Genomic DNA, 258,329 nt, shown 5'->3' on the forward strand with positions numbered 1-258,329 from the left:
AAATGGACCTGCTTTTCCACAGCTGGGCTTTCAACCAGGATGGCTTGGTGTAGCTCTGATCCTTAGAGTAACTTAATAAGGATTTTTACAAAAGTCCACGGGAACAAACCTCCTGAAATTGAGACAGGGATGGGAGGGAACACAAGCCAACACCCCAACTGCTGGTCTAACTCTCGATACGAGACAAAAGAATACTACTATCTTGGCTATAAAGGAGGATGCTACCATCTTCTAAGTTCATGGGAGTCTTGAAACGTGGCTATACTGGGCAAACCATGTTCTTTTTCTTTTCTTAATTAGCGGTTCCTTTATGGAAGGCATGCTGCTTGGAGAGCCCATTAGAAGAAAGCTCGTTTATGGAGGTGTACCTTATAAACCTATTTAATTTTAAATAAATGGTGCAGGGGGCCCGTGGTAGAAGTGGTGACGGGAGCGAAAGCATCCCAGCAGCAACTGCAGAAGGCTAGCCCTGCACCCCAGGCCTGCGTGCAGGGAGCTTAGCGTCCCTAGGCAAGTCCACGAGCCTCCAAAATTTTAGGCCAATAGAAATGACCTCTGCACCACAGCTGACTGAAGATATAAATAAATCTCGACATGAGCAGCAGTGTCAATGGTGAGCGGGGATGAGAGTCTGATCGGAGCTTCATTTTTTTAAAGTGGATTCTGGATCCACCTCAGGGCAGGGCATTCATGAGTACAGAGCCGCGGTTCCCTGCAGTGAGCGCTCCTGTTTTCACAGGCACCAGCCCATCGGTTACCTAACCACTGAAAGGAAGCTGCACCACACACAAGTTAAATATAGGCTGGGTTATCTGCATTTTACAAGCTCCAAGCGAGCTATCTGAAGAAGCTGTCATTTTTAATGATGGCACAAACTTCCAATTACCAACTGGGTAATCCACTAGGGAGCAGGTAGTTTTGGGAGAACAGCTCACTATTATTAAAAGTTTACACAATCACTTTGAGTTGACTATAAATATTTCACACGAGGTGGGTGGGATGAGGTTTTTTGGGTGGTTTACTCGAGGCTGCAACAAATATGGTGTTTTCTGGAGATTTATCAACAGCTAAGGGGCAGTAGGGTCTCAAGGACACAGCACTGAAGAGTCTGGCAATGCCAAAAGGGTAGGAAACGGCCAGGTGGTTGGATGATTCCAAGTCTCAAATATACTCCCAAAGTCAGCACCAAGACACAGCTCCAATGACAAGTCACCTAGGGCCTAGGGACAGTTAATATAAATAAGGACCACTTAGGCTACCCATGGACAAGCACTCTTTACATAGGGGCCATATAGCTTCAACACCTTCTATCCAACATGGCATCTACACAGCTTCCTGTCAATATACAGTGCGGAGTGAGTTAGGTGTGGCACATGCTTTTCCATGTAGACGGACGGTCCGTGACCCCAATCAAGTCTGCAGCTTCTGTCTTAACCCCTTGCCCCCTCCCCTCCCCCCAAGTCCTTGTTGATGATCCCAGTCTCCAGGGACCTGGACATCTACTCAATTTGGACTCGACTGTGATGACCAGAGTCCTGCTCCAAACTGACCAGAGTTCTTGGGGACAAGGAATCTTGATTTAGCTGGGTGTGACATGGCACATCTGTAATCTCCACACCGGGGAGGCAGAGGCCGGAAACCAGTCACAAGGCCAGGCAAGGATACATAGCAAGAAGCTGTCTCAAAACCAAAAACAGCTATCTTGATCCAAATAAATCCTCTCAGAGGGTGTGTACCTCAGCAGATGTGTGGCAGGCAGGTGTGAGGCCTTGGGTTTGATCCCTAGGATCCAGAACAGCAGGCAGGAGGCTGAAGGCGGTAATGAAGACACTGACACTCTCCTTTGCCCCATTACTTCATCAGAACCACCATCACAAATATAACTTGGAGATTTAAGAATCACTAATAGCTTTAAAGAATGAGGCTGATTTATAAAGCAGGTCAAATGCGTTCTTGGGAGGCCATTTCTCCCATAATGGCAGAAAATCCAGGTTAAGGCCTCTGTGGCTGCAACCTATGTCCGAGAACCAAGTGGGATGAGATAAATCATGGAGGGCTCCAATGCCTCTTTCCCCATCCTCCTGCATTAATCTACCTGCTTCCAAGGATCTGCTCAAATTGCCTGCCCGCCAGCCTGTGATGGGGCACAGGCTTAAGACAGACTCATTGCCAGACCAGAGCAACAGAAGCAACATGGAGCAAGAAGTACCAGAACGGATGGACCTTCAGGGCTGCAAGGCATTGCTCGGGCCCATCAGAACCCAGGCTTATGCTAACGAGCCAAAAAGTAGAAGCAGCTGGCAAGAGTGATTCAGCCCTATAAATTTACACATCCACACAGCCAAACCCACTTGAAGCAATGCAGATCCACTTTTATTGAAATAGAAAAAAAAAAAAAAAAAAAAAAAAAAAAAAGCCTATTCTGGAGTGCTAAGAGTGTTACAGAAGGACATATGAGATAACCTCATGTTGTCTTTAATGTGGTGTTAAGGAGAACCCAGGTCCTTATGCATGCCTGCAAGGCTCCACCCCCAAGCCATATTCACAACCCCCATTTATACATACCCGTGTGCTGGTTTGAATAAGGAATGTCCCGTGAAACCTCATGTATCTGCATGGTGCCTGGTTGCTGGACCCTTTACCGGGTAGTCTTGCAGGAGAAACTGTCACTGGGTGTGGGCTTGGAGAGTGTAGCTCTACTCTACTTCCACTCAGCTCTCTGCTTCCTGTGTGCAGCTGAGGTGTGACCTCTTAGCTTCCTGCCCCGGCGGCCATGTTTTCCCTGCCATGATGGACATCTGGCCCTCTAGAACCGTCAGCCAAAACAAACCCATAGTCGGGCTGCTTTTGGTCATGGTGTTTTATCACCGCAGTGGAAAAAGTAACACAAATACAAAGCAGTGGCCAGCTAGACAGTGGTTACTGCTGACTGTTAGGATGATGGGCGACTTTGGTCATTTTCTTTTCTTCCTTCTTTCTTTCTCTTAGAGGAAACAATTCTTTCCAGTCATGCTTTATAAATTCAGTGGCTTATAAAGGCTACTACCTACAGAGTGGATTAAGACTAAGGTTACCAAACCATGTTAGGTAGGAAGAAAGAAAGAAAAAGGGAAAGGAGACACACACAGACCTAGTAGGGAAAGGACAGCCCTTCTAACGGGTGCAAAGGAGGGAGAGGGACTGGCTTTTTTTTCTATAAATAAATCTTTGGCAGGCAGATCACTACAGAAACACAAGTCAATATAAACCTTTAGACATGGGGCTGCCAAACTTCACTTTTTGACAGTATATTAATTATGTAGTCAATAGCCATGGGTTTCATTAGTGTATTAAATACCACGATCAATATTATTTATACTTTTCAAAGACAGTCCACTCAGGAGAGGAAAAAATGGTGGGGGAAGGAAGGGGGGGAACCCTTTGACCCTGCAGTTCAAAAACGTCACAACAGCACACTGGAGATTAGCAAGGCTTTAATGGAAGGCATAAAACACTGGAAATATGGACAGAAATCAGATCAGTACCTTCCTTTTTCTGCCTCTTATACAATGAGACTGGAGGGGATTTAGGAACTATTTAAAACAAAGGCAAGATGATTAGATACCCCCACCCCCAACTGCTTACCGCTGGTTCATGGTGGACGCAAACTAAGCATTGATCGCTAACTGATAGATGAAAATCAGAACACAAACAGCCTTTCCAGATAAACTGTCCAAGACAATCCAAGGAGCTGTGGACCAGAATCTACTTTGGCAGTCCTTCGGGACCTGGACCTCTCACAGGCATTAACAGTGGAACCATTTTCTGAGACCGCTCCGCTGGTGATCTGATTTTTTTAGTAGGGAATCTGTTAAAACATCATCCCACGAGGGAGTCCACCCCTCCCACCCCCCATGGAGCTCTGTGCTCCTCAGGTTGGCTGTGCAGATGTGTCAGATTTATTGGAGTGGCCCGGTGAGTCATTGCCCTCAGGACACATGGCTGCTGACCAGCCGTCCTGCCCCGGGGAGAGGAGGAAACGCTGGGAGATGTGAAAGACTGGTTACTGGACTGAAGGCTAGATCACCATCTCTAACCTGCAATTTGTCAATCTCCAACAGTGCTGAAGACTGTGATTTTCTAGTCAGTGCTTTATAAGCAAGGTCAGAAAGAAAGGGCCTCCACAGAAATTGTCAAGGCTTCAGCCGGAGCATCAAGCGCAACTCAATTCCCGTCTCCTGAGATTAGGGAAAAGTAAGGAAGTCTGTGTCCCTGAAATCAAAGTCTGTCTGTCTGTTCTCAGCAAGGCCAGCCATTTGCCTAGGGGTGCTAGTCCCTTCCAAAAGAAAACATCGAAGAGCCAGGAATGTGGTGCAGGACTGTAACGTCAGCAGCTGGAGACAGAAGCAGGAGGATCATGACTTCAAGGCCAGCCTGGGCTATACAATGAGCTTGAAGCTACCCACTTTAAGACTCTGCCCCAACAATACAAGACAATCCAGGGGCGGTGGCAGAAGCCTGTGTTTCTAGTGTATGAGAAGCCAAGGAAGGAGGCTCAAGCCCGAGACCTGCCTGGGCTACGTAGGGAAGACCGTATTTCAAAAGCAGGCCAGCTAAGGAGAAAACAGACAGGTCGTGGTCGTCAATGTTGTCAATCTAAACCCACATGACTGGATTTGAAATAACTTTGGAGACTGTCTGTGAGGGCCTCTCCAGAGAGATTTAACTGAGGAAAGACGCACTCTGAGTATGAGTGACACTCATGGCCCAGGGGTCCAGACTGAATAAAAAAGAAAGAGGAAAGACAAAAAAGTGTTTCCAAGTGTTAGGACCCAGTCCAATCCCCACGACCCGCATTAAAAAGCACTGGGGTTCAGAAACGGGAGGATCCCTGGCATGTGCTGGCCATTCTCTGTCTGTCTGTCTGTCTGTCTGTCTGTCTGTCTCACACACATACGGGTTGAAAGAGTGGTGCTTCCTGACAACAGATGTCGTGGGACCAGCTGCCTCACACACAACACAGCCAGAGCTGTCCTCCCCTCTCCACCACGATAGATGGTACCCTCAAACTGTGAGCCAGAAGAAGCCATTCCTCCTGTAAGCTGCTTTTGATGGTATTTTGCCATAGCAGCAAGAAGAGCACCTGAAACACAGGGTGCCTGCCATGACCCTGGGCCCTACAAAGCCACCACAAGCTTAAGGGCACACATTCAATGCCAGGCCTGCAGCTGCAGGGGGACTGCAATGCTGCCTGGATACTGGCAGAGATGTGCAGCACATGCCAAGAGGTGGGCTGCAGCAACCAGATAGATAATTAATATGATTAGGAACACACAGAGCAAGCATGCTCTTGCCGAATGAAAAGCCTCGTAGCATAATTACTGTTTTCTTCCTCGTTCACTGTCTACACATTTCAAAGCCCGCTTGGTGTTAGGCTGCTGTGTAAACATCAATAAAACCCCAAAGTGCCAGATCATCAGCATTCTTGGGCACAATGGCTTTTCCTTTTTTGTGTTTTCATTCCTTTAAAGATGCATTTCAGGGTTGCTAACATTAGTAAGAATGATCTCCAGGCCTCAGCCTAATCTCCGAGTTTGTGATGAGTTAACATCTCTCCCTAGTGATTATTTATTACGAAGGCTAATTAATTGCTTTCCAGTTACAAGAACCCTTTACAGTCAAAGAAAGTCGGATTCACAAACAAAGATATACCGTTTATTCAAACAAAGCAAGGGAAACAAAGGACTTCTCTCTAAAATTTTCCCTATTTGCCACAGCTTTAATCAAAAATGAAATATACGAATGCAAGAAAAAAATGTACAGGTAAAGATGGCGCATCCAGCCACCAAATGCAACATTAATTGAAGTGAAAACTCAAGCAATGCTTTGTAGTTGCCTGGATGTCCCTAGGGGACAGCAAGTCAATGCTTATCAGCCGTCCTCAGAAGAGACAATTTTGATTAATATCAGACCCATCTGACTCAGTCTATTAAATCTATTAAACCCCGAAGGAAGGACGGTCTTCAGATATTAACGATAGGCTTTTTATTAATAATTCTACCCTTTTGCTATTCCAAGCATTAATGACCATGTGGCACCTCTGCAAAGAGTAATAAGCCTTTGATTCCAGGGAGACACGCCCCCTAAACACCTGGATTCTCCCCCATTCTCACCCCCCCAGGAGGAACCTAAGACGCAAAGGAGCCACCACTGGGAAAGCAAACCCCAAGTTACATAATTCATCTCATTATCCAAGGTAGGGTCAATTACTTGTGACATAATTCCTGTTTGAAGATAACAAAATCTTAGTAAATCCGACAAAAGCCTGAAGACAGGGGAGGGGCTGGTGCTATGCTACCTGCCCGCTGAGTGTCGGCTGATGGTTTATACACAGCAATCTGAGCACATTGTCTTTTGGCAACCAATGAGTCCCAAGAGGGGCCTGGACAGGCTGCCAGTGTCCCCTCGGGGCTCTGCACTGTGAGGCTGTCACAGGGTCGTCACACCGGGTGGGAAGAAAGTCATTCTACTTCAGTTCTTTACTTTCCAGCTCTGGCCATCGGCACGTGCTCACATCATATGTTCCTCTTGATGTTCATGATCAGCCTTTTGGCGTAATCTCTGTAGTCGATGGGCTTCACGTCCATCACAGTGGCCTTAATTCGGGATTCATCCTTTGAAAAGAAGAGCCTCTTGTGAGTGGTACAGCCTGGCATGGAGCAGTGGAGATAACCTCCTTTGCTTCAGTGGCTTCAATGAGTCCAGCAGGAAGAAGGGGAATTTAGAAATTCCCAGAGAAAGTGCTATGAAATTCTGGAGATGGTGGGTCAGTGGGCAGGTCTCCTTCTAAGAACCTCTGCCCATCCTCGGCACCATGTGCTCAGACCCAGCATTCCACTGAAGTAGACTCTAGGCTCTATTGTCTTTATATGGGTGCAGTGGGGGCCCAGGGCAGTTAGCTAGCTCACCCTAAAAGCTCACTTTCATCCAAAAAAAGCACCGGCAGGAAATCTGGCTTCTGTTCCAGCTCTGGGCAAGGTTACCTATGAAGGTCTGCCCTTCGCCATCCCTGTCCATACCATGAGGAGAGAGAATAACCCCACAGTCTCCTTACACAACACACCCAACTTCTGTATCCCACCAACGTTCAGTTAGCACAACCACCCAATAGCTAAGTTGATGGTAATTTAGAATGTGTGAACTTGGTGGCTGCAGGGGAGTTGGCAGGATTCTCATTCAGCTTGTCTCCAGGAACTAAACAGCATCTCTGAGGCAGATCAGGGTGACACCCAGCAGCACACAAGTCTAGCTGGGGGTGGGGAGGTGTGGGGGGCTTCATGTGTCTACATGCTGAGTAATTACTAAACAAACTGACATTTCTAAGGATGGAGTCAGACCGCCTGGGTTAGAATCTTGGTTCTGCTCCATGACAGTAGATTCAGAGACTCCTTTCTCTATATGCCTACATCTGGGTGCTATAAGGATCAAGCGATAATAGATGGACAGGGGCCAGGACAGTGACTGTCCAGTAAATGATCTTTATTACACAACTATGCAACTCTATGACATTAGGTTAATTTAAAGACTCATCGAAGTACTTTTACCTGCATATGGTATCTGTTTAATATACTGATTTTTAGAACCTAAATTGTAGGAAACAAGAGTCCACACACATCATTTTCTTAAGGCTGTAATAGAAAAGGCCATACTATCGTCTCCTCAGTGTTTAGACAAGACAGCAAGCCTGAGGCGGCTCCCAAACCTGCACACAAGTTGGTAACAGCACCCAAGTGCAGGCAGATTCCATGAGTGTGCAGGCCACAGGTGTCGCACCTGTGGGTAATTCCCTGCCACTAACACTGAAGTGCTGCTGTGGTCAGCGAACAGCGATTTCTACCACAGCCTTCTGCCCCAGTAACCTTACTTACATTGTAGGTCTCCAGCTTGACCCTGATTCTGAATGTAAATGATCGGAAGTTGGCATTCTGGAAAACCTCTTCAAACGCCTGCTCGTTCTGTAAAAGAATACATGGCAACTGCTGAAGAATACCTATTAGACTGCTGAAAATACTGAGAATTATCACCCTGGAGGGTTGCAATTTCCTAGGAATGACTAATTTGTAGGTGTTTCATTACATAAAACTGTTTAAGTAGACTTTTATTAAAAACACTTTACTTAGGAGTCCTGTTTTCCCTTCAGTATTTACAGAGGACTGGACCTGGGAACCCTACCTCTATCGGACACTGAATTCCAGTGAAATTCAAGTTCCTTATGTAAAAAGGTTGTTTACACAGAACCCATGCACACCCTCCTGTATGCTGTGAATCTTCTGTAGATTACTCCTAATACCAAATGTAAATATCATGTGAGCATTACATGGCTTGGTTGGTGGACAATGATAAGGAAACGTAATCTGCACATGGTCAATAAATGTGCAATTTATCCCCAAATATTTCTGATCTCTAGCTGGCTGACTGTGTGGAACTGAGAACAGACTTTATTAAATCCACAGAAGCAGAACCCTGGCCGCTGGTGCCAGGGAAGGGAGGGGTGGAGAACCGCTGCTTAGAGGGACAGGGCTTCAAGGGAAAGATGGAAAGATGTGGAAGACGGGGCCTGAGAACGTGAATGTGGTAATGCCACCATGTATTTCAAGATGGTTCCAACAGAAAAAAAAAAAAAAAACAAAAAACAAAAACAAAAAAAAAAAACAAACCACATAATGGTATTTTTATGTTCATTTTGCGCAATTAAGAATTTTTAAATACTCTTAGGAAACACAATTAAGATCTGGAATACTTGTGGGGGAAGAAACCTGAGACCCAGCAGCTGCTCATTGTGCACTAAGAAGTGGGCAGGGGAGGCTGGAGAGATATCCTAGTGGCTAGAGTACATATTGCTCTTGAGAAGTCAAGAGTCCCCTTCCTGGAACCCTCATGGTAGCTCACAGCCACCTGTAACTCCAGTCCAGGGGATCTGATGCCCTTCCTGGCCTCCTCACATACCAGGCAGGAAAGTGGTGCACATATATACATGTAGGTAAAACACTCACACACAAATATAATAAAAATAGTGAGTGGGTAGTGGTGGCGCACGCCTTTAATTCCAGCACTTGGGAGGCAGATGCAGGCAGATCTCTGAGTTCAAGGCCAGCCTGGTCTACAAAGAGAGTTCCATGACAGCCAGGGCCATTACAGAGGAACCCTGTCTCAAAAACCATAATGAACAAACAAACAAACAAACAAATAATTAAAATAAAATAAAATTGAGTAGGAGCTGGGCCTGGGAGCACAAGTCCTTAACTCCAGCACTGGAGAGGCAGGTGGATATTTGTGAGTTTCAGGACTATATTAAGAACTCAGTCTCAAATTTAAAAAAATAACAATTAACATTAATAATAATAATAAAAACACTAAAATAATTAGAAAAGGCTGGGAAAGCTAGGCATGGTGCCCCATGCCTGTAAGCACAGTATTCTGGAGGCGAAGAGGATTATAATGAGCATGAAGCCAGCAGCAGCTACATAGGCTGGCGTGGACTACAGAGTGACACTCTATCTCAAAATAAAACAAGAGAACTGGACGGGAAAAGCATTACGAAGAAACACGTTCATTTCAGCCTTTGTATTTGCAGCTACTGCCATGTGGAGCAGGTGGAGGAGATGGGTGGAGTGGGCGATGCCGGGAGGCGGCTGGGGGACGCCTTCCTCTTCTCATACTCCTTGAACGCTATCCGATTTGGTTACTTTATTGTAATCTTTTTAAAGTCTGTTTTTTTAGTTTGGGGGTGTGGTGGGGTGATATAACTGGGATGCTCAGCCCTCCTCTGTTTTTAACTAAGTTGTCCAGTTGGTCTTTGGCATTCTCCTGCCTCAGACTGCTGAGGCATAAAACACATGAACTTAAAACTTTACATAAAACTAACAGTTCATATAAGCTAAGTACCCTTGTAGGTCACATGGGTATGAAAATAGCTTTATCACACAGACTTCTTCTTGAAGATGTTATTTGAGAAAAAAAGTATTCCTTGGACTTTCAACACATAAACAAAATAATGTGTTAAATCTTCAAAAACTTGAGCTGAATGCCATTAGTCTTTAGGGCTAAGGGAAGCATGGATGCACACTCCCAGAGCACCATGGTTCCTGAGGGAAGTCCTGTATGTCCTCATTCACCAGCTAAGAACAGTCAACTATAATAAGCTCATAAAAATCCTGAAAGGCTGCCCGGAGCCTGAAAATCTGATATGAAAATAGAGGACCAGGCAAAACAGATAAAAGACTATTGCACTTTAAAAGTCAATTCCACTTATTTCTGTAAAAAGACTTCGTGGGCCTATTTTCAGAGACCTCATGGATAATTTAAAAAGGAGGCAAGGGCAGAACTCAACAGAACCGAGGACAGAAAGAGGAAGAAAAGCACATCAAAACAAATGGCAATTCTTTTTCTTTGTGGCCTTTACAACTGTCCAACCAACATGGAGGAAATGGAGGGGAAAAGGACACTGTGTAAACAGATGCCAGTTTCCACGGCCTCGAAGGTACGGCTCTTACTAGTCTTTAACTCAGCAAGTATCTTTATGTTTGGCATAATCAGTAACCCATTCTCTGCATTAAAGAAATCGAATGCATAAAAAGGCAAACTAGTAAAGGTGAAATAAGATATATTTTTTAAATGTTTGTTTCTACTGTGTGGGCGTGCATGCCGCAGGTGCACACAGAGGTCGGAGGCCGACTTTATGGAGCTGGTTCTCCCTCCAGCTTCCTTCACAGGGGTCCTCAGGCTTGCATGGCAAGGGCTTTGCTCACTGAGCCATCTCAAGGGTCCCAACTCATTCACATATACATACACACACATACACACACACACACATATATACACACATATACATACATACACATACACATATATACACACATATACATACATACACATACACACACACACAATTTTTTTTTTTGGAGACAGGGTCTTGCTATGCAGTCCAGGCTAGCCTTGTACTCACTATGTAAACTAGTTAGGCCTGGAACTCTGGGTGATCCTCCTGCCTCAGCCCAAGTGCTGAGATAACAGGCAGGAATCATCACCATGGCATGTAAAGTGACCTTTAAAACAAAGTCACTTTGTAAGAACCCCATCTGACAACCTGAAATACAAGTACCCTGGATGTGCACTTACTCCAAGATCTGACTCAACTTTCCTGAAAGGTGTTTATTAGGTTAAAAAGCACAGCCGAACTTTGAGTTATTCCAGAAGACACCCGGTAGCTCTAGACTGCAGCACCCCAGCTCTGATGTGCAGAGACAGTGATGGGGACACACGTGGTTTGTGCTTCTGTGGAAAGCTGCTTCATGTTCCCCGATTCGTTACCCCTTGTGAGACGCCCAGTACCATGAGAACTCATACACAACACCCGAACAAGCAAGCAGTAAACAGCTCAGCGTGTACCACGTGTACTATCACAGCACTGATAAACCCAATGCCAACCTTCTCTTTCAGCTCCCCCAGGTAGGCAGTGTTCTGTCCAAGGATGGCCTCCGCAGACTCCTGGAAACACGTCACCCACTGATTCTCTTGAAAATCTGCAATGTTCACCTAAAAAACACAACTTTCTATTATTTCAGCCAATAAGTAACAAAAGGAAGATACACCAAGGAGATGACCTTTTCCTGTTTCCAAGGGAAAACAACACTGCCTTCACACACACACAGCCCCTAATTTTCAATGCTTCAAATGGACGGTGCCCCCTTATAAGAAGAAGCATCCTGTTTCGGCCAGCCCGTTGTTCACTGTTAGTACAATATCCAACAAATCACACAAGACCGTGTTCTCCCTCTAAATGCAAGCAGCTCTCTTTGCATTCGAATGGGCTCCCAACAGTGAGAGTGGGCTCTTCTCATTCTATTTTACTTACTTATTCTCTCTCTCTCTCCACACCTGGCATCTTCTGGTTTTCTGAGACGTATATAATGTAACCCAATCTGACCTCAAACTTGCTATGTAGTCAAAGCTGGCCTTGAACTCCCCCCCCCCCACAAGTGCTGAGTACAGACATATGCCAGCCACCATGCTCAGCTATTTTGTTTTTTTTTTAAAAACAAAGCCTTATTGTGCAGTCTAAGAAGACCCAACTTACAATCTTCCTGCCTCAGCCTCCCGAGGGCTGAGTTCACATTTACATGTTTTTTAAATTTATGGGTGTGCGTTGCATTATGTGCACGCAGGTGGAGGCCAGAGACTGACACCGAGAGTCTTCTACTGTGGCTGTCCACATCATCTTTTGAGTCAGGAGTCAGGGTCTCTCACTGAACAGAGCTCAGGAACTGGCTAGGCTGATACCCAGTGAGCTCCAGGACGGAACTAACCCTGAACCCAGTCCTGACCCCGACAGTGTTCTTTTTGTTTTTGGTTTACTTTTCCCACCCTACTACTGTACCCACTTCACTGACAGCCATGTCCCCAACCCCAAATTCTTTTTGCTTTGTTTGTTCATTCGTTCGTTCGTTCATTCATTCATTTTGGGGCACGGCTTCTATGTGTAGCCCTGGTAGTCCTGAACTCAGAGATCCGCCTGCCTCTGCCTCCGAGTGATGGGATTAAAGGCGTGTGTCATCACTGCCTGGCTGTTTTGTTTTGTTTTATTTTTTTGAGACCTGATCTTCTGTAGCCCAAGCTAGCCAGTTGGCCTTGAACTTGCTGAATGTCTAATCCTCCTGTCTCCACCTACAAGTACTAGGATTACAGACACGTGTCATCCATTGAGTTACAAACCCAGCCTAAAAGCTGTAAATTCTAAGGTCTTTATAGTCTTCTACTCACTATAGTGGCTCTTCACTAAAGGAAGTAACACAGAACAGAAGGGCATTTAAGCTGACTCCAACTTTACAAAGTAAACACCTTCACACAGCTGTAATACTGCTGATTATTGCTTCAGAATAAATTCCCTGTAGGTGGCTTCTGTATCAGGAAATAGGAACATTTTTAAGGCTGTGGCACATTACTGTCAAATCAAACCAAACCAGAGTAAAGAGCAACAATCGTATCTGGGCACACTCCTCTAAAAAAACCAGAGTATCCGTAAGAAAAATACCATAGGCACTGGCTGTATAGATACAATTATTGCTCTCCAGAAATGCAATTTCAAATTCATTTATCTTCACAAAAGTGAAGAGGCAAGTAGTGCCAGGAACACTGTGACCACACAGCATCACAGAGGGCTGCTATTCGTCAGGGCAGCTCAATGCAACTTTTGGGCATAAGAAGCTTCAGGAGTATGAATACTGCTGCTCAGTCGGGGCAAAGGCCCTACTTCCTTATTTACAGGGCAGCAGTACGCTCCCTCACATGAACTCATCTGTGAGTTCCTTATCACGAACCACCTGGGTTCTATTGTAACCCCTCACCCCACCCCCACCCCTGGGTCTTGCCCATGACAGCCAATCAATGAACACCATAAGGCTTCTCACTAACCATTCTACTCACCGACAAGATCATGCGGTATTTGAAGTTGGGGAACTCCCGGTCACACTTCTCACAGCGGTACAACCCATTCTGCTGGTCAATCACCTTCTTATTGCAGTCCTGGGTTGGGCAGGCCTGGTACATACAGTTCTCTTTTCGAAGAAACACCACCGTTGCCACGGTGCTGAAGTAGTCGGCCTACGGGAGAAAAGGATCACAGAGACCCGAATCGGCAAGGCACACTGGGGCCTGGAAGAGGCCCCTCGAGGCTGCCCTTACCTGCAAGTGGCAAGTGCACGTGTACTCTAGTTCCCATGCTCACAGACCGTCATGGAGAACTGTTCACTCCTGGTGTTTGCTACATGCAAACCCACAGAGGCCTCAATAAGCCAGCACTCGGGCACTTTTTTTTTTTTTTTTAAAGATTTATTTATTATGTATAGTGTTCTGCCTGCAGGCTAGAAGAGGGCATCAGATTTTTTTACAGATGGCTGTGAGCCACCATGTGGTTGTTGGGAACTGAACTCAGTACCTCTAGAAGAGCAGCCAGTGCTCTTAACCTCTGAGCCATCTCTCCAGGCCCCCATTTTTTGTTTTTTTAAGGCAGCATCTCACTAGCTAGCCTTGAACTCAAGAAATCTTCCTGCCTCTGTCTCCAGAGTGTTTAGCCACCACACCTGGCCACATAATTCTTTTTTATTTACGATTATTATTTGTTATATATGTGTATCTCCATGTGTATGATGATCACATGTATATTAATGCAGGTGAACACGTGCCACGGTGTGTTTGTGGAGACCAGAGGACAACTTTCAGGAGTCAGTTCTCTCCTTCCACTGTGGTTCTAGGGAACTCAAGTTTCCAAGATGGCAAGACAAGTGCCTTTAAACCTTTGACAGCCAAGTCATCTTGCCAGCACATAGTATTTTGAAAATACATGGATTTCTTTTGCGTGTCTATGTGTGTATGTTTTTGTATGATGTGCGTGCAGGTCAGAGGACAACTCGTGGGAGCTGGTGTTCCTCCTTCACCATGTGTCCTGCCAGGCTGGGGTCACTGAGTCACCTTGCTGGCCAAGCACACAGTTCTATACAATGACAGTGGTTTCTGCCCTTATTTGTAGGATCAGTGAGCTTTTCCTGTAACAAGCCAGAAAAAAACCTCAGGCCCAACAGGCCATTTAGTGGGTCTCTCCTGGCACTCCTCGACCTGCTGCTGTGAGGAAGACAACAGACAGTAACATGAAATGGAGGATGATCCAATAAAAAAAAGTTGTTTTTTTTTTTTGGAGACAGGGTTTCTCTGTGTAGGCCTGGCTGTCACTGTGTAGACCTAGAACTTACTCTGTAGATCAGGCTGGCCTCAAACTCAGAGATCCACCTGCTTCTGCCTCCAATATTAAAGTCATGCACCATCACCACCCAGCACAATAAAATTTTATTGACAATGACAGACATTGAGGAGTTCACAGCCTTGACCAGCAACTCCTGGACTGAATAAAGTTCAAAAGAATGCCAAAGAACCCACGACTAAGACCTTGTAAACAGAAGTGTCCCTGGTAAGTAACCCAGAAGGACTAAGTCAGGTTAAGGGCTCTGGATGCCTGCTTTCCTCTGGACCCCACACAGACGCTCTCACATGGTCTACATTTTTTGTTTAGGTTCAATGTCAAATAACTGCAGAATCCAGGTATACCCTGAATTCAGAGCTAGGCTTCCAACCACTGGGCCTTTTTTTAAAATTAGCCCTAGCTATCCTGGAACTCTCTCTACAGGCCAGGCTGGGCTCGAACTCAGAGATCCACTTGCCTCTGCCGCCCAAGTGCTGAGATTAAAGGCATTTGCCATCATACCTGGCTCACACTGGGTCTACTTGATGTCTCAGACCAGAGGGACAAAACAATGTGGCCATTTAAAAAGACTGTGCTAGTACCTAGTTCAGAGAGCTTTAGGGCTGGGGGTGAAGCTCAGTGGAAGAGCTGGCCTACCATGCATGAGGTGCGGGGTTAACCCTCAGCTCCATAGAACTGAATACATAAGAAGGCTTGAGGGGTGGGGGATGGAGAGATGGATCAGCCGTTTAGAGCACTCGTCGCTTTTGCAGAGGACCCAAGTTCAGTTCCCCAGCACCCACACGGTGGCTCTCCACCATCTATAACTCCAGTCCAGGGCATCTGATGCCCTCTTCTGATCTCCTCGGGCACCAGCCACTCATCTGGTTCACATTCAGGGAGAACATATATACACATAAAGTAAAAACATTGAGGAGAAAGAAAGCTTAGGCCTATATGCCGGGGTAAAGGCACCTGCTGCTGTCAAGCCGGATGACTTTAGTCTGGTCCCTGGGATCTACAGGGAGAGCTGAGTTTGAATTCTATATATTGCAATGGAAAATGCACACCCTACTCCCAAACAAAAAATAACGTAAAAAAAATTGTAAAGAGAAGCTGTAGAGAAACAAATCCTAGGAGAATGCCTAACGAGTTTCTCTGTATTTCCAGGTCAGAGTCAGACTCAGCCTGAGCCGCAGACAGGACACCTGTCTGTCTTTAGTTTCAGAGAGCCACTGGGTGACAAGGGAGACAGAAGCCAGCCGGTGTTTAATTCTCAAGCTGCTCTGTAATAGTATTATAAGTTGCTGTGGATGACAATGACGGATGGCGTGCACAGGGAGACGCGACAGTGAGGAAGAAAACCCACACTGTATATGACGACAAGAAAGCACAGCGGCGAGTGATATTTAGGGACACAATAGAAATAAATGATTCAAAAATCCAACAGAACGCAGGTTAGGCCAAGGGAGGAAGATGATCATAAAGTAAACATTGAACTAGAAGCTACAACTAAAGGCAAACGCCTGAGCCCGTCCTTGGCAGGGGAGCAGCGGCTCTCCGCCTATGACTCAGGCTGAAACACAGAGGAGCTGCCTGATGCCGGACAGCCTGAATCACACTCTGCTCGAAAACCAACACGAGGTCAGTCCACACTACACTGCGAAGTCTGGTCATCACCATCTCCTCAGGGTCCAGGGACTCTTCACACTTTTCTGCCTCACACCAGAGGCTACAATACACCCCTGAGCACACACAGCCTCTACACCGGCGGTGACTGAGAGACACAGACGACGAGGAGCAGTTAACTGGCGCTCTGGAGCAGGGCTCTGGGGCTACCAAGGCTCTGGGGTCCCAGATGAGAACACAGCCCTCTGTCGCTCGCTCTCCGGGCGTTCTGTGAAGTGAGATGTGAGGTACCTTATCACCCTGGCCCAGGTTCTCCGATTTGGCCTCATACAAGGTCTTCCAGTTGGTGTTGCTCCCCCCGGTGCCTCCACTCTTGAGGTCAGAGATGGAAACACCGTCTAAGGCTTGTCCTTCTGAGTCAAACCTTAAAAAAAAAAAAAAAAAAAAAAAGCACTGGTGACAGGAACTTTGCAACCTTCTCAAATGTGCTGTGTGGATACACCAGCCAGGAGCGCTCTATCCTCACCTGGGGCCCAGCACACCTTAGTCCACTGAAGAAATGCAATGGTCTTTCTTTTGATCTCACTGGCTTTGATGGACACCCCCCACCCCCCCACCCCCACTTCAGTACAAACAATGCCAAAGTGCCACAGACCCCTTCCCCAAACTGGGCTGCATATCAAACACTGTGACCAAAGTCAGCAACAGAAGAAATACTGGCAGTCCCTGGGCTTCGAGCCTTCACCTCAATCACTGAAATGTATCAGATGAAAAGGGACATTTCTGTTTCATGAGTCAGCCAAAACTGTTTTCATGGCAGAAAATCTTTTAAGCCTAATCAGTCATAGAACTCAACGTACTTCATCAGAAGGCATTATCTGCCTTGTTAGAGATTTGTTTTCTCAGTGAGAATTTGTTTATGCAAATACCAAGGTTAAATTCATTTATATAACATTATTATTAAAACGGACTGCACTCTGCTCAAAGACCAACATGGACCCGAGGTCAATTCACTACACTGGCAAGCCTCTTGACCATCCACTGGCTAGCGTGAAGGAAGAGAGGACAGGCAGAAGGCAGCAAGAACATGCAAGGGCAGAGCAGTGAGGCTGAGGTTAAAAACATACGAGCGGGGTGCAATGGCGCACGCCTTTAACCCCAGCCGCCTTTGGGAGGCAGAGGCAGGGGATCTCTGAGTTCCAGGCCAGCCAGGACTACACAGAGAAACCCTGTCTCAAAAAACACAAATATATCAAACACCCAAGTGGTAGGTAACTGTATGCTAGTCACATACAGAACTGACTCCCTAAAAAGAGACCACCCAGAGTGGCTGCTGCCCTAGGCCACAGGTTGTCACCATCTCACTGTCAGGCAAGCAGCCACATCTGTTAGAGGACAGAGTCCATAATCTGCTTCACTACTAGCTGCACAAGTTTACAGTTTCCAAAACTTTACGTAGACATTTGCCACCAAAGACAGCTCCTCAGGAGTAACCAGAGCAGGGAGATGGGAAGTCCTTCTTCTAATAAAATTCCACTCCATCAGTGCCAAGATCTAAACGTCGCTAATCTGCCTGGGTGGAGTGTGTGCACTGGATTTCTCACAGATCAATGACAGGATATTCTGTTCAGGGGACAGACATGCCTTTCTGTGTTTTCTGTGATCAGTTACTGACAGTGAAATATGAACACCTTAATGGGGGCATGCAATTAACCTGGAGTTGTGCTCAGAGCCTGGAACAAAGTCAACCAACAAAAACAAACCAACAACATGATTGTTCCTAGTTAGACTATTATGGGATTCTGTCATATAATGCAATGCTAGCTATCAGCAGTTAAATAGATGATGTAGACGAGGGTGGAGTAAGCGATACAGATACTCCAGATGTTCTATCAAATTATTTAAATATTACTGTTACTGGTGTATATCAAACTCAAAACAAAAACCAGGAGCATAAAATATAAGCTATTTCTTGAGTTCCCTAAACTCTAAGTCACAGCTTCCATGGAAACCATCCCCTACTCCTCCCCTCCCCCTTCGCAGACTACAGCTATACAAATGACTTAAGCTTGGGCTGGGTAAAGTATTCTCTTTGCCCACATCAATTCTTCACATGACATTCTCAGGATGAAGTGCTCTTCTAAGGCAGAGTTTTAATGCCTTAAAAAACTAGATACGGTGTGGGGATTTTAACAAGCTCTCCTCATCTCGAGTGCTTTGGGAATAACGATGTAAGGCCAACAAAAAGCCCATTGTTCCCATCATGCTTTGTACGAGACCAGTGAATACACATCACTGGAGATGTGACCAGCTCCAGAGACTCCACAGAGTAAAAAAGTACATTCTACCCCCACATCAGCTGCCCACAGCTCAAACCTAGGAGCAAAAGATGCTCTGGACACATTCCTCCAGCATGCAGCTGCTAAAGCCTTGCCGTACCCGGCTTTCGGGGATCAAGGTCAGCACGCAGTACTTACATTCTAATTGCTTTCTCTGACTCTCTAGGTTCATCAGGGGATTATGGGTTTGTCAGTTTAAGGGCTTTCAGGCCACCATCTCAGAAGGCATAATGCTTCCAAGAAATACAGGAACCACTCCACTCCATAGCAAAGGCTCGGCAGAAGCTCACATGCTGGTGGAAATCAGCTCTTCTCAAAGCCTGAGCCCAAGGGACCGCTTAGCGAGGTCCACGAAACCTACCATCCACGAAGCTTATAGGCCTCTGGGATGTCAGGATTCACAATGACAGTGCTGGACGACAGGACGGAGAGGCTCCGTCCACCAAAGTCAGAGACCCGGGCTCCTTTGATCGCCATCACAGGCTGCCTGGAACCGTCAAACTTGTCGGCCTGCAAAGCAAAGCACACAAGCAGCATCGCTGGTAGGAAGAAGGTACAGGGTATTTTCATGGAGAACAGTCAGCAGTAGAGTGAATCCTGTCAATCTATGTGGACTCTGTAAGACAGACCTTACGCTCAAGAAGCTGCTCAGACGTCCAGGAAACTAATCTATCTCTCCTTCCTGAGGCAGAGTAAGGGACATTCCCCTGCGGGAAGCTGAAGTAACCCATCATCTCACACAAGTAAAGGATTTCAAGTAAGTGCTGGACAGCACGACTCTTTGTCCCTCTGGAGCTAAAGCCCCACAGCCCAGAGGGACAAGCACCTCCAGACTCTGTCAACGCAAGGACTCACGTCTTCTCCCCAGAGAGTTGCAGTCACCACTTTCCCTGACATGTCCATCAGATAGATGTTTCTCTTAGCAACTTCTCTGTTGGTAGACTTCACTGTGATTTTAGTGGAATCTTCATAGCTCTTGCAGATCCCGAGTATGTCTGAAACACGAAACAGTCTGTAAGAGCACAGTTCAAGGCCCCTCTTCAAACACAACCTGGGGACGCCTGGCAAGTATGTTAGCCGTGCACCACCCCAAACACCACTCTTCGCCCTCGACCCTGGACGGACCTACGAGGGAGTCTTTAGACTTGCTCTCTAGGTCACCGATCCCTGTGAAATCAAACTGAACGGTGGGTAAGTGATGGCCATCTTCACAGGGGAGGACAGAAGTCTCGTTATTGAAGGTCATCTCATAGTCATTTTTCACAGCCGAGAACTGCTTGTTAGCGATCTTCAGAGTGCCTTTTGAGAAATAATACACCTGCAAAAGAGGCCAAGTCAGGGAATGCCAGTGACTCCCTCAAAACCCTTCCCCACAACGCAACCTGCCCACTGTGCTCACGGCCCTCAGTGGCCTGATGTCGGCCCCGACTCATCGCCGTCTTACCTTGTTCACTTCGATAAGGGGAAAGAACTTGTCCACCTGCTCATTGAAAGCAGTCGCTCTGATTTCACCCTGCACAGCAAGTGAGAACACATTAGAACCATGCTGCTCGACGCTCTGAACAGCAAGAGCCCGCCATTTTGGCATTGAGATAACATCTCTGGAGCAGCACTCAAGTGTAAAGAGACCCCAGAGGGCTGCAGACATTCCAGAAACCTACATATACAGTCACACTTTCAAGCTATCAGTTCTGATAAAACAAGAGAAGTTCAACTAGCTGAGCCCATGGATATGACTTGCTGTGGGATGGTCTGTATGGCAAATGTGTTGCTGATTGGTCAATAAATAAAACACTGATTGGCCATTGGCTAGGCAGGAAGTGTAGGCGGGACAAGGAGGAGAATAAAGCTGGGAAGTGGAAGGCTGAGTCAGAGAGACACTGCCAGCCACCACCATGACAAACAGCATGTGAAGATGCCGGTAAGCCACGAGCCACGTGGCAAGGTATAGATTTATAGAAATGGATTAATTTAAGCTGTAAGAACAGTTAGCAAGAAGCCTGCCACGGCCATACAGTTTGTAACCAATATAAGTCTCTGTGTTTACTTGGTCGGGTCTGAGCAGCTGTGGGACTGGCAGGTGAGAGAGATTTGTCCTGACTGTGGGCCAGGCAGGAAAACTCTAGCTACAATGACTGAACCATCTCAGTTAAAAATGTAAATAAGGACGCTGACAAGATGGTCCAGTAGATAAAGGGAGGCGCCTGCCGTGCAAACAAACCTGGCCACCCCAGGTCAATCCTTGGAACCTATGTAAAGGTGGAAGACCACCAAGTTGTTCTCTAGCCTTTACACATCTCTCTAAAATAATTTTTAAAATGTTATCTAAAACACTTTTAAGAGGAAGAGTTTAATATTCCAATAATGAAAACAAAAAGTTCTGGATCCTGAATGACGGGCTCAAAGCCCACGGGAAAGCGTGCTGAACCCGATGATTCAGCAGTCCGTCTTTCTCACGCCTGCAGCCTAAATGATGGGGTACTTCACAGTCAGGAGCTGCTGCCAAAAACGCTCTAACAAGTCATGCTTTCAAGTTGCCCTCGATTTGATTTCACTGTTACTTTTCTGTCAGGCAATATGTTACAGATGGGTAAGAAACTTAACGAAATGGCTGAAATCTTATCCAGACAAGCTGCAGGAAATGAGTTTCTGATACCGAATCTGCCATCACAGTTAAGATATTTGCCATGCTGCACCACAACAAGAGGAAGAGGAGGGAGAGAGCGCCCCAAGTTTCTGACCTCACAGTGCCATCCTGTTTATTTTATATGTGTGGGTGTTTTGCTGACACCCATACATACATGTGCATCACTTGCATGCTTGATGCCTGAAGGGAGGCCAAGAGAGGATGCTGCACCCTTGCAACAGGAGTCAGAGGTGGTTGTGAGCCACCATGTGGGTGCTGGGAATTGAACCCAGGTCCTCTGGAAGACCAGCTCTCCAGCCCCTGCATTTTGCTTTAAGTAAAGGATAATGAGTATGTATGGTCAGAAACCACCTCCACAAAGTAGTTAAAGCTGAGTAGCTGTTGCCTGCCTTCTGCTGGAGGCAAATGCCCTGCTCTGCAGCAGGTATCCCATCCCAGGACTTTGAGCCTCCAGCAATGTAGTGAGAGAGCTGCCTACTGACTTCTACTGTTACGAAAGCTTTCCTTTAGGAGTGCTTTCTCTGATGGTTAGCCCTATACCTGAGATAGCATCAAAAACCTACAATAGCCAGCTGGTTGTGTTGCACACCTTTAATCCTAGCAACTCAGGAGACAGAGGCAGGCGGATCTCCAAGTTTGAGGCCAGTCTGGTCTACAGAGCTAGTATCAGGACAGCCAGGGCTACACAGAGAAAACCCTGCTTCAAAAAACAAAAAACAAACAAACAAAAACCTACAATAGACGGAAAACCACAGTGAACCATATTTCTTTCTGGCGAACTGGTATTTGGCACTTCATGGTCTTAGAGGCCAACACCTTCCCATACGGCACATACTCACACTTTCATCTACGAGTTCTATAGAGAAAAGCTTCCCTTCCCCTCGGGAATTGCTCCAGGTACGGATCTGACTTTTGTTGGTGACACGGGCACAAATAGTCCACCTAAGAACCAAACAGACATCAGTGTGTGTAGTCTTTCTTACTCGGAATGAAGATAAGCAGAAATCATCTTCCTGTGGCCTTTCTTCTCTTATGCAGTTTATCTGTCAATGCTAGTTGTATTTTAATCCAGCTAATTAAAACCCCAAGACGACATACAGGTTTGACAGTTTACAGAATAAGCAAACAGTAAAATATATCAGGTAGTTTAACACTAGCTCATTCTCCTGTCACATAAGTAAATTTATAAACCCTCTCCCTTCCTCAAAAAACATCACCAAGGCAACAATATCCCTTTAATGAAGGGTTCCAAGGGAAAAAATGCAGTTATACCAGCAATTATATTTTGCCACTATTTTCAATTACAGGAACTAACACAATCCCTATCAAATGTCTGCCTCATTTCTAATGCATGCCAAATATAAATACAAGCCTACACGGCATGACATTCACAGGCCACCAAAAGAAAGCCACCAAAGTGGCATGACCCTAGAGAGAAGCCACTAAAAAAGGAGTCCCTAAACCCAAAATCTCAGCCTGGTGCCCATCTTGAAAACAGAACTTGAACACACTGATTTCCTTATTTAGAATTTTACAGGGGAAATTATCTCCCCTATTTTACTAAGTATTGCAGGATAAACAAGAGCATATCTTAAAGAATTCTGGAGGAAAAAAAAAGCCCACTAATGTTCAATGCTTTAATTAATTTTTAATGCAAAAAAAAGTATTATCAAAGAAATCCATGTTTGGGGCATATTAATGTGGTTAATACAAATAGGACAGATTACCTTAGCCAAATTAAAGTATAGTAACAAGTGTTGGACTAAAAGTCATCTATTTATACGAGATGAAATGTGAATTAACACAAATTATATATAACTTTATTCCTAAGCCTACCAAATGATTCTTTAATCTGTAAATAATTCGAACCTCAAAATTTTCAAAACTGACAGAACCTCCACAGGCTGTGGCAGAATGCTATCTTTGCCAATCTTTTTGATAAAAGTGTTAAAGGTTGTCACAATTTGTATCCTTCTTTAGCTCAGAAAAATAAGATATCCTTTGTGGTGGTGACCCAGAAGTTCACACATAAGTCACACAAGAGTGCACCATTGGGTAATAGGTCCTACCCTTGTCCCATGGGACAACTCACTTGGATTGATAAGGGGTGAGGCTGGCGATGGGCACCACTTTGGACTGTGTCCCTCCTGAAGGCTGTAGCAGGCCAGTTCCAGCAGGTTTTCCAAATGGCTTTGAGGCACCATAAGCCTTAGCCACAGTGGAACCTGTATAAACACACCGAGAAAGGGCAATCATTTTGTTTTTATTTCTTGAAGTGTAAGTTTGTGTGTGCGCGTGCGCACGCTAACAGGTGCACATGCTACAGCATGTATGTGGAAGTCAGATGATAATCTGACAGGTTCTCTTTGTTCTTTTCACTGCATAAGCCAGGTTAGCGGCCCACGAGCTTTAAGGGATTGTCCTGTCTCCACCTCTGATCTCCCAAGGGTGCTGTCATTAGAGATGTTATCACTGCTACATTTGGTTTTTATGTGGGTTCTCAGGATTTGAACTCAGATCTTTATGACTGTAAAACAAGTGCTTTTATCCAATAAGTCATCTCCCCTGTCAGACAACCATTATTTTATTTAAGTTTGAAATCAATTCTCATTATGGCCATGCCACGGGAAAGGTTAGACTCTAAGGAGCCAGTAAAGGACGCCTATCACCAATGTTGCCATCTCAACACCGCCCCAGGGCAGGAAGTCCAGTACGAAATCTACAGGGTGGTGTTCAGTTGTTTTGGTCACGATACAAATGGTAGCCCAGTCCTATGACCTCCTTGCTTCCCTTTCCCACTACACAGCTGTTCTTCATGTAGCAAGAGCACAATCGTCTATTTACAAATGAGACCCTGTCTATGCACATTATTATCTATAGAGCTTCAACTTCCAAAAAGCAAATTCTAATTTCAATAATCTCCCACCTTCTATACCAAAATGCTTTTCAGAAAGATTTACTTTACCTTTTGCTTGTGTGTGTGTGTGTGTGTGTGTGTGTGTGTGTGTGTGTGTCTGGGTGTCTGCAGAGGCATCAGATCCCCTGGAGCTGGAGTTACAGGCAGTTGTGAGCTGCCTGATACAGATGCTGGGAATCAAACTTAGGTCCTTTAGAAAAGCAATATATGCTCTTAACTGTTGAGCTATCTCATCTCTCCACGGCCCCCAAGCCCCTTGAGGCAGGGTTTCACTAGGTAGCCTTGGCTGGCCCAAGTGCTGGACTATGCCTGGCCTTTAAAAAGATTTTTTATAATTGAGTATGGTGGCAATACCTTTAGCCTCAGCACTTGGAAGGCAGAGGCAGGTGGGTATTTAAGTTCAAGGCCAGCCTGGTCTATAGAGAGTTTTCCAGGACAGCCAGGGGTACACAGAGAAACACTGTATCAAATAAATAAATAAATAAATAAAAAATAAAATAAAATAAAAATAAGGGATGAAGAGATGGCTCAGCGGTTAAGAGCACTGGCTGTTCTTCTAGAGGACCTGAGTTCAATTCAAAGCAGCCACATGGTAGCTCACATCTATAGTCCATTTTCTATTACTTCCAGTTTAGGGAACATTAATTGATCATTAAAAATAAATTAAACTATCTGTAATGAGATCTGGCGCCCTCTTTTGGCATTCAGACATACATGCAGACAGAGCACTGTACACATAATAAATACATTAAAAAATGATTTAAAAAATTTATTATTATGATGTATACATGTGTGTTTGATGGATCTATGGGGATGCGGGTATATGTGGGCAGAGGACAACTCTGTGAAGTTGGTTCTTTCCTTCCACTGTGGGCTCTAGAGGTTCAGTAAGGATGGTCAGGCACTTTTACCAGCTGAGCTATCTTGCAAGCCTCCCCCCCACCCCCCCAAAAAGTTTTGGCTAAAGAGAAGGAATCCATTTTCTGAGCTTCCACATAGTGTGGCATGGACCATACTCCTCCCAGATTCTCAAGTTTTCTGCTCTGGGGAGTCAGAAGTGACAATGTTCCTTTAAGATGATACAAGGAAACACACACACACACACACACACACACACACACACACACACACACACACTGCAGAAAGAGTATGTCCCTGTGTGTGCACATACACATAAGATAAAAATCCCACAATTTCAGGTCCGGTGATGTAGCTCAGTGGTAGAACACTTGTCTAGCACCCACAGGGGACTGGGTTCAATGGCGAGGGACCACCCCCACAATTTCATTAAAGATACAAAAGCATCCATTCATTCATTTAATATTTTTATACCAGGGAGCCACTTGCCACATACATCTAGTCCATTTTCTATTACTTCCAGTTTAGGGAACATTAATTGATCATTAAAAATAAATTTCAGCCGGGAGGTGGTAGCACACGCCTTTAATCCCAGCACTTGGGAGGCAGAGCCAGGTGAATCTTCGTGAGTTCGAGGCCAGCCTGGTCTACAAAGTGAGATCCAGGACAGGCACCAAAACTACACAGAGAAACCCTGTCTTGAAAAAACCAAAAAATAAATAAAAAAAAATTTCAATATCAGGCAAAGAACTACAAATGAATAGGACAAGTCTGTGGAGGGAGGGGGAGGAGTGATTCGCTGTTTGAATTTCAGCCAAAGAAGAGGCTTTTCAATCACTTATCATTTTAGAGAATTCATTTCACCTTCTCCTTCAGCCATTTACAGGGTCAGAGCTGAGTATAAGTGTAACTTATGGAGATGAGGAGGTGAGAGATTTACATATTACAGGGACTGAGTAAAAACAATGAGGACTGACAGGGAAACCTGTATGTCCTCGAAGTCTCATGGAAACTTGGTGACATCTTAACTCTACTTTCTAAGGAACATGCATTAATAAAAAAAGGGGGAGGGGCGGAGAGATGGCTCAGCAGATCCAGGTGCCGTCACCAACCCTGGAGACCTAGGTTCAATCCCCAGGACACACAACTGACTCCAGCAAGCTGTCTCTTGGTCTCCACTTGCACACTGGCACTCACAGGCACAATAAATAAATAAATAAATAAATAAATCTTAAGTATAATTAAAATATAAAGAGTTGAAAAGGAAGAAGGCAGCATGATATGGCAACAAAACCAGTAATAACCAAACTCTGAAAGTAAATTCAGCCATCTTTCTTCTATGGACCACTGTTTCCAAGGGTGGCAGCCCAGAGAGACAGGCCCCTAAAATGAAGGCCAGGAAGTACACCAAGTGACCCCATCAAGATCTGATACAGAGAAAGTTAAAAGAGAGAAAAAATAGAAGCTACGGTCCATAGGACCAATTCTGTCTCAAGGGAAGTGATAAAAACCCTAGGAGAGCCTCCAATAGAAACTTGGAGATAAACCAAATGAAACAAGTGGATGGTAGGCTGTAAAAAGTAAGAACTTAATTGGAATTATTCTTTGTAGTCTACCATGAATGGAAAGTTTTGGTTTTTTGTTTGTTTGTTTTGAGAGTCTCATGTAACCCAGGCTGGCCTTGAACTTGCTATGTAGTGGAGAATGACCTTGAACTCCTGATCCCCCTGCCTCTACCTCTAAGTGCTGGCCTAGGTTACTGTGCCTGAACCATGAAGAGAACTTTGAAAACTGTTCAGTCTCAGAGTAAATTTATTTTATTATTATTATTATTATTTAGTTTTTGGTGGTTCAAGACAGGGTTTCTCTGTGTAGCCTTCACTGGCCTTGAACTCACAGAGATGCCTGCCTCTGTCTCCCGAGTGCTGAGATTAAAGGCTTGCGCCACCACCACCCAGCTCAGAGTAAATTTTAAAACACTATTTTGATCTTGACCCATCACTTCAGATACCCTTGAGTAACTCTTACCCATTCCCAAGCTCCCATTCTGCGGCTGGGGCTTACTGGCTGGTGGTGTGGCTGCTGAGGCTGGCGAAGGGGCTACTTGTTGCTGCCCGTGTCCTGGAAATCCAAAGAAAGGCCTTTTCAGTGCAAACCCAGTCAAGAGATTTCAACGTGAGAGTAAATACCCTAGGAAACCCCACTCCTTCAGCTCTTAGAGGGTCAGAATACACACCCGGACGTCCAGCTGCACACCATGCATTTGCAAAGAGCTTGTTTTTTTGTCTTGTGTATAGTAAAGGTTGCTTCCATTTACCTTTCAACTGTTCAGAATTGACAGCTTTCAGTTTTAATGAGGTTTTCCCTAAAGCCTTGCCCATTTCTCCTGCAAGAACCCGCAGTAAAGTCACTGGGCTGAATTTGTGATAGCACCACTATTTCCATAGCAACAAATCGATGTCATCAACAGGACAGTGTGTTCATGGCAGGATCCATCAGAAGAGAAAGCTGGGTGGTAAGGAAACCTAAAAGCAGTTCAATTGTCCCTCAAGTGCTGTAGCTTCAAAGGAAGAGGAGAAGCTGAGAAAGGACTCCACCCTCCCCCAGACAAAGCAGCCTTATTCTGCAACTGACAGCTGGTGGAAAATACGAGTTGAAAGAGTCTCCGGTACCGTGAAGTGCTAGTGAACTGTCACAGCGGGGAGAGATGAGAATGGAGTTCAGAAGCAGCCGTGTCAAGGCAGCAGGGAGATAAAAAGGAGGGAAAAGAACATGTCTCTCAAGCAGAAAATAAGAAACGCCACACCGCGAGAGTATGTATTTGCCCTTCACCCTTTATACAAATGTTTATGAAGTTGAAGAGCATTAGAGTTGTAAACTGCATACCTCTATGTTTTAAAATAACAAATTTGTGAAGTTGGACTTCATCTCTGTGATTGGTCTGAAGGCCAAAGTCATCTTCATTTGGGCTGCTCACCCAGGGTGCCTGCAGCTTACAAGGGCAGCTAAAAAATACATCCCAGAGTGCCCTAAAATATTACAAATGGTGAGCACAGGTGGGCAATCTCCCCCGGCCACCGTGTTTATACCCCCTCTCCAACTGTCAAGTTCAAGCTCCTGGGCTTCCCAAGATCCTACTCACCAGGCGTGTTACACACCCATTTAGTTCATTTTTGCCAAAATTAGTCTTAAGTGGCACAGGGAAATGAGATGTAATTGTGCCAGTAGAGACAAATACATTTAGCATAAAGTTTAAAAGATTAAATAGAACTGATTATGTTTTAGCTCTTCCTCTGAAGATAAAAACTGAGATTCCTTATTTACATAGGAAAAGGGCACAGGCCACAGACAACAAAACCCTGCCCCTTTCCATTCCCCTTGAATTTAGTCACAGATACTAAGCCTGGGAAAACTGTGACGGTGCATCTTGTGAGAAACAGTTTAATTGTTTTGTTTTTGGAGACAGGGTTTCTCTGGATGTCCTGGAACTTGCTCTTTAGACCAGCAGGTCTGCCTCTGCCTCCCAAGTGCTAGGGTTTAGAGGTTTTCGCCACCACCAGCCCAGTTTTAAAGTCTTAAATGGAGCCTTCTAAAATCAGCAAGGAAAAGGTAAGTTGCTCAGTAAACAACACTGAAGGAAAGCGGCTAGAAGAGTGCATGTTTACCTGCATCATAAGACATATTTTTAAAAGTGACCTCCTATCCTCCAGCTAAATTCTGTCCTTCTTCAACAATATGTGTGTGTGTGTGTGTGTGTGTGTGTGCGTGCGCGCGCCTCATGGACGTGCCTCTACTTGTATGGAGGTCAGAGGACATCTTGAGAGTCAGTTCTCTCCTGCCACTGTATGAGTCCTAGGGATGGAACAAATGCCTTTACCTGCTGAGGCATTTCACAGGCCTCTCCTTTTCTCCAGTCTTTAAATCATCTAAAGTAGGAAGTCTCATTCTCAGAGCCATGCCTGCTGCTGCGCATACCTGACTGAACTGGACATGGTCACTGGACACACATTCAATTTCTATAAAAAGATAACTGAGGACCGCGGACGGAGGGGACGGCTCGGTTGGTAGAGTGAGCACAAGGCCCTAGTTTAACCCCTAGATGGGGTGTGTTGGAGAAGTGAAGCTGGACTAAGGAGGCAGAGAAAGGTAGATCCCAGAGCTCACCAGTCAGCTAGCCCAACCAACAAACCAGGTTCACTGAGAAAGCCTGTCTCAGAAATCACGATGGGGAATGACCAAGAAGACACCTGACATGGATCTTTGGCTTCCCTACACATGTATGTAACACAGACAAAGTATGTATGTATGTACATACAAAGATAATTGCCACTCAGGACTGGAGAATACTCTAAGTCAGAGACAGAAGGTAAGACAGAGTAACCAGAGAGCAGGCAGAGATGGAAATCGAGTGCTGGGTGTGTCTACTGCCTCACGTGGGGGAGATTAAGTGATGAACTGATTTAAGGCTCCTGTGCCTGTGAACGGTAAATGGTCAGCTGCAGTGGCACCCCCCTGTGGCCACAGCTACTCAGGAGGCTGAGGCAAGAGAATCATTTGAGGCCAGCACAGGTAACACAGGTTGACCCCCATCTCAAAGTTAAACAGTAAGTGTATATTTTACTACAATTAAAAAAATATTCGCCGGGCGGTGGTGGCGCACGCCTTTAATCCCAGCACTCGGGAGGCAGAGCCAGGCGGATCTCTGTGAGTTCAAGGCCAGTCTGGGCTACCAAGTGAGTTCCAGAAGAGGCACAAAGCTACACAGAGAAACCCTGTCTTGAAAAAAACAAAATGAAAAAAAACAAACAAACAAAAAAACAAAACAAAACAAAACAAAAAAAATATTCAACACATGTACCTATTCTAACATATACATTTTTCACTTTTATATGAATTAGTTATAGTTTTTAGCTGAACATAATACATCGATAGTCTTAGAGTCACTGGAGTATATTATATAACTAACAAGTCTCCAACTGCTAACTATTTGAGGTTGGGCTACTAAATTGATAAAGTACCTGCCTAGCATGCGTTAGGTACTGGTGGTGCCTCGCCTGTAATCCCAGTCCTCAGCAAGTAGAAGTAAGTAGGTGGATCAGAAATTCAAGGTGCTCCTCCTCGGCTACACAATGAGTTTGAGGCTAGTCTGGGATACATGGGACAACAGTAACAACTACTACTGCCGTTTTTCGGAGTGTTTACTCTGAACAAGGAGCAAGGGTTAAGTGCATTTTTCCAGTAACTGTCATAGATGAAGACAGTACTTCATCCTTTACCATGGCAGAGGAGAGAGAAGCTAGTATTACTCAGCTCTGTCTGGCTAAGTTCACGCACTTCACCATCATGTGGTTAATTTGTAAACAGCCAATCCTGGCAATAATAACTCTAATTATACAGAACATAATAAGATATGGCAATTAGGAAAAGCTACTAATCCACTTAATAGAGTAACCTTTATCTCTTACAAATCTGGTACAAGACACATCCCTGAACCAAATGATGGCAAGAATTCCAGAGCATTCTAAATAGCAACAATTGCCTTTCAATTAATGCACTGTAATACAGCAACTGCCCATAAGACCTCAAATAAATCAGTCCATAGCTAAGGAAAAAAATCTTTCTAAAAGCCAAAAGGATTCTACAAAGCAATAATGTAAGCTCCATTTATAATAACCTGTTTTGTGCCGCCAGCAAATCAAGCCATTCCAGTGGGCTAGATCAACACAGTAATTCTTCAGCTCTCTAGCTCTGGCTGGCTACACACAGGCTCGGAGCCAGGAAGGGAAACCAGCTGAGAGCAGACTTCTGCTCCTCGGGTGACCCGCACTCATACCATCTAGAATGGCAAGTGAGCTGTGGGCAGTGAAAAATTCAAACAAACCCATTAACTTCCCAAGCAAGTACTTTATTTTTATTTTTTTTTCCAAATTAACTTTTATTTGAAATTACTCTTCCCCACATGAATTTTAGGATCCTATCCAATACAATAACCCACGAAACCAATAACCAACCAATACCAAAATTTCTAACAGCAAGTTATACAATTGTTCTAGGTAATAAATAAAGGTTTTCCTTCAGTGATTAAAGGAATACTTAAGTTTCTGTAAATTTAACATAAAAATCACACTTTAAGTTTATAAGGTTTAACATGTAACTTCAAATATAACAAGTTTTAGCAAGTACTTTCTTAACAAATACCAAGAATAGACAGAGCCTGCAGTGGTGGCAGCACTCCTTTAATCCCAGCACTCGGGAGGCAGAGACAGGCAGATCTCTGTGAGTTGGAGGCCAGCCTGGTCTATACAGTTCCAGGACAACCAGAGCTACATAGTGAGACCCTGTCTCAACTCCCAAACCACTGAAAACAAACAACAAAGAATAAATAAAAGGATCAGTGCAGTATATCTAAGCTCCTGTTGACAGAAAAGGGACATGATCAGGATGAATATAATTACAATATGAATAATAAACTAAGTATTGTATAATATTTTGAGTCTAAGCAAGCTATTGTTACCAATAGTGAAGACACAAAGGATTTGCAGACACACATCGACAAAAACACAGTTCCAAGAATGACAGACTTAAAACCATCCATTCCTACAGGATATGCAGTATGAACTGTTTGCAGTTTTACTTCTCACACTTTGAATCATCTGTCTTTGCTCAATATGCAGCAGTAGTAAAATGTCTATTTTGCATTTCAATGTACCCTGCTCAGCTCTTTTTTTTTTTAAATAAATCTTCATTAGAGTTATCACTAATAACCATACAATGGAGTCTATACCAGGCTATTTTGAGATTTCTTCTGCCAACAGAATTAATTAATGAATTAATCAATCCAAATCTCTTCACTTTGGCCTCAGGCAGACTCTTTGGACAGCCACATTCTTCACCAAAATATCACAAGAACATCTCTAGGCAACATGCTAAAATTCTTCTCCTCTAACCCCCTTCTCCCCTCTGAAACCTCTTGAGTGAGCTCCCAACAGTTCAAGTAACTCTTAGCACCTCTGTCTTCCATGCTCCTACTAGTATGGCCCACTAACTGCTTTCATGTCCCAAAGTCCAAATTCCTCCAGACAAACACCCGGTCCAGCCTATCACAGCAATACCCCAGTCCCTGGTACCAACTTCTGTCTTAAGTTAGGGTTTTCACTGCTGTGAAGAGACACCATGACCACGAGAACTCTTATAAAGAAAACATTTAATTGGGGCTGGCTTACAGTTTCAGAGCTTCAGTCCATTATCATCACAACTAGGAGCATGGTGGTGTGCAGGCAGATGTGCTCCTGGAGCTGAGAGTGTTAACATCTTGCAGGCAACAGGAAGTAGACTGAGATACTCAGCAGTATCCTGAGCATAGGAAACCTCAAAACCTGTCCCCACATGACATACTTCCTCCACAAGGCCCTACCCACTCCAACAAAGCCACATCTCCTAATAGTGCCACTCCCTATGAGATTATGAGGGCCAATTACATTCAAACTACCACACACATTAAAAAAAATAAAGATAAAATAAAACAAGCCAAAAAACTATCACACAGCAAAAGATCCGAAGCAAATCACAAAGAATCTACAACTTGGATTCAGGTAGTTAGTTGCACTTACACATTTAGGGGTGCACGTGGGTGCAATAAAAGAAAAAGAGGCTATGAATCCAAGAGGGAATGATAGGAAAGACACGGGAGGGGATGGGGGAAAGGGAATAAAAAAAATCACACACACACACACACACACACACACACACAAAAGCCTACCACTAGTATCATAGCTGAACCAAAGGACACCACTCCCTACTTTTAAAAGAACTCTTAGAAATTGTGAAGAGCCGGGCGTGGTGTCGCACGCCTTTAATCCAGCACTCGGGAGGCAGAGGCAGGCAGATCTCTGAATTCGAGGCCAGCCTGGTCTACAGAGCGAGTTCCAGGATGGGCCCCAAAACAACACAGAGAAACCTTGTCTCAAAAAACAAAACAAAACAAAAAAACAAAAAGACAAACACATAAGAAAACAGGCCAACAACAAAAAACATCCAGCTCAGGGCCAAAAACAAAAGCAAAGGGGGATTAAACATTTTAAAGGATTGGCCTCCCTCAGAATAAAAACTAAAACCTGCACCACACTGCTCTTCACCTACCAAATTCTTTTTCTTTTTTTGTTTGTGTTTTTATCCATGTGGGGTGTAAGAGGAACATTTGCATTTGGTTAGCTGGCAAGGAGCTCCTGAAGGATAAAGAAACCCTAAAGTGTGTTCTCTAGAAAGAGCAGCAGTGGGTGCAAGATGCCGTGGGCAGAAGTGTGACTCTCACCACACAATCCTGAGTTTGGATTTCAAAGTCATGCAGCCCTACTCAAAAATTAAAACAAACATTAACACGTGTTAAAGAGATGGGGCTGGAGAGACGGTTCGGTGGTTAAGAGCACAGCACCCACATGGAGGCTTGGGGCCCTCTGCTAGCCCAATCCCAGGGGAGCCAACGCCCTCTCCTGGCCTCTGAGAGCACTGCATGCACATGGTATGCTTACACGCATGCAGGCAAAACACTCACACACTCACACACACACACACACACACACACACACACACACACACACACAAAATGTAAAAGACACAGACATATGATCATCTTAAGTTTCTTTTCTTTCTTTCTTTCTTTTTTTCCAGGACAGGGTTTCTCTCTGTAGACCAGGCTGCCCTGGAACTCAGAGATCCGCCTGCCTCTGCCTCCCAGAGTGCTGGAATTAAAGGTGTGTGCCACCACCACCAGATTTAATATTTACCTTTTTTCTTTGTTTTTCGTTAAATTTAAAATTTTAAAACTATATTGTTTGATGAGCAAACATGATAGTGAAACATACCAATATGGAACAAAGATACTATCTAATATATACGTAAAATTCTGCAATAGATTCATTCACACAACTTACATACTCAAACACAATTTCACAATAACGTAAAGCTTTGAAATGAAGGCTTTTGGCTATATATAAGAAATCTGCCCTGGAAATCCCAAATGATAATTTTCCTTTCTGTTTGTCTAAGACTTACTACTGGGGTGTGTTTGTCCATCCAAATTTGTACAGAGGTGCTATCACTTCTGATTACGTTGAGGCGGGGTTTCTCTCCAACCCTGGGAGTCCTGTTCCTTGGCTAGGCTGCAACCCAACAAGTCCCAGCAATCCTTATGGCTCACCTTTCTTGGAGCCAATGTTATAAGTGTGTGTGGGCACCAGGCATGTCAGTCACATGGCTACTGGGATTAGAACTCTGGTCTTCAGTACTGTGCATAAAGAGCTCTTAACTGCCAAGCCATCTTTCTGGCCCCCTAATTCGAATGTCTTGAAGCAACAGAAACTCACAGATGGTCACAGTACAGAAAATGAGTATCAGTGGCATGCACAGCCACAAATGGGACATTTATAACCCCCTTCCCCCAAGACCCCCCCCTCCCCCAAGTCTAAGGGACATCATGAAAAGGGAAGAGGTCAGGGAGGAACTGGACAAAACAGTGTCCTCTGGTCAAGACAAGACCTCTGCTCTCATTAACTCAGAGCAGCTATGGTTGCCTATACAAAACCATGCCAGTCAAAATTCTAACACATAGGGCAGAGGGGCTCATGAGGCCCTGTTTTTAAAATGGATTCACAGACAAAATAAATAACTGTAAAAGAAAACTTTAAGCAGCAATTACCAAATTGGACAACAAAAGCAAGACAGACCTACATACTGCTTAAAAAAATTCAAATGTGTCAGAAAGTTGTGCTAAAGATATAAATACATTAAAACAAGACTACAGAAAAAAAGGCATCCATGATGACTTAGAGAAAGTGCAGTGGTCTGGCTAATGTGACAATCACGGCAGGTAAAGAAAGGCACTCCGTAATAGGTGTTCATCAAAAGGACAGTGATTCTAAAGGACCATACACTTCGGAACAGGCCTTGGTCCTGACGTTTGAAATGCTGTACAACTATGTGCACTCTCTTCAAGTACAGACACAGTTTACCAAAAAGTATCATACTCTGAGGCACAATTAGAAATAAGACTCCATTAATTTAACAGAATTAGAAACACACAGCTGTTGTTTATCATACGGGAATTAAATTATCACTAACAGAAAAGATCTTTAGAAAATCTCCACATTTACACACCAAATACACTTGCATTAGCATTGTTGTACGAGCCAGGCATGGTGGCACAGTGGTCGAGGAAGCAGGATGATGTGTGGAGAAGGCCCTGGGTAAAGACATCACTAGTGAATTCAACCGAACATTTAAGGAAGAAATAGCAGAGACTCTACATGAACCTAGAAAATGCAAAATGAATCTTCTCCAGATCACCCAGTGTGGTCACGATTACTTGGACACCAAAACCAAACTGACCCAAGGAACCACAGATTAAATTACTCAGAGCAGGCTGGAGTGCGCTCAGTGGCTAAGAGCATGCACTACACTTGCAGGACCAGAGTTCAGTTCCCAGCACCCACATCAGGCAGCTCACACGGGATTGTAATTTATCAAAGAACCTAACATTTATGCTCTTCAGGCACAGACACACACAAACATGATTAAAAATAATAAAAATAAATCTTAAAAAAAAAAATCTCTCGGGCTGGAGAGATGGCTCAGAGGTTAAGAGCACTGGTTACTCTTCTAGAGGTCCTGAGTTCAATTCCCAGCAACCACATGGTGGCTCACAACCATCTGTAATGAGATCTGGTGCTGTCTTCTGGTATGCAGGCATACACTCGGCAAAACACTGTACGCATAATAAATAAATGAATCTTAAAAAAAAATATCTCTCGTGGACAGAGATGCAAAAAAAAAAAAAAAAACAACTAAACAAAATCAAATCAGGTGGATTCAGCAAAGCAAATATGTGAATCCAAATATGTGAAAAGGATAATGTATCACTAATCCAGACTTATCCCAGGAAGCCCAGGTTGCTTTGGCATCTAAAAATCAACCATTATAATTCACTATATTAGCTAACTGAAATAGAAAAGGCATTTGATAAAATTCACCATTCATTCTTCACAACAATGTCAGCAAACAAGAAAAAGAAGTAAAACTTCCTTAACCCGATGAGCCAGAATCTCCCGGCCTGGCATAGTGGTTCACAACTGTAACCCCAGCACCCCAGGCAGAGGCTGGATCGGGCAACAAGCACTCAAACACCTAATGATCCGAGGAATTCCATCCCTAGATCCCACGATAGGACAGGAGAGAATAGATTCCTGAGAGTTGCCCTCTGACCTCCACATACATGCTGCAGATATGCACATGCACACACATACTAAAAGATTTAAATTCACAATTAAATTTTTTAAGAGGAAGGGCTTGAGACAGGGTCTCACTATGTAGCACAGGCTAGCCTGAAAATCACTGTGTAGTCAATGTTGACTTCAAAATTCTTTTGACTCAAGCCTGGCAGTGGTGGCACACACCTTTAATCCCAGCACTTGGGAAGCAGAGGCAGGCAGATCTCTGAGTTCAAGGCCAACCTGGTCTACAAAGTGAGTTCCAGGACAGCCAGATATGTAGGGAAAACCTGTCTCAAAAAACCAAAAGAACAAAAACTCCTCCTCAGCCTGTAGCGTGCTGGGATTACAATCATGAACCACCTCACCCAGCTTTAACAGTATTTAATGGTACAAGGCCAAGAGTTGCCTGGAAAGATCAAGACACAGATCACAAAGCTGAGTGGTTTGGTTTTGTTTGGTGACTGGGTCTCTGGTGGTCTAGGCTGGCCTCCAACTTGCACAAAAAATAATCATCTTGCCATCAGGGATAAATGCTATTAACCACCATGATGGCCCAGGCCTATAATCCCAGTATTTGGGAAGTAGATCCTCAGCCACACAGGGTTTGAGGCCAGCTTTGGCAGCGCTGAGTCCGGTGTGGTGGAACCCATCTGCAATCCCACCACTCAGGAGGCTGAAACAGGAAAACTGAGTATAAAACCAGCAAGGGCCACTAAATAAACAAGAAAATCTCAAAACAAAAACAAACCAATAACCAAACCCCATAAATCTGCCCAAGATAACTCCTAAGAAGACACTTCTCGGGGCTGGGGAGCTGCTTGGTGCAGTAAAGAACCTGCCATTCAAGCATGAGCACCTTCCTTGAGATCCCAGTTCAGGGAGTTTCAGGTTCAGTAGGAGCCCTTCTCTCTAGAAATAAGGTAGCAAGCAATAGAGGAAGGCACCAACTCTGGTCTCTAGCCTCCATGTACACACATGTACAAATACACACACGTTCACGAACCACACACAGAAGAATGCATCTGGTTCCCTCACGTTTCAGCTATCATATAAATCCTCCATTATCAGAATATTCTAGGTTATTTCAGTCAATTCTTTTATTTATTTATTTTTTTTATTTATTTATTTTTTTTTGGTTTTTCGAGACAGGGTTTCTCTGTGTAGCTTTGCGCCTTTCCTGGGACTCACTTGGTAGCCCAGGCTGGCCTTGAACTCACAGAGATCCGCCTGGCTCTGCCTCCCGAGTGCTGGGATTAAAGGCGTGCGCCACCACCGCCCGGCTTATTTCAGTCAATTCTTACACAGAATGACCACTACATTCTTTCTTAAATTTCTCCCTATTTATTATATATCATGTCTTCAGTATTAAAAAAGTAAAATAAGCTGGGCAGCAGTGGCACACGCCTTTAATCCCAGCACTCGGGGAGCAGAGGCAGGCGGATCTCTGTGAGTTCCAGGCCAGCCTGGTCTACAGATTGAGTTCCAGGACAGCCAAGACTACACAGAGAAACCCAACCAATAAATAAATACTAAAATAAAGCAACAACAACAACAACAACAACAACAACAACAACAAAACAGTAACCTGGTCTATAGCCACCCAAATCACCACTTTATTAAGACTACTAAGTCACAAAGTAGCACTCTAGATCTCTAAAGCAGTATCCAGTTGAGGGCTACAACCTATAAAGAGGATTTTACCTTCATTATAGGGCACCGGATTCCCAATCTTTATTCCAACTTCTTCAGCTGATTTTACAACTTGCAAATCCATCAAAATAACTACTCTCCTGCAAAGACAAACAGACACAAGTTAGAATAAAGAACTCTGGAGCTTTGAGAAGAGCTAAGAAGTTTAATGACTGTCTGGCTAAACTGTATGCTTTATCATCTTTTTCTCATTCTTGAATAACTTGAGAAGTGTTAATTCCTAGGTAAATACTTCATTCACTCGGTCCCCATATCATCAATATTTGTTGTTATTTTTTTTTAAATGGCTATGAGGGTATTCATTTCCCACCTAGCTTCTTAATTAAAACAGTACACCTTGCTACGTGCCATTAGTTTCACGGAGCCACTGATAGAATTTAGATTATTAAATACAAAATCCTACAGCACAAAAAAATGACCCGTTTTTTAGAAGCATGACCTTATCTAAACCATTACTTTTTCCCAGTGAAAAGTAATTATGGTAGTAGACGTCTAAAGTATTTAGTTATTGGGGGCTGAGAAATGGCTTAGTTGATGAAATATTTGCTGTGCAAGCATGAGGACCTGAGTTTGATCCCTAACATCCGTATAAAAAGTCAGATGTGGCAGCACATGCTTACAGTGCAGTGCGGGAAACAGAAGGAGCCTGGTGTTGCTGGGCAGTCAGCCTAGCATAACCAGGAAGTTCCAGGGACTGATCTCAAAAAGAACAGGAAATGGCATCCAGGGAACGACACCTCTGCTTCCATAGGTACTTGTGCACATGTGCGCGCACGCACACACACACACACACACACACACACACACACACACACACCCCAATTCTTTTTAAGGTGATCATGTGGCATATTTCTGGTCTGGCTATGCCCCGCCACCACCCTCCAGCTCATCTCGGCATTTCCAAGCGTGTTGCCCTCTAGCCCAGCTGTTTTCTTTCAGTTCCTGGCAGGAGCTGTGCTTCGTCCTGCTGCCAAGCCTACAGAGTCCTCTGAGTGCATTTTTTCCCCCTCATTCTGCTTCATCTAATATGCACTTTTTGCTCTTATCTCAAACTTGGAAGTGAACCAGGGACTTATTCATGCTAGGCGAATGCTCTACCGCAGAGCTACACTCCTCCAACCTCCATCTCAAGTATTTCAAAAGACATTTCCTTGGTCTCTCATTTAGATTACTGCAGCTATGATTTCATTCCTTCAGAACACTTCTTTTAGTTTTAAGTTCTGTATTAATTAGTGATTGCTTTCTTTCTCTCCTAGACTGCACTTTCAATAAAGGCAGGTAGTCAGCTACAGTGTTTAATTAAGCACTAGCCCAAAGATGTCATTTAATACCTACAGAGACAAGATGTCATGATCTCACCTGCAGATGAAAAAGAACTCTCGATAGAAGGAGACAGAGAGCTTAGTAGCTGAGTGTGAGCACCGAGTGTGAGCACTGAGTGTGAGCACCAGAGTTTAGATGCCTCAAAACACACACAAACGCCAGGTGGATGTAGCAGTCTGCCTCTAACTCCATGTCTGAGATAGGGTACCCCCAGCGCAAGCTGGCTAGCAAGAGAAGCCAGGATGGAAAGCTCTGGGCTTGACTAAGACCCCGCCTCCATGAATAACTCACAAGTGAAAAAGTGGCTAAGGATGATGACTCCCAAATCTTGGGTTTGCATGGTCATGTACAAATGTCAACGCACGCACACATACATGCTCATCACATGTACTCACACATGAAAACTGGGAAAAGAAAAAAAGAACTGCAACAGAGAAACGGACTTTGAAGGGAACATAACCACAGGCAGGGAAGGACAGTGGACTGAACGAAGGCCATGCTAGTGGCAATGCAAAAGGCAGTCCAGAGCAAAGGGTAAGCAATACCCATGCTTTACTGTTTGGATGGTCTGGCTGCCGAACGCCGGACTTTACATCTGATTCTTCAGTACGTGCTGCCTTTATCAAGTTATCCCATCATAGTTACGCCACTTCAACAAAACAAGCCGCAAAAAACGATCTGCTATGGCCTAGATACGGACCATCTGTTAAAACTACCTGCTAAGCCAAATGTGCTGATACATGCATGTGATCCCAGCACTTAGGGGATCAGGAGTTCAAGGATTACCTCAGATGCACAGTGAGTTAGAGGCCAGCCTGGGCTATATGATATCATGCTCCAAAAACCAAAACTAAGACAAAACAGAAACATTAAAAACAAACAAACAAACAATTTAGGCTGGAGAGATGGCTCAGCAATCCAAAGTATATACTGTTCTTGCTGAGGACCTGAGTTTGGTTTCCAGCACCAACATCTAGCAGCTCACAACTTCCTTTAACCCCAGCTCCAGGGGATATGACATCTCTGGCTTCCAAAGGCACTTCCCCAACACACGCATGTACGCATAACTACAAACACACACACACACACACACACACACACACACTTAAATAATAAAAATAAGTCTTTAGCCGGGCGGTGGTGGCGCACGCCTTTAATCCCAGCACTCGGGAGGCAGAGCCAGGCGGATCTCTGTGAGTTCGAGGCCAGCCTGGACTACCAAGTGAGTTCCAGGAAAGGCGCAAAGCTACACAGAGAAACCCTGTCTCGAAAAACAAAAAAAACAAAAAAAAACAAAAACAAAAAAAAAATAAGTCTTTAAAAAAATCTTATCTTGGGGCCTGGAGAGATGGCTCAGTAGGTAAAAGCACTGGCTGCTCTTCCAGAGGAGCTGGGTTTGATTCTCAGCTCCCACATGGTGGCTCACAACCAACCATCTATAATCCTAGTTCCAGAATATCTGACACCTTCTGCCCTCTGTAGACAGACACCATGCGGTGTATATACATGCAGGCAAAACACTCACAAACATAAAATTAAATTTAAAAAAATCTAAAATTAAAACAAAGTATTAAAAAATGTATTCCATCTTGTAATACATAGACACATTAAATGAAATATAGCAAGATGAATACAATAGCACATTAAAATAATGCACCAAGTCCACTTTACAGAGAACACAGGTAACTTTTACAGGGATACCAACAGCAAAATAGAGACTATAGGCAAGTGTAAGGATTAGAGACAAATGACCTGGTATAGCGAAAATAAACAGTCAGGGGAAAAGATACAAGGAGGAACATATGGGTGTTAGAAGGCCTCCAGACCACCAACCTACTGCTATGTTAATTTACTTTGGATTCTGATTCAAATATGAATGTATACACACACACACACACACACACACACACACACACACACACACGCATTTATACATCCACATATATGAGTAGTTGGAACGTGAACACGGCTGGCTACTTACTTTAGGTGTACCTGGTTTTCATTTTCGTGTGCATGGAGATGTGCAGTGTGAGTGACTGCATGTTTGTGTGTATGAGTGCATGTGCATGTGGGTGCATGTCCTGCACATGTGTGTGCACAAGCCAGAGGTCAAGACACCACTAAGCTTGGTGTTTGCTATTACTCTCCATAGTTTATTTTACATTCATTCATTCGTTCCTTCGTACATTCATTCATAGACAAGGTTTCTCTAAGAAGCCCTGGCTGTCCTGGAACTCACTCTGTTGACCAGGCTGGCCTTGATCTCAGAGAACCTCCTGCCTCTGCCTCCCAAGTGCTGAGCTTAATTAAAGGCATGTTCCACGCCCAGCTAGCTTTTACATTTATTTACTCTGTGTGTGTGTGTGTGTGTGTGTGTGTGTGTGTGTGTGTGCACATGTGTCTGTTTGCACAGACATACTTGTGCTTTGGTACAAAAGTGGAGGTTCCAGGGGAACAAACTCACATCTCAGGCCTGGTGACAGGTGCCTCTACCTGATAAGCTGTCTCACCAGCCCCTCTGCCTTCCATTTTTGTTTTTAGGTTTTCTGAGACAAGTGTCATTATGTAGCTATGGCTATCCTTGACTTGACATGTAGATCAGGCTGGCCTTGAATTCAGAGATCTGCCTTCCTCCACTCCATATCTGGAATACTAGAACCAAAGGTGTGTGCCACTATGCCCAGCCTTCCACCAGGATCTCTGAGCCCAGAGCTCACCAACTGGGCAGACTTGCTGCCAGTAAGCTCTGGGGATCCACCAGGGCTACAGGTCAGTACCACCATGCCTAGCTTTTTATGTGGGTGGCAGGGATTCCAACATCATGCCTGTGAGGCAAACACTTTACTGAGTTGTCTCCTCAGCCCAGTACTTATTTTTCAAAACTAGTTCATCATGTAAATAAAAATACTAAAATATGTCTACTGTGAAATAACGTAACTGATACTTACTTCAAAATTATCTAGAGTATATGTGGAAGAAATATGGATCGAGTAGGACCTGATGTCAAGTGATAATCTAAGTGAGGGCTATATGGGGACTCAATTCCACTGTGTGTTCTGTCTACTTTTATAAATGTTCAAAATCATGCAAAATATAAATTTGAAAAAAGAGAAAGGAAGCTAAGAGGATTATTTTTTAGAGGCAGGATTTATTATGTAAGAATGAAAGAACAGTTCAATATTAATCGGTTAAAATAATTCATACTATTAAAGGATTAAAAATAATATGATTATATCAAGCTGTAGTAAAAGCTTTTCAAAAAATTCAAGAGCCATTCCTATAAAAATCCGAGCAATATAAGGACCTAGAAAAAGTCTTGACATGATAAAGTCTATGCACTTTACAAGATAAGTGATGCTGAGCACTGAAACCAAAGGCATTTCCATTACTGTCCACGGAGAGAGAAGGGACCTGCTGATACACTCCTGCCAACATGGTCTTAATGGTGCTAACTGATTCAGAACCATTAAAAACAAAGGAACAGGCCTGCTGAGAGGGCCAGTGGGTATAAGCCTCACACCTGCGTTTGATCCCCAGCAGCCAGAGTGAAAGAGAGAACTAACTCCTGAAAGGTGTCTTCATAACTTCACACACACACACACACACACACACACACACACACACACACAGCACACACGTCCTCTCCCAATAATAAAACATTCGATTATGTCATAGCACATGTGTGCCTACATACATGTGCCCTGCAAATAATACACAAATATAAAAAAAAACTCAAAAAGAAACAAATGACAAATAAATAACATACATATTACAATAAAGAGATAACTGTCTAGAAAATCCGAGGTTTTCAATGGTAAGATATCGTATTCTTGGATGAAAAGACCTAATGTTAAAATACATCAACTTAATGCAAATTATGTGCATTCAAACAAGACCTCTGCTTGGTATTTGAACTTGATATAACTCTTAAAATTCATATGGAAGAAAAAACATGAAAACTGCCAAAAGCCACTAAAATATTCTACAGATGGTATTTTCACAGCACATAATTATAAGAGCTGTGAAAGATGTGCAGATAATCTACACTCCAGCCTGCTGGTGAGATGGTCAATGGGTATAGTTGTTTGGGAAAGTAGCCTGGTAATTCCTCATAGAGTTAAATCATAAAGTCAGCATTTCAACCAGCACTTTCTCTCCTAGACACAGTCACCCCTGCGTCCAAGTCACCAAGGCACCACTCCCAAGAGAATCTGTACATGGAAGAAGGTAGCTGCTGCATTTAATTAACACACATCCTCTCATGTGCTTTAAACATCTCTAGATTACTTACGATCCCCAACATGACATAATCGAATGTTTTATTATTGGGAGAGGACGTGTGTGCCGTGTGTGTGTGTGTGTGTGTGTGTGTGTGTGTGTGTGTGTGTGTGTGTATGTGTGAAGTTATGAAGACACCTTTCAGAAGTTAGTTCTCTCCTTCACTCTGGCTGCTGGGGATCAAACGCAGGGCACAATAAGAATATGGCTGTACATGCTCATTTCAGACGCAATACTCCCCCTGAACACTTCTGATCAGTTGAATATATGGACTGAGAAGCCACAGGACATCCACAGAAAGAGAGCCAATCATGTAAAAACTTATATACTAATCTTCAGTGCATTATTCAAACTGCACACAGGAACAACCCAACAGCCCAGAAACTGAAAAACCAGGTAAGCAAAGGGTGCTGGGCCTAGTGGCCCAGGTCTATAATCTCAACTAACTGCAAGGTTGAGGCAGAGGGATCTCAAGTTCAACGACAGCCTAAGCAACTTAGCAAGACACTGTCTCAAAATCGAAAGTAAAGAGGGCTGGGGATGTGGCTCAGAGGCAGAGCTGCTGCCTAGCATGTGTGCTGACCCCAGTACCACAAAAAAAAGGACAAGCAAAATGTGATCTGTCTATACAACAGAATTTTACAGCCACAAAGACAAATGAAGCAGCGATACATCTTAGCCCTGAAAATACTAAATGAAGAAGTGTCACAAAGGACCAGGTATTACCTGACTCCATTTACACAAAATGTCCAAAGTCAACAACTCTACAGACACGAAAAGATCAGTGCTCCCTGGGAGTCAGAGATTCGGGGCTAGTAGTTAAAGGGTACAGGGTGTCTTTAAGGGGGTAAGAAAAACGCTCTAAAATTAATTGTGGTGGTAACTGTTTAACACTGAGAAGTGTTGCAAATAATTTCAGACTTCCAAAAGCTGTCAGTGACACATGAACATCCAATCAGATCAGAGGGAAAAGTGACAGATTCAGAATAGTTACCAGTCTCTTTTCATCTGTGTTTGCCACCAACTATCAATTTTCCACACAGTTATCACAGTTTATTTTTGTGTCTGCCTGTCTCATTTTATTTGTGGCTTTTGGTAGAATAACAGCCCAGGCTGGCCTCATACTCACTATGGCCGAGGATGACTCTGAGCTTCCAATCCTCCTGCTTCCATCTCCCAAGGGGTGGGATTGCAGGGGTGTGCCACTATGCCTGGGTCCATGTGGTCTCACGCATGCCAGGTAAGCAGACTACCGACTGAACCACACCCCAGCCAGCCCTGTCAGAGTATCTCTGCACAACCTCTTAAAGATTACAACATGATGGAAGACACAGTACCAGAGTGCTTGTCTACCATGTGGGAGGCCCTCAGTCAATCTCCAGCAGTGGTGAAAAAAAAGTTAAAAACACTCACAACTCAGGCCCGATCATGCAGTTTCCTACACAAAGCCCAGCGTTCAACCCCCAGCACCTCACAGAGCCTGCCTGGGCTACATGAGATGAGACCCTTTCTCAGAAATAAAATAAACTAAAAATTTTAAAACACTCAATCAAAGCCCTGTGGCTTCCCATCACACTGAGAACAAAACATTCTCCCTGGCTCTCTATGTGCTGCCCATTTGCAAAAGAAACTAAGTCAGATTCTTTACTCATGTCATAGGTTAAAATAAACCTCTCCTGAAGTACTAAAATATGGTCAAGAATTTGATCAATGCTGGGTGTGGTGGTGCACACCTCTAATCCCAGCACTCAGGAGGCAGAGGCAGGTGGGTCTTTGTGAGTTCGAGGCCAGCTTGGCCTACAAAGAGAGTTCTAAGACAGCCAAAACTTACACAGAGAAACTCTGTCTCAAAAAACCAAAAAAAAAAAAAAAAAAAAAAAAAAAAAAAAAAAAAAAAAAAAGGAAAGAAAGAGAAAAAGGAAAAGAAGAGAAGAATTTGGTCAGAAAGCTTCTTCAGCATTACGATATAGATAGAGGTCATAAAGGGGAAATGGGCAAATGCAAATACAGATTTTTGAAAATGTCTTCAAATTCGATACCACAAAATAACATACACAATAGACCAAGGTAGAATGGGTAAAACAGATAACAGAGTTAAGATGCTTGGTTTATTATTTCTGTAAATAAAAACGAAAGGACAAAGCATCAGGTGCTAGAGATTGGTTCAGATGTTAAGAGAACTGGCTGTTCTTCCAGAGGATCCGGGTTCGATTCCCAGCACCCACATGATGGCTCATAACCATCTACAACTCCAGAGGATCCAATGTCTTCTTCTGGAGCCCATGGACCAGACACACACATTGTACACAGACATACATGCAGCAGACATAACCCCCATACATATAAAATTGAAAAAAATAAATACATCTCAAAAAAATTGCTAAAGGACAAAGCATCAGCCAAGGAGACAGCTCAGTGAGTCCCAGGTCTTGTTGTGCAAGCATAAAGACCTGAGTTCGGATCCTCAGCACCCATGTGAAAGTTAAGATTGGTGGTACCTGTAACTCCAGTCTAGAAGGGTCAGAGACCACCAGTCCAGCAAAAAACCAGTCATCTCCGGGTCAGTGAGAGACTGTCAAGATATAGTGGAGAGCTACAGAGGAAGACACGGGGTTCTAAAAGCATGGAAGGGAGTGTGTGTGCACACACACACACAGTTGTTTTTTTCTTTTAATTTACAAACATTAAAACAGGCTGGTAATATGCTCAGTGGGTAAAGACCTGCTGTACAAGAGTCCAACCCCCAGAAAACTGAGAGGAGAGAACCAGAAGTTGTCCTCTGACTTCCTCATGTGTACCATAGCAAATGCGCACACACACACACACACACACACACACACACACACACACACACACGCACGCGCACACACACAAATTAATAAGTAAAATCAAAACTCCAAAATTAGCCGGGCGGTGGTGGCGGCGCACGCCTTTAATCCCAGCACTCGGGAGGCAGAGCCAGGCAGATCTCTGTGAGTTCGAGGCCAGTCTGGGCTACCAAGTGAGTTCCAGGAAAGGCGCAAAAAAAACTCCAAAATTATACGAAGTTCATAAATCATACACAGAGAAAAGTCTAGTCTATAAAGCAAGGTCCAGGACAGCCTGGGCTGTAACACAGAGAAACCCTGTCTTGAAACCACCCCCATGAAAAAAGTCAGGAATAAACCTGGATGGCTACCATAAAGGCGAGGAATAGATAAATTCAGACACATTCAGACACACACACACACACACATAGGCTCTCAGCAGAAGTATAAAACAACACAGACATGCCATTCGCCATGCTGTGGTGTGAGTCAGGGCGGAGTCATGAGCGGAACTGTACTCAGTGGAGAGAGAGAAGCTTCTCCGTGTCTCTCAGCCAGGACTGTAGTCCACCCCAGAAAGGCTCCCCACCCTCCCCTCAACCACGTCCTAGAAGTCAGAGCACTGTTTGTAGCAGTCGAGACAGCCCGGAGTGGAAGAGAAGAGATCCCAGGCAGGCAGGCTGGCAAGATGTGTCTTGCACCAAATCCGGCAGAACTGTCCTTACTAATCGTGAACAAAATAAGAAGAAACGACAGAGCAACAATTCAACAAGCAATGTATGAAACGAAAGGGACGAGACACACAAAAGACAAAGAACCTGGTAAGCCAGACGCCTAAGCTGAGAGCGATACTTCCCAGAAGGGAGTCATAAAATAGACTGAATTCATTAAAATAAGAGCCAAAGATAAACCGAAACAGTCAGCTCAAAAACCTAAAAACAGGCCAGAATAATATGACACTTCTGACAGTTGTTACTGTCAACCCGACAGAAGCTACCAGAGCAGGCAACTCTCTGGTTATGCCCGGGAGGGGTCTTTAGATTAACTGAGGTGAGAAGACCCACCGTAACTGGGGTGGCACCATTCTATGGACTGAGGTCCCAGACCGAATAAAGACTCTAGCTGCCATGAGGACTGTGCCCTCAAACCGTGAACCAGAAGAACCCCTTCTTCTCTAAGTGGCTTTTATCAGGTACTTCTGTCATTCCAATGAGAAAGGTTAACTAATACAACATTCAGTACCTAAAAATAGAAACACACTTGTTTGCATGTTTGAGATTCTGGAGATCACGGGCCAGTTATCCGTAATACAAGGTCTGCTGGCGAAGGGCAATGATTCGGACCTATAATCCCCGCTGCTGTGAAGGGACAAAAACCCTGCATATTAAGTCCAGCCTGGGCAGCTTATAGAGACCAGCTCAAAACTGACAGAAACGGCTAGACATACAGCAAACTAGCAGATTAACAGAATGCTCCCTAACATGAAAGAGGCCTAAGAATAGAAAATTCTACCACAGTAAACGTACTGCTAGAACACACAGAAAAGTAAATAGAATTCTATAGTACACAGGATATTCTGGTCAACAAGGGACATTGTATATGACAGTGTCATCAGATTAACAACAACAGAGGTAAAAGTTCCTATTGCCTAGTGATGTGGCAGCAGTCCTGACAATCCAGAGCGGCACCACTCAAGTGTCTCTGGGTGCTGGTACGAAGCCAGCCACCACCCGGGAGGCAGAACTTACACTTCCTGATGTGTATCTGCTACAGAACCTTGCATTGTTGTTTTCTTGTGTGTGTGCCTCACTGTGTTTCTCCACCGCACCAAGTCAGCTGAGTTCACACAAGGGACTGACCTAACCAGACAGTTCTAGAAGGACCACGAGGCACACACAATGGGCACTATAAACTTGAAGTTCTCTAAGTACACTGGTTTCACTGAGAACCTAACACGCATTTTTAGATCACAGGTTCTTTTGTGAGTGAGGATGCACAGGTGTCTGTGTCTGAGTGCCTTTGTATAGGACATGTGTACATGCATGTGGAGGTCAAAGGTCAACCTCAGGCGTCAACACTCAGGAGCCATTCACCTTGATTTTTCCTTGGTTTGTTTTGAGACAAGGACTCATGTAGCCCAGGCTGGCCTAGAATTTGCTATATGAAGATGAACTTGATTTTCAGATCCTCCTGACTACCCCAGAATACTGGGATTACAAGCACACACCACTAGACCTGGTTTATATGGTGCTACCAACCAAACCCAGGGCAATGTGAATGCTAGGCAAATACTTCACCAAATGAGGTACTTTCCCAATGCCAATCCTGTTTTTCCTTTAAACATTATGCATTTATTATTGTGTACATGTGCATGCATACACAATGTCCAGAGGACAGCTTCTGCAGAGTCCAATCTCTCCTGCTACCACGAGGGTCATAGGGACTGAAGGTCTCAGGCCTGGCAACAAGCACTTTTATCCACTGACCTACCTCACCAGCCACCTACTTTATTTTTTGAGACCTGAGCTCTGCAGTTAGGCTAGGCTAGCAAGGCAGGGAATACCAGGGATCCACCTGCCTCCTCCTCCTGACCCCCACCCAGGATTATGAACTCTTGCCACTGTACCTGGCTTTTTAGAACAAACTCAGATTCTCATGCTTGCCTAGCAAGCAATTTATCAATGGAGCTGTTATTATCTCTGCAGCCTACTAAAGATAAGAGAGTTTTAATATTCACAAAATTTTCCTATAGGAATTGCTAAAAGATGCTTGTAAAAGACTTTAAGAAAACGGAAACTGCCAGGTGTGGTAGCACTTGACTTTAATTAGTGTTCAGGAGACAGAGGCAGGCAGATCTCTGTGAGTTCCAAACCAGGCTACATAGTGAAGAAAAAAATAAAGAAAGGAAGGAAGGAAGGAAGGAAGGAAGGAAGGAAGGAAGGAAGGAAGGAAAAGGAGGGAGGGAGGGAACGAGAACGAGAAAGGAAGGGAGGGAGAGAGGGAAAGAAATAGATTAACAAACAAGATGAGGTAAGCTAAGAACAATCTACAGGTCACCTGAATAATGACTATAAAGAATGAGGCCTAGGATGTAACTCAGCATACACTGCTTGCCTAGAGGCAAGAGGTCCTTCCTGGCTATCCTCAGCTATGCAGAAAACAAAAAACACAACACAGGTCACTGGGAGCTGCTTTATTTTGGGAGGTTGGTAACAAAACTGACCTATTTTGAAATACCTGTCAACTCAAATACAGATTTAAAAATCACCATAAAAACAGAGACTATTGGTTCATGACAGAGACAAAAGGAAGAAAGCAAAGCAAAACCACAGTAAATACACACATGCTTGAGCACACAAAAAGGAGCTGGAATAGAGAGGCTCACGGCTACCCAACATCCACAAAGCTGTCCACAACCATGTCTTTAATCCCAGCACTCAGGAAGCAGAGACAAGCAGATCTCTGGGAGTTAGAGGCCAGCCTGGTCTACAGGTGAGTTCTAGCTAGCAAGGGCTAAAACAGTGGACCTTGCCTCAAAAATAAAGTAAAAAATTTAAAAATTAACACCAACTATAAACTTACCAAATCTTAAATTGAATTTTATAAAAGATATCCCAAATTGACAACAGAAAGGCTAAATGCTAAAATTAGAATACAGACATAGCCAGTTAATATGAATTGAAAAAAATGTTTCAAAATATATAGGGAATGGGGCTGAAGAGATGGCTCAGCCATGAAGAGAACTGGCTGCTCTTCCAGAGGTCCTGGGTTCAATTCCCAGCACCTACATGACAGCTCACAACTGTTTGTAACCATAGTCTCATGGGATCTGATGCCCTCTTCTAGTGTGCAGGTATACATGTAGACAAAACATCCACATATATAAAATAAGTAAGTCTTAAAACACACACACACACACACACACAATATAATGTTCATCAAAATATATTATAACAAATAAATTATAACATAATTTCACCAACACTGGAATGTTTATTATATTTGATTCCCATGTGTGTTGGGTGCAGTCTATCATTAAAAATAAAAAATGAGGGCTGGAGAGATGGCTCAGAGGTTAAGAGCACTGACTGCTCTTCCAGAAGTCCTGAGTTCAATTCCCAGCAACCACATGGTGGCTCACAACCATCTGTAATGAGATCTGGTGCCCTCTTCTGGCCTGTAGACATACGTGCAGACAGAACACTGTATACATAATCAATAAATAAATCTTTAAAAAAAAAATAAAAAAATAAAAAATGAGAAAAAAAGTATATAAAACTCTCCCTAAAATAAAGTTTTCAGGGCTGGGGATTTAGCTCAGTGGTAGAGCACTTGCCTAGCAAGCGCAAGGCCCTGGGTTCGGTCCTCAGCTCCGAAAATAAAATTTTCTTTTTTAAAAGTAAGTCATTTTTTTAGCAAGGGGAATAACAGTTCTGCCCATGCTGTATTTCTAGCATATAACATCTTGCAAGTACTTAACCATATCCTACATCGGCTCAACACACTGACTACAAAAGACTCAAGATCACAAAAAAGGAACCAGACTGTGTAACTAAATGTTTCTTTTTGTTGTAGTAAGTGACCTCGTCATTAAAAGAAACCAAAAGGAAGTAGAATTATGCACTCTAATCTTTTTTGGGGGGGATTTCCAGTTTGTTTCTTCTGTATTTCTCCCCTGACGCCACAGTCAGTCACTGAGCTCAGCTGAAGCGCTCCACTGCCCTGTCACACCCTCCCTCCCTCCCTCCCTCCCTCCCTCCCTCCCTCCCTCCCTCCACTTTATCACCTTCTCTGTTCCCAAGTCAGTTCCTGTTTCACAGTGGAACAAGTGGAGAACAGAGCGCTTACCTTCCGTCTTTCAGGGTGTTCACGATGAATCGGTTGACCTGGCAGACACAGTTGCTGGCCAGTTGCTGGCCCTCGACAAGAGGGTTCAGCTGTGTGGCCAACATGAAAGCTGCAAAGCAAAGAGAGAACTTCAGGTCCAAGCCCTTCCAGTCTTAATCTGAAAGCTGACCACAAGGAAAAGCATTAGATACAGCTGTTTAAAACCCCCTGGACTCTGCAGAGAGAGGACATCTGCCCCGCCTTAAAATCTTGGGCTACTCCTAAACGTTATCCATTCCTCAAAGACCCCAGATCATTTTTCCTATCAGTTTCCTGGGGAAAATGAAGGCAATCTTTTCTAGGTCTTTAGTGCTATGACTAGAGACACCAGGCAAATAGTCCAGAAGCCACCCCACCATCACCACCACAAATCTTCTTTTTAAAGATTCTAGGACAGAAATAAACCTGAAAAAGTTAAGCACAGGATGGCTCACCCATCACACTCACAAAATGTCAATACTATCCTTGGGGAAATTAATCAAAGAAAACATACAACACCAGTTAGAGGAAATTAATTAAGCTGAATGGCAGCTTCCCACTACATCCAGTGTACTGTCAGCCAGGCTCTCCGCCAGAGGCATCTCTCCCTCAACAAAGCCCTCAGCCAATGTGGACTTCAGGTGCTCGAAACACTGCGATCAAAGGCTACGGTGCGCTGCTGTTATCCAAGTATTCCCATAGCCTAGATTTATTCATCATACTCACAGGACAGCGTGTTCAATCCATCACTCATAAGCAGTCGATACCGGGGTGGACTATTCCCTGTAGTAATGGGACGAATGTTCTAGAAAAGTTGACAGAAAAGTTGATTCATTAAGCAGGCTGTCTGCCTAATCCCTAAGGGTAAGTAAACCTAAGTGGCAGGAGAGAGGGTCTGCCGTTAGTTTAAGACAAGACGAACTGCTTGCCTATCCTCCTGACACCTAAGTACAAATGAAAGAAAATTTGACTGATGATTTTTCTCACCAAAGTCTTTCCACTAACATTATTAAAAACAAAATAAACCGAAGTATCGATAATGGTGCTTTCTCTGTCCTGTATCTCAAAATTATGTATAACATGGCACCTAACACACACAAGGAACTGTTTGGGGAACATGCTGAAAATACAAGGTAAAATTAAAAATGGAAAGAAAATGACCTCACAGCAGGATCTCACAGAAGCAGATAGGATAGCAACATGTGGACAGAATGATCTCAGGGCAGAGCAGACACTGACTTGGCCTGAAGCGGGGCAGGGGAAACTCCTGAAGGAAGCTAAGAAGCTAACAGCCTGAAGGTGACTGGCCCAGGAGGGGTCCCCCATCTTCACCTACTGCCTCAGAATCTACAGGAATGAGCCCGCAGTCTCTTTTCTAATGATATTTGAAATTCACATTACATTTTAGAACCCCCTAAATGACGGATCGATTAATTAAAAGATATTTAAGTAGTAAAGCTCATCAAAAAAATCTTAGTATTTACTTGTGTGTGTATTGGGGGGGGGGGTGTGCATGTGAGAGAGAGAATGAGTGTGAGTGTGTCCTGGAAATGGGAGAGAAAAAGTGTGTGAGTGTGTGTGTGTGTGAGTGTGCACCATATGAGAGAAAGTGTGTGTTCTGGGAAGTAGACAAAACTCTGTGTCTTTCATCACATGCGATTTTTAATTATAGATGAGCTGAAACACGTTTGTTCGGCTTCCCACACATGCAGCTACTTACAATGACTTGAAGGATGGGCTTTATGGATGTATCTCCCTGTTGCATTATGGCCTGAAAAAGAAAAAAAAAACAAAACGATTCTTATAAAAAAAAAATGGAAAAAACAACTTAAAATTTGTATTTATTTAGAATAAACTAGAGAACATATCATCCTAAGGGCCTGCCTCACCAGGACCATCCTGGCTGCTTAGTGGGTAAAGGTGGTGCTGCACAGGCCGAGAGCCCGGGTTCGATCCCAGGTGCTGTGGAGGGAGAGAACACACCCTTGGAAGCTGTCTTCTGACCTCCGTGTGCTTTGTTGTGCGCGCAAAGACACCACACTAACAATAAGAGAATCCAACTAAATTTAAAAGAGCCCGTCAGAGGTATCCAGCAGAAAAGTTTTAATTATCATTGGACAAATCATGGAGCCCAAGCTGGCCTCAAGTCCGCTAAGTCCCTAAGGATGACTGTGAACTTCTGATCCTCCTGCTTCTAGCTCCCAATACTCAAGACTCTTCTCATGAAATCAGTGTGATATTAACATAAAGGGGGGGGGCATTCTTGTTATGTATCTGTAGTTGACCTCGAGAGCTTCCTGTCTCAGCCTCCAATGCTGGAAGTACAGGCAAGTGCCACCGCACTCGGTACGAACGTGAATTTCTAATTAAATAAAACATCAAACATGGAAGATCTGTAAAGTGTAATGAGCCGATGTTTTCCAAATGACTAATGCATGCTAACAGAAACACAGCTGAGCATGGTTATACATGCCTGTAAACCTCAATACTCAGGAGACTCAGGCAAGAAGATCATGAGTTCAAGACCAGGCTAAGCTGTGACACAGGATTCCAGAAACAGACCTACATACTCAATGGATTTTGTCAAACACAACAAAGTACCTCAGTGGAACAAAACTGGTCTGACAAATCGCCATGCATAAGAAGTAAACCCAAGGCCTTGCTAAATGCTTGGCAAAGCTTGGTGACCTGAGTTGGATCCCCAGAACCTGTGTTTTAAAATGCTACTCGTGGTGGTACATGCTTGTAATTCCTGCGCTGGGGAGGTAAGGACAAGCAGAAACCTGGGGCTCAGGACAGTCAACCAGCCTAGTCTACTTAGCAAACTGCAGGTCTCAAACAACTGACCCTGTCTCAAACAACACCCAAGGTTGAATTCAGGTCTACACACATATGCACATGGATCTGCACACACACGCTCACAAAAAATAATTAACTAACTAGTTAGTTAACTAATTAAAAGTTAACTTGAAATGGTTCATGAGTCTGAAAGCAGATCTAAAACTTTAGAAATTTAGGAGAAAAACATGGGACAAAAGATTTTTAACCTAGAAATAAATAAAAGTTGTAAAAATTTAGAATACAAAAGTACAATTCAGAGAAGGAAAACTGGAGTTACAGACAGTTGTGAGCAGCTATTGTGTGCTAAGTATTGAACCTGGGTCCTCTGGAAGAATAGCCAGTGCTACTGACTGAACCGTCTCTACAGCCTCCATCATGCATGCCTTCAATCCTAGCACTCAGGAGGCAGAGGCAGAAAGCTCTGTGAGCTTGAGGCCATCCAGGGTCACAGAGTGAGACCCTGGGCGTGTGGGGAGTGTCACTGAGAGCCAATAGGGGTAAAGGCGCTTGCTGCCAAGCCAGATGACCTAAAATTCAAACCCTGGGTCCCACTTGGTAGGAGAGAAGCAATTTGTGTAAGTAGTCCTCTGACCTCTATTCATGTTCAGTGGCACATGGTTACACACACTCACACAAATAAGTGTTTTTAAAAGTGGAAAGGTAAGTGGGGGTGTAGCTCAGTGGTTGAGCTCCTGTCAGTGTGGAGTCTCTGCATGTGACCTTTAAAACCTTACATGAAAAGGCAACACAGCCTATGAGAAAATAATTGTGATATTTATATTTATATTTAACAGAAGACATATACAAAATAAATCCTGCCACGTTTTTGTCTTTCAGGACCTGCTCTTGTTCTGTAGCTTATGCTAGCCTGGAGCTCCTGACCCCCCCCAGCTTCTGGCTGGGACAACAGTCACATACTACCACATTCTAGATAAAACCCAAATTCAAGACCTCAAAAAAATGTGGACACTTCCCAAGCTATACAGATGGACAATAAAGACACTGATGGACGGTCAATGTCATTCCTAATGAAGGAAATACAAATAAGATCACAGAGAGCCAGCATTACACTTACACATTCATCAGGACAGCAAAACACAGAGATGGACGGCACTAAGTATTGGCGACTAGAATTTCCATAAACACTTGGGAAAAGGTGGAGATTTCTATCAAATTAAGCATTCAGTCACCATATGACCTAGCAATCACACTCCCAGATATTTATCTGCAAATATCTGGATTACTTTATATATACAAAAATTTAATACATATTACATAATTTATGTATATATTATGAATAATTTATGTGGTATATTTAAATATTCATATGTATAAAGATCTGTACATAAATGTTCAAAGCATCTTCATTTACAATAGCCAAAAAATAAAAATAAAGCTGGGCTTAGTATACCACAGGCCTGTAATGCCAGCTACTTGGCAGGCAGACACAGGAAACAACTGAGGCCAGGAGTTCAAAGCCAATCTGAACAGCACAATGAGACTGTTTCTCAGAAGGAAAAAAAAAGGAACCAAAGCAAAACCGAAACTACAAATCTTCCCCCTCCTTTCTGTACTTTTTTGGGATAGGGTCTCATCTAGGCCAGGTTGGTGCTGAACTCACCATGGAGAGTCGCCAATACCAATCCTCTTACCGAGACCTCTCAAGTGCTGGCGTTACCGACCCAGACAGACCAAAGGCCACATTAGAAGTTTGTTTCGTACAGTGCTGGGATTAAATCTAGGGCTTTACACCAAGTAGGCGAGCACTCTACCATTCAGCTACATCTCTGGACCTTTTTGTTTTCTCTTTATCCTTTTTGAGATAGGATCTTGCAGCCTAAACTGGTCTTGACCTTTCAACCTCTGGCTAACTTGGTTTACAGAAATGTTCCACAGAACCCAACGGGGCGACTGTTGTTGTTTTTTTAATCTTTATTCCTTGTGTGCGTGTAGCTCAGAGGACAAGTTGCAGGAGTCAGTCCCCTCATTCCACCATGTAGGTTCGGGGAATCAATCTCTGATCCTCAGGCATGGTGCGTTACCCACTGGGCCATCTTGCAGGCCCCCGTGGACAAGTTTTCCTCTGAGAAGTTATTTCTGGCCTGGGTGTGGTAGCTCACACTTTTCATCCTACCACTGGGGAGGCAGAGGTAGGAGGACTACCACAGGTGGATGCCAGCCTGGGGCCAGCCTGGGCTACACAGTAAGGTAGAGGTCATAGACTACATGGCAAGACCCTGTTTTAAACACACTGGGTCAGCCAGGTGTTGGTGACACGCCTTTAATCCCAGCCTGGTCTACAGAGCGAGTTCCAGGGCAGCCAGGGATACACAGAGAAACCCTGTCTCCAAAAACAAAAACAACAACAACAACAACAAAAAAAAACCCACAAAAAACCCACTGGGCAGGGTGAAGCAAAGGTCAATAATTTCATTAAGTACCTTTATGTTCTATTTAACTTAAAAACCACATGCAGGTTATTACTTTATTGTTCTTAATTTAAAATGTATCATAAATAGGCAAAGAGAAATTTTTCTTTGGAACATATGATAACACGTACCCTAAAAAGTACTTTAAATTGGGGCTAGGAAGGTGGCTCAGGGGTTAGAGCACTGGCTACTCTTCCCAAAGGCTCTGAGTTCAATTGCTAGCACTCAAATGGTGTCCCACAGCTGTCTATAATAAAGGAATCTGATGCCCTTTAGTATGCATCTGCATTCATGTAGACAAAAGAGCCATATATATAAAATACATAAATAAATCTTTCTTAAAGTACATTAAAATTTTCAAGTCACATTACTAATAAAAAAAATTCACAAAGCAATCAAATAAGGCAACAGGCAGTTTATACCTCTTTCCATTTTAACACCTTTGATTGTAAAATGTGACACTGATTAAAAAAAAAATAACTGACATTGGAAATCATAAAAATACTAATTTTCGGCAGGGTGGTGGTGGCGGCGGCGGCTGCGGCGGCGGCGGCGGCAGCAGCAGCAGCAGCAGCAGCGGCGGCGGCGGCGGCGGCGGCGGCGCACGCCTTTAATCCCAGCACTCGGGAGGCAGAGCCAGGCGATCTCTGTGAGTTCGAGGCCAGCCTGGGCTACCAAGCGAGTCCCAGGAAAGGCGCAAAGCTACACAGAGAAACCCTGTCTCGAAAAAACCAAAAAAAAAAAAAAAAAAAAAACCAAAAAACAAAAAACAAAAAACAAAAAAACAAAAAACCTAATTTCCTTGCCTTTTCCTCCTATATCTGAATTATGTGAAGACAGACACGATGGGCTGGCCAGAGGTATAGTTTAGCAGTAGAGTGCTTGCCTAGCTTACGTGTCTGAGGTCTTGGGTTTGATCTCCACCCCTAGGGATAGGAAGTAAGTAAGTCTTGTACTTATCCTACTTATCACCATAGTTCCAAGCATAAGCTCATTTTATGGTAACTTCTCCCCCCAATGCCTCCACTTTCTGCTATTTGCTTAGCCAGTGAGGTCTGATGCTTTTGTGCTAAAATGACACGTCTGTCAGGTAACCAGGGATCTCCATACTCCATCACCATAAACACATATCGAAACACTATGGAGCCGCGCCCCCCCCCCATGGTGGCACTTCGGGAGGCGGAGCTTGTGATCTCTGTAAGTTCGAGGTCAGCCTGGTCAACAAAGCCAGTTCCAGAACAACTGGGATGGTCTTTAAAAGCAAACAAACAAACAAAAAACATTTTTACCTACGATCAAAACCTAAAAAAAAAAGAAGAAAAAAAAATCCCACAACTTTATAAGCAAAGTCTAAGAAGTAATATTTCACCCAATGTCTGAAACAGCTTTCTTTCTAAAATGTTTATATTTAAGAAAAACTTAGCAAATTATTTAAATCACCTTATGAACATTCTTTATAAGAGTAAAGAATCATTTATAATTTGTCTTAAGGGTACAAGGTGGTAGCCATGTTAGTCAGGACAATTCAAAAATCATATCCCAAGCTTCAACATTAATACAACCCTAGTGTAACAAATATCCCTTTGATTCTGACAACTGTTTTTCCTCCTTCTCCTTTTCTTCCAAGCTGCTTCTTTCCTCCCTTCCGCCTCTGTCCCTCTCTCTTTCCACTGTTTCATTCTGTAGAGACAGGCCTCATAGTCTCTACAACTTAAGTGTAGGAAACACAAAGTAACTCACAGTAATCAAATAATAAATGCACATTTACATCTGTTTAGCGCATTAGCAGGCGCTAAACACTAACTTCGGAAACCCAATCCTCCAACTAGTCCTGTGCAATGGGTACTCAGTATCACCCTCATTTTAGAGACAAGGGAAGAGTTCAGAATGTTGCCCAAAGTCATACAAACTATAATAAGGGAACAAAAACTCAAAATAAATGGATTCAGTCTAGTTACTTTGCCAACCAACAACTGAGATGAACTGGAACATTCTGTTAACAAAAGAAATAGAAACAATGATCAATGGCCTCCAGGGAAAGATATTTTAAAGGAGAAAAACAGAAAAACAGACAAGGCCCGGCAAGGGGACCGTATGCAGGGACTGTGGAGAGAACGTGTGTTGAGTAGATCTGACTAGTTCAGACAACAAATGATTGTTGCAGTGTGGATGGAAAGTAGATGACTCAGAGATCTGTGTGGAGTTAAAACATACTTCAGTTGTTGACAGGACTAGGCACCCAGTCAGGCAAAATGCAGGGAGGATCCCTTAGTTTCTAACTAGCATAAATTAAGGAATAATGGTGTAATTCATTGAGACAGAGACATCCAGAAATTCAAACTGAGGGCCAGCAAGATGGCTCTGTGGGCAAAGAGGCTTGCTGTGCAAGCCTGGATATCTGAGTTCAATCCCCAGAATCCAGAGAAGTGTCGAGAGAACTAACAACTTCACGAAGTTGTCCTCTGCATTCCAAGGCATATGCGCCATCCCCACATCAAGCATATGCACTCGTGTATGTACACACATATACACATGTAATTCTTTTTAAAAGTCAGACTTAAGGACATCATGTATTTGCTCTGAGATGTTCAATTTAAGATGACTTTGAGAATAGAGGGCAGAGAGAATCCTTTAGATTGAAGGTAGCTCAGCAGGAAGAAATTAATGAGCAATTGACATGCAGATGAGGGCTAGTGTTCAGAGAGCCTTGAGTCAATAAAAACTTACAGAGGGGCTTGCAAATAAGACAAGAAGAGCAGCCAACGCAAGTCACGGAACCCTAGCAAGAGCGTAGTGTTAGCAGAAAGAAGCTGTTGGCCAACAAGCCCAAACAATGTCAGCTGAAAACTGAAAAAACGTCTTCCGACTTGGCTACCTGGGAGACCACTGGCGACTTCAGCCAACGTTTTCTCCCGTGACCAGAGAAAAGTCTAATAGGAGTCAAGAGTCAAGAGGAGGCAAAGAAATCAATCAGCTGAAAACAACTCTAGAAAAGTTTGGAGGTGATGGGGAAAGGGAGAAAAGAGAGGCCGCAGAAGGTAAATAGGAGCATGTTTATTCGTCTTGTTTTCTTAGGTAGAAGAAATGCGAGCTTGTATACGAGGACCAGGATGCCTCGTGGGGAGGGGCATGACCACTGAGACCCCGGGTGGCTTTCCCGGCTCCCACGCAATCTCCTCCCCGATGCTCTCCCGTTCAACAGCGGCTCCCTCCCCCCGACTGCTTTGCACCGCTCCAGGCCAGTGCTGCCAGAGCCATCGGCCCCGCTCAGGGTCGTCTCCTTACCGCAATGGCCCCCTCGCTCAGGTGTCCCACCATGGCCGCACCGCTAACTCCCGCGCTCGCGCTCCAGCACCGCCCGAGCTTCCCTGCCGGGGTCCCGCGGGCTGCTCACCGATTGGCCAGCGCATCCGTGCGTGCCGCTCCCGCCCCCGGCGTGCGCGCGGCGCGAGGGGCGGGCCTAGGCGCCGGCCGCCGCCGCATTGGCTGCCGCGCGGCGGGCGGAGCACGTGACCCACCCGAGGCCGGGTTCGAGGCCTAGTGGCGGGATGGCCGGGGACTGAGGGCGGGGCGTCGGACTACTGTACGTCCGTGTCTGCGCGGTGCCGCTGAGTCGGTCGCTTGCCAGCTGTCGGAAGTTTGCCCGCCCGTTTGACGGATGGACACAGCATGGCAGCCCAGGGGGCCATCGGAGCTGTTCGCTGGTAACTCTGCTGCTAAATATAGTCAAAGCAGTGACCCGAGTCCTTCACCCATCCACGCGGTGCGTGCCCGGCGCCCGTGCCAGGCCCAGAGCTTGACACTGGGATAACCCAGGTAAATCAGACTCAGTCCCCGCCCTCAGAAGAGCGTAGTCCGACCTAGGCGTTGTGGCACCGTCGAGCCCGGACTCAAGGGAGACGCGATATGGGCCACACGTGTGGTGAAGTCCCGGGGGGGGGGGGTGGAGTGGGGGGATCAGTGAGGCTTTAGAGAGGAGATGCCGTTTAAACGGAGTCAAATATGTGTGGGAATTTGTCAGGTGGGTTCCGAGTGAGGGTAGTGGTGTTCCTAAAAGCACGAACGGCCCACGCCAAAGTACTGGAGAACCTACCGTCTTGTCTGCTGTAATCCCAGCCCTTGGGATGTGGAGGCCGCAAAAGGTCAAGGTCATCCGTAACAACACCATAAATTCGAGGTCAGCCTAGACTACACGAGACCCTCAAAAATAAAAATTTGGGGGCCTGGCGTGGTGGTGCTCAGGAGTTAGAAGCAGACAGATTGCTGTGAGTTCGAAGCCAGCCAAGGCTACATAGGAAGAAGACCAGGTCTCAAAAAGAAAAAAACAAAAACAAAACAACAACAACAAAGACCCGAGTCTATGAACTGAAAGAAAGATCTGGAGATTGAAACAGAAAACTGAACCATCTTAGAAATTAAAACTTTAATTTCATAGTTGTTGGGGCGAAGGCCTTGGACAACTAGAGAAAACAGCGTAGTCTAGAAGGACTGGAATATGGAATCAAATACCATATTTATATAACCACTATCTACCGTAGTTCCTTGAACAGTCTTCCAAAGAATATTCTGAGTGACAGAATGTCCAGTGACTTGGTACCACCCATTATATCTCCTTCCGCGTATCAACAACTATAGAAAAAGACCCGAGAAATTGATTTGGTTGCTTCTCACTTGCTATATGAAATCTCGATTTTCTAGAATTGGGCATTTGTAAAAAGGTGAATCCTTATTCTCTAACTTTTCAGAACTAAGGTGGCATGGATCTGCCTGTGGATGAATGGAAATCCTACCTTCTTGACAAGTGGGCCTTACTCCCGAAGGCTGTGCAGGACACAATTTCTACAGCAGAGACGTTGAGCGACATCTTCCGTCACTCCTCCTCCCTCCTTCAGTAAGTGAACGGAAACTTCAGGGAAATTTTGATCTGAAAACCGTTTTCTTGTCATTTGATCTGAAGTTACATCTTTTTCTGCTGGAAAGAGTAGCTTTATGTTTTTATATTATGGGGCATTAAGCAGTTCTTATCTGTTTTCACATTTCTTCCTAGTCTGTGATTATAGAATGTGTAGGGATAACTATTTTCCTCTTTCAGTATGTGTTATAGTTCAGTAATTTAGTGTCTTGTAGTCCCGAGGCCGTAAACCTTCCTGTAACTCAAAGGATATATGGTGCAGATTGCCTAGCTGCCCAAAGAAATTCGTTAAATGCTACAGTTGGGAAAGAACCCTAGAAATTATATAGTCTAGCCCCAGTAATTTTCAAATCCTATGGACTATATTCATTGGTAAGCTAGACATTTTATATCACAACCTAGTAAACATATGCATATGTATAAAACAGTGGAAACCCAAGTTTCATTTATTCAATGAATATTATTTTTAATTTTTAATTTTCTGAAATTAAAATATAGTTACATCATTTCCTCCCTCCAACCTTCTGTACCCATCCCCACCTTGTTCTTGCCCTCTCTCAAATTCATGGCCTCTTTTATTTTTAAGTTGTAGTTGTGTTTGTGTGTTTCTAAATATATAAATACAATCTAGCCAGGCGGTGGTGGCGCACACCTTTAATCCCAGCACTCGGGAGGCAGAGGCAGGTGGATCTCTGTGAGTTCGAGGCCAGCCTGGGCTACAGATCGAGTTCCAGGACAGGTTCCAAAGCTATACAGAGAAACCCTGTCTCGAAAAACCAAAAAATAAATAAATACATACATACATAAATAAATAAATAAATAAATAAATAAATAAATAAATAAATAAATGCAATCTATGCCGTCCGTATGATGTTACTTGTATAAGGACAGACCACTTGGTATTGGATAACCAACTGGGACTTGGTTTCCCTGGAGAAGACTATTTCTCCCACTCTGAACATTCTTTAGTTTCTTGTAGTTCTTTGTCTGACATTGGACCCCTGTGAGAACTTTTTCCCCTTTCAGGTTAACCTTTATATTGATGTCATCCTTATCCAGGTCTTGTTTAGGCAGCCATGTTGTTGAGACTTCATAGCTTCCCGACATTTCTGGGAGATGCAATCTCACAGCAGACTTTCTGGCTCTTAAAATCTTTCCACCCATCTTCTTCCTGTTCCCTGAGCTTGAACTGCAAGAGCTGTGCTATCAATGTATCAGTTGGGGCTGAGCTCCACGTGATCACTTGTTCAGTAACTATTAGTGATTGCTCAATGGCAATCAGTAATATTAATCCCTGCACTCTGGAGGCAGAGGCAGGTAGACTGGTCTATGTAGAGAGTTCCAGGGCAGAAAGGGCAATATAGTGAGACTCTGTCTCAAAAACAAAAAAATAAACGAGGTTGTTTCAGCAGAACATGTAATAAAAATTGGAACAAAAAAAGTCAAATGACAGAGATCACCAGGAAAGGATGTGAATGTGCGTGCACCGAGTAGGTTCAAGCACTAGCAAGAAAGCTAGTCTGGATCACAGCAGAATGAGCTGAGAGCAGAGGGAAAATTGGTAATAGGGCACAGTGAGTACCAGGAAACACGCCTGGCACAAACCACACCATTAGGAAGTAATGATCTCAGGTAATCACAGGAGCTGACTTCTGCCAGCAACCCAGTGAGCCTGGGAAGGCTCTTCCCAGACCCTCCGAAGAGGATTCTCACCTTGTGAGGACCTGAGCAGAGAGGCAGCCCGCATAGGCTTCTGACCCCTGTGAAGGTAATAAATGGCTGTTGTTTTGAGCTGCTCAGCTGGGGAGTCTGTTGAAGAGCAAACTAGTTGGGGAGGCTTGAGAGGAGAGTGATGTGAGCTGACTATGTTTTCAAGCAGAGATGAGCAAACGAAGCCTGCAAGATAAAGTTATTACAATTGTATGTTTCCCTTTTAGGACCACAGCTAAGGATGGTTTTGCCAGATAGACATTTGTAGTTGATTTTAGGATAAGGAGTATTGGCCTTGAACCCTAATTAAACAAAATGACATGGTTTTTTGTTTGTTTGTTTGGTTTTGTTTTTTCCAGACAGGGTTTCTCTGTGTAATTTTGGTGCCTGTCCTGGATCTTACTTTATAGACCAGGCTGGCCTTGAACTCACAGAGATCCGCCTGGCTGTGCCTCCCGAGTGCTGGGATTAAAGACGTGTGCCACCGCCACCTGGCTTGTTTTGTTTTAAGGCCAGTGAGATGCTAAGCAAGTAAAGCTTGCTTCCTTGGACGTAAGCCTGCCCGACTACCTAATATGCAAGCTTGGTGACCTTAGTTCAATCCCCATAACCACATAAAGGTGGAAGGAGAGATCCAGCTCTGCAGGGCTGTCCTCTGACCTCCACACACATGCTGGGGAATATGAATGCACACACATACACTAATAATAATAAAATTAATTAATTAATTAATTAGAAAAGAAATAATTCCATTGTTGTCATTAGTAGACTTATATTATAAAAACTATACTCTACTATTATATTTTTAATTTTGTCAAAAGATTTTAGAAATCTGCTTGCTATATGAGTAACTAATAGATTAAAATTTTCTTCTAGGTTTGCAAAGTCTAAATACTCTAGCCTTCTACATGAAAAGTTGGCTGAGCCCTGATTTTTCTAATGATTTTCTATTGAAATTTCTTTTACTTTTGCGTATGTGTATGGCATATACACACACATGCCACAGTTTACAGGTGGAGGTCAGAGGGCAACTCTGGGGAGTCGATTCTCTCCTTCCACCACTCAGGTTCAGGGATTGAACTCAGATCATCAAACTTGGCAGGAAGTGATTTAGTTCTGAACAGTCTCACTGGTCCTGATCCCTGTTGTAAAGACTCACTCTGTCTGCTGTGTTAAGGCCAGGCAGCAGAAGGAGCCAGAGTAGAAGCAGAGACGCCTGAAAGGCCACCGGAGTAACCCCGATGAGAAGATGGACATAGGCCAGGATGACTGTAATTAGGGTAGGAAGATGCATTTGGATTCTGAGGTAGAGTTAATAACAGTTCTTGACATGAGATGTGTTGTGGAGTAGAATGTGAGAAGTACAGATGGCCCCAGGGAGAAGGATGACATTGCCACATCTGAGAACCACAGACAGGGAAAGAAGACCCACACTTCATATTTGAGTTGCATGTGTCCAGTAGATACCCAATGGCAATGTCTAAACATGTTTGGAATTTAAGAGAGGGGCCTGGGATAGAGATACAAGCCTGGGAGAGCTCTGTGGCATTTAGAGCCGTCAAACTGGCTAAGTCTTCAAGCAAGCATGTGTGGATGCTCACTGCATGTGCTGTACTGTGACAGTTTGCCTTCTGTTTACCTCGTTTTGAAATGCTAATCAGAGCCCACTAAATTCATTTCATGACCCATTGAATCATGACCTGCAATTTGAAAAAAACTGAAAAATATCTAACGCAGTCTACAGGAGCTGTGGATTCCCTTTACAGAATTTCAAAAATGGTAGGGAACTGATGAAAATATGGATCATAGGCAGAATTTTGCCTAGATAAATCAGTTTGGTTTACTAACAGAACAATGTAGTAAACAGCGAGAATCATTTGAATATTTGATGCATTGGCAGGAATATAAATTAAAGAGGGGGATTTGTCTGATTGTTTAATACAGGAGTTCCTCAAGACTAGCCTAGGCTCCCTTCCCTTTTGTATTCTCAACTGAGGTAGTTGTATTCAGACCAGTGACATCAGTTTTCTCTTAAATGTCCTTAAAATGTATCGCAAGCCCTGACCTCTTTTCTGAGACTCAAATCTATAAATCTAGCTAACTTCTTGAAAATCTCAAAGATACTTAAGAATTCAGCATATCCAGAAACAAACACATGATTTTTGCCATTAAAATCAGATTCCCAGCCAGGCAGCGGTGGCACACAGCACTCGGGAGGCAGAGGCAGGCAGGTCTCTGTGAGTTTGAGGCCAGCCTGGTCTACAGAGCGAGATCCAGGACAGGCCCCAAAGTTACACAGAGAAACCCTGTCTCGTAAAAAAAAAAAAAAAAAAAAAAAAATCAAATTCCCTTCCAGTGGTCCCTATCCTAGTGAATTACAACAGCCTTAGGTTCAGTTCCTAGCCTGGAAATTTTAGGGCCTGTTCTAGTTTCCTTTCTGTTGCTGTGATAAAATATCCTGGCATAAAGCAACTTGGAAGAGGAAAAGGTTTATTTGCCTTGCAGTTCTGGGATATGGTCCATGATTTCTGGGAAGTCAAGGTGGAGAGTAAAAGCATCACATCCACCGTCAAGAAAAGAGAAAAAGTGAGCACCTGAATCCTGGCTTGCTTGCCTGTTTCTTCCCTCTTATACTTCTTGAGACCTCCTGCTCAGGGAATGGTACTGCTCACAGTGGGCTGGGTCTTCCACATCAATTAACAATCAGGATAATCCCTTATCAACATGCCCTTAGCCCACCCCAGCATAGACAGCCCCTTCACTGAGACTCTTCCCAGATGATTCTTGGTGATTTTGGTGATGTAAGTTGATGATTAAAGCTAACCATCACAGAGCTATTCTGTACTAAAAAACCAAATTTGTAAGCTAGGCCTGGTAACACATGTCTATAATGCTAGCATGAAGGAGGATCACAAGTTCAAGGTCATTTACAAAGCCAAGTTTGAGACCATCATAGACTACATGAGACTTTGCCTTCATAAATAAGAAAGAACAAACTAACTCATGATATTCCCCCCACTCCCAGCCTACATCAGATCATCTTATAGAGTCTCTTATTGAACTGTACCAACATCTGTCCAGTTACAATCCAGAAACTGGCTGATTTCTTTCCTTCTCCATTACACTCCACATTAAATCTATTCTCAGATCCTGTGTTTGCAGTATGTATTGGCAAATTTCTTCACATGTGGCAAATAGGACTTCTGCTTCCAGGTGGGATATGCTAGGTCACAGCAGGCAATATTCCCAAAGCAACTACAAAAATTCTACTGTAACGAACACATTCTACAGACATCAGATAGCAGCAAGGTCTAGATCAACTAACATTTCTGAAGGGAAAAACTGCTTCTTAGTGATCATTAGCCATTTTCTTTCCTGAGGATAAATTGTAGACCAAGGAGTTACGTATGAGCCCGGCAAAGTGACCACCCTGGAAGAAGCGGAAGTTGGCAGAAGTCTTGGCAGTCGTTTGGATCTGGTCTGGTGGGTTGACAAATGGGCAAATTCAAGGCCTGAATACGGAATCCGTTTTCCCCAGTGCCCAGGAACAGAAAGTCCAGTAACAAGGTGGAGTAAAGTCTTCAGTCTTAATAGTAGAGGAGCAATCTCACCGCCAGAAGGACACTGCAGCAAACACGAGCGTCTCTGTGAAGACATTTGCCAGCTGTTGAACGTCTGTGATGTGACAAGCCACAGATCCAGGTTCAGAGCCCCTAAGACCAAAACCTTGAGGCCTAAAGAAACGGGAAGTTCTTTCTAGACTCTCAAACTAAAGCTTAGGAGGACCACATCCAAGGATCAGTGAAAAACTAGCTATACTGAGTTTTGTGGGGTTGTTTGTTTGTTTGTTTTTAAGACAGGGTCTGTCCATGTAGCTCAGGCTGACTTCAGGTTTAATCCTAGCAGAAGGAAACTTTCTGCTTAAACATGAAGACTGAGTTCAAAATCCTAGTACCCACATATATTAGAATTCTCTAAAGTAACAAAGCTGGTAGAATAAATATATGGCTTTTGTTTTGTTTTTTTGGTTTTGTTTCTTTGTTTTGTTTTGAGACAGGGTTTCTCTGGATAGCCCTGGCTGTCCTGGAACTTGCTCTGTAGACCAGGCTGGCCTCGAACTCACAGAGATCTGCCTGCCTCTACTTCCCCAGTGCTGGGATTAAAGACGTGCACCACAGTACCTGACTGAGTATATGTATTAAAATGGGGTTTATTAAGTTGACTTACATAATATGGTCTGGGTGATCAACAGTGGCTTGTCTGACATTGGAGAGGCTGAGAATCTAGTAGTTTCTCAGTCCACGAGGCTGGATGTCTCAGCTGACCCAGCTAAAAGGCCTTCAGGATTCCTAGAGAGCTTCTGGTCTTCAGTCTAGGTTGGAAGAAGTTGCTTGTAATATCAGCAAAGGAATGCCTCACCAACAGGACAGATGAACTTGCCAGCAAGAGTGAAGGCAAAGAGGCAAATGGCAAAGTTTCCTTTTCCATGATCTTTTATCTGGGTGGCCACTAGAAGGTACTATCCACATTTAGTGTGAGTCTTCTCACTTTTAATGATCTGATCAAGAAACTCACTCACAGGGGCCTGGAGAGATGGCTCAATGGTTAAGAGCACTTGTTGCTCTTGCAGAGGATGTGGGTCCATTCCCAGAACTCACATGGTAGTTTACAACTATCAGTTACTCCAGTTCCATGGGATCCATCACTATCTTCCGACCTCTGTGGGCACCGGGCACGGATGTACACATACATACATGAGGCGAAGCATTCATATGTATAAAATTGAATTTGTAAGAAAATCCCTCTCAAGAATGCTAGCAGCTTGAATTATATTACTTGATTACAGATCCAGTCGTTGACAGCTAAGATAAGCCAGACATGGCCGCATGCATCTGTAACCTCAGATGTTACTTAGATATGGGGTGCAGACAAGTGGATCCCAAGGTCTCACTCGCCAGGTAGCCTTGCTGAAAAAGTGAGCTCCAGGTTCAGTGAGAGATCCTGTCTCAAAAAATAAGATGAATAAACAATTGAGGAAGATATCCATACATTATTCTCTGGCCTCCATATGCACCTGCACACAGAGGTACCCACATTCATACATCACATACACACACAGTAAAATAACGTTAAAAATAAGACAAGTAGGACATGGTGGCATAGGCTTATAATCCAAATACTTGAGAGACTGAGACAGGAGCAGCAAGAGTTTGAGGCCAGCAGCTGGAGAGATGGCTCAGCAGTTAGGAACATTTGCTGCTCTTCTAGAGGACCCAGGTTCAGTCCCCATCATGGAATTCTCATGGCGGCTCAAAACCATCTATAACTCCAGTTCCAGGGGATCTGTGCTGGCTAGTTTTTAGGTCAGCTTGACACGAGCTTGTATCATCTGAGAAGAAGGAACCTCAGTTGAAAAAATATCCCCCCTCAGATTGGCCTGTAGGTAAGCCAATGAGATGATTTCTTGACTGATGATGTGGAAGAGCCCAATCTACTGTGGGCAGTGCCATTCCTGGGCAGGTGGCCCTGAGGTGTATAAGAAAGCAGGCTGAGCAAGCCAGTAGTGGCTTTTCTCCATGACTTCTCTTTCCGTTCCTGCCTCCAGGTTCCTGCCTTGAGTTTCTGCTTGACTCTCCCCAGTAATGGAGTATGACCTGAGAGTTGTAAGATAAAATAAACCCATTCCTCCCTAAGTTACTTTTAGTCATGGTGTTTTATCACAGCAATATAAGCCCTAACAGAAAAGAATTCAGTGCCCTCTTCTAGTCTCTGAGGGCACCATGTGAGCAGGAAGTGCACAAACATGCATGCAGGCAAAAACTCCCATACACACAACAAATTTTAAGAGGGGGCTGGAGAGATGGCTTAGTGGTTATGAACACTGGCTGCTCTCGCAGGGCACCCAGGTTCAATTCCCAGCATCCACACAGCAGCTCACAGCTGCTTGCAATTCAAGCTCTAAGTGATCTGATGCCCTCTTTTGGCCTCCCATGGCACCAGGCATACACGTGGTGCATATGAAAATAAATAAGTAATTAATTAAAGAGGAAAAAAATGTAAAGAATTTGAGGCCAGCCTGGGCTACATAGTAAGACTTTTCCTCAAAGCCAATAAAACAAAAAACTAAATGTTAATAAATATTGGTTGAATGACATTTTAGAAAGTATATGAAATTGTGAGTTCAGTGACTAGTATATATTAATGCTCAAAAATAGCATATAAACGAGAATCTGGGATAAACAACTTCATGGCATCTCTGAGAGCAGTGTACCCTGGTGCTCTCTTCTCCAGGGAAAGCCTTCCAAATGTTTATACACCCCTGAGCACTTGGTAGGATGTTGCTGATTCCAGAAATGTCCTAAAGGAGCATTTTTGTCGTTGCCTTTACTACAAAGTACTCTTTTGGGTTTTTGTCGTTGTTGTTGTTATTGTTGTTGCTTGATTTTTGTTTTGTTTGTTTTTGGTTTTTTTAAGACCGGATCACACTATGTAGCTCTGGCTGGCATAGTACTTGCTATGTGGTCTCAAACTGACAATGATCTTGCCTCAGCCTCCAGAGTGCTAGGTGTATAGGCATGCATAACCTATGTGTGGCTGTAGAGTTCTTTTTTTAGTCTCTTTATTTGTGGGGCATATGTGTGGAGCTAGAGGGAATTTGTGGGAATTGGTTCTCTCCTCCCATTGTGTGGGTCCCAGGGATCAAACTAAGGTTGTCAAATCTTTTTGGCAAGCGCTTCACATGCTGAGCCATCTCACCAGCCCCAGTTTTGATGTGTGGTTGTTTGGGGTTGGGGAGAGCTGTGTGGTTGTTTTGGGTTGGGGAGAGCTGTGTGGTTGTTTGGGGTCTAGAGATTGAACCTGGAGCCTTTTTTATGTTTGTTTGTTTTTTGAGATAGGCTCTCACTGTGTAGCCCTGGCTGTCCTGGAACTCTGTAGACTAGACTGGCCTTGAACTCACAGAGATCCACCTGCCCCTGCCTCCCAAATGCTCAAACCAAGGTGTGTGCGCGCAGCCGCACCCAGCCAGCATTCATCTTTTGAACGACTGTGCCTTCCTTATCCATATCTTGAAAGGCACTCCCATTGTGATTTGTTGCTTGTGTTTTTATCCTCTACAAACTGATGGTTTGATACTTGGTTCCTAGCAGGTAGTGGGTTTTTTTGTTGTTGTTGTTGTTGTTTTTCTTTCTTTCTTTTTTTCCTTGGTAGTGTTCTTTTATAAATTGTGGTTGATGGGCTGGAGAGATGGCTCAGCCATTAAAGGCTAGGCTCACAACCAAAAATATAAACTGTGGATGCTTTAAGATGCAGGGCCTGGCTGACAAGGTAGGCTGGTAGCGGTGAGCCTGTACAGTGCAGGCAGCTCTGTGTCCTGATCCACCACACAGTGAACCAAACGCCTGTGCTCTTCCACGCCCTCCTGCCATCGTGATGCACAATTACAGCTCGTCTTCCTGCTGTCCCGGATGGAAGCCTCCTGAAACCTTCCCTCTGAAGTTGCTTCTGTCAGGGATTTTGGTCACAGCAACATGAAAGCTAACTGTAAAAACTAAGTTGTATATCAAGAACCCCTTTTCTACCAAAACTGTCCCCTCTACTCTGCTTTCTTCCTCCCAATTCTTAAAATAAATCCAGTTTAATGCATCCAGTAGCATTCAAGCAGTAGGCTGGGCTGCCTTAAAATTCATTTCAGTAGATTAATCCATTAACTCAGCCTTCCACAAAGTCTCATGGCAAAATATAGACAAGTCCTTGTCACACTGTCACAGGAATGCCTCTAATCCAGTTCCCAAGAAAGCACTTATTCCCATCTGAAACCTCATGAGCATGGCCTTTACTGTCTGTACTCTGTCAGCTCTCACCAGACTAGACCAGTAATTTCAGTTATAACATTCTGTCTTTCCGTAGCCTGGAACTCCACTTCTTAGACACCTCCTCTAACCCAGTTCTGGAGCATCTGAACTCCACCGGTAGGTAGACATCGCAGCAGCCCCACAGTCAGCCCCACTTTTCTATGTTGCTCAGTTTCTCCTTGTTGTTGCAAAATGCCTGGTAAAACTCTGAGGAAGAAGCTTTGTTCTGGCTTACAGTTTCAAACAGAGTCATCTGGCTGCATGGCTTTGAACATGAAGGAATCAGAGTATTGTGTGAGTAGGAAGAGCTTGTGGCAGAAGAAGCTGCTCACTGCATGGCAACCGAGAAGCAGAGAAAGCAAAGGACCAACAACAAGGTAGACCCTTCAGGGGCGTACCCCCAGTAACCAACTTCCTCCGGATAGGCCTCACCTTGTTTCTGCCGCCTCTCAGTAATACCTTCAGATTATCAATCTGTCAATTAGTTAATCTACTGATTAGGTCAGAGCTTTCCTGATCCAGTCACTTCCTAAGAGACCCACTTCTGGACTTTGCATTGAGGACCAAGGCTCCAACTCAGGAGTTTTGGGGCAAGTTTTCTCATTCTTTTCAAAGATGTATAGTCAAAGAGCTTTCCAGTCCTTTTGTGTATTTGCATATGTTTGTACAAAAAAACATTCTATATCTTCTTCATTCTCCATTAGATTATATTGTGTGCATTGTTCTGCAGGGGCTTTTCAACATCACACCTTAATCTTCTTAACAGCCGAGTGATATAACTAGAATAGTATAATTATGTCCCAATTTAGTTGTTCTTTTTCCTACTGATGAGCAGTTAAGTATTTTTTGTTGTTTGGTTTTGTTTCACTATTCCAAACAATGCTGCAGTAAACAATCTTTATGTGTGGTGTTGAGCACATACTTAGGAAATTAAGATAGACTCTTACACAGAGAATTGTTCCACCCGTGGTTATGGCATCTTAAATGAATAGCTACCGCCATATTGTCCACCAGAAAGCCTTTACTACCTTACCATAAACAATGTGTGAGAGATGTTTCCCTCATTCTCACCAACATTCCAGAGCAACAGTCCTTGGGTTCAGTCCCACAAAATATGAAAAGAGCAAAGGCAAATGTTGAATCGACAGTCTTCTGATCACAAGTGAAGTAGTCTCTTTTTCTGGCATTAAGCTCTTTTGTATTGCTTCTGTGAATTACTTGTTTGTGTTCTTTGTCCATTGAGCTAGGGAGTCATCTTTTTTTTTTTTTTAAAGATTTATTCATTTATTATGTATACAGAAGAGGGCACCAGATCTCACTATAGATGGTTGTAAGCCACCATGTGGGTGCTGGGAATTGAACTCAGGTCCTCTGGAAGAACAGCCAGTGCTGTTAACCTCTGAGCCATCTCTCCAGCCCTCCATCTTACATCTATCTATAAGTCTAGCTGTCTAACCCAACAAAGCCAGAGAAGCCAGAGAACCTAGAGTCAGCCATGTTAGACAAAGACAAGCCACAGCTAGACATTTGAGAGTCACATATCACCATGGCTGTGTAGGGCTTTTTAGTTGGCTTTTCTCTCTACCTACCTAGAATACTCCTCCTGAATCTGTGTGGCTCACTCTCTTGCTTTTGCACAAGCATCATCTTCTTAGTGAGGCCTACATCCATCACCACCTGTAATCCCTTTATCTTGTTCTATCTAAAGTCATATCCCTTTTCAATAGTAGCAGTCCTCACTATTTGAACTTCCATCATCTAAATATATGCTGTTAAGAACTGTAAAAACTTCTGCTACCCTCACCAGTGTGAAAACCTGAGTTCTAACCCCAGAATATACACAAAAAAGAGCCTGGTGTAACTATTGGAAACTCATGAGCTTTAGACCAACAGCTGTGGAGCCTTCATGGGACTAGACTAGGCCCTCTGCATAAAGTTGTGTAGCTTGATCTGCTTAAGGGGCCCCCTGGCAGTAGGATCAGGATTGATCCCTGGTGCATGAGCCCACTACCTATGGTGGGATACCTTGCACAGCCTTGATGCAGGGGGAGGGGCTTGGACCTGCCTCTGCTGAATGTAGCAGGCTCTGCTGACTCCCCATGGGAGGCCTTACTTTGTTGGAAGAGGGAATGAGGGGTGGGTTGGTGCGGGGGAAGGCTGGAGGGGCGGGAAGAAAGAAGAGGGGGATTTGTTGTTGGTATGTAAAATGAATAAAAAATTCCTTAATTAAAAAAAAAAGGAAAAAAAAGTCTGGCTGTTTAAATATTTGCTATGCTTCACTATGTATGTTACTAATTTTTCCAGATTTTTAAATCTCTTTTAAAACTTATGATACCTTTCATTGTACAGTCAGCTATCTATATCCATAGGACCTTGGATGGAAAATATTAGGCCGGAAAAAGGATCTCAGCAAGTCCTCCCAAAGCCAAGTTTGAATTGCATCACATGCTGTACTGAATCTGTGTACCTGACATGATATGTAGGCACACCCAGTTAAGCTTCCTGCTCTTCACAGATCCTCTCTCTCCAGCAGTCAGTGTTCGAGCACGATTCTCCACATCTGCTATAGCATTTGTGCTGTGTATAGGTAGCCTTAGGATGCATCTGTACTGATCATATATAGGCTCTTTTTCTTATCATTAGTCACTGAACCATACAACATAACAACTGTGTAGATGGCATTTATGCTATCTTAGGTATTGTAAATAACATATGGGGGCCAATGGTAGAGGACTTACCTTACCTAGCATACATAAAATCTTGGGCTTGGTCCCTAGCACACGCCCCCTACCCCCCACCCCCACCCCGCCCACATGTAGAAGGTTGTAAAGAATTAGGAAGGATTTGCATGTTACATGCAAATACTACACAATACTGTATAGGGTCTTGAACACTGGCAGATTGTGTGTGTGTTGTTTTAACTTTTACACAAGCATTTCTGTCATTTGGGTTGGATTGTGGGGGGTTTTTTAGTGTATTTTTAAAATAATTTATTTAATTCTATTTTATTTGCATTTGTGTAAAGATGTCAGATCTCCTGAAATGGGAGTTACAGATAGTTGTGAGCTGTCATGTGGGTGCTGGGAATTGAACCCGGGTCCTCTGGAAGAGCAGCCAGTGCTCCTAACCCCTGAGCCATCTCTACAGCCCAAGTGTATTTTTTTTTAAAGATTCATTTTATGGCTGGGTGGTGGTGGTGCACGCCTTTAATCCCAGCACTTGGGAGGCAGAGGCAGGCAGATCTCTGTAAGTTTGAGGCCAGCCTAGTCTACAGAGTGAGTTCTAGGTCAGGCACCAAAACTACACAGAGAAATCGTGTCTCGAAAGAAAAAAAAATTATGTGTATCTACAGTATTATCTTAGTCAGTGTTCTACTGCTGTGATGAGAAACTATGACCAAGGCAACCCTTATAAAAGAAAACATTTAACTGGGGGCTTGCTTATACAGTTTTAGAGGTTTAGTCCATTATTATGGAGGGGAACATGTTGGCACAAAGGCAAGCATGGTGCTGGAGAAGTAGTTGAGAACTATACATTCTGATCTACAAGCAGGGGAGGAAGGGAGGGAGAGAGAGAGACAAAGACAGAGGCAGAGAGAGAGAGAGAGAGAGAGAGAGAGAGAGAGAGAGAGAGAGAGAGAGAGAGAGAGCGCCTGACATGGGTTTTTGAAACCTCAAAGCCCACTCCCAGTGACATACCTCCTCCAACAAAGCCACACCTCCTAATCCTTATCGAACAATTCCATTCCCTAATGACTAAGCAATGGAATCCGTTCTCATTCAAACCACCACAGGTCTACAATGTGATGTCACAATACACATACACAGCTGAAATTAATGTTGTGTATGATTGGTTAGTTTTTCGTCAACTTGACACATACCTAGACATATGGGAGAGGTAATCTGAATTCAGGAATTGCCTCCATCAGATTAGCTTGTGGACATGTCTGTGGGGCATTTTCTTGATTGCTGATTGTTGTAGAAGGCACGTCCCACTGTGGGCAGCACTACACCTGGGCAGGTGATCTTGAGAAGTATAAGAAAGGTAGTTGTGTAGAAGTCTGGGAACAAGGTAGCCTTCCTCCATGGTTTCTGCTCCAGTTCCTGCCCCAGATTTCAGCTTGATGAACTCCTATCCTGACTTTGCTCCATGATTTACTGTTATCAGGACGTGTAAACCAACCAAACCTTTTCCTCCCCTGGTGGCCTTTATCAGGGTTTTTTTGTTTTTGTTTTTGTTTTTTGTTTTTTTTGTTTTTGTTTTTTTTGGTTTTTCGAGACAGGGTTTCTCTGTGTAGTTTTGCGCCTTTCCTGGAACTCGCTTTGGAGACCAGGCTGGCCTCGAACTCACAGAGATCCGCCTGCCTCTGCCTCCCGAGTGCTGGGATTAAAGGCGTGCGCCACCACCGCCCGGCCTTTATCAGGGTTTTATCACAGCAACGGAGAACCAAACTAGGATGATATTTTTAAAAAAAAAAAAATTTTTTTTGAACAAGACAGTTTTTCTACAGCATTATTGAATGGCCCATCTTGTCCCCAATATTTCAAAATGCCATACTTATTGAAAATAAGTTCCTGTGTACTTTATAAATTTGTTTCTAGATTTTTGTTTTGTTTTGGTTTTGTTTTTTGTTTCTCTGTGTAGTTTTGGTGCCTGTCCTAGATCTCACTCTGTAGACCAGGCTGGCCTCAAACTCACAGAGATCCACCTGGCTCTGCTTCCCGAGTGCTGGGATTAATGAGTGCGCCACCGCCACCCGGCTGTTTCTAGATTTTGTGTGCCAAAACCAAAGAGTTTTAATTACTATAATGTAGCTAGAGTTTTCCTGCCTGGCCCACAGTCAGGGCAAATCTTTCTCACCTGCCAGTCCCACAGCCACTCAGACCGGACCAAGTAAACACAGAGACTTATATTGGTTACAAACTGTATGGCCGTGGCAGGCTTCTTGCTAACTGTTCTTACAGTTTAAATTAATTCATTTCCATAAATCTATCCCTTGCCACATGGCTCGTGGCTTACCAGGATCTTCACATGCAGCTTGTCATGGTGGCGGCTGGCAGTGTCTCTCTGACTCAGCCTTCCACTTCCCAGCTTTATTCTCCTCCTTGCCCCGCCTATACTTCCTACCTAGCCAACGGCCAATCAGTGTTTTATTGATTAATCAGCAACACATTTGCCATACATCCCACAGCACTTCCCCCTTTTTTTTTTTCAAAAAGGAAGGTTTTAACCTTAACAAAGTAAAATTACATATAATTTGGGAATTTGGGCATAGCTTCTCTTACTACTTCCTGCTTGAAGGGGGCGCTGTATCTTATGGGGAAACAAAGAAAATTTTAGAATTATGGAATAGTCCATGAGGCTGTATCGTCTGAGCCAGATGCCTTCAAACCATTCTGGATGTTGGATCATCTGGGCCATGGTGTCATCGGAGATCCTTCAGGGGGTCTTGGCTGGTCAAACCTGATGTATCTTAATCTGGAACAAATCCATAGCCTTTGGCTTTCTGTGGGAACAAAAGCAGAGACTCTTTTCCAAAGCAACATATCCTTATATCCAAATTTTGAAGTCAAGGTACCTTTAAAATATACATTTTGGCATAACTCAACAGCTTTTACAATCAAATGTTTTTCTGCAGTTAAAAATCCCAAAGACAACACAATCCAGATTCTCTGTGTAATATTCATCTTCACATGGCTTATTTTTATATTAATTTTACTGTCTCTTTAAAGACTTTATTTTTTAAAACTATGTATTTGTTTATATAACTGTATATATCACCTTTTTTGTCTCTTTCAAGCCTACATATATTTTACACACATTGTAAACTATTACATCTGAATCTGTCTTATTGTGAATCTGTTGCTTTAAGCTGCAGCAGCTGTGGCTGCTGGCTCTGCCCACCTCAGCTTCCCAACATGGCTACGTTTACCACCAGCTCTGGGAGCTATCATGGGTCTATGCTTTTATCCAAGCAGCATGTAGCCCAGAAACCTCTTTTTTGTTTTGTACTAATAAAGGCTAAATCCACCACGCAGCTTAATGTGCCACTTGCAGAGGCCTCATTCCCGCCATACTGCAAGTCAAGCGCGCACACCAGGAACCCACCAGTAGCTCAAACCAGCAGCTGCCACTTACTTGAGAGAGACAATTAGGAAGCTGTTTTTAGCTCCGTTTTAGAATCTTTTTTTCTCAGGTTTTAGGTGGAAACTCTTGCCACCACGTTGGACGCCATTTGTAGCTAAAGTTTTCCTGCCTGGCCCACAGTCAGGGCAAATCTTTCTCACCTGCCAGTCCCACAGCCACTCAGACCCGACCAAGTAAACACAGAGACTTATATTGGTTACAAACTGTATGGCCGTGGCAGGCTTCTTGCTAACTGTTCTTACAGTTTAAATTAATTCATTTCCATAAATCTATCCCTTGCCACATGGCTCGTGGCTTACCAGGATCTTCACATGCAGCTTGTCATGGTGGCGGCTGGCAGTGTCTCTCTGACTCAGCCTTCCACTTCCCAGCTTTATTCTCCTCCTTGCCCCGCCTATACTTCCTACCTAGCCAACGGCCAATCAGTGTTTTATTGATTAATCAGCAACACATTTGCCATACATCCCACAGCACTATAACCTCATTCATTTTATAAAATTTTGAGTTTCAGGTTAACAGAAACCCAGCCCAAATTTGATATTTGTAACTATGAAAGTAACATTTTCAAAAGCAGATGTATTTTCAGGCTACTTGTATACAAAGGCTCAGAGCATGCCACCAGACTTCGTATTTCTTCAACATCTAACAGCCCTTGCATTTGGTAATGTTGTACCCATTCTTAGCCCAGGGCACACCCCCTTAGCTTACTAACCCCAGAGATAGTTTCATTGAAAAATTCTGGGAGGCTTTATTTTCTAAGACAGGGTCTCACTATGTAGCTCTGGCTGTCCTGGAACTCACTATGTAGATCAGGTTGGCCTTGAACTCACAGAGATTCTCCAGCCGCTGCCTCCCAAGTGCTGGGAGTAAAGGCATGCTCAGCTTTGCCCAGCCATGGCAATAGATTAGCCTAACTCTGATTTCCCACATATCCCTTTGGTCAAAGATATGCAGTTCCTTCTGTTTGTCCAAACCTGGTGTAATCTGGAGGTCAATCCTGTTTCTACTCAAGGAACAGTTTCCCCATTGAGATTTAGGAGTAAGTAGGAGGGAAGGGGCACTCAAAAAGCAGGGAACCAGAGGCAGGTGGATCTCTGTGAGTTCAAGGTCAGCCTGGTCTACAAAGAGAGTTCCAGGACAGCTAGGGCTACACAGAGAAACTCTGTCTCGAGAAACATAATAATAATAATAATAATAATAATAATAATAATAATAATAATAATCAGGGAGCCCTCCAGTACAAATGGGACTTCCTAGCTATATAATTAGGCCAAGATGCACACATCCAGTCACTACCCTTCTTCAGAACCTTTGTTATGTCGTATACGTTTCCCCATGTGAACTTTAGAATTGGCTTGTTGAGTTTCATAAAAAATGTTGTTGGGCTCTTGATTGGGATTGTGTTAAATTTATAGATTCATTTATGGAGAGCTGACATCTTTACAATATTAGATTTTTTTCATCCAAGGAAAAGATTGTCTTGCCACTTACTTGGGGTTTCTTTTATGTCCTTAAGTAAAGGTTTATAGTTTTCTTTATATAGGTCTTGCACATTTCCTGCTAGATTTATTTTTACTTGTAAGGTTTCTTTTGTTGTTATTGTGTATAAACATTTCCCCCCAATTACATTCTATAATTGATGGTTAGGGGTTATAAATAAAAGGTTGAATTTTTTAAAAATTGCTGTATAAATGACTGCTTGGTGTACTGTAACATTATTTCATTGTTATGCCAATCTCCTTGGCATTTTTAGGTTAAATAATGATATCTGTCCATAGTAATCCTCTGATCCAGTATTTGTACTTCTTACTTACTTTTCACCTTTAATAGCATAAGTACACATCTCGTGCTGTGGTGATTGCTAATGCACATTTAGGATAGTTACCATAGGCTTATAACATGCAGCTTGCTGCAGTTCAAGGGAGTTGCCCTATATTCCTCCTTCCTTTTTTTTTTTTTAATCCTGGTGTTATCAGACACCAGACGGCCTAGGAATTGAACCCAGTTCCTCTGGAACAACAGTCAGTGCACTTAACCACTGAGCCATCTCTCTCCTCTGCCCTATATTCCTTAATGCTAAAGTTTTATCATAAATACACATTGAACTTTATCAAATTTTTAAAAATATCTTGAGAAATGACCATTTTTCTTCATCTGTTTAAGTAAGATTTTTCTAACTATAGTTATAAATAATATTAGCCTACATATTTCTTCTGTTCTTTTTGTCTACTTTTGGAATCAGAATTGTGGTGGTCTCAGAATGAATCAGGAGTTTCCTGTCTGTTCTTCTGTTCTTAAATCACTTATATAATGTAAGGATGATATGTACATCTGCTATGGGAAGTCTTCTATGTTGTGAATATATGTTGCTATGATTAATTGATAAATAAAACGCTGATTGGCCAGTAGCCAGGCAGAAAGTATAGGATAGGCTGGACAAACAGAGAAGAAAGGCTGGGAGGTGGAAGCTGGGGGAGACGCTGGTCTGCCGTTCAGGGAGCAACATGTAAAGGCAACAGGTAAAGCCACAGAACACATGGCTACATATAGATTAACAGAAATGGACTGAGTTTAAGTGTAAGAGCTAGTCAGTGGTAGGCCTGAGCTAATGGCCGAGCAGTTTAATTAATATAAGTTTCTGAGTGATTATTTTATAAGCGGTTGTGGGGTCCATGGGACTGGGCAGGACTGGAGAAAACTCCAGCAACATACTTCTGCCAGCTAGGCCTTACACACAACAGGTGTCTGCCACAAACTTCCAAAACACCGGTTAGAGACCATGTGCAAACACATGAGCCTTTGGGGGACTTTTCACATTCAAACAGAACATTGTTATCTAAGAAAATCTGGTCCTCCTAGCAGAAGCCTAAAAATATGTAAAGGTAAACATAGCTACTCTTATTCCTCCTCCTCTTCTTTTTTTTCTTTCTTTCTTTCTTTTTTTTATTTTGAGACATGGTCTCACTATGTAACCCTGACTAGCCTGGAACTTGCTATATAGACCAGGCTGGCTTCTGTCTCCTGAATGCTGATATTAACAGTGTGTACTACCACATCTAGCCTGCACTTACTTTGAAATGGATAGAGAAAAAAAAGATATAAATATAGATGAATGCCAGTTACTAAATTATTACTTCAGTCTTACTTTGTACTTAGTTGAAGGCCAAGGCAAGGATTTTCCACTTTGCAAGTTGTCTTCATTAAGAGACTTTTCTTCTCTTGGTCTCACTAGAGCGGGGTGAGAGAGAGTGGGGGGAAGAAGGAGAGAAGTGGAAGGGAGGTGGTTAGAATGAGAATGCTCTCACAGGTTCATAGATTTAGATGCTTGGTCCCCAGAACTGTTTGGGAAGGATTAGGAGGTGTGTCCTGGTTAGAGTAGGTGTGGCCCAGCTGGAGGAGGTATGTCACTAGGTAGTTGGGTTTTGAGGTTTCAAAAGTTCATGCCAGGCCCAGAGTGTGTGTGAGTGTGTGTGTGTGTGTGTGTGTGTGTGTGTGTGTGTGATGTATATCTGCCTTTTGCCTACAGGTCAGAATGTAGAGCTCTCAGCTACTACTCTGGCACCATGCCTATGTGTTTCCCACCATGGTGATCATAAGCTAAACTGTAAGCAAGTCTCCAATTAAATACTTTCTTTTATAAGAGTTGCCTTGGTCAGTGTGGCTTCTCATGGCAATAGTGACCTTAACTAAGACAGAGAATGAGAGTGATGTGTGACACTATTCCTGCATCACTGAAAGCCCACTCCTGTGCAGCCGGAATGTTTGTCAGTCCCGCCTGGCTATAAAATAATCACTCAGAGGCTTAATATTAATTACAAACTGTATGGCCTATGACCCAAACTTCTTGCTAGCGAGTTCTTTTATCTTAAATTAACCTATTTCTATAAATCTATATGTTGCCACATGGTTGTGGCGTAACCAGTCTGCTGACATCTTGTTGCTCCTTCAGCGGCTGGTGTCTCTCTCGACTCCATGCTTCTTTGTCTTGTCTTCAGTTTGAATGCACTACCTAACCTTATCCTGCCCTGCCATAGGCCAGTGCAGCTTTATTTATTATCCAGTGGGAGTCACACATATTCACAGCGTACAGAAAGACAGTCCACAACACTCCAGCATGGAAAGCTCAGGAAAGCTAGAAACCTAGAATCCACTGCACAACTACAGACAGCTCAACAAGGTGTGTCTTGGAGCCAGACCCATGGGTCTGAGCCTCTTCCAGACAGCTAGGCTTAGCTGATGTGACAGTGTCTCTCCCCAATCCTTACAGCTTCTATATGCTTGGGGAAAGGATGGACCTAGTGAGTCCAGGCAGTTTCAGAGACTCCCTGAGCTTATAAGCCTCCTGAACGATTTCACCTCCCATGGAGCATCTGTGTTTAAGGAACTCCCCCAAGGTGGAGGCTGTTTTCTGAAGAAATTGCTCCGTGACAGAAGTTAAGGCTGGAGGAAGCTGGAATTCAGCTCTTTGTTACTAGTTACAAACCATGTGGAAAAGGATGAAGTTAGACCTTTATACCATATACAAAATTAAGTGAAACAGAATTTAAAAACTTAAAACAGCTAAAACTGTGAATCTCTTAAAAGAAAGTCTTCGGGATTCTATGAACAAGGGGGGTCAAGATCATGATGGGGAAATCTACGGAGACAACTTAACTAAGATCGTGGGAACTCATGAACTTTAGACCAACAGCTATGAAGCCTGCATGAAACCAAACTAGGCTCTCTGCATATGGGAGACAGTTGTGTAGCTTGGTCTGTTTGAGGGGCTCCTGGCAGTGGGATCAGGATCTGTCCCTGGTGCGTGAGAGCTGGCTTTTTGGAGCCCCTTATCTATGGTGGGACGCCTTGACCAGTTGTGGTGCAGGGGGAGAGGCTTGATCCTGCCTCAACTGAATGTACCAGGCTTTGCTGTCTCTCCATGGGAGGCCTTATCCTTTTGGAGGAGGGGATGGGGGTGGGTCAGGGGGAAGGCTAGTGGGGAGCCAGAGGAGGGATGAGAGGAGATCTGTGGTTGGAATGTGAAATGAATAAAAAAAAAGAAAGTCTTCATGGCTGGGTATGGCAGTGATTACTGGGTGTGTCAGTAGCACGGCCAGTGAAAGAAGAAATAAAGTGGACTTCATCCAGATTAAACTGTTCAGAATCAAAAGACAGTACCAAGAGAATAAAAACACAGCCCACAAAATGGAAGCAAATACTTGTTAATCATTTTTATCAGAGTATTAATATCCAGAGTTAATGAAGAACTCCCACAACTCAACAACAATTTTTAAAAATCCAATTAAGAAACAGGCAAATAACTTGAATCAACATTTCTCTGAAGAAGATGATACACAAACAGCCAATAAACATGTAAAATGATGCTTTCCAACATTAATAATCAAGGAAATGCAAATCAACCCTGAGATAAGATACCACTTCACAGTCATTAGACAGCTGCTACTCAAAAACAAAGCCAGAAGTGTTGGTGAAGATGTGTAGAAATGGGAACCCTTCTCATAGCCAGTGGGAATATAAAATGATACAACCATTGTGGAAACTTGCTTGAAAGTTAGAGAATTATTGTATGATCCAGTAATCCCACTTCCTGGGTTTATACCCAAAAGAATTGAAAGCAGGATGTGAGCAAATATTTGCACACCAGTGTTCATAGACACATTATCCACAGTAGTTAAAAGTGGAAACTACGTTGTCTTAGTCAGTGTTCTATTGCTGTGAAGAGACAACATGACCATAGTAACTTTTATAAAGGAAAGCATTTAATTGGGGCGGACTTAGAGTTTCAGAGGGTTAGTTCATTGTCATCATGGCAGGGAGCATGGCGGCATGCAGGCAGACATGATACTGAAGAAGCAGCTGAGAGTTCTACATCTGCATTAGCAGGCAGCAGGAAGAGTGTGACACTGGACCTGACTTGGGCTTTTGGAGCCTCAAAGCCCACCCTCAGTGACGTACTTCCTCCAGCAAGGCCACATCTACTCCAAAAAGGCTACACCTCCGATCCCTCTCAAGTTGTACCTGCAACAAATTTACTTACAGTACCACTCCCTGATGACTAAGCATTCAAATATATGAGCCTGTAAGGGCCATTTTTATTCAAACTACCACACACATGAATGTACCAACACCTGAATGGATAATGAAATATTATTCAACCATTTTTTAAATAGTGAAATTCTGGGACATGCTGCAACACATTGAACCTTGAAAACTTTTTATCAAGTAAAATAAGCCAAACACACAAAAAAGACAAATATGCTCCATCCAGCAAGGATTGCTTCTGGAAACCCAAAGAAAGGATAGACATATGTACAGAAAGGCTGGACTAGGTGGGCTATGCTCTCCGATGGAAGACATCTACTACCACAGCTTGGAAACAGCCCATTTGTTGTACACCGCATAAGCAGCAGGTTAGCTAGTCCTGGTGGGCAGTCTCTGTAGAGGAACAGTCTCAGATTGCAGTCATCCCAAAGGAGAAAGCTGGTTGCTAGTTTTTGGACACAGCCAGGACCAGAGAACAGCTTTGCCAGTTCCCATGGGTCTGAGGCAAAGCCATGTCAACAGAACACATTCACTCAGGACTTCATCCACTCCCTCATAATATTACATGGTCTCTTTATGTAAAGAACCTCTAATGGGATCAGCAAGATGGCTCTGTGGGTAAAGGCACTTGGGACTAAACATTAAGACCTGAGATCTACACAGTGGAAGAAGAAAACCAACTCCCACAAGGTAACCTCTGATCTCCACACATGCACCCTGGAACACATATACATACAAATAAATATATAAATGAAAATGTAATTTAAAGATTTCAAAAACACTAGGCAAGTGATATAGAATGTAGAAGAATTTACAAGGAACTGGGGAGAAGGCAGAGTGATGAGGCAATGACGTATTTCAGTTTGGGATGATGCAGGAGAGTGGTGGAGCTAGTCATGGCGCTCATCCAGAATCCCAGCCCTTTGGAAGCTGAGACAAGAGGAAACAGTTGTTGTGAATCATAGGCAGAGTGGAGCGCAGAATGAGACCCTTTCTGAACGAAAGGGAGTGGGTGGGGACAGTCAGCTGGCTAGGGGGTAAAAACGTCTGCCATGCAAGTGTAACAACCTGAATTTGATCCCTGGAACCCACAGTGCAAGGAGAGAACCAAATCCTGAAAGATGTCCTCTGACCTCCACATGCATGTTATGGCGTATGTGTATGCTTGTACAGGCACACACACAAAATAATGTACAGAAAACAAAGACAACAGTGATTGCCAGCAGTGGTGGTGCATGCCTTTGAATCCCAGCACTAGGAAGGAAGAGGCAGGGGGACAACTTTTGGAGTTCTCGTGTATCATCATTTGGATCCCAGGATCAAACTCAGGTTGTCAGGTTTGGCAGCAAGTGCCTTTGTGAGTTGAGCCATCTCGTTGCCCACACATATACACTTTTAACATCGTGAGTGTGTGTGTGTGTGTGTGTGTGTGTGTTTAAAACAAAACCTTGTCGGGCAGTGGTGGCACATGCCTTTAATCCCAGCACTTGGGAGGCAGAGCCAGGCAGATCTCTGTGAGTTTGAGGCCAGTCTGGTCTACAAAGTGAGATCCAGGACAGGCACCAAAACAACACAGAGAAACCCTCTCTCGAAAGAAAAAAAAAAGAAAGAAAAAGGAAAAAAACCTTATTGTCTTGCTCAGGCTGGCCTCCAACTTGTGGTAATCCTGTTACCTCAGTTTTTTGATGGCTGGGATTACAGGTCTGCACCATCATGCCCAAATCTTCAATATTTTTTTTAATTATTTTTTTTATTAGTTATATGTATGTTCCTGTATGTGGGTGTGCACACAAGTGCAGGTACTCACAGAGATCAGAGGTGTAAGATGCCCTTGGGACTGGAGTTATAGATGATTGTGAGCCATCTGATGTGAGCACCAAGTGAACTTGGGTCCTCTGATGACCAGTATATATGTGCTGAACTGCTGAGCCATCTCCCCAGCCCTCCTCAGTATTTTCAAGACAGTATAACTGGAGAGCACTCCTTGGTGCAAAGATTCCATGTATTGTATCTTTCTCTACACCCAGGCTTTGTTGTGATGTGTGATCCAAGGGATGATTGATTGACCGCTAAGCATGAGATAGAGTCAGACATCAGCGCTCTCGACTCTAAATGGCTACCCCTGTCCCTGTGTCTCTGAGACCAGGAGGAACGCTCCAGTTGGATTACATAGTGCGTACAGTCCTGTGTGCACTGTTCCCAGCCAGTTGTTGCAATTTCAAGTACAGTGATTCCAGAGCCTCACTCGAAATAACACACTTCTCCTTTTTGTTTGTTTCCCTCTTACTTCAAAGACCTGAAGATGAGATATTTTTAAAGCGACTTTCTAGTGCTTACTTGGTGGAAAAGGACTACGATGCCCCCCTTTTCTACAGAGAAGAAGGAAACAGGAAATTCCAGGAGAAGGACTATGCAGGTGCTGCAGTGCTGTACTCTAAGGTAACTTGCAACACGCATGCAGCCCCATGGCTGCACAGGCATGCTCTGCAGAAGTTAGAGTCCTGGTACCGAATTTCATAGTCAGTGGGGGTTTGTTTTGTTTTGTTTTAATCGACATTTTGGATTGGATTTGGGGAGGAAATGATAGAATTCTGTTGTTGATTATATTCTCAAACAAAGGGTAGTTTATATATCCTGAATTTTGGAAGATTCTTCCTGTATTCCTTCAGACTCATAGTGGCCACAAGCATATTGGCCCTTTGCCCTGCTTTGCCGGGTGATAGTTCTCACTGAATTATATGCCATTTTTATCTGAAGAACTGATGAAAATTTTAGCTTAATAGTCCTAATTTAGTGAACAGCTAAATTTTTTTATAAGCAAATACTTTATTATATATACATATATACACCTTTTTTTTTTCCCCCAGTTTCTCAAGGCAGGGTTTCTCTATGTAGCCACCAGGGCTGTTCTGGATCTCGCTCTGTAGACCAAGCTGGCCTCGAAATCATGGAGATCCACCTGCTTCTGCCTCCCGAGAGCTGGGATTATAGGTGTGCGCCACCACCACCACCCAGCAACAGCTAGATTTTTAACTAGCCACATGCTGGCTTACAACCATAATAACTTAAGCTGAGCATGGTGGCACTTGCCTTTAATTCCAGTGCTCAGGAAGCAGAGTCAAGTGGATCTCTATGAGTCCAAGGCTGGCATGATCTACATAGCAAGCTCCAGGCCAGCCTTGGCTATGTAGTGAGACCATATCTTGATAAAGTCAAAAAAGAAAACAAGTGGATTTGCCATAGCCCAACCAAACTAGGTTTCGTTGGTTGTTTTACTCTTTGGGGGCCCACCACTCAGCTCCCAAATAAATGCAGAGATTTTTTTTCTTACTTATGAATGCCTGGCCATAGCTTGGCTTGTTTCCAGCCAGCTTTTTTTTTTTTTTAATTATTTTTTTCCAGCCATCTTTTCTTAATTTAAATTATCCCATCTACCTTTTGACTCTGGACTTTTACCTTTCTCTATTCTATATACCTTTCTTTACTTCTTACTCCGTGGCATGATGTGTAGCTGGGTGGCTGACCCCTGACACCCTCCTCTCTTCCTTTTACTCCCCATCTGCTTTTCCCAGATTTCTCCTCCCATTTATTCTCTCTGCCTACAGCCCTGCCTATCCTTTCTACTGCCTAACTATTGGCCATTTAGCTCTTGATTAGACCAATCAGGTGTTTTAGGCAGGAAAAGTAACACAGCTTCATGGAGTTAAAACAAATGCAACATAAAAGAATGCAACACATCTTTGCATCATTAAAACAAATGTTCCACAGCATAAACAAATGTAACATATCTTCAACTAATATTCCACAACAGTTGGTCATCAGTTAACATATTTTGTTTTGTCTTTTTGTTGTTGTTGCTGTTGTTTTGTTTGTTTGTTTGGTTTTGGTTTTTTTGTTGAGACAGGGTTTCTCTGTGTAGCCCTGGCTGTCCTGGAACTCTCTTTATAGACCAGGCTGGCCTCAAACTCACAGAGATCTTCTTGAGAGTGCAATCACTGCCTGGTCCATTAGTTAACATATTACTATTAGTGGCAGTCAGTAGATACTTTACATTACACTAACTATGACCAAGCTATTTTTTTTAATTATTATTTTATGTATATGGGTTTTTGCCTACATGTATGGTCTGTGTACCACATGCGTGCTTTGTGCCTGAGGAGGCCAGAAGAGGGTATCAAATCTCCTGGGACTAGAGTTACAGACTGCTATGAGCCACTATGTGGGTTCAGAGAATCAAACCCATGTCCTCTGGAAGTGCAGCCAGTGTGCTTTACTGCTGAGCCATCTCTCCAGTCCCACCGAGCTAGATTTTGAAGCAAAGTCATGGCTTTTAATTCTTATTGACCTGTTTCCATGGTGCCCTGAGAAAATTCTTTCTATTGCTTTTTCAGAGATTTCTTTTTCAAGGCAGGGTTTCTCTGTGTAGTTTTGGTGCCTGTCCTGGATCTCGCTTCTGTAGCCCAGGCTGGCCTCGAACTCACAGAGATCCACCTGGCTCTGCCTCCCGAGTGCTGGGATTAAAGGCGTGCGCCACCACCGCCCGGCTGTGTCAGACTCTTGATCTGTGATCTTATACAGTAAGAGAATGGGGTGAGCTTCGCATGTTGGCATACTCCTGTAATCCAGGTTTCAGGGAGGAAGGAAGATCAAGAGATGAAGGCCGGTCTTAGCTTTGTAACAAGTTTGAGGCTAGCTGAGCTGTCGAAGAACCTGTCTTAAGAGGGAGAAAAGAGTGTAAGCAGGTGAGAGTGAAGTGTAGCTCCTTGGTACACGTTTGCCTAGCATGCATGAAGCCCAAGGTCTGATTCCCAGCACTGGAACTGGGGGTGTTGTAGCCCTTCTGCACCTTTAAAAAGTCAATATTCAGGGCTGGAGAGATGGCTCAGTGGCTAAGAGCATTGGCAGCTCTTCCAGAGGTCCTAAGTTCAATTCCCAGCAACTACATGGTGGCTCACAACCATCTATAGTGCGATCTGATGGCCTCTTCTGGCCTGCAGGTGTACATGCAGATAGAGCACCATATATATAAAATAAATAAACCTTAATACATTATTTTTTTAAAAAGTCAATATTCAACACTTGGAATTAATTTTCCAAAAACTATCAAAGCTACAACAGCCACTCGGCAAACATAAAAGCCCTACTTTGTAGTGGTGTAATAAAGTATTTGCCTTCAGTTTTATGCCTTTACATCCTAAACATGATCCCATGGAAAATTGTTCAAGGAAAACAGGCAAGCTAAGAAAGGAGGAGCTGGAGAGATGCTCAGAGCTTGAGAGCACTTGCTCTTACAGAGACCATGGCATATGGTGGTTCACCCCACCTCAGGGGTCCAAGACCCTCTCTGGCCTCCACAGGCACCCACACTCACACATGCACATAATTCTAAAAATAAAATAAAACTTTAAAAATGAACTCTAGAACGATTTTGACATCAGCCTGGGCTACATGAGACCCTGTCTCCAGAAGGAAAAGATGAAGGTTTGCTGGATGCAGAGGGAGAAGCGCTTCCTGTTTCACGAAGCTGGCATTTTGGTGATTATGGTACTTTGTAATTTTATAGAGAGCTGCTATTTTCTTTCTTTTAAAGTAATGCTTGTTGTTTTTGTCTGTAAAAGTAATAAGTGTTACTTTGGAAAATATAGAGAAGTATAAAGAGTAAAAAAAAAAGTCATAACCAGCGATAAGTACTGTTAGCATTTCTGCCTATACCCAGGCAGGCAGCCTTTCTTATGTGAGAATGTGTTTTTCTTTTATAAAATTGGGATAATGCTGCACTTACTGTTCTGTAACCTGCTCTTTCCCTTCAACAATTTATTGTACCCATTTTCTCATGGTATTAAATTTTCTGCTCTAAGTCATTTTCCATAGCTAACTCAGTGTTCTATTACAGAGAAGAAATGTACTTAATTTAACATCTAATATTGGCATATTATTTGGCATTATGATGCTATAATCTTCTCTGTATAAATATGTATGTACAACTGATTTTTGTTTAGGATGAATTAGTAGAAGGGTAGAGTGCTGGGTCAGAGGGAGTGTTTTCAAGCCTTTGATGCTGAGGCTGGATTGTTCTCCAGGAAAGAACTAGTTAACATCTATTCTGACAGTATGAGAATGTTCGTTTCTCCATATCTTAAGCAACGCTGGTTAGTATTACATATTAATATTTTGTTAATTGAGGCTAGGAAATGTGTTCATATAGTTACATTTTAAAAGTTGCAGGAATATATAGTGTGCTTTCTTTTTCTGTCCCCTAGTCCAACCTCATTTCCATCCCCATAAGCTGGCCTTGTTAAGGATACTGTATATAAGGCAGATAGAAAGGGGAATAAAAACAGCCCAGCATAGTGGCAGTAACCTCCAGTTACTTGAGAACTGAGGCAGGAGGATCATGACTCCAGGAGCCAAGGCTAGTCTGGGCAGCATAGTAGCCCAAGCTGGCCTCAAACTCTTATGCAGCTAAGCCTCATCCTCCTGCCGCCATTTGCCGTGTATTGGAATTACATGTGTACACCACCATGCCCAGCTCATTCGTTTTTCAGTATACAAAAAGTGAGCTTCACTGTGACATCTTCACCGTGTATATAATGCATGTCATTGTGCCTGTTCATCCCTCACTGTCTTCTATCCTCTTCCTTTTCTTCACTTGTCCTGTCCCCTCAAGCATGGTGCTAGGAAACAAACATGGGTCTTCACGAATTCTAGGCAGGAGTTGTACCACTGAGCTATATTGCTAGCCCCTCTTCAGCTCTTTTAGATCCTAGTCCTTAAAAAATAAAGAACCAGATGGTGGTAGTGCATACCTTTAATCCTAGGACTCAGGAGGGAGAGGCAAGTGGACCTCTGAATTTGAGGCCAGCCTGATCTACATAGTGAGTTCCAGGACAGACAGGGCTACACAGAGAGACCCTGCTCAAAAGAAAAAAAAAAAATAGGACTGGACTGGGCATGATTATCTCACCTGTAATTCCTGCCCTTAGGAGGTAGAGGCAGGAGGATTGAGAATTTGAGATTGGGGCTGAAGAGATGGCTCATCAGTTAAAAATATGTACTGCTCTTAAAGAGGACATGACTTGCTCCCAGTACCTTCCTGTAGCTCCAGCTCTAACAGATCCTCAGACACTGCTCTCAAGTGTATATGCATGCACATCATTTTTTTTTCTTGGTTTTTAGAGACAGGGATTCTCTGTGTAGTACTGGCTGTCCTGGAACTCACTCTGTAGACCAGGCTGGCCTCAAACTCACAGAGATCCACCTACCTCTGCCTCCTAAGTGATGGGATTAAAGGCATGCACCACCAACGCCCGGGTACACATAACTTTTTTATTATTATTTTAAGAGCTCTAGGTGGGCCAATGAGATTGCTCATTGTGTAGAGGCAGTTATGCAAAGACCTGAATGACCTGAGTTCAATTTTTAGATTCTGCAAGATAACAGAAGCAAACCAACCCCTGAGAACTGTCCTCTGACCTCAATACATATGCCATGGTATGAGCGCAGGTGCACACATGCACACACATAAATGCAGAAAATATAGCTGGGCAGTGGTGGTCCATGCCTTTAAGCCCAGCACATGGCAGGCAGATCTCTGAGTTCAAGGCCAGCTTGGTCTATTGATCGATTTCCAGAACAGCCAGGGCTACACAGAGAAACCCTGTCTCGAAAAACAAACAAGCAAAATATACATATATACATATATAATATATTTTTAGAACTGAGGGCATAGATCAGTGGTGGGTTTTGTTTTTTGTTTTGTTTTGTTTTGTTTTTCGAGAGACCCAGTTTGGTGCCTGTCCTGGATCTTGGCTCTGTAAACCAGACTGGTCTCCCAACTCACAGAGATCCGCCTGGCTCTGCCTCCCAAGTGCTGGGATTAAAGGCATGAGCCACCACCCGCCCCGGCTAGATCAGTGTTATAATGCTTACTTAGCATGCATGAAGCTCTGGCTTTTAAACCTAGCACCCCACCCCAAACCATTTTCTATGTATTTCTAAATTGTATCACTAGTTAGCAGACTAGTTTGTACTACCACTAGCAACATGATGAGAGTGCCCGTTCTCCGCTCCCTCCTTTGTCAGGTAGGCTGCTCTTGGTCTCATTTTTCCTTGACAAATTGATGGGGAAAAATATTTCCGCTGACCTAGAACTCACAGAGATCTGCCTGCCTCTGCCTCCCAAGTGGTGTACACCTTTAATCCCAGTGCTAGTCTCCATAGTGAGTTCCAGGACAGCCAGGACTACATAGAGAGACCTTGTCTCAAACAAACCAAGAACAGAGTCGTTTGTGTGTCCCATAAGGACTGTTCATATCTTTTGCATATTTTATTGAATTATCAGTTGACTTGTTATTGACCTTTTGAAACGTGAAGTAAAAGTTAGCTCTTTGTTTAAAATATGTGTTTACATTTTGATGTTGCCTTGATTTGTTTGTATTGTGAAGGATACATACGTATATAAGATATGATATATATTCACATATATATACATGTATGTATATATATATTTATAATACTAGAAATGGAACCCAGAGCTTACCATATGGTAGGCGAGCACCTTGCTACTAAACTCTATCTCCAGCCTTTATGGACTCAAGTTTATTATCCTTTTATGATTTCTAGAGTTTTGTTTTTGTGATTTTTCTTTTTCTTTCTTTCTCTCTCTCTTTTTTCCCCCCTTAATATTTTTGAGAATGGGTTTCACATGGCCAAGCATAGCCTCAAACTTTGTAGCAGAAGCTGGCTTTGAACTGCTGATCCTCCTTCTTCCACTTCCCAAGTGCTGGGATTAAGGCATGTGCCACCATACCCAGCAGCTTCTGGGTTTTTATTGGAGTTAGAAAGGGATTCCTCCAACTTTACTTTGGACTCTTCATGGTTTCTTCCAGAGTTATTACTCATTTGTTACATTAAGAGTTTGGTCCATTTACACTGGACCTGGTGGCACAGGCCTGCAATCCCAGCTACTTGGGAAGTTGAGGCTATGAGATCATGAACTCAAGGTCTGTCTGAGTGACAGAGTGAGTTCAAGGTCAGTCTAGACAAACTGGTAGATGTGGTAGAAACTATGTCTGATGCTACTGTATTCAGCGTTGAATCTTCATTTTCTCATTGATCTTCAGAGATTTGCTAAAAGGAAAAAATGAGAGAGAAGTAGCTGAAACAGAAAGGTTCAGTATTTTTTTTTCCAATTACGTTAAGTCTTAGTAGTAGATTCCTCATTATCAGAAAAGATTAGAAATGCCACTTCCCATTTGTCCCTTTGACCAGCTCTTTGTTTTCCAGGGAGTGTCGCATTCAAGACCTAACACTGAGGGTATTTCACTGTGCTATGCCAATCGCTCTGCAGCCCTCTTCCATCTGAGTCAGTATGAAGTGAGTATTGAGTAACCTGGGGTCCTGCCTGTGTCTTCAGTGGAAGACGAGGTCCTATCTGTTTCTTCTGACTCATGTCACCTCCCACAGGTGACCATGAACAACAGTGTTAGTTGACAAGAAAAAGCTATGGCATTGTCCATAGGGATTGCCTGGATACAATAGGCCAGCACTTCTCAATGTCTAAATCAGCCAGATGTGTTGCTAATAGTACTTTAGATTCCAAGTGTGTCAAGGTATCAGCTTGTTCATTTGTTTCTTCTGAATAAGCAGGGCATGAGGACAGGAGGGATGGCTCAGTGGTTAAGAGCACCAGCTGCTCTCCCAGAGGACCTGGGTTTGATTCCTAGCATTCACATGGTAGCTCATCGTGGGCTATAACTCCATTTCCAAGGGATCTGACATCCTCTTCTGGCCTCTGCAGGTACCAGGTGTCATGCAGGCATGTGGTGCACAGACATACATGCAGGCAAAACATACACACATAAAATAGCAGTTTAAAAGAAGAAATTAAATAAGTAAGGAATGCTTAAGATTATCCCTCTTGGCCAGGCAGTGGTGGCGCATGCCTTTAATCCCAGCACTCGGGAGGCAGAGGCAGGCGGATCTCTGTGAGTTCGAGGCCAGCCTGATCTACAGAGCGAGTTCCAGGACAGTCTCCAAAGCTATACAGAGAAACCCTGTCTCAAAAAACAAAAAACAAACAAACAAACAAAAAGATTATCCCTCTTCTTACAGCTCTTCTACAGTAAGCATGGAGAGTATGAAAGCGAAAGCCTTTCTTCTCAGCCCGTAATTGCTGCAGCAAGAACAGAAACAACAGAGGAGCATTGTGTCCTTGGAGCTTAAGTCGGGAACTGACAAAAGTCAGATCTGTTTTTGGAAGATACCCAAAGCCTCTGAAATGTGTAGTAGAAAGGCCTAAGGACAAGCTCTAAAATATCATCCCACCCATGTAGAAATTCTACATAAATGGAGTTACACACTGGAATTGAGGGCTGTTGGAGTAGTCACATGTTCACACTCGCTGCCCTTCACAGTAAACTAGAAGAGCAAAAATCTCTCTGGGCATGGTAGTACACAACTGTAATCCTAGCATGGACAAGGCATGCTATGTAGCTAGCCTGGGCTACATAGTTAATACTGTCCAATCAGAGCTGCTACTAACAACTGAAAAGCAACTGAAAAGCAAAAATCTAGTAATCTGCGATTATATATACATATACATATATATATACATATACATATCTATTGTTTTGTTTTGTTTTGTTTTTTAATGGAGTGTGCAAGATGCCTCTGATTTTGTTCAGATGGCTACAGAACCAGGAAAACCTGCTGCTGTTGCTATTAATTCATAACATACTGCTATGATTTGACTTCTACTATATCTGTAAGTGTGTTTATGTGTGTGTGTATATATATGTATATATACATATATATATAATTTTAATTTGGGGAAGCTTTAGCTGTGCTGTCAGCTTTGGAAAACAGCATTCCAGTTTACCATGTTAAATTGGCATTGTACAGAAATCAACAGCCATATTGGTCTAGACACATTAAACTTAATTTTTCCATTTATATAGAAGTAATACACTGTATTAAATATTCAGAGTCTTATCTACATGAGTTTGATCATAGAAAATAACAAAATATTCTCTAAAGAAAAAAGATCCAAGAATCTGACTCTGGCTGTCCTGGCACTCACTCTGTAGACCACACTGGTTTCAAACTCACAGAGATCCACTGTCCTCTGCCTCTAGAATGCTGGAATTAAAGGTGTTCACCGTCAAACCTGGCAAAGTCTACCTGGACTCCCTTTAATTTTTTAAGACTTTTTTGCTCTTAAAAAAACAGAACTAGGGTGCTGGAGAGATGGCTCAGAGGTTAAGAGCACTGACTGTTCTTCCAGAGGTCCTGAGTTCAATTCCCAGCACCCACTTCCTGTGTGCAAGGTTACATGGAGGCAGAATGTTGTATACATAATAAAAAATAAATAAATCTTGAAGAAAAAAAAAAACCAGAACTATTGAGCTGGTCTCGGTAAGACAGGCTTCTTCTTTAATCTCAGCACTTGGGAGACAGAGATAGGCGTGTGGGTTTGTGCCAGCCTGGTCTACATAGAGAGTTCTGGGCCAGCCAAGGCTATAGCAAAACTTTGTCTCAAAACAAACAAACAAAAAAACCCCAGAACTGATTAATAAGAAAAATTAGATATAATACTCTCAACAAGTATTACTAGTCACTCAATGAAAAGGTCACACAGGTGCTGAAATCAGTCCCCAGCATAAGGAAGGAAAGAAGAAAGGAGGAGAGGGAAGAGGGGAAGGAGAGAGAGGGAGGGAGGGAGGGCAGGAGGGAGGGAGGGAGGGAGGAAGAGAGGAAGAGAGAAAAAGGAAAGATTAGGAAGCAGAGCAGAGGATGTAAATTAAGGCCTAAGCTCTCGATCGGGACTGTCCACTTTGATGACCCTCTGCGTGCCTGTGGTTTTTCAGTTGTCAGTACACAGGAAAGAGTAGAAATCAAGAGTCATCCTGGAATTTCCCTTTGTTTTTAGGCGTGTCTTAAAGACATAGTGAGAGCAGGAATGCATGGGTATCCTGAAAGACTGCAACCCAAGATGATGCTGCGGAAGACAGAATGCCTGGTGAACCTGGGGAGACTACAGGAGGCGAAGCAGACCATCGCTGACCTTGAGAGCAGCCTCGCTGCCAAGCCAACCCTGGTACCTTCCTCTCATCAAATTCTGCAGAGGAGCCTCCATCATCTGAAAGTGAAGATCCAGGAGAAGGAGACTCTCCCAGAAACCTTCCCAGCAGCTCTCAGCAGAGCCTTTGAGGATATGGCCCTGGGGGAAGAGAACAGACAGATTTCTGGGGCATCCTGCTCTGTCAGCTTACACACAGACCCTTTGAAAGGCCGCCATCTAGTTGCCACAAAAGACATTCTCCCAGGAGAACTCCTGGTGAAGGAGGATGCTTTCGTAAGTGTCCTTAACCCAGGAGAAATGCCACCACGGCATCCTGGCCTAGAAAACAAGTGGGAGACCAGAGTTACCAATGGAGACCTCTGCTGTCACCGGTGTCTGAGGCACACTTTGGCCACAGTACCCTGTGGCGGCTGCAGTTATGCCAGGTACTGCAGCCAGGAATGTATGCAGAAGGCGTGGGAGTGTTACCACAGCACAGAGTGTCCTCTGGGGGCGCTGCTTCTCACGCTTGGGGTCTTCTGCCATGTGGCCCTGAGGATGACTCTTTTAAGCAGATTTGAAGATGTTGACGGAGTTGTCAGGGTGCTTTGTGGTGAGACTGGTAACCAGGACATCTGTTTACCTGGAAACAAGAATCTGGTCAAGACACTTGACTACACAAACCAGGGGGAGAGTGAAGAGAACTGCAAAAAGGGTGAACCCCCAGTTCCTGGGTGCAGTGCCAGTGGGAAGTATGAAAGTAATTATAATGCCGTCTTCAGCCTTTTGCCTCACACTGAGAAACACAGCCCGGAACACAAATTCATCTGTGCCGTCAGTGTCGCTGCGCTCTGCAGGCAGCTCAGAGCAGCCAGCTCGCAGACCCAGACCGTGCGCTTCAAGTCCTCCAGGGGGAGAGCCGTGACTCCAGGATTGTGTGCAGACGTGACTGTTTGGGGACTGGCCATGCTGCGACACATGCTGCAACTGCAGTGCAATGCCCAGGCGATAACCTCCGTGTGGCACACAGGTGAGACAGAAACCGCTGCTTTTTCTAGAGCTCGTGTTTAGGGAGGCAAGAACTGTGAAGGAAGACTAGCGTCAAACGAGTGAGTCAGTGACCTGAGAGGAGAACACAGCTGTCTTATATTATCATTGTACCATCACGAAGCTTTGTGTGCACTTCTGTAATCCGAGCTTGGGAGACAGAGACAGAATGAGGAGGAGGAGTTCAGGACGGCCTCAGCTGTATAGCAAGTTTGAGGTTAGTCTCGGCTACATGAGACCCTGTCTCTTAAAAACTTAAGGAGCCAGAGCTGGTGGTGGCCCACGCCTTTAATCCCAGCAGTTAGGGGCCAGGCAAGCAAATCTCTGAGTTCAAGGCCAGCCTGGTCTACAGAGTGAGTTCCAGGACAAACAGGGCTACACAGAGAAACTGCTGTCTCAAAAAAAAACCTTATGGAGCCAGGCATGGTGGCACATGCCTTTAATCCCAGCACTTAGAGACCGAGGCAAGTAGATCTCTCAGTTCAAACCAGCCTGGTCTATATAGCAAGATCCCCATCAGCCAAGGCTATACATAGTGAGAGCCTGTCCCAAAAGTTAATAATAATAATAATAATAATAATAATAATAATTAACTAATTAATTAAAATTTAAAGACTGAAATATTTTTAAACTTTTATTTATTTTCTCTGTGCTATGCATGTACAATCACAGGAGTCAGTTCTCTCCCACCATGTGTGTCCTGGGGATCACACTCAGGTGGTCAGGCTCAGCGGCCCCGTGCTTTTCCTTCCTCAGCCATCTCCCAGCCATCCCAGTGTTTTTATTGAGTGATCTTCATTTTGTCAGAAAATGCCTTTGAGGCCTGGGGAGATGGCTCCGTGGGGGATGCACTTGCTCTGCAAGCGTGAGAGCTGGGGTTCGGATCCCCGGCACCCAGGCAGACGCTGAGCAGGTGTGGCAGCCTGCCTGTGATTCCAGCACAGTGGAGAGAAACAGGGTCCCTGGAGTAAGCTAGCTGACCAGACTAGCCGGATTGGCGAGTTCTGGACTTAAGGGAGAGACCCAAGCTCAGTGTGTGTGATGGAGAGTGAGTGATAGAGGAAAATCCTTAATTAACATCAGTTGCTGGCCTCCATTGGCAAGCACACACACACACACACACACACACACGCACACACGCACAGACATCACACACATATATGAGGGGGGTGGGGGAGAAAGTGCTGTTTAAGTTTTTTGTTTGTTTTGTTTCGTTTTTTGCCTAGTGTGATGGCACAGGCCTTTAATCCCAACATTTGGGAGGGAGGCAGGAAGCTCTTTGTGAATTGGCGGCCAGCCTGGTCTACATAGCAAGCTCCAGGACAGCCAGGACTACATATAGACAGACCCTATCTCAAACTAACAAATAAACAAAAAGGTTTATTTTATATATATGAGTGTTTTGTGTATGTATGCGTACCACATGTGTGCCTGGTGTCTGTAGAGACCAGAGAGGGCATCAGATCCCCTGGAACTGGAGTTACAGACACTTAGGAAGCACTGTGTAGGTGCTAGGAATCCAACCCAGGTCCTCTGAAAGAGCAGCAAGTACTCTTAACTGCTGGGCCATCTCCTCACCTTTTTTTCTCTGCTAAATGGGAGGAAAGGAGATAAAACCTAGGATTTACTGACAGATTAACACTGTTAGCCTAACTAAACTGTAGAAGCTTACTCTTCAGACTTCTCGTGTGATATTGTCCAGATTTTGCTATCCTTTTTTTTGTGTATATTTCTACAGATCTTAATTCAGCTGCCAAATTATACAGTATGTAGGCATTCTTTGGAACATGGATCTTTTGCCCATTTTAAAGTAATGAAATTTGAAAACTAGCGTTTATGTGGCCCATGGTCCTATCAAACCACATCTCAAGTTAGTCTCTGTTTTCTTTTCTGCCTTCTTTCCCTCTTTGAACCACTGCTACAAAAACATCCAAATCTATGCTAGAAAGATGGCTCTGCTAGAACAGTGCTTGTCTCTAAGCCTGTGGACCTGAGTTGTTTTGCTTTGGTTTGGTTTGGTTTGGTTTTTGGTTTTTCGAGACAGGGTTTCTCTGTGTAGTCCTGGCTGTTCTGGATCTCACTCTGTAGACCAGGCTGTCCTTGAACTCAGATCCACCTGCCTCTGCCTCCTAAGTGCTGAGATTAAAGGCATGCACCATCACCGCCTGGCTGAAGTAAAAATGGAACACTTCACAAATTTGCATGTCATCCTTGCCCAGGGGCCATGCTAATCTTCTCTATATCATTCTAATTTTTTAGTATATGTGCTGAGAGCATGAGGTCCTGAGTTATATCCTCAGGACCACATGGTAGAGGAGAGAACCAGCTGCTTCTACACAAGCTGTCCTCTCCCCTTCATACACACATGGCATGTGCTCCCGTCCCACACAGAATAAATGAATATTGGAATATCCAAAATCGCTGCATATTAGTGGCTGCTCCCGTATTTTTGAGGTCCTCTGTGTTTTTAAATTAAGAACACTATTCACGGGCTGGAGAGATGGCTCAGAGGTTAAGAACACTGACTGTTCTTCCAGAGGTCCTGAGTTCAATTCCCAGCGACCACATGGTGGCTCACAACCATCTGTAATGAGATCTGGTGCCCTCTTCTGGCCTGCAGACATACATGCAGACAGAACACTGTATACATAATAAATAAATAAATCTAAAAAAAAAAAACAAACCACTATTCACATAGTAGAACAGTGTACTAGTAACTTTTGAAATGGTATAAACCATCATTACTTCTGAGTGTGAGAAGGACAGACAGAGAGGCTGTGTGAAGGTTAGGGGACAGCTCTTAGGAGCTGAATTTCTCCTATCTGTTTTTGAGGCAGAATCACTCTTGTTTCTGCCCCTGTACTTCATACATTCCACTTCTATTTCTACCTCTCATCTTACCCTAAGCATGCTGAGCTTACAGATGCCAGCCACCACTTAGCATGGGCACCAGGATCAAGCTAAGGGCACCTGGCATCTGGCTTACATGGCAGGTGCTTTACCCACTGAGCCATCTTGTGTTTTCACAAAGCAAAAGATAATCAATGAAAATGAGTCTATCATGTAAAATGTAAGTGGACAATCAGGCATGGGGGTGCACACCTTTCATCTCAGCATTCAGGAGGCAGGGTGTATCTCTGTGAACTCGAGGCCAGCCAGGGCTACATGGTGAGATGCTGTTGAGAGAGAGAGAGAGAGAGAGAGAGAGAAGTAAATGGGCTAAACTCTCCGGCTAAGCACTCTTTTTAAGTGAATCAGAAAACAGAAAATTAAGATTCTTCTGTATTCCATTCACAAAAGTGACTGCTGTAACAATATTTGGGCATGTCAAGAGTCACAAGTAAACCAGGGTATTGGTGTTAATATGAAATAGCAGAATGCAAAGTAAGATATATAATAAATCAAAACATTTTATTTTTATGAAGGAGACTTTCCATACTGAAATATATTATCAGTGTTAGCTCTCAGAAACAGAGATTGTATCTATAAAACAAAAATGGTTAAGTGTACAAGAAGGAGCTTGGCAAAAACTCCTTTGTTGTAAGAAAATTTAGTGTGCCGTTCTGACTTTGACTGGGCAAATATATTAAGGATCTCGAAACCAAGATTACATAATAACCTAGGGATTTGGTAGCTCTATCTATCTATCAAAACTTGGACCTCATAGATCAGAAGTCACAAACTTTCCGTGAAGCACCAGACGGTATAAACATTTCAGGATTTGCAGGCCGAATGCTTTGTTACAGCTGTGCACCTCTGCTGTGTAGCCCGAAAACAGCTGTGAGTAATGCACAGTCACAAAAGTGAGCCTGCCTGATTTCTGTCCAAGTGCATTATAGACACTGAGGTCTCGAGTTTTGCAATTTTCCATATTCAGAGTTATTCTAGGTTTATTTTCAACTACTTAAACATTAAAAAAACAACAACAAAACCCAGCTGTGAAAATGGTTCAGTGAGTAAAATGCTGTCATACAAGTTTGAGAACCTGAGTTTGGATCCCCAGAAACACCTAAAGCTGGGTGAAGTAAGGTCCTCTGTAATTTCTCTGCTCCTATAACTAGATAGGAGGCAGAAATAGAGCAATTCCTGAAAACTCCTGGGTCAGCTGGTTTGGCATACACAGCAGTGAACAGCAAAGAGAACCTGCTTCAGGTGCGTCTTACGGTTTTCTATTGCTGTGTAGAGACACCATGACCACGGCAACCCTTATTTTTATTTATTTATTTATTATGTATACAGTGTTCTGTCTGCATATATACCTGCAGGCCAGAAGAGGGAACCAGATCTCATTATAGATGGTTGTGAGCCACCATATGGGTGCTGGCCATATGGGTGCTGGGAATTGAACTCAGGACCTCTGGAAGAACAGTCAGTGTTCTTAACCTCTGAGCCATCTCTCCAGCTCCCTTTTTTTTTTTTTAAAGATTTATTTATTTTATGTGTATGAGTACTCTATCTGCATGTAGCCTTTATACCAAAAGAGGGCAACAGATCCCACTATAGATGGTTGTGAGCTGCCATGTGGTTGCTGGGAATTGAACTCAGGACCTCTGGAAGAACAACCAGTGCTCTTAACCTCTGAGCCATCTCTCCAGCCCAACCACGGCAACTCTTAAAAAGGAAAACATTCAATTGCGGTGGCTCATTTACAGTTTCAGAGGTTCAGTCCATTGTCGTCATGATGGGAAGCATGGTGGTGTGCAGGCAGACATGGTGCTGGAGCTGAGAGTGCTACATCTTGCAGGCAACAGTTAGTCAGCTGACTCACTGGGCACTATCCTGAGCATAGGAAACCTCAAAGCCTGTCCCCACAGTGACACACTTCCTCCACAAAGCCATACCCACTCTAACAAAGCCACACCTCCTAATAGTGCCACTCCCTGTGAGAGGCCAGTTACATTCGAACTACCACAAGGAGGAAGATGAAGGCTGACACAGAGGTTGTCCTCTGACCTCCCTACACATGTGTACACTCACACCCACACTCAGGCACAAATGCGCAAGCACACACACACACACACACACACACACACAGAGTATGAAAACCATTATTAGGCCACAGGTTATACACAAATAGGCAACAGGTAGGAATTAGCCCACAGACCACAGACTGAGATCTGGTAAACCTAACAGTCTCTGGATAGGGGCTGGGGACGTGGCTCAGTGAGTAACATTCTCTAGCTAGGGAATTATATCAGGAAAGTGGCTCAGTGATCAGTGTGTGCTGTGCAAGTGTGAGGACCTGAATTCAGATCTGAAGCACCCACAGAAAAAGCTGCATGCTCTTGTAATCCCACCAGTAGGAGGCAGAGGCGGGAGGATCCAAGGCACTTCCTCCCCAGGCAGTCTAGCCAATCAGTGACCATAGGTGAACCAATGAAAACCCTAATCTCGAAAACTAAGGTAATAAGGTGGAGTGCGCTCTAGGAAGACACCCTGTGTCAGCCTCTGGGCCCAACAAGCATACTTAGGGGTACACATACTCGTGCATGTCAGAGAATTCTGTAGTCAGGCCTGGTAGTGCAGGCTCTGTATTCCCAGTTACTAAAAAAGTGAATCAGTGGGTCAGAGCACTGGCTGCCCTTCCAGAGGATCCAAGTTTGATTCCCAGCACCCACATGGTGACTCACAACTGTCTGTAACTCTCTCAGGGTATCTAACACTGTTTTCTGGCCTCTGTGAGCACCAGGAATACATGGAGTGCACATAAATCCAAGGGAAACATCCATGCAGACAAAAATAAATACATGAAAATTGAAAAAGAAGCAGCACTTGCTGCTGTGGAGTCAGGAGGATCCTGAGCCCAAGACCTGCCTGAGCTAGAATGAATTCAAAGGCAGCCTGAAGGGGTCAGTGGCTAGGGATGTGTCAAGTGGGTAAAGCACTACCCCAGCCATGTGAGGCCCTGAACTCAGTCTCTAGTGGGGGGGTTGGGGAAAGAGGACATCTGTCTATCATCTGTGTAGGGGAGGAAAAATTCCACAGAAAGATTAGCATCTTCAGCCAGGCATAGTGACACATAGCTGTAATCTAGGCATTCAGGAAGCTGAGGCAGGCTTGTAACAAAGTAACACCAGCACACTTGTCTACACCCATAGTCCAGCTACTTGAGAGGTTTAGTCAGGATCATTTGAGCCCAGGAGCTCCAGGCCAGCCTGGGCAACATAACAAGACTCCTCTTCCTCTTCTAAAATTACATAATTTTAGGATACTAAATTTAAGAATGTTACATAGACACAACTTTTAGAAAATATAAATTGCCTTAATTGTTCTAGAAGTAGAAAAACACTTTGTAAAAAAAAATCAAGTTATCAAAATAGTTCTCTTAGGCCCTGACGAGATAGATCAGTGGTCCTAAATTCTATTCCCATCCACCCACATGGTGGCTCACAGCTCCCTGTAACTCCAGTCCCAGGTGGTGCCATGCCCTCTTCTGGCCTCTGTGGACACTGCATGCACACAGTGCGCACACATACATGCCCTGACAAAGAGAACCCGGTTCAGGAGAAGATGAAGTTGTCCTCTGACCGCCATACGCACATGTGTCATGTGAGTTCTTTACAACTTTTTTTTAGTTATTATTTTTCAGTGCTACGGATTGAACCTACAGCCTTACCCATGCCAGGCAAGCACTTCAACACGGAGTTACAGCCCAGGCCCTATTTGTTTTTACTTTGAAATTTGCCACCAGGCCTCATAAGTTCTTCAAAACTTTGACTCAGCATATTTGACCGTAACTTTAGGAAAGAAGAAGGAGCAGAGCAGAGCACAGCTGGAATCCCAGCACTTGGGGGTGGCAGGAGAAGGGTCAAGGTGACCCTATACTGTATGAAGAGTTCAGGGCCAGCCTGGGATACACAAGAGCCTGCCAGAAATACAGTTGAAAGGGACTCTCGAACTAGGTCATTTCCTAGGGCGGGGACACACACACACACACACACACACACACACACAGACTGGGGAGCTGCTAGAGAGATGGCTCATCAGATAAAAGCATGGACTACTCTTACAAAGAACGTGGGTTTCACACACACACACACAGTATAAAGACATACATATAAAATAAAAATTCTTTTTTAAATTTTGAGACCCTGGCTGACCTGGAACTCACTATGTAAACCAGACTGGCTCTGCCTCCAGAGAGATCACTGTGAGTTCAAGGCCAACCTGGGCTACAGAGTGAGTTCCAGGAAAGGCACAAAGCTACACAGAGAAACCCTGTCTCGAAAAAAACCAAAAAAAAAAAAAAAAGGTGTGCACTACCTGTTTATTTTATTTTAATATTTGTTAAGATTTATTTATTTATTTTATATATACAAGTGCTCTACCTGCATGTATGCTTGCACACCAGAAGAAGGCATCAGATCTCACTACAGATGGTTGTGAGCTACCATGTGGTTGCTGGGAATTGAACTCAGGACCTCTGGAAGAGTAGCCAGTGCCCTTAACCTCTGAGCCATCTCTCCAGCCCCTATTTTTAATATTTTTATTATTTATTTTATATATAAGGGTGTTTTGCCTGCTGTGTGTATGTGCATTACCTTCATGCAGTGCTTAAAGAGGCCAGAAAAGGGTATCAGATTTCCTGGAACTGGAGTAACAGACGGTTGGTAGGGAGCCACCAAGTGGGTGCTGGGAACCAAACCCAGGTCCCCTGAAAGAGTAGCAAGTACTCCTAACTTCTGAGCTACCTCTCCAGCCTCTATTAATTTTTTAAATTTTATTTTATTATTTCATGTGTTTGGGTACTTTGCTATATATATGGTTTTGTGCCACTTGCATGCCTAGTACCCAAGGAGAACAGAAGAGGGCATTGGATCCCCTGAAACTGGAGTTACATATGTTTGTGAGCCATCATCTAAGTGCCTCTGACCTCCAAATGTGCACCAACGCACATAATAATAATAAAGTTTTAAAGGGAATGGATGTTTAAAAATAAAGCCAATATGGAACAGTTGTGCATACCCATAGTCAGTTCTGGGAAGGCTGAAGGAGGACCACAAATTCAAAGCTAGGGGGCAAAACAGACTGGAGATAGAGCGCCAGTCTGTCAGGATGCTTGGGTGTGGTGGCACACACCTTTAATCCAGCACTCAAGAGGCAAAAGAAGGAGAATAATCACAGGTTTGAGGCCAGCTTGATCTGCAGCAAATCCCAGGCCAGTCAGGGCTGTGTGGCAGGACCTGTCCAAAGGACAGACAGAGGCCAGCAAGTACCGGACTGCACTCTGAGACACTCAAGCAAAACCAAACAAATGCATATGGAGCTTGTGAGAGGCAAAAGTTAAACATGCTGGACGTGGTGGTGCACACCAGTACTTGTGAGGTAGAGACAGGAGAAAGTTCAGTCTTCTTGCCGATATAAATGAGTTTGAAGTCAGCTTTGGCTACATGAGACCTTGTCTCAAAAAAAAATTTATTAAATTTTAAAAATTAGGAGCCTCTAAGGGACTGGAGAGATGAGGACCTGAGTTCAGATCCCTAGCACCCATGTAAAAAGCTAGGCGTTGGCAATGTGTGTCTGTACCCCCAGGGTGTGGAGAAGCAGACAGACATCTGGAGCTCACTGCCTAGTGAGCCTACCCCTCGTCAGTGAACCCTAGATTCAGACAAAAGTCTGTCAAAAACAGTAAGTTGGGACTAGCAAGATGGTCCTGGGGGTAAAAGTACTTGCCCAGCACACTGAGTCTCATCCCTGGAGCTTATGTGAAAGCGGATGGATAGAACCGACTCCCACGTGTGTGCCATGGCACATGTGCACACATACTCTCATACATGTTAGTAATGAAAAATAAGACATCTGAGAACATTTGATGAAGGCATCCAACATCAACCTCCAGACTCCACATGTATACATGTGCTCCATACCACACAAATAAATCCACACACCAAGAGATATAGATTTATATCTTCAATGATGGACATGATGGCAGCACACTTGTAATCTCAATATTTGGGAGAATGAAGCAGAAAGATTACAAACTGAAAGCCAGTGTAGGATATATAGCAAGACCTTGTCTCAAAAAATAAACAAGGCAGGGTAGTGCATGTCTTTAATCCCAGCTCTTGAGACAGAGACGAGTAGATCTTCGTGAGTTTGGGGCCAGCCTGGTCTCCGTAGTGAATTACAGGCTGTCCAAGGCTATACAGTAAGACCCTATCTCAAAGAAAAATAATTTTAAAGAATAAAAATGAAGAGCTTCTGGACAGCTGAACACGTGGCGGTTCCTGGAAGTGGTATACCCAGAGAGGACTGAAGTATAGATCTCTTTTCCCATTTGTAGCTCCCCTGCGTTCATGTCTTGTCTTTTGTTATATGGAGACAGACACCAGTAAACATTTAGAAGAGTCCATGATGAATTGCTAAGAAAAGGCAATAGGTTTTGCTCTCTCCCTGACAGGGCATTGGAGGGCCATCCCCACAGTCAGAATTCAGCAGATAGGCTCACTAGAGCCCTGCTTACCACCCAGGAACCAAGCTAGCTACTGGGTGATTGATGGATGCAAACCCTGGAAGAGGAATACCGTGAGCATGATGTCTGCCAAAACCAGCAAAACAAAAGGCAGTCTACAAGGAAAGAGGTACAACATTTATTTCTAAGTGGAAAAGAAGTGTAGTATTCAGAGTATGATTGATATACCTGTTAATGGCCAGTGAGATGGCTCACCTGGTAAAGGAGCTTGCTCCTGCCAAGCCTGATGACCTGAGTTTGATTCCAGGGTTCCCCATGGTAGAAGGAGAGAACCGACTCCCCAGAGTTGTTCTTTGACCTCCACACCCATGCCATGTACACACACAAATAAGTATAAGAAAAAAAATTAAATATACGCCTAATTTTTACTTGCGTGCTCAGGCCTCATGTTTATGTAGCAAGTATTTTACTGACTAAGCCATCTCCTCAAGCTCCAGAAGCTCCTGGTTTTTAAAATATTTAACTGAAAGGAGCTGTAGCGATAGCTCAGTGGTTAGAAACACTGGCCACTCGTTCAGAGGACCTGGATTCAGTTCCCAGCACCCACATGGCAGGTCACTACCGTGTGTAACTCCTTTTCCAGGGGAGCTGACACCTTCTGGCTTTGAGGGCACTGCATACATGCAAGCAAAATACTATAGACATAAAATAATAATACTTAACTGGAAATAAATTTTTTGAGGCAGAGTCCCTGGTAGCCCAGGCTGGCCTACAACTCATTTACATAGCTGAGGAAGGCCTTGAGTTCATGACCCTCTTGCCTGCATGTCCCATGTGCTGGGATGCACTACCATGCCCAGCAGAATTTAACTTGTGACATCATGCAGTCTGTATATATTTATTTTGTTCTGGGTGTATGTGTGTCAGAGATCAAACACAGGGCTTCGTGCTTCCTAGCAACTGAGCTACACCCACAGCCTCTTGATGAAATTTTTGTAAGTGCACATGAGCAAGCACATTATCATGATAAAAAATGATCAGTCTATACCCACTCTATAGAAGTTAAATCGAGATGCCGTTCTGCCTATGAGACTGGCAGTCGTTTTGTTGATGGCCTGATTAGTTTTTGTTAACTTGGTGCACACCTAGATATGTCTTGGAAGCAGGAATCTTAATTGAGAAAATACCTCCATAAGATTGGCCTGTAAGCAAGTCTGATTAATGGTTGATGGGGAAGGGCACAGATCACTGTGGGTGGTACTACCCCTGGGCAGGTGGTCTGTGGTGTATATAAAAATAGGCTGAGCAAACCAGGAAGCAGCACTCCTCTATGGCTTCCATTTTAGTTCCTGTCTCCAGGTTCCTGCCTTGAATTCCTGCCCTGACTTCCCTTAGTGAAGGCATGTCACCTGAGAGTTGTAAGAAGAAATAAACCCTTTCCTCCCCAGGTACCTTTTTGGTCATGGTGTTTTATCTCAACAGTAGAAGCCCCAACTAAGATACTTGGTTTGCTTTTCAATTACATTTTTAGTGCATTTTAGATCAATTTTTTAAATGGCCATGGCATATCATGTGGAAAGAAATAACTTGAAAATCACCATGTGTCCTTGTCACAAATTATGTTAGACGTTCCGTCCACCAGGTATGATGTTCCATGCCTACAATCTGAGCACTCAGGAGTCTGAGGCAGGAGAATGGTGAACTCAAGGCCAGCTTGGGTTACACAGAAAGATCCTATCCAAATAATAATAGTAATAATTCCATACCTAGTACTAGAAGGGCCGCAGCAAAGACAACATATCCAAACACTGGACCTGCTAATTAGACTTTAATAACGGTCTTTGTCTCTGTCATTTTCAGTTTCTGATTTTTGCATAACTACCATGTATTCTTTTTGTAATTTTAATTGGTTTTTGTAATAATAGAAACAATCTAAGTGCTAAGAGTATTTCCATAGGAACATGTTTAAGGCTCTTGATACATACTGCAAATTTGCCCTCCAGGTGAGTCATACCAGTTACATGCCACCAGCAATGTTCACTTTCATTTTTTTACTGTCTAATTCTGTTTTAGTCTATTCATAGTTCTAATCTCGTTATATCCCTTTTTATTGTTTCTTTGGGGTTCCAACACCTCCCAGTTTAGTGTTCTCATTGAATTTCATTAGCAGCTGTTTCATTAGTGGCACAGAAGAAGGATTAAAGCGTTAACTAGGATAGACTTTGACAAAAACCTATAAAAATGTATGTTATTATCTTTGCATAAATTCTTTTTAATCAAAGTTCCTCAAAAACCTCTCTCTGTTCCCATCTCCAGGGATAGGTCTGGCCACTGATGATATTCTTGGTAGAGGGGTGTGTGGTTCTGTCCCCGTAGGAAAGGCACATCTGTGTTGCATCTGGATTCATGTGTTAACAAGCCTTGATGAGGCTTTGTGTGGTCTGGAATCGGCTAACTGCCCTTTGGGTTATTTCAGTTTGGTCCTGGTCACCTCCACACACTTCTCATTACAGACTATTTATCAGGGTAGCTGTGTCCTAGACATGCAAATGAGTCTTTCTGTTCTCCTTCTACTTGAGTCCCATTTGAAATGTACCAGGGAACACTTTTAAACCCGAGGTACACTCCTGCTGGAGAATCACTCACACTTATTTTTATATACAAAATGTCACCCATTAAATTTGGTTGATAAGGTGCATACATACCCTCTCTTCCTATTATCTCCACTAATAGATGACTAATGCAAAATATTGAGTAATTTTTAAAAATCAATACTCAATTTTTTAGAAATAATTAGAGAGACATTCAACTCTGACACCAACACCCACTCAGTTCCTGAGCCTACTTCTGCTCGAGGATGGTCTATAAATAACTCACATTACTCACTGTGGTGCAATCAGTTTTTCCTGAGAAAATTTTAGCAACTGTTCTAATACAGACTGCCAGTTATCAGTAGTTGAGAATGCAAGTCAACTTTTAATTATGCAGACGCTGATTATTCAGATGACAAACTGTTCGTGCCCTGTACTGCTCCTGCCCGCTGCCTACCTTTTAGCATTTGCACTGCTCATTAGCACGTCTTCCAGAAGGTAGGCATTGGAAGCGAGGAGAGGGACTCAAATCAGTTGAGCACTTAGGAGAAGCTCTGATGAAAGATTTTAATGCAGTTTGTACAACTATTGACTAAAATTGAGTCATTTGGATTCCCTGCGAATTGTATTTACATGTTCTGTGCTTGTCCCCCATAGCAACAGATAATAGAATTGTCTGCAGAGAGACAACATAATTCTGATATTTAATTTTTCCTTTGTAGAACATTTTTACATGATGGTTCGTAGTGTTTTCTTTGTTCATTACATTTGTATCCAGACCAGTTACTTCTCTGATAAACAACTAGTTGAGATTCCTGGCACATGTACAGTGACAGCACAGTGATCTGATAGTTTCCCAGGTTTTTAGAAAACTGTGTCCCTTTAAGTATCAGTTTTCACATCTCAACTGGGTTGTTGGAAATAGGATTTTCCTCCTGCTTAAACTGAAGCTGTGATCTTAATTGAAGCCTTTCTAGGTAGCCAACTTGACATATTTCATACTACTCCTGGCTTATGTTTGGCTATTAGAAAAACCCTTGTAGGTATGCAGTCCTTCTAGGAGCCTCTGGTTAAGTGAAATGTCCCCCGTGTGATGAAATTTGAGTGGGAATGGGGTTTTCTTTGTCCTGGACTGTTGTGTCACACTTAGGAGTTCTCTGCCCCCTCTAATCTATTGCTGTCTGTCTCCCCATTGGCAGAAAACCCTGCCATATATTCCCACATGGTAGTTATCTGCTTCTGAACTTTGGCCTGAGAGACTGCATAACAAATCAATTAGCGTTTTGTTTGAAGAGCATGTAGGCTGTTAGAGTTTGGATCTTACCTGTCACCCACAGATCCTCTTGCTAGATAGAGCCTTGACCACCGCTAACTTTTGGGAAGCAGGGAACAGTGGAAGGAGACCGCCCCAGTGTCCCTTCTCTCGCTTGTTTTGGTTGGGTTTTGGGTTTGGTTTTGATTCTGTTTTGTTTTGTCTGAGCCAGGATCAGTTTTGGGTCCCAGGCTGATCTTCTTGTCCTAGCCTCTCAAATGCTAGGATTATAAGCATGCATCAGTCAGCTTACCTTTCCTTTGCTTCTTTAAAATTGATTTTGCCATAGCAACAGAAACCTAACACGAACATAGCTGTGCACATGAGTGTGAACAACTCACATATGCATGAATGTTCATGCAGACACATCACTGCCTAGAGGCCCTTTTTCTCCCTTCCATATTTGCAGTTGTCTGAATTGGCTGAGTGTACTGCAGAGAGGTTGTCTGGGACGTAAGACTGCCTTCAGTAAAACAAGTACAGACGGTTTGCTTACATGAGACTGCAGAGCAGTTTCCAAAAAGATTAGACAAAGGGCAGGATAAAGAAGGCTGAGGGTTTTATACACACTTAAGTCTGTGTAAGTATATAAAATATGCTACACTAACTAGGACACTTATTCCAATAACTAACCAAAGACCAGTTAAACAAAAGCACCCAGACTTTAAAAATCTTGGGGAGATAATCCCAGGGGTACTATGGTTCTGCATCCTGTGAACATTATGAAACTCTAGAAAGTTCCCTACTGATAATCCCTTTTTTATTATTTTTTATAAATTCTAATATTGGGATTTTTGAGTGACACACAGGCATAATGGTTAGGCTCCAGCGGACTTTTCATGGACTCATTCACTTTGCTTCCTGGGGACCAGAGTTGGCTATGAGTCATGTTCCATCCGATTTATATTGGATCCGGCTGCGGAGCCGTGACTCAGATGGGCTTCAGGCCAGCTGCTCAGTTCATCTTCTGAGAATAGATGTAAGGACAGGACAAACGTCCTGATGCATATTTCTTTCTGTTCTTGCACTTTCAGGGTCTAAAGAGAGCATCATTACCGAGAGCAGGCAGGTACGCCTTGCCACAGGCGTCTTTCCTGTTGTCAGCCTCCTGAACCACTCCTGCAGCCCCAACACTAGTGTGTCCTTCGCTAGCACTGTCGCCACCGTCCGGGCAGCACAGCACATCAGAAGGGGACAAGAGATTGTGCACTGCTATGGTGAGCCAGCCTTTCCTTCTGCTGCCCTGCGCTGCCCCGTCTGTAAAGGACAGGTGGACAGGAATGAGCCGGCCCTGAGCTGGTGCCGTGTTTTCCTGGAAAAGGCAATGCATCCTTAGGCCAATGAAAAAGGTCTTCTGGCAATAACACAAAGGTCTGCTGAGGGCAGTGTGCCATGTCTCTCAATGCTGAATTCCTGTAGACTGCATATCCTGAAAATAGGCTAGGAGCGTCTTCTCGGCTTCTTTTTCTTCCTGCCCTAGCAGCTTGGAAGCTTACCCACTTCTACCCGTGTGTTGTTGTTTCTTTTGAGATGGTAGGATAATACCCAGCCTCACATACACTAGTGTCTGTCACTGAGCCAGAACCCCAGCCCAGTTCTGCCATTTCAGTCACATGATGAATACCCCCGCCCCTCTGTTGAGTAGTCTTTGACTCTCTTGATGTGAGAGTTACTGTGGGTGACCTCTCTCCAGGGCCTCATGAGAGCCGGATGGGTGTTGCTGAGAGGCGGCGGAAGCTGAGTTCTCAGTACTTCTTTGACTGCAGCTGTCCAGCCTGTCACACTGAGACGCTCAGAGCAGCCGCAGAGCCCAGGTGGGAAGCGTTCTGTTGTAGCACGTGCAGAGCGCTCATGCAGGTAAGTCTTCTCTACTGTTCCCAGAGGTCAGTGCTCCAGCCCAAAGGAGCCACTGAGAGAAACCACTGGGGGTTTATCAAGAACACTGTTACTACTTCCATCTTAGTAAATCACCTAAACATGTTACCCGACCCTGAGAACAGCCACAGAGTCAGGTTGGATTTAGTAATGTTTTCCTTACAAATGACACAAAATCTTAACTTTGACCCAGTGGAAGAAAAAAAACTAGAAATATACTTGCTCAGATAAATCACGGAAAGTTCTGTATCAGACCTGGTAGTTGGCTCACACCTGTAACCCCAGCACCCAGAAGGCTGAGGCCCTATCTAATAAAACAGCATTCCAGAGAACAGTTTCGGATACAGCTTAATCTAGGGGCTCAGATAACATCACCAGCACCCAGATTTTGTCTTCTCAACCCATGCTCTCTGTGCTAGCCTCACCAGACACACTCCGCTCGTATGGTGACAAGATGGTTGTCACCACCTCAGCCTCCTGTCCACCCAGCCCATAGGATGAAAGCGTATGCCAGTCCAAACCAGTCTGGCTAGAAGTCTTACTGTGTGTCATTGATGCAGAAACTGGGAAAATCCAACCCAGAGAGTTTTCCTTCAGCCATTTGACCCAGAGGAAGGAACCGCATCTGAGCCCCTCAGCTAAGGGCATTGACCTTGGGAGAGGGAGCATAGATCCTTAGAGAAATTGAGCTGCTATTTCCAGAAAATGGCATAGACACTGGAGTCTTCAACAGTCCTGCCCAGATGAAAATGTTCTCCACTACCAGAGGATGGCATTCTTGTTAGGAGTATTGTAAGTGGAATTAGTTATGTTGGAAGCTAAACTCGTAAACCCAGGGGTCGAATATGAGGTCTTACCTAGCACTTTTTTGTTCTGTTTGTTGTTTTAGCAGGGTCTCACTGTATAGACCAGGCTGTCCTGGAACTCACAGAGATCCACCTGCCTCTGCCTCCCAAGTGCTGGGATTAAAGGTGTGCACCGCCCTGCTGGGGCCTAGCACCCTTTTATATTAGCTCCCCCTCACTCTTGCTCTCTTGAGACGGGGTTTCATTGTGTATTCCCAGTGTCTTAGTTAAGGTTTACTGTTGCTGTGAAGAGACACCATGACCATGGCAACTTTATAAAGAAAACATTTAATTGGGATGACTCGCTTACAGTTTCAGAGGTCATCATGGCGGGGAGCATGGTGGCGTGCAGGCAGATATGGTGCTGGAGTTGAGCGCCCTACATCTTGACTCAGAGGCAACAGGAAGTCAACTGTCACATTGATTGAAACTTGAGAAAAAGAGACCTCAAAGCCTCCAGCAAGGCCACACCTCCTAATAGTGCTGCTCCCTTTGGGGGCCATTTTCAAACCGCCACACCCAACCAGCCTAGAATTCATTTCATAGTCCACAATGGCCTCAAACTTGAGATTCCCCTGTCTCAACCTCCCAAGTACTGGGGTCTTTACAGGCCTTTAGAACTACACCTGGCTTTCTCCAATAGATTTTTTTTTTAATTTTTATTTTTTTCAGAGCTGAGGACCGAACCCAGGGCCTTGCACTTGCTAGGCAAGCACTCTACCACTGAGTTTAATTCCCAACCCCTAGATTTTTTTTAATGATTTATTTATTTTTATTTTATGTACATTGGTGTTTTACTTGTATGTATGTCTGTGTGAAGGTGTCAGATCCCCTGGAAGTAGAGTTACAGACAATTGTGAGCTGCCATGTAGGTGCTGGGAATTGAACCCGGGTCCTCTGAAAGAACAGCCAGTGAGTGCTCTTAACCGCTGACCCATCTCTCCAGCCCCTCCAGTAGATTCTTAATAAGGTGATTCTATCCTTTGAGCCATATCTCTCTTCTCTTCGGGTTCTTCTTCCTCTTCCCTTCTCCCTGCAAGGATGGTCTAGAGCTCATTACATAACCCCAGCTGGCCTCAACCCGTCATCTTCTGCCTCGGGCTCCCAAGTGCCACTGGTATAGCAGGGTGTCACCACATCCCGCCTTCTGAATGGGTTTCTTATGGGTTTTTTTAATAACCAGTATACATATGTTCATCATCGAAAGGCCTGTTCCCCAAAAGAGATGAGGGGGGCTGCTGAGGTGGAAAGGATTACAGACTATATCGTTTCTGTCCCAAAATGAAATCTCGGCGTGGGATCAGCTACTGCTCTCAGCAGAATTGCTATTAGACCGAATTCACTCAGGCCTTGTTTGCAATGTGTTAGTGCAGGAGTCTCTTTCCCATCAGGTCAGTGACCCTGTAGCTAAGTGCATGCAGCATGCAATGCTGATAACTGCTCTGGCTTCGGAGTAAAGATAGAACCGGCCTCCACAGGGAAAGGATGTGCTGAGCTGCAGCAACGAATCTTGCCCAGAATCCGTCAGCAAGGACCACCTGGTCTCCCGCCTCCAGGACCTTCAGCAGCAGGTTTGCGGGGCCCAGAAGCTCCTCCGGAATGGTAAACTAGGTGAGGCTGACTGCTGCTTCGGCTCTCCAGCCTCTTCCCTGAGGTTCAGTCTGCTGTCACCTTGCACTCAAGACTAGTCCTCAGTAAATGATCGAGGACTTGGATTTCATTATCCCAGCACCAGCCACAAGATGGCCATATAGGCCAGGGAGACCAAACCCTAACCAGCTGTAGTCCAGTGTCCTTGAAAGGGGGCCCGATGGTTTAAGCTGTTACAGATAGTTCCAGTACCTCGAGCACCAGAAAGACTTTCTGACTTCCATGAGCTTTGTGTGGCCCCGGAAGTCCCATGTCATTTATCTTACCTCTCAGCCTGATGACTGACCATCTAGGGAAGCTTGCTCTGCCCTCAGCCGCCGCGGTGGACCCTGCTCGGAGCTGGTGCTGTGGCTCGGGGCAGAGCTTTCATAGCTAGCCTCGGCACGAAGAGAGGGAGAGAGGGAGCCCTTCTTTTCAGAAGGGGATTTGTGAAACTTGCTATTAGATGCTGACATGGTAGGACTCTATTTCACCTGTTTTAGCCAAGATTCTGAAGTTGACCTTTAGCCTAGAGTCAAGAGAAGTAATGATTACAGGTGAGCTGTGGAGTTGGTTATACTGGAAAATGGATGTGAGGAGCCTGGAGTAGATGTGGAGAGGCCCCATCTAGCACCTTTTTCTACTGAAAGAGAAAACATAAGGGACAACAGCTTTCCTGGAATGCTGGGAAATAAGGGGGTATTTCCACATTGGCCCAGCCAATAGAGAACCTGTAATCTGGGCTCTCGTGTCCAGGTCTCTGTCTATTGTGAGGTGTTTTTCCTTTGACTCAATAGAGCAAGCCGTTCAACAGTTGTTGGGATGCCGGGAGGCTGCCGAGAGCTTCTTGTCAGCAGAGCACACCACTGTGGGGGAAATTGAAGATGGCCTGGGTCAGGCCTATGCTGCCTTAGGTACGCGGACTCGTGTTCACTTGTGGCCCTGCTCAGTCTCTTTGGCTCTCCCTCCATTCTGCTTTCCTCACCCTGAGAGCCTTGGGCAGATGGTGGTTCTTTTCTGAAATGAGACTGTTCCCACAGGAGACTGGCGGAAGTCTGCTGCCCATGTCCAGAAGAGTGTCCGTGTGGTTGAAGCTCGCCATGGGCCATCCAGCGTTGAGACTGGCCATGAGCTCTTCAAACTGGCCCAAGTCTTGTTCAATGGGTAGGTCTTTCCTCTTCCTAGCCAAGGCACGTACTGTTCTGTGTTTTACTAGGTACTTCAGTGGATGACTTTTGCTACAGTGCGTGTTTTAAGCATGTTGAAGCTCTTCTATTTCCTCTGTAGGACAGAGCCTTGCCCTCTGCCTCACTGACAGACTTGAAGCTTTGACTTTCCTCCTGAGATATGTGGAGAAAGCTCTTAGATCTGAAGCGAGTTTCCCAGGGAGGGCTTCCAGGCAGCCTCACCCGCCTGCAAGCATTCCTCTTGGCTGACTCACACCTCCCTTGGCTTCCCAGCCACTCTCTACTCCAGGACCTCTGCCTTTTCCCTGCTTTGCATCCTATTCCTTTTAAAGCAGTTGTTTTCAAGCAGAAGGAATTCTGCCTTCAGATGGGACTGGCCAGTGTCTGGAGACAGTTTGGATTGTTAGGGTTGAAGGAGGGTGCTGCCAGCATCTAGTGGGTCAAGGCTCCACCCGCAGTGCACAGGACAGCCTCCACGTGGAGTCACCCAAGCTACGTCCAGGGTGAGAATCCCTGCTTTCAAGGTTAAAAAGGCTGCAGCTGAGGGAATGGAATGGCCCCGTCGGTAGCCCCTTTGCCTAGCATTCCCGAGGCCCTGGGTTCCATCCCTGCACTGCACACACAGACAAGAGCGGAGTCAGTGCGCTAGCTGGTCCTGCACCCAGTGCTGCCACTGAGATCACTTGAAGCGAAACATGTCCCCACTGGTAGTACTTCTATGTGGGTAGCATACCTCCAGCTTGATTAAAAACTCACTAGTGTACATCGATAAGGGAAAGGGCTAGCTTAGTCCTGCTCCCCGAGATAGAAACAGCATGTTTGGTCAGAGAGAAGGAAGGACACAGAGTCAGTCAGGTGAGACGTGGGCACCCTAAAGTAGTGAACACCTCTGGATAAATGTTGATTACGGTTTTAAAATGTGCCTGTTTTTCTCAGGGTCCTGGAGTCTGTCTTTCACATTCACATACACACACACACACACACACACACACACACACACACACACACACACACAGAGTTTTCTCAAACTCTGCTTTGCGGTATGCTTGTGAAAGTTTCTTATCTGTCCTTTTAGATGGTAAGATCCTGGAGGGCGTGGTGAATGTAGACCCTTTGTGCCCTCCCTGAGATCTGGAGGATGGAATGGACTTGACCCTTGTGTCCTCTGTCCAGAAAAGAGTTGGCTTTCATTTTGACTGAGAGAGTGAACTGACCAGTTTTCCTCCCTTGGTTCAGCTTGGCAGTCCCTGAGGCTCTGAATACCATACGGAAAGCGGAAAAGATCCTGTTGGTGCACTGTGGCCCGGAGAGTGATGAGGTCCAGGAGCTCCGGGAGATGAAATCCTGTTTACTGGACCTGTCGTTCATCCCTTCGGGGTAGAGGACACAGCCAGCCCACGGGGAGGGAACTCTGGCACATGAGGTCAAAAGGCTCTGTTGGTCTGGAGCTGTCATCAGAAAGGACAGGACCTGCCCAGCTGTCCTAAGCTGTGTCCTGATGGCAGGGAGCACTTGGGAAACACGATGGTCGAGAAGCATTCTCCTGATGGCTGCTGTTTGCAGGAAGTAACTGCCCTCTGGTAGAAACTCCCCATCCCCAGAAAAGACTTGCACCAGCCAGATGGTGGTGGCGGCAGCGCATGCCTTTAATCCCAGCACTCGGGAGGCAGAGGCAGGCGGATCTCTGTGAGTTTGAAGCCAGCCTGGTCTACAGAGTGAGTTCCAGGACAGGCTCCAAAACTACACAGAGAAACCCTGTCTCTAAAAAACCAAAAAAAAAAAAAAAAAAAAAAAAAGAGTTACACCAGCGTCTGGAAGCTGAGTGCTTTCAAGGGCCGCAGATCATCTGCAGGCAGCTGATACTAGCCTAGGGTTCTGGCTTCATTTCATCTCACGAAATGATGAGTCTGTCTCCCTGGAACATTCTCCTGGTTTCTGGTGGTAATGAGTGCTGTGTACCACTCCAGTGGGAACTTCAACTCTTGGTCTTGTATTGTAATTGAAAACAACACACAGCAAGAAATCGGTGTGACTCTACTCAGGAGACACACAGGTATACTTACAGTATCCTGCTTCCCTAAATTCTTCCTTAAAACTGGTGGTGTATAGTCTGTGAATGGAGAAATAAACATGGGGCTGTCTTACTGTTGGGCAGTTTCTTCCTGGGATGGCAACTCTGAATTTGTTTCCTACCAGTTTTCTAATTCTTCTTCTTTTTTTTTTTTAATTTTATGTTCATTGATGTTTTACCTGCATGTATGTCTGTGTGAGGGTGTCAGAAGTCCTAGAACTGGAGTTACAGACAGGTGTGAGCTGCCATCTGGGTGCTAAGAATTGAACCTGCGCCCTCTGGAAGAACAACCAGTGCTCCTAACCTCCGAGCCATCCCTCCAGCCCCTCAGTTTTCTAATTTTATTCGCTGGCTTTCATTGAATCTTCTTGGCAGACTCACTATCCAGGTATTAATAAAAGTCAAACACGAAGGAATGACATTATAACACATACCTCCTTTCTGAGTTATTTATTAGCAAAGTTGAAAGTAGACGACTCAGTTTGTTTATTTGAAGACAGGCTCTCACTCTGTAAGCCAGTCTAGCCTCAAACATGTCATCCTCCTGCCTCAGCCTTCCAAGTACTAGCTTTAAAAGTAATGGGTACAAAGAGTCTGCCAAACCTTCCATAAGGAGCTAGGGGTGTGGCTCACTAGTAGAGTATGTGGCTCATAGTTGTGTCCCCAGATCCCTGCCCGCCCCTGTGCTGAGGTTGTAGACATTGCTGCTTATGGTTTCAGACTGAGACAGACAGGAAGGAGGCTGCCCCTTTCCTCACTGGTGTGTAGTGGTGGTCCAGACCCCCAGGGTCAGGTAACTGTGAGATTTTCTGACTGATCCTTATTACGTTATCACTGGTGACCAGTGTGTTCCGATGAGTTAGTGGGAAAGAAAACCAAGTTCGTACACACTGCTCTTGAGAACTTGCCCACCCTGGCCATGCCCAAGAAGTGGCTGTTAGTCGCCATGGCGTTACAGTCAGGAAATAAATAGCCGTGAAGATGCCTGACAGCAACTTTCCAGGAAGCTGGGTGATGGAAGATAGTTAGCATTCAAACATTTGTGGAATGGAAAGTGGTCAGAATTTGATTCTCCTACACTCTATTAGCTTACTCTGACAAAGAAGTTTGTTTGTTTGTTTTTGAGGTTTATTTGTTTATTTATTTATTACACACACACACACACACACACACACACACACACACACACACACGCTCGCACAATGTTATGCCTGCATGTATGCCTGCACACCAGAAGAGGGCACCAGATCTCATTATAGATGGTTGTGAGTCATCACGTGGTTGTTGGGAATTGAACTCTGGACCTCTGGAAAAGCAGCCAGTGCCCTTAACCTCTGAGCCATCTCTCCAGCCCCAACTTGTAAGATTTTTTGGTAGGGTTTTTTCAGAAAAAAAGTTTAGTCGTACAGATAGTTCTATTGTTATTCCAGTCTAAACACATACTGTGTGTTTTGTTCCTAAGAGCCTGTTGCCTCTGTAAAATATGTACTCTTCCTCAAAGGATACGTTTAGACCTTTACAGATTAGGCCTTATTTTATATATATCTATGGAAGCTTTTTTTAAATGCTTTGTAAAATAGTTATTTCCTAAAGTTATAAAGTATGTCTCTTTATAACTTTATATAAAGATGGCTGAGTGGACTGCTCTTCTGGAAATACTGAGTTTGTTTGCCAGTACCTACATGGCAGCTAACAGCCATTTGGAATTCCAGTTCCAGAGGTCCATTGCCCTCTTCTGGCCTTTGTGGGCACTGCATGCTCATGGTTCACATAAAATATAAAAATATATAAATATAAATGCAGGCAAAACAATCATACACATAAATAAAAACTAAAAATAAATCTCTCATTGTCTCATGTAACCTTAGCTTGAGAATTCCTGTGCCAGCCTTAAAATCTAGCATGGGCTGGCCATGGTAGCAACTCACCTATAATCTCAACACTCGGGAGGCTAGACAAGATGGTCAAGAGGTAGAGGGCAGTGTGGGCTACAAGAGATCTTGTCTCAAAAATGAAAGGCTGAGCTGGGCATGATGGCGCATACCTTTAGTCTAAGCACAAGAGGCAGAGGCAGGCGGATCTCTGAGTTCTAGGTCATCCTGGTCTACAAAGCACATTCCAAGACAGCCAGGGCTGCATAGAGAAACTCTATGGAAAACAAAACAAAAATAATAAAAATAAAAGGGCTGAGGAGTTGTTTCAGCAGTTAAGAGCACATACTGCTTTTCCGGAGGACCTCGGTTCAGTTCCCAGCACCCACACTGAGTGGCTCACAACCACCTATAACTCCAGGTTCATGGGATCCATCACCTCTGGACTACATGGGCAACCACACCACATGTGGTGATATTTTGTTTATGATCTAACAAATAAAGCTTACCTGAAGATCAGAGTGTGGAGCTAAGCCACTAGTTAGCCATAGAGGCCAGGCAATGGTGGCACACACCTTTAATCCTAGCACTCAGGAGGCAGAGGCGACAAATCTCTGTGAGTTTGAGGCCACCCTGGGCTACACAAGACTGGTCCAGTCTAAAGAAAAACAGAGCCAGGCAGTGGTAGCACACACCTTTGATCCTAGTACTTGGGAGGTTCACGCCTTTAATCCCAGCACTAGGGAGGTGGAGACAGGAAGTAACATGGGTGGGAGTGTAATAAGTAATAAGATTAGGTGGGAGGAGACAGGAGCTCAGTCTCTTTCATGAGTTGGCAAGGTAAGAGGTGATTGACTGTGGCTTGCTCTTTGTCTCTCTGATCTTGCAGCATTTACCCCTATATCTGACTCTAGGTTTTTATTGTTAAGACCAATTAGAATTTGTGCTACACACACACACACACACACACACACACACACACACACACTTAAAAATAAATCTTTCGAAGTAAATAAGAGGGATAAAATGGGGGCTGGGGATTTAGCTCAGTGGTAGAGCGCTTGCCTAGCAAGCGCAAGGCCTTGGGTTCGGTCCTCAGCTCTGAAAATAAATAAATAAATAAATAAATAAATAAATAAATAAATAAATAAATAAATAAATGAGGGATAAAATGAAACTGCATTTAAGCTTGATATGGTGGCACACAATTTTAATCCCAGCATTCAGGAGGCAGATGCAGACAGATCTCTTTGAGTTTCAGGGTAGATTGTTCTACATAATGCGTTCCAGGCCAGCCAGGGCTGCATAGTGAAGCCCTGCCTATAAATAAGAGGGCTGGAGAGATGGCTCAGCAGTTAAGCATATGCTAATCTTGCAGGGAGCCCAGGCTCAATTCCTAGCCTAGTGGCAAGCTATTCCAGTTCCCATTCCTAGTGGCCAGCAACTCAAAACCACAGTAACTCCAGCTCCAAGGGGATCTGATGCTTCTGATCTCTGCAAGCACTTACACTCTATGCACATACACACACACACACACACACACACACACACACAGACATATACATATACGTGTAACTAAAAATAAACATAAATCCTTTTTTAAAAATAAAACCACACAAGCTGAGCCATGGTGACTCACACCTTTAATCCTGGCACTCGGGAGGCAGAGGCAGGTAAATATCTGAGTTTGAGGCCAGCCTGGTCTATAGAAATAGTTCTAGGCCAGCCAGGGCTACACAAAGAAACCCTGTCTCTAAAAACCAAAAAATAAATAAATAGGCCCAATTGTTAAAATTTAGCTTGTCCTCCAAGCACAGGAACCCAAGGACAACCCCCAAAACCCATGTGAAGAGAAGTGAGATGTAGTGGCACTTGCTTGTGACCCAGTATTGGCAAGATGGAGACAGATAGATCCCTGGGGCTCACTGGCCAGCCAGCTAGCCTGGTCTACTTAGTCTGATGCAGGCCAGTGAGAGACTGTCCGTAAAAAACAGGGTGGGAAGAGGTAACAGATGTCTCAGCAGGAAAAGACACAGCACAAGCTTGGCAACTCCAGTCCAGTCCTCAGAAGCCACGTAAAGGTGCAAGGAGAGAACCAGCTCCACACAACTGTCCCCTGACCTCCATATGCCTGCTGTGGCACCCACACGCATCATGCATGCGTACAAATAATGATTTTTTGTTTTGTTTTGTTTTGTTTTTCGAGACAGGGTTTCTCTGTGTAGCCTGTCCTGGATCTCACTCTGTAGACCAAGCTGGCCTGGAACTCATAGAGATCCATCTGGCTCTGCCTCCCGGGTGCTGGGATTAAAGGTGTGCACCACCACCGCCCGGCTATGATTTTTAAATGTTTATGGGTATGGTATTATTGCCTGCATACATGTCTATGCACTACACGCATGCAGTGCCCATGGAGGTCAGAAGAGGGCATCAGATTCCCTGGAACTGGAGCTCTACAGGGTTGTGAGCCACCACGTGGGTGCTGGGAACCCAACCCTGAGTCCTCTGCAAGAGGTTCTTAATCCCATAGCCATCTCTCCAGCCCCTCAATAATACATGTATTTTTTTTAAACTTTTAAAGTGGACACCTCCTGAGAAATGACACCCAAGATTGACCTCTGGCCCCTACATGACCCGATGCACAAACACATAACCTACATAAACACACGTAAATGCACAAGTAAACCTAGTTGGGTTCTTCAGGAACATGTGCTACAGTTTAGACTGTGAGTCCCCCAAGGACCCATGTGGTAAAAGTGTGGTCCCAGAAGATAGTAGAACTATTAAGAGGTTGGGCTTAAGGCCAGGCGGTGGTGGTGCACACCTTTAATCCCAGCACTCAGGAGGCAGAGCCAGGTTGATCTCTGTGAGTTTGAGGCCAGCCTGGTCTACAGAGTGAGCTCCAGGATAGCTAGGGCTACACAGAGAAACCCTGTCTCAAAAAAAAAAAAAAAAAAAAAAAAAGAGGTTAGACCTAGTGGGAGGTGGCCAACTGAGGAGATCTCTGGTCTCCTCTTTTCTCTTTGCTTCCAGGTCATAAAGACAAGTCACAAGACTGCTTCACTGGGGTGAAGCAAGGGGCCCAGTCATGAGCTGGGACCTATAAAACAGCAGTGGATTTATTTCCCCAGGAAGGTGTTATAGTGAGAGAAAGCTGAGGAGCGCCACAGCAAGCTTCTGCAGTTGTGTGGAGGGCGGGTGTGAGTCCTCACTCACCGGCGCTCCCGGAACAGGAAATGGTGGGTTTCTGCAGTTAAGCAGGGCCAGTTACCACCATGTAAATTCATAAGGACCAGTTTCTCTCCATACTAAACACAGCTCCAAACAGAAGGAGGAAAGCAGTGAAAATTCAGGAAAAGCTCGTTTATTGCAAAGGATACATTGAAGCTATAGGGCAGGCAGCCTTCCTGGAATGTGTAATCAGCCATCCCTCTGGGGTTTTCTTCTGGAGCACACTGAAGAGAAGCATTAAGTGCCCCTGGGGTCCAGAATTTTGCCTATGAAGAGCAGGGCCCCCGTGTCTGTGTCTCTCAGGACAAAGATGAAAGGCTGGTTGAGGTGGTAGTCTAGTGGGAAGGTGAGGCGGGCGGGCTGGAGGCCTGGGGTGGGGCTGCTTTCTGCCCCCTCCTCAGTCCACTCAAAAGCAGCCCTGTGTTCCACCTGGGTGAGCTTGACGGGTTTGCCTGTGATCTTGCTGAAGTCCGGGGACTCAAACAAGGACTGTAGCTCTGTATACAGAGATTGAGAGAGATTCCATTAAAACCCTCCCTGTCCAACACACACACACACACACACACACACACACACACACACACACACACACACAGTCCTGGTTTGTGTCAGGTGATTCTCAAGAAAGCTGGGAGTGGAGCACTGCTTTGCCCTGTGGGGTATGAGGTGCTCTGAGCTACTACAGGCCCAGGACTTACCCAGGAGCATAGAGCCAGCAAGGCTGTCTGAGAAACCAAGGTAAACAGACCTGGCCTGAGACGGTCTTCTGGGCTGTTAAGGGTATGTGCTCATAGGACCAAGGACTACATCTGATGGGACAGTGGTTCTGTGTTCCCCTCCCTCATAATAATGTAGCAAGTACCCAAGAGCCTCCCTACAAAGTTCTGTCAGCAAGGTGGAAGGCTGAAAGACTCAGCCTCATTTCCAGCCCCTGGATCAAAGTGGTCTTCAAACATACTCATCTCCTGCAGAGAACTGGTGACTTCGCCCTCATAGCTCAGCTTCAGCTTGGGGACGCTCAGCACGGCTTGGATGGTCTTCAGTTCTCGATCTATGTCATGGATGAACTCAGAAGTGAGGCTCTCCTCTATCATGGTCAAGTTCTGGGTCACCGTCAGGGGCAGGAAGAAGATGATGCTCATGCTTCCTGTCAAGGGCAGCTGGGCAATCTAACAACAGAGAAGCATGGGAGTTAGTCCTGGGGCCGGCCTCAGCCCTAGTCCGTGCAGCGGCTGTCTTCCCAGTTTTCCTCTCAGCTTAATACCAACGGAAGTTTGATGAAAAAATGTTAGCTTGTGGTTTGTCTTAGTTGGGGTTTCTATTGCTGTGATAAAATGTAACCAAAAGCAACTTGGCGAGGAAAGGTTTATTGCATCTTAGAACTCTCAGGTTACACTCATCACCACAGGAACTCAGGGCAGGAGCTGGAGCAGAGGCCACAGTGGAACTGCTCTCTGACTGACTCCCCCAAGGCTTGTTAGCCTTGTTTTCCACCCGCCAGACCACATGTTGAGAAGTGGCATGGTCCACAGTGGGCTGGGCCCTCCCACATCAATCATTAATCAAGAAAAGGCCCCATAGGTGTGCCCGAGGCCAGCCTGGTTGGAGGACTGTCTCAGCTGAGGTTCCCACTTCTAAATGACCTTAACTTGTGTCAAGTTAGGGACACTAACCGGGACCTGGTTCTCAGGAGCTGGAGTTGAATGTCCTCCCAGAGTCTACCTGCCAGCGTTTATTGAGCATTTGCTTTGTGCAGAGCCCTGGGCTACAAACGAACAGTAAAACAGACCCTTTGAACAGAGGTTCTTACCCTAAGGCCCGGGGGACAGTGTCAGGGCTTCGCAGAGCCCCGTGCAACCATATACAGAAATGTCATTTCTCTAGTCGGGCTTTTTTTTTTTTTTTTTTTTTTTGAGACAAGATCTCTCCATTATGCTGCCCTAGAACTTTCTATATAGATCAGGCTGGCCTCAAACTCCCAGAAACCCACCTACTTCTGCCTCCCAAGTGCTGGGATTAAAGTGTGCCACCACACCCTACTGTTTCAGGCCCTTTTGTCAGATTTCCGAAGAAACCATAGCCTAGAAGAGGTTAGTGACTACTGATTTGGAACTGAGGGAAGTCAGATGCACTCTGAGAGTCTCAGAATGTCAGTGTGGACGTTCTCGACAACTGAGGGAAGTCAGATGCACTCTGAGAGTCTCAGAATGTCAGTGTGGACGTTCGGGACAACTTGTCAGAATTTGGCTCTTGATTCTAAAAAGAGGAGCTCTCAGGAAAAGACAGCCCTGGGCTCGGGCCGTAGCGCAGTTGGTAGAGCACTTGCCTAACATGCATGAAGCTGTGGGTTGATCCCCAGCATGCATTAACCAGGGTATTGGCACGTGCCTACCATGCCAGCGTTTGGGAGTAGAGGCAGGAAGGTCAGGAGTTCGAAGGCATCCTCAGCTAATAAGTTTGAGGCCATCCTGAGTTACATGAGGCTCTGTCTCGAAGAGAAAAAAGGAAAGAGATGAATGAATAAATCAACATTGAGTGCTAAGTTTCTGTCTTTGTTTTGTTTTGGCAGTACTAAGGATTAAACTCAGGGCCTTGCTCATACTAGGCAAGTGTTCTACCATTGTGGGACATCCCAATGAGTGCCTAGTCTTTTTTTGGTTGGTTCTTTTGTTTGTTTGTTTTGTTTTTGTTTTTATGTATATGAGTAGTAGCCTGAATGTCTGGCTGTGTACCACAGACATGCCTGGTATCTGCAGAGGCCATAAGAGGGCATCAGATCCCCTGGAACTGGAGTTACAGACAGTTGTGAGCTGCCATGTGGGTGCTGGGAATCGGACCTGGGTCCTCTGAAAGAGTAGCCAGTGCTCTTAACCACTGAGCCATTGTTCTGGCCCATTTCTGTTTTCTGAGATGGTCTCAAAGTACAGCTCAGACCGGGCTCTTGATGACCCTACCTCAGCCTCCTGACTGCTGGGATTACAGGTGTGTGTCACCATCCCCAGCTCTGAGTGCCAGATTTTGAAAACTCATTTTCTATGACCTTGATTCTGACAACAAACCCTGGGAGAATAACTACCTCTCACTCTGCTTCAAGAAAAGGAAGACCCCAGGCGTGGTGGTGCACACCTTTAATCCCAGCACTCAGGAGGCAGAGGCAGGTGGATCTCTGAGTTTGAGACCAGCCTGGTCTACAAATCAAGTTCCAGGCCAGCCAGGGCTATACAGAGAAACCCTGTCTTGAAAAACCAAAAGAAGGGAGCGGGGAGGAAGAGGAGAGGAAGAAGAGGAGGAAAAAGGAAAGGCCCAGAAACATTACTAACTTGCCCAAAGTCACACAGCAAACTTCAGATAGCTGGCCATTCTCAGCGGCCACCCTGCCCCTCTCTGACCCCCCCACCCATCCCCCTATCCCTACAGACCTTGCAGTTGAGATCGGAGTCCAAGCCATATCGTAAGATGGCCTTGAGTTCTGACATCATGGGGACTTTCACAGTCCTGTCCTCATCCAAGTGAAAATCCTGGAGGGTCGTCTTTTTTGGGTCAAACTTTGTTACCCACTGCCCTGGAAGGAAACACATAGAGCTTCCTGAGCCGCCGTCACTGGAAAGGCCAGAGGACCATATTGTGTCTCCACTGGCCAAACAAACCTGAGCTGTCATGGACACAGGAGCTGCTGGGTCCCAGCATGTGTGACAGAGACCACAGGATCCGGCTCTCTTCCCCACACAAACTCAGATGAAAATAAGTGGGTATTCTCACTTTGACTTGGATCACCAGGCTCTTTGTTTAAGGTGGCCTTTAGCAGGCTGGGTTGCGTCTGCTCTCCTAACCTCTGTGTACTTGGAGTAGGAAGAAGACCCAGGCTTTCCTCTAGGTCAGGCGTCCACTCTTGCTGCTACTCAGTAAGATGGTCACATTTTAAGAGGGAAATTGGTCAAACTATTCCTGCCGCAGGCCCTTTTCTGAATAAAGCAGACCTCATGTGAGGCCTGTGGAAGGGTCTCCTGACCCATTACTACTGCCTAGAAGAGTGTCAATAGGTAACTGGAAGCAGTTTCAAGAGCTCAGGGCGGGCCCAGGAGTAGTACTGGGTTGCTATGAGAATAAGACAGCATGTACTGTACAAAGTATGAGGTAGATGTATAATCCTCACAGGAAAGCTGAGGAGACAGATGGCTCAGGAGAAACTTAGGGCTCTGCACTCACAGGGCGCAGCCATGATTAAACCTGGTCTGATTCAAATCAGAGATCTGTGTCCAGCTCCACTCAGACGATTCTCTTGTCACATAGTTCAGAGACGCTTGGTAGGTGATAAGCAGAGAAGCAAGCCCACATGGTTTTCAGATCCTCCTCTGGCCGTGCACCTGCATTCACGTTCACCACCACACTCCACACACCCTACCGTCCTCCCTCGGCCCCAGAGAAGTGGGGAAGCCCTCACCCTTGAAGTAAGCCACGCCGAGGAGGAGGATGCTGATGGCGCTGGGCATTTCCCTTGTGGACCGAGCGATTTTCCCTTTCATCTGGGCCTGCACCCAGTTGTTGATTTCCTGGAGGTCTATTCGAGGGTTGCCAGTGAGGATTCTGGGCCTGGTCCCATATGACTTCTCCAGAGGTGCAACAAAGCTGGATTTTACTCGAAGTTCTTGAGAGGGAGCAGATCAAAGATTAGTGTATGAGAGCTGAGCCAGCACTTTGAAAGCCTGCCAGACCCCAGCTTCCTGCCCAGCATCTTCCCTGACTTGCTGGGGCATCTGCTGGCTTGTCCAAACCCTGGACAGGGAACAATGGATTCCACCCATTGCCTTCCCCTTCATGTTACTGCCCTCCCCAGACCCTCCTGCTGTCTCCCGCAGCCCACTTCCTCTTTCTGCTCCTTTGTGGTCTCACAGGCCCTTTCCTGCCCACCAGTGCCAGGCCTGGCCTGAGCACACACAGTCTATTGTTTAGACCGAACCCCAGCATGGAGCACACAGATGACCCAGGCCAGAAAAGCAGCCACATGCCAGGCATGATGGCGTGTCTGCACTTGGAAAGCAGGGGCCAGCTTGGGCTACATAGACTGAGGGGTGGGGTGAGGGTGGCTACTGACTCCTCTCAAACACAATTCTGGAAGCACTCTTGAGGCTCTTCCCTGGGGCAGTAACAGAGGCGAGGAGATCCTTGTAGGTGCCATGGATGTCGGGGTTGCTGATCAAGTCGTAGTAAAGAGCCCGGTGTATGACAGATTCTGTTCGCTGTTCAGCTCCTGCCAGGGGAGAAAGAATGGCAGTCTTCATAACTACCCGGGGGACCCACAGCAGGACAGGGTGTTAGACATCTAGTCTTGTCTTCTGAGAGCCTGAGGAGGCTGATATTGCAGACATTCTAGGTGGGCAAAGAGCTTCAGGGGAATAATGACTGCATTGCTAGGAAAAGTCTCTAAAATAGGCCAAGGCATCAGACCTACAGAGAAAAGGGTGGGATGCGTTCCCTGAATTTCTCCCATCGTTATCTACACTATTGTGAGGGGGAACCCGGGCCTACTTGTAACAGTTGTACGCCTAGAACCTGGGTAAATGACTAGCACACAATAGGAGTCCTTTTAAGGAACCAGGATTGAGCGTCACTTTGATAAAGTGGTAGGAGGTGTGTGTGTGTGTAGCCAGGACCTGGCCAGAGCTGCAGCCCCCACCGACCCTTTCCTGTTCCCTGGCAGTGTACGCATGGAGACTCAGGGTGGGGCATTCAGGTCCACCTGCAGCCGCCTTCCGCTGCCACTCACCCAGAGAAAGAGCAGAGAGGGCTGTGGCCACGCTGAGTGGAGACAGCAGAACGTTGGCAGTCGGGCTAGCACTGGATCTCAGGCGGTACAGATCATAGCCAAAGTTGGAAACGGCTGCTGCCAGCTTGTTTACAGGGACCTTGAAGAAGGGGTCCTCCTCCTCCACCGGCTCCCCCGTGCTGTCGGGAACTGGGGAGCCCTGGGTCAGAATACAAGGACCAGTGGGAAGGCACAGTGAATGGCATCGCCTCTGGGTTGGGGCTGTCCTCTGGTCCCTGGGGGCCGTTAGTCTAAGGTCGGAATGAGTGTGTGCTCTCTGACTGTACATAACCTCTGTGCTGGGGAGAGGCAACACCCAGGGCTTGCCAGGCTGAACTGTGACCTGAGAGCGGGAAGCCTGGCCTACTTTACAATAAAAATGGTAGGGCTGGGGAGCCAGCTCCCTTGGTAAAGTCCTGGCCTGACAGCATGTGGGCCTGGGTTCGGTCCCAGAAAGCACGCAAAAAAGGCTGGACATGGTGGGGCATGCTTGTAATCCCAGCACTGGGGAGGAGGAGATGGCAGGTCCCTGGGGCGCACTGGCCGCTCAGCCTGGACTAGTCAGTGTGTTCCAGACCAGGGAGGGTTCCTGTTTCAGAAACCAAGGTAGACAGCACCTGAGGAATGACTCTGGGTTGACTTTTCTGGCCTACAAACAGTCTCTCTGTCTGTCTGTCTGTGTCTCTCCCCCCCCACCCCCCCACCCCGTGTGTCTGTCTGTCTGTCTGCCTGTCTGTCTGTCTGTCTCTCTCTCTGGAGACCTCCCCACCACCATCACCAGAGAAACCTGTCCTTAGGCCACACCACACTCCTCTGCTCACCGTTTCAGACTGTTCTGTGTCTGCCTAAGTTCTGCTGTGAGACTCTCCCTGTCTCTCCTGACAAGCCATCTTCTCTGACCATACCTGAAGGGAGTTTGTGGTTTTCTCACCTTTTTTCAGTGTCCACTGCTTCCTTAGTAGCTAGCAGCTTTGTGAGGAACTTTCTGCTCCTTTTTGTCTTGTCTCGGGGCTGGGGAGCAAACCCATGCTCTTGCATTTGCTGGGCAAATGCTAACACCTCCTGTTCCTTTTGCTGTTGGCGGGGTGGGGGTGGGGAGTGGGGGGCGGGGCTGAGACAGGGTCTCACTATGTGTCTCTGGCTGTCCTGGAACTCACTTAGTAAACCAGGCTGGCCTTGAACTCACAGAGATCCACCTGCCTCTGCCTCCCGAGTGCTGGGATTTTTATATTTCTATCCATACCTACCAACCTCAGAGTAAGTGTTCGTGGGTAGGGCTCAGTTAGTACAGCACTTGTGTAGCGTGCCTGGGGTCCTGCATATCATTTCCAACGCGGGGAGGGGAGGGCAGGTAGTTAGTAGGTGAGGAATGAGTAAATGGCCATAGTGGCCATGTAAGGAAACAGACTGAGGTAAGAGGGTATTGTCTAAGGTCACTAAGCCCTAATCCGAACTCAGAACCCACAATGCCCAGCTCTACAGCTGATATACCCAACTGGCTTGTCGCTTGTGTGACCCTACCCCTACTTCCTCCATACAGCAGAGGCTTCTCCATACCCTGAAAGGTGAAGCAAATGCTTATCTTGCTGCTGGAGAAACCAAGACCTGAGAAATGAAGGCCAGAGCCCACCCTGGCCCTAGCACTGCCTCCCTGTGCTGGCTCCTCTGCCGCCAGCCAGCCGAGGAGGGTATAGAGCAGTTGCTGCCCACACCTACCCACCCTACTGACCTCAGAGCTGCTGCCGACATTCTGGCTGCTGCCGTGCCCGAGCAGGGCTCCAGTCCAGAGGAGTAGCACCAAGGCCTGCATCCCGGGACTACGAGGGAGACAAGACAAGTGACTCCCCTCGCCCACACCCTGCGCTGCCACCCCACCCTTCACAGGAGCAAGAGTCAGAGAACTTTCCCGAGGCTTGGTGTCCCTGACCTGCACCTGCCGCATGAGCTGTGCCTCCACGGTGGTTCCTATCGGGAGACCCACCTTCCAGCCTAAGCGCCAGAGCAGTGAAGACCCAGCAGTGAAGACCCAGCAGTAAAGACCCAGCAGCAGACTTTCTGGTCTAGCACAAACACACACGGAGGCGTTTCCTTGCAGGTATATAGCCAGCTCATTTGGTAGGATTTGGAACCCTGTCTCAGAACGGGAGCAGAACCCAGGTCTTTATAGACTCACAGAACATCTATCCGGTCTAGCCCTGCTATCCACCAAAAGTCTTCTGGCTAAAAGCCTATGATAAGGACTCAGTCCAGTCTATTTGCCCCTCACCCTTTTTATTCAGATAGGACCTTGCCTACGTACGTAGCCTTGAACTCGCAGCTGCCCATCCCCCATCCGCCCTGAGTGCTGGAATTCCAGGTGTGTGCCACCATGCCGTCAACCCCATTCTTCCATCCCAAGAACAACTCCGAGTGCTTAGTTAAGAGGGTTCGGACGATGCCGGGTGGTGGTGGCGCACGCCTTTAATCCCAGCACTTGGGAGGCAGAGCCAGGCGGATCTCTGTGAGTTCGAGGCCAGCCTGGGCTACCAAGTGAGTTCTAGGAGAGGCACAAAGCTACACAGAGAAATGCTGTCCCGAAAAACCAAAAAAAAAAAAAAAAAAAAAAAAAAGAGGGTGCGGACGAGGGCCACACGGTCACATCTAAGCCTGACTTCATAGCTGTCCAAAGAACAAATCCCTCCTACTGTTAGGAGGATTAAATTATATAATCTCTCTCTCTCTCTCTTTCTCTCTCTCTCTCTCTCTCTCTCTCTCTCTCTCTCTCTCCTTTTTTGAGACAGTCTTGCTGTATTTAGGCTGGCCTTAAATGTGTGGTCTTCCTGCCTCTGCCTCCCCAGTGCTGACGTCACATGTGTGTACAACCTCACCTGCCTAGACATTGTCTTAGCAGCCCTTAGCAGTGCCACTGGCATCTCTTCTGAAGGCCATTTCTTCCTCCCTCCACTAGCATGGAAACAGCTCTTAACCCCAGAGCCTGTCTTCCTGCAGGTTAAACAATAATTTTTGGTGGACCTCCCACATCCCACCACCTCCCTAAGCAGCGACCTTTCTGCCCAGACTCTAGTCTGGCACTTGGAGACCACAGGGCAAAATTGAAATCTGGGCTATGGGTCCTCCTGAATCATTCCTGGGCTCCCCTGGAATCAGGTCTAGGGGTGGGAATGAGGGCCACAGGAAAGCTCATCCCAGAGTTGGAAAAGACCACTGGCTGTCCTAGCATGTCCCCCACCCATCCTCCAGCACACACACCCTCAAGTGCCCCTCAGCTCCATCATTACTCTGTCACGTGTATTTGACCCCCCACCCATACATCACCAACTTTTCTGACTTCCCAGAACAAATTGGATCTGAAGAGTCAGGAGTGCAATCTGCAATTGTTGGCTAAGGTCCTGAAAATTAAGTCAGATAATCCACTAGAAAACTGCAGCCTGTGAGGGCCAACAAGAGAAAGTTTACCCTGCTTCCGCAGCACCACCAACACAACCAGCCTCCTCCTTTCTAACCCTTCATCGGATCTCCCAGTGGGAATTCTAGGGACACCTGTGTTCCCACCCAGGGGCGCTGCCTCCCAGCTTCCTGGGGAGAAAACCCGTTGGAACAACAGAGAAAGTGATGCAGATTTAGCCCTCCCCACCCAACCCCACCCATCAGAGGCAGCAGCCTCCCTCTGCGGAGCCGCAACAGGTTGATTTATCGGAGGTGCACAGAAAGGCCCCTCTGGTCCCTCTGGGTGGGTACTGACTGACAGAGGGAGGAGATGGTCACCTTTGGCATCCTATTCAGGAAGTCAATGAGAAGCACTTGCAGATGGGACCTCCTGGAGTTCCTCCAGGGTCTAAGTCAGATCATTGTTACCAAATGTGTAGGCTGAGAACTGAAGCTGAGGTGGGGAATAGTAGGCGTGGGGAGACACGGGGTCCAATGCTGGCCCAGGAGTTATAAGCAGGGACGGGTGTTAGTGGAATGTCTGAATTCTCCACCCGAAGCCACAGGAGTTAAGGAAATGGAGACCCGAAGGGCAGAAAGTGAGGGTCTGCAGCAGGGGCCCCACAGGACACATACAATGTCCTGGGAGCAGTAACTGTGGATTGGGTAGGCAGCTTTGACTAGCCAGGGGCACCAGGACAATGATGCCATCCTGTCCAAAGGGCAGTGTCCAAGCCAAATTCCTGGGCTACCATGGGGGAGGGCATGGGGAAGGGTCAAGAGTCTCCCCTCTGAGCCAAGGCCTGCCCCAAATCAAGAGGCACAGAAACTGGGGTGTTGTGGTCTCAAATCCGAGCTGGGAAGACAAATAGGAGCCGGCACATGTGTTTCCGATTAGACCCAGCTGGGAGACAAACACACTGCTCCTCCTCCACTGCGCCCTCCTCCCAGAGCCAAGCAGCCTTCCAGCCACATGGCAGTGGACATGTGGACAGTGCAGGGGAGGACACCTCCCTCTCCGCTGCCTCAAGGACTGTTCCAGGGGTCCAGTCTGGCTGGCTCATCTACACCACTCACCTCCGGTGCAGCTTTTGTTGTTGTTTTGTCTGAAATCTTGGAACCTGAAACACCCCCAGAGTTGCACCTCCCAACACCCCAGAAAAGCCAGCCCTGGGGCCAGAACTCCCTGGGCCCCACCCATCCCCCTCAGCCCGGGGGCTGAACTGATGGTCCAGACAGGTCCATACAGTGGCTGGCACTTGGAAAGCCTGGCTCTTTCCTTTGACCCAGACCACTCACTCCCTGCTGTGGCTTCCCCGGGAGGTAAAAAGGCTGCAGAAGAACAGCCAGACCCCACACACCAGCTAGGCTAAAGGGTGCTTATTGTTTGCAAGAGGCCGTGACTTTGTTTGTCTCCCATTCACTCCTTAACAGAGAATCGGTGGTAGCTGGACAGAGGACCTAGCAGGCATCCCATCCCAGCAGGGCCAGCTAGTCCTTGCTGGGGGGGCGGGGGGCCCCCCCGGGGAGGGGGGGATAAGCAGCAATCCGAGTGAGTGGAGCCAGGTTGGTCTGCAGGAAAGACCACCTTCCTTGCTCACTGCTGATGGAAGCAACTTCAGGGAGAGCCCTGCCTGTAGGATGTAGCCCCTTTGGGGTCCCTGTTGGGAGCAGACCCAGAGCTTAGTGCCTCACTTCCCACCACTACCACATTGTTCCCCAACTCCATTCAAAACCCATCCAGCCTCTCCGTTTGCTGCAGTGGGATATGGGGATAATGGCATCCTGGCCCTCTATCCCCCAACTCCCTCTTCCCTCTCATCTGTTCACCCTGGTCCCTAAACTGCAGAGGCTACTGTATCCCTACCTCCACCTCCTTGCACCCCTCTTTTCTGCTCTCTGGGGTGCCCCTGCTCCTCCCAGTCCCTCTAGCTAAGGGGCCTCTTCCATCTGTCTTCCCCAGGCTAGACCAGGAGCCGCCTTACCTGTGGTCCGCCGCTGCAGCTCCTTTCTGAAGTAATTCTGGGTCCCTCTCAGCCTGCACCCTGAGGGGTTCTAGCAAGCCCTGGAGTGAATAGCTGCTTCCCAACCCGCGTCCCGCAGGCTTCAGATTACAGCTACTCCTTTCTTAAAGTGACCTGACTCCATTTGGAGTCTGATTGCATCATTGTCTGGTGTTAACTTTAACCCACTGCTACCCTTCCATCCTGTGTCCCCAAGACCATGCACTCACACCACCCTCCTCACCCACCACATCTTCCTTGGGCCGTCATCTCTCCCCAGTGGGCCCCTCCAACAGGATGGCTAACTTCATGAGGCACTTGGGCCAGCCTGGGGTAGGTCATGAGTCTGAACTTGAACATCAGAAAGGATTGACTGAGGGGCAGGCTGCATGGAGAGAAAGTGAGTCGGTGTAGAGACAGTGGTTTTTTCCAGGTGGTTAGCTCTGGCTCTACCTGCAGTTGGAGAGCGAGATAATTCTTCATCTCTTGGAAAATGGAGGGATGGCACTGGGCCTGTCTGCTGTAAAGTTCCGTGCTCTCTGAAGATTACAAAGGACGGTGGGGGCTGGGGAGATGCTGAGCGGTTAAGAGCACTGGCTGCTCTTGCAGAGAACCTGAGTTCTGTTCCCAGCAACCACACCAGGGACTCACAACTTCCTGTAACTCCAGCTCCAGAGAATCCAATGCCCTCTTCTGGCCCCCTCAGGTATCACACACGTACAGATACCCATACACTGACACACAGACACATAAATAAAACCTTTAAAATAAAAAGGAGGGACAGTGGGGGAAACATCTGACCAGAGGAAGAAATGGAGTGTACCGGACACCATCCTGGGAGGTGGCTCACACTAGAGGTTGCCTACACAGGAGAACACTTGCATTCAGCTTGCCCTGGGGTGTTAGAACTCATAGTGCAGTTTCAAAACTAAAGCACTGCCGGGCGGTGGTGGCACACGCCTTTAATCCCAGCACTTGGGAGGCAGAGCCTAGCGGATCTCTGTGAGTTCGAGGCCCGCCTGGTCTACAGACAGAGATCCAGGAAAGGCGCAAAACTACACAGAGAAACCCTGTCTCAAAAAACCAAAAAAAAAAAAAAAAAAAAAAAAAAACCTAAAGCACTAACATAAGCAATGACTAGCGACTCCAGGTTTAATCCCCTGACCTGAAATACTTAGGACTATTTAAAAAAAAAGAAAAAAGAAAAAAAAAACAGTGTTGGATTTGGGATCTGGAATATTTGCGTCTATATGAGAGATCTTGGGAATGGAACCCAGTTCCAAACTTGAAATTCACCTGCTTCGTGTAACTCTGCACACACTCAGCCTGAAGGTAATCAATATTTGAATAACTGGTGTGGTGTCCAGAATCACAACACTTGGAAGGTGGTGGCACAAGTTCAAGGCCAGCCTTGGCCACACAGTGAATTTGAGGCTAGCCTGGGCTACATGAAGTCCTGTGTCATAAAATAATAAAGAAAAGAAAAAGTGGCCACTGAGGTGGCTTAGCAGGTAAAGGTGCTGGCCACTGAGCCTGAGTTCTCTCCCCAGCACCCACACAGAAAGAGAAAACCAACTTCGACACATGATCCTCTGATCTCCATGTGTGAGCCGTGGCCTGTGCACATACCCACCCTGCACACACCACATAAATCAGTGGAATGATTTTTTTAAAGAACAGTCTTTTTGTTACTCCTGCTCATGGAACAAAGTTCATGCACATTGAACTGTCGACCGTGTAGCATGGGATCTGCTCCAGAAAGCGGAAGGTTACGGAATGCTTCGTATGGCAGCTGCTCTGGTTAAAAATGTTACTTTCTAAACCTATAATGAGTGTTTTTTAGGCTGATTAAGAAAGCCTGATAACCATTCAGAGAAAGAAAGAGGAAGGCTCAAAAGAGAGAAAATTTAGGGGACTCTGCAAGCATTCTTGAGGGAGCCCCAGAAAGCAGAGCTTGGGCCAGTGCGACTTTGCAGTCAGAGTCCAGGGCCTTTCAATAAAAAGAACTTGGGCGTGACTCCAGACAGAGAGCTGTGTTAGGGGCAAAGGCACTTGAAGTGTAGTAAGCCTGCTGACTGGAGTTCAGTTCTTGGGACTCTAGGTGGAAGGAGAGTGCTGACTCCAGAAGTTATCCTCTGGACACACACACACACACACACACACACACACACACACACACACACAGAGTCAAAAGTAACAAAAGATGAAAATTTCTCAGTTAATCTCCCCAATCGCCCAGTGCCACATTCTGAGCACAGCTGATACTGATATCTTCCCTGGTTGATTTGTTGGTTGGTTGGTTGGTTGGTGACCAAGCCTCACTATGTAGCCCTGGCTGGCCTGGAACTCACAAAGATTCTCTTGCTTCTGCCTCCCCAGTGTCGGGATTTAAGGTGTACCCCATCACGCCTAGCATATTCTTCAAGCAATATCATGCTCTAAAAAGCAAATATAGGCCGGGCGGTGGTGGCGCATGCCTTTAATCCCAGCACTCGGGAGGCAGAGCCAGGCGGATCTCTGTGAGTTCAAGGCCAGCCTGAGCTACCAAGTGAGTTCCAGGAGAGGCGCAAAGCTACACAGAGAAACCCTGTCTCGAAAAACCAAAAAAAAAAAAAAAAAAAAAAAAAAAAAAAGCAAATATAGGCAGGACAGGATGGTGCACACCTGTAATCCCAGTTCTTGAAAAGTAGAGGAAGTATGACCAAGAGTTCAAGGCAGTCCTCCATAAGAGTTGGAGGCCAACCTGGGCTACATGAGACCCTCTCAGAAAGAAAAAAATAGGGTCTATGAGATGGCTCAGCAAGTAAAATAAGCATGATGATATGAGTTCGATTTTCCAGGACCTACATGGTGGAAGGAGAGAAATTACTTCCACAGGTAATTTTCTGATCTCCACATGCATTCCATGGCATGCACATAGACATTCAAGCACACAAAACAAGCAATAAATAAATATCTGGGTGTGGTGGCACATGTAATTCCAGCATTCAGGAGACAGGAGGAGAAGTGTTGGAAATTTAAGGTCAGCTTGACCTACATAAAGAGTTCCAAGCTAACCAAGAATACGCAGCAAGACTCCATCTCTAAAAATCAAAATAAGATAATACCCAAAGAAGTGCAAACTATAAGGGAAAAGGTTGATGATAAATGCAGCATTAAAGTTAGAAATTTCTCTTCACACAAAGATACCATAAAACAAAGAGGAGCTCAGCAGTGGTGGCACACACCTTTAATCCCGGCATAGGCAGACAGATCTCTGTGAGTTCCAGGTCAGTCTCGTCTACAAAGCTAGTTCCAGGACAGCCAGGGCTACACAGAGAAACCCTGTCTCAAAACAAACAAAAACTAGAGAAAAAACAACCACACCAAAAAATTCTAATGAGAAAACCAGAAATAATTCAAGATGTGGAGAGATGGCTTAGCAGTTAAGAGCATTTGTTACTCTTGCAGAGGACCTGGCTCAGTTCCCAGCACCCACAGTTACAGAGTTGTGGCTCACAACTCTGTAACTCCAGTTCTAGGGAATCCAGTGCCCTCTTCTGACCTCTATGGGCACAAGGCATGCATGTGGTGCATAGACATACACTCAAGCAAAATGTTCATAAAACTAACAAGTTTTTGTTTTTTGTTTTTTTTTTTGGTTTTCGAGACAGGGTTTCTCTGTGTAGCTTTGCGCCTCTCCTGGAACTCACTTGGTAGCCCAGGCTGGTCTCGAACTCACAGAGATCCACCTGGCTCTGCCTCCCAAGTGCTGGGATTAAAGGCGTGCGCCACCACCGCCCGGCAAAACTAACAAGTTTTAAATAAAAAAATGTAAGAGAAAAGTAAGGCCATGTCATCCATAGCAGAATCCCAAGTGGCCAATAAATGTATACAAAGAAATTTCGTGGGGCTGGAAATGTAGCTGAGTAGTACAACACTTCCCTAGTATATTAAAAGACTCTCAGCCGGGCAGTGGTGGCACACGCCTTTAATCCCAGCACTTGGGAGGCATATCTCTGTGAGTTCGAGGCCAGCCTGGTCTACAGAATGAGATCCAGGACAGGCACCAAAACTACACAGAGAAACCCTGTCTCGAAAAAGAAAAAAAAAAAAAGAAAGAAAGAAAAAAAAAAACAACTCTAGGGGTTGGGGATTTAGCTCAGTGGTAGAGCACTTGCCTAGCAAGCACAAGGCCCTGGGTTCGGTCCTCAGCTCTGATAAATAAATAAATAAATAAATAGATAGATAGATAGATAGATAGATAAATAAAAATTAAAGAAAGACTCTCAGCCAGGCATGGTGTCTTTGATCCCAGTTCTCAGGAAGTAGAGATAGAAGGATTTTTATGAGTTCAAGGCCAACCTGGTCTGCATAGCCAGTTCCAGCACAGCCAGGGAAAATAATAAGAGACCCTGTCTAAAGCCCCACCCCCACAAAAATGGGCCCCCCAAAACGTTATCGTTGCTAATAAAGGAATGCAAATTAAAACCATAGGAAGTCATGTTGCATACTCATCCAGTTGAGAAGATGTAAACACGTGGCAACACCAGTGTTGGTGTGAGTGTGGAAAATGAACTCTGCTCATCACAAGTCTGTTCCTATGACAACTTTGAAGAACGATATGACAGTAAATAACAGCATTGTGTGTGATTGTGTGTGGCAGCCCTGGCAGTTGAAGGTGGACAAGCCCGAGGCTAAAGCCCATTATCCTACTTCTGAGTGTATACACCAAAAGCCTCCCACAGGCCTGGAGGGTTCGCTCTCATAGGGTGCTGGCTTGGCATGCATGAGGTCCTAGGTTCCATCCCCCACTCCACCAAAGAATAAAATGAGCATATGCATACAAGGAATTATTCACAGGAACACTATAGCTGCGTTGTTCCCAGTGTTTAAAAAAAAAAAAAAAAGGAAGCTTCTAGAGTGACCTCAATCCAGCTGCCAATACTCTAGTGCCAGTGCCTCCCGGGGCTGCACCTGAAGAAGGGAATTGGTAAAGAGGGTTCTCTCTACACCATGGCTCCCACCAAGCCAACCACCACAGATGCATGATGGGAAAGCACTCTGGAAGCCACTGGCTGCCAGAGGCTCTGGCGAGAGTGCTCCCTCTACTGGAAGAGTGGAGAAACCTCATGGTTTCGTTCTTGGTTCTGTGGGATTCCAGGACATTAGAGAATTCCAAAGTTCACCCAACAAACTCTCAGACTCTCCTTCCAGTGTCTCCTACAAGAAGTCACCCAAGGCTTCAGAAAAGGTCCGTGCTTCCAGGGCACAGCTGTTAGTACCTGCTGCCAAGCCAGACGACATGGAGAGATGTCCCCTGACCTCTACATGTGTGCTAAGGCATGTGTATGTGCACACACAATAAACAAACAAGAAAATGCAAAAAACATTTAAAGACATCTTCTAGAACTGGGAGTATAGCCTAGTGCAGAGCACTTCACCAGCATGCACAAGACCCTGGGTTCAATCTGAACATTGAGAAAAAGAGAAAAGAAAGAAAGGAAAAATAGACTTTGGTTATCTTGAAGTCTCCTTTTTATGATATATTCCCCAAAGTCACTGTCCATTTCCCTCACAGCCATGATGTAAATAGCTGTTTACTCTTTTTTTGGGGGGGAAGGGAGTTGTTTTTTTCGAGACAGGGTTTCTCTGTGTAGTTTTGGTGCCTGTCCTGGATCTCACTCTGTAGCCTAGGCTGGCCTTGAACTCACAGAGATCTGCCTGGCTCTGCCTCCCGAATACTGGGATTAGAGGCGTGCACTACCACCAACTGGTGAGCTGTTTGCTCTTATGTCTACATAGTTTCTCCTCCCGTCTTCTCTGAAACTGCCGTTGTCACCGCAGGGGTGACTTCTGTTGACTGCCACAGGGAAACCTCCATCCTACAGCAGCACGCAGCACAGCAGAGTGTTCCTCCCTCTCAGAGTCCTTTCTCTCTACGGTTTCCGTTTTCTCCCATCTCTGTCTCAGCTTGCTTGATCCTGGGACCCTTTTCCTTTTATTAAATCTTCTCCCCTTAAGGGTTTTTTTCCAGTCCAGTGTCTCTCCAGCCCCACTGGGGATGAAAGCCAGGGCCTTGCAGTGCTAAGCAGGAGCTCCACCCAGCCCCTAGTTCCATGACATAAAGCATCTCTATACTGTCAGATCTACACTCCCATCCCTTACCAGAGCATTCGGTCAACTCCTTGATATTTAAAATGGGTAAACTCAAAACCATCATTAGCAATTCCATGCCTACCAGATCCACATTATAGGCCAGGAATTAACTTACAGGACACTTCCAACAGCAAGACTGGATGCTACTAATTAGCTCAAATGACAGAAATAATCCTAACTTTCCCAGGCAAAATGGGGCATGGGATTGGCCTGCATTAGCATAACATTTTCATTATAACATGTTTAAATTGCAAATCCACCACCCACCCCATAATCATTCTGCTTCCCAGCTCAGCCAAAGGCACCACCCCTACCCATTCCTTTACAATGGAAACCTAGGAATTGCAAGGCCAAATCCCATCATCCCTGGTACTTCCTTCTCCTCCCTCCCACGGTCTAACCATTCTACGGCTTTGATCTACACCCTGGGTGGGCCTGCCAACCAGCTTCTTATTCCCACCTCATCCCTTTCCATCCAGAAGCCACATGAGCCTTCCAGAGACAAGCTCAGATTCAGCATCTCCCAAGTCAAAGGCTTTTGGGTGAGGGGGCATTGTTGGGCACAACACAGGCCGAGCGCAAGAAATCTGACAGATACAGAAGAATACAAACTGAGCTAGAAACATAGCTCAGTGGTGGGGTGTTTGCCTCATAGGCAAGGCCTTAGGTTCAATCCTCAGCACTGCCAGGCCGGGGCAGGGCACGGAGATAGAGGAGAAGACTTTATGATTCATTTATACAAAATTAAAAGCCAGGGAAAAGGGCCAGCAAGATGGCTAAGCAGGTGAAGGAGCTTGCTGCCAAGCCTGAGGTCCTGAGTTTGATCCCTGAAACCCACATGGTTGAAGGAGAGAGCTGATCCCTGCAAGTTGTTCTCCCATCTCACCTCTCCTTGTGCACCATGGCACAAGCACACACACACACACACACACACACACACACACACACACACAGAGTCATAAATAAATAGATAAGTAAGAAAGTAGGTAAATTGCTAGGTGTAGTGGATCTCGACTTCAATCCCAGCACTTGGGAGGCTGAGGTCAGCAGATCTCTGAGTTTGAGGACAGCATGGTCTACATAAATGAGTTCCAGGCCAACTAAGGCTCCATATAGTGAGATTTAGTCTCAAAAAACAAAACAAAGCAAAAAAAATCCAAAAGTGAAAAAAAAAGCAAACAAAATAAATGTAAAAATTAAAAAAATTAAAATAAAAAATACACACACACACACACACACACTAGGGGCCTGGAGAGATGGCTCAGTGGTTAACGCACTGCTCTTACAGAGGACCAGAGTTTTGTTCTCAGCACCCACATCAAGTGGTTCATAACCACCTGTAAATCCATCTCCAGGGCATTTGACACCCTCTTCTGTCCCCTGGGAGCAACTATACTCATGGACACATATCCACACACCTACACATAATTAAAAATAAAATAAAAATCCTTTTTTAAAAAGTCAAGGGGACCTGGCGGTGGAGGCACATGCCTTTAATCCCATCACTCAGGGAGGCAGAGGCAGGTGGATCTCAGTGAGTTCGAGGACAGCCTGGGCTACAGAGCTAGTTCCAAGACAGCCAGGGCCACACAGAGAAACACTCTGGGGGGGGGGGGGTCAGGAGGAAGAGGAAATGATGGCTCAGAAGTTAGGAGCATTGGCTGCTCTTACAGCAACCCAGGTTTGGGTCGCAGTGTTAGGGTTCTGCCACCACTCCAGCTGCATGGCCACACATGCGAAGTTCAGCAGCTAAGCAAAGGATCTTACGTCATCAGTGCACACTGGTGATTACATGTGTGGCGTGGTCACGCAATCAGCACATGCGTGGCATAGCTCCATAAGCCCACCTGCGCATGTTCACGGGAATCCTTAAAAAGCTGGACACAGATGCCTCCTCCTCCTCTCCTCTCTGTTCTCTCTTCCCCCCATTATTTCTCTCTCTCTCTCTCTCTCTCTCTCTCTCTCTCTCTCTCTCTCTCTCTCTTCTTTGCATGTGCTTCTTCCCCAAGCCTGGTTCTCTTGTCTCCTCCTCCTAATAAAGCTCTGATACTGGGTTTTGTTGTGGCTCATGCCTCATGACCTTTCCACACGGTAACCAGTGCCACTTATCATTTTTAAAAACAACATTGGTGCTGTGACAAGACAGGCTCTCTTGGCACTCTGCGTCCGGGGACCCGGGACCCTGTACCAAGGTTTATTGGACCTATGACTGCCTGCTTCGCTTTTATCATTTGCCCAACCACCAGATTCCTGCACACGCCACCGGCTACTGAGATTGGTGAATTCTCCCTTTCAGATCCCCCACCATTTCCCACGACTATAGCCTGAGATACATTCCTGGAGCCAGACCCCTGGGGGTCCTCAGCTGCATACCATGACACATTCTTTCTTGACAAAGTATTGAATGCTGTCTGGACTCCCGGGGAGTCCTCCGGTATGTACTCCCAGCCCTTGCCCTTCTCGTGATGACTATTGGGTAACTTGTGCTGTTAATTTATGCTGGTCCACAGACTACCTATCCTAGGACACCTGAGATAGGAGCCTGGGATCCCGTTTGTTATTTTAATTTTTTATTTTCTCTCAGCTGCAGTCATGGGACATGGAGGCTTCCTCCTCATGGTTCCACTCCTCCTCTGACAAATGCCTTAAATATCCTCAGATACCAGTTAATTTGGCCGTGTAATGGCTGCTTGAACCCCGATATTTCACGGGAATTATCTAACTTCTACCAGCGAACAGGCAAATGAAAAGGGTTACCTTATTCCCCCACTTTTACCTAAGCTACCCTCCCTTTCTGATTCTCTCTCTCCTGCCTACTTGCATTCCTGAACCTAAGGAATCTCTGACTCCAAAGAACCTTATCTTTTCTGTTCTTAACTCTGTTCTCCTGTACTGGGCAGGCCACTAAGCACGGACAGGTCTGGAAACAGGCTAGGATGCATGCTAATAAGTTTACAATCAGGACCCACATGGGGATCACAATAATCTGATGGCTCTCTAGCCAGAGAACAGTTTACAGCCTGCCTCCTGGCAGGTCTTCCTAAAGCTGTCCTCAAGCCAGCAAACTATAAAAAAAAAAAAAAAAAAAATTCAAGACATGGAATAAAATCCATCTCTTGTCTCCCAGAGCTCCCTGATATTAAGGCTAAAACTTAAGCATCTGGAGAGCAAGGCTCCTGACCCCACAGGTGGAAGTTTCAGCTGTGGCATTAAGATATACCATGGGAAAGATGAGGAAGCCTGTGAACAAAATTGCAAAGTGCTGGCCCATGCTATCCAAGCAGCTGCATGAGGGCTTCCGGGTCCCTGTTTTAGAAGGCTACGCAGGCTAGTGCATGCCCTGCCGGGCCGTCAGTTGAACCTTGTTCAAAGTGCCACCTAGAGAGATAACTGGTCAGCTTACTGCCCCCAGGCACCCAGTAGTGTGGGGACATCAAACTAAGACCTCCAGCAGACCTCCTAGGCTTGGCCACAGGCTCACAGGGAACCTAGTATGCAGCATGGGGGCGACCTGTTTCCTTACTGTTGGACACCGAGCCACTTAATCAATCCATGAGGGAGTTTGGGGTCCCACCTCTCCTCGTTTCCGTATTGTCGGGGTATGGGGACAGCCTTACCTACTTCACCAGACTTAATTGTACTTTCAGGGTTACTTAATGGGAAGAGATTTTCCAGCTAAGGTGGGAGCTTTCATTTCATTTGCTCCCTCCATGTACCTCACTCCAGACAGGTCAGCAGTGCTTCTCCTTCTCATGCACAGTGACACAGACAGGGTTCTGCTCTCTCTCAGAGGACATCAAGATCCACTGCCTTGTCACCAATTCCAGAAGAATGAGGTCTCACCGCACAAGCTTCTCTCTTCCTAGTTCCCTCTTCTAATTAATTACTCAGCTAATTGTTACAGGATCACCATAGAGCTGGAGTCCAAGGATCATCAGATATACCCAGGTGGTAAGGAACAGTAACAGCTAAAAGGTATTTATACCCCAAGACCAAAAATGGTCTGGGCTCTGCAAAAAAAAAAACAACAGACTTTAATATAACCATCTATTACTGTTAAATGTTTTCAGCAATTGATCACCTGTGTCTCCTGGATGGTAAACCAATAAAGGCAACAGGTACCTCAAAATAATCTGTTTCTGATAAAGCTTATCTCAGGTGAAAATTAAAAACATGTTCCAATCTCTCTCTCTTATTAACACTAACCAATATAAGCAGAGTACAAAACACTACAATGGTCACCAGCCCAAGACTTTAATTTTTCTCATGGCTGCTTCTTAATATATTCAAAATTTTTCTGAGCTCCAGAAAATCCACCTGCACAGGTCAGTGAGCTCCAGAACCAGCTTGCATCCACCTGGACAGTAGCACCTTGTCAGACAAATTCCAAGGCAGCAGACGACAGCCCACCATCCCTGGATGCCTGTCTACCTCAGAAGCCCCCTTCCCTAACACCCCCCCAAGAGTCACCCAATGCCCACCAAGTCAGCTGGAAGCAGTTTTTCCCTTATTCCTGTTCACCTGCTTTTTTATAATAAGCAAAAAGTCTGGGACGTTAGGATTCTGCTGCCACTCCGGCTGCATGACCGTACATGCGAAGTTCAGGAGTTAAGCAAGGGGTCTTATGTCATCAGTGCGTCGTGCTGGTGATTACGTGTGTGTGTGTGTGTGTGTGTGTGTGTGTGTGTGTGTGTGTGTGGTGTGGTCACATAATCAGCAATGCGTGGCGTAGCTCCCACCTGCGCATGTTCACGGGAATCCTTAAGTCAGACAGATTCCCCCTCCTCTCTGCTCAGTTCTCTCTTGCCTCCTCTCTCTCTCTCTCTCTCTCTCTCTCTCTCTCTCTCTCTCTCTCTCCTCTCTACATGTGCTTCTTCCCAGGCCTGGTTCTTTTGTGCCCCCCCCCCCCAATAAAGCTCTGATACTAGGTTTTGTCGTGGCTCGTGCCTCATGACCTTTCCACACGGTAACCAGCACCACTTACTATTTTTTAAAAAACAACACCCAGCACCCACATCGTGTCTCAGAACCCTGTAACCCCAGTTCTAGATTATCTGATACCCTCTTCTGGACTATAGCCATTGAATACATGTGACGCACAAAGATACATCCAGAGAAAATACTTATACACACAAAATAAAAGTAAATAGCAAAGTGGGGGTGGTAGTGGTGCACACCTTTAATCCCAGCACTCTGGAGGCAGATGCAGGCAGATCTCTGTGAGTTTGAGGCCAGCCTGGTCTACAGAGTAAATTCCAGGACAGCCAGGGCTGCACAGAGAAATCCTGTCTCAAAAAGCTAAAAAAAAAAAAAAAAAAAAAAAAAAAAAAAAAAAAAAAAAAAAAAAAAAAGTAAATAGCAAATGTTTTCTTTAAAGTCTTTGCACGGTCCTAGAGCCCTTCATGTTCTTTCCCCAGCTACTGACTCCCTCCCCCTCCTCCCCAGCACCACGCTCAGCTCATCTTGAACTTCTGCGCATGCGCTCAGCCCACGCCTCTGCTCTTGCTTTTCCTCTTCCCAGTAGCTCTCCAGTTCTCTTCTCGAAACTTCTGAGGTGCTCTCCATCACTTCCTTCAGCTCCTGCTCAATGTCACCTGCTGGATAGGCCTTCCCTCCTAGCCCTGCCCGCTCCTTGCTCCACTGTTCAAGTCTCAATTAAGGGCCCTCGTCCTCTGACATTGCCCTCTGAGACCCTCATCCTCTGACACACCACATATTCCCCTAGTATAATATCTGCCCACCCCCACCCCCGGCCACACACACACACACACACACACACACACACACACACACACACACACAGAAGCAGTTTAGCAGCAACAGGATTCCACACCAGTCTCTTATCCCACCCTCATTACCACCCCCCCTGCCCGGCACATTAGGGCTCCAGAGGGCTACTGCCACACGGACACCCTGCACTCACACAGGAGAGTCCATCAGGGAGATGTGCCTGCCCCAGAGGGCAGCCATCACCACCCACATGGACACCAGTTGTGCCTCCAGCTCCTGCTCTCCCACAGGAAGTAGCCAGTCCGGTGCCAAGGTATCCCCAACTACATCCCCCAAACCCTCAGACACTGCCAGCCTCCAGCTGTCAGCCTGCCCCCGGCTGGCGGGCGCCTGCTCCTGGCAAAGCAGCTGGGGTGTAATTAGAGACCCGTTAGCTCCCTAATTGCCAGTTCTGAGCCGTCCTTGTTACCGGCTGCCTGAGGCGCACACAGAGGGAAGGGCTAAGAGCTGAGCCAGGCTGGCATGAAGGTAGACCTAGAGAGGACTGGCATGTGGCCAGAGACCAAACGTGGCACAGAGAGGACTCAGCGCAATCTGCCCTCTGGCTGCTTCCCAGCCACATCCACTTGCCCAGTACCACGACATCAAACCAGCCCGGCCCATTCATTCTTTATTCAGGTGGCATAAAAGTCACTACAAAAAACTTTACAAAAGAGTCTTGGGAGCTAAAGAGGCCCTTCCCTGCCTCAGCCCCTGAGCTTCCTGAAGAGGAGGACAAGAGAGAGGAAAGGAGGGGCCTCCTGGCAGTGTTGGTATCTCCAAAGACCAGAGGGGTGACTCCAGTGGTGGGACATGGGTGGGGGCCTGGAGGTCTTCAGCACGGTACAACAGAGTCAGAGTAGGTCAACCTCCAGCCGTGGAGCACAACACCAAGGCCAGTGTCTGAGCGTAGGGTGTCTGGGGACATGTCTAAAGGTGGCCTCCTGCTTCTGCCTACAAATATGAAGATACCCCAACTAAGTTAGGGACCGGTCTAACCCACCTCTAGCCAGAACTGTATCCATGAGTGCCCATCCCACAAAAGGTCACCCTCTGAACTCTTTTGGAAGAAATGAAGATTCCTTTTGCCTGCCTTCTTCCAGATCCCACCCCACCTCCTATCCCCAGGAGCTACTGCAGGAGAATGGCTCCTTTCCCTGGAGACTGCCTCCCCAGGTCCCACCCTACCCCACAAAGCTGGTTGGAAAGAGTCACAGGAGTTGAGAGGCTGATCCAGATGGGACTCAGGATGCTGCTGCCCAGGGCCCCTCCTCACTTGGGGGTGCTAAACTGGGGGTAATCGTCATCCACGGGGGGTGCAAGTTTCAAATCAGGACCAAAGGTCTTGTCTTCGGCAAAGTCAGCTTTTTCGTGCCGGAAGACCCGGTTGTCGGGGGAATCTTGCTGTTCCTGGGGCTGGGGCTGTGCACTGGGGTTGGGGTTCCTCACGCTGCCCACAAAGAGGGGCATGCCTAAGGCGTCCTCCATGATGAAGAAGAGGAAGGGTCGGTTGACAGCAAAGGAGGAGATGGACATTCGGTTCATGGCTGTGCTGGTGGCTGCAGCTGCCTCCACGCCAGCCTCACTGAGTTCCATGGTAGACTGATGCTGTACGCTAGACACCACCAGACTCTGGTCAGAGATCCCGCGCAGGTCTGGGCCCTGGAACAATTCCTGCAGGCCTGCTCAGAGCAACAGATGGTGAGTCAGTGCCGCCCCCAGGCTACCTGGACCTGTCTGGCAATCTGGCTAAAGAGAACACTTGAACCCACAGATTGATTGGCACCTGTTAAACCTTCAAGTCTCAACCTAGACACCACTTCTAGAAACCTTTTTTTTTTTTCGGTTTTTTGAGACAGGGTTTCTCTGTGTAGCTTTGCGCCTTTCCTGGAACTCACTTGGTAGTCCAGGCTGGCCTCAAACTCACAGAGATCCGCCTGGCTCTGCCTCCCAAGTGCTGGGATTAAAGGCGTGCGCCACCACCGCCCGGCCCTTTTTTTTTTTTTTTTTTTTAAATCAAAGTCTACACTGTACCAGTTTGATATTCTCTAGGGTGAACTGGAGAGACACACTCTGACTTACCACTCACACTAAAGAAAGTACCGGAGTCTGCATGTATCCACTCATTCCGTTAGACTGAGTACTTTGTACACGGTGAGTTCACAGTACTTAATGCAGAGTAGTTGCATCATTTAACACAGTGACTCCAGCTTTTCCTTGTCCCCTTTCCAAGCTAGACGATGAACTTTTTTTGTTTGTTTGTTTTTGTTTTTGTTTTTGTTTTTTTTCGAGACAGGGTTTCTCTGTGTAGTTTTGGTGCCTGTCCTGGATCTCCCTCTGTAGCTCAGGCTGGCCTCGATCTCACAGAGATCTGCCTGGCTCTGCCTCCCGAGTGCTGGGTTAAAGGCGTGCGCCACCACCGCCCGGCCCACCCTGAACTCTTTACCCAGGATTCTTTGTAGTGCTCAGGCAGCAGAGTAGTTCATCCCAATCCATCCCAGGACAGAAGGTCTATGGGAGCATATCAATTGCTCCCATCCAGGATGCTGGGCTACCTCTGACTCAGATACACTGCCGGCTGGAGGCCTCTCCTCACACACCCTGCCAGACCACCTGGGGCCACCCTATCCCCAGCCCCCTTACCCAGCTGGCCGAGGGTGGGGACCAGGTCCAGCTGCTGCTTCAAATGGAGTTTCGGCAGCCACACCTTGGTGGGCTTCTCCCGCAGTGAGGGATGATACAAAGTGTCCAAGCTCAGGTTGGCCAGTACCTGAGACACGTTCCATTCAAAATGAGTGGGCATCATGACCACAAAGCTCATGTTGTTCTTAAAGGGGAAATGAGCCACCTACAGATAAGAAAGGAGAGAACATGAGGGCCAGACAAAACCTAGGGGCTGGGCCAAAATTGCTTCTGTACTTCTGAGACTTCAAGTTCAGTGTGCCTTCACTTCACCTACAAAATGGAGTGCTATCACTGGCCCTTTGCAAGGTGCCATGACCAAATGGGATAATGCTTTTGAATCTCTGTGTGTGCATACACATACACATGTCTCTGTGTGTTTGCACATGTGTGTGTGAAGGCCAGAGGTAGGATGAGACAAGTTTTCTCCCTAAATTAATCTCTACCTTTTTTTAATAAAACACCTTTTTGTTGTTGTTGTTTCTAGGCACGCTTTCTCTGTGGAGCCTTGGCTGTCCTGGAATTCACTATGTAGACCAGGCTGGCCTTGAACTTACAGAGATTCTTCTGCCTCTGCCTCTTGAGTGCTGGGATTAAAGATGTGTGCCATCACACCCCCTACCCAGTTTTTGAACACAGGGTCTCATGAATCCCAAGCTGGCTTTGAAAAACTATTTAGCCAAGGTTAACTGAACTTCTGATTCTCTTGCTTCGCTTGCCTCCTGAGTGCTGGGATTACAAAGCTATACCATCACGCCCAATTTTCATTTTGGTTTGTTTTTTTGACAGGGTTATGTATCTCAGGCTGTCCTCAAACTCACTGTGTAACTCAGGATGATCTTGAATTTCTTTTTAAGATTTGTTTTTATGTGTATAGGTATTTTGCCTGGATGTATGTCTATGTATCATTGGACTTGGAGTGCCCTCAGAGTCCAGAAGAGGGCATCATATCCCCTGGAACTGGAGTTACAGATGTTTGTGGGCTGCCTCATGGGGGCTGGGAATCGAACCTCGGTCCTTTGAAAGAGCAGCAAGTACTCTTAACTGACGAGTCATTTCTCCACACCAGGTTTGTGTGGTGCTAGGGGTTGAACTGAGGGCTTTGTGCATGCTAGGCAAGGACTCAGCTGAGTTACGTGTCCAGCCACACTGGTGAATCTTTTAGCAGTGTCTTCCCTACAAACCGAGTTCTCCATCTGCTATCAGCTAGCTGTACAAACAAGCTATGGACCTTCCTGTCTGCGCCTCTCAGGTTTCCCTATGTACGATAGGTGGGGCCTCTGGCTTTCCAAGTGCCCTGGAGAGGAGCCACTGGAAAGGGTAGGAAGGAACCCTGCCTCTCTCGCCTTTCTCCTTCACCCAATGAGTTTGCTGTATATGCCAAGATTTGGAATGCGATTTTTTTTCTCTTTCAACAGGGTCTGGTTATGTAACCCTATCTTCAAACTCTCAATCTTTTGAGTGCCGGGATTATGGTGTAAGCCACCACACCACCACACTCGGGTCACAAGACCCTTTTTGAAGAATTACTGCAGTTACAGCCGAATGGAAACCACCAGGCTCAAGACTCTTGAAGCCATGCCTCCCTGAGTTCCAGCACAGGCCTGCAGACAGGTCCTCTGCCAGTGGGAGATGGGTGCCAGGTCTGGCTGCCAGGGCCTGCTGACGAAAGGCCCGAGGAGGATGGGGAGATGGAGCCAGAGGATGAAGGAACAGTGGGTAGACAGGACTTTGAGGGAGGGAGCAACAGGAAGACGAGAAGCTAAGGGGGGCTGACGGCGGCCATCATTCTCTCAACGTGAGCTAGGGAGAAGCCAAGCTGCCCACATGGCTCCTTCCTGCAGAACTGACTGTGCTGTGCCCTGCTTGCCTAGTAAAACCAACCAGCCGAGTGGGTGAGTAGGCATGGTGGCAAACACCTGGGGTCCCAGCGCTCAGACAGCTGGGGCAGGAGGATCATGAGTTCAAAGCCAGCCTGTGTAAGACTGCCAGACCCTAAGACAAACAAAACTAGCCCATACTGTCCTCTCAGCCACATATGATGGGCGCAAGGGTGAGTATCCCAGCCAAGGAGCCACGGTGAGGCTAGAAGCAAGGGAAGCCTTAGCTGAGACAGCTTGGTGCAGAGCTCCATCCAGTCAGAATGTCCGGAGCAGTAAACCCAACCTGGCAGAATTCTCCCTGCTGAGAAGCCCTGGTGGGAACTCATACCTTCCCTTAGGAGCAGGGCCCTGGTCTCCTTGAGAGCCACTAAAACTCCAATGCAGAGACCAGCTTCTCCACAATATCTGGCACTCGCAAAAGCTCTGTATATTTTCTTTGAGCAAATGAACCTCAAAGAGGCTGTGTCCTGGGTTCAGGCATAATAGACCCTTCCAGAACTACATACCCCAGAGGCCAGACCACAAAGAAAATGAGGTATTCCCTTCACCCCTGAGGTCCCTGCACAGCCTTTAATCCCTCCCAACACCAGGCCTAGTTTGCTGGGAAAGCCAGGGTGACCTGTATCTCAGGTTGCTCCAGCAGGAACCAGCGCAGAGGGTACGACTGTGCCTGCATCATGTCCACGGGCACTGTGAACTGCTCGTCCAGGTGGAAGGAGTCTTTCTGGGTGAGGCTTGGGTCAAATTGGGTCCTCCAGAAACCTGCAGCCAGGCAGAGGGCAGGAGCCATGTAATATACGACCCGCCTCCTGCCCATCCTAGCTAGAACCCACTCAAGGAACAAGAAGTGGAAGCCAAAGCTGCTGCTGGTGGCGCACGCCTTTAATCCCAGCACTCAGGAGGCAGAGGCAGGTGGATCTCTGAGTTCGAGGCCAGCCTGGTCTACAGAGCGAGTTCCAGGACAGCCTGAACCATTACACAGAGAAACCCTGTCTTGAAAAACAAACAAACAAAGGTGAAGCCACGCCCCCAGTGCTGACACCCAGTGGAACTTAGGCATCTTCCCTAACATCTAGGCTTGCATTTCTCCATCCCTCTGCAGCCCCAGTTTTCTCTCAGGCAGTCTGTCCTCCACAGCTTCAGCCAGCCTCTGAGCTTCCTCCTCACCCGCCCAGACCATCCCCTGCTTCACGGCCTAGCAACCTCAGAGCAGAGCTTAAGCAGCCCCTCAGCCTACAGGGCGGGTGGGGCTGTCAGGGCGAGGGGCTTAAGAAGAACAGTGCACCGTGGAAGTGGATGGCATTGAGGAGAAGCAACACGGTGTTATCTGGAAGCTCAGAGAGGAAATCCTCAATCTTCCCCTCCGTGGCCTCCTTCACCCAGTGGTTGATGTTCGCCAGGTCTTCCTCCTGCTTTCCAGCCAGTTTCACAGGCTTTGCACCAAAGAGCCGTTCCGACTGCTCCAGGAAATCCTCTTTGATGGGAAACCCTGCACACCATGAGTCACAAGCTCATCCCAGGGCTGGGGCCTCCACAGCCACCAGTGCTCTGCCTCCCCGAGGCCAAGCCCCTCTCCCTCACCCTTGTTCACTGGCGACAGAGCAATTCCTGGGCAGCTGACCGCCACCCACCACCTACCCTTCTGCAGGTATATTCTGGCAGCCAGTCGGATTGTCCCGGGGCTTAGGTTCCGGCAGAGATGGTTCAGCAGATGGGGAAGGCAGGATCCTGTGTTCACGTGCAGCACTCGGTGCAAGCTCTGCAGCGTTTGGTTCCGAGCACCTGCAGGGGACCGAGTGGGCTGAGGCCCAGGCCACGGGTTCTTTCTTGCCTCGCTGCTCACTCCCACGCTCTCACATCCCCATGACGAACGTGGCCGCAGGCCACTGCTCCCCTCCCCTCCCACATCCACTGAGCTACCGGACTCCCAAATTCCGCTTTCATTTCTGCTGCTGACAAGCTGGGCAATGTCACCTCACTCGAGGTACCCTTCCCTCTCTGGACTGCAGTCTCCCACAGTGAGACACTCATGGCCCGGGGAAGATATCGTAGCTGTCAAATTCTGGTGCTAACATAACTAGGGGGATTTGTCAATCACCGCATCCTTAGGCCATCCCCGGATTCCTGACTCTCACAGGGTGGTGACAGCTCGGGCACCTGCATGCTACCAAATAGCCATGTGTCGTCCCTGATGGAGGAACCACCCATGGGCTGCCTCTGCAGCACTCAACTCCTTGCGACTTCCTAGTTCCTCTGGACAGGTGCTGCCCCAGTACCTAGTGCCAAGTGAGAGAGTGCCAGGGCCACACTCAGCGGTGACAGGACAAGGTTGGAGCTGGTGGATGTTTGGGCCACCAAGGAGAACAGGTCAGCAGTAAAAGCCATCATGGCCTGAGACAGCCTGCGAGTCTCCTCTGCAGTTGGGGGACTCTTGCAGTCTCCCGGGGACCTCTCCAGGGTAGCGTGGCCACCAAGATCCTACAAGGACAGATCAGAGGTTAGTAAGGTCAAGGGGGCAGCTTCAGATTCTGTGTCTCCCTCACACTCCTGGTGCCACAGGGCAGCAAGGCCTTGTCCCAGATCTGAGGGGAGAGGAAGAGTCATGCTGGGGTCTTTCCCACCGTATGCCTTCTGAAGCCCTGGACATCAGTCCCAAGACCACGTCTCCCCTCCCCCATCCCGCTGCTCCTGCTGATTGGCCCTCCTCCCTCTGGCCCCCACTTACTCTTCCCCAGCCCCACCTGATTGTACCTGGTTGCCCAGCTTGAGGAGGGCAAGTGGAGGAGGCAGCTTCTGCTGGGCCTGCTCGCTCATTGGCTGTAGAAAGAAGGAAGGAGATGGTGCTCCCCATAGGCCCCACTTGGCCCAAGACTTAGGTGAGACCCTTGGGCTCTTTCCCCCACACCCTCACTTTTGTGTACCTGATGGCTCGGGAGATCCGCAGTGCTCACAGGGGAGAACTGTTGGGAAAAGGGTGAGCAGAGGCAGGAAGTCCCTCAGAGCCAACCCCTCCCTGGACTCAGCATTCCTCCCGTTCTACCCTTCTGGCCTCTCCCAAACGTGCCCCTGCCCAGCATCTTCTTCAACCTGACTGACCTCTTCCAACCCAGACCTCAGCCCAGCCTCACCATGGAGCAGGGGCTTTGCAGACAGGACAAGCTGAGCACCAGGAGCCCCCAGAGCCGCGCCATGATCCTGTATCCAGAACAGGAAGGGTTAGTTCCCACTTCACACTCAAACACCAGGCAGCAGACTGCTACCCACGGACTCCCTGAACCCATCAGGCTACAGAACTTAGGCCCACACCCAAAACATATTAGCCGTGGGCCCCATCCCGAGAGGTGGGGTTGCCATGATTTTTTTTTCTCACTCTTATAGTTTCTCAATTAGTCTTCATTCTTTAGGCCTCACATTGTGGATGAGACCTGGGTTCAAATCTAGGATCTGCTTCTTGCCACAACACCTTTGGCACTTCCCTTAATGCCTTTGGGCTTTACCTTGTCTTGTAAAATCATGGCAGAAGTCTTTCCTCCTCCCATGGAGAGTTTGAGGACCAAAATAAGAACCTTTGTAAACACTCGAGTATGATGCCTGGCCCTCAGTGATCCACAGCTGAGAAGGCTTCCCACCCCAGAGAATCCATCTGACCTGTCGTTCATTTCTTCCAGCCTTTCTCAGGCTGCCCAGGTCCTACCCGAAGGTCCCGAGAGCTCAGCTGGGGTGACAGGACAGCCAGAAAGCTGCTTTGTTGACCTAGTAGCAGAGCCCAATGAATGACTGACCCAGATACCTTTGGACTTACGGGAACCACAGGCCTCATCCCAACTCTGCCCCCAAGTCTGCTCCAGGGTGCTTAGGGGAAGCCAGGCTGGTGGAGGGGGTTGTGCAAGCCTTACTCTAGGGCTTCCAGTAAAGGCTTCCTGTCCTCAATCCCTCCCCAGGCCTTGTCTCCAGGCCAGCTCTTCTGGAGGGTCCTTCTGTTGTCCCCAGGCCCCACCTTGATGTCCAAGAGCCTTAGCCTGGGCCTCATCCTCCACCTGGGTAAATGATTCTTCTTGACAAGAACAGGCCTCTAGGTTTGGAGGTTCTAGAGGGACTTCTGGAGCTGCCCACACTTCTGCTCCCCGCCACCCTAGGCAGCCGTGAAACTGCAAGTTCCCTGAATAAGTTCAGCCAGACCCCTCGCTGAGAGGGCAGCTCCCCACCTCCTCTGCTGCCCAGCAGGCAGGCGGCACCACCCCTCCATCCTACCTCGTCAGGCTGCTTGCTACAGCACACAGTGTTCTCCTGGACCCACTTGCTCCCCACGCTCTGCCTGCTGCAGCAGCCCGGCCTCGCTCTCTCCTCCCACAGGACCTTTGCTCTCAGCCAACCCCCGTTCAGCTTGCTTTCTCCGCTGGTAAATATTGACCCGAACATCCGGTTAAACATTGATTTGGGGGCCAGAAGCCCCTTTCCCATCAGGACTGCTAATCCTAAGACAGTCACCCAGTACCCTGCCCGAGCCTGGAGAAGGGAGACACAGGAGCAGACAGTTGAGGAGGCTGGGTCTGGCTAGGCAAGAGGGCAGATCCAGGATGCTCAGGGGCCTGGAAAACCTTCTCATGACCCCTCAGCATGGGGATGATCCACGGCCAGTTAGGCTCGGGGAGGCTGTGTGACTTGACTAAGGGCACAGAACTGAGACCAGAGTCACAATCAGATTCCTGTCCCCAAATCCCTGTCTTCCCACCACCTTCATCACAGCTGCCCCAGGGAAGGGGAGGCCGCAGGAGCCTAGAGCAAGCCTAGGATTCTGGTTGGCTACCTTTGGCCTAGGCCCCAAGACGGGGTGGAGAGATGAGACGCAGCAGAGGCAGGCCCTCCCAGGGTCCCACCTCTTCTGCAGCAACATTCACTTTTCCTACTTTCCCCAAGGATGAGGGATCTGGAAACTTGCCCGAGGCCACCCAGACCAGCCGCCCCACATCCAAGGCAACCAGAGGACAATGGCTCCTCTCTACCCTCTTGCTCTGCTCTCCACAGCCCTGGAAATGACCAGGTCTTGGCTTTCCTGACCCTAGTGCTAGACATGGTGGTACAAGCCTATAGACAGTATCAGCACTTAGAGGGGAAAGGTAAGAGGACTGGGAAGACAAGGTCAACCTCAGCTACACATCAAGTTCAAGGCCAGTAGTTTGAGCTACAAAGACCTTGTATCAAAAAAAAAAAAAAAAAAAAAAAAGCTGGGCATAGGGACTAGAGAGGTAGCTCAGTGGTTAAGAGTACTGACTGCTCTTACAGCAGATCCACGTTCAGTTCTCAGGATCCACACCGATCACAACCATCCATTAACTCCAGTTCCAGGGAATCTGATACCCTCCTCTGACCTCCACAGGGTCCAGACACACATATGATGCACATACATACATGTGGGCAGAACACTCATACACATTAAAAATAAAAAGTCTTTAAAAGTTAAACGTTGGGCCTGGTGGTTCATGCCTACAATCCCAGGACTTTGCTTCGGGCAGGAGGGTCATCCCAAGATTAAAATCAGCCTGAGCTACATGAGACCATCTCAAAAAATCAAAGATAAGCCATAAGCCAGACATGGTGACATACACCAGTAACCCCAGCTCCTTGGAAGGCTGAGGCAGAACTGCTTGAGCCCAGCCTGGGTAAAACAAAACACAACACAGCCTCACTCAGCTCCATGGCTCTTCCAAAGAATTTATTGATCATATTTACATGGATTGCAAACAGTGAGGAGGCAGCTGGGGGCTTATCTCAGGCCTCTTCTCTGCTCCAAATGGGGACTCAAGAGATGCCACGATCTTCTCATCCCCTGGGAGGGACCTGAGATGCAGAGATGATTCCTGTTGCCCTTCTCCCCAGGGGTGCTGGCACCAAGGGCTGCCTCCCTGGCTCAAGGCACAAACACTGTGGTTGGGATACCAAGGCAAGGCATGGATTCACTCCTGGACCAGCTGGGGCCATAACACCTCTTCCCTGGCCCCACTCCCCCTTTTACCCTCTTTTCTGGTCCCATACTGGGAAGACCTGGCCGAGTGGATACTGAAACTCCAGACCAAGCCCTTAAACTCCTAGGTCATGGCCAGCCCTCCTTAGGCTAGAGTCCAGGTACCATCAGTAGCCCGGATAGGAGCAGTTTCCTATCCTTGGGAGACAAGGCTAGGGAGAGCTTGGCTAGAAGAAGCTGGCTAATCTCCCTTCATGTCCTGGAGCTTCCCTGTCCCCATGTGAATCAGAAGGCAGAGTTGGGGAGCAATGGGGATCATAATGCTTTTCCCTGTTCCTCTTCTTGCTGGTTAGGAACAGCATCTCCCGAGTTTAATGAATGAAGCCACTTCACGGCCTTGGAGATTCAGGAGCTGCATGATTCCAAATGGCAGGCCATGTGGGTACCCAGAGCCTGGGGCTTGCTTAGAGGGAGCTGCTGAGAGATCAAGAATGAGGAGCTGGACCTGAGGGGTGTCATCTCACCCTGCCCTCAGCCAACTCCTGCCTGGACCTAGGCCAGGAGGCGGATGATGCCATTGTCCGAGCCCAGCAGGAGGTGGCGTTTCGTGGGCAGCAAGGCCAGGCTAGTGAGTGTGCCACGGAAGTTCTCGGAACTGAGCTTCGTGGTGGCCTGAGAGGGTGGGTCAAGCAGGGAACAGATGCCAATCTTGTTGGCTACAGTGCCAGTGACCACCTCACTGCCGTACAGGTCGAAGGTGTGGATGGGGTCGGACGCTGACTTGTAGTGGTGAGTCGGCTTCTGCTCCAGCTCCTTCCAGACGGTCAGGGAATGGTCGGAAGAGGAGCTGACCAGCGTGCTGCCCTCGATGGCCTGTAGAGAGTGGGAGACGGCAGACAGCTTCAGTAGGGGCCTGGGGATCCTGTCTACACATCAAACTCCACGACCATTCCAGAATGCCCTGAATGTCAGCACTCAGAGGGCAGACCTCTGGGAATTCAGGTCAGCCTCATCTACACAGTGATTTCCCTAGGCCAGCCAGGGTCTGGGAGATATACAGTGAGACCTTGTCTTCAAAAGAAAAATTAGATATGTTATTAACATAATCATCATTGGCTGGGCAAGATGATTGCCATGAATCGCACAAGCCCATAAGTCCAACACTGAGAATAAATTCGAAGCCAGCCTGGTCTACATAGCAAGCTCCAGGCCACCAGGGGGTTCAGGGTCAGACTTTATCTTAAAACACAAATAAAACAAATCAACCAAAAAAAGGAAAACAAAACAAAACAAAAAAGCTTTAATCATTATTCTCATTTAAGAACTGACTCTACTCCAAGATAGGCAGGACTATATAGAGAAACCCTGTCCAAAAAAAAAAAAAAAAAAAAAAAAGACGGGGTTGGGGATTTAGCTCAGTGGTAGAGCGCTTGCCTAGCAAGCGCAAGGCCCTGGGTTCGGTCCTCAGCTGGGGGGTGGGGTTGGGGGAGTATACGGGGCTGGAAAAATGACTTAGAAGTTGAAAGTACTTCCTAACTCTTGCAAGTGACCTGGGTTCAACTCCCAGTGTCGACATGGTGGCTCCCAACCATCTGTAACTCCAGTTCCACAGGATCTGACACTCATCTGACTTCTGCTAGCTAGCATTGGATGAAGGTAGTGTGCACTTACACACAAGCACACAAAACACTCCTAAAAACCAAGTGATGGTGGTGCACACCTTTAATCCCAGCACTCAGGAGGCAGAGACAGGCAGATCTCCGTGAGTTTGAGGCCAGCCTGGTCTACAGAACAAGTTCCAAGACAACCACAGATACACAAGAAACTCTATCTCAAAAAAACTAAAAACAAAAGACAAAAAACAAACAAACAAAACCCACTTCTATATATAAAATAGCTGGGTGTGGTGGTGCACAACTTTAATATCAAAACTCAAGAGGCAGAAGCAGGGGGATCTCTGTGAGTTTGAAGCCAGCCTAGTCTACATAGTGAATTCTCAGACAGCCAGGGCTAAATAGAGATCCTGATAGATAGATAGATAAATAAATAAATAAATAAATAAATAAATAAATAAATAAATAAATGTATGTAAATCCTTTAAAAAATAAAGAAAAAAAATCCCAACAATTCCGTGCAGGCATTGTGCTACACAGCCCTGCATTACTGCATCTACCCAACAACCTGTGAAGTACATGCTGCCACTGTTCTCTTTTTACATTTATTTGTGTGTGTGTGTGTGTGTGTGTGTGTGTGTGTGTGTGTGTGCAATGTGCATTCGTGCATGTATGCCATATGAGGGCAGGTACCCACAGAGGCCATAAGGGTGTTGAGTCCCCTGGATCTGGAGTCATAGGCAGTTCTGAGCTGCCCAATGCTTATGCTGAGAACAAGATTTGGACCTTCTGAAAGAGCACCTGGCGCACATGGGAAAACACTGAGGTCCAGAGAAGCCTCAAAGAGACCTGGAATTGACACAGGATGACCCCAGAGCCGTCCTAACACTTTCTTAGAATGTCCTCGGGGCTCTGGACAGAGCTGAGGGCAGCCTACATTCCCCAGTAGCATGACCTTAGCCTCCATGCTGGGGAGGAGAGTTCCAGGGGTTGGGAGAAATCCTCCCACAAGCAGCCCCAGAACTTTCTGAGCATTCCCTGAGGCCTATGACTGAATATAGAAGGCAGGAACATGATGCCCACACCTGGGCCTGCTCCTGCCCCCATCAGGACAGCCCAGCAGGGGGCATGGACTCTGCTCAGTGGTCTCCAGGCAGTAAACAGCCTCCAGGCTGAGCTTTATTTAACCTGAACTAGGTCACGGACAGGGCGCGACCCCTGATCCTCCAAGCAAGGCAAATATGGACAAGGGTTACTCATTAGAACATCTCTGTGGAGCAGCAGGGTCAGTGCTAGCCCTGGTTCCTGGCCCTAGCCTGCCTCCTATGCAAGCTGGCTCCTGAGCTGGCCTACGAGGGCCACCTTCCCTACCCAGCAGATGTCCCTCAGTAGGTATAAGGGATATCAGCATAGACCTTTCCTCGCTCAGGCCAGGCTCTAAGCAGAAGTGAAGGGAGGGACCTAAGGCAGTCAGTCACCTTGATCTGTAGAATGTCCCCCTCATGGGCTGGCCAGCCTCGCAGAACCAGGCCCGTGCGGGTGTCCAGCAGCACCATGAAGCCAGAGGAGAAGCCAGCCACAACACTCCGGCCACTGGGGCTGACCGCCAGGGCGCGAACAAGCCCAGGGTTCAGCCCTCCGCCCAGTCGAAACTCATGCTGCAGGCAGAGGGAGACTGTGCTCGAATGCTAGTCATCACCACCCCCCACCCTACTGCAGTCCATCCCAGTGGAGCCCACAATGCCAGGAGGTCTGACCCTCCCACTCCACCCATGGAAGGGAAGTCCCTGGACTCCAGTCCATCCCAGAGCCCCCCCCCCCCCCCCAGGGCTGCCACTGCAGTGTTCCCTGACAGGCTCCTAGAGACCCCCGGCTAGGGCACAGGGAACTGCACACCTCCTGACCTGCAAGCCAGGCTTCCTGCAGTCCACAAAGCGCAAGGTGGAGTCCGAGCTGGCCATGGTGATGCTGGTGTGGGGGGCAGGCATGACGGCTACAGCGGTCAGGGGCACCCGGCTATCCGAAGGTTCCACGGTGCGAAGGGTCTTCCCTGAAAAAGGGCGCGGTGCATTTGGGGACCCAGTGACTACCAAAGAGCCCCGGTTACTTCAACCCCCTGACTCACCCCACGCCTGCATCCCATTCCCCAGTGACCCACAGAAAATGCAAACGATTCCAGGGCACTCTCATCTGTTTCTGTTTCTGCAAACGATTCCAGGGCACTCTCATCTGTTTCTGTTTCCATAGCCAAGCCAGGGTCCCACCCCCAAAGCAATCTCCTCTTCATACAGCATGCTCTAACCAGCTAGCACTGATGCTACTCTGTTCCCTCCGCCTCCACTCATATCTCTTTACAGTCACGGCAGGTGAGGCTGCACCAGCCCTACATGCATCCTCTCCTACCCGAAGTGTTTTGATTCCCACAGGTGGAGAGTAGATGCTTCCAGCAGCAGAGGAGCGGAGGGTAAGTTGGGGGAGCGGATTCAAACTCAGGTCCCACAGTTTCTAATCCCTAACTGCTCCCACCTCACTCCATCTTCCCCCTCAAATTACACCATTATACATTTCCCACTAGGGTCCCATTCCCAGCGGCCTGGCTAAGGCACAGTAAAGCAGCCACAGAACAGGCCTCACCTGGGCCCGCTCACCTGTGAAGGGGTCCCAGACGTGCACAGCCCCATCACAGCTCACCACATACTGCGGTGCCTCAAGCTGGCCCACGTAGAAGACACTCTTGCGGTGCTGGGCGTAGATGAGGCGGGGGGCTGTCTCACTGGTCCCATCCCCATAGTTGTACAGTGGCCAGAGGCGCACAGTACGGTCCTTGCTGCCACTCAGAAAGAAGTCCTCGCTGCTCAGGGCAGCCACACATTTGACAGCCCCTGTGTGGCCTAGAAAACTCTGCAGGCGGATCTGGTGGAAGTGGAAGTGGGCGTCCTGCTGGCTCACACCAATCTCGTATTGCCAGTATGCCAGCCAGTTCCCGCTCAGCCCGTGGGCACTCCGGGGCAGCTCCCGCTTCAGGGCGTTATCTTCACTCCTGGTGCCGAGGCCCCCACCACTCACTCCAGAGATGGGGCCCAGTGGCCCAGGACTCTCAGGTTGAGAGTCAGGGATCTGGATGCGATTTCCAACCAGGACACTCCCAAAGGTCCCTGAGTGGCCATCATCCTGGAGACAGCTCCCACTCTGAGGGGCCCATTCAAGGCCGGCACAAGGCATACTGGGCTCCATGCTGGCTGGGTTTCGAGCGCTCGGGCTGATGCTTTCCAGATACAATCCTGCCAGCTCCCCGACCAACTCGTGGTTGGGAATGATCTTCCGGATGATGTCACCTGCATGGGAGTGGGAAAGGTCCCAAGATCAGGGAAGATGACAGGCAGCCGCTACCACCTAAGGTAGCAGGGCTTAAGGTAGTGACTAGGCTACTCGGGGCAATTAAGGGGCAATTAAGTTCCTGTCTTTGAGCCTGAGCTCCCCCCCCCCCCGAAAACCAGTTTCCTTTATCGATACATAGACATAGGTGCTGTCTTTATAGAGACAGACACTATACTGGCAACAGACACAGAATGATGACTAAGACAGATGTGTCCTGCCTCTTGGAGTTTAGGATTCTGTAGGAGTAATAGCATACACAATGGCAAGGCGCATCCTATTCAGAGTGAAACCCAGTACAGCGCCCATCCCATAAGGGAGGCCACAAAAACGGCAGGCCGTCCATTCCTTTGCAGATAGCTTCTGGAGACCATCGTATTCCCCAAGTCCCCAGACTTGTATGGCCCAGCATGGTAGTGCACACCTTTAACCCCAGCACTCGGGAGGCAGAGGCAGGTGGATCTCTGTGAGTTCGAGGCCAGCCTGGTCTACAGAGCGAGTTCCAGGACAGCCAGAGCTACACAGAGAAACCTTGTCTCAAAAAACCAAATAAAAAAAATAAAATGAAAATGAAAAATAAAAAAACCAACAACAAAAAAGCAGGCTGAACAAGCCACAGAGAACAAGGAACAAGTCAGTGTTCTTCCACGGCTCCCGCTTCAGCTCCTGCCTCGGGTCCCTGCCCTGACTTCCCCCAGTGACAGCATGTGACCCTGAGAGCTGTAAGAGGAAATAAACTCTTTCCTCCCCAAGTTGCTTTTGGTTGTGATGTTCTATCATGATGTTCAACAGAAACGCTAACTAGGCTGGGTGGTGGTGGTGCACGCCTTTAATCCCAGTACTCAGGGGGCAGAGCCAGGTGGATCTCTGTGAGTGCGAGGCCAGCCAGAGTGAGTTACAGGACAGCCAGGGCTACACACAGAGAAACCCTGCCTCGAACAATCAAAAAAAAAAACCCAAAAACAAACAAATAACCTAACCAAGATTATCAGCATGGAAATTGGGGTCTGAGGCCCAGTCGGTTTGGTCTGATTCTGAAAGCACTGTGCTTAAAATCTACTGTGAGCTGGGGGGGTGGTGCATGTCTGTAATCCCAGCACACAGGAGGCAGATGCAGAGGCAGGGGGATGGAAAAGATGAGGCTATGCAGGAAGAGTCCATCGCAGAGGGACCTGTTGTCAGACTCAGCACCTGAGTTCAATCCACAGCACCACAGTGGAAGGAGCAAACTAACCCCTAACGTTTTTCTCTCACTTCCACACACACGCCAGGGCATGCGTGCACCCACACTCACACACATCATATACACACACAAAATATTATTTTTAAGAAAATGAAGAACCATGAGTGGTGGCACATGCCTATAATGTCAGCAGTAGACAGGTAGGAGCAGACGAATCCAGAGTTAAGGGTCAGCCTGGGCTAAATAAAACACTGTATCCAAAAAAAAAAAAAAAAAAAAAAAAAAGAACCCACTGCTGACTCTGGAAGTGAAAGCATCGGGGCCCGCCCCAGGGAAGCGATGTAGTCACCAACGCTGTGCAAAGGAACGTGATGGGCAATACCCAACAGGCAGGAGAAGGGCACGTAGATTGTGTACGCCATTTCCAGGGTGAACACCTTCTGCAGCTCTTCCAGCAGGGTGGGGTCCACTGGCCGTCGATGCCCATCAGAGAAGGTGGCCTCTGGCAGCTGGCCCTCAGTACAGCCCTTAGGATCCAGCTGCAGATCCTGCAGGCGGGAAGCCCGGGGAGTCAGCGAGTCCACAGCCCTGGCCTGGCCTGCCCAGCCCAGACACTCTGCCTACCTGCTGCCCGAGCTCATGCACGTGAGAGAAGACTTGGAAGAAGGTGGCCACAGGCTCGCTCAGGTGCTGCTGAACCATCTCCTGCCCAATGCGCAGGCAGATGAGGGCGATGAGGCTAACGGTCTTCACGCACAGGACAGTCCGGGCCTGGGCCCCACTTGGGAACCTAGAAACAGAGCTCGTGAGTTCCAAGCCCTTCCCTGAAGGACTTGACCAGGCCACCAAGAATTTCAAATAAAAGGAGCTGTGAGGGTGACCAGTTCACACTAGGTAAGGAAATGGAGGCACAGGAAAACAGTGTGGCTTCCTTAGGGTTAGAGTTAGGATAGAACATGAACTTTCTTTTTTTTTAAATGTGAATGGGTGTTTTTCCTGCATGTGTCTGTTCCAATGCATGCAGTGCCCACAGAAACCAGACGAGGGCATCAGATCCCTGGAACTGGAGTTACAGATGGTTGTGAGCCACCATGTGGGTGCTGGGAATCTAACCTGGGTCCCCGGAAGAGTAGCCAGTGCTCTTAAACCCTGAGCCATTCTTCCCAGCCCCTAGTTTTGTTTTTCTAAGGTGCTGGAGCGCAAATGTAGCATTTCCTGCAGGCTGGGAAAGAGTCCTTTCACCAAGCCACACCCACAACCCAAAGCCAGGGCTCTTTCCTTTTCTTTTTTTCTTTTTTTTTTTTTTTGGTTTTTCAAGATAGGGTTTCTCTGTGTAGCTTTGGTGCCTGTCCTGGAACTTACTTTGTAGACCAGGCTGGCCTCGAACTCACCGAGATCTGCCTGGCTCTGCCTCCCGAGTGCTGGGATTAATGGCGTGTGCCACCCACCGCCAGGCTCCTTTCTTTTTTTTTTTTTTTAAAAGACAGAGTCTCACTATGTAGCATTAGCTAGCCTGGAGCTCTCGCTATGTAGACCAGGCTGGCCTCAAACTCACAGAAATTTCCCCTCCTCTGGGTGCTGGAATAGACGGCCTGTGCCACCACACACAGGATTGGAACTACAACTCTTAACACCAAGACCGCTATTATCTCCTTTTCCCTGAGCTTCCCAGCTCCTCCTGGGGACCCCTCAGCCAGGTGGCTCTCCCATGGAGCAGGGGCCTACCCTGTGACAAGGGAGGTGAGGAAGCTGAGCACAGGCAGCAAGACCTCATGGCTGATGCGGGGCAGAATGTCCATGAGGGTGGTGTCGGAGAGGTACACGATGATCTTCTGGGTCAGCGTCACCGCCGCCAGCAGCCCTGCCTCCTTGCGACTGTTCAGTCGGCTGGGGCTTGAGTTGTTCCCTGGGGCCACCTGGGAATAAATAAAAAATAAATAGAATAAATGAGGACCAGGCCACCCCACAGACCTCCTGGAACCCCAGAGGTTGGGGGTCCGTCCTTGGGCCCTTAGCCTCCCCACCCCAGGCCTGCTGAACCAGCAACTGACCAGGTAGCTGATGTAGGGCAGGTACTGGTAGGTAAGAACAGGTTCTCCATACAGGTGGGCGATGTGGAGGAGACAGCTGAGCACAGGCCCCGACACTATGTCCCCGAGGACCGGCCTCTTCTGGTAGATGTTGCCCGCACTCAGTGGGGGGCTCTCCTCACTGCTGACTGTGAACTGCTGCCGGGTGGGCCCTGCCAAGGAAGGGCTTTGAGAAGCTGGTGGAGGGCCGGAGGGACGTCAGCCTTCTAAGATTGTGAGGCAGCTTCTATTCATTCTAGACTGGGATCGTCCCCTCTCCCAACCCAAGAAAAGAAGCAGCTTACAGGACCTGGCCCGGAAGCGATGTGAAGTTAGGGGAAGGAATCCCCTGGAGAGGGCTAAGGATGGGGCAGAAGCCTGGGAGGAGACCTGGTCTCCGGCACTAACCACGGGCCTTACCCACATAACAAGACGTCAGCAGGCGCAGCAGGTTCCGGGCCACATGGCGAGAGGCCACTGTGGGGCCGAGCTTGGCGGACAGCCAGCGGACCATCTTGCAGGCTGTATCTGCGGGGCAGGAGCACACCCTGAGCTCATCGGATAACTCAACACCCTTCCCACCGCACCCTACGGCACACCCCGCCCAACTCTGCCAGGAGCTCTGCTAGGGAGCCTGACCACACTGGGCCCATCCACTGAGCCATGGTAAAGGCTGACCTATGGAAAAATGGCTTGTCAGGCGAGACCTGCAGGAAGGTCGTCCTTAGGGCAGTGTTCCCAGGTCCCTGAATATAGGCTTGCCCCTGGCTGCCACTCCTGTGGCCTCTCTTCAGTAAACCTTTCTGGCCTTTCACTGCCTCCCTGATGGAAATCTGAGAGCCTCAAAGTCTTACACACAGGCTATTCCCTCTGTCTAGAATACTCTTCCTGTTTCACACCTAGTATTGCCAATTCCCATTCAATTTTACACCTCAACCATTGCTTGCTTTTACTTCTTAATTATTTTTCTGGTGCTAGAGATAAGCACCCAGGGCCTCACGCATACTAGGCAAGTGTTCTACCACTAAGCTCCACCCCTACCCCAACGTGTCCCTTTTAAAGATGCCTTCCCTGACGTCTGAAACTAAATCTAAGCCCCCCCTTTCCACTCATACGTAGCACTAACGCATTACACTGTATCACAGACCATTTGACCTCGGATGTAAGCTCCGTTTGTGCTACCATGGAATGGGGCGGACCCATGCACAGCACAGGAAACACTAAAATGGGGAGTGGCTGACCCATATCTCCCAGGCCCAAGGACTCACCAAGGAGGATCTTCTGCTCTTTGCCTTCCGTCTGCTCTGTCAAGGGCTCCTCTTCCTCTTCTCTGTCTCTCCCGTCATCAGGAGCCATGACGGTCTCCATGGACAGCATTGTGTCCGACAGGGCAAGCTCAGACGTCCCCGTGACTTCATCCGTCTCCTCTTCCTCCTCCAAGATCACACAGCCTTCCTCTTCCTCCTCCTCCTCTTCGGAGCCTTCACTTTGCTTCAAGTCCTGGCTGCTGTCACCTGACTTCAGGCTGTTCTTGTCCACAGGGGCACCCCCATCATCCCCACCCCGCTCCTCGCCCTGTGAGGTCTCACTAGTACTGCTCTTGTCACTCAGCTGGCCCAGGCTCATGGCCTCAGCCTCCTGGGGCTGTGGAGATTCGGCCACATAAAGTCCAGACTGGAAATCCTCTGTGTCCGGCAGGTCGGCTTGGTCGTGGAAGCTGACGCCTGACCTGTAATCTGGGAGTCCCAGGCCTGAGGAAGCAGCAGGCTCCCCATCCATCTGAATCTCCTCCCCAAAGGCACAGGAGCCAGGCCTGGACCCTGGGAGCTCACTTTCCTCATCCTCAGTGGTTCCAACCAGGCCTTTGCTCTCCTCCTGGGAGGCCTCCACTCCAGCTAGTACCTGGAGGACATGGGGCAGCAGGTGGATGAGGAAGGCTTGCAAGCCCAACCTCACCACCAACTGGGCCACAAAACAGTCGGTGTACAGGTAGAAGCGGCCATGCAGCCGGCAAGGGCTCTCGTAGGCACCGATGAGGGGCTTCAGGAGGTACTTATTGGCATTCTTGGGGCCCAGGGCCTTGGCGACGGGTTCAAATAGGTACCAGGCTGTATACACAGCCGTGTGCTCCTCAGACATGAGGGACAGCACGAAAGGCAGCAAGATCTCCAGGCCTTCAGGAGTGATGTCAGTCAGCACTGCACCCAGTTGCTGCCACAGAGCAAACACCAGCTCCCGTCCCTGGGCCTCATCCTCCACACGCCTCGCCTGATACAACAGAATGAACTTGTGCAGCGCCGGGAAGTACGGAGGAAAGGGGACCACGGAGCTGAAGGGGCTGAGGAGCTGGGCTGGGCTGGGCGGGGGCAACCCCTGGGAAACAGGCCTGTACTCAAACAGTGGGTCCAGCTTGCCCTTCTTCACCACCACGGGACTTCTGGGTCCCCTCAGCTGCAGAAGTGTGTCCAGCACAGGCTGCAGAGACACGGGGATGTCCTTGGAGTGGCGTGTGCAGAGAGCCCGAACAGCCTCAAAGCGTACCCACAAAGGCGCATCAGGCTGCAACGTCCGGACCCTGGTGGCGAACACCATCTCGGCCAACAGCACACCCAGCACCTGCATGTCTCGATGGAAGAGGCTCTGCAGGTGCATGGGTGGCTGGCCCTGAGGCTGCTGGGGGACCTCCAGCTGGCTCCCTAGGCCTTTAGCCAGGAAGTTCCCCATTTTCTCCAGCTCCTCCAAGGCCTGGATGGGACTGAAGCCTTCAGGAAGAACAATCTTCCCCTCTTCGCCCTCCCCAGGGTCCAACCCAGCAGCTCTGCTTCTGCGGCCTGGTCGAGAGCCCGAGGTGGCTGAAAAAGACAAGAGGCTAGGTGAGGCCTGGCTGGAGGAAGAGCCCAACTGGTCACCTGCCTTCCCGGGGAGGGAGATAGAATCCAGGGCTTCCGTAGCCTGTTCTAAGTCATCTTCCCCTGTCATGGGCCTGTCTCTAGTCCAGCCGGTCTCACAAGGAGTGGCCTCTAAAACAAGCCTGCCCACCCCATTGATAAGTTGTCCTGGAATGTCTTCCTGGCCTGTGGCCTCCTGAATGGGCTGGACCAGTAGCCGGGGGATGAGTGGAGGCTCAGGCGCCAGGGTAGGAGCCCCCGCCAGGCGCTGGGGATGTGGCTGATCAAAGAGCTGTACTACGCCGTAGCTGGTCAGGTGGGTGTGGGCATCCACCAGGTGCAGACACACGTTCTTCTCCTTCACAGCCTCTTTGCCCTGGAGTTTGTAGCCGAAGGTCAGGTCAATCCAATGATGCAGGTCTTGGGACACCTCCCAGCTTTCCAGCAGAGCTCTATGGGCAGCCACAAACTCCTGGCTAGAACTGCACCAGGCTGGCACATCCAGGTCAGGCATGTCAGGGTGGATGGAGCAAAAGATAGAGGGGTCCGTGTAGAATTCAGGGATGCACTCATCAGGTGTCCAGGTCTGCATCCGCTCCATGGAGGCAGGATACTCATGGGGCTCCCACTGTGCTCGGACATGTCCGCAGAGTACGGAGCGGGGTGTGCGCCGAGCCTTGTAGACATAGTATGTGATGTCAGAGAGGACGTCAGAGATGTGGTGAGGAACGTGAGGTGGCTCCCCACCCCCTGCACCACCTGCTACAAACGCCTGCCGTGTCATCTCATAGGTGAAGTCCAACTGCTTATCTCCCTTGTTGAGTCGGAACTTGGATTTACGCAGGTCTCGGAAGCGCCCATAGGGCGTGGTGAAGTCCACCACCCAGGGCAGCACTGGGTGATAGTTGGGATCCCCCTGGCGTCGACCTGCCAACCGATTCAGCTGCATGAGGTAGTGGAAGTTGCTGATGCGGCCATGGACCCAGTCTAGAACAAGGCCCTTGAGTTCCTTCTGGCAGGTGGAACACGCAGGTCTCCCCGCCTCCTCTTTTTCAGATTTCACACCCGTCCCATTTTTCTCTACAGAGACCTCCTGGTTCTCATCCTCAGAAGGCATCTCATAAGCACTCAGGTCCAGCCGGAGCTCACTGCAAAGCTTCTCATCCACAGCAATGTGGTGCAAAGACAGAGCCCCACAGGCCAGCCCTTGGCGGTGACAGGCATCCATGGCTCTGAGGACACGGAAGAGAATGAAAAGCACCTTGGCTTGGCTGTTGGTCAGCTTGGCAGGGCTGAAGGTAACTACATCATGCAGGGAGAACTGAACATAAGGGTGTACCACATACAGCATCTCTGGTGACTCCAGCAGGGCCTCGGCTCGCAAAAGGCTGGGGCAGGCAGGGCTGCCCCGAGAGGGGCAGGGCCCGTCTCTGACATTTGATGAACACTGGACGGATTCACCTACTGGCAGGAAGGCGCATCCGTAGACCCTCTGTAGAGCCTCTCTTATAGAGTCTAGGGCAGGTACAGCTGAGGGGGCAGTGCTGTGGCTATAGGGCTGCCCGTAAGTGTGGTATGCATGGCGCCACAGGTTCCGGTAATTCTGGGCAGCCACCTCCTGCATGAAACGAGTGAGAGTCTCAGGGCTACAGGACCCCTCCTCAAAGGGCAGGACTCCGCCCAGCGGGTAGGACAGTCTCCGTTTCCGCAGCCCGTGCACCTCCACTCGCGTCCAGCCCGCGGGCAGCCTCTGTACCGAGCGTTGCAGTAGAGTCCTGACTTCCGCTTCACCCAGGCCCTCGGCCCGGGGGCAGGGTCCCAGCCGGCGCTCGCGGAGACTAGCCAGCCAACGCGCGGGCACTAGGGCCACCACGTGGGTGCCCCCCGGCGCCGGGGCCAGCTGCCGGGCATCGATATTCAGGTCTCGCTCCACGCTCCGGAGCAGTTCCTCCATGTCAGGTCCTGAGGATGGAGACCAGCCCTCAGGTCCTGCTGTAAGAACCACTTTCCGCCCTGTGCTCCCCTGGGCCATCTGGTCCTGGCCCCCTGGGGGCAGCGCGAGGCTGAGCCTGGCCCCGGCCCTCCTCGCAGTGGCTTCCGGGGTGCCAGGCCGGGAAGGTTGGGAGGGGCGAGGAGCGACGAGCACCTGGCGTGCAGGTGACGGGGCGAACCAGCGACAAAGGAGAGAAGGCCTGAGGATTCTCTTACCCCTCTGCAGGGTCCTGCGCTCCCGGGGCGCAGCGGGGCGGGGAGCGCGGAGCCCCAGAGCTGAGCGCCACCGTGACGGGTCAGCTGATCCGGGTCATGTGATCTCCCAGACACGGAAACAACCGCACGTGTCTCTAAAGGGCCCGGGGAGACCCCGCCTCCGGCTTCTGCCCTCACCCTTGCGAACGAATCAAGACACCATATCTTCTGCTGCTCTTTTGGGGCTTCGTCCCGGCCTCGCTTGGTTCTAGAGCCGCCTGGGCAATCCACCCGCTCTCAGGTGCAGAGGAAGATCATCCTGAACAGGGCACCGGACCTCTCCCCCGTTTCTGATTTCTCCTGCAGGCTCTGAGACAGGGATCTAGTGAGGCTCATCTTGGAAATGCTAGCCATTCAGCCAAGTGTCAGCTCTGGCAGCAGCAGATCCAGACCTTTTGACATGCACCCTCTCAGCGTTCCCATGCTACTCCGCGAAACAAGGAGTTTAATTTTCCAATTACTTGGTTAGTAATTGGGAAATTAACTTACTTGGTTAGTAACTTGCCCATTAGGCCCTCACAACGTTCTGGGAAGTAGGGAAGTGGCCCAGGCAGAGAGGCCTTGGGATTCTATAAGACAAAATGTTCTCCTGAGACTTCCTGTTGAAAATGTAGATGGCACAGAACCAGCTAGCGTGGTCACAGCCTTGCAGGTGCCACTATGGCTCCAGGCAGGGTTCTGCACAGAACAAGGAACAGAAACCAGAGAGCCTGTGCTCAAACTGTGGGTCTCCCTCCAAAGGTCTTCGTTCTGGCTCGTGTACAGGCCAGGCCAGCAATAAAACCACATTGTGTGCTCTGGCATGTGTGTGTGTGTGTGTGTGTGTGTGTGTGTGTGTGTGTGTGTGTGTGTGTGTGTTTTGAGTCTCCTAAGAGTTTGGTGCTGAGGTTCAGGCCTTTAAAAGCACTTAAACCGGGCAGTGTCTGACACCCTCTTCTGGCTTCCACAAGCACCCACACACCCACACATATACACACATATAAAAATAAATGGGTTTTAAAAATTAAAATCCGGCCGGGCGGTGGTGGCGCACGCCTTTAATCCCAGCACTCGGGAGGCAGAGGCAGGCGGATCTCTGTGAGTTCGAGGCCAGCCTGGACTACCAAGTGAGTTCCAGGAAAGGCGCAAAGCTACACAGAGAAACCCTGTCTCGAAAAACCAAAAAAAAAAAAAAAAAAAAAAAAATTAAAATCCGCCGGGCGGTGGTGGCGCACGCCTTTAATCCCGGCACTCGGGAGGCAGAGGCCGGTGGATCTCTGTGAGTTCGAGGCCAGCCTGGGCTACCAAGTGAGTTCCAGGAAAGGCACAAAGCTACACAGAGAAACCCTGTCTTGAAAATAAATAAATAAATAAATAAATAAATAAATAAATAAATAAAAATTAAAATCCAGCCAGGCAGCAGTGGCGCACGCCTTTAACCCCAGCACGCTGGAGGCAGAGCCAGGCGGATCTCTGTGAGTTCGAGGCCAGCCTGGTCTACAGAGCAGGATCCAAGACAGTCACCAAAACTACACAGAGAAACCTTGTAGAAAAAAACCAAAAAAAAAATCAAAATTAAAAAAAATTAAAATCCAGGTGTGATGGCACACACCTTTAATCCCGGCATTTGAGAGGCAGGGGCAGGCAGATTTCTCTGAGTTCAAGGCCAGTTTGGTGTACAGAGTGAGAGACCAGCAAAGGCTACTTAGTGAGACCCTGTCTCAAAATAAATAAGACCACAAATCAAGCAGAGGATCATTGTAAGTTCAAAGCCAATGTAGTTAAGTAAAGACTTCCAGGCCACCCAGGGTTATACAAGACCCAACTCAAAAAAGAAAGGGGGAGAAGAAGGAGGAAAAGGAGAAAGACTGCCCAAAGAAAAGACACCAGTGGTTTAGATATGACAGATTCCATCTGTTTCTTCTTCAGGGGCTGCTGGAGCCCCAGATGTGCTTGATCACATGACCTTATATGTAGTAACTTCCCCATTTGTGGAGTGCTTACCAGGAGTTAGCCACCTGCCAAAAGCTTTACATATCTCATTTCATTCTCTCTCTCTCTCTCTCTCTCTCTCTCTCTCTCTGGTGTGTTTGTTGTTTTTACTGTGTGTGAGAGTGCATGTGTGTGAGCGAGCAGCTGCACGTGTGCCTTAGTACACACGTGGAGGTCAGAGAACAACTTCAGAAAGTTGGTTCTTTCCTTACACCATGGGATCAGGAAATCAAACTCAGGTCATCAGGCTTATGCAGCAAACTCTTTTGCCTGATGGACCATTTCACCAACTCAAGTTTGGGGAACTTTTTGAGGTTAAGATTGTAAGCATATGCCGGGCGGTGGTGGCGCACGCCTTTAATCCCAGCACTTGGGAGACAGAGGCAGGCGGATCTCTGTGAGTTTGAGGCCAGCCTGGTCTACAGAGTGAGTCCCAGGACAGGCTCTAAAGCTACAGAGAAACTTTGTAAAACAAACAAAAACAAAAAACAAAAAACAAGAGCTACTTTCATACCTAGTTTAGGATGAAGAAGCTAACCAGCCACCTTTGGTAAACTTGTTAAAGATCACATAAGAAAAACTTGAGACAGGACTTAAATCCAGGCCAATTAATTTTAAAACCAGTGCTTCGCATCAGCATACTGATGCACACCTGTAATCCCAGCCCTTGGGAGGTGGAGGTGGGAAGAGCAGAAATTCAAAGTCATCCCGACTGTGGAGGGAGTTTGAGGACCAACCTGGGCTACATGCTACCCTATCTGAAAAAAGAAACAAATTTATCGTCTTTTGCTTCATGCCTACAGATCCAATGTGACTGATTGTTTCCAGTTTCTGCTATCAGGACTTCCCTACCATGAGGGACTTGAACTGTGTCACATATCTCTAAACTGCTATGTAGATGAAGATGACCTCAGACTTCAGACTGTCCAGCCTTCTCCCATCAAGTGCTGGAATCACAGTTATTCACAGGTTGAGCATCATGACTTTATCAATGCTTCAACCAAAGTGTGAATGAACCACAGCAGTAATTCCAGACATTGTCTGGTGTCTTTCCTAAGTCTCCTCGCCTTTCCAGTTACCCAGCTATGAAACACAGTTGTGCCCACAAGGCCTGTGAGTGGTCCTACATCCAGAGATGAAGTGGTTATCTGAGTGAGAAGTGTTCCCCATAAGCGCAGGCCTTTGAACTCTTGGTCCCGGTTGGTGGTATTGTTTGAAGAGGTGAGAGAGAGAGGTGTGGCCTTGCTGGTGGAAATACATCACTGTGGGCAGGCTTGAGGGTTCAAAGCTTCGCCTCACTACCACTTTGTTCTCTCTGCTTGTGCTACTTTGCTTCCTGATTCTGCCTCCCTGGCAGGATGGACTCTTACCTCTCTGGAACCAGAAATAAACACTTTTTTTTTTTTAAGACAGGTCTCTCTACATAGTCCTGGCTGTCCTGGATCTCACTATATAGACCAGGCTGGTCTCAAACTTACAGGAATCCTCCTGCCTCTGCTTCCTGAGTGCTGGGGTCAAAGGTATGTACCATCATTCCTGGCTAAACTCTCCTTCTGGAGCTACCTTTGGTCTTGGTGCCCCATCGCAACAACAGAAAAGAAAATAACGCAGATGAGCTGTCCTCAAGGATGAGATGAGACTCAGAAAAAGGGATGTTTAGTCAGCCTGCTGGGCCAACCATCCCTAGGACCTGATTGGCTTGTGAGGATCTCAAACTATGCACAAATGATAATGACTCTCATTCTAAAGGGGCCCTGAGGTGAACTGTCAAGAGATTAGTTGGTATCTGTTCTACAAATGACTGAAGAAGATTAGTATGACTTAGTGTGTGGATTTTCAGACATCATACAGAATAAGGCGGGCCACTCTGGCTGTATCTTACCTGCCTCTTGAGGGCTCTGACGCAACTCCTTAAGCATTCAGGGAGAGAGCCACACTAGACACATGGGACAACCCATAAATCATTGCAGCAGGACAAGCCCTGGAACTCTCACTGGATCTGCTTAAGTTACTTCCATGCATCATTTTATGCAGCTGTAAAGTGAAGTTAAGGGCTGGGCAGATGGCTCAGTGGTTAAGAACACTGAGGGCTCTTCAGAGGACCAGGGTTCAATTCCCAGCACCACATAACTAACAACTGTCTGTAGCTCCAGTTCCAAGGGGATATCATGCCCTCTTCTGGCCTCCATGGGCACTGCACACATGTGGTGCATAGAAACATGCAAGCAAAACACCCATTCACATAAAATAAAAATAAGTCTTTTTTAAAAATTCTAAAAATAAAATAAAATGAAGTTAATGGGAAAAAGTGATAAGTTTTAGGCCTCCTGAAGGCCTCTCCACCAACGCATTCAGGGTGATTCCTCACCCCTGCAGAGAGGAGACAGGGTTGGGGAGGGTGGGGGGGTGTTTCGGGGATGCTGCTTATATACCCTGTGGGAGTGGTCTTGAGCCTCTCTGGGGGAGGAGCTGTATTTTGCAGGCTTTGAAGGGGCGGGTTTAGGGAAAGAGATGGGGAGGGGAGTTGAGGTGGATCTTCCACCAGACTCCTTCCAAACAGTGTTTTGTTTCACTTCAGTCAATGTTAGGGACTAGAGAGATGGCTTACTGGTTGCTTGTTATTCTTACAGAGGACCTGGGTTTGGTTCCTGGCACCCACACTGGGTGGCTCACAGCCATCTGTAACTCTACTTTCGGGGGGTCTGGCACCTCCTCCTGGCCTCTGTGGGCCCCAGGTACTCACATAGTGCATGTACACATATGCAATCAAAATATTCACAAACATTAAAAAAAAAGAAAAGAAAAGAAAGAGCCAGGCATAGTGGTGCTTGCCTTTAATCCAACACTACAGAGGCAGAGGCAGGAGAATCTCTGTGAGTTCCATGCCAGCCTGGTCTATGTAGAAGGTTCCAAGCTAGCCTGGGTGACATAATGAGACATTGTCTCAGAGAGAGAGAGAGAGAGAGAGAGAGAGAGAGAGAGAGAGAGAGAGAGAGAGAGAGAGAGAGAGAGAGAGAGAAAGGGAGAGAGAATATGCAGGCAAGCGAGCTTATATTCTCTTTTAATTAATTAAACTAGTATTCCTGTACTTGGACATTATTGTTTTTCAGCTGAGAAACAAGATGGCCCATGAAAGTTCTCTATTTTCAGGTTAGATATGAGAACCTGAAACCAAAGGACAGAGAGATTTTTGTTTGTCCATTTGCTTTTTGCTTATCAACCCCCCCCCCCATACACACCTTGGAAGTATGTGTGGAACCCAGGAAAGAACCTTTTTCTTAAATCAGAATCTTAATATGTACCCAAGGTGAGTCTTGAATTCAAGATCCTCCAGCCTCCTCCCTTGTTCTCTCTCCCTCCCTTCCCCCCCTCTGTCTCTCGTGATTTGTTTATTTTTATTTTATGTGAGTTGGTGTTTTCATGTATGTGTCTATGTGAGGGTGTTGGATCTCCTGCAGCTAAAATTACAGACAATGAGCTGCCATGTGGATGCTGGGAATTGAACCCAGGTCCTCTGGAAGAACAGCCAGTGCTCTTAACTACTAAACCATCTCTCCAGACCCTAATCTTTTTTTCCAGGTGTGGGGGGGCAGGGTTTGAGACAAGGTTTCTCTGTGTAGCCCTGGCTGACCCAGAACTCATGCTGTAGACCAGGCTGGCCTCAAACACAGCGATCTACCCTAGTGCTAGGACTAAAGGCATGTGACAGGCCACCACCTCTGAAATGCTAAGGTAACAATTGTGCCTTCTTACTACCGTCTGTGAGGGACCATTTTGATGATCCAAAGGTTGTGCCTTGGTACCAACAAAACTGGACCCGAAAGGTCTTTGCTCTGGTTTCAGCTTATCTAAACTGAATAAAAACTACTTTTCTCTAAGTCTGTGTGCCTGCCCTCTAGTGGTGTTGGCTGTATACTACAATAATGATCTTGAATGTATTTAAATTTACCTCTTGTGTCCTCTCAAGGCTGGGTGGGACCTGTCCCACCGAGGCTTCTAGGGCACTGCACCTTCCTTTATCTGAACTTTAGAAAACGTCTTGGCTTTGTTATCTTGGGGACTGAACCCAAGGCTTCCTGCATGCTAGCTGAGCAAGTGCTCTGCCACTGAACTAACTTTAAGGTGCACGCACGTCTGACTTAGTGTGGAGTGAGACCCTGGAGCCTGAACTTTTAAGCACCCTGGGTAGCTCTGATGCACAGACATTCAAGGCACAGCTTGAAAAGTGAGGCTTTGGAGAACAGGGGGTATGACTCAGGGTCACGCGGTGTGCTTTACATGAATAAAGCCCCACTACTACTACTACCATTACTGATAATAATTGAAATAATACTCTGTAACTGTCTCCCAATTCCCCTCTCCGTCACCTGTTATCTCCTGAATTCCCGCTCAGGCTCCCTTGGGCTTTGGGGAATCTGGGGCCCAGGACTAAGTCACTCCACTTTGCCTACTTTCATACCGTGTTTCCAGAAGAACACTTTTGGCTCGGCACTGAGGAAACCGCAGCTGCCTGTGGGCCACCAGCCCGCGCCAAGTGAGGTCAGCAAGAAAGAAGCTGGCAAAGAGTGTGCCAACCGTGGGTCCACTGAATTTGCACTGTGCTAAGTGGTTTCAAACAATTTCTTCTTAAAACCCTACGAGAAACCATACTTTGGGATTTGTACTGTTTTGGAGATGAGGAAAATATCATCCCTAAGCTCACTTGCCAGTCAGCACTGGAATGGAAAGTTTGCCTAATTCAGTGCTTCTCGACTAGGGTCGATTTGGACTCCCCAGAGGAAAACTGGGGACACTTCTGTTAGTTATAATTGGGATCCTGTGCTGCTGGGATCTAAGATAGAGGCCAGGGTAGTGCTGACCGTCCTACTGTGCACAGGGCAGCCATGTACATAAGAAATTATCTGGCTCAACTTATCAATAGTGCTAAGGTTGAGAAATCTCAGCCTGAAGCCCATGCTCTTGGCCTTGAGGTGGTGGGAGGAGGTTAGAGAGGAATAACAGCAGAAGGGCCACCACAGGGGTCTTGAGTGAGGAGGGAATGGGGCTCCTATGCTAGGGAGAATGGAGAATGGGCAGCTTGTTGAAACTCCTCTTTCTTCTAAGCTTGGCCAGAGCCCTACTCAATTTCCCCCAACGCTGCCAAGTCAGTCCCAGGACTTCACACCAAGTTTGTCCTGGAGTGACCCTGACTCCCAGCTCAGAGCTGGGGTAACATATTTACCTGGGTCTTCCCGTAGGAGTTCCCAGAAGACGACCTGGCTTCTAGGACCCATGTGTTCCACCTGCAGTACCTGAGCTAACAAAATGTTGGCACATTAGCTGTGGGAGGGGGTGGGTTAAAATAAAAGATTAGTGGCACCTAAGAAGTTAGACATGGAGGAAGCAGGCAAAGGCAGAGGACTCCACCAGCTACCTGACCTAGGAAAGGAAACAGTGAGAAAGGGGCAGCTGGCACAGGAAACAGGGTTCTGACCTACCAGGCTTACTTTACACAACCTTTCCTTTTCCCTAGGACCTGGGCTCGGTTTCCCTGTACCATCCAGAGAGCCTATTGGAGCACCCACACTCAGCTAGCCACCATAACAGGCCTCCCCACCAAACTGACTGTGCTGACAAGAAATATCTCCGGTTCCAATTTCCTCAGAACTCTGAAAAAACTAAGAAGATGTTGGGGAGGTGGCAATCCTGGAGTGATGGAGAAAAGATCATTGAAAGAACAAAACCATAACCCTCCACCCTCCATGCTTGGGGTTCCATTTCCTTCCCTTACCACCCAATGGGGGCACGGGGGGGGGGGCGGATCTGAGCAGAGGAGATGGAGGACAGGCTAAAAGGAGGAGGATGTGGTTAAGGCTGATTCGTCCCCTGGGGTCGAACAATCAGCTGTTACTGGGGCGGAAGGCAGGAAGTCTCCTTAAAGGCACAATGTCCTGAGCGCAGAACTTAGGAGTCTGAAGGAACATTAGCAGTCACCTAGCACATACTTGACCCAGGAACTACCTCAGACTTCCCTCTCATTTCTCCGCCTCATTTGCCGGCACCCTCAATCTGGATATGATGCAAAAGTCATGAACCCCGGGCCACAAGTTCCTCTTTGAGGGTGAGGAGGGAGTGATGAGGTGGTCCCAGGCTTGTCCCTTTAAATAAGCAATTCAGCAGCTTTTGCCAAGTCATTGGGTTCATTTCAGTTTTTGCCCATCCCCCGTTCTTCAGACTCTGATTGGCCCCTGGGGAAGGAGCAGCCTCTTCATTGGTCTCCACCTTTGAAATCACTTCCCTAAGTAGGCCTGAGTCAGTGAGGCGCTTTGGAGGCCGGGACTGAATGGGTGCAAGTCAGAGAATGGGGTTTCTGGCTCTATTACTTTTCCACAGATCGTCCCCTAATTTCTAAACAGAAGCCTTCTCTCTAAAGTGAGAGCTGTGCTATAAATCCTTTGTTAGGAAGCTGCCCCTTGAGAAGCCGCGGCTCTTCGGCGACCAGGACGAGACAGACCTTTACTAGAAAAGACTCCTCTCACTAGACCCACGAAGGGTAGACTAGATCTCCAGTGAAGACTGGGGCCGCGCGGGTGACAGTCGTCCCTATACCCCGAAGCCCTCGGGAGTTCTGCTGCATCGGTGGCTGACTTCCATCTTCAGTTCTGCCCAATCCTGTTGCTTTGCGAGCTCCACCTTCCTTAACTCAGGCCTTCTGTGGAGGCTGGTGAATCAGTTCTGAGGTTGTCTAAAAGAAGTTCCAAGAAGGAGGGGCTGTAGCCCTTTAAGGACTTCCCCGCGACCGATTCAGAGATCAGTTTAAAAATGCCAACTCACAGAGCGCGCTGCATTCTGGGAAGCCGGGTGTCACCGTAAGAACTTCATTGACCAAGATGCACTGCAAAAACACACGCCTTCACTTCCTTCTGCTCTTTAAACTATGGCTTGACGTAGAACTGGTCTAAGCAAGTGGCCTAGGCCGAGGGCTAGCCACACCTTTTCAGCTATTGGCCAGCTGGTGAGTTGTTGGGCGTGGCTTAGAGAAGTTCCTCCAGGCAAGGGGGTGGCCTCCTTGCCAATCAGAGCCCAGACGTCGGGTGGGGCGGGAGTAAGCGGAGGTGCTGGAGCCCCCCCCGAGTGGGTGTGGTCACGTTGCCCAGCAGTGGGCGGTGATTGGCCCTGGGCGGTGCATTCGCAGCTCGTGCGTCACGACGCCGCCAGCTGATCGGAGACTGGAGCCGGTGTGTGCTGGGCGATGGGAAGAGACAGAGCGGTCGGCCGTGCGGAGAGGACGCAGTGATTTTGCTCCCCTGTCCTCAGCAACCCCCACACCCAGCATCAGGTGGGTGTGATCTGGGGACCCAGTCATTCCGGGGGAAATCACGGTAACAGGGTGATGGGGGAAAGTAGGGTCCTGGCGACCACACCCTGCCCTTCTGGGGGAGGGGAGAGGGGGCGGCGGGGACGGGGACGCTCCCGGGAGAGGGGCCCTGGACTGGCCAGAGTAGTGTGTCTGGACGTTTAAAGAGAGGGTCTCGGACTGGAATCGTGGCAGAAGGTCTGGAGAGGTAATTGGGGGAAAAGATGAGAGACCAGAGGGCTGGGGACGTCTAACCCCGACGCCCTCTGGTTTGAGGATCCGGGAGCTGACCATTTAGCCTGGGGAGAATCTGGGGGAGCGAGTAGTGTGGAGGTGCACTGCTTCTACCGGCGCTGACTGTGTCAGGGCCAGTTCAAGTCCCTGGCAGGGAAGGGGTCGCTGGGCGGGCCAGCCCCTCCTCTCGTTCCCTCCCGGGATGTTATGTAAGGGGGGAGGGGAAAGGAGTAGGGGGCGGCGGTGCAGAGGCCTTATGCAACCCAAAGGTTAGGGTTTCACCGCGGTTGGGCGGAGGTTGGGGGGGCGGACAGGAGGAGGGCCTGGAAACTCTACCCGCACCCCCCCCAGCCTAACTGGCCGTCTTGGACAGAGAGAAGGTCACCTTTGCACCTCCCCCCAGTATGTCCGGTGGTGAGGCCCCTAGCCCCGGCTTGGCCATGACCGCCTGGGAAGCCGGCTGGCTGGGTGGGGCGCCTGGGTTAGTCATCGCTGGGCTCCCTCTCTCCCCACCTCCTGGCCAACTCTTGGCCCCTCCCCACGGCCTCCGGCTAGGCTAACGTCCCCACCTCCCTCTGGCCGTAGTTTCAGCCTCCAACTCATTTGGCCTGTCATCCTGGCTGTCAGAGTAGGCTAGAAGCTGTCGAGGTGCCAGAGGGTTGATGGAGCAGCTGGTCAGAGGGTCAGTGCCCTGGGCCCACCCCGTCCGCCCGGCAGCCAAGGGCACCTGCTTGGCACAAACTCTCAGCAGCCAATGAACCCTGTAGCTGAACAGAGCCATCTCCGGCAGAGAGAGGAGTGGACAGAAACTGATCACCTAGGAGAAGGAAGATACCACAAAGTTTATGCTTCCCAAGAGGCTTTTTTGGAATTTGAAAATCTCCCACCCCGCCGTAATCTTTCCACTCCCTGAATATAGAAATCCCAAGGCACAATCTCCTTGGCCCCTCGATCTGGCAGTGGCCATGCCCTTGGACTGACTGTGCAGAACCACCCTCTCCAGCTCACAGCCCTCTAGCCTGCCACGCCCCCAGCCCCCTCCCTGGGCCATGCTGCAGGGCCCCGGCTTTTCCTGCTGATTCATGCGTTGGAACTGTGGGGGCGGGGCTTGGAACTTGGAACAAAGTTCAGACGTGGAGGGGCCGGCAGACAGCCTGGAATTCATACCAGATGTACCCGGAATGTGCAAGCGGAATGCCTGGCATCTCAGAGTCCTGAGGAAGCTGCCCAGCCACCCTGCCCATACCTCCCTCCCCTCCTGCCTTTGGTCAGCTGTCCTCTCCCTCATACTCCTCAGAGCCCCTGCTGACCTTCCAAACTCTAGCCCTCCTCCCCATTCTAATCCTCCACCAACCCTCCTTCCTGCTGAACTCACTAAGAGCAAGTCAGTTGAGCCAATCTCAGAACTCCCATCTCTGGACCTGAAGTCTGCTTTTTCACTTGGGACCTAGGTTCTAGACCCTGCCCTTTGAATGCTGAAGATGCTGGAGTCCTCAGCCGGTTGCCAAGGGTTGCTAGTGCCTCCTGGTCTGTAAAGCGGGGCAAGAGACGTGCATTTAGGAGCCTCTTGCCTCTCACTCAAGAACCCCTCATTAGAAGGTATTGAAAGTCATCTAGAGCTAGTGAGTCCCTGTCGCTGTCCCCCAGCCCTGTTCTGAGCGTTCCTGTTTTTCTTCCCTCCCGTTTAGGAACCTGGGCCTCCCACACTCTCACCTGGCTGAGCCGCAGTAGTTCTTCAGTGGCAAGCTTTATGTCCTGACCCAGCTAAAGCTGCCAGTTGAAGAACTGTTGCCCTCTGCCCCTGGCTTCGAGGAGGAAGAGGAAGAGCAGCTTCTTTGCCTACCATCTGGAAGGTGACAGAACTGGGGTTGGGAAGGGCTGGACAGCTGGGGTGATGGCTTTAAGGGAAGGTGCCCCGGGGAGCCCTTACCCGCACTGGCCCAGCCAGAGATTCAGGTTAAAGGCCCTGACTGAATTGGGGAATAGGTGGCCCCACCTCCCCAAGGTTAGCTGATCTCTGTGTGGCAATGGGAAGGAACGGAAGGAAAGACTGCCTACCTGTTCACCAAGACTTCCTTGTAGGCCTGCCTTATCTTTCACCCCTGCCCCAACTTTCCTTTCACATGAGGTCCCAAAGTAAATGTACTCCCGGGGAGGTGACACCGAAATTCTGATCTAAGTGGTCACCCGTGCATTTACCTTTCTCTGTATCTTTTAGATTGGTCCAGATTTTGGGTTGAGGGGTACTTACCTCTGTGGGGACCCTTACACATGTCTACTTCTCCATCTGTGAAATGGGGAGTCCCATAGATGAGTAGGCAGGAGGGCATCAGAAGTCCACCTGTGCTGACTCAGCCTGGGCTCTTCTCTTTCCGTGGGTGGAAACCAAACGGCTCCGGCTCTTCCTATAAACTGCTGTCCCTCCCCCACCCCCTGACTACACACCCAGCTCTGGGGGATTGGGGTGGAGAGAAAGGTTAGGGTTAAGACCAATGCTAGTGGGAGGCTGGTCCTATGCTGACTTCTCATCATACAGGGGTGACCCAAGGTCTCCCCTCCACCCCAAGTAAGACTGCAGCTTCTGGTTGGGCCCCAACAGCCACTGCCATTTATTTTCTGCCTTTGCTTTCCAGGATAGTGAGACTCAGCTCAGTGCTGGGCAGGCAAGAAATTGTCTCCTCCAGCCATCGGGGAGACGGGTTGTAATGATAGGAGCCCCCCTTCTGCTGCCTCTAGCTCCTGAGACATTCTTGGGCTTGGGCTCTGACTGTGGTTCACCTTTGGCCCAGTCTCCCTACCAGAAGATGGGGTTCAGGGGCTACAGGAAGCTGTTTGTTCTGCTGGGCAGGAGAAGGAGGAGTCGTCCTAGCCTATTCTCATTTATGAGAAACTGAGTCATAGGGGAGAATAGACCACAGAAGCCAGCCCCACTGCAGCCTGAGATGAGGGTAGGATGTGTAAGGGACTGCAGCCGAGGCGGGTGGGGAGGCCGAGTCTACTCGGACCCTGCAACAAAGATTGCCCTGTCCCTCGGCCCTGCCTTCTCCCCTCCTCACACCACTGGCCACAGTGTGTCCCTCCAGCACTGGGCTCATGGCTCTGCTATCTTCACCCAAAATGGAGCCTCAGAGGTGAGGAAGGGCAGCCTGGAAACACAGAGGCAGGAAGAAGACCAGTGAAGGACCTGGCCTGGAGCCACAAGGGCCTGTCCCAGACATTGGTCAGAGGGGCACACAGAAGCCTGGAGAACACCAGGAAACAGAACAGCCAGCCTCCGTGAAAGACAAGCTTCCAGCCATCTCCTCTCCAGACCTACTTCCCTTGGAGATGAAGACCCATAATGAAGTATGGTCCTGTCTCTTCTCTACCCCGCAGTTTCTATATAATGACCCTGGAGGAGCATGAGCCACCTCTGAAAGGAAATACAGAGCAAATTCAAAGAGAGACTCAAATGTGTAACACTATGGAAAAACATAGTTTTGGCTGGGGCTGTAGCGGAGTTGGGAGAATGCTTGTTCAGCATGCACAGAGTCCTGGTTCTATTTGCATTGCCTAGACCTGGGTGTGGTGGCACAGGCCTATAATCCCAGCACCCTGGAGGTGGTGGTAAGAGGATCCTACATCCAAGGTCATCCTCTGCTACACAGTGAGTTCTGAGCCAGCCTGGACTACATAAGACACTTGTCTCAAAAAAAAAAAAAAAAGCAATTAAAAGAAGGCTGACATTGCTGGAAGCATTTCCCCTCATCATGGTACAAGTCAGTGGAGGCCGAAGGAACACTCCCATACGTTGTGGGTAGTGGCGTCAAACATTGTAAGAGATGTCTTTTGGCCTTGTAATTTTGTGGTTCTAGAAATGTATCTTAAAATCAGAGTTTGGTTATAAAATGCTCATCTCAGGGATGATGTTTGGAAATCCATTCTTTTTCTGCTGTTTGGAAATCTATTCCTTTTCTGCTGTCATGAAAATTCGCAGTGGGGGGTTGCTTGAGTGAATTATATTCATCCCAGTGGTGGAGTACTGCACAGCCATCCAGAGTCCTGCAGAAGAAAAATTGACTGGAAAGAAAAATGCTCTTTGAATATTAAAAAGATTATAAAAAGTGTGAGTTTTGTGACCTTAATTTTGTCTTTAAACAATTTGTTTTAAAATATGAGTGCATACTTGTAATACATAGACTAAAAAAAAAGACTCAAAGTAGACTCAAAATGTTAGGAGTGGTTATTTTTGAATGGTGGGATAGAGCAATTGTGAGTTTCCCCCTTGTTTTCCAGTCATTCTAAGTTTTCTATACTAATTGTATATTGCTTTTGCATGTTAAATAAATGATAACGAAAGGTAAATGTGATTTTTAAAATTTCTACTTTTTTATGTGTATGAGTGTTTTGCCTGAATGCATGTATATGCTCCATTCTTGTGCTTGGTGCCTCCAGAGGCCAGAAGAGGGCTTAGAACCTCTTGGAACTGGAGTTGGACTATTTTGAGCCACCACATGGGTGGTGGGAATCGAACATAGGTCCTCTGCAAGAGTAGCCAGTGCTAACTTCTGGGCCATCCCTTCACCCCCTCTATGTAATTTTGAAAAGATTTATATTGTGTGTCTGTGTGGGGGTATGTGCACCTGATGTGGCTGCCTGCAGAGCCAGAAGAGAACATCACGTTCTCTGGAGCTAGAGTTATATGCTGTTCTGAGCTGTCTGATAAGGATGTGGGGAATTGAACTCAGGTCCTCTAGAAGAGCTGCAAACGCTCCTAGCCACTAAAGCCATCATCTCTTCAGTCCTTGAGGTAATTTTTTTTTTTTTTTTTTTTTTTTTTTTTTGGTTTTTCGAGACAGGGTTTCTCTGTGTAGCTTTGCGCCTTTCCTGGAACTCACTTGGTAGCCCAGGCTGGCCTCGAACTCACAGAGATCCTCCTGGCTCTGCCTCCCGAGTGCTGGGATTAAAGGCGCGCGCCACCACTGCCCGGCGGTAATTTTTTTAAACTTCAGAGAACTGGATGTAGGAGGATGGGCTGTACCTAGTGCCTTGGTGAAAATGTTTGTTTGGGGCACCTATTGCTTCTTGAATGTGTGTGTGTGTGTGTGTGTGTGTGTGTGTGTGTGTTGCTGGGAATCACACCCAGGGCCTTGTACGAGCTAAGCAGGTGCTCACCACGTTGAAGTCTGCCCTGTGAACTTCGTTCTTTTAGTTGGCTGAATCCACGCACTTGCTCTGCATACAGGAAGCATGCCTCAGACTTCTGGCTGTCAGCCAGCTAAGGAGGTGTGGCTCAGAGTAAGAAAGAAGGAAAATGCTCAAAACCAGTCACTCCAGGGAATTTGGGGTTGGAGAGGATGTTTCTTAAAGCCAAACAGGTCTAGAATCTGAACAGGCTTATAGTGTTGTCACTGTGGGTGTTTATCTCTTGAACGGGCCTTTTTCTTGAGGCCTGGGGAGGGAAGGAGGATGCATTTCAGGTATGTGGTAGTAGTGATTTCCATTTGCCTTCTCTGCCTAATAAAGATCCCCAGTAGCGGGGGGGGGGGGGGGGGGGGACGGGACGGGACTTGGGAAGGGATCCCCAAAGAGGGGGCGGGGATGGATCGCTCTTCGGTTTGGGAAGTGCTATGTAAGAGAATGACAGGTGGGCCGAGGGCACCTCTGCCTAACTAGCAATGCTCTCAGGTAAAGGTGAGGTGGTGCAAGGTGTGGGCCTTCAGGGGTTGGCTGCTCTAGCCTTCTACCTTTGGGGCTGTGGGTAAAGATGACCAGTAGGTGAGAGATGAGGAAATCAGAGCAGAATGTGAAAGTTAGTGGGCGGAGCCCCAGACCAGTCAGGTAAGGCTGACTAGATCGCTTTCTGGAACTCTGAGGGGTTTTGGAGACTCGTGGCGTTGGAAAAGACTTCTAGTGTTGTGCAGGAAGGGGTCTGAGCTCCGTTGCCGGACTTGATGCCCGGGAGCCCCCAACCCGCTAACCCCAGGCAGGGTCGGGACGGCCATTATTTCTATGGCTCCACTGGTGGTGGCCCCACAGCTGAACCAATCACTGCCCTGCGAGGGATAGGGGCGTGGACAAGCAGGGGAAAGTTACAACATGTTGGAAAGGCAAGGCAGGCGAGGAAGCCCCAGGCACAGCTCCGTGGAAAAGCCAGATCCCGACTCCGCCGGGGCACTTTGAGGTCCCGTCCACCAGGCACGGGGATCGAAGACACAAACTGAAGCCTAGCTGACCTGCCAGACCATGGCATCCTGGGGACTCTTTGTGGCTGGTGCCTCCTTCGCGTCGTTTCGGGGGCTGCACTGGGGACTGCAGCTGCTGCCCACCCCGGAATCTACTCAGGACAGCTGGATGTGGCGGAACATTTTCGTTTCGCTGATCCATAGCCTACTTTCTGGATCAGGGGCGCTGGTCGGGTGCGGAACTTAGAGATTGACGAAGCACTGAGGGGTGGGGGTGGAGACGAGGGCATGGAAGACTGATCGGAACACTGGGTGGGTACCTTTTAGAATAGATAGATTCGAGGTCTTCAAAGTCTGGAGCTGGGTTGAGTTGCAGGCGGGTGGGAGTACCCAGGGGAAGGCTGGATCTAGGTCTTGGAGAAATTGACCTTAGCCCCCCATCTTCCCCAGGCTGTGGCTTTATCCTCAGATGATTACCGACCCGATTCATGGCCACCCATCGTGGGCAGTGGCCCTGGTAGCGGTGTCAGTGGGTGAGTGTCTAGAAAAGGCTGGGCCACGGAAGGCAGTGTTGAAACGGGAATTCTAGGTCCCGCCCCCGCTTTGGAATGGAGCAGGTGTTGCTGGAGGTTTGCTGTGAGGGATTAAGGACCTGGGAAAAGTGGGACTTGAGACACCTCTCTAGGCTGTGCACCATCGAGGAGCCTGATAATCCTCCCCCATGCCCACAGGTTATTTCCTGGCGGATGGAGTTGACATGCTGTGGAATCAGACTTTGGCGCAGGCCTGGGACCTTCTCGGTCACCATGTGGTGGTAAGACTGAAAGGGAGACGCCAGACAGAAAGGAAGCACTCCCAACCGCTCTTCAGTCTTCTGTCCTCTGACTTTCCCACAGAGTCCCCTGAAAACCTATCTTCCCCGTCTTGGACTGAACTGGAGGGAGGTTTTGACTGCTAGCCACAGTTTGGAGTCTGGGCATTACCCAACGAGTTTGGATCCCCCACAAACGTCCATCTGGTCATGAAAACACGGATACAGAGTTTTGCTGAGAAGGAGGAGTCATGGTATAGGATGTGGGAATGAGGCAGAAAAAGCCAGGAATGGAACCTGGAGTGTGTTATGCAAATAGTGTAGCTCCAGGGTGACACAGGCTCTGGGTGAAGGCTGCTCATGCGTCCTAGATAAGGGTCAGCAGAAAGGTCAGGTCTGGGGGGAGTCCTACAAAATGCTTGTGCATCCCCTCTATAGAGATTAGGCTGGCGGGACTTGACGGGCACAGGTGCGCAAAGGTCTGACTTTGAACCTCACCCCCAGGTAGTGAGCTGCCTGAGCATCGCGGTTCTGTCGGGCCACTACGTGGGCTTCGCTGTGGTATCTCTGCTTCTGGAGCTGAACTCCGTCTGTTTGCATCTGCGGAGGCTGCTGCTGCTTTCCCATAAGGCCTCGTCCTGGGCCTTCAGAGTAACCAGCTGGGCCACCCTGGCCACTCTGGCCCTCTTCCGCCTTCTACCTCTAGGATGGATGACGCTGTGGTTGTTTCGGCAGTACTACCAGGTGCCTCCTGCTTTGGTCATCCTTGGTATAACTGGGCTGGTCACTGTGGGTACCATGAGCATCTCATTGGGTATCCGAATTCTGATCAGGGATGTCTTGCAGTCTCGGCCCAACTCATTTATCACTGTGCACAAGGAGATTCGTCACATCAAGACGCATGATGGTGAGCCTGTCACCAGGAACAATTCCACTCTCAATCTGAAAGACTAGAGAAGTGGAGACTTCCTCTTCTGTCAGCCCTGGGGGCCTGGGGCCGGGAAGAGGAGATGGTAGCCTTCCCTGCACAGTCTACTGTGTAGCAAGGGCTAGACTGTATTATCAGCATCTCAGGACCTTTTCCAGCTAACTCACTTCTCTCCCCTTCCCAAGACCCAAGAAGAAATGTGAATGTTAGTGGCTTCATGGGAACCTCGATTACCGCTCAGTGAATTCCTTTGCTCCAGCGTTAGGACAGACAGTGGGACAGGAGGTTCTTCTAGAATCAGAGAGATCTCATTTATGATCAAATTCTGGCAGTGAGATGAGAGCACAAGAAACATTATCTGTTGCCAGGAGGGATGAGCATGGCAGTTGCCAGGGACAGACAGAAGCCAGGCCAGTACAATCGTTGCTGATACCTCCCATCCTCTGGGTGAGACTGCAAGTACTAGGATTGTACTCAACCCTACTCTGCTGCACACAGCCTTTCTTTCTTTTTTCTTTTTTTTTTTTTTAAAGATTTATTTATTGTGTATACAGTGTTCTGTCTGCATATACACCTACAGGCCAGAAGAGGGCCCCAGATCTCATTATGGATGGTTGTGAGCCACCATGTGGTTGCTGGGAATTGAACTCAGGACCTCTGGAAGAGCAGCCAGTGCTCTTAACCTCTGAGCCATCTCTCCAGCCCCCCACACAGCCTTTCTAATACTTATGTATCTTCTGACCTTTTTAAAGAAATGTAAATTCTTAGATGAACATGGTGTCTCTCCTAAGGCGGCACAGAGCCAGGAGCCACAGAAGAGACTGAACCATCTGGACTGAATACCCAGTGTGATCACCCAATGCAAAGCCTTTTAAGGCTCTGGGTTGTGTTGAGCACTGAGGCAGAGGCCCAGCAGGGGAGAAGAGCCAGAGGGACAGGATAGCTGACTGACCCTCTTCTGGAGTCTTTTGAAGGCTCTCTCCTCCTGGCTCCACAGCTAGTCTCCTATTGCATGCAGTCTCCTCCCTTTCTAGTCTGAACGTCCAGGTTACAGGAACTGTGGAGCAGATTAGGGTTACTGTTGTATTGAACAGTAAAGTGATAACCCCTTGGCTGGGCGGTGGTAGCGCACGCCTTTAATCCCAGCACTTGGGAGGCAGAGGCAGGCAGATCTCTCTATGAGTTCGAGGCCAGCCTGGACTACAGAGTGAGTTCCAGGAAAGGCACAAAGCTACACAGAGAAACCCTGTCTCGAAAAACCAAAGGGGGAAAAAAAAAAGTGATAACCCCTAGTCACCCTCAGAAAGGATACAGGAGGCAGGAGGGAGGGGCTTTTAAAAAGCGCTGCTAAGGCCAGGCGTTGGTGGCGCACACCTTTAATCCTAACACGCGGGAGGCAGAGGCAGGCAGAGCTCTGTGAGTTTGAGGCCAGTCTGGTCCACAGAGTGAGCTCCAGGACAGCCAGGGCTACGCAGAGAAACTCCGTTTTGAAAAACGAAAAAAACCAAAACCATAAAAAAAAAAAAAAAAAAAAAAAAAAGACGATGCTAAGAAGTGGAGGGAGAGAGGGAGAGAGAGACAAAGAGGATGAGGGAGACAGATGTGCACAGATAGCGGTCTGGGTAGAAGAGAGAAAGATTAAACCCCACAGAGAAGCCAGGAAGTGAGAGCTTGAGCGCAAGGAGAGCAAAGCTTCAGCAGACATATTGACAAAGCTTGTTACCGAAGCTGAGAGGAGCCAGATCATAGTGTTGATGGAATGATCACCAAGAAAGCAGGAAAAACAGGGAATAAAACGGGACAGAAAGGGACCCCAAGAGAGGAAGGCCCAGCTAGTCTAGACATCAAAACATTGAAAGTAGACTCAGGAGAGACAGAGGTGGTAGTGGCCAATGGAGAAATTAACAGAGTGAGAGAGAGGTGGAGACGGAGAAGAGGGGGAATAAGAGAGGGGACCGAGAAGCAGGGGCGGAGGCGGGAGAGAGGGTTTGCTGTATAGAAGCAGGAAGTGTGTTGACCTGGAGATGGGCAGCTGCAGTGAGAGGCAGACAGGCTGACAGCAACAGGGAGGCAGAGATTGGGGGGGAGAGGGTCGAGTCTTCAGAGGTGCAGTGAAACAGAAGGACAGGCAGGGCAGAGGAGACTCACGGGGGCGGGGACAGCATGTAAAGCAACATCCAGAAGGAGCGAGGAAAAGGAGGAACGAAGGGATGGGGAGGGAGGGGGAAAGAGAATGAGAAGCAAAGAGAGAACATCGCATGAGATCTCCATTGCAGTCAGAAAAACAGGAGCAAAGCAGAGAAAATACCGAGCAAAGACTGCAGCCTGGCAAGGTGGCTGGCATATGCTGGTAATGCTAGCCCTTGGGAATGACAAGCAGGAGGATCAGGGGTCCAGCCTGGGCTACATGAAATCCCGTCTCTACAAACAAACCAAAGCAGAAAACATTGGACATGGCAGCTGTAGCATGACGGAGCATTCTTGAGGTCCTGTGTTCAATGCCCAGCACAAAGAATTTTCCTTTTTTTTAAATGTGGGTTTTGGCAGGTGCTTTGTTTGATGTGGGTCTGGTCACTGGGGTAATACCAAGGCCAGGTGAAGTAATCCTCGAGACTGTCAGTCATTTGCTGATAGACTCTGCCTTCCAGCAGAGGAGAGGAGCTTCACTGGGGAGAGAACATTGAGATTTTAGGTCTCAGAACACTATCCTTATTATACAGGAATAAATGGCTATGCAAATGATTTCATTAGTCTATTGTGAGTGTGATTGCTTTGAGCCATTTCTCTTGGCTCCCGTGGCATCCTGGTTTGCAATATGGTGTGGGTTGTGGAGGCTTGGACTTGGGAGGGCTTCCTGTTACTGATTTCTCTGCCTCTCCTTCCCCTCCGCCTCTCCCCCTCCCTCCCCCCTCTTTTTCTCTCTCTCTCTCTTTCTCTATATCTCTCTTTCTGTTTGTTTTGTGGGTTTTGTTGTTATTGTTGTTGTTTTGTGTGTGTGTGTGTTTGAGAGAGAGGGAGAGAGAGAGAGAGAGAGAGAGAGAGAGAGAGAGAGAGAGAGAGAGAGAGAAGTTGGATTGGATGTAGTGGAGGCTGGCATTGAATTTTTCCTGATCTTCCTGCCTCTATGGCTTAGGACCTAGACCTGTGAGTATGGAAGTGTACTACATACCAGGCCAGGCTAGCACATTCTCTTTGTGACCTACAAATAACTGAAGTGTTAGTAGATCCTCTGTGCCCAGAAAACAAACGTAGGAACCAAGGAGATGTCTCAGTAGATAAAGATGCTTGCTATCAGGACTGATAACCTGAGGTTTTTTTGTTACTGTGGGTTTTTTTGTTTGTTTGTTTTTGGTTTTTGGTTTTTTGTTTTTTTTGTTTGTTTGTTTGTTTTAGCTCTGGCTGGCCTGGAACTCCATAGATCCACCTGCCTCTGCCTCCCAAATGCTATGATTAAAGGCGTGCACCACCACACTTGGCCTAATAACCTGAGTTTGATCCTCAGGGCCCACATGATGGAAGGATAGAATAGACTCTCACAAGCTCTCCTCAGACTTCCTCATGTGCACTGTGGCGTGAGTCCTCCTTCCCCAAAGGGGAAAACAAAAACAAAACAAAAAAGTACAAATGTAAGAATTAAAAAAACAGCAAACCCAGGTCCTGTGATGGTGGCCCAGAATCAAGGTGCTTTCTACCAAAACTGACCACCTGGTGAAGAGTGAGAACCACCTCCCTTGGGTTATCCTTCGACCTCCACAGGCACGTCACACACATGTGTACCTACGCATACACACCACCAAAAAATAATAAAGAAATACACCAAGAAATGTAAGGACATTTTTAATATTAAAAATTATTTTTAAAAGAGCAAATCTAACTAGGCCTGAGGACACACTTGTAATCCCAGCCCTTAGGAAGCTGAGATCGAAGGATGAGGAGTTCAAGGCTAGACTCAGGTATGTGATACGTTCAAGACCAGCTTGGGCTACAGAAAAACAGAGAAGAGATTGGGGGGAGAGAGGGAGAGAGAGAGAAAGGGGGGGTAGGGGGAGAATGGTCAGCAAAGACTCTGGAAAAAATGAAATTCATTGGAAAACCCCTCAGATTTACGTAAGTGGGGAGGAGTAGAGTTGAGAGTGAAGGAGCTCCAGAGTGGAAGAGTGGGAGAGACGAAGGTCAATCCGTTCAGATAATTACCTCCGAAATGGCATCTCCACGTCAGGATGTTTCCGTTTGAAAGTCAGCCAGACCAGTCAGCAACTATCGATTCCTGCACTTTTCAAGACTGCAGTCTTTGCCCAGCTTTCCTCTGCAGACATGACGGCCACTGATGTTGGCATTGTTGAGCAGTACCTGCCTCGGATCTGGTAGATCACCACACACCTTCTGCAGGATCCGGACACAGACGTGACTCTCAGTCTCAGGGAGTCTTTCTTTCTACAGAGATAAGAGTACAAGCCCTGTGTGTTTAGAGGATAACATGAGGGTCCCTGGAAAGGGCTCCCTGCCTACCACCACCGAAAACACAAACCTTGGGATAACATCTGACATATTCCAGGGAATAAGTGTATATATGAAGGATGTAGCCCTGGCTGTCCTGGAATGCACACTGTAGACCCGGATGGCTTCAAATCTCACAGATCCGTTTGCCTCTGCTTCTCAAGAGCTAGGATTAGAGGCATGTACCACCACACTTGGCTCGTGGTTTATTTAGTTTTATTTTATGTGTATGAATATTAGCCTGCTTACATGTGTGTGCTTCAAGTGCATGCCTGGTGCCCACAGAGGCCAGACGAGGGGGTTGGTTGCATCCCCTGAAAATGAAGTCATGAACGACTGTAATCAGTCAGTAAAGGGGGCTGGCGATGAAACTCAGTTCGTCTACAAGAGCAGTAGTGCTCTTATCTGTTGAGCCATGTCTCCAGCCTCAGATTTCTCAATTAATCTTTGCCCTCTCACTCAGCCCCACCTGCTCATGCCCTTGAGAGAATTACTTCATCTCCTTGACCTTCCCCAGCCGATGGTGCCAGTCCTGGTGGCTGAGAGACATACAGATCCCAAGTTCAGGCAGTGCAAGAGGAGGCCAGATAAGCCCTTGGAGCTGGAGTGCCACAGACTCACCTGTTCCCTTTAGCTGCTTGTCTGAGTATACTCTGCCCCAACCTCCTGCCCTTCCTTCCTCCTAAATCTAAATCTTTGCCCAATCCAAAGGTGCCCCTCCCCCACAGTAATCCAAGTGATGCCTGGGACCCTAGGGAGTTGGGAGAGAGAAATTTGTGCTGCTTAAGGCAGCTGCAGTAGTATTTCTTTACTGTATAATGAATCTGAAAAATTCATGCCAGGGCCGGGCAGTGGTGGTGCATGCCTTGAATCCCAGCAGAGCCAGGCGGATTTCTGTGAGTTTGAGGCCAGCCTAGTCTACAGAGCAAGATCCCAGACAGCAGGCACCAAAACTACACAGAAAAATCATGTCTCGAAAAATTTAAAAAGGGGCTGGAGAGATGGCTCAGAGGTTAAGAGCACTGACTGCTCTTCCAGAGGTCCTGAGTTCGATCCCCAGCACCCACATGGTGGCTCACAACCATCTGTAATGAGATCTGGAGCCCTCTTCTGTATACATAATAAGTAAATAAATCTTTAAAAAAAAAAAAAAGAAATAAAAAAAAAAAAGAAAAAAAAAAAAAAAAGAAAAATTTAAAAAAAGCCGGGCGGTGGTGGGGCACGCCTTTAATCCCAGCACTCGGGAGGCAGAGCCAGGCGGATCTCTGTGAGTTCGAGGCCAGCTTGGGCTACCAAGTGAGTTCCAGGAAAGGCGCAAAGCTACACAGAGAAACCCTGTCTCGAAAAACCAAAAAAAAAAAAAAAAAAATCATGCCAGGTGGTAGTGGTGTGCACATTTAATCCCAGGACTCAGGAGGCAGAGGCAGACAGATCTATGTGAGTTCTAGGCCAGCCTGGGATACAGAGTGAGTTCCAGGACAGCCAGGCATACACAGAGAATGGGGAAAAATGATGATTGTTTCCTTTGCTGTGCAGCGACCTTTTATTTTCACGTAGTCATGTCTGTTGAGGATGGTTAGTTTCTGTGCTGTTGATGTTTTTTTTTTTTTGTTTTGTTTTTTTTTCTTTTTTTTTTTGGTTTTTCGAGGCAGGGTTTCTCTGTAGTTTTGCGCCTTTCCTGGAACTCACTTTGTAGACCAGGCTGGCCTCGAACTCACAGAGATCCGCCTGCCTCTGCCTCCCGAGTGCTGGGATTAAAGGCGTGCGCCACCACTGCCCGGCGCTGTTGATGTTTTATTCAAAAAGTTCTTGCATACACCAATATCTTGAAGGGTATCCCTTATGTTTTCTTCTAGAAGTTTCAGTGTTTCGGGTTTCAAATTAAGGTCTTTGATCCACTTTGAATTGGTTTTTAAAATATTTACAGACTGTCAAGCACAGCTACCGGTACTGTGATCTAAGGAAGCATCGTCGTCTTACTTTGTCATTCCGAGTGTTCCCCTTTTTAACAAGTATTTATAAAGGCCCCAGTAGGTCCCAAGCAAACAGGGCAAGGTATAATAACGAGTAAAGGAGCCAGAGCCCTGGCCTCAGGAGCCCGCAGCCAGCATTTTGTTAAACTGGGTAAGTGGGAGTCATTCAGAGGATAGAACGAGAATGATGGACATAGACAGGTGATCCAAAGGACCAGTAGCCTGGGTAGGAGCGGACTACCTATGGAGGGTAGGCTTGTTGCATCCTGACATCTAAGGGGACGTCAGAACTTCACTCAGTACCTTTCCACCCAAGCCTGCACCCTTTCCAGAATCTTCCAGGCTGTGCATAGCAACTACCTTAAGCTCATTATGTAATAATTTACATAGATTACATAGATAGCTAGAGCACAGGCCTCCTCTAGCTATCCCACCCTATAGACCCTACACACATGTGCAGTTAATCACCAGGCTTAGAATGGCTCACATCCCCACCTCTTTTTCCATCTCTGCTATCCCCCATCCTCCTTTGAATAACCATCAGTTCTAGCCTGGTGACAATGGCAGCCTTAGAGACATTCTCCACACAGTCTGTGATTGTTAGAAAGTCAGTCTATCACGTCTTTCCCTGCTTTAGACTGTCCAGTGGTGTGTTTGTGAGTGCCTGTGTGTCAGGAGCAGGATACCCAGAGCCTGGCACGCGTTCCACCACTGACATATATCCCTCCTTTCCTTTTTTCTTCTCTTTTCTTTTCTTTCCCCCGAGACAGGGTTTCTCTGTGTTGTTTTAGTGCCTGTCCTGGATCTTGCTCTGTAGACCAACCTGGCCTCCAACTCACAGAGATCTGCCTGGCCCTGCCTCCAGAATTAAAGGTATGTGCCACCGCGGCCTGGCCCTTTCTTTCTTTTTAACACTTACTGAATTTGTTGTTTGTCAGTTTCATACAGGTATAAAGTGCATCCTGGGTAGCTTTCTCCTTAAGATAAAAGCGAAACTCACCAAGTGGCCTGTAGATTCCAAGAGCCTTTCTTTACACTTGGTCCCAGATGGGACCTTTACTCTTTGGATAGCTCTGTAGTTTATTAACGAGTTCATGCTTCTTTCTTTCTCTGTTTGAGACAGAGTTTCACTTTGTAGCCACGCTAGTACCAAACTTGAAATAAATCTCTCACATCAGTCCCCTGAGTACTGGCACAGCCCTCCAGCTTCCCATGGACTCCTTCCCATCTACTCCCAACTTCTCCCAATATGATTGAAATTTTGATGATGTTAATAACTGGGCTGGGGTTGTAGCTTAATTGGTAGAGTGCTTGTCTAGCACTCACTAAGCCCTAGACTCCATCCCTACACCTGCACAATTACATAGACCAGGCATGTTAGTGAAGGGTTATAAGCCCAGCCCTTGAGAAATGCAGGCAGCAGGGTCAGAAGGTCCAGTCATCCCCATCTCTCAAGTTTGAAGCCAGGCTGGGTTATAAAAGACCCCATGGCAACAATATAAATCAATAAAAAATCAATTTTTGAGCCAAGTCATGCACCTTTAGTCCAGCACGCTGGAGGCAGAGGTGGGCAGTTGTCCGTGAGGTCAAGGCCAGATGGTCTATAAAGCCAGGGCAGCCAGGACCACACAGTGAGACCTTGACTCAAACAAACCAAGTTCATTTTTGCATAAATGGATGTAGTGCTAGCTCACCCTCGATCGTTTGGTGTTTTGGTTTGTTTGTTTGTGAGCCAGGCGCTGTCCCTTTTTATAGGGGAAGGTGAATCAATAACTCCCAACACTGAAGGCCCAAGAGGAGCCGTGCTTCTTAGTTGGGAAATACTATAAATGTGATGCGGAAATACATACTAAAATAATCAGTTGAGTCAGTGAACAACCCTTAAACACAGTCTCACTGTGCAGCCCAGGGCACTTTTGAACTCTCCATGCCCAAAACATAGACATGTGCCATGACACAGGCTGAAATCGGCCTCCTTGTGAGGAAGAAACATGAACAGAAGATTCTGTCCTTGTTAGCAAATCTTTTTCACAAGCTTTATGAGACTTTATTGTTATAGCCCGTGTGTGTGAGCACCCACAGCACATATGTGTAGAGTTCAGAGGATAACTTGAGGGAGTCAGTTTCCTACCACTACTGTGGAGGTCAGAGGGTGGGACTCAGAATCAGTCTTGGTAGCAAGCTCCTTTATCCATGGAGTCATCCTGCCAGCCCAACTTTCTCTTTTTTCTTTGTTATGTCTATCCACCCCAGATAAAGAGGACATTAACAAACCAAAGAAAGGGTTCTGTTCCAGGCCACCGTGGTGACCTCATGTTATCAGGGCTGTTTATAAGAGCACGGGTAACCTTGGACATCTATGTTTCTAGGAACTCCATCCCCAGCAGGGATGACTCAGGAAAAAAAATGCATCGCCACTTTGCCCAGCAAATGTTTACCTCCTGTATGACCTTGAGGGTGGGTGAGTGAGCCTTGTGATTTTTCACTAGGATTTCATGTGAGTGATCACAGCTGGTCTACTTCATGACTAGAATGGTGGAGTCTAACTGAGAAGAAACAGCCATACTGTAGTGCGCCACTCGGCCTGGCTCTAGTTTCCTTCTTTTTTCTTTCTCCTTCCTTCCTTCCTTCCTTCCTTTCCTGTGTGTGTGTGTGTGTGTGTGTGTGTGTGTGTGTGTGTGTGTGTGTGTGTGTGATGCTGAGGACTGAACCCAGGATCCTATGTACAGAAAGCAAACACTCGGCCAGTGAGCTACAGTCCCAGATCTAGTGCTCCGTTTCTTTCTTTCTTTCTTTTTAGGTTTTATTTTTATTTGGTTGTATCTGTTTGTGTGAATGTACGCTATGTGTACAAAGAAACCTGAGGAGGCCAGAAGACAGTGTCTGAGCCCCTGGAGTTAGAGGGGTTGTGAGCTCCTCTGTGGTGCTGGAAACTGACTCCCCTGAGTTCTTAACCATTTCGCCACCTCTCCAGCCCCATGGTTCTATTTCTTTATTAACTTTTTATGGGCTGGGATTATGGCTCAGTGATAGAGCATTTGCATTCAAGTACTCCGAAGTTCAATTCTCCTTTTTTCTTGTTATTTTTGTTTTGTTTTCAAGACAGGGTTTCTTTATGTAGCCTTAGTTGTTTTGGAACTTGCTTTTAGACCAGGCTCACCTTGAACTCATAGATCCGCCTGCCTCTGCCTCCTGAGTGCTAGGATTAAAGGCATGTGCCACCACTGCTGGCCTCTAAATTAAATTCTCAGCCTCACAAAATCAAATAGACAAGGACCTGTTAGAAGTTTGGCTCATAAACCTGAGGACCTGAGTTCACTGTCTGGAACCCATGTAACGGTGGAAGGAGAGAACCAAGCTCTATGAAGTTGTCCTCTGACCTCCCCATGTGTGCCGTGGAAAGGATGTCCTTCCCATACATACATTAATAATAAATAAAACTAAAAATTAGTTTAGTAACTTTTATACTGAAAGTAATTTTTACATGCATGTGCAACAATCACAAGAATATAAAGGCAAGCATGTACATCAATGACTAGCATTGAAGTAAAAATAAACACACAGTCAGTTGATTGATTTCAGACAAAAGTATCCAGGCATTTCAATAGGGAAAGAATGGCCTTTTCTATAAATTGTGCTGGCCATCTTAGTTAGGGTTTCTACTGCTGTGATAAAACACCACCACCAAAAGCAACCTGGGGAGGAAAGGGTTTATTTCAGCTTATACTTCCACAGCACAGACCGTTACTGACAGAAGTCAGGGCAAAAACTCAAACAAGACAGGGACCTGGAGGCAGGAGCTGATAGAGAGGCCATGGCATTGCTTACTGGCTTGCTCAGGCTGCTTTCTTTTTTCTTTTTCTTTTTTTTTTCTTTTTTTTTTTTTTGGCTTTTTGAGACAGGATTTCTCTGTGTAGTTTTGGTGCCTGTCCTGGATCTCTCTCTGTAGACCAGTCTGACCTCGAACTCACAGAGATCTGCCTGGTTCTGCCTCCCGAGTGCCGGGATTAAAGGCGTGTGCTACCACTGCCCGGCACTCGGGAGGCAGCTCAAGCTGCTTTCTTATAGCATCCAGGTCCACCAGCCCAGGGATGGTGCTGCCCAGAGTGAGCCGGGCTCTCCCCATATCAGTCATCAACCAAGAAAATGCACCACAGCTTTGCTCACAGGCCTGTCTGGAGGGAGCATTTTCTCAACTGAGGTTCAGTCTTCCAAAATGACTCTAGCTTGTGTTATGTTTACATAAAAACTAGCCAGCATTCTCGTGAAAGAAGACATTTGGATCCTTGTATCATACTATATCCAGAAATTAACTTTTTTCTCCCCAGAGCTGAGGACTGAACCCAGGGCCTTGCGCTTGCTAGGCAAAGTGCTCTACCATTGAGCTAAATCCCCAACTCCCAGAAATTAACTTAATGTAAATCATAGCCCTATAAGTAAGAGCCAAAACTAAGAAAAAAATCTTAGAAGAAATCAGGAGTAGGGTGGAGGTGTAACCCAATCAAAAACACTTACTGGCCTGGGCAAGCCTTGGGGTTCCCTCTCTAGCACCCCCAACATGGAAAAAGAAATTGGAGGCTGAGACCTTTGTGATCTGAGTTAGATGATGAGTTCCAATCATTGTGACACCAAAATCGTAAGTGATAAAAGAGACCAACAAGTTGGACTTTATATGAATTAGAAATGCTGTGTCATTAAACGCCACCCAGAAAGTGAAAAGGAGCTGGGTCTGGTGGCACAGGCCTGAAATCCAAACTACCGGGTGGGCTGACGGAGGACAATAGCGAGGTCAAGTCTTGTCTGGGCTCCAGAGCTAATCCAAGGGCAGCTTGGAAAGTTTACTGAGACTCTGTCAAGGCTGGTACACAGGAGAGATGGCTCAGTGGTTAAGAGCATTTATTCCTCTTGCAGAGGATCCAGGTTCGATCCCCAGCACCCACATGGGTGCTCACAATCATCTGTAACTCTACTTTTCAGGAGATTTAATGCCCTTTTCTGGTCTCCACAGATACCAGACATGTACATGGTGCACATACATACATGCAGGCAAAACATACACACATAAAATAATAAACAGATAAATCTCAAAAGAAAAGGAGGGGGTTGGAGAGATGGCTCAGTGGTTAAGAATACTTGTTCTTCCAGAGGAACTGGACTTGATTCCCAGCACCCACATGGTGGCTTACAACCATCTGCAACTCCAGTTCCAGGTGATCCACCGTCCTGTCTTCTGTGGGTATCAGGCAAACATGGAGTGTACATACATACATGTATACACTTATACACATAAAATACATGAAATAAAAGGTTTAAAAAAGGAGGCTGGGGGGTGGCCAGAGAAATAGCTCAGTGGTTAAGAGTACTGACTGCTCTTCCAGAGGACCTGGGTTCAATTCCCAGCACCCACATGACAGCTCACAACTGTCTATAATTCCAGTTCCAGGGGCCTGACACCCATAGCAAAACACCAACACACATAAAAATATAAAAAAATAAATAAATAAGGAGACTAGGCCTGTACCTCAGAGGTAGAATGTTTGCCTATCATGCACAGCAAGACTTGTGTTCAATCCCCAGCACCACACACAAAAAAATCATGAATACAGAAATACAGACCCTCTAATCCAGAGCCTGGGGATGTCACTCAGCTGGTACAATGCTTACCTAGCATATAGAAAGCTCTGAGTTCAATTGCAGCACTGGATAAATTGATTGTGGTGGTGCACACCTGTAATCCCAGCACTTGGGAAGTAGAGGCAGGAGGATCAAAAGTTCAGTGATATCCTTGGCCACACAGAGGATTTGAGGCCAATCTGGTTTGCTGGTTTGAATAGGATCCTGTCTCAAGAAATTGCCTAGCAAGCACAAGGTCCTGGGTTCGATCCTCAGCTTAAAAAAAAAAAAAAAAAGAATTCTGATAATTGTCTTGGCCCCTGATTGTGGGGCATACATGGGCTGCAAAGAGGGTGCCCAGAGAAATTCAGATAAATAGAGCTTAAGCTTTAAGGTGTTTACGCAGAGAGTGGATACAAATGGTGAGGAAGAAAGTTAGCTCCAGTTATTTATGCTAAGATAAGATACTAAAAAACAAGAGATAGTGTCAGGACTTAAAAAACTTGTAAATAGGGTGCCCTTTAAAATGATTGGTTTGTTCCTTCACCCCCTCCTAGGGTTTGGAGGTTTTCTGGTATAAAAGAAGCTTACTGCCTATCAATAAATGAGTACTTGCTTGACTTGACTCCCCACTGGGTCTGATTGTCTCCGGGTAAGAGGGAGGCTGGGCGCACTTACCTTTCCTCAGTTCCAGGCCACCTCTTCACAGGTGACCTAAGTTCCCGGTGGGGCATGTCCCCACACCTGATCTCTGCTAAGAGACTATGTTCACCAAGTCTCCTTAGCAGGAATTCACCCATCATCTTGTGAAAACCTACCTCAGAATCTCTGTCCAGAGGACCCAGGCTCCATCTATGGGCACCACATAGGGTTTTTATCCCAGAAAAATAAAGTGAATGAAGTCTCTTTTTAAAAAGAGCAGAGCTGGGGGGCTGGAGAGATGGCTCAGAGGTTAAGAGCACTGACTGTTCTTCCAGAGGTCCTGAGTTCAATTCCCAGCAACCACATGGTGGCTCACAACCATCTGTAACAAGATCTGGTGCCCTCTTCTGGCCTGTAGTCATACATGCAGACAAAACACTGTATACATAATAAATAAATCTTTAAAAAAAAAAAAAAAAAAAAAAAAAAAAGAGCAGAGCTGGGCATGGTGGTGTATGCTTGTTATTATAGCACTCAGGAACGGAGACAGAGGGATCCATGAGGCTGAGAACAGCCTGGACATCAAACAAGTGCAAGGGATCCGAGCAATTTTTTTTCCTTTTTATTTGTTACCCTCTGTGTTTGTTTGAATACTTGTATGTCTGTGGATCTGGTGTGTGCCTGGTACCCTAGGAAGCCAGAACAGGGCCTTGGTATCAGAAGGTTGTGAGCAGCCACGTGGGTGCTGGGAATCAAATCTAGATCCTCTGGAAGAGCCATCTCTTCCTACCACCTTAAAAAAAATCTTGTCAATCCTCTTGCCTCTGTACCCCAATGTTAATAATACAGGTATATGATACTACGCCCTGTCTCTGAATTTTTGTTGTTGTTGTTGTTTTTGGTTTTTCTGGACAGGGTTTCTCTGTGTGTCTCTGGCTGTCCTGGAACTCACTCTGTAGACCAGGCTGGCCTTGAATTCACAGAGATCCGACTGCCTCTTCCTTCCAAGTGCTAGGATTAAAGATGTACCGTTACTGCCCAGCTATGAATAGACATTTCTTTAAAGAAGACATACATACTAAAACAAGTGTGAACCTTAAATATGTTATGTGGAGTGAAAGAAACTTTTACCAGTCACGAAAGACCTCGCTGCTCAACAATATATCTATAAGAAATATTGAATATGTGAACTCCAAGACAGAATCCTGGGGCTAAGGAAGAAATAGAGAGTTCCAATGGTTGCAATATTTCTTTCTGGAATGATGAGAATGTTCTAGAATTAAATAATGATAATAACTCAACAGACATATTAAAATTCATTAAATTAAACACTTTAAATGAATGAACTCCATGGAATGAAATTGTCTTAGTAATGTGGTTCAGAAGACTGTACAGGTGTGTGTGTGTGTGTGTGTGTGTGTGTGTGTGTGTGTGTGTGTATGTGTGTGAAGACATTTCTTGGCATAGCAATAAAAATACAGTTTTAAAGTATCAACTTAATTTTTTTTAAGGATTTCTCTTAATTTATTTACTTACTATGTGTACAGTGTCTGCCTGCATGTATACCCGAAAAGAGCACTGGATCTCATTATAGATGGTTGTGAGCCACCCTGTGGCTGTTGGGAATTAAACTCAGGTCCTCTGGAAGAGCAGTCAGTGCTCTTAACCGCTGAGCCATCTCTCCAGCTCTCAACTTAAAAATTAATAATAAAAAGAAAAACAATATGTTGACTTTTTCTACACTATTCACTTAGTTTAAAATGTTTAACACTTTTGCAGGGCAGTGGTGGCGAATGCCTTTAATTCCAGCACTTGGGAGGCAGAGGCATGTGGATCTCTGAGTTCAAGGCCAGCCTGGACCATATAGCAAGTTCCAGGACAACCAGGGCTACATAGAGAAACCCTGTATCAAAAAAAAAAAAAAAATCAATCAAAACAAACAAAAGTTTTACACTGTTAAAAAGATGTATCTGGGGGTTGGGGATATAGCTCAGTGGTAGAGCGCTTGTCTAGCAAACACAAGGCCCTGGGTTCGGTCCTCAGCTCTGAAAAAAAAAAAAAAAAGATGTATCTATTTTTAATGTATGAGTATGTGTGAGCGTCTGAGTGTATGTATGTGCAGCACACGCAATGCAGGTGCCTGTGGAAGCCAGAAGGGGGTGTTAGATTGCCTGGAGCTGGAGTTACAAGTCGTTATGAGCTGCCATGTAGGTGGTGGGAACCAAACCGAGGTTCCCTGCAAAATCAACAAGTGCTGTTAATCACAGAGCCATCTCTCCAGCTTCTGAACACTTATACATAACCACAGTGTGACAATCAGAAAATGAATGGTCACACTATAATATTAATGAAACTACAGACTCTGTTGGAACTTTACAGAGTGTGGACTGATGTCTAACACAAAGTCATAGTCATTACAAAGACCTCACTATGATGACCATGATAATGCTGAAGCTACACTTGTTACCATTGCCAGGCTCTTCTGCTGGATCTTTCTACAGAGTGATTTCTCTTCCTAAATTTGTTCTCTTCCTCTCCTCCCTCCCTCTCATTCCCATTTCTCCCCACCCTCCTCTGCTCTGCCCCCTCTCCTGGCCTTTTATTTCCTCCCCTCTGCTCTCCTCTTTTAAGAAGGTCTTGCTATGTAGCCCAGGTTGGCCTTCAACTTCCCACCTTCCTGCCTCTGCTTCCCCAGTGTTGGAAACTACTATTTCGGCATGTTCACTCCAGGAGCCTGGGGACATAGCTCAGTGGTAGAGGGCCCCTCTAGTTTGTGTCAAGTCCTGGGTTCAATTCTTTATTTTGTATTATTTATTTATTTGTTTGTTTGTTCCTTTATTCATTCATTCATTCATTTATTTATCTGTTTGTTGTTTTTCCATATAGCTTTGGAGCCTGTCCTGGAACTTGCTCTGTAGACTAGGCTGGTCTCGAACTCAGAGATCCACCTGCCTCGGCCTCCAGAGTGCTAGGATGAAAGGCATGTGCCACTCCCTGGCCTGCCTGGATTCAATTTTTTTTTTTTTTTTTTGGTTTGGTTTTTTGAGACAGGGTTTCTCTGTGTAGCTTTGGAGCCTGTCCTAGAACTCACTTTGTAGACCAGGCTGGCCTTAAACTCACAGAGATCCACCTGCCTCTGCCTCCTGAATGCTGGGACTAAAGGCGTGCACCACCACTGCCTGGCTTCATTTCTTAACATTGCAGAGAGTAATATAAACAAAAGAGTTCTATTGTAGCAGTTTCTGCTATCTGGAATTACTTTGTTTCTGTTCATTTGCTTAGGTCAAATCCTTCTTATCCACATACCTCTGACAGTCTAAAATGCCTGCCCCTGCCTTGCAATGCTGGGAAATGGTCTACTACAACACATCCCCAGTCTTGCTCCCATGGTTTCTTCTAAGATTTTTTTTTTTTTTTTAGCCCTTATAGGTCTACAATTCACACTGAATTAATTTTTGTCTATAGCATGAGTTAAAGTGATCATTGTCAGATAGAGGAAGGAGAAATAAGAGAAGAAAGATACAACCAATGAAATCTCCCTAAGACATTTTTAATTTTTCTAGGCTAACTCCTCCCATCTTCCAAGGGAGGATTCTTATTTTATTTTATTTTTGGTACAGTCTCTCTGCGTAGCCCTGGCTGTCCTGGAACTTACTATGTAGGCTAGGCTAGCCTTGAACTCATGGAGATTCACTTGCTACTGGCAACCCAGTGCTGGGATTACTACCATGACTGGCAGGATTTTTATTTTATTTTTTAGTTTATTTCATTGCTTGCAGTGCCAGGCATTAACTCTAGGGCCTCACTTATAATAAGCAAGCATTAAGCTAAAAAACCCTTGCCCTGAAGGCAAGTTAGCATGCCCTGCTTGCCAGTGCCCATCACATTGCATTACAAGCTTTACAAGAATCTTTAGGGGGTGGGAGAGATAGCTTAGGGGTTAAAAACATTTGTTGCTTTTGCAGGGGATCCAGGGGATCTTATGTCATCTTTTAACCTTTATGTGCACTAGGCATGTATGTGGTGCATAGACACACACAAAAGCAAAACAATTAAAAAAATTAAAAAAAAAAAGGAGAAAGAATCTTTGGTATGTTTTGTTTTGTTTTTGAGATGTGGTCTCATGTAGCAAAGACTGGACTTAAACTCTACACAGTTAAGGATGACCTTGAATTTCTTTTTGAAAAAGAAAAAAAAATTATTTTATGTGTATGGGTGTTTGGTTTCATGTATTTATGTGTACCACGTGTATGCAGTGTCCATAGAGGCCAGAAGAGAGTATCAAGTTCCATGGAATCAGAATTATAGACAATTTTGAGTTGCCATGTGAGTGTTGGGAATTGAACTAGGTCCTCTGGAAGAATAGTGCTCTTAATCACTCAGCCATATCTCCAGCCCCAGACCTTGTATGTCTGATTCTCCTGCCTTCACCCACATGAGTGCTGGGATTAAAGACATTCTCCACTGGTCTATTCAGTGCTAGAGAAGATAAGAAGCAAGGGTCTCCTGTACAATTAGACAGGCACTCCGAGATACATTCCCAGTCCAGATCTTGCATTCTTGTCAGCCCTCCTGTTGTCCTGGGCTTCCAAGAATTGTTTGACTCCTTGGTACATAGTAGGAACTCTAACGATAATGTAATAAACGCACAGAAGAACAAAGGATTTATTGAGTTGAAGCTAGTACTACATATTAGCTCTGAATTCATGAGAATAAATACAGGAAAAATGTGCATCGTAGGTAAACTTCTTAAAATTGTAATGGCTTTGACTTTTGGGGGAGCAACGCCAACAGGCAATTAAGACATCAGTTCTATTAAAGAAAGGCCTCCTAAGTCGATCCGACTGGCGGAAGGCGGGGCGCGAGCCCACCCTGGCCACACCCCTCGCCATGAAATCCACCTTTTTGACCCGCCCCCTCGGCGCGGGCTGCAACGTCAATTGGACTTCTCGCCTATCCTTCAGAGCATCTCTGCGCCTATTGGGTGAGTTTCTGACCCCCGGTTGCGCACTTCCTGGAGTTGGGAACGCGGGGCGGACGTCGTCTTTCCGCCATTGCTCTGCGTTCGGAGCCGCTACCTGAGTGAGGGGCGACAGGTGGGTGGCGGGCGTCCGAGGCTGGGCTGCAGACGGTCGGGTGGGCCGAGCGGCCTGAGGAGCTGCGTCAGGCCCAGGCCGCGAGCGCTCAGCCCGGCTAGCGTGCAGGCCAGGTGGCTCCGGACGCATTCCATTTGCCCCTTGTGGGCCCGGGCCTAGCGGCTTAGTTTTGGCTTCCCTCTCCTTCCCCGACTCTTCCGGCATGGCCGGAGTGTTTCCTTACCGAGGGCCGGGTAACCCGGTTCCCGGCCCTCTAGCCCCGCTGCCGGACTACATGTCAGAGGAGAAGCTGCAGGAGAAAGGTAAGGGGCAGTGGGAACGGGACGAGTGGGCACCGCGCGTGCGGGCCGGAACGTGTTGGGCGGGTTTCACTTTATCTCTCTGTAGGCAGCTCAATCAGGGGTCCGCTGCCCTGTTAGCCGAGTTTAACTTTTTTACCTTCAGTCAAATCATTGAAAGATTGGAAGCACCTGTTGTTTGCAGGAGGAGCTAAGAGAGAGAGAGAGAGAGAGAGAGAGAGAGAGAGAGAGAGAGAGAGAGAGAGAGAGAGAGAGAGAGAGAGAGAGAGAGATACAGCAGTGGAAACAAAACCACGAGTTTAACTTTTTTACCTTCAGTCAAATCATTGAAAGATTGGAAGCACCTGTTGTTTGCAGGAGGAGCTAAGAGAGAGAGAGAGAGAGAGAGAGAGAGAGAGAGAGAGAGATACAGCAGTGGAAACAAAACCACGAGTTTAACTTTTTTACCTTCAGTCAAATCATTGAAAGATTGGAAGCACCTGTTGTTTGCAGGAGGAGCTCTGTGTGTGTGTGTGTGTGTGTGTGTGTGTGTGTGTGTGTGTGTGTGATACAGCAGTGGAGACAAAACCACTCCCTTATGGGGTTTGCATTACTATGAAGGAATTAGACAGTATTCCCTCCTAAACATCTATAGCAAAAATGTCAGGTAGTTTGGGGGAGTAAAATGGCAAGATACTTGGCGGCGAGTATGCCTCTTTCCCACAGAGTGCCGGGGGTTGCCGTAGGGGCAAGAGCGGGGATAAGGTGAGAGTGTGCAGCCCTTTAAACCGAGGTGCCTTTGTAGCTCGAAAATGGCAGCAGTTGCAGGCCAAGCGCTATGCAGAGAAGCGGAAATTTGGGTTTGTGGATGCTCAGAAGGAAGACATGCCCCCAGAACATGTCAGGAAGATCATTCGAGACCATGGCGACATGACCAACAGGAAGTTCCGCCATGACAAAAGGGTCTATTTGGGGTAAGTAAGCAACATCCTGGCATAATTTCATGTGGAGTTTGGCGTCTTTCCTTTCCCTGTTCCTGCGTTGACAGTGGTGGATAGAGGGACTATCGTTTGGAACATGACACCCTTCCACACACACACAGGGTTTCTCTCTGTTGCCCTGGCTGGAGACCAGGACAGGCTGACTTCGAACCCACAGAGGTCTCTCTGCCTCTGACTCCCAAGTGCTGGAATTAAAGGCAGATGCCACTATGCTCAGTGTGGAACATAGCTCCTGACCGCACTTAGTGATGATTGTAAGAGTAAGACAAGACCATTGGAATTCCGTGATAATATTCACCTCTTCTGCTTAGGCCATTGTTTTGCTTTGCCCTGGTAATGTCATTGTAAAATGTTCGTTCAGTCACCAGAATTTGGGGGTTTAGGATGTTTAATTCCTGGGATCTCTGTACTACTGTTAATTCTTCAACCCTAAGCTGCAGAGATTCTTAGCATTCCATTTGGATACGAAAGTTTGGCTAGTTAATGAATTGATGTAGGGAAGCCTTGGAAGTTTTATTCCAAAAATAATTTCTTAGCCAGCCACGGAAGTATAGTAGAACACTACTATAATCTCTGGGTTGCAGAGACAGGAGGATTTCAGGCTTGAGGCCAGCCTAGACTACTCCATGAGAAGCTCTGTTCAAAACATCAGCAAAAGCCAGATGTGGCAGCACAGGCCTTTAATCCCTGCACATGGGAGACAGAGGCAGGTGAATCTTGTGTTCTACATAGTGAGTTCCAGGCCATCCAGAGCTCTGTGGTGAGACCCTGTCTCAAACAACAACGAACATCATTACTGTTGTTATTGAATCTTGCTCTTGGTGCTCTGGATATAGCTGTGGGCAGACAGTATTGACCCTCTCCTTTAAGAGCATACAGTTGAGTGCGTGATAGATAGCAACAGATGGTGCAGTGTAGTGGATATGTTGGTGTTTACATGAAGGGCAGAAGGAAGGTGCCTTCAAAAGGACAGCTGTTCATTTAGAGGCTGAGTCCCGGGATTAGAACTAAGACATTTTTTTTTTTTTTTTTTTTTTTTTTTTTGGTTTTTCGAGACAGGGTTTCTCTGTGTAGCTTTGCGCCTCTCCTGGAACTCACTTGGTAGCCCAGGCTGGCCTCGAACTCACGGAGATCAGCCTGCCTCTGCCTCCCGAGTGCTGGGATTAAAGGCGTGCGCCACCACCGCCCGGCTAGAACTAAGACATTTAATGGCACTAGATGAAGGTGGAGCTGGGAAGGCAGGACTCCTAGTCATGTAGGACCTGAGTCCTAATTTGGGGCTTTGGACTATAAGGCAGCATTTTCTGTGGAACATGTGATAACTTTCTGGCATGTCAGCAAGGGACAAGTCACAGAACACTTGGTCATTTCTAATGGTCTCTCTTCCTAATGTTGCAGAGCCCTCAAGTACATGCCTCATGCAGTTCTCAAGCTGCTAGAGAACATGCCCATGCCTTGGGAGCAGATTCGGGATGTGCCTGTTCTGTACCACATCACTGGAGCCATTTCCTTTGTCAACGAGATTCCCTGGGTTATTGAGCCAGTTTACATCTCCCAGTGGGGGTGAGAAGGGCTGAAGACCAGTGGGTGGCGGCGGTGGGTGATGGTGATGGTGGTGGTGGTGGGTGGTGGTGGTGGTGGTGGGTGATGGTGGTGGGTAGTGGCAGCTCATATGGCGCTTAGGGGTGGGGGTGGTGGCAGTGGCAGCTGAGGATCCATGGGTAGAAACTGTTGTATGATGGTCTTGCCTTCTAGGTCAATGTGGATCATGATGCGTCGAGAAAAAAGAGACAGGAGGCATTTCAAGAGGATGCGGTTCCCCCCTTTTGATGATGAGGAACCGCCCCTGGATTATGCTGACAACATCTTAGATGTTGAGCCGCTGGAAGCCATTCAGCTGGAGCTGGACCCTGAGGAGGATGCCCCTGTGTTGGACTGGTTTTATGACCACCAGCCGTTGAGAGACAGTAGGAAGTGAGTGGAACTAATCCCGTGAGAGTTCTGGAAACTATAGCTGTGGGAAGGCAGTAGGTAAGTGGCTTGGCTCAATGCCTACTTGATATGGGCCCTCCATCTTTTCCCTAGGTATGTTAATGGTTCCACTTACCAACGCTGGCAGTTCACGTTGCCTATGATGTCCACTCTCTACCGATTGGCCAATCAGCTTCTGACTGACTTGGTGGATGACAACTACTTCTATCTGTTTGATCTGAAGGCCTTCTTTACCTCAAAGGCACTCAATATGGCCATTCCTGGAGGACCCAAATTTGAACCTCTGGTTCGAGACATCAACCTACAGTAAGTTGGGGAGAATATCAATTTTAGGCACTTTGTATGTATGAAAATCTAGTCCTTATCCTTAAGATCCTTGTCTAGCAATGGAACTAGACTACTCATTTGATTTCCGGTTCTAGGGATGAAGACTGGAATGAATTCAATGATATTAATAAGATCATCATCCGTCAGCCTATTCGTACTGAGTACAAGATTGCTTTTCCTTACCTGTATAACAACCTTCCACACCATGTGCACCTGACCTGGTAAGGTGCCTGGAACATAGCAGTTAGACAGGAGAAAGCCGGCGTATGGTTTGGGCCAGAGCAGACCTTTGGCTGACTCTTCTTTCCGTGTAGGTACCACACTCCTAACGTGGTGTTCATCAAGACCGAGGATCCCGATTTGCCAGCTTTCTACTTTGATCCTCTGATCAACCCGATCTCTCATAGACACTCAGTCAAGGTAAGAGAAAATCACGTTCTTTGGAGGGTGCGGGGGTGTGAGAGTCCTGAATGAGCTTGGGGTCTGGTGCATGCTAGGTAAGTTTTCTGCCTCTTACCAACCTCTACCCCACTGTTTTATTTTTGGACGTGTAGTACAGGTTGGCACAGAATTACTGTGTAGTTCCAGGTTGGTCTTGTACTCTCAGTCCTTCTGTCTTAGCCTCCTCCTAAGTGCTGGGGTTTCAGGCCTCCTTCCCTAAGCTCATTGGCCTTTGGTGGGGACTGGCTGCAGTGGGCACCTCCTGTGGTATGGCACGGGAGCTCTTTGGGAGGCTTTTAGTGGTAAGTGGAAGGGTTGGTTTCCTGGTTAGCCCTGTCTTGTTCTTTGCTCCCTTGGATCCTTTGCCAGGCTCTTTAGGGCTTCTCTTGTCCAGCATCCCAGTCTTCGTGACCTGTGTAGCTACTATGCTTCATCCCAGAGAGTTTTCCGCTCATCTCAAGTCTGCGCTCAGTGAGTGGAAAATGAACACTTGAGGATTTCTTTTTCAGAGCCAGGAACCACTGCCTGATGATGATGAGGAATTTGAACTTCCAGAGTTTGTGGAGCCCTTCCTGAAGGACACACCCCTCTATACAGACAATACAGCCAATGGCATTGCCCTGCTTTGGGCACCACGGCCCTTTAACTTACGCTCTGGTCGTACCCGCCGGGCCCTGGACATACCCCTTGTCAAGAACTGGTAAGGTTTCTACCTAAGGGGCCGGTAGTAGAGGTATAACATAGGAGAAAAGACTCCATCTGGATGGGCATGCAGCCTTTCCCAGAGTGTCTGGAAGGAGAGGTGGGCAATTCTCTGATGGGCTAATTTAACCAGGTATCGGGAGCACTGTCCTGCTGGGCAGCCTGTGAAGGTGCGAGTCTCCTATCAGAAGCTGCTGAAGTACTATGTGCTGAATGCTCTCAAGCATCGGCCCCCGAAAGCCCAGAAGAAGAGGTAAGGTGCTGGAGGCCCTGCTACACTTTCGCTGTAGGAGAGTCAATGTGCCAGCTTTAACCCTCCTTTATTCTCACCAGGTATCTGTTCCGCTCGTTCAAAGCTACCAAATTCTTTCAGTCCACAAAGCTAGACTGGGTGGAGGTGGGCCTGCAGGTTTGCCGCCAGGGCTACAACATGCTCAACCTCCTCATTCACCGGAAGAACCTCAACTACCTGCACTTGGACTACAACTTCAACCTGAAGCCTGTCAAGACGCTCACCACCAAGGTGCCGTCATCAGACCTCGGAGCTCTGCTGGGCTTAGGGGTGGATGGCACTGTTGTATACCTCCTTTTGTGGCCACTGTCATTAATGTTCTTTCTGTTCTTGGCTTTTCAGGAAAGAAAGAAATCTCGTTTTGGGAATGCTTTCCATCTGTGTCGGGAGGTACTGCGTTTAACTAAGCTGGTTGTGGACAGTCACGTGCAGTATCGCTTGGGCAATGTGGATGCCTTCCAGGTGAGGCCATGCTGCCCGGACCTCTGCCCAGGTGGGGAGGCAGGGTGAAGGCTATGGAGCGGGCTCAGGCTCTAAGTCTGAGGGCCATTTTATTGCAGCTGGCAGATGGATTGCAGTATATATTCGCCCACGTGGGGCAGTTGACGGGCATGTATCGATACAAATACAAACTGATGCGCCAGATCCGCATGTGCAAGGACTTGAAACATCTCATCTATTACCGCTTCAACACGGTGAGAGCCGCCCTCGCTGCCTGCCTGCCTGCCTTCTCAGCTGCTCTTTGACCTTTTCCCTGAAGTCAGTTCTTCCCCGGGACCTCCTTGGAGAGACTCGCTTGACTGTGCCATTACCATACTTGGTGAATCTCAGCACTTCCTCCCAAACCTACCACTGATTCATTCCATGCCTTGAAGTTCTCATATGCTTCCCTGTTCTAGATTTTGAGGACTCTAGAGCATTTACCCTGTCCCCTCAGCAGCCTGACAAATGGCTCTTCCTCCTCCACCTCTATCTTTTTATAAAAGAATTGTTCATTTATGTTCCTGATTTCTGCTTGACTGCAGGGCCCTGTAGGGAAAGGCCCCGGCTGTGGTTTCTGGGCTGCTGGCTGGAGAGTCTGGCTGTTTTTCATGCGTGGAATTACCCCTTTGCTAGAGCGATGGCTGGGCAACCTTCTGGCCCGGCAGTTTGAAGGTAAGTGACTTTCTCTACCCGTGGTGTCTCATGGCTTCACAGGTAGACGAGGGTGCCTGCTGTCCTGTGCTTTGGTCTGCGTGTGTCGTGTAGTCTTGCTTCTAAGTTCGCTTGTTTCACATGAGTCTGACCTAGTAGTGTAGTTCTGGGGCTGCTCTGTGGGATGTGAACTATCATGCATTTGCAGCAGAAGCTCCTCCGAAATATGGTTGTGACTGTCTGAAGTGGTTTGTCTTTCTGCATGTGTGGAGCATATGGACACTTGTTACTGTTTATTGATCTAATCTCTGGGCCCCCTTCACTCGTAGGCCGTCACTCAAAGGGGGTGGCGAAGACAGTAACAAAGCAACGAGTGGAGTCCCATTTTGACCTCGAGCTTAGGGCAGCTGTGATGCACGATATTCTGGACATGATGCCTGAAGGCATCAAACAGAACAAGGCCCGGACAATTCTGCAGCATCTCAGTGAAGCCTGGCGCTGCTGGAAGGCCAACATTCCCTGGAAGGTAGGCTTTCCTCCGCCTCCAAGGAGGCACAGCCATTCATCTTCCTGAGGTTAGGATTAATGCACCCGTAATGTCCACCTTCTATCGCTCCCAATCCCTCCTTTCTTAAGACTGTTTGACTGTGTTGTCCTGGCTGACCTGTAACTGTGCAGGCCAGGCTGGTCTCAACTCAAGAGATCTATCTGCCTTTATGCTGGGACACAGGGGTGAAACACTGTGCTCAGCTCCTATTGCTTTTCCGTTGTGTTTATATTTTCAGGTCCCAGGACTGCCAACACCTATAGAGAATATGATTCTTCGGTACGTTAAGGCCAAGGCTGATTGGTGGACCAATACTGCCCACTACAACCGTGAACGAATCCGCCGTGGGGCCACTGTAGACAAGACTGTTTGTAAAAAGAACTTGGGCCGTCTCACCCGCCTGTACCTAAAGGCAGAGCAGGAGCGGCAGCACAATTACCTGAAGGTTGGGCCAGCTAGGCCGGGTGTGAGGGCTGGGTGGTAAGGTGGGCTGCAGATGGGGCCCTGCTTTGTACTGGTTTGGACGATAGTGGGGGACTAGCTCCATGTTCCCCTTGCAGGATGGTCCTTACATTACGGCAGAAGAGGCAGTGGCGGTGTATACGACCACTGTGCATTGGCTGGAGAGCCGCAGATTCTCTCCCATCCCATTCCCTCCACTCTCCTACAAGCACGACACCAAGCTGCTCATCTTGGCTCTGGAGCGCCTCAAGGAAGCTTACAGGTGAGGGATGGCGGGGAGGGTTCCTGCTGGGAGGGTAACAGGGAACGGTGTTGTGGTCAGAGTCCAAAGAAAGGTGTAGTCCTTCATTCACCTTTTCCTTTGCTTGTTAGTGTGAAGTCTAGGTTAAACCAGTCTCAGAGGGAGGAGCTGGGTCTGATCGAGCAAGCCTACGACAACCCCCATGAGGCTTTGTCCCGCATCAAGCGTCACCTCCTCACACAGAGAGCCTTTAAGGAAGTGAGTGAGATGCTCTCTGAGCTTTCTTTTGGCCTATGCTATTTATTCTTGGCATCTAGAGGGTGCCAAGTTGACTAGGTGAATTGATGTGAGCCAGGTTCCTTCTCCCACAGGTGGGCATTGAGTTTATGGATCTCTATAGCCACCTGGTGCCAGTTTATGATGTAGAACCACTGGAGAAAATAACTGATGCCTACTTGGACCAGTACCTGTGGTATGAAGCAGATAAGCGCCGTCTTTTCCCGCCCTGGATCAAGCCTGCTGACACAGAACCACCTCCGCTGCTTGTTTACAAGTGGTGCCAAGGTAAAACTGCCGGAGTTAGCATCCTGCAGAGAAAGGGGGATGTGTTCTATATAAAAATTCCTACCCAGGCTGCATAGTCATTTGACGCTTTTTCATGATAAGAGTGAATAATACTGCCTGGTGGTGGCTGCGAACACCTTTAATCCCGGCACTTGGGAGGCAGAGGCAGGCAGATCTATGAGTTCAAGGCCAGCCTGGTCTACAGAGTGAGTTTCAGGACAGCCAGAGCTATACAGAGAACCCTATCTTGAAAAAACAAACAAACGGGCTGGGTAGATGGCTCAGCGGTTAAGAGCACTGGCTGTTCTTCCAGAGGTCCTGAGTTCAATTCCCAGCAACCACATGGTGGCTCACAACCATCTGTAATGAGACCTGGTGCCCTCTTCTGGCCTGCAGGTGTATATGCAGACAGAACACTGTATACATAATAAATAAATAAATCTTTAAAAAAAAAAAAGAAAAAGAAAAAGAAAAAACAAACAAACAAACAAAAAAGTGAATAGTATGGTTGTTGAGCGAAGCTGACACTTGTAGCAGCCAGGATGGATGGATGGATGGATGGATGGGTGGGTGGGTGGATGGATGGATGGATGGATGGATGGATGGATGGATGGATGGATGGGTGGGTGGATGGATGGATGGGTGGGTGGATGGATGGGTAGGTGGGTGGGTGGATGGATGGGTGGATGGATGGACAGACGGATAGACGGATGGATGAATGATAGATAGAGGGTTTTGGAATGTGTTGAAAGCTGCTGTGGTTACTAGACCTGAAAAGGAATTTCTAATCAGCAATAGCTCTGTCTTTTTGCTTTTTTTAGGTATCAATAACTTGCAGGATGTGTGGGAGACCAGTGAGGGCGAGTGTAATGTCATGTTGGAGTCCCGCTTTGAGAAGATGTATGAAAAGATTGACTTGACCTTGCTTAATAGGCTGCTGCGACTCATTGTGGACCACAACATAGCTGACTACATGACAGCCAAGAACAATGTTGTCATTAACTATAAGGTCCGTCTTGGAGCAAGTAGCAAAAAATGTGTTAAGGGGTTGTCTGACCCATTAAGTTAGGATTTGCTGAGGGAGAATGAAGGAGATTGGACTCTGAAGCACCTGGGCCACACACAGCCTCCTTAGCCATAGTTAATAGTTGTGGTTCTTTTTTTTTTTCTAGGACATGAACCATACAAATTCATATGGGATCATCAGAGGCCTGCAGTTTGCCTCGTTCATTGTACAGTACTATGGCTTGGTGATGGATTTGCTTGTATTGGGATTGCACCGGGCCAGTGAGATGGCTGGGCCTCCTCAGATGCCAAATGACTTTCTCAGTTTCCAGGACATAGCCACTGAGGCTGCGCACCCAATCCGCCTCTTCTGTAGATATATTGATCGCATCCACATTTTCTTCAGGTAAAGAACATGAACAGATCCTCTAGCCTGCAGAACATTGAAGCATGTCGTGCCTGTGAAGTGGCTCTTATAGCTTAGTTGACTAATGGCTGAGTTGGGGCTGTAAAGTGAAACGAAGTCTAGAATGGCATGAGGTCCCCACCCATGGAGCTGGCCTTCTCAAAGGGTCCTACTGTATTTGGGCCTCAACATATACCTTTCCTTAATGTAGGTTCACAGCAGATGAGGCTCGAGATCTGATCCAGCGTTACCTGACAGAGCATCCAGACCCCAATAATGAGAACATTGTTGGCTACAATAATAAGAAATGCTGGCCCCGAGATGCCCGCATGCGCCTCATGAAGCATGATGTCAACTTGTGAGTCTCAGTTGGGTTTGTAAGAGTTAAAAGGACACCAATCCTAGGGACCCAGAAAGCAATTAATATTGAGGAGGTTGTGTCTTGGGTAGGAGGAATATAGGCCTGTTGGGGTGTCTTCTGTCTGGTCTTTGAATGCAAATGTGTTCAACAGACTGAAATTTCTATATGTTCTCTGGACAGGGGTCGGGCAGTGTTTTGGGACATCAAAAACCGGCTGCCACGATCAGTGACTACAGTACAGTGGGAGAATAGCTTTGTGTCTGTGTACAGTAAAGACAACCCCAACCTACTGTTCAACATGTGTGGCTTTGAGTGCCGCATCCTGCCTAAGTGCCGTACCAGCTATGAAGAATTCACCCACAAGGACGGCGTCTGGAACCTGCAGAATGAGGTAGAGCCTAGAAAGGACATCACTTCACCACCCCTGTAACTCTGGCATCAGTGGGGTGAAGAACAGAAATACCTTATTATCAGCTCCATGAGCCTTGGGTGGGTTGAGCTTAGTGGTGATCACAGTTAATCCTTGCTTGTGTAGACAGGGTTTCTCTGTAACCCTGGCTGGCCCTGATTGTCTCAGAGATCAGTCTGCCTCTCTACCTCCCACAGGTTAGGATTAAGGCACATGCCACCATGGCCTGCTGTCTCGGTTTTCTTTTTTTCTTTTTATTTTATTTGAGACAAGGTCTTACTGTATAGTGATGGCTGGCCTAGAACTCTCTATATAGACCAGTTGGCCTTGAATTCACCAAGATCCACCCCTGCCTCTGCTTCCTGAGTACTGGGATTAAATGCATGCACTACCATGTAGGCTTATTACCTTTATTTATTGCCATGGTACTTGTGTGGAGGTTGGAGCACAGCTTGTAGTCAGTTCCACTCTGTGGGTTCTGGAGATTGAACTCAGGAAATAAGGCTCGGTAACAAGCACCGTTGCCTGCTCTAAGCCATGTCGCCAGCCCCTCCCTCTGGAAGTTCTGGGACAAGTTAACACTGACTCAATGGTTTAGGTTACCAAGGAACGGACAGCACAGTGTTTCCTGCGTGTGGATGATGAGTCGATGCAGCGCTTCCATAACCGAGTGCGTCAGATCCTAATGGCCTCTGGCTCCACCACCTTTACCAAGGTATGTAGGGCCCTAAGCCTCCGCTTCCCTGCCATTCTCAGTCCGTCCTTCCTCCTTTCAACTCCTCCCGAGGTTGAGCTTGCTCGTTCCCAGCCTTGCCTAGTGTGCTAATCTCCATACTTTCTGCAGGGCAACTTAGAGTGTTGGGTCGATTGGGCTTTATTTCTGAGAATTCACAACAAGAATTTATCAGATTGCATCTGTGGGGTTTTGAGGATTTTATTATTTTGGTGATTTCAGATTAAGGCAAAAGTAAGAGATTTTAATTTGAACAAAAGCATCTATTTTGCATTTTCCCTTAGGCTGGTTTTTGTTTGGTTTTTGGGTTTTTGAGAGAGGGTTTCACTGTGTAAGCCTTGCTGTCCTGGAACTCACTCTGTGGACCAGGCTGGCCTCGCAAGTGCTGGGATTAAAGACATGTGCCACCACTGCCCAGACTCTTTAGCTTTATAATTCTTCACTGTGTAGTACTTTAGAATGTCAATTCTGGCTTGTTTTTTTTTTTGTTTTTGTTTTTTGTTTTTTGTTTTTGTTTTTTGTTTTTTGTTTTTCGAGACAGGGTTTCTCTGTGTAGCTTTGCGCCTTTCCTGGGACTCACTTGGTAGCCCAGGCTGGCCTCGAACTCACAGAGATCTGCCTGGCTCTGCCTCCCGAGTGCTGGGATTAAAGGCGTGCGCCACCATCGCCCGGCTAATTCTGGCTTGTTTTATTTGTGGGACGAGGGCTGCTGTGATAGGGTCTCAAAGTTGAGACAACTTTCCTGCCTCAGCCTGTCACTGCTGAGAATCCAGGTGTGGTGTGCACCACCACACTTGGCTTTTGTACCCCCATGGTGAGATGGAGTCTTGTTGTGTTACCTAGGCTGGTCTTGGTCTTCAGTGTTCCTCCTGCTTTCATCTCTGGACTGGCTGGCCTTTGGGCATGTGCTGCTATGCCCAGTTTCTCCATGGGTGATGAGATGGCAGGTGTGTGCCAGCACACCTGCCTAAAGTAATGTTACACATTCATGGACATGGACACTTTCAGCCATGTCGTTTGTTGGAGTTTCTATGTGTGTTGTCTGGCACTACCCCCAACATCTCCCCATCAGAGATGCCAGGAACAGTCCCTGTGTTAGAACCAAATATGTCCTGAGAGACTGTCATTTACCCCTGGGTGTGGGGAAGGGATAGATCTGGGAGTCTCATGGTGTAAAGGTTGAAAGCTCAAGGGTTCATGAGACTGCCAGGAAGAGTGGAGAGTGAGACAGGAAGGGCAGGTTAGGATGATGGGAAACTCTGAGGTGTGCTGAGCAGAACGAGACAGTGCTGGGATGTGGGCAGTCAAGGCTGTCAAGAACTGGTGTCCAGAATTGAGCAGGTGTTTAACTGTGTCTGTTGCCTAAGAACAGTTTGGTTAGATAAGGACTGAATAGGAGCCAGTGGAATTGGCAGTTAGGACGTCATTGGTGACCTTAGAACTATTTCAGAACTAGTTGGGATGGAAGCCAGATGGTATGGATGAGACTTTATGGGAGTTGAGTAGAGACAGTTTGCCAGAACTGGAGTAGATAGTTAGAAGCCTCCTAGAGGAAGCTGTACATCAAGACAGGCCTTTTGGTTTTGTTTTTTGGCTTTTTACTTTTATTCCCTTTTCTTTCTTTCTTTTTTTTTGTTTTTGTTTTTGGTATAATTCACTTGTGTACAATGTGTTATAACTGTATTTATCTCTTTTTACCCTTTTTTGTTTTCTTCCCATTCCTCCTGCCTCTCCTTTAAAAGGTTTTGTGTGTGTGTGTGTGTGTGTGTGTGTGTGAGAGAGAGAGAGAGAGAGAGAGAGAGAGAGAGAGAGAGAGAGAGAGAGAGAGAGAGAGTGACTGACTGACTGACTGACTGACTGACTTGGGGAGGATGGGGTGCTGTGCTTCTCTGACACCCTCTTCCTAGTCCTTTAACATAGGGTCTCTCCCAGAGCTTGGGGTTCGACTGGAAGCCAGTGAGCTCCAGCAATCCTGTCTCTGCACTGCTCAGACCTGATGGAGGAGTGACTGGGAATTGAGGGAGGTGCTTCCCAATCATGGTTAATGTACACATCTAGAGTCAAGTTGGATTGCTGGGTCTGTTGAGAGCCTTGCCCTCTCCCCGTCTCTGTAAAGTGAGGGTCACCATAGTTCTAGCTCAGAGGGCTTTTGTGAAAATTAACGAAATATGCATATAGTGAGTCAGCTAGCCGGATTATTTTACAAAGTGCTTTTAGAGATTACGAGAGCATAATGTTGGGTTTGAACTTGTTTACTTTATTCCTTTGTTTTGTTTATTTGTTTGCTTACTTGAGAGAAACTTTATCAATAATCCAGACTGGTATTGAACTCTTGATCCTTCTGACTCCGCCTCCTAAGAACTGGGATTACAGGCAGAAGTGGGTTCTTCCTCCAACTCTGTGGGTTTTGGGGATTGCGCTCAAGTCTTCAGGCTTGATAGCAGTCCTTTTACCCACCGAACCATCACAGTGGCCCAGTCCTCTGTCTCTTGATTATTTCTATCCTGGTGGGTGTGAACTAGCAACCTCATCGTGTTTGTTTGTTGTTTGTTTAGTTTTCTAATTACTAATGATTTTAAGATTAACGCTTTCTCGTACTAGAGATGTAGCTAACTAGATATGGAAGGCCTGCATTGCTCATGTGGCATTTACTCTTTCCCACTAACTTCAGATTGTGAATAAGTGGAATACAGCTCTCATTGGCCTTATGACATACTTTCGAGAGGCCGTGGTAAATACGCAGGAACTCCTAGACTTACTGGTAAAGTGTGAAAACAAGATCCAGACGCGTATCAAGATTGGATTGAACTCCAAGATGCCAAGTCGGTTCCCCCCTGTTGTGTTCTACACCCCTAAAGAGCTGGGTGGGCTTGGCATGCTCTCAATGGGCCATGTGCTCATCCCCCAGTCTGACCTCAGGTAGGGCTTGCTTGGCAACCTTCATGTTAGTCTCATTACTTAGACTCTGAGGGGAGTGGGTGTTTCGTTACTTTTGACTTTACTTTTATCCCTTGTCTTGATTTTCCAAAACAGGTGGTCCAAGCAAACAGATGTGGGTATCACACACTTCCGTTCAGGAATGAGTCATGAAGAAGACCAACTGATTCCCAACTTGTACCGCTACATACAGCCGTGGGAGAGCGAGTTCATTGACTCTCAACGGGTCTGGGCTGAGTATGCACTCAAGAGACAGGAGGCTATTGCTCAGAACAGGTGGGCATCCTGGAGGGTATACCAATCTAAGGACTGGGGGTTGCATCACAACACTGTGAGTCGTAAGTGGATTCATGGGCAGAGTATGTTTTTAGGAGTTAAGACTGATTCTACTCATCCTTGGCCAAAGAATGTTGAATGTTTCTCTTTGCATGAGAAAGGATGTTGACTTTATTTTTTCTGGCAGACGGTTGACTTTAGAAGATTTAGAAGATTCATGGGATCGAGGCATTCCACGGATCAATACTCTCTTCCAGAAGGACCGGCACACATTGGCTTATGACAAGGGCTGGCGTGTCCGAACTGACTTTAAGCAGTACCAGGTATATGGAGTGGTGAATGGATGGAATTCTCTAAATCAGGATAGCATCCCTGTCACTTCGGGTGGTGGGCACCCAAAGCTTCACCGTCCCTGTCGCACTGTCTAGGTTTTGAAGCAGAACCCCTTCTGGTGGACACATCAGCGGCATGATGGCAAGCTCTGGAACCTCAACAACTACCGCACAGACATGATTCAGGCCCTGGGTGGTGTGGAGGGCATTCTGGAGCACACTCTCTTCAAGGGCACTTACTTCCCTACCTGGGAAGGTCTGTTCTGGTAAGACCTCTTTCTGTCCTCTTTACGGGGACTCGTCACAACCACCTGAGCTCCTCACTGCTAGGCTTTAGTGGTCTGCTGCTTCTCAGTTATCCTGTGAGGGTTAGCCAGCTCTGGGAGATGCAAGGGCATCATCTTATTTGGTTCCTCTGCCCCTCAGGGAGAAAGCCAGTGGCTTTGAGGAGTCCATGAAGTGGAAGAAGCTAACCAATGCTCAGCGATCAGGATTAAACCAGATTCCTAATCGTAGATTCACTCTCTGGTGGTCCCCAACAATCAATCGAGCCAATGTGAGTGTGATTGTCCAACATGGGAGATAAGAAAAGGTGTTTCTGTTGCTTTCATTTTGTCCTAAGAGCTGGCCTCTCTGGTCTCTAATGTCATTTCTCTTTCCTGGCAGGTATATGTAGGCTTCCAGGTGCAGCTGGACCTGACAGGAATTTTCATGCATGGCAAGATCCCCACACTGAAGATCTCTCTTATCCAGATATTCCGAGCTCACCTGTGGCAGAAGATCCATGAGAGCATCGTGATGGACTTATGTCAGGTGGGCAGCAGTGGAGGCCGAGAGATCATAGTTATATTAGCTTGCTGTTTTTGATTTTTTGAGACAGTCTTTTTATGTGGCCCTGGCCTAGAGCTCCTTATGTAAACCAGGTTGGCCTCAAACTCATATAGAGATCTGCTTACCTCTGCCTCCCAAGTGCTGGGATTCAAATCATGCACCACCATGCCCAGCCAGCTTGCTCTTTTGAGTATGGGAAATTTATCCTGGACACATTAAGGATTAGACTCTTATTGCCTCATATAAATTCTATCAGTTCTCATTGTAAATGGGTTTCTATAATGAGGTCCAATCTTTTCATCTTTCCCTCCAGGTCTTTGACCAGGAACTGGATGCTCTGGAAATTGAAACAGTACAGAAAGAGACAATCCATCCCCGAAAATCTTATAAGATGAACTCTTCCTGTGCTGATATACTACTCTTTGCTTCCTATAAGTGGAATGTCTCCCGGCCCTCACTGCTGGCAGACTCGAAGTAAGTGTTTTGTGGCCCAGCTTTAGGTACCCAGGGACTTTATGTTACTATGATAGCCGTGTTACTTAAGGGATTAGCCATGCCCTTTTTGTTTTGTTATTCTGGCTTTGACCTTATGATCCTGTTGCCTCAGCCACCGCAACCCCTCCCTCTCCCCTCCAATGCTGTACAAGAGTAGGCACCATTCCCAACTCAGACATCCTTTTAAACTTGGAGGCAGTGTTAACCCTGTAACCCACCAACAGTCAGATCTGCCAATTGCTTGGGGTCTTACTAATCTTTTTTGTTTGTTTTCTGTTTTGTTTTATTTTGATTTTTGAGACAGGGTTTCTCTGTGTGCCCTGGAACTCACTCTGTAGACCAGGCTAGTCTCAAACTCACAGAGATCCACATGCCTCTGCCTCCTGGGTGCTGGGATTAAACGTATGTGCCATCACCACCCTGGCTAAGGGTCTTGCTGATCTCGAATGAGAAAGGAGATGGTTTTGAGATTTAAGTGCAGTGTTTGGGACTTCTTACGATTCTGAGACATTGCTTATGCTGTGGTTTCCTGGAAACTTGAATTTTTTCCACCCTTAGGGATGTGATGGACAGCACAACTACACAGAAGTATTGGATTGACATCCAGTTACGCTGGGGGGACTATGATTCCCATGATATTGAGCGCTATGCCCGGGCCAAGTTCCTGGATTATACCACAGACAACATGAGCATCTACCCTTCGCCCACTGGTGTGCTCATCGCCATTGACCTGGCCTATAATCTACACAGGTGAGTCAGGGCTCAGAAGCAGGTTTTCCATTAGCCCTGTACCTTCTATGTTTTCTTTCATTATTTGAAGCAGAGTCTCACTACATAGCCTTGGCTGGCCTGGAAATCACTATGTAGACCAGCTTGGCCCCAAGCTCACAGAGATCTGTCTGCCTGAGCCTCCCAAGTGCTGGCACTAAATGTGTGTCCCACCACACCCTTCACATTAGCCCATTTACACCAGTTTTAGTTTGCCTGGCTAAGACGAGGTTTTATCTTCCTGGGTCACTGACTCTCTCTCGTATGTACATGCATTAGCAGGTTGTTACATACATCTGACCAACCAGCTTTATCCCTTTGCTGTCCCTTCACCTTTTCCTTGGGGCTTTTGGCCTATGCTTAAGTTCTTGTGACCCTTTCGTCCTCACAGTGCCTATGGAAACTGGTTTCCAGGCAGCAAGCCTCTCATACAGCAGGCTATGGCCAAGATCATGAAGGCAAATCCTGCCTTGTATGTGTTACGTGAACGGATACGCAAAGGACTGCAGCTGTATTCATCTGAGCCCACTGAACCTTATCTGTCCTCTCAAAACTATGGTGAACTCTTCTCTAACCAGATTATCTGGTTTGTGGATGACACCAATGTCTATAGAGTGACTATCCACAAGGTGAGAGTGGGCTTGCAGACTTCAAGTGCCTGTGAGAGCATGTGTACCCATTGAATGAATCGGGGTGGTTGTGTCTAGTCCATGCTAACTAATATACTTGTTCTTTAGACCTTTGAGGGGAACTTGACAACCAAACCCATCAATGGGGCCATCTTCATCTTCAACCCACGCACAGGGCAGCTTTTCCTCAAGATAATCCACACATCTGTGTGGGCTGGACAGAAGCGTTTGGGTCAGGTAAGCCACAAAAATAATAGTGAGGCCGTGAACATTACTGTCTCTCATTCTTGGAAGGGGGGAGGGGGAACGTGAGAAAACATACCTATTTCTCTCTTGAAAGATGGCATTGCTGGGTGTGGTGGCATATATCTCAGTACTCGGGATGCAGAGGGAAGAGGATTGCCATAGGTTTGAGGACAGCCAGGGCTGCACACAGTCACAGAGAAGGAGACATGTTTTGTGTGAATCTGCAGAGCTTGTCAGCATACTTGGCTTCTTGAGTATTAGGGTTATGAGTGCCCGTGCCTGAGATTTAAGTGGGTGCTGGGAATCCAGACTATGGCCTCACACTTGCCTGGTAAACCCTCGACTCTGTGAGTCAGCTCTTCACGCCCTTGGAGGAGGTCCAAGCATGTGAAGGTCTTCATTACCTTCCTAAGCCTCTCCCTCTGTCCTCTGTCTTTATAAAGGGAATGTATACCCTTTGGTTTCCTGGACATTTGATGCCAGGCTGGGCTGTACCTACCCAGTCACGATTCTCTTTTCTATATTTATAGTACATATAGCATGATATTTACAAGTCCTCTTAATAATTATTCCAAGATCCTACTCTCCCAAAATCTCAATGCTCATCTCATTTCTAGGGCTTTGTCCATATTTTTCTTTCTAGAATGAGCTCTTGTTTTTACTTGGCTCACCACAGTCTTTGTGTGTGTGTGTGTGTGTGTGTGTGTGTGTGTGTGTGTGTGTGTGTGTGTGTTCACCGCAGTCTTATCCATCAAGATTCATTTCTTTATGTAGCTTTAGTATTTTTTAAGATTTATTAATTATATATACAGTGTAATGTCTGCATGTATCCTTGCAGGCCAGAAGAGGGCACCAGATCTCATTACAGATGGTTGTGAGCCACCATGTGGTTGCTGGGAATTGAACTCAGGACCTATGGAAGAACAGCTAGTGTTCTTAACTGCTGAGCCATCTCTCCAGCCCTAGCTTTAGTAGTCTTAACTTTTTTTTTTTTTTTCTTTTTCAGGACAGGGTTTCTCTGTGTAGCCTTAGTGTCCTGTAACTCACTCTGTAGACCAGGCTGGCCTCTAACTCAGAGATCCACCTGCCTCTGCCTCTCAAGTGATGGGATTAAAGGCGTGCACCACTACCACATGGCTTTATTTAGATTTTTTTGAAAATTATCTTATTAGGCTGGGCATGCTGGTACATGCCTTTAGTCCTAGCAGTTGAAAAGCAGAGGTAGCCGGGCGGTGGTGGCGCACGCCTTTAATCCCAGCACTCGGGAGGCAGAACCAGGCGGATCTCTGTGAGTTCGAGGCCAGCCTGGGCTACCAAGTGAATTCCAGGAAAGGCGCAAAGCTACATAGAGAAACCTTGTCTCGAAAAACCAAAAAAAAAAAAAAAAAAAAAAAAAAGAAAAGCAGAGGTAAGTATATCTTCATGAGTTTGAAGTCAGCCTGGCCTACATAGTGAGTTGTAGGCCAGCCAAGACTGCATAGTGAGGTCATGTCTCTAAAAAAATAAATATTATTTTATTTTAATTGTGTGTGGGGGGGGGTGGTTACATGTAGGGGAGAGCAACTACAGAGGCCAGAGGCACTGGGTCTGCAGCTAGAGCTAGAGGCAGTTAATTGTGAGCTGCCTGGGGTGGGTGATGAGAACCAAACTCGGGTCCTCCGTAAGACTCATTGCTCTGGCCCCTGTCTTATTTTGCTGTTTCTGAACTATAATTCATCATTAAACATGTAGGTACCTTTTTCTAATTACTAAGTTAAACAACTGTGTTCATGTTCATTATAGAAACAGTCAATGTTCAAAAGTAGGATTTTTTTCTAGTTAATTGAGGAAGATAGACTCAGCTTCGTTTTCTTTGTTTTGGTTGTTAGTTGGCCAAGTGGAAGACAGCTGAGGAAGTGGCTGCCCTGATCCGATCTCTGCCTGTGGAGGAACAGCCTAAACAGATCATCGTCACCAGGAAGGGCATGCTGGATCCGTTGGAGGTGAGAGGTGAACACGGTGGACGAAAGTAGGCCTGAGCCTCTGGGCTTTCTCTCTGACCTTGAACTTTGCCTTAGGTACACTTGCTGGACTTCCCCAACATTGTGATCAAAGGATCCGAGCTCCAGCTCCCCTTCCAGGCTTGTCTCAAGGTGGAGAAGTTTGGGGATCTCATCCTTAAAGCCACAGAGCCTCAGATGGTTCTCTTCAACCTCTACGATGACTGGCTCAAGACTATCTCCTCCTACACGGTAATTTGACTCCTTAGGAAGAGGGTCTCTCTGGGGTGGATTTGAAACAGAGAGAAGATACTGTGCCTCAGTATCTCCATAAGACACTTGATGAGGTCATTTTCAAATTCTTGAGCTGTGCGTACAAAGAGTGAGGCCTTTTGACTTGTAAGGGGTTGGCACATTAAGAATTTGGAGATAGCGCTTGCTTTCCCGTGAGGACAGGGTAAGGGGGGAAATCCCCACAAGGCTGATGACCTCACGCTCTTCCACATCTCCTCCCAGGCTTTCTCCCGGCTCATCTTGATTCTTCGTGCTTTGCACGTGAACAATGATAGGGCCAAGGTAATCCTGAAGCCAGACAAAACCACCATCACAGAACCCCACCACATCTGGCCCACGCTGACTGACGAGGAGTGGATCAAGGTGGAGGTGCAGCTCAAGGACCTGATCTTGGCCGACTACGGCAAGAAAAACAAGTGAGCAGGGAGGGTCAGGTGCCACAGTGCAGACAGGGCAAGGTGTGCCGCTCGGGGTAGAGGTTCTGGGGTTTTGAACTTTTTTTTTTTTTTTTTTTTTGGAGACAGGGTTTCTCTGTGTAGCTTTGCGCCTTTCCTGGAACTCACTTGGTAGCCCAGGCTGGCCTCGAACTCCCAGAGATCCGCCTGGCTCTGCCTCCCGAGTGCTGGGATTAAAGGCGTGCGCCACCACCGCCCAGCGGTTTTGAACTTTTAGCCTTAGAAGTTCCTCAGGTTTTTTAGCAGTGTTTGGTAATGCCTGTAACCAACCCCAGCATTTGGTAGGTAGAGGCAAGGGGAATCAGGAATTCAATGTTATCTTTAAGTGCATGAGTTAGAAGTGGGCCACATGAGGTAATGTCTCAAAAGAAAAATAGCATCTCAGAGGTGCTTAGGAAGAAAGGTAGTCAATATCCAGTCTCACTATTGACCACTAATTCTCAGTGAAGGTACCGATGCCATTTTGAACAGATGCATTCTCTTGCTCTTGCTCTCTCGATTTCTCTTGTGTTTGAGACAGGGTTTTGTTATGTATCCCAGGCTGGCCTTGAACTCCCAACACTGCTCTTGCTTTAACCTCCCAAGTGCTGGATTATCAATGTGTATCCCTACACCCAATTTGGGGTTTCCATTTTTGAGAGTTGTCCTGTATGGGGGCAATTTTTGTTGAAGAAAAGTAAGAGTTACAGATGCTGAGTAGCTAAAAGTACATGTGTGTTATTGTGTCGTGCTTCTTGGGATGTGGTAATTCTTCACAGTGTCACTATATCTCCATTTCATCAAAGGATAGTTAGGGGATAAAGGTGCTTGCTACCAAGCCTTAGGGCCTTACTTCAATCCTTAGAACCCACAGGTGGAGGAGAAACCTCTCAAAGTTGCCCTTACAAATAGAAACGTTACTTGAGGACTATCTTGGCAAAGTATACTCTGCCTGCCTGGTCCTACTTTGCCGTCAAGGCCAAAGTGACTGGGGGAGGGATCCTGTTTAACTTACAGTGTCCCCACAGTGTGAATGTGGCTTCACTGACACAGTCAGAAATTCGAGACATCATCCTAGGAATGGAGATCTCGGCACCGTCACAGCAGCGGCAGCAGATAGCTGAGATTGAGAAGCAGACCAAGGAACAGTCCCAGCTCACTGCCACACAGACTCGGACTGTCAACAAGCATGGTGATGAGATTATCACCTCCACCACTAGCAACTACGAGACCCAGACCTTCTCATCAAAGACTGAATGGAGAGTCAGGTACTGTGCAGGGCAAGAAGGTAGGGGTGGCCAGGCCATCCATGTTGCTGGATGTGCTTGGGCTGAGATGCTGACACTCCTGTCTGTTGTATAGGGCCATCTCTGCTGCCAACCTGCATCTGCGGACCAATCACATTTATGTTTCATCTGACGACATCAAGGAAACTGGTTATACTTACATTCTTCCCAAGAATGTGCTCAAGAAGTTTATCTGCATATCTGATCTGCGTGCCCAAGTGAGTAAGCACACAGCTGGGCCGTGTGTGAGCCCACCTAGTCTGTGTGTAAATTTCACTTGCTAGTCCCAGGAACTCTGAGGTGCTGGTTTCAGGATTCATGGATGAATGAATAACTTGAAAAAGACAGCACAAACAGGAGGGTATCAAAACAGTTCACAAAGCTATGGCAGTTCAGAGAAAATATTATCGGGGTAGAATTTATTGGCAGAAAATAACAAATAGATTCATTTATGTGCATAGTCAAATCTTATTACTGCGTACTTTATGATATTGAGATAGGAAAGAGCAAGGTCCTTTTTTTTTTTTTTCCCAACCACTCACAAAAGTAAAATCTAAATAGAGTAAAAATATGAATGGAAAATACTGAAGTATTAGAAAATACTGATAATCTTAGTGTTGAAACTTTTCGCAACATTAAACTCAGCTGGGCCTAGTGGTAAGCGCCTTAATCTCAGCACCTGGACAGCTGAGGAAGAGGATTGCTGTAAGTTTAAAGGCCAGCGTTCGCTACAAACTGAGACAGCTGTATTTTGGTTTGGTGTGGTGGCACAGGCCTATAACCCAAGCTCCTGAGAAGTAGAGGATGATCAGGAGTTCAAAGCCAGCTTCTGTGGTCCAGCCGGTACCAAATGAAACTTTCTCAAAGAAATAAATGAAAACCCATTATATACTTGTATGAAAATGTCAGGCTGGTGAAATGACTCTGTAGGTAAAGGTGCTTGCTGCTAAGTCTGCTGGCCACACTTTGAGCTCCAGAATCTATAGGGTAGAAGGAAAGAACTGACTCCTGTCAATTGTCCTGTGACCTCTATATGTCCAGTGTGACACACATGCACACTAATGCATACACACACACTAAATAGGTATATATTTAAAAGTTTTAAAACTAAAAACCCAGAAATCCTTGGGCAGCAGATGACTCAGAGGATAAACATGTGCTGCACAAAGCCGAAAACCTGAGTCAAGTTCCCAAATTCTACTGTGGGAGGAGAGAACCGGCTCCTCAGTTATCCCCTGACTCTCACATGCACACCATGGCATGCATTCATCTACAAGTACACACGTAATAATAATAAAGTAAAAAAAAGAAAGAAAATCTTTTGTAACACAGCGCCATGTGTGTTCGAGGCCATAGTGAGTTCTAAGACAGCCAGAACTACCTAGTGAGACCCTGTCTCAAAAAAAAAAAAAAAAAAAAAAGAAAAAAAAAAACCAACCAAAAAAGAGAGAGAAATTTAAAGAGGAAAGAAAAAGACTGTAGAGAAAGCTCAGTCGCAGAATCTTTCCCTGGCATGCTCGAGGCCCTGGATTCCGTTTCTTGAGAAGAAAACCAGCCAACCCGAGGCTGGTGAGATGGCTCAATAGGTGAAGCACCTCGCATAAGCCGGACACCAAGTTTGGTTCCCCAGAACCCTGGAAAGGTGGAAGGAGAGAGCCAAGGAGTCCACAGACTTGTCTCTGACCTTCACACTCAGTGCACACAAGTCCTCTTATATACACATACATAATAACAGTACATTAAATATTTTTAAATTAGTTTTTTTAATATGCATTGTTTTTGCCTTCATGCATGCCTGTGTGAGGGTGTTGGGTCTCCTGGAACTGGAATCACGGACAGTTGTGAGCTGCCATGTGGGTGCTGGGAATTGAATCCAGGTTCTCTGGAAGAACAATCAGTGCTCTTAACCACTGAGCCATCTCTCTAGCTCCAATGATAAATTTTTAAGAAGTTCGGGGTTCAGAGGGGAGAGGCACTTGCCGCCAAACCTAATGACCCAAGTTTGATTCTCCCAGATCCTGGGACACTTTGAGATGAGGTTCGTGTGTAACATTTTGAACAAGTAACTGTATTTTGAAAAACCACCTTTTTCTTGGGAATGGGAAGAAATTCTGGCATTCTGAGTTGGTACTGGGAATAGTTTCTGATCCCCTCATCTCCAGATTGCAGGATACCTGTATGGGGTGAGTCCTCCAGATAACCCTCAGGTGAAGGAGATCCGCTGTATTGTGATGGTGCCCCAGTGGGGCACTCACCAGACTGTGCACCTGCCCAGCCAGCTGCCCCAGCATGAGTACCTCAAGGTTTGTGGTGGAGGAGCCTGGGAACTGAACTTTCTGCCAGGTTACCCTGATGGGTGGCATTTGTCTGCAGATAGGGTGAACAGCTCTGTATTGCTCTTTGCCTGCAGGAGATGGAACCCTTAGGTTGGATCCACACTCAGCCCAATGAGTCTCCCCAGCTGTCACCCCAAGATGTCACCACTCATGCCAAGATCATGGCGGACAACCCATCTTGGGATGGCGAGAAGACAATTATCATCACCTGCAGGTGGGTGTGGGCCTCCTTGAATGGAAATATTATAGGGCAGGTATTGCAGGTCAGGACCTGGACTGGTGCCCTGAGCTCTCAGTCTGTCTTTTCCCTCCCCGAAGCTTCACCCCAGGATCCTGCACACTGACAGCCTACAAGCTGACCCCCAGTGGCTATGAGTGGGGCCGACAGAACACGGACAAAGGCAACAACCCCAAAGGCTACCTGCCCTCACACTACGAGAGGGTCCAGATGCTCCTGTCAGACCGATTCCTCGGCTTCTTTATGGTTCCTGCCCAGTCTTCCTGGAACTACAACTTTATGGGTATGTGGTTGTGTGACAGACAACATGGGAGGTGTGAGCAGGGAAGGGTGGATCAGGAGAGGCCAGCACTCTTGGCTCGTGGGGTCTGCCTGCCCAGGGCCCAGGCTGGGTGAGGCAGGCAGACCCTTGTTAACATCTGCTGTCTCCCCTCTCTAAGGTGTTCGGCATGACCCCAACATGAAATACGAGCTGCAGCTGGCAAACCCCAAGGAATTCTACCACGAGGTCCATAGGCCCTCCCACTTCCTCAACTTTGCCCTCCTGCAGGAGGGTGAGGTCTACTCTGCAGACAGAGAGGACCTCTACGCCTAGTCCTTTCCTTGCTTCCTTCTGCTTCAGAGTCCCCAAAGGCTGGAGCCTCTTGCACCCTCCCCAGACAAGCTGCTGACATTCAGCAGCCTGGCCCCTTTGTGTTTTGTGCTGGTGGTGTTGATAGACTGTAATCCTGAACGAAATGTAATAAATTTTGTATAAATAGGAGTGCTTTTGTTTTCTTGCTCTTATGAGTTCAAATTCTGGGTATAGATAACCTTGGGGATTGGGGACTGGCTTGGGCAATTCACTGTGAGGTACTGGGCCCCGCCTTAAGAGCTTTGAGGCTCCATATACTCTAGACTCAGAGACACTCTACTATGACCATATTTGCTGTTTCTCTGTACCTGGAAACCACCTGTTTTCCACATCACTTCTAGGACTCTGGTCCTGTAGCTGTAGTGCCCAGTCCATCTGTAAACTTTGTCGTTCCTGGTGGCTGTCCCTGCAGTCCAGTGGAGGCTGTTTGCTGACCTTCAGTCTTTCACCTCTCTGGAGTGCTTGGCAGCCAAGTCCAGGGGTGGAGCCTGGATCAGGCGCTATGGGGAGGGCTTGCCTAAAGTGACCACTTACAGCCCTGGTCCTCAGCTCTTGGATACCTGCCTGGAAGCTGGCTGTCCTGTATCCAGTGACCTTGTAGGTGGACCAGAAGAGGGCTCAAGGGGCCCAGGGCACTCTCCCACCCCAAGGCCCTTTTCTCCATTTGCTCCTCCCTTGTCACTTCTACTCCGCCCCTTAGGGCCCTAAACTTCCTGGGCCGGAACTGGGCTTTTCCTGCCCCAGTTGAGGGTAGGGGCGGCTTTTGGCCTTAGGAGAGGAAAAATGGAGTCCAGGAGAGCAGCGCCCGGGCCACCCAGCCAGGGCTCAGCTGTGGGCGCGGGGTCAGCCGCGGAGCTCGTGTACCATCTAGCGGGGGCCCTGGGCACTGAGCTGCAGGAGCTGGCACGCCGGTTCGGGCCCAACGCGGCGGCTGGGCTGGTGCCACTAGTGGTGCGGGCGCTGGAGCTCTTGGAAAAGGCCGCCGTGGGGCCGGCGCCGGACTCGGTGAGTCACTGGCTCCTCCTCTTACCCCGGACAGCCAGCAGGCCCTAACCCCGACTCCCCCGGTTCCCCCAGCTGCAGGTGTCCGCGCAGCAGGCCGAACTGGAGCTGCGGCGGCTGCGCGAGGAGAACCAGCGTCTCCGCCGGGAGCTGGGCTCAGGGCCGCAGGGTGAGTGCAGGTCCCGCCGGAGCACAGTGAGCTAGGGGCACCCGGGGCCTCCGCACCCCGAGACCGGTGCTAAGAACACCCCTTCCTTAGAGGAGCGCGCGCTGCTGCGACAGCTCAAGGAAGTGACAGACCGACAGAGGGACGAGCTTCGGGCACACAGCCGAGATCTAATGCGCCGAAGCCAAGAGACCGAGGCGGTGAGGGCCGGCCGGACGCGGGCACGGAGGGGGCGGAGCCGTGACGGGCTTCGGAGCCCCGCCCACTAGCTCTCTCGCTCCACCCCCAGCTGCAGGAGCAGCTGCAGCGCCTCCTGCTGGTCAACTCGGAGCTGCGGCACAAGCTGGCAGCAGTGCAGACCCAACTCAGGGCGGCGCAGGACCGGGAGAGGGAACGCCAAATAGCTCGGGATGGCTCCCACCAGCTGGCGGAAGAACAGAGGCTGAAGCCCGAAGCAGCAACCCCAGATGACCGGGTGAGAGCCGGAGCGGAGTCAGGATACATCCCAGAGCTCACAGCATCCAGCGCTTGGGCCAGGCCTGGGTGTGCCGTGCAGTATAGAGAAGGTCTGCAGGAAGTCGGAAGGCAGCAATGGAGTTTTGGTTGCAGCAGTAGTCCACCACCTACTGTAGCAGCAACCTTGTTCCTTAAGTTTTCCTACTAGACACTTCCCCTAACATTACTGTGAGCGCTGGGATTTAGGGGAGGGCTAAGAGAGGCTACCCTCTGACCATGCCTGACCCTGCACAGATGGATGCCCAGCAGCGGCCAGAGCACCCTCCAGAGGCCGTTCAATGTGGCTTCAGCCGGGAGGAGCTTCAGCAGATCCTTCAGGAGCGGAATGAGCTCAAAGCCAACGTATTCTTGCTCAAGGAGGAATTGGCCTACTTCCAGCGGTGAGGGGCCGGAAGTTAGGACCCCTGTTCCTGGCCTACAGGTCACCCCACCTCATTTTTTTTTTTTTGAATCATTTATAGAGTCAGCAGTGATATTTGCCAGTGTCCTGCTCAGGCACTGGAAAGAAAGAAATTCCATAGTCCCTGCCCTTCTGGAACCTCATTCAAACAGGGCAGCACCAAGGGCCAGCAAGCCGGAGCAGCAGGCCAGAAGTATTCTGAGGAGGGGCCGTCTAAGCTCAGTTCAGAGGTGTTAGCAGGTGTTTCCAGGGGAAACAGAGCACAGTACTCAACTGAAACCTACTGTTGGCATTCCCGCTTTCTTCCCCTTCCACACCCCTTCTTTAGAGAGCTGCTCACGGATCACCGGGTCCCTGGGCTTCTCCTTGAAGCCATGAAGGTGGCAGTGAAGAGGCAGCGGAAGAAGATCAAGGCCAAGATGTTAGGGACACCAGAGGAAGCAGAGAGCAGGTAAGATCTGCCTCCGCACCCGCTGCAGGGACCCTTTCCCTGCTGCAGCTCTACTGTGCCCAGTGACCCAGCCTGGCCATGCCCTGCACCTCACTGAGCCTGCTGACTCTGTCTGGAACCCGCGGCTCCCATTTGCCCTGGCTGCTGTCCGGCCTGCTGAAGAAACTGTTAATGCCACTTCTCCACGTTCATTTCTGTTCCCTTCCTTGGCTGGATCTCTTTATTAAAGGAAGCTGTGGCTTCCCTGTTGGCCAGACTAGAAAGTGAAAGCCTCAAGGTGTCCTGTGTCTCCTCAGTGTCCCCTCTCCAGCCCTGAGGCCTCTGCAGCCACTCCATTTTCCCCTGACGCTCCTAAAAGTCCCTCAGGAGGCTCCACATGAGCTGGACTCACAGTGTCTGTCCCTTAAGCCCTTTTGTCCTTATCTTAGTGATGATGAGGATGACTCGTGGCTTCTGCTCTCCAATGACAAGGATGATGCTCCTCTTGTTCCTGGATCCAGAATACAGAATTTGTATGTTGGGGAGGGGAGGGCAGGAGGAGGTGGAGGAGGGGCCTGCCTGGTTCTTCTCCACCCCTCTGTTCTGCTCGGCTGCCTTCACACTGCTCTCCCGCATCTGTCTTCCCTCTGCCCCTTTGCCCTAAGTGCTTTCAGATCCCTGTGACCGTGTGCCATCCTCTTCCCCCCGAAGCCCCCTCTTCACCTCTCTCTGCCTTCAGTCTGCACCCCGACATCTCTGCCTTCAGTCTGCACCCCGACACCTCTGCCATCAGTCTACACCCCAAAATCTCTGCCTTCAGTCTGTACCCCAAAATCTCTGCCTTCAGTCTGCACCCCAAAATCTCTGCCTTCAGCCTGCACCCCGACACCTCTGCCTTCAGCCTGCACCCCGACATCTCTCCTGGTTTTCCTTCCAGCTTTGGCTTATGGTATCGGGGTGAAACTGAGGCCCCTGAATCTGAGACCAGCAATACAGCTCCCAGCAGGCTACAGGAAGGAGAAGAGACCCCACAGCAACCCCACATGGAACCCGTGGGCAGCCTTCCGGCCCCCAACTCCTGACTAGCCCTTCTCTGCTTCCGATGAACATCTTACTCCGAGAGCTTCGGCTATCAAGAGGCCTAACTTTGAGTTCTGGTTGTGTACAGATGTGTGACCTCAAACAAGGACGAGGCTCCCCTCTATACCGAGCCTGCGCTAGGCATGATTGGGATTTCAGCCTCTCCCTTTCTTGATATCTTTGTCCCACACTTCAGAGCCAGAGGTAACGGTGTCTCTGAGCTCCACTTTCCCCATTGAGAGACAGAGGGTTGCCTGCCTGCCTGCCTCCCTGAGGCTTATGCAGGTGATCAGTGCAATAAAGCTTTTACCCATAATACCCCTAAAAATGCTCCCTGTCTGTCTGTCGGTGGTCTGTTACCTCCCAGCCCAGCCAGGAACAGGGGCATGGTGATGTTTCATGAAAGGTCTCCGTGGAGCCTCTTAGAGGATGAGGAACGTCTCTTTATTTTGGGAGTATGGCTCCCACCCCTACCCTACCACTCTGCCTGTCTCCAATACTTAGAGAACCTGTGGCTCCAGTCTTTTGGCCCTCCTCTAGGCTAAGGCCACTCAGGCTTCACCATCAGCTTTCATTCTGAGTGTTCAGCTGCCTGCCTTCTCAGGGAGGTGCCTCATAGCAGCCCGCCCTCTATGCTGGCTTCCTCAGGAAAAGCCTTGGGAGGAAGCAGGGAGGGGGTTGGGCGCTGTGGGGACCAGAACAAACCAGACCCTCCTACTACACTGGCCGCCATGGGACTAGGGTTGGTAATCCCACTGCTGCTGCTCTGGACTCAGGGGACACAGGGATCCACACTAGACCCAGCCGGTCAGCACGTCTGTAGAGGCAACAGGTGGGTCTTGTGGGAGTCTGACTGGTAGAGATGGTGGCTGACTAGGATTGAGTCATTTCGGAAAATCAAGAGGAGAGTAAGAGGTCATAGGGCCTGAAGGAAGGGGCTCTGAGAGGCAGCCTGGAAGGTAATAACTGGCCAGGGCAGATGGTGGGAAGGTCAGGGAAGGAAAAAAGGGGGGTTGGAAACATGGATACTATGACTATGGTCTGTGACATCAGGGCTAGATATCCTAAGTGGGGCTGGAGAAGACCCCCACACCTCAGCCAGCATTTGTGACCCACGCTATGGGGACCTGCTGTCCCCTTTCTGCCCTACAGCCCCTCTGAGCTCCAGTGCTGTCCAGGCTGGAGGCAGAAAGATCAAGAATGCACCATCCGTGAGTAGCCAGGACAGTCCCCTAGCCAAGGAAAGGAAGGATATGACCCAGTGAACCCTTCCTACACTAGCTCCCCTCCTGAGCCCTGGAACCAGTGTCCACCCTGTGACACATGCCCCTCTCCGCCACTAAGAGGATGGCTTTAAAGGGAGCACAGCCCCAGGAGTGGGGGAGAGGGGGAGGGATGGCCCTTGTTTGTGTCCCAGTCCTTTCCAGCCTGGGTGGGGTGTTTTTCAGCCATCTGTGAGGGGCCTGATGCCTGCAGGAAAGACGAGGTGTGCGTGAAGCCAGGCCTCTGTCGATGTAAACCTGGATTCTTCGGAGCCCAGTGCAGCTCCCGTGAGTTTCAAGGGCCGGGTGAAGTTGTTAGGCAAAAGCGAGTGAGGGGCAGGAAGTGGGCAACGCAAACAGAGATGTAAACGTAGAGGTGTAAGGTCAAAATCCCCCAAAGGTCACTGAGGAAACAGGTTCAGAAATGGGCAGTCATCAGAGGAGATGCCCTGGGTGGCCTGGTTTTACCCACCGCCATAAGACCCTGTTTATCTGGTACCTTTGCTTCTAACTTCTCAGTAAGAAAAAATACAGAGGTGGGTGGGACGTCATAGGTCTATGATCCCTGCTGACTATACCCTATACTTGAGTGGAGGGTAGCCGGAGCCGGGACTAGGCTCTCAAGAAGGGGTGAGCAGTAGGTACCACGAATCTCTGGGTTTAAAGGGGACATATGGACTTTCCTGCCATCCTGGTGGGCATCTTCTACCTGAAATCCAGGCGTCAGTGACCACCAAGGGTAGGGGGACACCTCGGCAGGGAGGGGGAAGGGACATGAATGAAATCCCATCCACCTATAAGAGTCTGGACACATCCCTGTCAAACTCAAGATCTGTGTTCTGGAATGTGAAATGGACGTTAAGCCAAGGCTGAGTTTTGTCATCTGAATCTGGGGCCGGAAATGAGCTGAGTCCCAGGAGGAGAGGCTGCCAGATGTTCCCAGGGTCTGTCCTTGGGTCTTGAAGAGCAGGCCCTTGTCCTTTTCCTTGAGGAAGGGGAAGGGCGAGGACCTGTGCCCAGGCTTAAACCCACTTATCTCCCATTGCTAACCTCACAGGCTGCCCAGGCCAGTACTGGGGCCCTGACTGCCGTGAGACCTGCCCTTGCCATCCCAATGGCCAGTGTGAGCCGAACACTGGTGTGTGCCAGTGCAAGCCTAACTACTGGGGTAGTCGTTGTGAATCCCCCTGCACCTGCGGCCCTCACGGACGGTGCGACCCAAAGACAGGTGCGTGCCACTGCAATGCCGGCTGGTGGTCGCCCGCATGTAATCGTCCTTGCCAATGCAACCCCATAGCCCGCTGTAACCAAGACAACGGAGCCTGCCTGTGCCCACCTGGCTGGTGGGGCCGCCGCTGCAGCTTCAAGTGCAGATGTCACACCTCACCCTGTAATCAGGACTCTGGCTACTGCGACTGCCTGCAGGGCTGGTGGGGTCCTGAGTGTAGCCAGAGGTGCCAGTGTGTGCGAGGCCAGTGCAGCATTACTTCTGGCCACTGCTCCTGCCCTCCTGGCTTCCATGGAGCCCGCTGTGAGCTGCCCTGCAACCCTGGCCGCTACGGACAACAATGCAAAGAAAGGTGAGGGGGACAGGGACAGGGAGCTGCAGGCAGAGGTGGGCAAGAAATAAGACAGGTGTATGGAGGGGAGTCTCTCAGGAGATCTCCAAAATATATATAAGGCAGGGATGAAAGAAAAAAAAAACTCCACTGTATCTACGTCTACCTGTGCCTACTTCTCACAGCCCCATTAATGTTAAAAAGTAGAAGCCGGGTGGCGGTGGTGCACACCTTTAATCCCAGCACTCAGGAGGCAGAAGCAGGAGGATCTCTGTGCGTTCGAGGCCAGCCTGGTCTACAGAGCAAGTTCCAGAACAGCCAGGGCTACACAGAGAAACTCTGCCTCAAAAACAAAACAACAAGGTGAAAACCACTGGGCTGTAGAGACGGCTCTTTCAGAGGACCTGAGTGTTGGTCTCAGCACGTACATCTGTTGCCCTCTACTGGCGATAACTGTACTCATGTGCGCATACCTCCACACAGATACTCAAGCATACAGAGCAGTGTTTCTCAACCTCCCTAATGCTTCAATCCTTTAATGCAGTTCCTCGTGTTGTAGTGACCCCTACAACCATAAAATTATTTTCATTGCTACTTCAAAACTGTAATTTTTCTACTGTTATGAATTGTAATGTAAATATCTGATATGCAGGATATCTGATATGCAACCCCAGTGAAAGGGTTGTTCAACTCCCAAGGGGGTCATGACCCACAGGTTGAGAACTGATATATATATATATATATATATATTATATTTCATATTTATATATTGCTGAGCATAGTAGTTCACACCTTTAATCCCAGCTCTGGTGAGCAGAGATAGGCAGATCTCTGAGTTTGAGGCCAGCCTGGTTTACATAGTTCCAGACCAGCCAGAACTACATAGTAAGAGCCTGTCTCTGTAGCCATAAGCTTCTCTGGTCCCACCCCACCCCACCCCACAGCTGCTTATAAAATAATCACTCAGAGGCTTAATATTAATTGCAAATTATGTAGCCTATGGCTCAGGCTTCTTATTAGCTAGCTCTTACAACTTAACTCAACCGATAACTGTTAATCTATGTATCACCACGTGTTCCTGGCTTTACCTGCGTCCCACCACAGGTTGCTCCTTGGACTGCGGCTGGCGTCTGCCCTTCCTCTCCTTTCTCCTTTCACTAGCTCTCTTGGATTTTCCCGCCTGGTTCCATCCTGCCCTGCCATAGGCCAATGCAGCTTTATGTACTAGCCAATGGGAGTAACTCATATTCACAGCATACAGAAAGACATCCCACAGCATGTCTCAAAAAAAAAAAATCATCTATCTATATCTATATCTATCTATCTCTATAATCCCTACAGTCAGGAGAGTGAGGTAAGAGGATTCCCTGTGAGGCTGCAAGTTCCTAGCCTTGTTTACATAGCAAGTTCAAGCCAGCCAGCATGACATAAGTGAGACTTTCCAAAAAGAAAAACAAACAAAAATTACTGCCCAGCCTGTTGTGTTGGGGTAGGCCTATAATCCTGGCACTTGGAAGGCAGAAGCATAAGGGTCTCACATTTGACGTCAGCCTGGGCTTCACACTGAGGCAGCAAGATTATGTAGGATCAGTAGTAACAGTCTAGAGGCAGGAGGATCCCTTTAATACCATTGTTAACAACATAGCAAGTCTGAGGCTAGCCTGGGCTACATGAAGACCCTGTCTCAATGATTCCCCTCCCCACAAAGTAGCAACAAACTATATATATTTTTAATTAATTAATTTATTTATGTATTCATTTTTCTATTATCAGCTTGATACAGTATAAATTCTTATCCTAATAGTGATAGTGAAATGTTTCATTGAGGCTTGCCCAGTAATTGAGTAAAACCAAAATTTATTATAAGCCACAGTCATCCTAGGGTCCCCCCTGCTATATAGCCTCCCTGGTTCTGTGGGTTGCAATCTGATTGTTCTTTGCTTTATATCTAGTACCCACTTATGAGTGAGTACATATCATGTTTGTCCTTCTGAGTCTGGGTTACCTCACTCAGGATGATATTTTTTAGTTCCATCCATTTGCCTGCAAATTTCATGCTGTCATTGTTTTTCTCTGCTGAGTAGTATTCCATTGTGTATATGTACCACATTTTCTTTATCCATTCTTCAGTTGACGGGCATCTAGGTTGTTTCCAGGTTCTGGCTATTACAAATAGTGCTGCTGTGAACATAGTTGAGCATGTACCTTTGTGGTATGATTGAGCATTCCTTGGGTATGTGCCCAAGAATGGTATGGCTGGGTCTTGAGGTAGTTCGATTCCTAATTTTCTGAGAAACCGCCATACTGATTTCCACAGTGGTTGTACAAGTTTACATTCCCACCAACAGTGGAGGAGTGTTTGCCTTGCTCAGCATCCTCTCCAACATTGACTGTCATTAGTGTTTTTGATCTTAGCCATTCTGACAGGTGTAAGGTGGTATCTCAGAGTCGTTTTGATTTGCATTTCTCTGATGATTAAAGATGTTGAGCATTTCTTTAAATGTCTTTCAGCCACTTGAGATTCTTCTTTTGAGAATTCTCTGTTTAGCTCTTTAGCCTATTTTTTAATTAGATTGTTAAGTATTTTGATGTCTAGTTTCTTGAGTTTGTTATATACTTTGGAGATCAGTCCTCTGTCAGATGTGGGGTTGGTGAAGGTCTTTTCCCGTTCTGTAGGCTGTCTTTTTGTCTTATTGACCATGTCTTTTGCTCTACAAAAGCTTCTCAGTTTCTTTTTCTTTTTTTTTTTTTTTTAAGATTTTTATTTATTATGTATACAGTGTTCTGTCTGCATGTATGTCTGCAGGCCAGAAGAGGGCGCCAGATCTCATTACAGATGGTTGTGAGCCACCATGTGGGTGCTGGGAATTGAACTCAGGACCTTTGGAAGAACAGCCAGTGTTCTTAACCTCTGAGCCATCTCTCCAGCCCCCCGCTTCTCAGTTTCAAGAGGTCCCATTTATTAATTGTTGTGCTCAGTGTCTGTGCTGCTGGTGTTATATTTAGGAAGTGATCTCCTGTGCCAATGCGTTCAAGAGTACTTCCTACTTTCTCTTCTATTAAGTTTAGTGTAACTGGATTTATGTTGAGGTCTTTGATCCACTTGGATTTGAGTTTTGTGCATGGCGACAGATATGGATCTATTTGTAATCTTTTACATGTTGACATCCAGTTATGCCAGCATACATTTGACGTCAGCCTGGGCTGCACACTGAGGCAGCAAGATTATGCAGGATCAGTAGAAACAGTCTAGAGGCAGGAGGATCCCTTTAATACCATTGTTAACAACATAGCAAGTCTGAGGCTAGCCTGGGCTACATGAAGACCCTGTCTCAATGATTCCCCTCCCCACAAAGTAGCAACAAACTATATTTAGAAAAAAAAAAAAAAAGGAATGGGTTCAGGGATGCAGATCAGTAGGAGAGAGCTGGCTTGACATTCACTAAGCCCTAGGTTCAATTCCATCACCAGAAAGTCAGGGAGGAAAATGTAGAGCAAGACATTATATACCGTAATACCTGGTGTATTTGAAACAATGAGTCAAAATGTAACAAGACAACATAAAACTCGGCCTTTACTATGAAAAACAAGAATGTACTATAGCCTTTTTTGTTTGTTTGTTTTCTTTTTTTTTTCCTTTCTGTCTTTGGCTTGGTTTGGTGTGGTGTGGGTTCCAATCTCCTGTAGCTTAGGCTGACCTCAAACCCCTGACGCTCCTCACCTCTACCTCCCAAGTGCTGGGATTACAGGCATGCACCACCGCAGCTAGCCCCGCCCCCCTTTTCTTTGATGTTTTTGAGGCAGGGTCTCATTCCATAGCCCAGGCAGACCTGCTTCCTGAGCACTGGGGTTTCAGGTCCTGGCCACCTCTCCCAGCCTGTAGGTTTTTTTTTTTTTTTTTTTTTCTGAGTGTTGATCAGAATCAGTCACATTTTTTTAACGACAGGGTCTTTTTATGTAACTCAGGCTGGTGTTGGCTTTGCAGATGTCTTCCTGATTCTGCCTCTGAGTGCTGGGATTATGAGTAGAAGGCACCACACCCAGCTCAGCTAAACTGATTTTATGGTCACCTCTTCTCCCTGATAATGAATCCTAGGTGATTAAGTATCTGGAGAGAAGAATCAAGTTCCTATTAGCACAATGGAAAATTAAGATGAGTTAATCCTAAAACTATCGTGATGAAATAGTTTCTATTTGCTCGCTCTATCTATCTATCTATCTATCTATCATCTATTATTTATTTTGGTTTTTCGAGACAGGGTTTCTCTGTGTAGCTCTGGCTGTCCTGGAACTTGCTCTGTAGACCAGGCTGGCCTCAAACTCAGAGATCCTCCTGTCTCTGTCTCCTGAGTGCTGGGATTAAAGGTGTGTGCCACCACCACCTGGTCCATTAATTAATTAATTAATTTGTTTGTTTGTTTAGGTGTTTTGAGACAGGGTTTCTCTGTGTAGCTTTGGAGCCTGTCCTGGAACTCGCTCTGTAGAATCTGGCCTGGAACTCACAGAGATCCTCCTGGCTCTGCCTCCCAAGTGCTGGGATTAAAGGCCTGCACCACCACTGTCCAGCTATTTATTTTTAATAATAAAAAAATTTATTTTTATTTATTGCATGTGGATGTTTTACCAACACATTTGTCTATACACTAGTGCCTGCAGAGGCCAGAAGGGACCCCAGGCCACCTAGAATTGGAGTTACATCCAGTTATAAGTCACCATGTGGTTCTCAGCCTTCCTAATGCTGCAACCCTTTTTTTGTTTGTTTTTTTGTTGGTTTGCTGCGACCCTTTAATACGGTTCCTTATGTTGTGCTGACCCCCAACTATAAAATTATTTTGTTGCTACTTCATAACTGTAATTTTGCTACTGTTATGAATTGTAATGTAAATATCTGATATGTAGGATATCTGATATGCGATCCCTGTGAAAGGGTCATTCAAAGGTGTCAATACTCCCAGGCTGAGAGCCACTACTTACAAATGTTCTTAACTGTTGAGCCATCTCTCCAGTGCCTATGTGTTTTTGTGTTTTGTTTTTGTTTTTGTTTTTGAGACTGGGTTTCTTGGTGTAACAGCCTTGACTGTCCTGGAATGGGCACATGGTTGGCCTCAAATTCACAGAGGTCTGCCTACCTGAAGACATACAACACCACACCCAGCTGCCTATGTATTTCTTTTTGAGAGAAGGACTCACTATATAGATCATATTATACTATATAGTACAAGAAGTACATTATCAGTACATTCTTATATATAAACTCACAGAGATCTTGCCTGCTTCTGCCTCTGCCCTGCTACCTGATTTTCCTGGTGCTGGGATTAAAGGTGTGTGCCACTATAGCCAGCATTATTTATCTTTTGAAATGACAGAGTCTTAGGGGCTGGAGAGATGGCTCAGCACTTAAGAGTACTGGCTGTTCTTGCAAAGGACCAGGGTTTGATTTTCAGCATCCACATGATGACTTGAAATCATCTGTAACTCCAGTTTCAGAGAATCTGAAGCCCTCTTCTGGTCTCTGTGGTCACCAGGAATGCAAGTGGTGTGCAGACATACATGTGGGCAAAATACCAATACACATTAAGAAAAAAAAGACAGGGTTTCTACTGGCCACCAAGGCTGTACCACGTGTGTGTTCAAGAAGAATGAGTTGCTGGGCAGTAGTGGCACAAGCCTTTAATCCCAGCACTCGGGAGGCAGAGGCAGGCGGATCTCTGTGAGTTCGAGGCCAGCCTGGGCTACAGAGTGAGTTCCAGGACAGGCTCCAAAGCTACACAGAGAAACCCTGTCTTGAAAAACAAAAACAAAAACAAACAAACAAACAAAGAACAAAACAAAAAAAGAAGAATGAGTCTGTAGACTTTTCTGTTATAGTTAAACTAATATACCTTAAAAATAAATAACAAAAAGGACAGGGTGTCTATGTGTTGCCCAGGCCCGTCTCAAATTCCTGTGCTCAAGTGATTGTCCTCTCACAGCCTCCTAAGCAGTTCCTTATGTGGCATGTGTCCCTGTCCCCAGCCTCTCAGTCCTAGCCTCAGAGATTGTGTGATATGGGAAACAGGACAGAGAAAGGGGAGGAAGAGAGATGGGTAGGAGGGAGGTAGAAGGTGCGTGGTAACTTGACTGCTCTGGCTGGGCTGGCAGCCTCTGGCATCCCTTGTGAACCCAGGGAAGGATGAGTCACAGAGCAGGGTCTCAGGAGTGAGGCGGAGGCCTGTGAGCCCTCAGAGATGATCTATCTGCCCTTTGCAATGTATAAGACAGATGTGGCTTCAGCTTGACTGATCCATCTGGGACCTGGATGTTCTCCAGTGTCCCGAGGCCTAAGTGGGCAGTGTGGGAAGTTGACAGGTTGGAAGGTATGGCACTCAGTCTGCCCCCACTGAGCCCATGAACGCTTTTTCTTGCCAGCTGTGGCCACTGCAAGCCGAATGCCACGTGTTCTCCAGTCACGGGCAATTGTGAGTCGTGCAAGCCGGGCTGGAACGGGACACAGTGCAAGCAGCCATGTCCTCCCGGCACCTTTGGTGAGAGGTGCCATGAGCAGTGCCCCCGCTGCTCGCTTGGAGAGCCCTGTGATGCAGAGACCGGGTACTGCCGGCGCTGTGACCCTGGTTGGCTAGGGCACAGGTGAGGGGTTACCTTCCTCGGGATACGTTTGTCTCCTAGACCCTCCCTCACAGCAGCTTTTTCTGGGAGAGCAGAGTTCACAGTCACACAGCTCGGGGACTGCCTCCTGGCCCTGCTGAGGTGAAGAGAAGGTTCTGAGGGACTCTGGGAAGGGTATACATCTATCTGCCCCCTCCTCCATCCTTTCCTTTTCCCTTCAGGGACCTGTAAATTGTCACCCACTTGGGTTTGGCTCCAGCTTCAAGGCCATGTATACTAGAGCTTTGCTGCAGGGGAATGACCCTTTGGGGAGTCTAAGTCCAGGAACATGGGAAAGGCTGTAGGGCCTTTCTGCCCTCTCGGTTCTGAGTTTTGCTTCCCTTTTGTGGCCCCAGATGTGAGAACCCGTGTCCCCTCGGTTCCTTCGGGGAGGGCTGCAGCTCTACCTGCCCCGACTGTGTTCAGGGGACCTGCGATGCGGTGACAGGGGAATGTGTCTGCAGTGCTGGCTACTGGGGGACCAGGTAAGGACAAGGCCTTGGCGACAGGGAATTATGGGAGATGAGGTCAGGCCTCTGTGTAAGGTTTCCTAAAACATCCCTCACTGAGCCTCTCTGCTGCCCAGAAACCCTCTCTCCAACCCTAAAACATTAATTCTCCTGTGTGGGGTGGCGCCTTCTGAAGAAAGTCAGAGGTTAATCTAAAAGGACTAAAAAGTAAATGAGACTTTTTTTTTTTTTTTTTTTTTTTTTTTTAAGGAAAACAGTAGGTCAGGCGGCGGTGGCTCACGCCTTTAATCCCAGCACTGGGAGGCAGAGCCAGGCGGATCTCTGTGAGTTCGAGGCCAGCCTGGACTACCAAGTGAGTTCCAGGAAAGGCGCAAAGCTACACAGAGAAACCCTGTCTCGAAAAACCAAAAAAAAAAACAAAAAAAAAAAAAAAAAAAAAAAAAAAAACTACACAGAGAAACCCTGTCTCAAAAAACCAAAAAAAAAAGAGCCAGGCGGATCTCTGTGAGTTCGAGGCCAGCCTGGGCTACCAAGTGAGTCCCAGGAAAGGCGCAAAGCTACACAGAGAAACCCTGTCTCGAAAAACAAAACAAAACAAAAAAAGAAAAGAAAAGAAAGAAAGAAAAGAAAACAATAAGAAGAATTTTTTTTTTTTTTTTTTTTTTGGTTTTTCGAGACAGGGTTTCTCTGTGTAGCTTTGCGACTTTCCTGGAACTCACTTGGTAGCCCAGGCTGGCCTCGAACTCACAGAGATCCGCCTGGCTCTGCCTCCCGAGTGCTGGGATTAAAGGCGTGTGCCACCACCGCCCGGCAATAAGAAGAATTTTTAAAGGGAAGAAAAAAATCAGGGAAAAAAGGGGATGGAGGCTCACTATTTAGATGAAGACTTTACTTGGGGGTCGGACCCGGACCCCGATATTATTCCTCTAGTACTTTGGGTGTCAAGCAGCCAGCATCTCCAGTCAGGTGTCTGTCTAAAGGACCACACTCAGCGTCAAGTGAGAAGACTTGTTTTTATAGAGGAAGGGATGGAGGTCCAGGGTACTGGGGCGGGACAGGTCCTGATGCACTGTGCCTTGCTTCTCCACATTAAGACTGAGGGATGAGGGTCATCAGAGGCGGGTCCTACCCAAAGTCTCTACCGTGACTCTCCACACTGAAGGAAAACTTAGCATGTGACTTAGAAGTCAGAGGGGTTGTCCTGGCAGGGGCCAGGGACAGTACCCAGAAATCTACCCTACCTGTAGTACCTTCAGCCTGCCTTTCTGATTATCTACCCCTAGCTGCAATAGTTCCTGCCCATCTGGCTTCCATGGAAACAACTGCTCTATCCCCTGCCAATGTCCAGAGGGGCTCTGCCACCCTGTGTCTGGGGCTTGCCAGTTGGGTAAGTGGAGAGAAGATGGGGGAGCATTTGGTCCTTCCCATGGTCTTCAGGAGTCTCACCTGGGGGAAGGTTGGACCCACTTCAGAGACGGGATCCTCGAGGGCCCTGAATATGTAACCATCTCCCGTGTCCCTAGGCCATCATGGTAAAAACGCCCTCATTGCGGGCATCCTGGTACCTCTGCTGCTCCTCCTCCTGGGTATCATCGGCTGTGTCTACTGCTACTCAGCTAACCGACCCGACCCCAAGGACAGGTAAACACTGGCCATTCTGTGTGTTCCTTTTGGGTTGGGGAAGGGCTGAACTTGTCACACTTCAGGTAGTAATAATTAGTACAGATTGAAGCCTGGAACCGCTTGTCTCCCTTAGAAACCTTTGACAAGGAAGTGTCTGAGTCACATGGACATGAGCAGGCGTTACTGAGTGGCTGGGGACTCAAAGTCAGACCTGCAATGGAAGGCTGAGCTTGTGACATCGTGACAAGGGTTGGGGCGTAAGAGAATCCACTCAGTTCAGAAGCGAAGGGAAGAGATCAGATCTCAAAACATCAGGAAAGCCTGACAGTGGTGGCTCACGCCTTTAGTCTCAACACTTGGGAGGCAGAAGCAGGTGGATCTCTGTGAGTTCGAGGCCAGCCTGGTCTACAGAGCAAGTTCCAGGAAAGGCGCAAAGCTACACAGAGAAACTCTGTCTCAAAAAAAAAAAAAAGAAAAGAAAAGAAAAGAAAAGAAAAGAAAAGAAAAGAAAAGAAAAGAAAAGAAAAAACAGCCAGAAAGAGAGAGACAAGAGAAAAAGTCTGAGCTGTGGTTTTACGGAGACCACAGCCTGAGGGGTGGATTATGGAGGCCCCGGGAGCATGTGTTCATCTGTTGCATTGTTCTTCCTCTCTTGGCCCCTTGGACACTCACCACATCATGGGAGTTTGGAACAGGGAACGCAGTGATGAGAGGATCATTTTCCTCAGTTTACTAGGCCACTGAGGCTCGTGGTGTCTCAGCTGCTCGTGGCTCACATGGAGGCCCTGCCTGGCTCACCGCTCTCTGTCCGGTGCTCTCTCTCCTCCATCATGCTAGTAACCACAGCCAGGGCTTGCACATGCTGAGCTGTGCCTTGAGCCTTGTTTGCTTGCTTGTTTTTGAGAAAATACTTCACTGTGTAGCTCAGGCTATCGTGAGCTGGATATCCTCATCCTCGGCCACCTGAGTGTAGGATTCAGGGAATGTGCCACATGAGACCTAATCCTTGATTTTACCCTCGGTGCTGTGGGGCATTCATTGGTGGGCATATAGCCTGAGGGTAGAGAAGCAGCCCACCCCCCACCCCTGGAAGAAGATGAGGACTTTTTTTTTTGGTTTTTCGAGACAGGGTTTCTCTGTGTAGCTTTGCGCCTTTCCTGGAACTTGCTCTGTAGACCAGGCTGGCCTTGAACTCACAGAGATCCGCCTGGCTCTGCCTCCCGAGTGCTGGGATTAAAGGTGTGCACCACCACCGCCCAGCTGAAGATGAGGACTTGTCCAAAAGCTGTCAGAGAAATTTGACAAGCTGTCACTCCAGTTTGGGGGGCGGGGGAGTAAAGTGGGAACAAAGGTAAGTTCCTGGGACTCAGCTAGGATGGTAGTCACAAAAAGCTACATTCTTGAGAAACCATCGCAGGTACCTAGTACTGCCAATGGTTCTGTCAGATTTACCACGGAGGCCAAGAAAAGTGCAATCAGAGCCGACACGTTTACTGCGGGGCTCCGGAGGAGTGGTTCTCAACCTTCCTAATGCTGTGGCCCTTTAATACAGTTTCCCACGTTGTGGTGACCCCCAATCATAAAATTATTTTTGTTGCTGTTTCATAACTGTAATTTCACTACTGTTATGAATTGTAATATCAGTATTTTTGTAGATAGAAGTTTGTCAAAGGGGTCGCGACCCATGGGTTAGAACAACTACTCCAGAGTCATGCTGCCTTCTGTGATTTAGATTTTGGGCTCCATTGTAACGAGTCTTTTTCTGTCCCACCCGCCAGTTTCCAAATAACAACACAGAGGCGTCTTATTAATTATGAAAGCTCGATCTATAGCTTAGACTTGTTCCTAATTAGCTCTTATAACTTAAATTAACTCATTTATATTAATGATATATATTCTCCATTCTGCCTTGTGGCTGTTACCCTCCCCCTGCACATCCTGCTTGCTCTGCATCTCCTAGTGTCTCTGCCTTTCTTCTTCCCAGAGTCCTCTCTGTCCCCAGAAGTCCCACCTAACCTCTTCCTGCCTAGCTAGTGACCATTCAGCCCTTTATTAAAACAACCAGAGGGCTGGAGAGATGGCTCAGAGGTTAAGAGCACCGACTGTTCTTCCAGAGGTCCTGAGTTCAATTCCCAGCACCCACATGGTGGTTCACAACCATCTGTAATGAGATCTGGCTCCCTCCTCTGTGGACATAATAAATAAATAAATCTTAAAAAAAAAAAAAAAAAGAAACTGAAATGTTTAAAAAAAAATTTAAAAAAAAAAAAAAAAAAAAAAAAAAAAAAAAAAACAGAGCCGGGCGGTGGTGGCACATGCCTTTAATCCCAGCACTCAGGAGGCAGAGGCAGGCGGATCTCTGTGAGTTCGAGGCCAGCCTGGGCTACCAAGTGAGTCCCAGGAAAGGCGCAAAGCTACACAGAGAAACCCTGTCTCGAAAAACCAAAAAAACAAACAAAAAAACAAAAAAACAACAACAAACAAACAAACAAAAAAACCAGAAGACACCTTGGCAAAGACATACGTCTTCACAGTGTAAACAAAGATTCTGCAACACTCCATAGTTTGGGTTTTATTCTATCATCAATACAGGGCCACTGAAGTAAACGTAGTCACCTTAGTCTGGCCTGGGCCCCCTTAGGTCCTGTACATTGATCACCCTCCCTCTGCCATCCTCTCAGGCCAGAGAGAACTGGAGCTGCCTTGTTCAGAATGAAGCAGCAGGTGTGGGGGGCCCTCACCAGCCTGGGCTCCACGCTGTCCTGTGGCTCTCTCAGTAACTACAAGCTACCCTGGGTGACAGGTAAGTGGGCACTGGGGGCAGGGTCAGCAGTCTAGGGCCTCGATGGGACAAGGCTTCCCATGAGGCCGCAGACCTGACCTGGAGCCCCTACAGTTTCTCACCACGACCCGGAGGTCCCCTTCAACCACAGCTTTATCGAGCCACCCTCTGCCGGCTGGGCCTCTGATGACTCCTTCTCCTCTGATCCTGACTCTGGAGAAGAAGATGAAGGTCACGCCAACTTCATGCCCCCTGGAGAAGGTAGCGCCAGCAGCCCCAGCCCCAGCAGCCCCCGCCCCAGCAGCCCTCCGCCCCTTCAGCCCCAGCCCCAGCAGCCCCCCGCCCCCGCAGCCCCCCGCCCCAGCAGCCCCCCGCCCCAGCAGCCCCCCGCCCCCGCAGCCCCCCGCCCCAGCAGCCCCCCGCCCCAGCAGCCCCCAGCCCCAGCAGCCCCCGCCCCAGCAGCCCCCGCCCCAGCAGCCTCCCACCCCAGCAGCCCCCAGCCCCAGCAGCCTCCAGCCCCAGCAGTCCCCAACCCCAGCAGCCCCCCGCCCCAGCAGCTCCCCCCGCCCCAGCAGCTCCCCGCCCCAGCAGCCCCCCGCCCCCCCAGCCCCCCGCCCCAGCAGCCCCCCGCCCCAGCAGCCCCCCGCCCCAGCAGCCTGGCCCATCGCTGAACCGTCTGTGCTCCTTAAGTGAATGTGTCTCCTGCTTATTCGTCTCCATTTGCTGATTCTGGCTCTGAGAACTAATTCAGAACAAAAGAGAGTCCTGTCCTCCCCCAGCCTGTGGTCTGGTAGGCAGTAAAAAGTCATGCTGAGCTGAGCGTAATGGCGCATGCCTTTAATCTCAGCATTTGGGAGGCAGAGGCAGGTGAGTTCAAGGCCAGCTACATAGTGAATTCCAGGATGGCCAGAGGTATGTAGAGAGGCCCTGTTTTTTCTTTTCTTTCTTTCTTTCTTTCTTTTTTTTTTTTTTTTTGGTTTTGGTTTTTCACTCTGTAGCCCAGGCTGGCCTCGAACTCACAGAGATCCGCCTGCCTCTGCCTCCCGAGTGCTGGGATTAAAGGTGTGCGCCACCATCGGCGAGAGGCCCTGTCTTAAAAAAAAAAAAAAAAGAATGTTACCAGACAATAGAGGATAGAATTGTCCTAAAATCCCTTCCAGGGGAAACATAAGCAATATCTACCCCTTCTCCTAAAATGAAGGTCTCAACAACAAACTGAGGCACGATGCCACCAAAACTTATTCTGGGAACCAACAAATTTATCTGTTTTCCATATAATGAGGGTTTATTTATAGGGGTATGGGTGCTCCTCCTTGCAATAGGCCATATCTAGAAAGCCTTTACCCATAGGGATGTGGGCTTACCCAGCCACATGGATGGAGCCCTCCTCTCCTGTGTATTCCCCAGCCTACATAATCTAGCCCCTCCCCAGAGGCCACATGCATTTAACACATGCATCTGTGTTAAGCCAAACAAACAAAAACAAAAACCAGGCACACAACAGGTAGTAGGAAGGGCTGGATACTCAGGCGAGGCTCTCTTGACCCTCTCCACTCCTCCCTAAGAGGATGTAAACAGCTGGGATAATCCTTTTCCAAGGACACAGCTGAGCAGTCCAACATGGCAGTTGCTTGGCTCAGAGGACAGTCACAATAGTCATGCTTTAGTGGGACAGGTAAAAAAAAGGAGGAACTCCGAAGCTACCCATGTCTGGGGTAGCCCGGGTTAAGGCATGTGTCTGTTAGTAATAGCTGTATTGAGTCTAGAAGAATCAGTAGGAATTAGCAAGTGATGAGTAGGCAGTATTGATGGCATTTTGGATAAACGGGACCCTGTGCAGTAGTGGCTCAAAGCAGGGAGGGGTAGAGAGAAAAGAGGGAAGGCCTGGAGCTCACTGCACCAGCCCCTCCCCTGGCTCACTTTTCCCTGCCACTTGGTGAGGCCTCTGGGAAGATTCTGTGCTTTTGTGCCCAGGTAGAACGGATTAGAGCAGCATGCCTACCCTTACACAAGCTCTTTCTGTCTTCTCCCTGCCAGAGATGGTCTCTGTGGCCCAAAAAGAGTCGCCAGAGGCCAGCCCTCCTGGAGGCCCCTTCCCTTCCCCTGAGGATGCTTCCACACCATTCCCCATCCCTCGCACCTCCAGCCTGGCTCGGGCCAAGAGGCCATCCGTCTCCTTTGCTGAAGGTACTAAGTTTGCGTCACAGAATGGCCGAAGCTCTGGGGATCTCTCCAGCCCCATCCGAAAACCCAAGAGACTCTCCAGAGGGGCTCAGCCACGTCCTGAAGGGCAGGAGGCTGAGGAGCCTGCCGGCCCAGAGCAAGCAAATACAGAGGAGGATGCTCCTACTGCCACAAGCCCCAGAGAGGCTACCACTAGTCACCACCAACTCCCACCTAGTAACCAGAGAGTGGCTGACTGTGTGGAAACCACCACCAGCAGCATCCAGGAGAGCTCAGGCTCTGTGGCCACGATCTACATGCTGGCAGGGTCACCCCAGAAACCCGAGGGCTCTGTCTGGTCTGTCATCCGTCGTTTGGGAAACTACCAGAAAGATCAGAAGGCACCCAAGGTCAAGAGTGCCATCGCTAAGCCTTTACGCCGATCTCTGGGTCGGAACCAGGGCAGTCCTGGGCTCTCCCAGGGTTCTGGCTCAGCTCCAGATGCCATGCTCTCTGGAACCATAGAGTATACCATGGTTAGGCCAGAGGAAGCATCCAGAGGTCTGGGAGATGGCACTGAGAGCTTAGAGACTGTCCAGGAGCCAGTCTATGGGAACAGCTCTCTGGGACAGGGTTCCCAGAAGCAGGCCAAAGAGAAGGAGCCGGAGGAGCCCCTGTATGAGAATGTTGCACTCAGGTCTGTGCCACCAAAGCACTGAAGACCCCGCATTTGGTGAATGGAAAGACTGGACGGGGATGTGGAGAGAGGAAGCCGCTGAAACTGTTATGGACCAGATCAGGCTTTGTGCCGGGAACAGATGCCAAGGCTGCGGCAGACTAAGCAGAAACTATGCCCTGGAAGAGGCAAGGGTTAGAGGCCACCTGGCTGTGGGTCTGGCCCTGGCAGTGTCCCCAGGTGGGGCTGGAAGGCCTGGATAGAGACCCTGCGGAATGGGGTCAGCGGAAGGAGGTAGCTGCAAGGCTCTTCCTCTGTTGTCCTGGATTCAGTCCCAAGACTACTCTTTCCATCACTTCAAAACATCTTTTTTTTTTTTTTTTCTGAAATGGAAAACAACCTAAATGATAAAGATTGATTAAACAAGTATTTCTCTTAGAAAATTATTAATTCATTTATTTGGGTGAAGGGTAGTGCCACAACCTGGAGGTCAGTGGCCAACTCTTGGGAATTAGTCCCTTCCTGTCTGTCACCTTGTGAGTCCGGGGGATGGCACTCAGGTTGCCAGGCCTGTGACCCAAGTGCTTCTAACCATTAAGCCACTTTGCTAGCCATTCTTTTTTGAGACAGGGTCTCTCATGTAGCCCAGGCTGGCCTCAAACTTGTCCTGTGGCTGGGAACATCCTTGGATTTATGATCCTCTTGCCTCTATCTCCCAAGGGCTGGCCTGTACAACCTTGGTTTTCTGCTTCATAGAGCTTCAGGCATGGTAGGCAAGCATGCTACCAACTGAGCTACACATCAGCCCAATGGAACAAGTATTTCTTAAAACTGGTTTCTGCACAGTGGCTAAAGACGTTATTCTAAAATATTTGCTATGTGGCTCTGGAGGGATGGCTCAGTGGTTAAGAGCACTGACTGCTCTTCCAGAGGATGCAGGTTTGATTCTTAGAACCCATATGGTGGCTCACAACCCGGCCTCTGAGGACAGGAGGCATGAAGCAGGTTATAGAACACACATGCAGGCAAAACACACACACGTATGAAAAACAATCAAAATTTTAAAAACCTGATACATGAAAGTATAAAGTAAGTAACAAGCACAGGCCATGGTGTAGTTCCTGCTCTCCCATTACTGTATTTTCAGTTCTGTATTGAGACTGGGCCCAGGGTCTCATTCATACCAAGCATCCACCCTACTGCTATTAGTTAAAATATTAAGACAACTCCACGTAGTTAAAAGGGAGGTTTATTTTGTGGGGTAACTCACAAGTGAAGGGATAGGTTACAGGGTCTGGGAAAGGTGTAGCACAGTCCGGAGGTGTTCTCTGGAGAACTCTGCTTGGTCTACCTCCAGCATCCAGGGTCCAGGAACCAAGAGAGCTCCCCCTTCCAGATCCCGGGTCTGCAGGGGTCCTCTCTTGGCTCCGTCTTGTAGGTATGATAGTTACCAAAGTCTCAAAGGGGGTGGTATTTCCAGGTCAAAGCTGGAACCGCTACCCACTACATACTGCCAAACTACATCACTGATCCCAACTTCTCTTTAAATTCTTTTTCTTTTGGATTTTCTTTTAATGCCAGGCAGTGGCAGGGCACACCTTTAATCTCAACTTTTAGAAGGTAGAGGCAGTCAGATCTCTGAGTTTGAGGCTAGCCTGGTCTACAGAGTGAGTTCCAGGACAGCCAGGACTACACAGAGAAACCTTGTATCATAAAACAAGACAAAACAAAAATTAAGGGCTGGAGAGATGGCTCAGAGGTTAACAGCACTGACTGTTCTTCCAGAGGTCCTGAGTTCAATTCCCAGCAACCACATGGTGGCTCACAACCACCTAATGAGATCTGGTGCCCTCTTCTGGTGTGCAGATAAAACATGCAGATAGAATAATATATATATATATATATATATATATATATATATAATAAATAAATAAATCTTAAAAAAAATAAAAAAAATTGAGATTCATTTTCAGCACTCGGGAGGCAGAGTTAGGCAGATCTCTGAGTTCGAGGCCAGCCTGATCTTTAGCGAGTTCCAGGACAGGCTCCAAAGCTACACAGAGAAACACTGTCTCGAAACAAAACAAAACAAAACAAAACAAAATGAAACGAAACAAAACAAAACAAAACAAAACAAAACAAAACAAAACAAAAACTAGATTTATTTTATGGCACACACCTTTAATCCCAGCATCGGGGAGGCAGAGATAGGTGTATCTCTGTGAGTTCAAGGCCAACCTGTTCTAGAGACTGAGTTCCAAGACATGCTCCAAAGCTACACAGAGAAACCCTGTCCCCAAAATACCCAAAATGAAATAAAATAAAAATTAAGATATGCCAGGCAGTGGTGGCACACGCCTTTAATCCCAGCACTCGGAGGCAGAGGCAGGCGGATCTCTGTGAGTTCGAGTGCCTCTGCCTCCAAAGTGCTGGGATTAAAACTTTGTTTTTTTTTTTTGTTTTTTTTTTTTTGTTTTTTTTTTGTTTTTTTTTGTTTTTTTTTTTCCTTTTTTTTTTTTGGTTTTTCGAGACAGGGTTTCTCTGTGTAGCTTTGCGCCTTTCCTGGAACTCACTTGGTAGTCCAGGCTGGCCTCGAACTCACAGAGATCCGCCTGGCTCTGCCTCCCGAGTGCTGGGATTAAAGGCGTGCGCCACCACCGCCAGGCCCTAAAACTTTGTTTTAAGATAGGATCTCACTATGTACCTTGACTGACTGGCCTGGAACTCACAGAAATCCACCTGCTTCTACCTCCTGAGTACCAGCATTAAAAGCATGTGTAACCATACTTGGCTTTATTTTTAGGTGTCAGTGAATATAAAGTTTCCTCATAAAAATGATGGTACTAAAGAAACAATAACAAATAACAACAACAACAAAATGGATGTGGTGGTCCATGGCCCTAATCTCAGCAGCAGGAGGTGGGGATAGGATGAGCAGAAGTTCAAGGTTATCCTCAGGCTACATAGCACGTTGGAGCCAGTTAGGTTTGTCTCAAAAACAAAATATATGGAATTCCATTGTGTGAAAATAACATAGATCATAAGCTACCCCTCCTTTCCATGCGCAGTTGTTGTTTTTTTTTTTTAATTTTGTTTTTTCCTTGTTTTTTTGAGACAGGGTTTCTCTGTGTAGCTCTGGCTGTCCTGGAACTCACTCTGTAGACCAGGCTGGCTTTGAATTCAAGAGATCTGCCAGGTGATGGTGGCGCATGCCTGTAATCCCAGCACTCTAGAGGCAGAGGCAGGTGGATCTCTGTGAGTTCCAGGCCAGCCTGGTCTACAGAGCTAGTCCAGGACAGGCTCCAAAGCTACAGAGAGAAACCCTGTCTCAAAAAACCAGAGAGAGAGAGAGAGCGAGCGAGCTGCCTCCCAAGCGCTGGGATTGAAGGTGTGCATCACCACCACCTGGCTTGAGTAGTTGTTTCTAATTGTTTCAATACAAAATGATGCTGTGGATTTGAGAGTATATTAAAGCACTTGCTTAGGAGTGAGATGCTAAGGACTTGATAAGAACATTAAGGAATGTATATGTTCGCTCCAAATGGCCCTCCAAAACACCGTATGGGTTTGTATTCTTACAAACTATGAGGTAGGTGGACCTCAGAGTTCAAGGCCAGTCTGGTCTACAGAGTGACTTCCATGACAGCCAGGGCTACACAGAGAAACCTTCTCTTGAAAAAACAAAAAACCAGTAAACCAACCAACCAAACAAACAAACAAACAGAAAAACCTAAAAAAAAAACTATGAGCGTACTCATTCCCTCACACAAAATCTGACAGGTTAAAAATAGTAGCTCAGTATTTAGATAAAAAAAAAGCAACAATAAATATAATATTATATGCTAAAATTTAAAATCCTTCTACAAACACAAAACTTGTTTTCTTGAGACAGAGTCTCACTGTGGCAGCCAAGGTTGGCTTGGAACTCTGGATCTTCATGTTTAGACTCTGAAGTGCTGAGATTACAGGCATACATCCCAAGTTAGACTAGCAAAAAAATGTTCTTTATTCATCCAAAAATGATAGGCATGCTGGCGCATACCCGTACAGAGGCAGAGGCAGGAGGATTCCATGCCAGCCTGGACTACAGAGGGAGATCCTATCTCAGAAAAACAAAACCCAAAGTGGTGGTGTTAGGAGCGTTGAGTACAAAGTGAGCATCTTTAATTCCAGTGCTGAGGAGGCAGAGACAGGGAGATCCCTGGGTCTTGCAGACCAGCCAGCCTAGCCTACTTTAGAAGCTCCAGGTTCAATAAGAGACCCTGGTCTACATAGTAGGTCAAAATATAAGGTGGAATGCTATTAAGATGACACCCGGAGCCGGGCGGTGGTGGTGCACGCCTTTAATCCCAGCACTCGGGAGGCAGAGGCAGGCGGATCTCTGTGAGTTCAAGGCCAGCCTGGTCTACAAAGTGAGTTCCAGGAAAGGCGCAATACTACACAGAGAAACCCTGTCTCGAAAAACCAAAAAAAAAAAAAAAAAAAAAAAAAAGAATGACACCCAGGCTGGAGATATGGCTCAGAGGTTAAGAGCACTGACTGCTCTTCCAGAGGTCCTGAGTTCAATTCCCAGCACCCACATGGTGGTTCAAACCCATCTGTAATGAGATCTGGCACCCGATTCTGTATACATAATAAATAAATAAATCTTAAAAAAAAATGACACCCTATACAGAGCTCTGGCCTCCTCCATATGAAGGTGCACACACATGAATGTGTACAAGTATGTGTACTCATGCATGCAAACAGAAAAGTACAGAAAAACAAACACAAAACCAAAACCATTAGCTGGGCGGTACTGGCTCATGTCTTTAATCCCAGCACTCAGGAGGCAGAGGCAGGTGGATCTCTGAGTTGAAGGCCAGCCTGGTCTATACAGTGAGTTCCAGAATAGCCAGGGTTACACAGAGAAACTCTGTTTCAGAAAAACAAACAACAAAACAAAACCCCAAACCATCATCCCATATTCGGGACTGTGGCTGTAACTGGATGATGGAGAGCTTGCTTAGCGTATGTAAGGGCCTGGGGTTGATACCCAGCACCACCTCCCCCTTTATAGAAAAGTATCTTTTAGGTCCCAGCACCCACATGGCAGCTCACAATCTTCTATAACTGTAGTCCCATGGGATCCCATGCCCTTTTCTGGTGTGCAGACATGCATGCACCGTGGTTAAGATCATTTGCTGCTTTTGAGGAGGACTAAGTTTGGTTCCCATCACCTCCTTGGCCACTCAGCCACTTAATTCCAGTTCCAGGTGACCCAATGCCCTCTTCTGGCCTCCTTGGGTAATGCATGCATGTGGTGCACATTAGACAAAACACTTGTGAACTTTAAAACAAAGAGGTCCTGTTACTATTTGAATTTCTATGTTCATTCTAAGGTTGAGGTTCTTTTCAGACCTTTAAAGTGACTGCATTTTTCTACATATTATCTGGTTATATTAAATTCTTTTTGTTTTTGAGACAGTCTCATTCTATTGCTCAGGTTGACCTGGAACTCAATATACATCCCGGGCAGCCCGGGGACACATGGCAATCCACCTGTTTCATTCTCCTGAGTGTTGGGATAATAAGTGTGAGCCACCAGACATGACTTACAATTTCCTTTCCTTTCCTTTCCTTTCCTTTCTTTCTTTCTTTCTTTTTTTTTTTTTTTCAGGGTCTCAAGCCAGGCAGTGTGACTTTATTCTTTTTTTTTTTTTTCAAGACAGGGTTTCTCTGTGTAGCCCTGTCTGTCCTGGAACTTGCTTTGTAGACCAGGCTGGCCTCAAACTCACAGAGATCCACCTCCATCTACCTCCCAAGTGCTGGGATTACACTCGTGAACCGCAACTCCTGGCTTACAAATTTGCCAGGAGCCCTGCTAGTCTAGCTTAGGCACTCCCAAATTAAAAACAAAAAGTTTCATTCAGATGGACCTGGGCCATCTCAACAGTGACTTCTTTCACGTTTCATTGCTTTGGGAAAGCCACCTAAATCCTCAGTCTTTCGTCTGGAAGATAAGGATAATGGCTATATCTAGGAAGGTTGACACAGAGGATGTCAAAGACCTAGGAAAAGTCTAGCTATCAATAAAAGGTAATCATCATTGACACTACCATAATCCTCCAGTGTTGCGTGATCTCGTGTCCTAGAACCTGTTACTTTTCCCTTGCTCGTGTTCCATCCCACAAACTCATACTGTACAGCAGCTTGAGTTTACTTTAGTATGAAGGGCTAGAAGTACCAATGACTAAGACATTTCTGCCCCCAAGGAGTTTCCAGTGAGAGGAAAATGGGGGTACATATTATAAAGCATTACAGACATCAGACAAAAAGAGCTGCAGGCATTACAGAGTGTGGCTAGGGAAGGCTTCCCAGAGGAGGTGCTGCCCAAGAAAGGGGCCCTAGTTCTGAGAGAAGAGCAAATTGAGAACCCGAGCAATTCCACGGGATTGGAGCACCCAGGAGCAGGAGGAGGAGGAAAAGGCTGTTGTGTAGGAAGCAGCATGGGTGAGTCAGTTGGGGAACTTGAACTTTATCTAGCAGAACAAATGGTAGAAGCTTTCTGCAGGATCTAGCAAGAGGTCAGGTTTATCAAGGTCAGGTTTACATTTCCCACAATTCCCTGCGAGGTGGCTATGAGATGCAGAGACTGCTGGATGAATAGTTGCGTCCCAGGGACAGAAATGGGCAGATTAGATAAACCGAACGCCTGGCTATACCGATGCAATGGGAGAGGGGGGAGGGGGAGGGGGAGAGGGAGGGAAGCGGAGACTCACAGTAGATTATCTACCTTTTCTGTTGAAGAGGTAAGTTCACAGTGTCTAACTTCATTAGATGTTATTAACCCAGCACTCGGGAGGCAGAGGCCAGCATGGTCTACATAGTGAGTTTCAGGACAGCCAGAACTACATAGTGAGACCCTGTCTCAACACCTCCTCCCCAGAAAAAAACCAGATAGTACTATTATTATCTGAGGAAGAAGGGGGGCACAATTTTAAGAAAAACATTTTAGAGATATGTCTGTAAAAAGTCCTCAAGCAGAGGGCTCAGGGAAAGGACTGAAGGGCTGAGTATATGTGCAGGTGGCAGGTCCAACTTGGAGCTTGTGGGATTCTGCACAGTGGGTGGGTCATCAGACCCCCCAAACCCATCCACAAGCCCAGACCAAGTCTGGGAGGGCATGGGCTGGCAGGACGGCTGGCGAAGGTTCAGGGCACCAGGGGGCGCACTTGAACTGAGGGAAGCGGAGCCAGGCTTGGGGGGATTCCCACAGCCCTACAGCAAGTCAGCTCTTGAAGTATGGAGAATCTGAGTGTTTTCCGAGGGTCAGGCAGACATAGCGGAAAGTGAAGCGCTCGAGCCGAGGCTTCACCTCCCGTACCGGCAGGTCCTCGGGGCAGTGCAGTTCTGGTGATGATACAGAACGGTTGGAGCCCTCCAGACCCCTAGCGACCCACAGCGCTCTCTAAAGCCAGACTTAGACGAGCTGCTTGGAGTTGCCCACAGCCCGAGGGGTGGAAGAGTGAGTGTGTCAGCCACATGAAAGAGACGTTTGGGAAAAGGGAAGGAGAGAGGGAGGGCAGGGCGCACCAAGGTGACCGGTCTGAACACTGGTCTCCGAGGGCACCGGATGGGGACGGTGGCGTCTGGATGGATGACCAGGGACGTCTCGGTCCTAAAACTGGACTACAGAGCCTTAAAAGACACCGACTTTGGGCCAGGCAGGAGGCACCTGAGGGCAAGGGGCCGGTGAACCAGGAGATCTAGCAGGGATGCGGTACACGACACCAGGACCTGCCTGGGTCGGGAGTTTCCGACACCCGCAGACAGCGCCTGGATAGGGCAACTGGGGCAGGGCAGCGAGGAACCCGCAGACAAAGCCCCGGGAGCGGGCCGGGCAGCGCAGCCCAAAAGGGCAGCAGTGGCTCGCGGAGCAGGAGCATCCAACCGTGGTTCTCTCCGGGTGGGGACCCGGGTCGACACGGCGGGCCGAGCGAGCGACACCGGGCTGGAGCCCAGCTCAGGGTGGACCAAGACTCCCTGAAATGCTGACCCAGGGATTTGACCGGGAAGAGGGCTCCGAGCAGCGCGTGGGGCGATGCCCGCGGGGGCTCCGGGTCGAGGAGACACTCCAGTGTCACTGGGTCGAGCCGGGCCTGCCCAAGCCGCCCCCCAGCCCC

The 258,329-nt window shown here is 47.1% G+C and overlaps 10 protein-coding genes, 1 long non-coding RNA gene and 1 other non-coding gene across 14 annotated transcripts; 7 read left to right on the plus strand and 5 right to left on the minus strand.

The window, feature by feature from the left end:
* Window positions 1-5,672: 5,672 nt before the first annotated feature.
* Rpa1 (replication protein A1) lies at window positions 5,673-60,089 on the minus strand. Its single transcript, XM_059271201.1, has 17 exons — window positions 59,964-60,089; window positions 53,129-53,179; window positions 52,135-52,213; window positions 51,391-51,499; window positions 38,126-38,214; window positions 27,189-27,281; window positions 23,478-23,610; window positions 22,225-22,327; window positions 20,183-20,251; window positions 19,864-20,056; window positions 19,594-19,733; window positions 19,100-19,248; window positions 16,691-16,823; window positions 13,462-13,638; window positions 11,467-11,574; window positions 7,908-7,994; window positions 5,673-6,653 (listed from the first exon to the last, which is right to left on the minus strand). Exons 1-17 carry the CDS (start codon window positions 59,994-59,996, stop codon window positions 6,555-6,557), a joined length of 1,845 nt encoding a protein of 614 aa, XP_059127184.1. The 5' UTR covers window positions 59,997-60,089; the 3' UTR covers window positions 5,673-6,554.
* Window positions 60,090-60,213: 124 nt separating this feature from the next.
* On the plus strand, window positions 60,214-117,090 carry Smyd4 (SET and MYND domain containing 4). 2 transcript variants are annotated; one of them, XM_059271202.1, is made up of 11 exons: window positions 60,214-60,494; window positions 61,424-61,569; window positions 85,637-85,781; window positions 92,628-92,717; window positions 95,272-96,433; window positions 110,800-110,982; window positions 111,459-111,622; window positions 113,964-114,096; window positions 114,912-115,028; window positions 115,155-115,278; window positions 116,538-117,090. In XM_059271202.1, the coding sequence occupies exons 2-11, from the start codon at window positions 61,436-61,438 to the stop codon at window positions 116,680-116,682; spliced, it is 2,397 nt and encodes a 798-aa protein (XP_059127185.1). In that variant the 5' UTR covers window positions 60,214-60,494; window positions 61,424-61,435; the 3' UTR covers window positions 116,683-117,090. The 2 variants fall into 2 exon arrangements, with proteins under 2 accessions (XP_059127185.1, XP_059127186.1); XM_059271203.1 differs by lacking the exons at window positions 60,214-60,494; window positions 85,637-85,781 and having other exon boundaries at window positions 61,457-61,569.
* On the minus strand, window positions 98,625-98,727 carry LOC131918083 (U6 spliceosomal RNA). Its single transcript, XR_009380832.1, has one exon. It is a non-coding gene; the product is annotated as a U6 spliceosomal RNA (small nuclear RNA).
* A 5,501-nt stretch (window positions 117,091-122,591) lies between the features above and the next one.
* Window positions 122,592-133,790, minus strand: Serpinf1 (serpin family F member 1). The gene is made up of 8 exons (XM_059269528.1): window positions 133,689-133,790; window positions 130,007-130,094; window positions 128,239-128,437; window positions 127,567-127,722; window positions 126,916-127,119; window positions 125,894-126,036; window positions 123,433-123,643; window positions 122,592-122,971 (listed from the first exon to the last, which is right to left on the minus strand). The coding sequence occupies exons 2-8, from the start codon at window positions 130,085-130,087 to the stop codon at window positions 122,712-122,714; spliced, it is 1,254 nt and encodes a 417-aa protein (XP_059125511.1). The 5' UTR covers window positions 130,088-130,094; window positions 133,689-133,790; the 3' UTR covers window positions 122,592-122,711.
* Window positions 133,791-146,885: 13,095 nt separating this feature from the next.
* Serpinf2 (serpin family F member 2) lies at window positions 146,886-153,369 on the minus strand. The gene is made up of 9 exons (XM_059269529.1): window positions 153,307-153,369; window positions 153,100-153,138; window positions 152,930-152,995; window positions 152,455-152,656; window positions 151,817-151,960; window positions 151,464-151,667; window positions 150,798-150,940; window positions 148,257-148,461; window positions 146,886-147,295 (listed from the first exon to the last, which is right to left on the minus strand). Exons 1-9 carry the CDS (start codon window positions 153,367-153,369, stop codon window positions 146,886-146,888), a joined length of 1,476 nt encoding a protein of 491 aa, XP_059125512.1.
* Window positions 153,370-155,874: 2,505 nt separating this feature from the next.
* Wdr81 (WD repeat domain 81) lies at window positions 155,875-169,562 on the minus strand. Its single transcript, XM_059271204.1, has 10 exons — window positions 165,649-169,562; window positions 164,801-164,908; window positions 164,363-164,553; window positions 164,037-164,227; window positions 162,936-163,101; window positions 162,694-162,859; window positions 160,402-161,088; window positions 159,658-159,803; window positions 159,232-159,411; window positions 155,875-157,013 (listed from the first exon to the last, which is right to left on the minus strand). Exons 1-10 carry the CDS (start codon window positions 169,298-169,300, stop codon window positions 156,693-156,695), a joined length of 5,808 nt encoding a protein of 1,935 aa, XP_059127187.1. The 5' UTR covers window positions 169,301-169,562; the 3' UTR covers window positions 155,875-156,692.
* A 9,095-nt stretch (window positions 169,563-178,657) lies between these two features.
* On the plus strand, window positions 178,658-183,400 carry LOC131917404 (uncharacterized). Its single transcript, XR_009380667.1, has 3 exons — window positions 178,658-178,804; window positions 180,745-180,909; window positions 182,127-183,400. It is a non-coding gene; the product is annotated as an uncharacterized LOC131917404 (long non-coding RNA).
* A 1,750-nt stretch (window positions 183,401-185,150) lies between these two features.
* Window positions 185,151-187,168, plus strand: Tlcd2 (TLC domain containing 2). Its single transcript, XM_059271205.1, has 4 exons — window positions 185,151-185,454; window positions 185,671-185,753; window positions 185,952-186,034; window positions 186,536-187,168. The coding sequence occupies exons 1-4, from the start codon at window positions 185,282-185,284 to the stop codon at window positions 186,983-186,985; spliced, it is 789 nt and encodes a 262-aa protein (XP_059127188.1). The 5' UTR covers window positions 185,151-185,281; the 3' UTR covers window positions 186,986-187,168.
* A 17,572-nt stretch (window positions 187,169-204,740) lies between these two features.
* On the plus strand, window positions 204,741-229,519 carry Prpf8 (pre-mRNA processing factor 8). Its single transcript, XM_059271206.1, has 42 exons — window positions 204,741-205,082; window positions 205,864-206,032; window positions 207,458-207,622; window positions 207,815-208,033; window positions 208,145-208,357; window positions 208,474-208,599; window positions 208,693-208,798; window positions 209,329-209,519; window positions 209,655-209,774; window positions 209,855-210,044; window positions 210,156-210,275; window positions 210,374-210,508; window positions 210,839-210,968; window positions 211,277-211,473; window positions 211,733-211,939; window positions 212,055-212,218; window positions 212,329-212,455; window positions 212,569-212,761; window positions 213,583-213,770; window positions 213,934-214,172; window positions 214,384-214,530; window positions 214,714-214,924; window positions 215,541-215,657; window positions 218,347-218,594; window positions 218,709-218,888; window positions 219,076-219,211; window positions 219,317-219,486; window positions 219,647-219,776; window positions 219,887-220,033; window positions 220,365-220,525; window positions 221,105-221,296; window positions 221,706-221,943; window positions 222,052-222,180; window positions 224,058-224,171; window positions 224,247-224,420; window positions 224,685-224,878; window positions 225,925-226,164; window positions 226,259-226,400; window positions 228,345-228,485; window positions 228,593-228,732; window positions 228,837-229,039; window positions 229,197-229,519. The coding sequence occupies exons 1-42, from the start codon at window positions 204,983-204,985 to the stop codon at window positions 229,349-229,351; spliced, it is 7,008 nt and encodes a 2,335-aa protein (XP_059127189.1). The 5' UTR covers window positions 204,741-204,982; the 3' UTR covers window positions 229,352-229,519.
* A 448-nt stretch (window positions 229,520-229,967) lies between these two features.
* Window positions 229,968-230,522, plus strand: LOC131917408 (rab-interacting lysosomal protein-like). The gene has a single exon (XM_059271209.1). The coding sequence runs from the start codon at window positions 230,174-230,176 to the stop codon at window positions 230,441-230,443; it is 270 nt and encodes an 89-aa protein (XP_059127192.1). The 5' UTR covers window positions 229,968-230,173; the 3' UTR covers window positions 230,444-230,522.
* Window positions 230,444-233,307, plus strand: LOC131917021 (rab-interacting lysosomal protein-like; the record flags this gene model as incomplete). Its single annotated transcript, XM_059270670.1, has 7 exons — window positions 230,444-230,561; window positions 230,652-230,758; window positions 230,848-231,033; window positions 231,309-231,454; window positions 231,803-231,925; window positions 232,354-232,437; window positions 232,842-233,307. Coding segments are annotated over 7 exons (909 nt in total), but the record flags the coding sequence as incomplete, so codon positions are not given.
* Window positions 233,308-233,453: 146 nt separating this feature from the next.
* Window positions 233,454-250,514, plus strand: Scarf1 (scavenger receptor class F member 1). 2 transcript variants are annotated; one of them, XM_059271207.1, is made up of 11 exons: window positions 233,454-233,816; window positions 234,137-234,195; window positions 234,433-234,534; window positions 235,304-235,826; window positions 242,214-242,432; window positions 242,807-242,935; window positions 244,204-244,307; window positions 244,444-244,561; window positions 247,225-247,346; window positions 247,440-247,586; window positions 249,363-250,514. In XM_059271207.1, exons 1-11 carry the CDS (start codon window positions 233,617-233,619, stop codon window positions 250,205-250,207), a joined length of 2,568 nt encoding a protein of 855 aa, XP_059127190.1. In that variant the 5' UTR covers window positions 233,454-233,616; the 3' UTR covers window positions 250,208-250,514. The 2 variants fall into 2 exon arrangements, with proteins under 2 accessions (XP_059127190.1, XP_059127191.1); XM_059271208.1 differs by having other exon boundaries at window positions 247,477-247,586; window positions 249,363-250,132.
* Window positions 250,515-258,329: the final 7,815 nt, after the last annotated feature.

The sequence above is a fragment of the Peromyscus eremicus genome, chromosome 8a (genome assembly GCF_949786415.1).
Source record: "Peromyscus eremicus chromosome 8a, PerEre_H2_v1, whole genome shotgun sequence".
Taxonomy (NCBI): domain Eukaryota; kingdom Metazoa; phylum Chordata; class Mammalia; order Rodentia; family Cricetidae; genus Peromyscus; species Peromyscus eremicus.

Bases quoted from the DNA above. Each gene is read 5' to 3' on its own strand.
- Wdr81 (XM_059271204.1), bottom strand. From the start codon at position 169,300: ATGGCCCAGGGGAGCACAGGGCGGAAAGTGGTTCTTACAGCAGGACCT. The intron at 164,909-165,648 runs GTGAGTCCTTGG...CCTGCCCCGCAG, and splicing joins AGAGCAGAAGATCCTCCTTG to ATACAGCCTGCAAGATGGTC. The intron at 157,014-159,231 runs GTGACTGACTGC...CACTCTCTACAG, and splicing joins GGGACATTCTACAGATCAAG to GCCATCGAGGGCAGCACGCT.
- Tlcd2 (XM_059271205.1), top strand. From the start codon at position 185,282: ATGGCATCCTGGGGACTCTTTGTGGCTGGTGCCTCCTTCGCGTCGTTT. The intron at 185,455-185,670 runs GTGCGGAACTTA...CATCTTCCCCAG, and splicing joins GGATCAGGGGCGCTGGTCGG to GCTGTGGCTTTATCCTCAGA. The intron at 186,035-186,535 runs GTAAGACTGAAA...CCTCACCCCCAG, and splicing joins TTCTCGGTCACCATGTGGTG to GTAGTGAGCTGCCTGAGCAT.
- Prpf8 (XM_059271206.1), top strand. From the start codon at position 204,983: ATGGCCGGAGTGTTTCCTTACCGAGGGCCGGGTAACCCGGTTCCCGGC. The intron at 207,623-207,814 runs GTGAGAAGGGCT...CTTGCCTTCTAG, and splicing joins GTTTACATCTCCCAGTGGGG to GTCAATGTGGATCATGATGC. The intron at 215,658-218,346 runs GTATGTAGGGCC...CACTAACTTCAG, and splicing joins GCTCCACCACCTTTACCAAG to ATTGTGAATAAGTGGAATAC.
- Serpinf1 (XM_059269528.1), bottom strand. From the start codon at position 130,087: ATGCAGGCCTTGGTGCTACTCCTCTGGACTGGAGCCCTGCTCGGGCAC. The intron at 127,723-128,238 runs GTGAGTGGCAGC...CTCCCCTGGCAG, and splicing joins CCTCTCTGCTCTTTCTCTGG to GAGCTGAACAGCGAACAGAA. The intron at 126,037-126,915 runs GTGAGGGCTTCC...GTTTCCTTCCAG, and splicing joins CGGCGTGGCTTACTTCAAGG to GGCAGTGGGTAACAAAGTTT.
- Scarf1 (XM_059271207.1), top strand. From the start codon at position 233,617: ATGCTGGCTTCCTCAGGAAAAGCCTTGGGAGGAAGCAGGGAGGGGGTT. The intron at 244,308-244,443 runs GTAAGTGGAGAG...CCGTGTCCCTAG, and splicing joins GTCTGGGGCTTGCCAGTTGG to GCCATCATGGTAAAAACGCC. The intron at 247,587-249,362 runs GTAGCGCCAGCA...TCTCCCTGCCAG, and splicing joins CTTCATGCCCCCTGGAGAAG to AGATGGTCTCTGTGGCCCAA.
- Serpinf2 (XM_059269529.1), bottom strand. From the start codon at position 153,369: ATGGCGCGGCTCTGGGGGCTCCTGGTGCTCAGCTTGTCCTGTCTGCAA. The intron at 150,941-151,463 runs GTGCACTGTTCT...GCCTGGCTGCAG, and splicing joins CAATGCCATCCACTTCCACG to GTTTCTGGAGGACCCAATTT. The intron at 147,296-148,256 runs GTAAGGGGGCTG...TGCTCTGAGCAG, and splicing joins CCCCACCCTCGGCCAGCTGG to GCCTGCAGGAATTGTTCCAG.
- LOC131917408 (XM_059271209.1), top strand. From the start codon at position 230,174: ATGGAGTCCAGGAGAGCAGCGCCCGGGCCACCCAGCCAGGGCTCAGCT.
- Smyd4 (XM_059271202.1), top strand. From the start codon at position 61,436: ATGGATCTGCCTGTGGATGAATGGAAATCCTACCTTCTTGACAAGTGG. The intron at 115,029-115,154 runs GTACGCGGACTC...CTGTTCCCACAG, and splicing joins TCAGGCCTATGCTGCCTTAG to GAGACTGGCGGAAGTCTGCT. The intron at 115,279-116,537 runs GTAGGTCTTTCC...CCCTTGGTTCAG, and splicing joins GCCCAAGTCTTGTTCAATGG to CTTGGCAGTCCCTGAGGCTC.
- Rpa1 (XM_059271201.1), bottom strand. From the start codon at position 59,996: ATGGTGGGACACCTGAGCGAGGGGGCCATTGCG. The intron at 51,500-52,134 runs GTGAGTATGATG...TTTGCTTTGCAG, and splicing joins TGGATTGAACACGCTGTCCT to CTTTCATGTTGGCCACACAG. The intron at 16,824-19,099 runs GTAGGTTTCGTG...TTTTTTTTTAAG, and splicing joins GCCTATAAGCTTCGTGGATG to GTTTGACTCAGAAGGACAAG.